Source organism: Heloderma suspectum, chromosome 2, assembly GCF_057233095.1.
Source record: "Heloderma suspectum isolate Gila_16-S chromosome 2, 16-S_ref, whole genome shotgun sequence".
Classification (NCBI taxonomy): Eukaryota; Metazoa; Chordata; class Lepidosauria; order Squamata; family Helodermatidae; genus Heloderma; species Heloderma suspectum.
The window spans coordinates 242,271,808-242,560,165 of NC_139459.1; the positions used below are offsets into that span (position 1 = coordinate 242,271,808).

The 288,358-nt window shown below is 42.8% G+C and overlaps 3 protein-coding genes across 4 annotated transcripts in view; 1 reads left to right on the forward strand and 2 right to left on the reverse strand.

Annotated features, from left to right (window-relative positions):
• The first annotated feature begins 2,945 nt into the window (after nt 1–2,945).
• Nucleotides 2,946–34,934, forward strand: RARS1 (arginyl-tRNA synthetase 1). The gene is made up of 15 exons (XM_084838629.1): nt 2,946–3,003; nt 10,417–10,551; nt 11,585–11,779; nt 14,566–14,677; nt 15,630–15,730; nt 17,466–17,587; nt 18,043–18,163; nt 20,469–20,598; nt 23,984–24,088; nt 25,667–25,845; nt 26,277–26,386; nt 27,683–27,788; nt 31,770–31,942; nt 33,738–33,985; nt 34,728–34,934. Exons 1-15 carry the CDS (start codon nt 2,959–2,961, stop codon nt 34,835–34,837), a joined length of 1,992 nt encoding a protein of 663 aa, XP_084694755.1. The 5' UTR covers nt 2,946–2,958; the 3' UTR covers nt 34,838–34,934.
• A 58-nt stretch (nt 34,935–34,992) lies between these two features.
• LOC146354317 (rho GTPase-activating protein 7-like) lies at nt 34,993–148,452 on the reverse strand. 2 transcript variants are annotated; one of them, XM_084838627.1, is made up of 14 exons: nt 148,160–148,452; nt 59,776–59,847; nt 55,714–55,795; nt 53,005–53,068; nt 50,225–51,600; nt 49,847–50,017; nt 49,047–49,206; nt 47,726–47,924; nt 46,806–47,022; nt 43,540–43,654; nt 40,724–40,936; nt 39,853–40,070; nt 38,661–38,834; nt 34,993–38,014 (listed from the first exon to the last, which is right to left on the reverse strand). In XM_084838627.1, exons 1-14 carry the CDS (start codon nt 148,272–148,274, stop codon nt 37,918–37,920), a joined length of 3,273 nt encoding a protein of 1,090 aa, XP_084694753.1. In that variant the 5' UTR covers nt 148,275–148,452; the 3' UTR covers nt 34,993–37,917. The 2 variants fall into 2 exon arrangements, with proteins under 2 accessions (XP_084694753.1, XP_084694754.1); XM_084838628.1 differs by lacking the exon at nt 148,160–148,452 and adding an exon at nt 70,307–70,769.
• A 51,181-nt stretch (nt 148,453–199,633) lies between these two features.
• SLIT3 (slit guidance ligand 3) overlaps nt 199,634–288,358 on the reverse strand; it is a 693,114-nt gene continuing 604,389 nt past the window's right edge. Inside the window, exons 29-36 of the mRNA XM_084838630.1 lie at nt 263,099–263,192; nt 253,395–253,532; nt 232,821–233,065; nt 229,930–230,056; nt 212,573–212,727; nt 211,239–211,524; nt 210,617–210,825; nt 199,634–202,933 (exon numbers count right to left, since the gene is read on the reverse strand). Coding sequence (XP_084694756.1) covers nt 202,695–202,933; nt 210,617–210,825; nt 211,239–211,524; nt 212,573–212,727; nt 229,930–230,056; nt 232,821–233,065; nt 253,395–253,532; nt 263,099–263,192 — 1,493 coding nt within the window. The 3' untranslated portion in view covers nt 199,634–202,694. The remainder of the gene's footprint in view (nt 202,934–210,616; nt 210,826–211,238; nt 211,525–212,572; nt 212,728–229,929; nt 230,057–232,820; nt 233,066–253,394; nt 253,533–263,098; nt 263,193–288,358) is intronic.

Sequence of the window (288,358 nt, forward strand, 5' to 3'; positions counted from 1 at the left end):
TTATTTATTTTAAGCACTTCATTCTAAAGATTTAGTTTTTCATTACCATAATTGTTCCCAGAGCATCCTGAAAAGTTTTCCTGATCTCATTCTAACTGGTTGGCCTTTGAATTTTTTAAACATCTAAATTCCATGAACAGTCAATTTGGAATTCCACAAAAAAGGGGGAAGAAATACCTGATAGTTTTATGTTGCATGTTGTTGCATCATTGAGTCAAGTAAGCCCGCATTCTGGACAAGTATGCAAACTGCACCATCATCTCAATAGAGATCCTCACAACTGAGTAGTACAGAGATGGGATCCATTGCTGGGGAGGGGATGGTGGCGGATATGACTTTGATTCAAGCAAAAAGAACAGTATATGCTTATAACTCTGTAAAAAAAAAAAAAAATCCACCAACAGCTTTAGACTATGAGACCCTTGCAGTTCATGGAGACAGTTATTGGAAAAGCTTGCATGGAGCCTAGTGCCAGCTCCATGTTTTGGAGGGCCCCTGGGCAAAACACCCTCAACAGGCCCCCTCACTCAGTGAGTCTACCTTCTCATCCCCATTGTCACCAGCTGCTGTTGCTCCTCCTCTTCCTTTTCATTGCTACCACATGCAAAGAGCCAGTGAGCAAACAGGAAATGGCATGTACAGCTGCTGCTGCTGCACCTCCTCACCACCACTACCATTGTCTGGGCCAGAGTAAGAGGCAGGTGTATAAGCAGATTGCAATAAAGAGGAGGACCAAGTCCAAGGAGCTCTTGTCAGAGGGGCCCCTGCTCGGGGTTTGGGCCCTTGTTAGTGCCCAGACATGCCCACCCTGGCTATGCCACAGCTTCCGCTGCAATTAAAGGGGCATTGTAGTATGGAATGTCAGAGAAATTAAGACCTATGATTTGAACAGATACTACTGACAGAGGAAATTATACCTGAACCTTGGACCACACAATAAAGTACTTTGGTTAATACTCTCACTTCAACCAGAACTTTAGGTAGCCCTGATGGATTACCCCACCCCACCCCAAACAATGGGATTCTTCAGAGTTTCCCTGAGTTGTGTGTCTTGCTGGGATTTCAGACAAGTGCCAGTGCTATGGGCTTGTGAATGGGTTCCCAGGTGAGGAGCTGAGGAATGGTCCAGTCTCCTTATTCCAGCCGCATTCAGCCACGAGTCTCCATTGATAATGCTTCCACCAAACCTTGTCAATCCACTTTCTGAGAGTCTGCCTGAACTTAAAGATCCAAATTACATAAAGCTACAAACGGTTAAGCATGCAAACATGGAAATACAATGTCAGGAACATAATAGTATAACTATCTTTAAGTATCATGTATTACTGAGACATTAGCTTCACTACTCATATCCCAAGTTCATTATAATTTTAAAACTGCTGGTTAATTTTTGTTTTTACATCCTGAATACAGAATCTTACTCATCTCCTGCTTTTGTTTTTACCTCACCTAAAATCTTTCCGCAGTCTACTGAAGTGGGGGCAGGTTGGTCAGAGAGAGAGAGAGAGAGAGAGAGATGTATATGTATCCTAATAATACAGTGTTTTTTGAGAGCTGTATAGAAAGGAGCAAGGAGTCACATGTTTCACATGCCTGCTGCCAGCCATTTATTAAAACATATATACTACCCTTAATCCTACAGATGTCAGCATGGAAAAAGTGTATGGAAAGTGTCCTGAACGAGGCTTAATTTCTAAATCGGTGAATAGCAGAGTGCCTGCATCATTTTCTTATCCCATTAAGTGTGGCCTGGGCTGTATTATGCAGTACTGCATGAACCAAAGGGATTTTGTACTTTCTCAGAGATACTGTAATCACATCACAAGACTACCACAGGCTTCAAACTCTCAGCCCCAGTTCAAATAAAAGCACTTGAGAATGGATAAAGTAGCTGACACTGGCCTTTTTTGTTTTTCTTTCTTAAAACAGTTCAGGGTAGATGTTGAAGACATTCACTAGAGCCTAATGGCATGCTACTAGTGTACAGGACCTGCGGCCTTTAAGGCAATATTGGAGCCAATTCAAGATCAGGCTTACATATATTTTTCTGACACATACGCATTCAGGTACTGTTCTTTTTACGCATTCCAACTGTGAATTGTGTATTGATAGCAAAAGTATGCTAGGGTACTCAATGGTGGTGTGGGTGTGTATTCAGGAGCCTCGGTGAAATAAAGATCAGCTAGTGGAAAAAACTGCATCTCTTCCCCAGAAGTGAAGGGGGGGGGGGGGCAAAGTCCCATCGCATCACAGCAACTCCCTCTGGCAGCGTGGTGTTTCCTATGCTCTGAAACTGCATAGCCCCAGCCTCCGACAATCCAAGTCCATGCTGCAGCAGCCTGCTGCCCTCCAGCTGTCTTGGATAATTCCCAGCAACTAGGAGTTGTAGCCCAACGCATCTGGACTGCACGAAGCTGGGGAAGGTTGATATACTGGGTATTCTTGTCAGTCCGCTATCCTTGCGCTACTATCTGCATAGTTCCCTGCGTGTCCCAACCCAGTGACAGTTTGGGCTTATCCGGCCGGAGCGATCTTGCGCCGGCTTCTCTTGTCCTGGCGGTACGAGCCTGACTGATGTCCACACACGCAACCCTTCAACCTTTTCCAGCACTGAGGGGCTACAGAGGTGAATCAGTCAGCGCCCTATTTATTTTTGATGGGCAGGAAGGAGTCCTTTAGTTAAAAAAAAGGAAAAAAAAAAAGAAGAAAGATATTTAGTGGAAGATGGAATGGGAAAACACGTACGTTCTCCTCTATCACGCCGCGCGCAAACCACCTTCCGCCCTGGGTCTGTGATCTTGCCCGGGCGGCTGGAGAGCGCATCCAAGGGGAGGCCGTGCGCGCGCCCTCCAATAGGCGGCGCGCTTTCTTCTCGGCTCCCCTCCGCGGGATCCTCGCCGGGGGTCGCTACAGCGGGCGCATTAGTTCCGGTTCCGGCTCGTTTTGTGACCCGTGAGGATGGAGGTGCAGGCGGCTCAGTGTGCAGAGCGGCTCCGCCGGCAGGTCAGAAACCGGTTTTTCGGGTTCCGGGTCGGCGGGAGCGCCTCGCGTGTGGGGCGGAGAGAGGGAGAGAGACTCGGGTGGGGCGCGGCGCGGCGGGGACGGCCCCCGTGGGTCGCCTGCTTCTCCCTCTCGGGTGGGCTTCCCCTGCGGAAGAGAAGGCCCGGTCACGCGAGGCTGGCGCTGTCTACGCGGCGCTTTCTCTTCCGCCGCGGGGCCGTCACACAGCCGCTTCGCCCCATTGTCTCTCCTGGAAATGGCTCTCCGGGCTTCCCGTTAGGGCTGTCGGGAGAAGCCCTCGGAGAAGCGCAGCGTTGAAAAGCCACGGCCGCTTCTGCCAGGGCCAGCGGCCCTGGCACGCTGTTCTTGCGAGCAGAGCCCAGGAGACAGAGGAGAACGGGCTTTTGAATGCTGCATAGGAAATACAGCTAAGGACTGGCCTGAAACCGGGGTTCCTGAGGAACTCTTCCCTCCCCCCCCGCCGCCCCGTTTTTTGTTTTGTTTTTTAAGAAAACTTATAAGAAGAGTGGTGGCAGATCAGGCGAAGATCCATATAGTCCAGCATTTTGTTCACACAGTGGCCGACTCTCTGCCCAGGAAACCCACGAGCAGGGCATGAGTGCAACAGCATCCTCCTGCCCATGTTCCCCAGAGACTGGTATATATAGGCACACTGGTGAAGTAGCATCTAGTCATCAGGACTAGTAGCCATTGATAGCCTTCTTCGCCGTGAATTTCTCCAATCCCCGTTTAAAGCTGTCCGAATTGGTGGCCATCACTACATCTTGGGGAAGTGAATTCCATAGTTTAACTGTGCTCTGTGTGAAGAAGTACTTCTCCTTTGCAGTTCCCCCACGATTCATTTTTATTTTTCATAAAGAGTTTACCTGTGCTTTGCTTTACTATGAAAAGCAGCTATGCATTATAATTGCCATGTAATGCTTAGTTTTCCATACAAATATCTAATATAATTATTCAGAGTTAACCAAACAAATCCTGTATTCAAGTTAAATTAAACACAATTACATTTCAAAAATGCAATATATCTATTGGTAATTTGCTATAAAGCTGCCTTGGGCATACTTTGATGGGAAATTTTTATTAGGCCAATCAAGAGATTACAAAAAATGTTCAAACTTTCAAGATCTTTTCAGCAGACAAGGTTTTATAAAAAAAAACGTGGGGGAGAGGATGGAAAAGGAGAACAGAGGAAAGAGGGAGAACCTGCTCAGTGGTGGTCTTGGTATAGTCTGCATGTGGATTCTGAACATGCAGTCAGAGAGCGAGGTGGTTCGTACAACGTGGCCAGGCCACCATGAGTTATTTAGCTCATGATGAGCTACAGTGCGTGCCGGGTGTGTGCAGCCACCATTTTGAATATGCTAATGCTAGAAGTGTCCGAGCCAAGATGGGAGAGCTGGAGTGCCTGGTTATAAAGGAGAATGTAGATATAGTGGGCATAATGCAGCAAGAACCAGATACAAGCTTTATAGGAAGGATAGGGAAAGGCATACTGAAGGTGGTTTCATTCGGTACAGTAAAGAGGGCATCAAATAACAAGAAACCCTAAAAGAGGACGATTCATTCTCAGAAGTGCTGTTAGTGACAATAACAGCCTCCAAAAGTAATGTAGTACTAGTGACATTCTATCGTCCCCTAGAACAGTACCCTCAGAGTGATCTTGAGATGGAAAATGAAATCAGGGAAGCATTCAAATGAGGACATATTGTAATAAAGGATGACTTCAATTACCCCCACATTGACTGGATAAATACATGTTCCAGTCATGACAAAGAAGTTACATTTCTCGATACCTCAAATGACTGTACCCTAGTTGCTCATGTAACCGACCAGAGGGGAGTTGATCATGGATTTAATTCTAAGTGTTGCCACCCAGGACCTAGTGTGAGATATGAGTGTTTGCCAAATCATTTGGAAACAGTGACCACAGTGCTATCAGGTTTAATATATATTTAAGTGGAAAATTGCCAAGGAAGTCCAACACAGTCACATTTGACTTCAAAAGAGGAAACGTCTCTAAAATGAGGTTTCTAGTAAAAAGAAAGTTGAAAGGGGTAGTCAAGAAGGTTAAATTCCTGCAAAACCAGCTGGAATGTATACCAGAGATTAGGAAAGGTACCACCGAGTCCAAGAGATCATCAGCATGGTTAACTAGCAGTGTCAAGGAGGTTATTAGAGGAAAAAAGGTTTCCTTCAGAAAATGGAAGTCTTGCCCAAATGAATAGAACAAAAAGGAGCATAACTTGCAGAAAGGAAATGCAAGTAGACAATAACAGATGGAAAAAAGTATTTTGAGATGCATATCACTAACATCAATAAAGAATACCTTTAATATATCAAAGCAGGAAACCAGCTATGGAGGCAGTTGGACTGTTGGACAACAATGGGGTTAAAGAACAACTAAAGGAGGATAAGGAGATTGCAGAGAAGGGCTAACTGACATCCATGGCCCTGTGGGGAAGAAAAAGGAATGAGGGAGACAGGAGCAGGCAAAGGGAACATCATTGGACTGTCCCTCCTTTGGGAGATGAGAGCGGGGAGCAGGGCCATCCCACCAGCCCTGCTGACAGTCTATGTAATTTTTTTCCCTCTTCCCTCCCCATTGCTGTTGCCTTGTGTGTCATGTCTTTTTTAGGTTGTAAGCCTGAGGGCAGGGACTCTCTTCTTTGTTCATTGATTGTAAGCTGCTCCAGGAGCCTTTTTTGGCTGATGAGCGGGATAAAAATACTATAAATAAACTTTCGATCATGGCGATTGGGAGTTGCGCCATATTGTGTGAACCCAGCCACCGTGGGTTACTCGCATAACCCTACTGCTAATTGATACGTCATGCAAACAGGGTCAATGTGACTTCACCATCAAGTCTGTTTTTTTTCTCTCCTATTCCCCCCGCCCCCAATCTCCATCCTGCATTTTGTAACAGTTTGCCTGATGAAAGGATTTGGAAACCTTGCATATTCTTGTGATCTTTTGGTTGGCCTAATAAAGGTATTATACTAATAGAGAGTCTGGATATTTTTCATGGGCAAAGCAACTAACTTTGCCTTTTGATGGAAACATATAAGCAAAATCTGGTGAAAATACATCGTCCTAAAATCTAACCAGTTCCTCCTCCTCCTCCTCCTCCTCACTTAAGTTGTCTTCAGTCTATGAAAGCTGGATACACTCAGCCCCTCTTGACAGAAGATAAAAGCATAATTTATTTAAAATAATTATATCCTGTTTTTCCACCTATCTCCAAGACAGCTAAAGTAAGCTGAAAACAACTAAATGCAATGTGAAACAACTAAATGTAAAATGAAGAACAAACCACCCTTGACAGATGTTCTTTTTAAAAGCTGCTCAGAGAGGCTTTAAATAAGTAAGAGAGGAATTTTTGCACACTAATGGGACAACCATAAGTAATTAGCTTCCTTTGCCATATGACAAAGGAACACATGCACGCCACCTTTTCTTGTAAAGGTCTTTGGGGTACAATTCTATGAATATTTAGACAGAAAAAGTCCTACAATTCCCATATATATGCTGGGAATTGTAGGACTTTTTTCTGTCGAAACATGCATAGGATTGCGCCCTTATTTATAATTGTAAGAAGGAGGTGAGAACAGTAAGTAGGTATTTCCATAGTATGTGACATTCTGACTGAATAAAAAAACTGCACGAGAAAGTCAATTTATTGTCATCAGTCTCAGGGTTTACATTATGGGCTCATCCAACGTCAGATGAGCAGGCTTCCCATTCCCCTCACGTCACACATACCGTGCATACCCCAAATCTGTTCTAGAGGGGTTTCCAACCATCCAGATTTGGAGTGTACAGAGGCTGCAGGGTGGGGAGTCCATTCTACTGGCAGACGGACATAATTGGATTTAGCCTTATCAGGAGACATTGGCCCAGACTAACGTGAGGTATATGTAGATATATAGTATACTTGAGCCCAAATTTGAGAGAGAGAGAGAGGTTTGAATGCATCAATTCCCAAATACTTGTACCCCCTGATTTATTTTTTAAATAAAAATTTATTTAAATAAAAGAATTTTTAAAAAATTCTTGGATACCTTTCAAGGCAGAAGCCCTCCCAGGATGCCTCACAGCAATAAATTACATCCGATCAGGGTCCATGTCAGCTTGCACTTAAACACATCCCTGTTTTCTTACACAAGCTAAGACATGGATCCTAGAACCAGGCTACTTTGTGAATCAGATAGCTTGGTTTTCTATGAAGTCAACCCAGCCTTTTTTTCAAGCATGCAGCATAAAACGTATGGGAAGGCTCTCAAGTTCAGCTTTTGTTAACAAATTAAGGGAAAAGGTTCTATAGACAGAAAATGCTTTTGAAAGAAGAATGGAATAGAAAGTGAAAAGGAACATGAATTGCAATAAGGAGGGTGTTGGCTTGAACCTGTCCTTCGGCTGTGATCTTAAGCCACTAGGTATGTTCATACATAACTCTAAGCCATGATTTAGCATTAAGAAGATGAGTCACAAGAATTAATTTGGATGTTTTCATTCTGTTTTAGACTTGCTGAAGTTTGTTGTGACATCTGAATCTCGTCAAACTGTGATTTAGTATTGCCTATGGTTAGCAGAAACAAGCTGACTTCAAACCATAGTTTATGAAGCTGTCTTGTTTGCACAACCCATAGTTAAGATTAACCAGAGTTTACAGCAGTTGTAACACTAAACTGCAGTTAATCTAAAATGGAATCTTCTGATGTCCCTGTTGCTGCACCAGAGGTTCCCCGCAGCTCATCTCTGTAATGTGAAACCATGTTTAGGCATTATGTATGAACCTTGGAAATACGTTTCCTTGAAATCAATAAGATTAGTTTTTGTTAGACTCCTTAAAATTATGTAGTGATATTCCATTGCAGTCTTTAAGAATAGGTTAGACAAATGTTTGGTTAGATGAGTTGGTCTCCCATGTCAAAACCCTAAATGCTACTGCACCATAACGAATGTGTAGCCTCATACATTTTGTTTAGGTAGGACAGAGTCTTCTCTTACTTGGTATGAAGTTGCTAGAGTTGCTTTATTACATTTAAGTTTTGGTGTAAGTGGGCATTTCCCTGGAAAATCTAGTTTAAGGTAGGGTGCTGTTCATTACTACTGCAAGCTGTAGCAAATAAAATTCTTAAGATCTCCTGATGGCAAATACTTAGTGTATAATGTTCCAACAATATAATATTACTGAATGAAGTAGTCTTCTAAATCATCATGCTAGTTGTGTGATAAGAAATTTGATCATAGAGTTTATTAGCTAGTGGTATATACTTTGAACTGGGCAACTTGAATGTGAAGACCTATTGTTGTTGTTGTTCAGTCGTGTCTGACTCTTCGTGACCCCATGGACCATAGCATGCCAGGCCTTCCTGTCCTGCGCTCTCTCCCGGAGCGTGCTCAAGTTCATATTCATTGCATCGGTGATGCTATCTAGCCATCTCATCCTCTGCCGCCCCCTTCTCCTTTTGCCTTCAGTCTTTCCCAGCATCAGGGTCTTTTCCAGAGAGTTTTCTCTTCGCATTAGGTGGCCAAAATATTTGAGCTTCAGCTTCAGTATCTGTCCTTCCAATGAGCATTCAGACCTATACTTATTTGAAATGGCAAGGTGTGTTCTTTTGTGCTTTTTGAATGTTTTCAGCCATGAGTTGGGTATAGGCAAGCTGAAAGTATAACCAGTCTGCAATGTATTTTTAGGATGTTGGTAGTTACATATCAGAATATTTCTAGTAGATTAAAACTGTTCTTTTACCTTTCACTCCTTCAGTGGGGTAAAGTATTATAGATTGGGAGGTACTAGAAGCTCTAACCTGCAAAGGGAAACAACATACCCAGTTTGTTGATGGAGGGGGAGTGATGGTTTCACTTTTCTTCCACAGCTCAGTTTCCTTTAAAGACCTGAGCCCTCTATTACTGACTATTGGTGCCACTTTCTCGTCTTCACCAAGTCATAGGAATAGACGAAATGTTTGATACATTTGATTTGTATATTAAATGGATCTCAAGAAAAGGCTGACATGTTCAGTAATAACAAAGTCAGGCAAACTGTCTCTGGGTCTAGGCTACTTTGCCCTCAGTGCTGCTTTCTTAGCGTTCTCCTGGAAGAAAAAGCATGCTGGAACTAAACTGAACATAGCCATATTGCTGAGCTGATTAAGTGCTTTTTGTCCATGGGCCACAGCTGTGTAAGACATGTTTAATGCTAGACTGGCAGAAAAATACTATTGCTGGGGAGGGGGAGAGATCCATGACAGAGCAACTGCCACTTCCTGATGTGGGACAGCAGGTTTTTCCTGACCCCCCTCCCTCCCTCCCTTCTGTTTTTTTCAGTCTTCCCTCACATTGACACCAGTGGCAGGGGGAAATCATCTTGCCAGCTATAGGGATGGCATAGTTTTTCTTCCTTACTGGGGGAATGAGGAGGCTTTTGGTCCTGGGCATCTAAGATGACCACAGGAATACCGCTTCCCTTCCTACCACTGGCAGTACATCCACACCAGCAGAGCTTTCTGCCAGTATATTGGGGTCTCCTTGGGGGATGTAAGTGCTGCCACATGGCAGAGCAGCACTTCCTCATCATCATACAGCCCATCAGAGGTCAGCTGAAAAAACAAGTATATTGAATGTTCTCTGTGAGATATTGCCCTCAATTGTCTGAGCAGGTATCAAAACCAGTAGGGCCTTTTGAGTAAAATTATGCTGGTGCATAAAGAGAGATTCTGATAATTCATGTAAGTGATGGTAAAGCTCATAATCTGCATTTTTTCCTCTCTTTGGTGGGATCTGCTTGCACTACATAGAGCAAAGGTGGGGAACCCTTTTTTCCTTTTGAGGCCCTTATTGAGGCCCTATATGGCCAAAACCTGTTGTGGTACACATTCTAGCAGTGAGCGTGACCAGAGCAAAAAAATGGGTGGAGTTACAGATGTTACACCTCTCTTTGTTCACTATGCAACAAAAAAGACGTTTGCATCCAAGCATTCTCCTTCCCCAATTTGTTCAAGTTTCCCTCTAGTAGCTTTGTAGTTGGGGATGCAGCATGACAAAGTAAATAATAACAATAACTGGGAGCAGGACCAGCGGTGCCTGTGGAGAGTCTGGAGGTCTGCATCCCCACCCTCACATACAGCAACCTCCCACATATAGTAGAAAATGTATACAACAAGGAAAATAGATGATAATTGCAATCAGCAATCTTAATCCACCATACATGTTGCAAGAGAGAGAGCCCTATAATGTCACATGGATGAATAAGAAATAAGCAGTGCTGTCGTTTGTTTAATCATAGGCCATAACACTAAAATTGGGCTAAAGATCAAAATTCTAATGCAATATCCACCAGTGATTACCATAGGAGAGAAAGTAATACACTACTGATTTTATTTGGCTTTCCAGGAAAAGGAAATCAAGTTTCTGACCGCAGAAATTGATAGTTTGAAAAACTTTGGATGTTTGGGAGTTTCCCCAAGCTTGGAGGGACTGCGTGAAGAGAATGCAAAACTTAAATATCGCTTAAATGTTCTACAAAAGGTATGTTTCCTCTTGAATAGTGTGCAGTGTGTGAAAAGTAAATGAATGGTCACAGTTCTGGTGATTCTAAAACATTGCAGTTTGTCATTGTGAAGAGCAGGAGAACATATGATTGTGAGTAGCTAGAGTGGCCAGAAGCAAAGAAGTCCCTCTGGCGACACCAAGAACTGAAAGCAGGGAGTGCTGTGGCCAAGAACAGCAAGAACAGTGCGCATGGTAGGAGAAGCTAGCAAAGGGTTAAGTAGGCCATAGGATAAAGATGGGGCAGAGTCAGGAACCACTGAATATAAGGAAGCAAGCACTGAGTCAGAGGTGGAGAAGGAAACTGAGAAGCTGCAAGAACAGTTGGAGTGAGAAAGAGAAAGAGAAAACATCCAAGAGCCACAGAGTGGGCAGATTCGAGAAAAAGGTGCACAGAATCTCTTGCTAGCTGTGCTATAGGAAGGAGTAGAAGGTGAAAACAGAGAGAGGATACAGTATCCTGCTGGAAATGGTAAAGAAGAAGGAAGGCCACCGTGTTGTGAGAGCTACAGGCAAGAGTCTCTCTGTGCCTAAGAAGAAGCTGCAATTCAGAGGCCTAGCCACCTGTTGTACAGAGCAGGGTGAGTCTAACCACTGCCAGGGTTTGTACCACTAAACTGTTACTTTGAATCCAGCTACTGGAGTGACCTTTTTTGAAAAAGTACAGGTCAAGTAGTATAGAAGGAACTTTCTTTTCCTTGTCCCACTCAGAAATGGATGGAACCAAACATAACCCAAGATTCCAGAGCCATCAGGGTTTATGAATCTTTCTTCAGCGAAGCCATGTTTCATTTCTATAAGCAATACAAAGCTTTCCTCTCCCTATCCTGCCATAAGGAAAGCCAATGAGGTCTCAAAACTATGTTTTTTAATGTAAGTGTTGGTGATAGATATATATAGTGATCTCTTGTTAAGATTTGGGCTGTATTTGGGTGCCTGGGATTGGGGCACACTGTTCCAGAGGGCTTCCTGATCTAGTGAGTGGGTAATTTAGTTTTGTGTTTCTGTCTAGAGTCTTCAAGAGGAAAGAAATAGAGGAAAACCATCAAAAGGCATGATTAACATCAACAACCGCCTTCAAGAAATTTTTGGAGTGGCTATTAAATCTGCATATCCAGATCTAGAAAACCCTCCACTGGCAGTGACACCAAGTCAACAGCCCAGGTTTGGTGACTACCAATGTAACAGTGCTATGAGCATAACCCAGGTAACTGATAATGTGATAGCTTTCCGTGGTTATCTAATGCTATATCCCAGATAGTGCAAAGCTATTCAGATGAAAAGAAATATAGCTCAGTTTGGGGCACATTTCTGTAATTTGTGGGTCTAACTGGGAAAACTGTCTACTCTATATAAGGCAGTACTCGTTTCCACAGAGAACCGCCACACAATTTAGGAATATTTTCCTGGGCTGTTCTGTTACATTATACTGCCACATTTGAATGAAAGGAATACTCTGCAGATGACTTGAAGAGATTCGAAATGGAGGGAATCTAGCAACATGCGTGGCACCGTGTAGTGATCTGGCACTGTGTAGTGTGGGGGATCTGCCACTGGATTTCATGGCTTTTTCAGAGATAGCTGCTATGATTGTGGACACAAGTATGAAGATTTGGGCAGAGTTTCCCAGAGTTTGTCTATATGTTTATCTAAACACTCATATCCTTTCTTTCCTTGTATAGTTCAAGGTGGCTAACAAAAAGTAATAAAGGGCAACAATGCATAAAGAAACCAAGAAGAAGTCAGCAATTAAACTATTTAAAATGACAGCAGTAAAAATATTATAAAAACCAGAAGGATTGTGTATCATTTATGGCAAGGCCAAGCACTATAATTCAGCCTCTAAAGGGCAAAGGTTTTAACTGGGGCAGAAAGCCAAAAAAGAGAGGGAAAAATGAAACTCCCTGGGTAAGGAGTTTGAGTCTGGGCACAGCAACAGAAAAAGCCTTTTCCTTGTTCCAATCAAATATGGGAGTGGGATTAACAAGAGGGTCTCTGCAGATTATTTTAACATGCAGGTGGGTTTATATGGATGAATGTGAAGGGCTCTCTCCCTCCATGTTTGGGAAAGGTATTAAAATGGCTTGTTTGGAGCCAAACACTTTTCTAGTAAGGTACACAGAATAATTAATTTTAAAACCTTAATACAGGTTTTAAAATTATGTTACAATGAACAACAAATGTTACAATGAACAACAAATAGTTTTCCACTAGTAGATGAAAATCAGTTTATAAATCAGACTTTGTGTCACACCCCTAGGAAAATGGCAGAGTTGTTAGTCAAATTGGCTTGGCAAAGGTTTCTTTCTGAACAATGCTGATACGTGCCAACCGGCAGCCTTTCTGCATGAAGCTCCCTTGGAGAAACAGCCCCACAAATGCATGTTCTCTTCTTCATGGAGCTCATTAGCACGTGTGATTGGGTGTCAGCCAGCTTAACACAAGTTTGCAGTGCCTCTTAAAAGATATTTTGACCGCTGCTTTACCCCAATTAAGTTGCTGCTAGGAGTCTTGTCTAGTGCAGGTTTCTCAATGTCTGTATTGTTTTAGTACCTTGATATCATAGACCCTTCCAAACAACCCTGCCAGAAGGAGGCATGGACACAAGCTGCTTTATGGACTATCTCTACCCTCATACTCTTTGTAAGCTCTTTTCTTGCCAGCATTGACACTCAAGATGTGTTGCTGCTTAAGTTGTTTTGTGCAGTTTTGCAAGTGCTAAAGTTTACTTGGCTGATCATTACTTTCATTGTAATGGATGTTAATAAACAGATTCTCCCACTCCTGACCCTTTTCTAGGCCCTAGAATACTTGGTAAATTTCTGTTAAAATAGTATCTGTTCCTATAAAAAGGAATATTTTCTTGCTCTCACCTTCGCCACCAAGGATGTGATTACAATTCATGTTTTAATTTTATGTTGGCCACTAATGTTGGCCAACAAAACAAAGAAGTGCTTTTTTACCCCAAGTAAAAGCAATGAAAATTTTGTTCTCTATTAAGTATTCTGGAATGCAGCCACTCGGAATCTAACATTTTAACTTCCTGCACCACATGAGAGAACAGTGACTTGCAGCTTCTTGATTTAGCATGCAACATTTTTCAGCACATTTCAGTACATTCAATAGTGTTCTGGATAACAAACTTTCAGAAACAGAATTTTTAGTACCCCCTAAAAGGTGAAACGGGGAGAGCAGAGGAAATGAGTCTGAGTGTGTGTGCACGCATGTGCATGTGGAGATGGGGGGAAGCAAATGATGTATCTCTAAAACTAACGGCCTTCTTGTCCCTCCAGCTGGGAGTTCAGATACAATATTCTAATGAGCATGTACAAAAACAAAACACATTTGTGATGGCTCTTTCTGCATTGGCAGGTTGCATGGAGAGACTGTCGCCTGGCACATATGCTCCTGTCTTAGTTCAGGGATTATTTTCTGGAACTAAGTAATACATTGGAGAGAGCATTCTTGCTGTAGAGAGTTACATGTTAAAAAGGAACAATTCAAAATTAGAAGCATAGATTCATCCACCTTTGAGGGCAGGAGGCTATCTGGCTGTTGTCCTTTTCTAGTACTGAGTCTTCTCATAAAGAATACTGATTTCCTTCTTTTTTAATATGTACAAATTATCTATAATGAAGTATGAACCTCTGGAAAGAAACATTTGAAGTGTTCTTTCAGAAGTGGAATTAGTCACTTTTCACTATCCCCATTTCCAGGTGCTGGAAATGGGTACAAATGGTTATTTGTGTGTTTGAGTAACAGTTAAGCCTCCAGTGTATTAACTGAATAAACGGAATCATTTATTCAGGTAATTATTCCCTCTGCTAGACTTGCCTGGTGGGATTTTCCAGGCAAGCATGTTTCCTGACAGATTTCTGTAGAATAGGAATGTTTTTTTGGCCATAGCTGGCTAGATGAGTCTGTAGATTTTTGGCCAAGATGATGTTCTTCCTCATTGAGAAACTGCACTGAACCCTATGGTTGTGTTTTCAGGTACTGCTCAAGAGCAAGGAGCAAAAAGTAAGCCCAAGAGAAATTGCTGACAAGGTTGCCAGAAATATTCCTGACAATGAATGCATTGAGAAGGTCGAAATCGCCGGTCCTGGTACAGATATTCTGTATTTGCTTTTCTGGAATATCTAAATCTGATGTTACGAGTATTATGACAAAAGGATACAGTGGAGTTCTGGGCCCATGAAGGTAGAACCATAAGATCCTTGAGACAGGAGCCTCTACCCCTAAGGAAGTCAGCCACCAGTATCTATTCAGTCCCTCAGGAATTCTGACATGTACCATTATGATGTGCTAGCTTCCATGGGCAGGGAGTTTTTGCTGTGGAGGAATATTTAATCGGGCATTTCTTTATAGTGGAGGATTATACCACATGATAATTCTGTGTGTGAAATTTGTTTCTAGTATTATCTATGACAGATGAGAAATATTTTTGTAGCTCTGTGGTTAAGAGTGAATATGGGCAAAGTTCTGGATCTTCTGCAGGGGCTTGAAGTAACTTCAAAATAATAACCATTTTAGAGAGAATTTACAGCTGACCATGTATAGAAAGAATTTTGTTCAATAGACTCATGTATGTGTTTGCAAAATAAAAAAGAAGCTTTATTGAAAAATGTATCTGTTTTAGGGGTCAAAAGTTATAATAAAGATCTATAATAGGGATAGTAGCAGAACTTGCTAGTAAGGCACGTTATGAGGTGGGGTTTAGGCAGTGATCCATGACCCCTCAGTCAAAGTGATCCTCCAAGAAAGCTAATTCCTGACCAAGACTGTTTCTAGAACAATGTATGCTGCCTGTACTGTGTACTTCTAGGCTTTGTTGGTTAAAGCCAGTGACATTTGTCCTTGTATCACTTTAAGATACTTGCCAAATTTATGTTGATTTTTCATTGTGACCACAAATATTGTGCAGACATTATGCTATTCTGTTACAGGTCATTCTGCAATTGTAGTTATGAAACATATTTGCCCTGTACAAAGGAAATCAACATTTTAATATATTTTTGGCCCAAGCAACCATTTATACTTTTCATTTCTCTCTGAAGGTTTCATCAACGTACACTTGAAAAAGGATTTTGTATCCACACAACTGAGCAGCATGCTGGTGAATGGAGTTCAGCCCCCTGCTATTGGTGAAAGGAAAAAGGTATGATACTAAATGTTTATTAGTGTCTCTTAAGTACTACTGATATGTTCATGGTAATGAGCACATTTTAGCAATATAAATGTCCAATTGTTGAATGTGCACTCAGGCTGCAGATGCTCAAGAGCTGGAATCCAAAGGACCACATTGCATACTCTGTGCACCTGAGAGAACTTTTCTGTTTCCCCTTAAGCTCCCTCATATTCTCCCCCTAAAGTTGCCCGTCACAGCAGCTCCCCAAGAGGGGCTGCTGGTGGAAATAAAAGTCAGTCATTCTCCACCCTTTTTGAACAGAGTATTTTTGTAAACTATATCATCCTTAGTAATTTACAGTTTCAGTGTGCTTATATTGAGAATTATTACAAATTCATATTGTATCTGTAAGGGAATGTCACAGTTTACACATTCCATGCTGTTACCTACACAGAAGAGTTTTACATGTAAGAATTCTATGTTTTAAGAAGCCATGTGATATAGCATACATGTATATTGGGATGCACAGAATTCTACAAGATTAAACCATTAAGGATGCAGTCCCATGCATGTTTAGACAGAAAAAAGTCCTACAATTACCAGCAAACCCCAGGCAGCATTGTTGTAGGACTCATTTCTGTCTAAGCATGCATAGGATTGCACCCTAAGTAGTCTCTCTAGTGTTTCCTCATGAACTGGTTGTTTGCAGTTGTAGTTCTTGTTGCTAGATGTTGACTATGGGGCAACTTGAAATTATTTTGCTATGAGCTGAGTCATACATGCATATTTCATTGGTATTCTGACTCTTCTACGTTGGTTTTACTGCAGTTTAATCTTATCAGTGCTAATTAAATGGGAAATGCTTCCTCAGTTTCAACTTAATGTAAGAAGGGGTATTTCAGGAGTATCCCTATGAGTATACCTTGAACAGGCACTCTGTATATAAACTTTCAGATTTCTGTTTGTTGAAGAAATACTCTTATCTGTTGGAGAAGTCTGACAGTGTAAGACTTGTAAGAGAGGCAGTGAGACCCTGTTTCTATATCTCTGTTGGAGTTCATGGGAGTTGAACAGAAAACATGCATATACATCAGCCATTGCACACAGAACTTGCACAAATGAACAGCATACATGGGATTTTGAACATCTGGTCAGTGTGGCTAGTCTCCAAAAGTGTTTAGTAAATATGCATAGCTTGACAGCATAACCAGGATTTTCTGTTTGGTGCCCAGTCAGCATGCACATTCTCCACTTGCACACTGTACACATGCAACAGTCAGTGTGAAGTCCTCTAGCATCACTTGGATGTTGGTTTGGCTCCAACTTCATTGTTTTGTCAGCAGCAGATTGGAGGGTGTGTGGAGGGCTGCAACGGGGAGGTGAGGATGAAGAAGGGGTTCTAGTAGCAGTATCCATTCCACTGGTGGAACAACAAAGTTGGATCCAACCCATTGCTATAATAACTGTGTAATGTAGACAGTTCCCTATTTATGCTGCTAATATGTACATATTTTCCACAATGACCAGTGAATGTGCACAACGGCCAGTGTATATGGTCACTCACAATATAAAGCATAGCATAAGAACATAAGAAGAGCCATCAGACCAAAAGCCTGTCTAGTCCAGTATTATGTTCTCACAGCACCCTCCTGCTCTTGTTCCCCAGCAACTGGTATATAGATGCATGTGGATAGATACCACAATGTGTGTGTGTATACTGCACTATTTAGAATGAGCTTATTTTTAATTTCTTGTTCTATATAAGGTGGTGATTGATTTCTCCTCCCCTAATATCGCAAAAGAAATGCATGTTGGTCACCTGAGATCAACCATAATTGGGGACAGCATGTGCCGTCTGTTTGAGTTTGTGGAGTATGATGTTCTAAGGTAAGTCCAGGCATAGTAGCGTTGTAGAACTGCTCAAAATGTATCTAGGCATACACTTTTGTGAAGTAGCTTAAAGTACATTCTCAGTAACAGCTTGTACAGCAGTACTGTTGTGTGTCACAGAAGTGCTATTGTTGTATGTGAGTCTGTGCAAAGGTGTTTCCAACCCTGCATACACACACATCTTTCATTTACTGCTACCTTTCCTCCTGGTACTCCTTCAGAAAAAGGTTTTGCAGAAACTCATAACCTGATGTACAAAAAACATGCAAATTGAGTGACTTATGCACAGGAAGTTTCCATAACTCTAACCTGTTTGCACATTTTCTTTGGTGCTCAGGATGGACAACTTCAGATGGTACACTTCAGAATAAGGCATGCATCTTATCCACCAAAAGTGATCATTTCCTGTTTAAGTTGCACTTTTCACTTATTTTGTGCTCTTTCCTACCCAGATTAAACCATTTAGGAGATTGGGGCACCCAGTTTGGGATGCTTATTGCTCACCTGCAAGATAAATTTCCAGATTACCTGACTATTTCTCCACCCATTGGAGATCTCCAAGCTTTTTATAAGGTATTTTTAGTTTAAATACATGGCCACCCCTACTGTTGCTGCTGTTGTTAACATTGCCTTAGACAATGCTAGATGCTGTACACAACACTGAAACAATATGGGTCCCAGCCCATAGGTTTTCTGTCTCTAATGGAGACAGCAGAAAAGTAGTTCTGGAAGCAGGGAACACATTACAAAATTCTTACATGAGAACCACTTCTGTGGAGGAATTGTTTCACATTGCAATTTACTTCCAAGTCTCCTGCAAATTTCTGCACTTTTATGTAAAAACCTTGTAATATTTTAAGGGAGTTGGTGCAGACACTTAGGATGATGAATGCATCTACTATAGAGACAGTGGACAGGAATAAACTTAAGTAAAAAAAAAACAATATTGCAGATATTTTAAATATTCGAAGCTTCAGTGCATTTCATCCCTCCTTACTGAAGTAAAGGCATTTAGTTTAAAGATAGCAAAAATTACTTAGTCATCCTGGTCCAATAGAAAAAAAACCACATGCAGATGGATTCTGCATGCACATTTTCCATGGCTAAAAGTGTCCCAGGATCCCAGGCTACATGAAGATTTTGTGCTACATGAATGAGCCCTGTGGCTGTGGTCCTACTTTTCCCCCGCCCACACACACACTCACTTCTCACCTTTGATTTCCTCTTTTCCATTACATCTAAACCAGGTAAGCCCTTGGTTTGTGCAAATTTTGGCAGGGGAAAGCCATTGCTCTTTAAGATCTTTCTTTGGCTGGGGTGCAGCCAATGCCCAACCCAAGTACCTGCCACAAAAGAAATAAGCCGCTTAAGTAAAATTCAAACAGCATTGCAACAACTTAGATACAAGCAAAGCCAGAGACGTGTTGCTTGCTAACCAGGCAGGGCCAACTGGAGCTGAGGTGAAGTCTTTCCCATTGCAGGCTGACTTAACGGTGGATCCAGAGTGGGGATAGCTCTGATACTTGTCCTCTAATGATTGGGGGATAGCCCCTTTTACTACTTGTGATATCAGGGCCCTTATCCTGTTTAAAAAAAAAACCTAGATGAGCCTGGTCCCCGCAGAGACCCAGCAGCAAGGGGCAGTGATGGATGAGAGACCCAGAATCACACCCCATCTGGTCCCACTGCCATACCTCTTTTTGGTGCCAAAAATCCATCCAGTGAGTTCTGAGTATTGAGGTCTTCTCTCACTATGTCTGCCACTTCTGCCCTTGCTCTTCCTTGCTCCATAGTCAGAGCTGCCAGTGTAGCTTGGCTCAAGTCTTTGCTGCTCGTCCTCCTGCCTGCCCTGCCGCCTGCCCTGCCCTGCCCTGCCCTGCCCAAGGGAAGAAGCTGGAAGTTGCTGTGGCAGAGTATGTGTTGATCAGACTCACATGGGTGGCGGGGGAGAGAAGAAACCACTGCTGTTCAGAAGCACTGCGCACCTAACAGCCCAACCCCTGGGGGGGCGGGTGAAGACCCATCTCTGGTTTCCTTGCCACATTGGGTAATGAGTGGCCTGACCCAACCTGGGTTAGGTGGGCAAAGGGCCAACAGTCACTGCTTCAGCATGACATATCATAGGAAAAAACTCATATAAAAATGTGAAAGAAGGAGTTCTGGAGAGCTCACCAAAAATTGTGCTTCACTGACACTAGATGGGGCTCATCTGAAAGGCAAGCCCTAACCCTGGAATAGATCTACATGACTGCACTCTGTCTTGCTGCTCCAGGGGAAGGTGCTATTCCAGATGTTCTGGAATGCCCTCTGGGAGACAGTGAGAACATGAATTCAGAGTAAGAAGCTTCCCTTTTGCTGCTAAATTGGAAGTGACGGAGGAGCACAAGCACAGAGTTATATCTGCACTGACCCAGAGTCACTCTTAGAAATAATATGTCAAACTTGCCACATTTGGTGGTAGGTGGCAGGAGTGCCTTGAGAGGGTTTCTACCCTGAAAGGCAGCCTAGAAATACTTTAAATAAACAAATGCTTTGTTTCATTGTTGGGAGTGCGATATAGACACCTTATAAAAAGATAGTTTGACTACAAGTATGACTAATTGCAACAAACAATTCTCATGTTGGTTCTTATCAAAAACTCTCCAGGTATTGCACAACATTTTAAATATGCAAATATACGGAGAGGTTCAAGCAGTTACAGTTACTGGATATTCAGGATCCCTTAGGATATTAACGACAAGCAATATGAAACTGAAGGAATAATGTCCCTTTTGTCTGTTCTAGCCACTAACACTCCTTCCTGTGCTTTGATTTGATTTCTTTTTGTATGCTGTAGAGGATATTATTTCATGGTGACTGTGTATTCTTTTTAAACTAGGAATCAAAAAGAAGGTTTGACACAGAGGAAGAGTTTAAGAAGCGTGCATACCAGTGTGTGGTCCTATTACAGAGCAAAAATCCAGACTTCATTAAAGCTTGGAAACTGATCTGTGATGTATCCCGGAAAGGTGACTCTTGGAAATACCATATCCCTGTCTTTTTGAAGAGCCCTCTGCTTTTCAAACGGATCAGTCATGGCTGCTTTCGAGCTGCTTTCCTTCAAAAAGGGTAGGATTTGAGGTGATAGTTTAAGGAATCTTAAACTAAAACCTAAATCTTGTAGAGCACTGCTGGAAGGACAACAGCTCTCTCATCTACAGTGCATGATGAATATACCTGAAACGAACACATTTTCAGGAAACTAAATAATTCACCATTTGGAGCAGAGAATTTTGAGGGTTGGATCCAGAATTGCCCTCGGTAAGCAAAAGAGACCATGATACAGGGGCGACCTGTGGCGCCCAGAACCAACCCCACACTGTTCTGGAATGTCCCACAATTCTCCAGAGTGTCTTTTCATGGAGCTGAAGGGGAAATTGGTGAAACTCACCTCTTCTTCCTCTGGCAGGAGCATCCTGTGTGCTGAGTTCCACTCACAGGAAGGCTGGATTCAATCCTGATAGAATCTCAGCATATTTATTGTTGTATGATTTGAAGTTGTAATGCTTTTAAGTGGCAGACAACAGCTAACATTTCCTCCTGTTGCAATGCTTATAGTGTTCGGTAAGCTTTTTTTTAGTGTGTCTGTTTAATCTTTTGGGGACTACATGCTCCTCCATTGTACAGCTCTTCTTGCATGTGTAGCCAGGTTTGCATGTGTGAATGACATGGCAGCAAATCTGTTCCATTTGGTCCATCTATTTGCAGATTAAATATTGTGCTATTGTCATTTGAAAGTTGTTTGCAAGAATATTCTGTAATGGCTAACATGAGGTTTTGGTGTGCTTTCTGCAGTCATGCTGAAAGGGTTGTTGGACTTAAATTTTGTCTAGCTGTATTGGTTGAGAATACATTAGCATTGCTAATAACAAGGCAGCAGGAGACAACGGTATCCCAGCTGAACTGTTTAAAACCTTGCAAGTTGATGCTGTCAAAGTGATGCATGCCATATGCCAGCAAATTTGGAAAACATAAGAATAGCCATCAGATTGGAAAAAATCAACTTATATCCCCATACCAAAAAAGGGAAACACTAAAGAATGTTCAGACTATCAAACAGTGGCACTTATTTCACATACCAGTAAGGTAATGCTCAAGATCTTGCAAGGTAGACTCCAGCAATTCATGGAACGAGAATTGCCAGATGTACAAGCTGGGTTTAGAAAAGGCAGAGGAACTAGAGACCAAATTGCCAATATCCACTGGATAATGGAGAAAGCCAGGGAGTTTTAGAAAAACATCTATTTCTGTTTTATTGACTATTCTAAAGCCTTTGACTGTGTGGATCATCACAAATTGTGGCAAGTTCTTAGTGGCATGGGGATACCAAATCATCTTGTCTGCCTCCTGAGGAATCTGTATAACGACCAAGTAGCAACGATAAGAACAGACCACGGAACAACAGACTGGTTTAAGATTGGGAAAGGAGTACGGCAGGGTTGTATACTCTCACCCTACCTCTTCAACCTGTATGAAGAACACATCATGCGACGTGCTGGGCTTGATGAAGCCAAGGTTGGAGTTAAAATTGCTGGAAGAAACATTAACAATCTCAGATATGCAGATGATACCACTTTGATGGCTGAAAGCGAGGAGGAGCTGAGGAACCTCATGACGAAGGAGAAAGAAGAAAGTGCAAACGCTGGGTTGCAGTTAAACCTCAAAAAAACCAAGATTATGGCAACCAGCTTGATTGATAACTGGCAAATAGTGGGAGAAAACGTGAAGGCAGTGATAGACTTCGTATTTCTAGGCGCAAAGATTACTGCAGACGCTGACTGCAGCCAGGAAATCAGAAGACGGTTACTTCTTGGGAGGACAGCAATGACAAATCTGGATAAAATAGTTAAGAGCAGAGACATCACACTGACAACAAAGGTCCGCATAGTGAAAGCAGTGGTGTTCCCCGTAGTAACCTATGGCTGCGAGAGCTGGACCATAAGGAAGGCTGAGCGAAGGAAGATAGATGCTTTTGAACTGTGGTGTTGGAGGAAAATTCTGGGAGTGCCTTGGACTGCAAGAAGATCAAACCAGTCCATCCTCCAGGAAATAAAGCCAGACTGCTCACTTGAGGGAATGATATTAAAGGCAAAACTGAAGTACTTTGGCCACTTCATGAGAAGACAGGATACCCTGGAGAAGATGCTGATGCTAGGGAAAGTGGAAGGCCAAAGGAAGAGGGGCCAACCAAGGGCCAGATGGATGGATGATATTCTGGAGGTGACGGACTCGACCTTGGGGGAGCTGGGGGTGGTGACGGCCCACAGGAAGCTCTGGCGTGGGCTGGTGCATGAAGTCACGAAGAGTCGGAAGCAACTGAACGAATAAACAATTGGTTGAGAAAATGAATCTTGATCCTATTGTATATTTTCATTGTTAAATGATGGACAACAGGAATTCTGCCCTTTTCTGTTAATTTTAATAGGGTAACATTCATCCTGCTCATCACCCTTATATTTTATATTTTCCACCCGCTACCTTACCAGGAAAATAAGCTTTCTGTATTATGGGCAGTGGTGTAAATTTAGGGATTGTACATGCAGCATAAGAGAGTGAGAGAGTGCCTTCAGGTTATTTGAAAGTCTCACAGAAGCAGGAAAACAGAGTAATAATCCACATTGTGCTGAGAATAAGAACAAAACAAAAGAACAAAAGCATTTGAAGAACTGAATCATTTTTTCAGTTAATGATTTCTCAACAGTATCAAATCAGTATGCTACTGTTTGGGATAGTGGGGATAAGAAACTTTAGATTAAAAAATGACATAGGAACAGATTTTTTAGATTGTAAGTATCAGTTTTGAATATGAATCCATATTGCTTAACACTATGCTTTCATCAGCTGCTTGGTACTTAAGAGGGTGACACCTTCTGCTTTCTGCTCAACTGATTGTTTGCGTTGTATGAATGCTGCATAGTTCTTAACTAGGCGTGGATGAATTGGTCAGTTTTTCTTCCATGCTTGAATGTTCTTAATCTTCAGTTCTTTCCATCCTGTTTATGAAGAATTTTGTTAAGTTCTTATGAAAAAATGAACTGAACAATATTTTCACCCTTCTCTATTTTTAACACAATGTAGGATATTGTTAACCTGCATTAAACACTTGTGTAAAGTAGCCCTAGGCCACATTCCTGTACGTACTTACCTGGGAGTAAGCCCTACTGAATTTAGGGGATTAAAGCCTTAAGCAATGTATTTAATAGTGAGCAAAGAAAGCCCTGGAAAAGCTGAGTCTGGAGCCAGTACCCAGCCTTAATAGACTTCCATTTCCATATTTTACTGCAATGTTAATTATCTTTTTACCAAAGTAAGGACAAGCATCTCAAATCTTCCATTTCACTCTTTCTTGATCAGAATTCCAAAAAATCTATGACTGCTTGGACATCTCCATAATTGAGAGAGGAGAATCTTACTACCAAGATATGATGAATGATGTGGTGAAGGAATTTGAAGAACAAGGTAACAACTATTAACACAATTGGAAGTAAAACAGCTAAAGCGTTTTTTCACCATAATCAATGTGATGCATTTGTAAAGCTTTCAGAGAAGCTTATATTTTCTTAGAGAAGGCTGAGCATGTTCTCTTCACTTCTGTCCCTTTAAACAAAAGTCCACACTTTCTAGTTTTCCATTGTCCTATTTTCAAGATTGAAGAGCTGCAAATGAGAAAGACTTTCCAAGGATTTTGTTTATGCATAGGTCACCTCTGCTGTATTTTATACAGCCTCTTATTATTGCTATTTGTCACTACTATAAATTTTTTCAAAGCTTTACATTTGTTTTTTTAATTCCTACTGACCTCATGACAGCCCAGATAAGATGAAAGATGGTGACTTGCCCAAGGTTTTCTATATCTGAGAAGCACTTTGAATGTGGGTCTCTTACAGCCTAAGTCAAACTGTCTCTGCTGCTCTATACGGTAATGAAGGCATTTCCACACCACCTGATCCATTGCTCAACTCTTTGAATATATTTGCTAAAAAGTAATTTTCAACTGTCCTGTAACTCAAAACCATTTGTCTTTTCTACCTTCAGTAACAGGAGAGATCATTTTTCCCTCTAGCTTTTCAGTGGAACCCTTTAAAATATTTATGGCTGTTATATGTTGTACTCCATGTTTTCCCTGTCTTCATATTTTCTGTAGATGAAATATTAACTTCTTGTTGATCCTAACTTTTAGGATTTCAATACCTAGTGATAGGTTGAGCTATGGCAGTCGGTGCGATACTGTTAAAGTGTTTTGGATATAGGGCTTCAACATATAGAACTCATTGTATTGGAAAGCCTGGATTCAGGGTCTGGCAAAGTTAATGGAGGGTTGGTCCTGCAAGAATGAATGGGGTGCATGTTCTGTTGATGGGATTTCCTAGCTTCTGATTACTGGAATTAAAGTGTCTTCCTCCCAAAAATAGGGTACTGCCTGAATTTGGGGAGATATTTAGATTTGATTCTTGGTCATACTTGGGGTGGAGAGCTGCAAATGTGGGGGCAGGGGCAATTTGAGGGCGGGGAAACTAGCAGACAGGAGGGGGGTTCCTAAAGCCTTCTACTGCATCTCTCCCTAGTTCCGTCCTGCAAATGGCTCACCCCAGGATGTGCGTTCCTTAGCCAGCCTCTGAATGCAGATGTTAAGCTCAGCTCATGGGAAAATGGTCCAGTGGTGGGTGAGGTTTGATGGAGAGAATTGGCAGATGCAGAGGGTTCAAGCACTCAGCCTCCTTGCCAATTCTCATCCAGAAGTGCCCTTCACTGCCCCCCCACACACACATATTTGTGTTATCTCGGCAAAAACAGGTATGGAGATACGCACTTGCCAAGAAAACTTGTCTTTTCTTCCCTTATGTATGACCACATCATAAGTTGTGTTTGTAAATGTTCTTTGTTAAATGCTTTTCTATTAGTGTTTTTATTTGTACAGTACTTTTCAGTGTAAAATATGTGTAGTGTTTCTCTGTGACTTCCAATAGTTCACTTTCTTTTTTGCTTTCTTTCTTTCTTTCTTTCTTTCTTTCTTTCTTTCTTTCTTTCTTTGTTTAGGGTTTGTGCAAATGGATGATGGCCGGAAGATTGTGTTTGTTCCTGGGTGTTCTATTCCCTTGACAGTTACGAAATCTGATGGGGGTTTTACATACGACACTTCAGACTTAGCAGCTCTGAAGCAGAGGCTGACAGAAGAAAAAGCTGATTGTGTAATTTATGTGGTAGACAGTGGACAGGTGACTTTCTCTGACTTCTATTTTGTATTCCTTTGTGTTTCAAAGGTTTTTTGCTTTTGGTTATCAGTGTGACACTAAAACCACTCATGAGTTTATTCTTCAGCAGTTTGTCCTTTTATCCCAAAGCAGGATTATCATCACTAGTAAACTATATATCCACACCATATTGTAAATCTACAGATTGAGCCACCTTATTGAGTATTATAAAGAGCAGAATCAATCAAGTCCTTTCATGACAGAGGTGCCTGCCCAGTTCAGGGAGCTACTGAATAAGATAATACAGATTACTAAAGCAAGTGAACCAAGCCATATAGGCATTCTTCTCCTTCAAGTGAACCTTTTATGATTGTGTCAGTGCTATTTTTTTTACTAGGAACATACTTAGGCGTCATAGTTGACAACAGTTTTATCAATCTTACCTTGTTTTGCAGTCTGTGCACTTACAAACAGTATTTGCAGCAGGTCAGATGATTGGCTGGTATGACCCCAAAGTGACGAGAGTAATTCATGCTCCTTTTGGAGTAGTGTTGGGAGAAGACAAGTAAGTTTGCAAATCATTTCTTCAGTATACAGTAGGTTGAATGCTATTTCTAATCACACTGCAAGGTTTGGTGTCATTGTTGAAGATGGGTTGTCATGTGATCCCGAAGTTCTCCCTATGCATGCCATTTTAAGTCCTCTGTCCTTGTATGTTTAAAGAAATCCTGTGTGCATCCACATTAGGAATATTCAGATTTCCCCTTCCAGCTGCAGCTCCTCATGCTGCATCAGAACATTTCCCACCATCTAGAGCTCTGGGTGGGCAAAACTATGACCCGTGGGCCACATACAGTTCTTGTCCTGATTTAATGTGGGGTGGCGCGCGCACACAGACACACACACACTGACCTGGTTCGCATGACATTCCAGGCTCCCCATGGGTTATTTAACCCATGATGAGCTGTGGCACATGCCGGGTGCCATTTTGAATATGCAGTCCCCAATGTGGTTGTGGAGTGTCGTTGAAACCCAGCCAGCATAACCGTACAACAAACTGAGAGTTATGCATTATTTATGTTATGCAGTCCTTCAAACTCCACCCACTATTGGCTCTGGCTGCATCGACCACAGGACATGGCACTGTTCCCATCAGTTGCGGCCTCAATTGACTTTTCCCATTGGCTAGTGGTCCTTCATAGGAAAAAGGTTCCTCACCCCTATTCTACAGTGGAGGGTTATGGGTGGAGGAAAGACCATAAGGGGTATGGGTGGAGAGGCGCCTCAGTATGTGTCAGTTTTCAGATGTCTGTACTGGAAATGAGAAACTTGTTGAACCAACTTGCCATCTGCCCATTATATATTATGCAGTTTGTGGCTATGATGAGTAATACCTGTATTAGTAGAAGTCACAGGATAAGTAGTGCTCTGGAGCAGGAAGCAGTATCTAATTTTGTTGTTGTTGTTGTTGTTGTTTAGACTACTGTTTTCCCCCCACTCTCCTTTCCTAGTTCCATTTATCATTGACTCTCCTCAATGCTTCCTTGCTCTTGAGGTGATCTTCCCTCTCTTTTTTTGTCCTTCTCTAGATATATACTATGTCCCTAAATTAGTCAGAACGTAATTCTGCTGAACTGTAATGTATGCGTGAGTGCAACCATGTAGGTTAGAGGCTGGGTGCCTGCACTGGGACAAAATCTCTTTTGACTGTGCACCTAAGCATGAAAGACACAACAAACTTTTTGTTACGTTTGTTGATATACTTACAACAAGCTGTGTGTCTGGGATGACACGTCCATGGTGGTGAAAAGACCAGTGATAACTATTTACATCTGGAATATAACTTTCTATTTGCTACAAGGAAAAAGTTTAAAACTCGTTCTGGGGACACAGTGCGGCTGATGGACCTTCTGGAAGAGGGACTGAAACGATCGATGGACAAACTGAAGGAAAAGGAAAGAGATAAGGTAAATGGGCATCCCTTTTTCCTGACACCAAGAAAGGAGCAAACTTTTTCTTCTTCTACTGTCTGGCCCTCGTCAGGTAGCATGTATCTGGCTCAGTCTGACCATTTATTTGGTCAACCGTATGACATAATGGCAAGGAATTTGCTGTTTTACTAGCTATACTTTTCTCAGACTTTGCCTGGGGAGTGGGCCACAGAGGTGAGTTAGGAAAAAGCCTCACCAAGGTAAAAAATGGCACTATGAACATTGCTCACTCCGACAATTTCACCTGCTGTATTTTGTACTTGGGTATACTAGAGTACAGAGTGCATGTGCACCCAAGTATGAAAGGGCAGATGTCCTTTCCAAGTATATTAGAGCCAGGGTTGATTAAAAAAATCAATGTTTTTTTAATTAAAAAGCCATATTTTTAAAATTTAAATTGAATTTTTAAGATTTAAATCAGATTTTGAAATTTTCTTAAAGGTATTAGTCAAAAAAGAGCCTAGGTCAAAGATATCATCATGAATACTAATTATACAACTTCTAAGTACATTCTATGAGTATGTTAACTGCAGTTTATGGAGATGGGAGATAACCTGATCAGTCCTATTGTGCACTGCAGGTGGCGTACAGAAGTGCATGTGCTCACGCTCTCTCTCAAGGCCTTGCCTCTCTCTGAGTGCAAAGATAGAGAAGATCAATGAATAGGGATTTGGGGGAGATAGAGTAGATCTGAACAAGGAGGAAGAGGAGTCTGGATATAAATGCAATGGATAGGGGAGGGGAATAGAAAGAAACAAAGTGAACAGAAATATTCATGCAGTCTTGACTCCTTAGGAAATGTCTGCTGCATGTATCCACCACAAAAATCCATGTGGTATGTGTTGTTGATGTTGTTGTTTGTTGAAGAAGAAAATTAACCAGAAGAATAAACTACCTTATTAGTACAATTTCAAAGCCTGTTTGGTGGTGGTGATTCTGGCACCACATCATGACAAAAATATCATGATTAATTGAACAGTTGGAGCTGGTTCATCTCCTGAATGATTTAAGTTCATTCTGCTTTAGTACTAAAATGACCAAATTATCCTTCCCTTTTTTTGATGAAAATTAAAGTGAAAACAATTCAGAATAATTGCTTACTGTGTACCTACCTTCTAATGAAACCTACATCTCTGAATATGTATTAAGGTTATATTAAAAATAATATGCTTGTGCTAAAAATGTTGATTAAATAGAATAGAATCTTCCTCACTTGTGTTTTAAACCATGATTTAAATCTTTAAAATTGAGTCCTTCAGAGAAGCAATTTAAATCGTGATTTAAATCAATTTGTTTTAAATCACATCAACCCTGATTAGAGCCACCTCAAAAGGATGCATCCTTTATGCCAAGTCTTTCTGAAGACCTGCATTGAATTTTATCTTCATTTGCCTTCACACAGTAGGGTACATGCTTATTTTGTAGATGTGCATTCTTCCCGAGCAGAAAATGCAGCAGGTGTAGCTTCTCAGACACCAGGCAGACAAGGAAAGAGAATTGGTGGGTGCTTCTACTCAAAGAGTGAAAAGGCCTTTGAGAGTTAACATGCACCCCAAATCCTCATTCAGTAGTGCACCAAGGAAAGAAGCACACAGGTCAATCACTTGACTCAATTAGTGAACCAAGAAAAACTGGATGTGATGGCTGGAGATTGTTGAGAAGCAATTTGTACTACCTCTCAGCAGATTGCTCACAACTCCATAGGGAAACCTTCTTCACCTTTTAGAAAAGATACGACTTGTTCTGTACAACCCACGAGACAGGTGTTATATCTGTTATGTATTACTCAGAGCCTTGCCCTTATAACATTATAAAAGTGTGGTGTCTGAGTTTTACTGTACTGTTGGCTCTAAAATGAGGATAAAGGTCTTTTTTCAGAGGTACTGCTTGTAGATGCTGCCTTTCTGCTGTGATGTTTGGTGTGGATGTCTGGCTCTTACCAGGATTTACAGGATAAATGGATGAAAGAAAGAGAAATAACAACATTGAAAGAATGCACATAGGAGGCTAGCCAAGGAAACTAATGTGCAGAACTTTTGCTCCCACAAGATTATAACATTTTGCTTCACAATGACAAAAGCCAGAATTGTTGCTTCAGTGGATAAGAAGAAAAGCCAGGATCTGTTCTGCTATTCTTGAGGAATCCTTTTAAAACCAGCCTTTTAAGAAGAGAGGTTAGATTTGAATTTCTGTCATGGAAGCAGTTGGAAGTAAAAACTGATTCTAGGTTATTGAGCAAGTCTACAACAATCACCATTATACTATTGTGCTACATAGTGCCAAAGATACTTCCATGGAGGATAGGTCTGTTAGTGGCCATAATAGCTTAAAACGGAACTTCTAGATAGACAGTCAGTATGCCTTTGATTATTAGAAGCAGGGTACAAAAAGTGTTCTGCTGCTCCAGTGTGCCTCTGGGATTTTCCCAGGGTCATCTCATTGGCCACAGCCAGAGTACAGGGTAGACTTTTTCATGACTCAGATGCAAAGTCAAAATGACCTCAATCATTTTTTTTTTTAAAGAAGATGGAGTTGGAGGCAAGAAAATGCTTTCCTTATTCCTGTCCTCCCCCGCCACACATACCCCTAACCCCGCGCGCGCACGCTTCCCAGCTCTGCTCCTTGAGGTCGTAGATGGACTCTTGATCTGGTCCAGCGAAGCAGTTCTTACATTCTGTTAGCATTCCAGCAGATGGCAGCAGAGTATAGAATGAAGGGTTGGCAGATCTGCTTGTGAGTTGATTGTACATTGAGTTTGTGGTAAAATTACCTGAAAGTGCCAAGTTTTGCTTTTTACCTTACCAGGAGCATCCACCACCTCCATAGCTGGTCTGATGCTACTCCTGAGTGTATAAAGCTTGGGCCTATGTTGTTCAGCTGTCTTAAGGGATTTATTTAACAAGCCATTGATACCCAGTTCAGCTAAGCTGTGTGGTTGGAAGCTATATACTTTGCTTTCCCCACAACATGTCAGAGTGCCCTAAAAATGATGGTCCTAATAATTTTATGGTCAAATGTAGCACACATAATTCTGATAATTTGAGGTTCCCTTACACACTACTTGATCTTCAGTACTCTTGATAATTTTGTTCACAGTGTATCTGTATTATAAACAATTGCACCAAAGATCAGTCCTGCACATTAAAGGCTGACTCGTTATTGCAATGTGAGCTTTTGTAGGCAAGACTCTGATTCTCAGATACATGTGCTTCCCACCCCCACCACACCATGTACCTCTGGAGTTAAACCAAGGCCCACGAATAATTTCCCTTTCATGCCAGTCTCTAGATCAGGAGTGGGCAACTTCTGGACCTCTAGATATTTTTGCTTACAATTTCCATCATTCCTCAGCATTGGCTATTCTGGCTAGAACTAATGGGTGTTGTAGGCCAAAATATCTGTAACTGATGGTAGATGGGTTTTGTAGGTGTAAGCCTTGGCATGTACTAAAATGGCGCACAGCCCAGTGGGCGGGAGAGGATACAAGGATAAAGGAAGCAGTTTTTGAAAGAGCAGCTAATGCAGCATAGCAATAAAGCACTATAAACGCTTAAGAAAAGCACTGTAGTAACAAATGGGTTGTGAATCCTAAACGTACTAACACAAGGAAAGCACAGCATTTCTTACTTAGAATATTTTTGAATCGCCTATCCACTCGAGCATTTGAGGCAGTTTATCCATTTAATATTGGGTATATGAAGTTTGGGGTACTGGGGGGAGATGGCAAGTAATCTATCACTGATTCACACAGATGAAATATAACAAGCAATCCAGCATTTTTTTTCGAGGCAAAATTAATTGAGAAATCTATTGGATGTTAACCTTCCCCTTAGATTCACTTCAGATGCTGCTCACTGTGTTTGGGGCATTTCTTTAAGGTTGTCCCCCCTTTTTTCCCTGGTTTGTGCTTCGTTCAATATTCTTGTCACAGTGCAGTGTGTTTTATTTCTCTCACAGGTTCTTACACCTGAAGAATTGAAGGCAGCCCAGACCTCAGTAGCCTTTGGCTGTATTAAGTATGCAGATCTCTCCCATAACAGAATAAACGATTATATCTTCTCTTTTGATAAGATGCTGGATGACAGAGGAAATACCGCTGCTTATTTACTTTATGCCTTCACTCGAATCAGGTAGAGGAATGATGTTTTGCTAGGACCTAGCCTTTACTTTTAAGTAGCTCTACTGAAATAAGACTTCATGAAGTTAAAAGACATTTCTGGGACAATTTATGCCCTACTCTAAGTTTTTACCTCTTAGGGCACAATCCTATGTATATTTAGACAGAAAAAAGTCCAACTCCCAGCATTCCCCAGCCAGCCACACTAGCTGCAGAATGCTGGGAGTTGTAGGACTATTTTCTGTCTGAACATGTAAAAGATTGTGCTCTTAGTTAATAATAATAGTTTCCAGGTGGCTGTGCTGATGTTCCATGAGCTGATTATTCTAATAAGTAGCACTAAACTGAAAAATTGAATTTAATGTGTTAAATTTAGCAGCCACCCTAATTTCAGACCCAATAGTAATTTAACCCTCCAAAGCCAGTGGGATTGCAGTAGATCCCAGCTGCTGTCTGAAATATTTGTAAAACATTTTTAGCAAAATTGAACCACTACATATTCCACATAGGAAAGGCTGACTCCTAGAGGGATGCCACTTTCGCTGGCGTTTTCATAGCGGGGTGGTTTGCCATTGCCTTCCCCAGTCGACATACTCCATGTACTCCTCAACTATTGTGGGCTTAGTTGTCCTGTGGTATTTCATCCCCTCCTAAGTTTTTAACGTTTAAAAAACATTACATTCAACTTACTAAACCATCAGAATTCCAGTTTAACGCTCTTGAAATGAATGGTAAAATGAAAACCAACTACCTAAGCTAACTGGGTCCATGCTGTAACCAGCACCTTCTCAAAATAAGGTAAGGTTGCCTGCATCATAAATTCCATTTTTTTGTGTGGTAATACCACTTCAAGAACACTGAAATACAAGTTTTCCTGTTCTTGTATTTAAAAAATATGTACATTCCTGTGTGTACAAAAACCTCCCACTACCAACCGCTGCAGTGGTCCATTCTTCTCCAAGTTGGCTTTTAACACAGGAGTTAACACTTTCAAAGTGCAAACTTGCAGCACTGATTTATTATTTGTAAAGTTCTTTTGGGGAGGCAGATGATCCCTATTAAGCTAGTGGGGTTCATTGGAGCCCTTCCATTATATACTGTGAGCCCAGTCTTTGACTTATGCATTGTAAGTTTCTATTTTGCTTTCTTTTTTTCCGTCCGTATCAGGACTTCCTGATAACCCAGTGAGGCTTTTGATAAATTTTAAGTATGAGGAGTTTAGCCCAATAATTTCTGTGTTCGACTATGTTTTGAGAATGTAATACCAATACAATATATTTTTATGTCGAACTGACTTCACAGTGACTCCAGTCATTAAGTTGGATCCAGCATCTGACTCCTGTGGACAGAAGTTCCTTTATTCTTCAGAGGCTTTCAAGCCAGTAGGGCATTTCCATCAGGAGGAATGGAGGCCACAATACCCCCTCCCCCCCCACACACTGATCTGGAGGGTTGGGGAGATACTATTGGGGGCGGGGGGAGATTGATGAAAATCATTCTCCTCCCTTTCTGCCAACAGAAAATCACCTTTCTGCCAACAGGAGCACTCTGATCAGAATTCTGCTTGGTGATGCTCCTACCAGCAGAATAAAACACTAGATCCAACCTTTTAAGTTTATTTCCAGCCAGCAATTTAAAGGGGTCTATTGCACGCCAATAGCAGATTAATATTGTTTTTAAAAAATGATGTACAAAGGTTAACCATCTTTTTCTTGCATCCTTCCCTTCCAGTATGTGCAAGGTTTGGGGGATGGAGACTAGGCTGGGTCTCTTTAACAAGTCTAACATGAGGCTTGTTTCTATGACAGATCTATAGCAAGGCTAGCCAATATTGATGAAGAGACACTGCAGAAGGCAGCTAGAACTACAGAGATCATATTGGAACATGAAAAAGAATGGAAATTAGGCAGATGCATTTTGAGGTTCCCTGAGATTGTTCAGAAAATCTTGGATGACCTTTTACTGCACACCCTTTGTGACTATCTTTATGAACTGGCCACCACATTTACTGAATTCTACGACAACTGCTACTGTGTAGAAAAAGACAGACAAACTGGTGAGTTACCCCTTTCCTTTATAAAGATGAGATGGGACATGTATGGTGGGATGCAGGGCCCAGAGAAAATTAATTAAGACAGAGTAAGGGATGCAGGATTCTCTGATACCCTTCCCCCAGGGCCCTTGGTCAGCATCCTACACAGAAAGAACTGCTACATGCATTCCCAAGCTTCTATGTAAGTGGAAAGGCTAGAAATGTGCAGTTTCACAAGAAGTACATAAATCTTTTTTATGTAAGGTCCTACTGTGATGGGAAAGGTTACTTTGGTCATATAGACTGATTAACCTGAATGTTGAGTAACAGGACAGACCTCCTTGCCCAATGAGTTCTTATTCTGTGGATACAAATAAACCTTTTTAGGGCAGTGGTTAATCTATTCTTCCATTCCCCCTGCTGGCAGCATTGTTAGGGCAATTACTTTCCTAGCTGCCTGCCAATTTTAACATACATTGGTTTAAGTCAAGGCAAAACATTGATGCTGTTTTCTTAAGAGAGCATCACAGTGCTAACCTATTTCAGCTAAATGCATTTGCCTGATGATAGGTTTAAGCAGTAGAGTTCTGTAGTGGCTGTTTATATCTTGCTGTGTTGCAGCTGCATCCATAACATGGCCAAATAGTGAAGACAACCTTACTCGATGTGCCCAGTAATACTGTGCAGAAATGTAGAGAGAACAGGGTGGTAAGGGTGTCTTTACTACATCTCATGCTATCTTGTGCTGTTTGTGTTTCTTATGTAGGTAAAATAGTGAAAGTGAACATGTGGCGAATGCTCTTGTGTGAGGCAACAGCTGCTGTTATGGCAAAAGGTTTTGACATCTTGGGGATCAAGCCTGTCCAGAAAATGTAACTCCGTTGACTTGTAATCTCTTCTTACAGACTTGCAGAAATCAAATTAGTTGACTATCATGGCCCATTATCTGAAAATTAAACTAGTGAATGCTGAAGCGTTATTGTCTCTTCCTTCATGTAGGGCAGTTGAGAGAAATGATAGCCGCCGTATATAGGTCTTGTATGGCAATTGTATTTATATCTTTCTAGTGACACAGCATCACACAAACAGGATTCATGCAAATTCTGCAATTTGTCTAAATGTAGATGTTGTATAAATTCTGACCAAATTATGAAAAAGCCGGCAGGCTGTTTTTGTCAGCAAGAACAAGTAGCATCACACAATTTGGAATGTTTTAACAACTGCAGTGAAATGGGAAATAGAGGACAGAGTTACAGGGAACTCCTGTATAAAAAAGTGTTCATAACTACCAGGAGATCCTCTTGCCTCCTTTAGTCCACAGCCTACAAATCTCACAGTAAGTTGTGAAGCCTAGCTTACTACATTGATTGTTGCAGGGAGTGAAAGACACATAATACCTGTGCCATGCCTCAATAAGTCAGCCATAGTGCTTCACCTTTTTATTAAAGGTGCATTGTCTGAGCTTATACTCAACCATTTTAACAATATTTACACTATAAGTAAAATATCTGGCAAATACAAGTGGTTGATACAGGTGTAAAGTATCGCATCGTACATATTGAACTGGAAGTACCAATAGTATATCAATATATTTTCCTTTTTTCCACATTTCCAAAAATGCAACCTAGCTGCTAAATATCAGCTTTGTAATTAGGATCAAGTTTCTATGCTTAAGAACTTGTGATTTAACACAGCATTGGTTTTCCTTTTGTTTGCAAAGTAAACAATGGCGAAATTGCGGGCCTTGTCTTTTAATAGTAGGAATGTTATACAAACGACAAAAAATCAAGTATTTACTCATTACAGCTCAAAGAATCTATCTCGCTACTTAACTACTACTATTGAAAGCAACTGCTGCTCATAGAAGGGATTTCTGTAGCATGCCATCAGTAATGGGGATGAAGCATGTGGCACACCAGCAGAGTGCTGTGCATGACAATACACACCTAAAGCAGGTAAAACACTCGGCTGCCCCTGTATATATCAATACCTACAACACCACCCACCTTACTTTCTTTTCACCCATAGCTTTATCAAAGAGTGGCTTAATACTTACTATCCTGATGGAGTGGTAAATGAGATAGTGCTGCCTGCTTCAAATGGCATGCAGTAGAGCATATTCCCTGCTGCACAGGGAAACTGCTTGAACTAGTTATGACAGTAAAAGAACAAACTTTAGCTGTGCGTTATACATTTAATACCCCCTGAGGCCAGCTGAATTTAAAGCACTTGACATGCTAAGTGACTGTCTTTGTAATATATCTAAATGTGGGATTAAGTAAGTGGAATGTTCTCAATGGATAGCATAATATTAAGCTGTCTTAAATGCCTCAAACTTATTTACTTTGTTTTAAAGTTAGGGCATGTATTTGATCACCCTTGAGTTGTCTAAGTATTGCAGGTTTATCATTTTATGCATGGGGGAAATATGGAGGATGAAGAACTGCCCCATTATCAGTTATTTCACATCACTCACTAGTACTCAAGTGATGTGAATTTGTCAGCACTTCTGTCTTTACACACCCCTCCCTCATATCAACTCTACGAATACCATGCTCATGGAGCTGGAGCAAAAACTGTACCATCTACACATATCAGCAGAACTGTGGGGGTGGGGAGAGTTACATTCCGATTTCAGATATGCACCCCCCCCCCCCCAAAACCAAACCCCAGGTACATCATACCTCAGTGGTGCAGAAATTTGCATGAGTGAGGCAAAATAACGAGGTAGGAGGGACAATAAAATGGTGTGGGTGAAAAAGGAGGAGACATATAGATATACAAAAGGCGTAAACAGAACCATCGTTGCCTGGATGGGTGTCTCGTTCACACCAAGAACCTTTTTTTTAAATGGCCCCAGGGAGAGAAGTGAGAGCTGCCTATAGAAAACAAAAATCCTGGGTACAAGGTTGTCCCGTCCTCACCCCCAAATGGAGGAACCTCTCCAGAACAGCAAAATGAGAACTTTTCTTGCCTAGTAGAAACAGACCACTAACTGTTGGAAGGACTGGAATGCTGAACAGAAGAACTCTATGAAGCAAAGTTCTGTGAAAGGACCCCACTGTACTCTTTCCATTGCTGTACTATCTCCTTTACCAAAGTAATTATATTGTATTTCCTATAGATGTTCTGGATTACAACTCCCATAAGCTCTAGCCAGCATGGCCAATGGTCAGGGTGGATGAGTGTTGTCATCTAAAATAACTGAAGGACACCAGATTGCCTAAACCATGGGTTTTGCAGCTCCATGCTCCACTGTTTGGTCAACTGCTTGACTTCACACTGGTGAACACATTTTCAATTTAAAGAGCTCATTTTGGCATTAGTTTGAATGTTGCCTAGAGGCTGCTCAGAAAACAAATCAAACATTCCTGCATAAAATGTATATAACAGTCCAAGTAGATGTCTGTTCATGGCTTCTCAACAACAGAAGTCACAAATCTGTGACCAAGAGATACAGCATAATTACCTATACATGTGTCATTAATTCCTAATAAGTTATGGCACTTAAAACAAAAAAGCAGCGTAACAGCTGGGCAGTTTTCTAAGCCCACTTGGAGCTGCTAAGATATTGTACTTTCACATTTTTGTTGATAAAACATCTGAAATATATAAAATCTCACATATTACTTAAAATAGATTTAGAACAAAATGTTCATTTTAAATAACTTACTTTGATCTGTAATATTTAACATAATTCCATTTTCTTGGTATAAAATTTTTATATAAAACAAACATTAAGAATGGTGCATAATGTCAATCAATTCAAGAATATGCTTGAACTGAAAAAATATTTTATAAAGTTATTTAAAATTCTATTTATATATTGCTCTCTTAGTTGATCAAATTTTAATAAAGGTGAGTCAACTCAAGCTCGGGCTTTGAAAAAGGCAACTTTGGGCATCATGCATTGCCTTCACCTCCAAAAGCATCGAGTGGTCATCTTTGGTTTAGTTTCAGTAAGGTGAACTTTTGAAAGAATCTTTAATCCTTATCAGTTCTGCAGCACACACATGACCAAAAGCCCTGTTGTACCATTCCGTTGTCCGGCCCCTGCCAAGAAACAAATCAACACATCAGGAACTAAAGACTTTAGGTACTGGGCATTGTCTTCTTTGTCTGCACATTCCACTTCCATTAGTACAAAACCACTGCTTATTTAAAAACACACACTCAATTAGCACTTCTGAAAACTGGCACGGATTTTAGCTGGACATTAAAGACACTGTAATAGTTCAGAGTGTGTAGCAATAGTGTGTAGGAAGTTAGGCCTGCTTGCATGTCCTTACAGGTTTATATGACTATTATATGGAATGACTTTCCGAAATCATATATGGCCATGGTCTCTGGTCTCAAATAGTAAAGGAAAATCACTAAGCTTCTTTAACAACTTGTTCCAAATTACATTAACTAAAAACGCTATACTAAAATAAAGCCACTACTCCATTTCAGTCTATCTGATAAAAATAAGAAATAGTTACTGCCGTGGGCATAACAATTTGTGCAAAATGTACAACAAGCAGGTGGCCAGGCCAGAAATAGAACAGGAAGGGCTGATTTTTTTCATAGCCTAATCCTATTTTGCAGGGGAAACCCTTTCCCCTAAAAAGATTCAGTTTGATCTACAGAATATTGCTATTCTGAGGCTTGACAGATAAGATGAAGTTCCAACTGCAAAGGGAAAGGTGGAAAAAGATACCTGGTATCTATTCGACAGACATGCGTCACTTTGGATTTCTGAGAGCCAACTGCTTCTATAAGGTACTGACAAAGTAGGACCTGAGCTAAGATCCCACTCACAGTAGCACTTTCACTGTCCGTTGAGGTAGCTGCTAACACACATGTGCCACTTTGAGGATCTGTCCGCCAGGTCCTAAAAATAAGAAAAGATTAGACACCTCACACTGTTTCATTTTCCATGATGTTCATGAACTGAAACCATACTAGCTACATCAAGAGGTAATTTATATAATTACTTAATTTGCTTCAATCTCCGATGTGTATACATGACCAAGATATTATCCAAGGTTGTGTGTATGCAAGGTTGTGGGTATGGTATATTAGCTGTATGAAGATCCAAACCTGGATTCCAGCCTCTACGTGATAACAGACAGCGCAATCCTAATGTCCCTCAGGCCAGCTGAGGAAGGTCAGGATGTAGCAGAAAGGCCCATTGGCCCAGGAGACCCCCAGTACATCTTCTGAAAGCTCTGGCAAAACAGGGCATTCCAAGGGTGGGGCAGAGATGGTCTTGGATCCACAACATTTTCATTTCCTTGAAGAGCCCCAGGATTGGGCTCAGTAAGTATACCAACCTGGAAGCTGATAATAGTTCATTTCCCCTCTGGGGTGGGGGAATAAAAACACTGCTGGAGAATGCACAGGAACACCGTCACCCTAGCCAGAATGAGGCAGGAGGGCTTTGGAGCTGGCCGATCATCTATTTCACTTTCTCACTCCATCCCACTTAGATTTACTCTACTAATCAGTCTAAGGAATCTGTTGATGCTGATCAGCTAGGTTTACATTTGCCACATTATTAATTACAGAATAGCTGAATTTTCTCAAGAGAAGATATTTTAATATTTCTCATTTGTAAAATTTAGTCTGCGCCCTACAAACCTTTGTTCAGTCCCTTTTATCTTAACTTGTGGCAAAATGAAAATATGGTTCCATTTCAGGGTGTATTCCATCAGGAATGTCAGTCTGCTAGGGACTGTCATAGTATATAACAGTATTATAAGCACCGGTACTTCCAATGAAGTGATACTTTAGGATAAGACCATTTCTTGGTGTGTGTATGTGTTAGGATAAGAATCGGAACATCTGCCCCCATCTCCCCTCACAATCACAGTAGTTGACAGATGTGGGGATCTTCTAGAGCTCCTTACCTTAGGACCACATATTCTCGTGGAGGAAGTGGAGGCATGCTCTGTGTTGTGTAGTGGTAAATGTCTGTTTCATCATCTAAGATCTCTAGGATTTTTGTCTGCTGAAGACTTGGGTCCCATAGGTGCTGCTCCATCAGTACCCGATACAGAATTACTTTAGGGACAGCATCAATTTCAACAGAAGCTTTCCATAATCGGACATGGTAATTATCATCCACCTTGGAAGATAGTTAATTTATTAGGAAACCACTTGGCAGACTTCCATCTCCTCCAATGCCTAAAAGAACAATTAGGATGCGATATATATGCACTTACCAGGAAGTAAGTCCCATTAAACTCAATGAAGCTCACTTGTGAGTATGTGCACATAAGGATTGCACTGTAAAGGTATCAGGCCAATACACAGACCACTAAAAGCAGTGTGGCTAGAACTAATGCTGCTCCAGTAACAGCACAATCCTGTGCCTGTCTACTCAAAAGTAGGTCCCATTGATTTTAATGGGTCTTTCTCCTAGATAAGTTGGTATAAGATTGTAGCCTAAACATTTGTTAGATGTTGGGTTCAATACGGTTCCTTTATCCATTACAGAAGGTCATATCACAGCATCTCGGGGGGATACTCAACGTGATTCAAAAACAAATAGATTTTCTAGCTTGGGTAGCGGTGCTGTGGTGGCATTTGGACATGTTAATGTTCTGTGCCAAACTGTATCCATCTAATTAATGTATAGCTCATTTTTCACAGGATGCTGCTGCACGTTTTCAAATGGGGTAAGATACTACTTGACCAGCAATCTGGCTGATTTCATTCAACTGTAACGGCCATTTGCAAAGCCATTCACCGTATTAAACATCCTCACACCAAAATTACCTTTTTATATGCAGAATCTACTCCTTCTAAGATGGAACAAGTAACCCAGTTCTTGAACTTTTCCTTGGCATCTCGGAGCAAGTCCTGCATGGAGCGCTCCAGGGAAATCACTGTGCTGGAGTAGTTTGTTAAAGAGGTCTGATGTGAAGCTACTTCATCTGAGTTTTGATCATGTAAATCTTCATAACCTTGATCAAAACAGTAGTCAGGTATCTGTAAAATAATATAACAATTCAAGTTAGTCTGAGATGAAGAACAGGATTAGATACAAATAATTCTTGTATCTAATCTTGTAAACATGCATAACTTTCAAGAAATTAGTCCCTGGGAATCAGAGTTCATAGGGGATGTGTGTGGTTCAAACACACCACAAAAACAAAAGGAAAGTAATTATTTCCATGTACCCCGAGCATTTGGGAACAACCATGCAACTGCAGGTATATGTAAAGAGGTTACTGGAGATAGCATTAGCATGCTATGACAATTCTCAAACCAAGATGCTTCCCTTCAAAAATTGGAGCTTAACAGGGAAAAGTAGTATACCAAACTCTGTACTCTTTGGAGTTTTGCTCATAGCCATTAATGAGGCCACTGCTAACTCCCTGTGCCAAAGGCAAAGGCAGAAAAGGGCCATGCTAACAAGCGTTAAGCTGAACTGTCAAGCCTACTTTTGCCCTGCATTCTGCACAAATAGCCAACAGCCTCTCCCTCCCTCCCTGGTTCTTTAAAGTTTCCTCTCACCACATGGGCTCAACTTGTCTTTCCAGTTTTCTTCATCCCTTTCCCACACTTTCTTTGCATGCCAGTGGAGGAGAGTGAAAGCCAAGGGAGGAGGGAGGAATAAATGACTGAAACATCTCAGTTGATTAAAGCCACCCTTCTGCCTCGTCTGTGAACACCCTGCTTAGCCCTCCCGGCTACCAGTGCCAGGCGTTTCCAACAACAAACAGTTTCCATGCCTGGGTGGAAAGGCAGCGTGGCACTAGTTCATATCACATAAATGCTGCCAAGAGGAGTGACCAGAAGGTCCAAATGCCAAACATTCTTCAGCCTTACCAGCTCTAGTCTCACACTGGCAGGTCAAACTCCCACACACAAGACGATGCAATCAGCATAGTAGAGGAAGAAGAGATGCCAGCAAGTCTACAAATTGGGACTGAATGGGCGTAATTAAGTCCACGCTGTGCTCAAAGAGAGGGAGGAAAACTCACATTTCCACCTCCTCACTGAGGAAGTTTTAGATCAAATTCGGAAGTGGTGTTCCTTTTGTTATATGCTTATCATGAGAGCTATGTCCCTCCAGAAGAGGACAGGATGAGCCCACACCCAAAACCATTTCTCAGCCCATATTTAGAATGAGCCAAGGAGGAACCAAGGGCAACAGTTGAGTGGAGAAAGGAACATACTGAAGGATAAGGACAGCTTTTCTTAGAACATGCACCTTAGGCAGCCTGCCTGGGGTCCAAAGGGCCTTGTCCTCTTCCCCTGGCCCTGCCCCCTTCCTTCCAACCACCAATCGTTTGGTGGTTTCCCAGGGCTTGGGCAGTCCTCACCTCATTCTAAAAAGTTGAAATGCCTCTCCTAAGGCTGAGTTAAAGGCCAGAAGACCTTCAAAGCTAGAATACACTTGTGTTTTTTGGTACTTTGGCCCCACTCCTGTTTGTCTTCAGCCAGCCCACCACTGGAATGCAGCCACCAAAAGCGTCCCCAAAATGGAATTCAGGCTGAAAGAAGTTCTGCACCCCTGATTTAGAAGCACTGGCCTAAAACAAGACAGAGCTCTACCACGTGGTAAGTTAAACATCTCTACTATTAACCCGTTTTGGCTTTGAATTTTTCCATACAACGAATAGTAATGCGATGACTGTTGTCTGAAGGCTTATTTACACAAGCATCAGAACACATGGTGGTCACCTGAAAGGACTGTCAAATCACTAGCCAGAGAGACAAACCCTAGGTGGCATCCTCACAAGTCCAGTTCACCACCAGCAGGGATGCATCAAGCTCTGGATTCAGCTTTCTGAGTTATGTCAAAAATCATTTCTAGCATTTACAGTGTGCTGCATAGCCATATGCATCAACCCTTACATTGGGTTAAATGTTCAAGGGTACATTTACACTGGGCTAAACCAAACTACAAAAAGCATTTTCTGCCCATGGAACCAAGGCTAGGGCTCTTCACACAACACACTAACCCACACTCGGTGGTTGAGTGTGGTTGTTTGAACTGTGGGCTGTTTGCTGAACCATAGGATAGCATCTGAACACAGCCAGGGTGGCTTGTTAATCATGCAGTGTGGCTTATTTTCTCGAACAAGCCACCTTGAGAACCCATGGTTTGTTGTTGGGTTGTTCAAGGTGGTTAACAAGCCACAAGCCATCCTGGCTGCATTCAGACAACACGATAATTCACCCTGCAGAAAACGTGCTGCGTTCAGACAACACACTAACCCGCACTTCAACAAACAACCCTCAGTTCAAAACAACACACATTCAACCACTAAGTATGGGTTAGTGGGTTGTGTGAACAGCCCCAAAATAAAACATCAGAATCCACAAGCAAAAACTAGACTAAAGGAGGAGGAAGTCAATTTGGTTTGGCTTTAGGAAGCAAATACACCACTCTAAACAAAAGAACAATTATCTGCTGCTAACCATTGGCTTATTAAGAGCTAATTTAGGATTTGTTCTTCACTACTACCAGCAATTAAAAAGGAGCCCTTTCTAGCTACCAAAGCACGCAAACTGATACTAAGCATTATGACAGATGAAGGCAGCAAATAAAGTTAAGCTCTTCCTGAAGGAAAAAAACCTACCTGGAAGAGTCTGTGGCACTCCATTATCATGTGGGCCAGGCCTTGCGTTGCAGCCAAGTTCTCACTCAGATCCCTCTGGTCTGGTTTTCCAGTACTGTATTTCCTCTGGCTGGATCTGAAGAGGAGAATGTAAAGACTTGCTTGTTCAGATCACACCACTGAGGCCTAGTTCTCACTGAAGTGGTAAAATCTACACCTGAGTTTTACAATTTCAGACTGTGACGTGGGAGGAGGAGAAGAATGTGGTTTGTATGTGGTTTACGGAAAAGTATTCAATCAATTCCGTTCCTATAAAAATTAGATCTAGGGTTTACCCTAACCTTCTTCCCAACATACCAATTCTCTATTTATAGAGATTTGTTTTTCATATTGAGGAACATTCCATCATTTGTATTTCTTAAACCAATGACCTGTTTTTTGGTTTAAAGCATTCCCAAAGTAGCATAGAGAGAGAATAGAAATACAAACCTAAAAACAAGAACAATAAAAATGTATAAACACACACACGGCCCCAAATATAGCCCTGTAAACTGTGGTACCCCTTTCTATGGAGAACCTATGGAGTCCTATCAAAACAGAGTAAGCTTTAGCTAATCCTGGTCAGTTACATTTCAGTCAAAGGCATGAACAAAGCTCGCATGATTTGCCTATCATCATCATCAGAAGTGTTTAATTAAAGGCTGGCCTTAAAAGTCAGAGGGAAAGCTAATCACTTCACTCCAGAGTTCCCAATGCGTTTCCAGACAGCGCTAATTCATATTTCTAGCTTATTTGTGGCATCATGCCAATATTAAGATTGCAAAAAGTCTGGCATTAATCTCTAATAGTTTTATCTTGAAACATTCTTTGTGAACATTTTAAAAAAGGGTTTGTTAGATAAAGATGTTTGACTTTAATCCATGAAGATTAAGTCCTATTAGATTAAGTCCTTTTGAAGTTCCAACACTGAAAGTAAAATATTAGCAAATTTATTATCTGAACTTCAGGTTCAAAGCAACCTTACAGCTAAAACAATAGAAAGACACACTCTCCCTCTTTTTTTAAGCTAACTGCTTCTGCGGTAGTACAGATGTCAACAGGAAAAAAGGGACGATATAGGTCTCCTTCTCCAAAGTTTCTCAACTTCCAAAGGGTTATAAGTTTCTTCATCTGGAATTAAGAACTTAGCAATAGCATTTTCTATCAATTCTTCTGACACTTTCCTGGCTCTGACCATGTGTTCACTCTCTATGACTGACAGTGCTGCCATCATCTCAGCTTTAGATTCCCCAACCCCACCCCTTTCTCGGGAATGCTGAGCATCACAAGACTTGTTTTACAGCCTGATACACATCTGGGATGTGTGCTCTTCTTAAAAACACATTCTTCACATGTTTTACCTCTCTTCACCTCTCTCAAAGACTGAGCTATCATCTTAAAAAGCATGCAGATCATTTTTTCAACCCCTAATCTCAGGAAATAGAGTTGACACCATGGCATTAGCCTGCCACAAATATTCAACACACACAACCTAAAGAATGTTTGTCATGCAAATACATTTTTTTCTATTACTATGACCATCCAGTCATGAATAGACCTTTGGCACAGGGACAGTTCAGACACAACTATCTGTACCCACACAGCATTTGTTTATTTTTGAGATGTTTACTTTGCTTCCTAGTCCATTCCCACACAATTGAGGGGATTAGTCCATGTGGAGGTATGCAAGGCCCCCCGCACATCTCACTGCAGGTAAGATGAAGAAACTTCACTTTGGATAAATCTGGGGAATGACAAGCTGAGGTACATTCTCCAAAACCTCTCTGAGATGGATAGATGGATCAGCCAAACTTCTCTAGCCTTTTTCTATTGACCCAAAACTACTCCCATATTTAAAATGACATGTTTACCACCATTTTCTGGCTGCTTCTAGGGAAATGTTAGCTTGGAAGCAGTAGCCATTGGAGGACTACCCTAGGGCCCATTTATCCCTTGCTTCAGCCAGGTTGCTTTCCACATTGCTCTGGTAAAAAGACATCTGTTGGGAGCAGTCAATTATGTGGCTACTTCCCACCGTAGTACTGTCTGTTCCAGGAGGTGGAACAACACTGGCATGGGAAGTATCTCTCATGAAACCTTTGAATTCTTGTGTTATTGAAGCAGAATGGTATGGCCTATATAGTGACTGAGATTGTATGATCCTGTTTAGTGATGGCAGTCTCTAAGCTCATCACAAGCCACAAGTTCATTGGCTGACTTGGCAAGCGTGTTAAAACCGAGCTATCCTTGTCTCCAAACAAAAGTAGTACCTGGAATAGCCTCAAGGAATACAATCCATGCACCCTACAATGTTTGTTTGCTACAATAAACAAATATTTAAATGGAGCAGGTTAGCAACAACACTAACTATGGTTAAGAAACACATTACTCAGGAAGGAAAAGCTTTCCAGCCTTTTTTGTTTCCTAACATTCATCATTTATATTTAAACATTAACATGATGATATAAAATCTGTTAGGGACATCCTCAATTGCTACTCAAGCCAAGATGTAGGGTGGGATTCTTTTTTTCTTTGACTATTTACTGTTTGTTCTGGCAGTTATTCTATAATATATAACAATGCATGATTGCCACAATGGGTTGTGGCACGTGGTGGCTGCCATTTTGAATATGCAAGCTGTGGTGCATGCATAATGTGGCTTCTTGTGTCGTTAGAACCTGGGCAGCGTGAGTTATGTTCTAGGGTTATGTGAGGGTTATCTAACCCTCACATAACCCATGCCACCAAGGTTCGCACAACATGACAAGCCACAGTGCTTGCCTGCTGTGACTTGCATATTCAAAATGGTGGCTGGCATACACCAAGACACCTCTCAGGTTAATTAACCCATCATGGCTTAGCATTGTGTGTGAACTGGCCCATTGGCTTAATACATAAACACACATGGATAGAAAGGGCAGCCATATTCAGAATTGTATCTTGCACTGTATATACACACACACACACACACACTTAGCTTAGCAGCTATCCTACAGTTGTAACATCTTATCTGAAATAAGCTGCATTCCTAGCCTCACAGACCTATAATGTACTGAAAGAGTAAAATACATCACAAATTGACTAACAGGAACCACCACTTGAAAGAAATGACCATACGACGCTCATTTCCTATATAAATTAGTTAATATATAAATGTTGACTGACTTGAAGGACACTTCATTGAACAACTGTCAGTGTATTTCTTTTCCTTGCTCATTAGCAAGCAAGTATCGTTCAAGCAAAAATACCTAGATGAAGAGGAACTCTCTCTTCTCAGGGTATTAAGGTGAAACAAAGATGGTGCCAGACAGACAGCAATGTTGGTTGGAGTCATTTGGTTTTCCTCCACAAAAGCTACTACATCCCTGAGAAAGAACAGAAGACTTTTCAAAGCTTCACGATTTTCATCTGGAAGCAGAAGAATAGCAGCTTGGACAGCACAAAACTGTTGATCTTTTGGCAGATCTAGAGAATGAAGAGTGAAATAACAGACATGAATTACAAGGTACCAGGAACTATGGAGGGAGAATAGCATCTTTTTACCAATGAGTTTATGTATATGCTTCCAAATAGAACATTGCCACCCACACCTTGTTTCATGTATTTTTAACACAGTCGGGTACAAATTAAGATGCTTGGATCCAGCATCTTCATTCCACCAGCAGAAGGATACTACTGGTAGAATGGGAATTCTGCATCCTCTGCTTCACACTGCAGCCTCCTCCGCACCTTCCAAATCTGCTCCAGAGGATTGGGGGATCCTCTGTAGGAGATTCAGAGGGTGCCTGGGGGAGGGCAGGATGCAAAAGTTTCATTCTGCCAGCAGTATCCTTCCACTGGAGGTACATCAGTGCTAGATCTAACTCTTAAGAAATCCTAAAGGAGACTCATGTTAGAGACTAGGTTCTTTAAGGCTGGTTTGAATCCAGTGGCAACATCACATCAGTTTCTGCTCAAAACATCTCTCATATGAAAAAAGTGGACGCTATTTCAAGAAATAAGTATCACAATGCCTGTACTTCATTTCTTGTCCTATGACTTAAGGAAGTGCATTAATTTAAGATTACAGATGAAGAGCATGAGGTACATGTAAATTAAGAAAACAAATTAACATCTAAGAATGAACATCTAAACCCACCAGAACAGAGTTAAAACAACAATGACATACACTGATAGATGTGGAGGAAGGATTCACAGAGCTTGCTAGTGAATATGGGTTCTGGAAGGTCTCGGAAATATTGCTTTACCATGTCTGCCACATCAAATGCTGATTGCCCTTCATAAGTTATGTTGTTTGGGTCATTTTCATTCATTTCCCTTAAGTAAAGGATCCTAGATTTAACACCAGATTTTCGGAAAAGGCCAACCTATGAAGAACATAGAAAAATAAGGATCCAATCTAAGGAGGAATTTCCACTGAATTTGGCTATGGCATGGAACTCTTCTTGTCTAAATTTCTGCAAACTTACTGGACACTCTGGCATATACCGAGGTGCCTGTGAACACAGCACAATCATAGAGATGAAACAGGAGATGGAGAGTATTTCGGTTGAAAAGGAAAACAATTGTTGATAAACTGCTGGAGAATGATTAACCATCCCTCCTCATAAAAGTACACATTCCTTCATCTGCAGTACAGTATAGAGTGTCATTCAAGGCTGATTCATACACATATATGTACACTACTCTGTCCCAGAACCTTGATGATTAACAGATGAACATGGACTGCTGGATCATAGACAGCTTACACTGAAAAGGTGATGTAAAATGCTATGAAGTGTTCTGTTTATGGTGTTTGAACTGCACTGGCAGATACTCGCATGCAAGTTTTTGCTTGATGATACAGGCCGAGTGATGCAGATGCCTATGTACACTCAATCTCAGCCTTTGTCTGCACCAACAATCCTTGCTGCATTTTGTCTCTCTTCACCACTGTATTTTGTGTTTCTAGCACATAAGCATTTCTGCCAGCTGAGGCCTGGATTTTTGTGAAACAAAATCTGCATTCATACCATGCACTTGGTATGAATAAAAATAACACATTAAAAAGTTATTGGCATGTGTAAGTGCACAAAATCAGATTAAGAAGCCACTCCAATAAAGAGTCAAGCCCCAACAAACCTTGAGAGACTGTTGAGAGTGGGCCAGGATTATGCAAAGTCATGAGCAATCCCTTTCCCACTATGCAAAAAAAGAAATCAGCATAAGAAATTGATGAGGTATATAGGCTAAATGGGTGTTTCAAGGATAAAACTGCCTCTTAAAACATTTAAGGAAAATAACTCCTCTGAGGAAAGGGTGGGACAGCTACAAAGAGGGTCATCGCCAGACATTTGGCCAGGCTAAGGGATTGTTTCTATTTACTAATTTTCACATGAAAGAACAAGAGCAGTGGCCAGTCTTATTTTCAGAGACAAATCATGTAAAAATTATCTCTGAGGGAATGCAGTAAGTGAGCATGATTACCTGAGCACTTTTCGTACTAGTACCTGGTCAAGGAAATGGTCTCTTAAGTAGTCCATGGCTTGGAGTATGCTCCTTGGAAGTGGATGACTTGCTCTCTGGACATTTAGTAGTAACGGTACTCCAAATACATTTTTGTCCTTATAATCAGGAGCTTTTATTTTTCGAATGAACTTTGGAACACTCCTGAAAATATAGAAGGGATTCATTAGCTTATATACTTTTCCAGGTAGCGTGGAGATGGGTGTGCGTTTCCCAGCTTTTGTGCCGTCTTTCCCCATTCTAAAAGTTGAAATGCCTCTCCCAAGGCTTAGTTACTGACAGTAAGAGCTTTAAGCTAAAAGATGCTGCTTTTCTGGCCCAGCCCCCTTTGCCTTTGGCCCTGCCTACCAACGGAATGCTGTCCCCATAGCTTCTCCTAAATGGAATTCAGCCTTTGGGCTGAAAGAGGTTCAACTCCCCTGATCTCAGCATTAGGTTGAAGCTTCAGAACAGCCTGAATTATTACACAGCTAGCTGCCCTCCAGTCCCCATACACCTACCCTTAAACTCAACTGCCCTCTATCACCCTTCTTCATCCATTTCGAGACAGTGCCAACATATTCCCAAAAGGTGTGCAAAGCACAATAATTTTTTTCATATAAATCTATTGAGGGTTTAGTACAGAATTCCACATCGTTAGCTTGAGGAACTAGGAATGTAAAAATACATTTTGGAAAATGGCTGCCACTGAGCTTTAATTGTGAAGGTTAGCGCCATTTCCAATACAGTACTAACACGGGCAGTCCCTTCGCTTCAGAAATTCTCACTATTCATTCTAACTTACCAGTTCCATCCTTGTTTGCTTGAAGGAGAGTATTTGTCCATTAAAGTAGTCAGTTTTAACAAAGCAAGCTTCTGTATTCGGTTAAGATGAGCTGCTGACTGGCTGTCAATTTGCAGAGAAAGACTTTCCAAATTTCTGCCTTCCTCAGTAGACCAGTGTCTCCTCACATGTCTGAAGAACAAAAATCTTCTTAAGCACTCTTCGTTATTAATACTGTTTTCTACACCAGTTGTCTTTCTAAAGCCAGACAACTCAGAAAATGCTATGCATTTTAAAATACCTAGTAAAAGGATGTTAGAACCTTTTTTTTTTTTACATGAAGACATCCCAGTCACATTTCATTTTTGATTCTTTGCCACCAACTCATAAAACACTGACCTGATGGAATGTGCTGATGTCAGTCTTGTCCCCGATGCCATTACATATGCCAGTTCCGTGAGGCCATATCCACTGGTATGTTTACAGTCTTCTACACCATCAGTGATTGGCAACTCTCTCTGTTTCCCTTCTGAATGTTTTTTAATCTCGAGACGGATCTCTTTAGGGGATGGTGGGCATGGGGAAGTTGACTCATTGGAGGGACTGGCAGAGTCAGAATCCCCATCATCAGAGAATTTCTCTGTCCACTGACTAACCAACTTCCTGAGTCCATCAACATGTTCCACAACACTGTCTAGTTCTGTAAAAACATCGTCATCGCCAAGCTCTGGTGCATCCATTTTGTTAAGATGACTGCCCGGCACATTGTCATATACGCTCAGTCTGTTATCCATCAATGAAAGAGAGCCAGGTGGAGTTTCAGGCTCCTGAGAACTAAAGTGAACTCTGTTCCTCTGGCACCCATGAAAACTCCCAGTTCTCCAGTTTACAGAAGTATTGTCTATTGGAGACAAGAGACTGTAGGTCAGTGCTTTGGGAAATGTTCCAGGCTTATGTCCTTGTGGTACCTGAAATACTTTGCTCTTCTGCAAATGCATCTCATTTTTGAAGTTATGCTCTGAAAGATCACTCCACAAGGAAAGCTTACTGGAATCCATTTCTTCTGCATACATTCCACCTCTTTTGCTGTGTCTCCTCACTTTGATAACAGGGCTTGGGGTACTTACAGTGCTGCTGTTTTCAGACTGGCTGCTACTGCTACAGGTCTGTGGAGAATAAGAAGGCTGCATTGACCGACTCTCAGACATGTCAGAAATACTTACACAATTGAGGTTTTTCAGCTTTTCTTCACTTAGTCCTTCTAAGAGAATAGGTTCACTAATAATGGGTTTAGCCTTCGAATGTGCTTCGCTCTTCAAACCGCTACTGCTACTTCTTAGGCGCAGCTTCTCCATTTTCTTTAAGAAACTCCTTCCCTTTTGGGGGGGCGGTTTATCCAAGAGCTTGTCCTCACTAATTATATTCAAAGTTTCACTAGGAGAAGGAGAGCAACTGAAGGTAGAGTCAGGGGATGCCAATTTATTTGAGGAACATGTTGAAGAACTCCTGCTTGTCTCAACATCCTCACAAGTTTTTGGAAAGCTGATCAAGTCGCTGTCCCCACTGCTAGAACTGTGAATGGAGGACTCATCATTTCTCTCTCCTCGATCAGAAAAGGCTCTATCCCCTCTGTCAGAGCTATTAAGCCTCAGACTATCAGGAACTAGTGCACCAGAACCTTTTGAGCTCTCCAGACGAGACCATCTCTGAGTCTGTTTCTCATAAGTCCATTTGTTACTTATTGCACAAGGTTCATCTTCTTCAGATTCATCACTCTTAAGGCAAAGAAAAAAGTTTTAAAACATCAGACAGATAATCAAAAACTTGATTTATATTTCATTCTTACATTCTCCAGAGCAGGCTTCCATGAGGTGAAAAAGGCTGGTGCTGGAAAGGGAAAACTGACAATACCCCGATCCCCCCGTGCCCTGCATGTGGAAGGGCTATGCATGAACAAAGAGACCTCTTCTTTGAATCCCAGTTACTTAAGTAAGTCCAACTGGTTTCAGTGGGAGTTGGTCAAGATTGGTGGATTTTAGGAGTGGGATATTTAGGTAGACATACATACTTTCATCCTAAACACTGCCTTGCACATGGAAAGGCTTGTAGCCAAGGCACGCTGTAATAAAGAGGATGCTTTGGTTAATCTGCTACTTCCTGGCATTTATGTTCAACAGGTAATCATTACATTGCCTCAATTAGAAGTGATTTTTAAACCACATCAAAAGTCCAGTTTTTGTTTAATGCTAATTTAGTTCCTTTTTGTTTAAACCTACTCCTGCTTGACTTAGTAAAACAGTAAAACCAAAATGAATTCTTCAGTGTTCAACTCTGTGGATGGGTTCTTATATTACTCCATTGGTGTGGGTGTTGGCTGTTCCTGTACTGCCAGAATTACACAAGAAGGCATGGCCCATACAGAAGGTACCCATGCCATGTCACCCTTCCCGGTACCAACATCAACCTTCTGGAAATGTCTTGTGAACAACTTCTATGGGGAGTGTTGGAAGCACAGTTAGAAGCAACATTGTAACAGCTCCCACACTGCCAAAGTAATGTAAGAATTGGACCTAAGGCTTATTCTACATATCCACCAGATGAGTTGGTTGAATCCTGATACGATAGCGTAAACTGTATCACTGCAGATAAGGAATGTCATTTTGTAATGCTTCCCTTGCACACAAAAAAGAATGTCATCATATAAAAAAGTAGCATACTGATGAAAATGTTCCAGCCCAGCCCACTCCCTACTATGCTAGTTTTCTACTTGGTTGCCTTTTTCATACATAAGGAAGCATTAACAAATGTGATTTCCCAAATGCAGTTTCAACTGGTACAGTCCATTCTACACCTGAGGATTCTACCACCTCATTTTGCCTCATATGTAATACTGGAGCAATATGGTGTACAGATAATGTTCATGAATTAGATTGCTGACTCTCCTGTTTGCACAAGACACCTCACTGAGACCTGAGAGTGTTTCAAGCATATTGGAAACTGAGAAAGGACATCAGCACAACAGAACTCAAACATTTTCCAATCGCAGTAACTTTGTGCTTGCTGTGACAACTAAATAGAAATGGTAAGAAATGTCTCAATATATCATAGGCTTGTATATCAATGACTTTATTCTGATTCATTTTTAAAAGTATAGGCAATTGTATAATTTGGAAACATACCCGCTTTCTTTGCCGACTTATTTCCACATTCATTGCTGCATACTTATTCAATGTATTTAACCGTCTGGGGGAAAGGGAGAGACACATTAAGAATTCTCTTCTAATCTTGCTCTCAATGGCACTCAAACGACTTAAGTTAATTAATTTAACATACTAAGTTACTTTTGTTTTTCTGCATTTTACTTCAGTGGCACGCTAAGCATAGCTTCTCAGATGACGTTTCCCTACTTATGTTCTTAAAAACAGGGAACCAAGCACAAAAATATGCCCTCATAACATGAAAACAGCCAAAAATGTCTCAGACAACTGCCTGGCAGAGCCTGTGGAATTTTAGCTATAGATTGAAGATATTAATGGATAACAAATATAGAAGTCTGCAGCCATCTTCAGCTACTTCCTTACATGCATTTTAAGAATATGAATAAGAAAACGTAATGTGGGCAACATAATTAATTATACACTGAATTCAAGATGAAATATTATAGCACTGTTGATCAAATGAAAAGTTTTATTCTGCTGGTGGGAGTCTCCCTGAGCAGAGTTCTGCTGAAAATTATCCTGCTGGAAGAAGGTACGGGAGACATGTTTCGAAGATTTCCCCTCACTCTGCAGACCCCACACTGCCTCCTCCAATGTTCTGGAGTGTCCCCTAACCACCAAAGCAGCTTTTGGGGGGATATAGAGGACTGCAGAGGAATGGGGAAATCTTCCTGCTTCTCCATTCATGCAACTGAAAAACTCTGCTGTATTAAAAGCTTCCTGCTGGCAGAAGGGGCCCTTATGCTGGATCCAACACAACATCAATACACACATTGCCTGATATATTAGCAGTTTGCTGATGTCCTTCCCGTTTTTTCTGTGTTCTCAATAAAGGCAAAACAAAACAGATACTGGAGCCTGTGCTATTTCCAAGGAAAGTTTGATTTTTCCATAATCAAGGACTCTGTGCTCCTTGCTATCCACTGATGAACATTTAAGGTTGATAAATAGATCAGTGGTTAAGAATTTTTCCTGTTCAAACCTCACTCTCTCAAAAGATGCTTGCTCTTTTTATGTTGAGCAGCTATTTAAAAAGGAATGAAGGACCAAACTGTGTTAGTGTGGGACTATATATAGCCTTAAGCAAACTCTTTAGGAATTAAGTAGCTTTAAACATTATTTTGTAATTTGTTTGCAATTAACAAATTATCCTGGCACTCCCCTGGGGTGGGCAGTAGGTGCATAATATTTGGGAGAGCTGCTGTTGTCTTAAAAAAATGAAATTATAACATGTACCTATATTGCTACAGCTGCTTTGGCAAAATGTCAGCATCAATTAGAATATAATGACATATAAAATGCTAAGACAATTTAGATAAAATGTTAATCCCAACCTCTTCTAATATAAAAGCTTGTATCTGCCCAGTTCACCACAAACTGAAAATTCTTATAGTGTTTCCAAAAGAGTCTGGTCTGACTCCAGAGGACGCCTGTAGTAGACTCGAGTCATTGTGTTTAGCCAGGTTGAATCTCGGTCAAACCCAGCACCCTAAATTGTGACTAGGAATCAGTGACATACTGGAGCACGAGTACAATGTTCTCTTCATGACCCACCCCATCTGATGATAGGCTACCATTTTCTGAACCAGTAACCAAACACTGGTGCATTTAAAGCAGTTTGGTGTTAAGACATGAATGATGCTTGCCAGCTCCAAGGAGGAATGAGGAAAACAAAGGCCCTGAAGCCTCTTCTCCACAGTCAGGAACAAATTATCCCGGCTGCTACATTGCTGTAACCTGGAATTTCAGACACAGTGATGAATTCATGAGCAACTCAAGGCTGGGAGCCTGAAGGTATTTAGAAGAAGTTGATGGATGTCTGAATTCAGTGACAGATGCCTAAATCCATTATGCAATATACCATCCCATTATGTAAATATGACTAAGGTGCAGTTCATATATTTGGCTGCACTACTCAAGTTCTTCCACACTGTCATCCCCAAGTTCACCTCAAGCTCCAGGATATCAACAACAGACTGGACTTAGATTCTGTGTGAGCCAGAAATACACGCGCAGATGGCATTGCAGCATTTCTTACCAATTCAGCGACTCCAAGAAAAACTGACAAGATCGTAAGAATCACTGTAGCCATATACACGTCTTTCCAGTTCACAAAAGTCTATTTCTAGGTAGCCACAAGCATGACGCAGGAGCAAACCCTGATTGCTTGAAAGCCATTCTGTGGCATTAACACTGTGGACAGTATCCAATGCGGCACTTGCACTAATGTAAATTATGCTGTGCTAGCAACCTCTAGTGCAATGCCAGTAGTACTTGCCAGCACAACAGGTTTCCCCGGAAACCCGTTCCACCAGCAAACGCTATTGTTGTAGCGCTAGAGGTTGCTTAAGCTAGTGCAACATCATTTGCATTATCACTAGTGCTGAACTGGATACTGCTCTAGATGTCTGTAAAACTGCTCTAGCTTTTAGGAAAAAACACCCTTTGAAGGCATATATATCTTTGTACTAATGTATATTACTTACCAGGATTGTAATAATATGTGCCCATACAATACTTAACTCTTCAGACATCTAAACAGGAAACTAGTAAGACACATGCTTAGTCAAGGCCCCATTGACTTTATTAAGTATTTCCCTAATTAAAGCCTCAGGTTGTCAGTCCTAGACACATATTAATAAGCCAAGGGGAAATTAGACCAAGATTTACCTGTATAGTGATTCTATCGCATCTTGATCTAAAAACTCATGATCTTTTCTCACAGTTTTGATGTCAATAGGAAACTGCATATCTGCAAAACCAAGTTCACAACAGTAAATTTTAATTTCTGAAAAAGGTAATTTAAAGTTTACAATTTCCAAAGCTAGCTTAAAAATGCACCAATCCACAGCATTCTTTGATACACACCAGCTTCAAAATAGTTTACAAGCATCTCTACACCAGCCTAAAATCCTGCATTTAAAACGGGACTTTCTGCTTCCTTTTTAAATGCATGATCACGACGGACTCCTTTTACACATGCGTCCTTTTCCCCCTCCGCTCTCCCCCTCCTCCTTCCCCTTATCTGAGTCTTCCATATGTTTTATTACACAGCTGCTAGACGGTGCTGTGGTCTAGCTCCTCTTATTGTGCCTTTTCCCTTTTCACAAGGGAACACAAGTGTGGGGTAATTTGAAAGATCATTATCTCCGATCTTTTAGAAAAATGGAATAAAGGTCATTTAGTGCGGGAGACGCCCTGGGGGTTTACAACATCATCTAAAGGCCCACAAACTTCGCTGAGTAACCAATCTCAATAGCGGGATAAACGCTCTGTGTGAAGAAGTCCTAAATCTCTGCAAAGAAGAAATCACAGATTTATGAATCAGCACACAATGGACAAATGTTTGCAAGGGACAGCTATTAGAATCCATTAAAGAAGAAATCCAAAAATCAAGGGCCTCTATAAAAGAAAATACATACTGACTATTCAAACTTCAACCCCTATCTCCATTGCCTATACAGAAATAGGAAAAGTATTTTCTTTCATACAGATAATGCAAGACAGGACCTAGAATATGTCACACACACACCAACACTTGATCGTAAACTTGCTTGTTTAGACCAGGGATGGGGAACCTCTGGTCTGTAGGTCTGATAAGGCTGGAAGAAGTTCCCCAGACAGACAGACAGCGTCTTCCTCCAGCCCCACCTCCTCTGCCCTGGGGAGAAAAACCCTTATTTCCAATCAGCTGCTGATCTGAGATGAGCACTTTTCCCTGCTTAGCACTGAAAAGGGCTCCCTTGCTCAGTTCTTGGCAGGGAAAAGTACTTATCACCAAAGCAGATACCATACAAGTCTCTATGACAGGCCTTCCAGATTTTTTGGCCTACAACAACTCCCATCAGCCCTAGCCAGCATATCCAATGGTGAGGGATGATGCGAATTGTAGGCCAAAACATTTGGGAGGTCACAAGTTGCCCACCTATAGAGAAAGAATTCCACAGCCAGAGCATCACCACCTGAACTCCCATAGCCATTGGTGAGGGAACTTTGAGAAGTTGTAAGCCTGACAGCAGGACCTGTGTCTCAGTTTTGTTTTATGTAAAAGCACCTAACACCCAAAATATAAAGACGCACCGCCATGAAAGTGCTGCTGCTATCAACCAGGGCAGAGATCTGACATCTCCAGTTCGTATGTTGATTGTTCAAGAAACCCCATTCTATTAACAACACTCAGAGGGAATAGGGACTCAAACCCCAATGCACCTACAGTCAGGGCCAGAAATATTGGAACAAGGATCACTGTTTTGGCAATTGGCCTCTGTACACCACCACACTGAAGTTGAAAGGAAACACACTCAGATGGGAGCGAAGTCAGGACTTTCAGCTGTAATTCAAGGGGTTTGACAAAAGTGGGGCACTAACCATTCAGGAAGGACACCCAGTGGCATACACACACACCCATCGTTGGTGGCTCATAAGTAATGGAACAAACCAACATCATTTCAAACTTAAGGATCACCTTTAATACCTGGATGAAAATACTTTGCTATCAGTGACTGCCTGAGGTCTGGAACCCATGGACATGACCAAATGCTGAGTTTCTTCCCTCGAGATGCTTCGCCAGGCCTTTACTGCAGCTGCCTTCAGCTGCTACTTGTTTTTGGTCTTTCTGCCTTCAGTCTTGTCTTCAGTAAGTGAAAAGCATGCTCTATTGGGTTGAGATCAGGTGACTGACTTGGCCATTGAAGAACATCCCACTTCTTTGCCTTGAGAAACTCTTGGATAGCTTTTGCTGTATGTTTTGGGTTATTATCCATCTGCGATATGAAGCGATGTCCTATAAGTTTGGCAGCATTCGGCTGAATCTGAGCAGAAAGTATAGCCCTATACACTTCAGAATTCATCCTGCAGCTTTTATCAGCAGTCAGGTCATCAATAAACACCAGTGACCCCGTTCCATTGGCAGCCATACATGCCCGTGCCATAACACTGCCTCCACCATGTTTTACAGATGATGTGGTATGCTTTGGATCATGAGCTGTTCCTTTCCTTCTCTTTACTTTTCTCTTCCCATCATTCTGGTACAAGTTAATCTTGGTTTCATCAGTCCAAAGAATCTTCTTCCAGAACTGGGCAGGCTTTTTTAGGTGTTTGCTGGCAAAGGCTAATCTGGCCTTTCTGTTCTTGAGTGTTACCAGTAGTTTGCACCTTGTTGTAAAGCGTCTGTATTTACATGCATAAAGCCGTCTCTTGACTGTAGATGTTGACAATGACATGTCTACATCCGCAAGAGCGTTCTTGACCTGGCTAGATGTTGTGAAAGGGTTCCTCTACACCATGAGCAGAATTCTGTGGTCATCCACTTTAGTTGTATTCCGTGGTCTTCCAGGCCTTCTGCTGTTGCGGAGCTTGCCAGTTAATTCCTTCTTTTTCAGGATGTTCCAAAGTGTTGTACTGGCCACTCCCAATGTTTTTGCTATCTCTCTGATGGGTTTATGTTGTTTCCTCAGCCTAATGATGGCCTCCTTCACTCTCATGGACACCTCTCTCTGGACCTCATGTTGGGAGTTCCAGCGAACAGCTACCAAATGCAAAAGCAACACTCAGAACCACCTCCAGGCCTTTGATCTGCTTGACTGGTCATGGGGTACCTAGGAAATAAGCCACATCTGGCCATGCAGCTGCTTGTCAGCCATTCGTTCCATTACTTATGAGCCACCAACGATGGGTGTGTGTGTATGTCACTGGCTGTCCTTCCTGAATGGGTAGTGCCCCCCTTTTGTCAAACCCCTTGAATTACAGCTGAAAGTCCTGACTCCGCTCCCATCTGGGTGTGTTTCCTTTCAACTTCAATGTGGTGGTGTACAGAGGCCAACTGCCAAAACAGTTATCCTTGTTCCAATATTTCTGGCCCTGACTGTACATTCCTTAGTCCTTTCCTTTCTCAACTTAGGGAGTACAGTTTCTTCTACCTTAAGCTGTACATAGGGAATGAATCTTAGTACTGAGAGGAATTGCAGTCGTCTGTCTCCAGTGTCTGGATTCACCACATTGAGTGGCAAAAAGATGGAGGAGGCCACAAACCTGTTCCTGTTGTAGGCCAGCAACTGAAATCCAAGTGGCACTGGAGCTGTACACTCAAAGAGAAAAGATGGCAACTTGGAGCAAGAGATATGTGATTTTCCAGAACTCTTTGTCCAGCAATCCAGCAAGTAGCCAGGGGCCATTTTGCACACTCACCTGCTTCACAGAAGGGAGTGGGATTACGGTGACAAGCCTGGCCTTTGCTTCAACTAAAATTCAGTGAAGCAGCTGAATTCAAGTGGAAACCTGCACATGTTTGCAACATACTTGATCTTGCACTGTTTGTCAGACAAACTTTCATAAAGGATGATTCAGTTTGTGACACACAGCCACAACTTTCATAAAGGATGATTCAGTTTGTGACACACAGTTTTGTCTCCTAGCAGCCTAACACAAACATCATTAGCCTAAGAAACATGAATACTTCGCCAATGGTACCCAATCTATGGATTATAGCTTTCAACGTTCTTTGTTTAGTTCAATTTTCAACTAACCCTATCCTAGTGTAACCTACACTGCACATTCCTATGTCTGTTCCAATGTCTACTGCACACAAATATGCTTGAATGAACTTGCACTGTTAGGTATTTGTGCATTTTGGACAACCACAAGCTTGAATCTACTATGTGTTACAAATGGAAGGAACTTATTTTTGAATATTTTCAATTATCCCTGTATCTCAGAATGCAATGAGCATTGTACCTTCAAACATCTGAGCATACTGGGGGAAACCCGCAGCCTTCAGCCAGTCACAGGCTTCTTTGGCCTCAATTTCTGAAAGAAAACAAGCAAACAAACCTTAAAGGTTGGTTTTCCACTATTGAGCAAGAAAAAACAACCACCACTAAGTCGTGCTATTATCTTTAAACACACCTACTTGTTTATCTCCCCCCCCCCCGCCCACACACACACAGACTTGTAATAGAATATTACACATATCTCACCATGAGTACCCAAGCATACAGCAAATACACTGGAAATGCAATTGCATATAAGTTAGTGGAACTAACACTATAACAGCATCCCTTATGTGATGTTCCTAGGGATTTTTTGCTTTGAAGCACCCTTAGTATGTCAGAATAAGTAATCTCAAAGGCAACTGACAATAATTTAATCTAAAAACTTGAGAAATCATTTGTGAACCAAACTTTCTGGATCTGAGTCATGATGATGGTTTGAAAAAAAAGCTAATACACTACAGTTCCAAAAAAACTACATCAATATTTTTGCTCAACTACCTGCTCTTGTGTTCTGATACATATTTTATAGCACTGAGGAACCCATAATTCTCCATTACAGCCCAGCTATTGCTGAAGTACTTTAGTTTCACAGTTTACCATCTACATTACCTAGCATTTGGTTCACTAGAACAGATGTCAGGAACTAACTAGTCATTTTGTAGCAATTAATAAAAATCATGTGACTATTAACACTATAACATTCCCACAGGAAAAAAGGGGAAAATATAACTTTGCAGAACTACAAAACATTCAGCAGATGCCTTAAAATGTAAACATGTTTAATATACTTCTGGAAGAGCATAGGCCAGCAATTCAATTGCGAACAAATACTGCAAGTTACTGGATCTCTTGTGAAAAAAGACCCTGGGACTTTTCTCTTCTCTAGTCTACTTTATGTTATGACCCTGATACAAGCTGAACTGCCAAGGCTTTCTGAAATAAAGGGTCCTGATATAAACCTTTCAAAAATCACTTAAATCTGACAGTTAAGACTGAAGGATACAAATTGCTTGCCTCTACATACGCGCGCGCACACACACACACTGGCATAGCCTGCCAGGTGGAGTGCATTATTATTAACTTATTGTGTAGCTTTGCAGGAAATAGTCAGCATTAAGTTAACAATGTAGAGAAAAGACTTTGAAGAAATATTTTCAGGATTTCATACGAGCTTTGTTTTGTATTCTTAATGACTGAATTTTCTCTCTCTGGGCATCTCTACACCAGCCTAAAATCCTGCATTTAAAATGAGGCTTTCTGCTTCTGTTTTAAATGCTGGATCACAACAACTCCCTTTTCCACGTGCTCCCTTTTCCCCCACCCCTTCCGCCCTCCTTCTCCCCCCTCCTCCCATAGCTGAGTCTTCCATTATCTCTCACTGATCTCGCTCCTCTTCTTGCCACTTTAACTCTTTGCACGGAGGGAACTGAAGCAAAACACAACGGGGTAATTTGACAGCTCATTATCTGCGATCTCTTTAAAAACGGAACGAAGGGCATTTGGTGCAGGAGATGCCTGGGATGATCACTGTGTCATGTAAAGAGCCCGCAAACTTCCATGATGGAGAAATCTCAATCGCAGGATAAAAGCCCAGTGTGAAGGAGCTAGGGATGGGGGAGAATTTCTCCCCGAAACTTCAGGGGGCTGAGTGCCAACGTATTCGGCCCCCCGAAGTAGTTTCGGGGAGGAATTCTCCGCACCCCCCCCGCCCCCGCGCCCCCCCCGGGACGGGACTTACCTTTCCCGAATGTCCCTCCCGGCGGCGGGTCCTGGCGGCGGTTCGGCAGGTCTTCGACAGGGGCAGAGGCGGCAGCCGGTCTTTTGACCGGCCGCCACCGCCGCCATTCCAATAAAAGTAAAAAAAAAAAAACGCCCTCGTGATAGGCTACGTGACAATTAACGTAGCCTATCACGGCTAGATTTGCAAAGTCAGCCATGATAGGCTACGTAAATCGTCATGTAGCCTATCACAGGTGACTTAAAAAAAAAAAAGCGCGTACGGCTAATGGCGGCCCCCATAGGGAGCCGCCATTCGCGTTCCTTATTTGGTCGCTGTAGTCTACGTAAAGATTACGTAGACTACGGCAACCAAATAAGGAACGCGAATGGCGGCTCCCTATGGGGGCTGCCATTTACGTACGCGCTTTTTTTTTTTAAAGTCACCCGTGATAGGCTACATGATGATTAACGTAGCCTATCACGGCTGACTTTGCAGATCTAGCCGTGATAGGCTACGTTAATCGTCACGTAGCCTATCACAGGGGCGTTTTGTGTTTGTTTTTTTTAACTTTTTATTTCACGGCCGGGCGAGGCAAGGCGCCTCCTCCCCGGCCTGAATTTCGGCTGGGCGAGGCGGGAAGCCTCCCCCCCCCAGCCTGAACTTCAGGGGGAGCAGCGAAGCGCCTCCCCCTCACCGCGAAGCAAGCTGCAAGACCAGGTAAGTGGCTTTCGTGCACGCCTAGAAGGAGCCCTCCGTCTCTCCGTGTCTCTTCAGTTTTGTCCCAGTGCCACATATTAACTAAATTTTATTGGGTTTTGTGTAGCTCCAAAATCAAAGCCTGTATCAAAGTGCAAGTAGTCATAATTATGATGAGTACCTCTGTGAAAGACCTAATGTTAAGGTCGGCAAACTCTGAAGAAGTCCTTTGAGCCTTTCTAGTGGCCAAAGCCAAAGATGCAGCATGGCACCAATATCAGTAGGTAGATAGCCAATTGCTGAACAGTGGTGTCCCTGAAATTCGAAGGCAACTCCCTAGACATAAAACCTGCTAATTCTACAATGCACTGCAGTTGCTTTTCTCCAGAGTGGGAAATGGGGCATGGGGGTGGGGATAAGATGTGTGGCTAGTTACTAGGTGGATATGAAGTCCAACACACTTCCCTACTGTCATTATCAGCCAAGTTACTTGCATCCTTTGTCCATTGTCTATAGCAGTTTGTGACTGTCAAGCCAAAATCCTGGAGCAAGAATCGGGCATGTTCTAGGGCAACCCAAGGTTCACAGATGAGGTCAGCAGTATTGAACTCTGTTCAGAATGTAGAAGCAGAAACATTATTAGGACAAGCTAACACCAGTAGCCAAGGAGAAATAGGTGGGAAAAGAATGATCAATAGTATCACAGGCAGAGGATAGATCTGAATGGGTGCAAAAGGATACAGGGCATCAGGAACTGAACGTAGACACAAAGTTTGGGGAGGAAATGAGGCAAAGTGATGCATCAATAGCATTCCAGCACCAGACAAAGTAACCTGATAACCAACCTATGGTTCAAACAAGAAACCATAGGCTGATCTGGAAGTAGTTACACATCACCCCAGGGTTAAGCCAGGCAAACTGGCAGTGATTCATGTCAGAGAATGTAATCGTGGAAAATTGAACAACCTACCAAAAAGACAAGATCCTGTTCAGAGTGTGATTTTCCCAGCACAGCCCGGCACCCACACTTTTTGATCTCTCTCCTTCCCTAGGGAAAGTAACCAAACTCATGCAATATCAAACATGAAGCTGAAGGCTTGAAACCAGCCACAAGGGACACTCACATAACATTTGTAAGAAGCTAAGGAAGAGCGATAAAGTATGGCCTAAATGGACTAAAACCTAGGGTTGTATCTAATTATCCCCACCCCCACTGCCCCCCCACTCCTGATGGAGCAGGTTCCACCAGAATGCTGGGGTGGAAGACTTGTGGTCCTCCAGATGTTTTGGCCTACAGATCCCATCTTCCCTCACCATTGGCTATACTGATTAGGGCAGATGGGAATTGTAGGCCAAAATATCTGGACAAGCTCAAGTCGCCCATCCCTGCACCCTCATGTGCCCTCAAATATCTGCTCCAGAGGGTTGAGAAGGCCCCTCCAGAGCAGATTTTAGAGGGGTCAGGGGGCTCCAACCGAGACAGAGGACATTACATCCTGTTGCAGAAGTGGATAACTGCGAACGCAACAGTAGATTTCACCACTAACCTTTTATTTAAAGCCATTTAGGAATCAGTGTCCTGCAGAACAAGCTTCTCTTATTCTTGAGTAGCTTCTTCTCAGGCTGGATTTTCAACATTTAATCCAATATCAGGCTCTTTTTCCCTTTCCAAGTTGGGCTGAGCAAGATTTGCTCAAAAAAGATAGATAACAGCTCTTTGTATGTTTTATGGGACTATCAGCATATAGTATGAGATTCCAGAGCATCTCTGATATGACCCTGTTGTCTTTGCATGTAAAACATTTCCTGGCTTCTAAATGTTTGAATAGTTTAAAGTTTCCACTTCCTGCTGGCCTCATTACCCTAAGATTAGCGACCTAACAGAAGTTCAAAATGAATTGTTTTCCCTTATGAAACAATCACTGCTTAGACCTTCTAAGAAATAATGCAAACATGTATCTTGATTAATTTTTCATTTTGAGATAGCAGCATAGAATCCACTACAGGACAAAAACTTTAAAAGGATGCTAAGAGGACAGATCAACTGTGCTTCAGAAAAAAGCAAGCATGTGCCCTTAATTGTGTTCAGTGTGTCAAGGCAGCAATACCAAATATGTGCCTTCCTTAAGTAACATTTGCAACCCAAAACCAAATAAACTGTGCTTGAAGAAAATAAAGTACGAAGTAGATTAATTTAATGTCACTGGCCATAATCCACCACACTTCCATTCCACTTATTTCAAGAGGACACTCATAACTGCACGTATCACAGTGTTCACTGTGAAAATGCATTAAACATAAAAGCAGAAAGAAATCATAAAATAGGCTGGAAAGATTCAAATATATCTTTGTTTTGTAGAAATGCAAGAAGAATTAATGCCTGTCATTGACAACTTACTTATTTGAACCTCTGTTACTCCTGACATTTGTATTTTTAAAGGTTATATTACTGGAAACTTTGCTAAATAAAGTTTCTTAAGAATAGTATTCAAGATACCTTTTAAGCAAACTAAATTTAAAGCTTAACTTATAAAATGTGGGGGTTAACTCATAGCCTTCCAGATATTTTGAACTCCAACTCCCATCAGCCCCAGCAAGCATGGCCAATGGTCAGGGATGGTGGAAGCTGTATTCCAACAATGACCTGATTCACTCATCGTAACAGTAAATCGTAGGCTAATTAACCCATGATTTGTGGGGATGTGTGGAGTGCATGAGCCATTTCATAAACAACCTATGAATGCCTCGTTTGTAGGTTGTTAGCGTGATGTCTGAGCCCAGAGACTCTGGGTTATTTATGGGTTAACCCATGGTTTGTCGATGGGTCGCATGCTCCGCACATCCCCACAAATCATGGGTTAATTGCCACTGTGATGTTCAAACTGGTACCTGGAGGTTCCCCACCTGTTCTAAAAGGTACTTGTTTAAAGCTACAGAATATAAAACATATAGTTGACAGTGGTGATTTGTTATTTATTATTTATTTTTGGATAATCTAAATAACCTTTTAGTATTGTATTTAATATTGTAACTATCTGTGGTGGATAGGGGAGTATGACTCTACTGACATCTGATTATTAAAGTTAAGTACACTTTGTCACCTTCTTTATCTACTAGATGCAGTTTCCAAGCTTAGATACAAATCAGAACAAATAATGTTTTTCATCCACGTTGAACATATTCTTAAAGCTGCAGATATGCAGCAATTTCATAATAATAACTGATGCGTATCCACTAGTTACAAAGGACACCATGACTTTCCTAAGTTCTGCGGTAGCTGATATTTGCTACGTACGTTACGTAAGATAAATCGTCAAAAAATAGGGAACGCAAATGGCGGCCGCCATAGCCACCGCCATTTGCGTACACTCGGTTTGGGGGGGGGTTGGGGGGGTTTAAATTCTTACGTAGCCTATCACGGCTGCCTGGCTGGATGCAAATGGCTGCCTGGCTGGATACATTTGCGTCCACACCAGCCTGTCCGCAGCCAGAAATCCAGCTGCAGATGGCCTGAAGCCGGCCATCGAGGATTCCGGGGGGGAGGACCGGATCGCCTCCCCCCCGTCGAGGATTCTGGGGGGAGGGATGGAGCTCCTCCCTGCCACCGCAAATCAATTCCGCAAAAAGGTAAGTGACTTTCATACATCCCTATTTCCGCCTCACACCTCAGCTGGGGACAGCTTCACTTTCCCCCATTTGGAAGGATGCAGGGTGAGCAAAGCCCTCACAATTGGAAGGGGCCCCATGCAGGGGAATTCCAGCTGTTATCCCTGATCGGAGATAACAGTGGGGATTCCTCTCCCCATTTTCCCTAAGAAAAAAGAGGGAGAGGAGCCTTGGCGGAAGCCCCAAGGACCAGAGGTTCCACAACCCCGAAACATAGTGTTCAGTGCATACTGCCTTTTGCCTCTTTTCAGTTTGAACGCAATTATGAAAATGCTATTAACATATCAACTGGTTGTTATTTCCAATCAAATGTATATAGGGCTGTCTTATGTTTTAGCATTTGAGGAAGACACCACTTCGATCAGCTCTGTGAAAACAGATTATGTCAATTTTGCTACCATTATATTTGTGCTAACACCTGAAAGCACTACAGTGTAGTGCAGGGGTACCCAGCATGGTGCCCACAAGGACTTCCAGCAGTGCCCGCAAAGCTCTCCACTCCTTGCGTCCTTCAAAAATTTATTTTTAATTAAAAAACTTGAAAAATGTTAGGGTGCTACATTCTTTCCTGTTCCTCAACCTGCCACTGATCAGCTGTTTGGCAGGCAGGAAGCGAAGGAAAGAGTTGCTTCCTGGCCCCACTCAATCTTTTTCCACCCACACCCTTTGTTCTCTCTCCCTCTCCATTAGGGATATTGGAGAAATCCGCCACAGACTCGAGGCCAGATTCTTTGGAATGCGGCCCCCCGGAGTCCATGGTGGAATGGACTATCCCCCCACCGCCACCCCCCAAAATCTCCCTGGGATGGACCCTACCCAGCAGTGGATGCTCCAGGTCGGGTCGTCCTCCTTCCGCAGCCGGCCTGCAGAACAAAATGGCAGCCACCGTAGCAGCCGCCATGTGCGTCCCTGCCCGTGGCCATGACTGGCTACATAAGTATTTACGTAGCCTATCACAAAAAGAGCAGGGACGCAAATGGTGTAATTTGGCCACCATCTGAGTCCGGAGCGCAGCAGCAGCAGCCCGAAGTCCGGCTGTGGCTGGGGAGGATTCCAGAGGGGAGGGATGGATCGCCTCCCCCGCCCCAGCGGATGCCCCGACCGGAACCAGGTCAGGGATTCGTATATCCCTACTCTCCATGCCCAGCCTGTAGCCTCACTATTTCTCTCCCCGCTCCCCTTTCCTTATTTCTCTCCCTTCCCCATCCCTAGCCGTCTTTCTATCCCTTCCTAGCACCCAGCCTTGCTTTCTCTCCCATTCACCCCTTTATCTCACTGTTTCTCCCTGCTCCTAGCCTCCAGCCTTGCTCTCTCTTTCCCCTACCCCTTTGCCTTGCTATTTCCCCCTCCCTCCCAGCATTTAGCCTTACTATTTCTCCCTCCCTCCCAGCATTTAGCCTTACTATTTCTCCCTTCACACCTCTTTACCTTGCTGCTTCTCGCCCACTCCTAGGCCTCATCTACATGGGACTTTTACTCTGGTTCTATTCCAGCCCCAAATCAACAGTGTCAGATGACGCACACTCCTCTCCGTGGATAGCCCAACATTTCTTGCCCTAACGCCAGGTTTTTTCCAACTCATTTTGTGTTGAGATTGTCCTGTCACAATGGCTTCAGTGCTGTTCGGGAGTCCATGTGACTTCACCTGGCTTCGGCGGGGGCTGGTGAATGCGGTGCTGATTGGTGGACGGGAAAGTAGCATGGGGAAGGCAGAAGGGTAAACATGTCTATCCAGAAGTAACTCATTGCCTTCAGTTCCACTTTGCCAGCCCTGCTGTTTTAAAACTGTGCAACTATGAAGGAGCACAGCTGAGAAATGCTGGCTCAGTCCCTGCCTCTCACTTTAAATAGTTACAGGGGGGGGGGGGGAGCCCTGCTGTTTGAAAATGTGCAGCTTCAAAGGAGCACAACTGAGAAATGGTGGCTGCCTGTTGATTCAAAGTTGCGCAGCTAAGAAAGGGTGATTGCCAGGGCGGACGATTTTCACGAACATGTACTCAGAAGCACTTCATTGAGCCTGTGTCTGTTTGGGGTTTTCTGCGGGGGGGGGGGAGCCTGTTGATTGGGCAGTTAATATACCTCAAAGACAACATGCTAGTGGCTCTCCCTCCTTGCTGGCTCTGCGCTCCCTGCACCTCTTGCACTCCTGCTCATTCCGCTCAGTCTCCGGGCAGCAGCGGCTGCCTGCTTGCCTCATAAGTGTGTGTGTGTGTGTGTGTGTGTGTATGCGGGGGTTGTCATGAATGTGTACTTGTAAGCAAGTCCTCTATTGCATTTCGTTGAACATGCAAAGGAGGGGGAGCAAGCCTCCGCTCATTGGCTGCCTGGCACCTACGCAATTGCTGACATTCATTTCTACTTGTGGTGGGACACACCCACCCCACCCCAACTAATGCAGCTTCAGTTCCCATATACACTGCAAAAGCAGAGGAATACAGCACTGCATGTACCGTGGGAAGAGCTAATTCGATTCTGTGAAAAAGTGGATTTTGCCCAAATCGCCTCACAAAGCGTTTCCATTTAGATGGGCCTCTAGCCCCTGTCAAATATGTAGATTGGCTTTGGAGATCAGACTCTTTCTCTGCTTGTACTCAGTTTCTTGGATGAATTACTTGACTTCTGAATGAGCCAGGCCTCCATAGCAGTCATCATGAGACTAGCCACATACCCCATGGGAACTGTTTTGTGGTGGTGCCCACAGCAATTTCTCAAATTCCCAAATCTGCCCACAGGTCCAAAAAGGCTGGGGACCCCTGTTTGTAAACAACAAACATTTCAAACGTTGTATGAAAACGTAGTGTGTTTTCTCCCCCACCCCCACCCCAATATATCAATCTTACAGTGGAAGCAGTACAAAAAGCCTAACACAATAAAATAATTATTTAGCCGTGCTTGCTGAATTTAAGTGCAGAAAAGCAAGCTGTCCTAAAGCAAAACTAATACCGCCTCTGTTCTTGGAACCTTAACTATTGTTTTTCTCAGCACCCTCCATCTGCTCCAGAACCAGAGCCAACATGCATGGGATGTGTTTGGCAGCTGCATCAGCCAGATGCCAAACTCTGGAATGCACATTCCCTATAGTACCAGCATCTACCCCATCAGCAACTGCACTAACAGATTATTTGTGTAGCCTTCTGTTCTATGGTTCATTGTTGGATGTGGCTGCAGCTGGGAAGGTAATGATAAGGTCAACACACAGTCACATTACAGACCTGAGTTTCCCCACCCACAATGTTTATCAATGATGTCTGCCTGCAGGCAAGAAGAAATTCACAATGTAATAGCTCCAATTCACATGGTACCTATTGTATCCAAATGGCAGAGTCTTTAGCATAAGTGAAGAGTATTTTCTGAGTTTAACTGAATAGCTATCTGGTCAGATAGAGGGTATTGGAATATGTGACCCATCTACACATTTACAAAAAGCAGCAGTTCCTTCTAACTGGGAACTTGTGGGCATCTCTCCTGTCACTGTGGAATGAGAACACTCCTCCTGATACAGAATGCTGTCATGTGTTGTTTGGACAAAGAAGAGTCAGCAGTAAGTGAGCCTTACTCACCTTACCTTATAAATCACTTCCATGGATCTTTTTCCAACTGTCTAGATTGCAAAAGAGATAACTCCCTGTACGGTCAAAAATGTCTTAGATGCTGTACCACTGGACTAAATTCTTCAGGGCTGCGTTATGGCTGTATAAAAGCATGACAACGCCATATTTTAATTACATATATGGCTAAAGAGTACCTACATTCTCACACTACAAAAGCCTAACTTCAGGAAAAGATAGCTAACAGCCAAGTAAGTATCCAACTCGTGAGCATCCAGAAGTGACAAACTGAATGGCATGCAGCTGGACTATTATTTGGTTGTGCCTCTACAGCGAGGAGAAAAAGTCCGTGCATCACCACCCGTATTCCAGAAGGCGCTGCTCAACCCAGAGTCACACATCACCTATTGCAACAGTATGCGCTGAAATCTCTTCCCCAACAGTTTGTGCACGAGGCGCTTTACAACCGGTATCACATCTCCTGAAAATAAAAAGCAAGAGCAGCACGACGGTCCAAGATGTTGACCACCTGCACAAGCGAGCATGCTCGTCTCCCGCCCTTCAGGCCCCCCTGCCTTCTTCCCCTTTCGAATAACCCATCACGGACCAAGGAGAAAGCCTACAGGCGATCACTGCCCGTCACCCCCTCCCCAACCAGGCGCGCGTCCCGTCCCCCCTCGATTCTCGGAGAGCGACTCTCCAGGGGGAAATGATCAAACCCAGCCGGGGAGCCCCATCGCGGGCCCGTTATGCCCACGCTCCTTCCACGTGCGTCAGAACCCTCCGTGCAGACACGCAAGACCTTGCTCAAGGGGTTCAGCGACCCAAAGGAACGCCGGACGCCTTGTCGGGAAGGCACTTACGCGCGAGCAGGATCATCCTGTTCAGTAGGTCCTCCGTGTAGCGCGGCGGCAGCGGCGACGCTTCACTCTCCGACCAATCTTTTCGCCATCCCCCCGAAGCGAGACACGCCGAAGCCCGGAACCGTCAAGGCAGGCGGGCTGCCGTCCGTAACACGCCGCTCACACCCAGCCCGTTTTTACGCGAACCAAGAGAGAGCAGGGCAGCCGCGGCGCCCCCGGTGCGCCCGTGCGCCGCCGAGCGCCCTTGCCCGACGCGAGCCGCCTCCCGCCCGGACGGCGGAGCCTCCCCCACGCACTGCGCGCCGCACGAATTAGGCGCGCCTGCTGAGGGAAAGAAGCGAGGCGCTCCCCCGCCGCTGCCCCCCGGCTCCACCCACTCCGCCCCCTTCTCTGGGTGGCCGGGGAAGCGCGGAGGGAGGCTCTGCAGATGCTACTCCAGCCTCTTGGCGGCGAGTCCTCCTCCGCCGTTGTGCAGGGGAAAAGAGCGAAAGGGCGGGGGAGAACAAGCGCGTATGGGTCACTGTTGTAGACGTGACTGATGGCGACAGACAGGGAGGGCTTGGGGAGGGGGAAGAAGGGACAGCAGCGCGTTTTCCGTTGCAAGTAAGCATGGGGCGCGGTAGGGGGAGGCACACAATGTCTCTTTCTACTATAGTTCAGGAACTTGAATTTCTAATCAAAGAGCCAACTACTTTGCTCCACTTTTGAAGATTCATAGCAGACGCCTTCACTCCCCGCACACAGCCAGGGACAGCCACCCTTCTCAGGACCATCAGGAACCTAAAGAAATCGGAGCAATTGTCAGAGCAACAGGATTTGTATGTGTTTTGTGCAGTGCACCCTGGCACCCTTTGCAACACTGCAAGTGATTCTCAGCATGCTTGTCAAGCTGTGTTGCAGACTTGCATGGCGCAGCACAGCTCCTGGGCCGTCACCCTGCTTGGCCATTTCACACGTTTTGCAGCAGCAAGTTTTCCACTTAGAGTCACTAACTATACGAGCTCTCCAACAACTGTGTCTGTATACCAGACATGTGCCTCATAACCACGTTTCATATTTTTAGGTATATACCTAGCAGAAATGTGTTGAAAGAGACCTTTAGAGTACTTTCTGACAGAAGAGTCCTTGCGCTAAGAACTGGAAAGCATTGAGCAGCTACTTCATCTTTTCTTCCTTACCAGATTTTCTGCATAAGAAAAAAGATGTAAGTAGAGCCATGCCGGATCAGACCAAAGACCTATCTAGACCTGCACAGTGGCTAAGCAGGCAGAAGAAGTTGTGGGAGAACATGAGAAGATATGAGTGGATGCTCTCGTCATCTGGACCACCCATAGAATTACATAAATGAAACAGTGCGATTGTAAATTAAAAGCCTCATCTAGAAGCATCTTTAGGCTGCAATCCTATACCCACTTACCTCGGAGTAAGCCCCTTTGAACCCAGCTGACTTACTTCTGACCAGACATGTATAAGATTGCACTGTTAGTCATGTAGTCCAACCCTTCTCCTTGGTGTCTTCAAGTATCAGGACTTGGCCTGGGAAAGACCTCTGTCTAACACCTTTCAAGAACCAGCCAGAGACAGTACTGACCAATGGTTTGACACAAAAGCCAGCTTCATATGTAAGTTTACCACTATATATCTGAAAGCAATCCCACAAGACCTTGTCCTGAACTTGCCTGAAAATCTCTAGGGAATGAAATTCCATAGCCTGTCCAGAAGGCATGAGCAGCTATTTCAGAGATGGCCACTTGGCTAAACTGTGCTCTGTGTATTTGGAAACCTGGAATGTCTCTGTTCAATCACTGGCACATACACATTCAGCTTAGACTAGGAATTTATCAAATCACCACCGTTCCAGAATTCTGTGTGTTGCCCAAGGGCATCTTATTATGTTTCTTAAAACCAAATCAACTAGCCAAGCACATGTTTATGCCCTGCTTCAGTGAAGGCTTGTTGAACAGTTAGTAAGTCTTCCACCCAACAAATAAGATGGCCATCAAATAATTGTAACAGGAGAAAACACACTTTAAAATAGAAAATACTTTTTTATTAATACACCACTTCAACACCCACATGTTTGGCTCACAGGATTCTTTAACACATTTAAGATATAACCCAACTAGCATGCAAGCCAACTTTATCTGGATAAGTCCCATTGGTTTCTGTGAAATTTATTTTGGAGCAAGTATGCTTAGGATTGCAACATACAACGACACATAACCTTTCAGAGCACGTTATTCCTCAGGAGATACATATCTCAGGCCAACTCACTAGTTCTATGCGTTGGATGTGTCATAAAGAGTTATACCAGCTATGCATGCCAAAAGATACAGATCCCATTGCTTGATAAAAAGGGGTATTGCAGCAATTCTCCTTTGTTAATAACATTGTTATAAGAAATGCTCTTGTCATAATTGTTGCTTTGGGGGCACAATTTAAAATATCTTCAACGTATCTAAAATCAGGCCTTTAAAGCATTGCTGAGAATCTTTTCCCTCCCACAAACTCTTTGCTCCTCTCCAATGAAAAGTTACCTCTGAGCACATAGAACATCTGCAAATTTGCTAGTACAGAACTTAACCTCCGTGGTGGCTCTATGAATGGCACTGGATTCTGTGTGGGGTGATACTCAAGACTTTATTAAGGTTGCAGTGTTCACTAGTAGTTTTTTAAAATTATGATATCTAGTCAATTATATCAATACTATTCAGAAAATGCAACAAAACTGTCTCCATTTTAGCATGCACACGTGTGTGTGTGTGTGTGTGTGTATTAAAACCTTAAATCAAATTAACGTCCAATCCTGTACATATTTAGACAAAAAGAAGTCCTAAACATACATGGCTTGCTGGGGCATGTAGGACTTTTTTTCTGTCTAAACATTTATTTATTTGTTTATTTATTTATTTATCTATTACATTTATATCCCTTTTTTCTTCCATAAGGAACCCAAGGCAGCATACATAATCCTCCTCCTCTCCATTTTATCCTCTCAACAACAACCCTGTGAGGTACGTTGGGCTGAGTCTGTGGCCCAAAGTCACCCAGTGAGCTTCCATGGCTGAGTGGGGACTAGAACCCCAATCTCCCAGATCCCAGTCCAACACTCTAGCCACTACACCACACTGGCTCTGTGTGCATAAACAAGCATAGGATTGCACCCTTAAAGATCTTAAATAGTTACATACACAATATCTACTAACACAGTCTAGTGGGGAGTTTCCTGGTTCTTTACCAACATTCTAGAACTAGTACATGAATTAAAGCTGAAATTACTTTAAGGTTACCATTGGTAGCTGGATAGAATCCAGGTGATTCTAATTACACCCATTGAAAACTAATTGCCACGAAGGCTTTTACAGATGCAATTAGCCTCCCAACAACCTGTGCTTGGTTTTCAGAAACTTAACTTCCAGTATCAGTAAGCTTGCTTCAGAGTATGCAGACACATTTCTGAAAGTTTAATTTACTTCTGGCATAAAAAGCTAGCTCACATAACAAAAAGTCCAGGTATCCCAGGAAAATTAAAGATATTATGCCTATGTACAAAGGCTACTATGGTCAATATCGAAATCAGATTGATTATGTACTTTGCAGCCAAAGATGGAGAACCTCCATACCGTCAGTAACAACAAGACCTGGAGCTGACTGTGGCTCAGATCATGAGCTTCTTATCGCAAAATTTTGGCTTAAATTGAAGAACGTAGGGAAAACCACTAAACCATTCAGGTATGACCTAAATCATATCCCTTATGAATATACAGTGGAGGTGAGGAATAGATTTAAGGGATTAGACCTGAGAGAGTGCCTGAGGAACTATGGACAGAGGTCCATAACATCGTTCAGGAGGCAGGAACTAAATCCATCCCAAAGAAATGCAAGAAAGCAAAGTGGCTGTCTGATGAGGCTTTACAAGTAGCTGAGGAAAGAAGGGAAGCGAAAAGCAAGGGAGAAAGGGGAAGATATATCCAACTGAATGCAGATTTCCAGAGAATAGCAAGGAGAGACAACAAGGCCTTCTTAAATGAACAATGCAAAGAAATCGAAGAAAACAATAGAATGGGAAAGACTAGAGATCTCTTCAAGAAAATTGGAGATCTCAAGGGAACGTTTTGTGCAAAGACGGGCATGATAAAGGACAAAGAAGGCAGGGACCAAACAGAAGCACATGAGATTAAGACGAGGTGGCAAGAATACACAGAAGAACTATACAGGAAAGATCTGAATGTCCCTGATAGCCATGATAGTGTGGTCACTGAACTTGAGCCGGACATCCTCGAGAGTGAAGTCAAGTGGGCCTTAGGAAGCATTACTAACAACAAAGCTAGCGGAAATGACAGTATTCCAGCTGAGCTATTTAAGATCCTCAAAGATGATGCTGTTAAAGTGCTGCACTCAATATGCCAACAAATTTGGAACACTCAACAGTGGCCACAAGACTGGAAAAGGTCAGTTTACATTCCAATTCCAAAGAAGGGCAACACCAAAGAGTGTTCAAACTACCGTACAGTTGCGCTCATTTCACATGCCAGCAAGGTTACGCTCAAAATCCTAGGCTTCAGCAGTATGTGAAGCTAGGCTTCAGCAGTATGTGAACCGAGAACTACCAGAAGTACAAGCTGGGTTTCGAAGAGGCAGAGGAACTAGAGATCAAATCGCCAACATTCGCTGCATCATGGAGAAAGCAAGAGAATTCCAGAAAAACGTCTATTTCTGCTTCATTGACTACGCTAAAGCCTTTGATTGTGTGGATCACAACAAACTGTGGCAAATTCTTAAAGTGATGGGAGTACCAGACCACCTTACCTGTCTCCTGAGAAACCTGTACCAGGGTCAAGAAGCAACAGTAAGAACCGGACATGAAACAAACGATTGGTTCAAAATTGGGAAAGGAGTACGACAAGGCTGCATATTGTCACCCTGCTTATTTAATTTATATGCAGAGTACATCATGAGAAACGCCGGGTTGGATGAATCACAGGTCGGAATTAAGATTGCCGGGAGAATTATCAACAACCTCAGATACCCAGACGATACCACCCTAATGGCAGAAAGCGAAGAGGATCTAAAGAGCCTCTTGTTGAGGGTGAAAGTGGAGAGTGCAAAAGCTGATTTGAAACTCAACATTAAAAAAACTAAAATCATGGCATCTGGCCCCATCACTTCCTGGCATATAGAAGGGGAAGAAATGGACGCAGTGACAGATTTTATTTTCTTGGGCTCCAAGATCACTGCAGATGGTGACTGTAGCCATGAAATTAAAAGACGCTTGCTCCTTGGGAGGAAAGCTATGGCAAACCTAGACAGCATAGTAAGAAGCAGAGACATCACCTTGCCGACAAAGGTCCATATAATCAAAGCTATGGTTTTCCCAGTAGCAACGTATGGCTGTGAGAGCTGGACTATAAGGAAGGCTAAGCGCCAAAGAATCGATGCTTTCGAACTGTGGTGCTGGAGAAGACTCTTACAAGTCCCCTGGAATGCAAGGAGGTCAAATCAGTCCATCCTAAAGGAAATCAACCCTGAGTGCTCATTGGAAGGACAGATACTGAAGCTTAAATATTTTGGCCACCTAATGCGAAGAGAAAAGTCACTGGAAAAGACCCTGATGCTGGGAAAGATTGAAGGCAACAGGAGAAGGGGACGGCAGAGGATGAGGTGGCTAGATAGCATCACCGATGCAATGAATATGGACTTGAGTACACTCTGGGAGAGAGTGGAGGACAGGAAGGCCTGGCGTGCTATGGTCCATGGGGTTACGAGCAGTCGGACATGACTGAACGACTGAACAACAACAACACAAAGGCTACTATGCAGTAAGATAAAACATTACTTATTCTACATTATGTCAGGTGAGTTATTTTGCACCCGTGTTTTGCCTGGAACCACATAAAGAAAACAGGTGACAATATACGTGATCATCATCTATCCCCATCAATGTCTCCTGTTGAACTCTGATCACAACAAATCCACCAAAACCTTTACTTTTTCCAGTAAAAAGGTCACATTGAGAAAGACATAACACTGAGGAGAAATGTGTTATTTCTGACAGTATCCTGATAAACTGTTCTGGCACACCAAATAAAACACATCTTTCACACATTATGTAGCAGCAACCCCAGGTTTGTCACCGAGTGTGAATTCAAAAATGTCACAAACCAACAATTGTCCCTGTATGTTAGACATGTGAATCACATTCACACACTTCATATTTTAGGTGCATTCACATAAGAAATCCTGCAAGCAAGACAGCATATTCACTAAGCATTTGCAACACTGTGGGTTATGGTACGGATCTGAGGGTTGGGACAGGAAGAATTAGACAACCTAACATGGTAAAGGTGTGGGATCTGCTGGTTCTCAGTTACAAAAGGGTGAGAATGAGAAGGAATGCTTTTCCCCAGTGCTGCCTTGACATGCTGAAGTATGACCTTGATAGAAGCAAGGACATCTGTAATAAAGGCCTTGTTCATACACAGATACAAGAATAAATACAAACCACAAAGAATCTTGTGGTACTTTAAAGACCAACACACTTATTGTGGTATGTATATGAGATGGCTAGATAGCATCACGGATGCAATGAATATGAACGTGAGCACACTCCGGGAGAGAGCGCAGGACAGGAAGGCCTGGCGTGCTATGGTCCATGGGGTCACGAAGAGTCGGACACGACTGAACGACTGAACAACAACAAAAATATATGTATACGTATATAAAATGTTGTATATATAAGGGTCAAATGATAATGAAATGCAAAAAGTACAGTCTATGACAATTCAGTTAAAGCTAAATGTATGCAAGGTAAGCACATTAACCATTCACAATAGTAGTAACTGGAGATAATGTAATCATCATCCCAGATCTGCTATATTAATTAATTCTTGGAGGGAACAGGAAACTATTGTTTCTATTCAAGTCCAAATATATAGAATTGAACGTCTTGATAAGTTCATGCTGGAGTATCCCTTTAAAGCTCTTTTGATGACAAATGGAAGTTTTCAGATCAGCAATAAAGTGACCTGAAAGACTGAAATGTTCTCTCACTGGGTTTTTTCCCAGCATGTTTAAAGTGAGTAGTACTTCATTTCTGGACATTTTATATTGCTTCTATTTTCCCACGTTTTTGATTTGTATGATTATACTGTGATGCTTGTTTTAATTTTATTTCACTTGTAAGCTGCCTTGAGTGCACTTTTACAGAAAGGTGGCATATTACAGCACACGGCTCTTCAAAATGTTTGAGTCAACAGCGTATATGAAATGAATCATGTCGAATGAACCATGTATGAGTTCAAGATGCTCTCATTCCTGCAAGGAAGGTCCTTAAAACAGGACCGGGAGACACACGAGAGAGAGAGAGAGAGAGAGAGAGAGAGAGAGAGATGGATTCCCAGTATTACTTCAAGTTCAAGCTTTTATAATGTTGTAATCAGGTGTCCTAATTTGGCTGGCTGGCTGGCAAGGACAGAAGAGGAGGCCTTTTATTTTGCTTATATGGATTTAGTCTAGACACAAATAGTTGGTGGTTTGACCAGGAGCAAACATCAGTGTTTAGGACTGCTCAACTATGTGCATATGTTTCAAAGATTTCCTAACATTTGCTATTACAAAAGCTAAGCTCTGCTGCTCACAAACGCACAACTGGAATAAAAATAATGATTCTTCCGATTATCCTTTACTAGTGTAATGCCTACCTAATGTTGGGAACGTATATGGAATAGCTGGATCTCGCTCACTTTTATGTATCATTTTCGATCCTTTGTTTTCAAGTCTATCTGTGGCAGTCAGTAGCTCTTTTCATACACGTAGGATAAAATGAGAGAACATGTCGGGAGAGAAAACTGGATTGCAGTGGTAGGCCCTGCTCCTTGTCTATGTGCATTCATTTGAAGGTCTCTTTAGAGCAGGGCTGGGAAACCTGTGACCCTCCAGATGTAGTTAGACTACAATTCCCACCATTCCCAACCATTGGCCATGCTAGCTGGGCTTGATGGGAGTTGAAGTCCAACAACATCTGGAGGGCCACAGGTTACCCAGCCCTGTTTTATAACTTCCTGCAGGGGGCTCTGTTCACGTGAGCAGGAGGCCTACTTTTTCAGTTGCACACATGTAACATGGGACACTAGAAGTTGCCTTATGCCATCAGCCTGTTTGTCCATCTACCCAGTTATTGTCTACTCTGGATGGCAGCATTTCTTCAGGGTATCAAGCAGAAGGTTTTCATATCACCTGCCACCTGATTCCTTTTTGCTGGAGATGCCAGGATTGAATTTGGGACCCTCTCCATGCAAAACATGTGCTCCACCCCACTGACTATGGTCCCTCTGCAATGTAGGCTCTAAACTAGGGGTGGGCAGCTGTGGGGGGTCCGGGAGCCATTTTTGCCCCAGGGCCTCCTCCCATGGGCTGCACTTGGAGGGGGAATTAAAAAATAAATTTTAAAACTGCCAGTTTGCTGCTCCATACTAAAATGGACACATTTAGCTTGTTTGCAAGCTAAATTTGTCCATTTTAGCGCTCTGTGGCAGCTACAGAGTGCCATTTTTAGTTTTTTTAAGTTTTCGTTTTGGGGTATGTTGGGGGCAGTGGGAAAAGTCAGGGGCCACCCGCAGCCCATAGGCTGCGTGCTGCCCACCCTTGCTCTAAACAGACCATCTGTATTGAGAAAAATGAATGTGCATAGGTTGGGATGAAGCCTGCTGCTGTGATCCCACTCTACCTACCTAGGCACGTTCAGTCAATACTGAATGTTGCCTTAAAGGACTTTTGTTCCTTTCCTTGATGCATTAGGTTCCACAAATAGATCTGAGATCAGATTGGCTTTATGGCTGATGGCATGTCACAGAAGCTCAAATGTTTCCTTAAGTGCAGGGGGGGGGGGGGATAGGAATATTCCACTATACAGTTCCATGGTGGGGGATGTACATTTGGTGGCCTCTTCCCAAAATGAACAGTTGTATATTCCTGCAACAGAGTTGGTTCATCTCCCTTCTCTTTAAGATGATTAGACCAACTGCATTGGTAGTGGCAAGATAGCAAACTTTTGAGTTGAATTTTTCAGGTGGAATATCTTCTAGGCTGAAGACGCTTGAAAGTTTAATACTAGTCCAAGAAAAAGGTATCCACCTTGAAAAGATACTATTGAAAAGTACACACTTTGGATACACCAATATTCACTATAATATAGCTTGAGTTCATACTGCTTAAAATCTTGTAATCAGTCACACTTGGCATATTTAATAGTTTTCTCTTTAGGAGTGTACTTTTTAAGAAGGAGACCTACTCCACTCTACAACAGTGAGACTTAATCCGCCCCCTTCAAATTGATTTATTGAGCCACATTTATGAAACTCTTGAGTGCATCAATTGATATCGAATCACAATTTAAAACCTCAGGTGAATAAGTGCAGATGTGATTTCAACTCACCACTGTATCTTAATTATTTATGTGTCAATTATCTTTGCAGTAATAAATAAAGTTTATTTATTTATTTAAAGCATTTTATCCTGCTCTTCAGTTGAAAAGATTCTAGAGCAGCTTACATACAATCAGTAAAGAAACAAGACAGTCGCTGCCTGCAGGCTTATAATCTAAAAGACATGACACAAAAGGGAAAAGGAATGGGGAGGGAAGAAGAAAACCACCAAACTCAGGCAACAATTCTTAAAGTAAATATTAGTTTTTATAATGACAAACTGGAATGGAACCAGCAGTGCTTCTAGGCAGCGGGCTCTTACCCTAACAACCAAAAGGCATTGTGCAGCGATTGCATCTTTTCTTCCTTAACTGATTTTTCTAGAAAGAAAAAAAAAAGATGGAAGAAGTAGTGGGAAAACATGGGACAGCTACAAGTTAAGATGATGGCGTCTGGACACACATACCCCAATACAATTCTGGAAATGAGGCAGCGTGATTGCAAAATAAAAGCCTTGTCTTGGAAGTAACCCAGTTTATGCAGAAGAGAAGCTCAATGAAAGCTGGACTTTGAGCAAAGCTGATGGATGGCTCTGCTTCTCATCACCCTCTATTACAGCCTGGTGGGAAAGCAGCTGTTAGATTTTATTTGTTAAATATAGATACATTTCTGTCTCCAGTAAATAGATTCCTACTGACCTTAAAGTAAGGCCAGAAATGCACCTACCACAAATGCATCCCAAGTTGCAACCCCATAACTCAGGTGATAGTTTTGCAAGTGTGTACTCACATCACAGGTGGTAATGGTGGTAAAGCCTCAAGCAACAGTCCACAAAGGTCTCTGTTCCATTCAACATCCAGATTTGTCATGCTTCCAAGTTTTTCCTTCACCTTGCTTTCTAAAGCCAACTCTGTTTCTAGTGGAGTGCTACATGGAAATCATATATACCAGGGAGGAACAAACAGAAACTTATTCAAAAGCTATTGTATCAGTGAAGGACTAATTACGGTGGAGGACTACCTGTTAACTGTCACAAAAAAGTAGAAAGATAGCTTATCAGCCTAATCATCATTTATTTCCCCAAGTGAGTGGAGTTTTCAATAAAATACCTCTTGAGACTTCTAAAACAGGTGACATGGGGGAAATTCAAGGTAGAGAGGCAAAATGTGATTTGTTAATGCAAACTAATAATTTTAAATTTGCTCATTTTCCCGATCTTTGCTAAGTTGACTTGAAATCATAAACAAAATAAGTAATCATAGTAACGTGCTGTTTGTATAGTAATTTCATATAAAATAATGTATTTATATTATTTAAAATTATAAGTTTGTCAAACTTCTCAACTAAGTAGGAGTTATAACTACTACTATAACTTAGTATGTTGCAGATTGCCTTCCTCACAACAGACCTGTGTGAGCATTAAGATCTTCAGAGGAGGTCTTGCTGGTTGTACCACAACTTGCAGATTGCCATCTCACAGCAACCAGGAAGAGGGCCTTCTCCGTGGTGGCACCCAATTTATGGAATGATCTCCCCTCCACCTGGTATTCCGGAAGAGCCAATTGTATCATATTTTAGGCACCAATTAAAAACCATTTTCTTTACCCAGGCCTTCCCTGAGTTAATGTACTGCCCAGTCTGTTTGCTTGTAATTATGGAGTTGTATTGATTTTAAGTGATTGTAATTTTTCTATTAATGTTTAATGTAAATGTTTTACCATTTTTATGCATTTTAATTGTATTTTAATGTAGATTAAATGTATTCTGCAAAGTGCTTAGAGATATTTTTTAAAATGTTCAGCAGTATATAAATCTATTAAATAAATAATTTCAGATCGTTTGGTGACAAACCTGGCCCTAATTTCAACCTAGTTCTTAAAACCACCAGTTCTAGTTATATGTTAAAGAAACACAGATGAAATATGTAAGTGTGGGCTCCTAAAAATGCAGCATTACACTAAATTAGGAATTCTTCATCCAAAGCATGATATGCAGAGTATCTGCAGATGGAAAGCAAGTTTTAGGACACATATGCCCTTATTTGGGTAAGAAGAATCCTTCAAGTCAACTCAAACCATTTCATTTTAAACACATTCCCAGACTATTTAAAGGTTATAAAATAACCTTTTCAGACCTAACTAGGGCAGATGGGGACAACCCTAGCTGCCAAATCTGCTACTGCTGACATAATCAAGCTCGTACTCCACCTCCAGATTATTTAATTCTTTAAACAAGTATGTGAATTCCTTCTCTTAAGTCAGACCTTGGCTTACCCTATCTTCCCACAGGACAAAGCTGGGCTGTCTAGTTTGCTGCAGATCCAATCAAAAAGATCAGATTAGGGTCTGGGTAAAATGAACACATTTGGGGCAGGGGCAGTGTCAAGGGTAGGCATGATTAGGCACCTGCTGAAGGCCCCAGGAGGGGCCCATTGACAAGCCCCTTCTGGAGTTGCTCCTCCTCTTCACTATTGCAACCTGTTTGTTCACCTGCCTCTCACTCTGGCCCAGACAGGAGTAGTAGTGAGAAGGGAGCAGTAGATGCCGCTGCCTGCTTGCTCACTGGCTCCCTGCCTGTCAAGCAAGGAAGTAGTAGCAATGAGGGGACAGAGGATGCTGAGCAACAGCAGCTGATGACAGTGGGAAGGTAGACCCACCGAGGGAGGGAGGCCATGGACAGTGTCTTGCCCAAGGGCCCTCCAAAACCAGGAGCCAGCACTGCTTTGGGGGAGCATTCATCACCTGGAACAGAATCCCGCGCATACAGCTGCATGCTTAGAGGGATTCTTCTTTTGCTACTTGTCAAGTGTTATATGATAACGTTTATGATAACAGTTCTAGAAAATGCAGAGATTTCAGGCAGAGCCTGCTACCACTGGGCTTTACTCATGTGTTCAATCTACCCAGAATCAACACCTGAAAAAGATGTGCGGCAGAATGTGTACATCAACTCATTGAAAAGCACAGTGTTGACATTACAGAAGGTCTCTATGGACAGTTCACTCACCTATGCACATGGGGGGAACGTGTCCAACTACATATGTGTTCACCCTAGCCCACCTTGACAGGGTTTGTGACATCCAGGGGAGGCTAGCAAGGATCTCAGGTTTGTGGGATCTACTTTGTTTGTTTTTTGTTTATTTATTTTTTACTAGAAACCTGAGGTCCATCTGTGCAAAGTAATGGCTCAATGGGATAGTCATACATATAGAATGTATGTTCTTTACATGTTGTCAGAGATATGCTAACTTATGGAGGTAGGAATGCTCTTGCATAAACAATTCATTTTCTTTTGAGGAATACCGATGGCTATGTGACACGTAAAGTGGCTGTCTTTGCCTTGGCAGCAAAAAAGATTAAGAAGAGAGAATTAGATGAAATTGTTATAAACTGGTTTGGAGATTCAGGAAGTAGCAGCAATGATGAGACAGAGGATGAGGAGCAAAAGCAGCTGGTGACAATGGCGATGAGAAGGTGGACCCACTGAGGGACGGAGGCCATGGACAATGACTTGCCCAAGGGCCGTCCAAAACCAGGAGCCAGCACTTATGTTGAAGCTGTGTTTGCCTACGGTAACTTTTAATTTATCTGTATTATTTCGAAATTTCTATACTTTTGTATATTTTTAACGTATTTGTCATGGCCTTCAGCTAGTACAATAAACTTATTATATACTGTACTGACAATATACAGTACTGAAACTCTTGCCAATCTCCTGAAAATCACCCAGACAGCTACCAGTAGATCCAGTCTACCTGCTGCCCTCCACCGCTGCCGTGTCTGTAAGGTGGACAAGGTTCCATCTTATCCCCTCTGCTTTTACAAACCTCTTCCTTCAATGGCTTCATGTAAATTTGAAGTAAGATGGTAAATATGAGGTATTATTTACATTGTGTGAAGAAGAAATAGAGCTGAACAAAAGCAGGTGAGGTACTGGATGTCCTAAACTGGTGTCTAGAGGCAGCATTGGACTGGATGAGGATGAATAAATTGAACAAAGATGGAGATTTTGATAGGAGATCTGATTGCTCTGAAGATTGGTAGCTCAACTGTTCTCAATGGGATTGCACTCTCCCTGAATGATCAGTTGTGCAGTTTGGGGGTGCTTCTGCAATGCTGTTTCTTGAGCCTCAGATAAGCAGCTCTGGGCAAGGGCAACAGTGGCTTTCACCATCTGAAGTTGGTTTGCCCACTGTTACTACTCCAAAAATAAAAAAGGGACCTGGCTAACCTGACAATGCCGTAGTTATTTCCAGGTTGGGCTACCATCACTACACACTACTTATGGTTGCCTTTGATGTTTGCAAACATCAGTTCATTCAAAATATAGGAGATTGCTCATTAGCTGGGATAAGCCAGTGAAAGCACATAATACCTGTGCTAAGAAATCTCTATTGGCTTCCAGGTCATGCCCAAGCATAATTCAAAAGCATTGGTTTTAACCTTTAAAGGGCCTTTGGACCACTCTCTAGGAGAAAAGTCATATGCAAGTCCCCCAGACATTGAGATAATGTGAGAGGGCTCTGCTTAGAGTTCTACCATTGTGAGAGGCTACACTGATGAGAACAAAAAGGATGGCCATTTCTGTGAAATTCCCTCCCCCCAGAAACCTGTCAGGGCAGGTTGATGTTTATTTTCCTAACATTGATAAAAACCTTTCTATTTCAGTGAGCCTTTGAGGTGTGAGGTCTTTCTGACTAATGAGCATATGTTTTCTGCTATCTGCCAGATAGAGGTTTTGTTATATTTCTCCGTGCTGCTATTAGTATATTTTAACCTGATATTGGTTTTATATTGTAACAGGTTTTACTATCAGACTTCTATGAATAGAATTATCAACGGTGGGTTGCCTTAAGGCAATCCCTGGCCAGAGTTTTGGCCTTGACAAAGGAGTGTTAATAGGCCAGGATATTCAGGAGAAGTGTCTCCATGAGATTTTAATACTGTTAGATGATTGCTTATTGATATAGGGCCACTTTGGGAATTTCTGAATAGAAAAGTATACATCAGTTGCTAGAAAACATGGGTGCTGTTGCATTCATGTCCTGCTTGTGGGTTTCCTAAAGGCAGCTGGCTGGCCACTGTGTGAACAGAATGCTGGACTAAATGGACCCTTGGTCTGATCCAGCATGGCTCTTATGTTTATGTTCTTATCTTTACGTTCTTAAAATCTGATCAGGTGCATACCTCCCCCTCCCAGCTAAAATGTAAAAAGAAACAAAGAAAAACTAAGCGTATGGGAGAGAACACAGAACACAAGGGACACAGAAGCACAGATTTGAACTTGAGCTTTGTAAGCATTTGGGGGGCTGTCTCTCTCTAGGGATCTGATGTGAAGCAGTGGATTTGGCTGTATGTTGGGTGTTTAAACTTTACTCATTAAACTAAGTGTGCCTCCACCTATTCTCCACCTGTTAATTTGTAAATAAGCACAAATATTACAAAACAGCATAACCTTCCAGGGATGTTATTCCAAAGGAAATGAAATCCAGGTAAATGCTGCACCCCTGGAACTTCTCAGTGCTCAAAGAAGTGGGCCAAATGTAACATTTTGCTGTTAACTACAATGAGGGCTCTGTGCAGCCATGTTTGGCAGGGTACTTATTTTAAAATAAGGTAAGTTCACTAACATTTGGGAGAAGTTGGTCCTCCTCCTTCAAAACTAGTCACAGTTGTGTCCCTAAACTCACTGATTCTTTCTTTCATTACATCTTTTCTTTTCATAGAAACATAACTGTCCCTTGTGTTAACTGAAATTAGCTAAAAGCAAAGTCAAAATATCTGAATTTATAAAATACAGCATGATTTTATTGTATATGCAAATCAGGGACATGCGCAGCAATATTTGTCATAGCCTTTCCTCAGATTATTGAAAAGAGACTAAATATAATTCGTTATTATGAAGAACCATAAAGAAAACATCAAGCAGCCAATGGATTCAAGTTATATTTTTTGTCTGCACAGTAAAACATTAAATGTACTATCCTCTGTCAAAAACTAGATTTAAATTCAATGTATTTTTGTTTGTTTGTCTGTATTTGTATTTGAAAAAAATAATTAAAAACAGAAATAAAAAGATAACTGTCCCTGAACACCAATATCCTATACTCAAAGGGAAGCAAAATTGCCAAGTGCACACACTCCAGAAACTACTCTAGCTATTTGAGACTGGCACTGTTCCAATAAATGGAGTCATTAGGAGGCAGCCCCCTCTCCCACATATTTGAACTCAGATGTCATTGGAATATTTCCTACGTAAACATGTTACCACCAGAAATCCTGCTTACTCTCCTTTAACAGAAATATGTTAAGGAAATGCTTGATTTCCAGTTGTGGACACAGAGCAAACTTTGTTTCAGTGACTTAGCCTGCACTTAGGTTTTTAGTATTAATATATTTTAAACAGTACTACTTCTTTTAAATAGGTATTTCCTTCAGTACACTTTCCCTAGAATTATGTTAAGGACTTTATCCATTAAAACCAGCTCCATGGCAAATATATAATCTATGGTTTTGCATTAGAATAATCTATTTAATGTTCTTCAGCTCTCAACAAGACAGCTGTATTATTCTGAGGATTCACCAGAAAAAACTTATCTGCCTCAGTTAGGTATCCCAACAGAGGGGAAATTATGCAAGCCAAGTAAACAACACAGTCACTTTCCACCCACATCAGTGCCCTAAGGGCATTCTCAAAATCCTCAGGAACATGCCATCCTAGGGAGAGCCTGATTGAGGCTGTGATAACGTCTCCGCCACATAACTGCAGGAGGCACACTGAATTGCTGTGCAGGCCCCGCCACACCTTTTAAATCTTTTCAACTGCTTTGGACATTTGGGGAAAGGCAACAGGTTAATCATATTTGCCATTATGTTTTAAGGCAGGGTTGAAAGTTACACTCCCAAAAGGTTTCAGTAGGAACAATATCTGAAGGAGGTGCATGCAAGCATCTTGTCTGCTGGAGGATATCTTCTGCAGTCTGGGGGACACAATAGATTGGACATATTTATACACTGCCCTGCAGCCAAACTGTTGCCAGGGCAGTTTACAATAATACACAATAATAAACCAAAATACCATCAATGTAATGTCCTCATACAGAGACCAATATAGTAACAACTAGCAATAAAAATAGCAGATTGCAGTTGAAAAAGTCAAAACTTTTAAAAGTAAAACCGGGAGAACAAAAAGAGTTTTGCATGGTGCAAAAAAAAAAGGTAGACACTGGGGCCCAATCTACATTGACGACTTAGTGTGGAGCGACAGCACATCAGGGTTGTTTGAGACAAATGACACTGTCGGCAGCCTGCAGCAACCCCGCAGCTTCCCTCTGGAAAAGAAGCATTTCCAGAAAGTCCTTTTAGTGCATCTTTTTGCCTTAAACGCAGCTCCCACGCCGTTCCATTGCAGTGTGCCCCATCCCCCTGCATTAAATCCTGGCATGCCTATTTCTGTGACATGGTTGTGACCTGGTCAAAGGGTGGGGATGGCCCCTTCCCCATCCCCTCATTTTCCCCATTTGCAGTAGAGCTGCTTTTCCATTCACAATATATAGCCTCTTTTTCCCATTCACAGTATCGAAGTATTAAAACAGTATTGTTTCAAGCATTCACAATAGCACAGTAGCTGCTTTCCCCATTCACAGTATATAGCCTGTGTTTCCCATTCAGAGGGAGCACAGTACCGCTGTTTCAAGCATTCACAATAGTGCAGTATCTTTTAAACTTTCACAATATTCCATTGGTGGATAAGAGGGTAGAGGTGTGTGGTAAACTACAGGGGCTTAATTCAGCACTTCCAGTAAACTTCCCTGAGCAGGGCTGCATGAACAGAGGCGGGGAACAAGCCTCTCTGATTTACTGAGCAGCACCTACAGCGTTGATTATGTTTAATTCTACTCTGCCCCACCCAACCCTGATGGATGGGGGTTTTCAAGTGCTGTGTGACCCATGAAAGTAGTGACCCATGAAAGTTTAAGTAGTGTATATTCTGCTTCTCTTGCTTTGTGTGCCTCTGATGGACCAAAGCGATTTTATGAAAATCCAGATATAATCAGAAAGTGTTTCTCATTCCATTTCCATGTAGATGGAGCCCAAATGCTGGAAAGGGAGCTCCAGAAATGGAGGGTCACTACTGAAAAAGCTGTCCCCAGTTCATCCACGATATACAGGTGGATATGCACACTCTCTCGTGTTATAAACATGGCAGAGATTTACAGCCATGGTACTTTACCATGTGGTTCTATTGCTTTTCGGAGTTACCTGCAGCAGCCTCTAGCTTTCTCCAAGGCTCTGAATAATGCCCTTCATTAATAAAAGGGAGAAAGGGAGTGAACAGCAGCATGGCTGTCACCCTATAGCAGCGCTATCCTTTCCCATGCCTCCATGAGTAATATGTGAGCTGTATGCCACTCTACTAGCAACTTGTATGATTATTGCACTATGGGAAAAATACGTCTGGGCGACACTCAGCCCGATAAAGTACATTCCAGTCAGGGTTTAATGGCAACAGCCAGATGAGTCTTCTGATACATTCTTTTGTAACTGACTAACCTTATTCCCTGCACTTCCAAGTAAGAGCTTTATTTGCTTTGGATGAAATACTCTGTTTAAGCAGCACAAAGTAAACCCCCTGTTTCGCGTTGTGAAATCTTAAAAGAGTTTTGACAACCTTTACACTGTATATGAAACAGCCCTTTGTTTTAGTAGTTAATACAAACGCCATCTCCAGTGGCCCTACCATAAAACACAAATAGTCTGTATGTCCTGTCTCCATTCCATAGAACAAAATGGTAAGGATGTGCCTGCAGTCAGGAATACTACTGAGTAGACAACAGGGAAAGTCAGATACGTGCAAACAGTCCAGCCTAACAGAGTAACAACCATAGGGATTGTAGGATGTAGTGAACAATGCAAGGATGTACTTACTGAAGAAGCATAAAAGAAAAAGGGAAGAAGGCACCAGATTGTTTTAACTTCGCAAAAGCAGCAGCGTGGGGGGGGGGAATATATTGAATTAATTTTAACATGGGACTCAAGGAAAAGACAAAATGTGCCTCCTTTTCTGCACATAGAACATGTATGTAGAAGTTCTGAATAATTTTGCTAAGAGATGTAGCCTTAAGACTATTGTCACTGGGAAGCGGCAAGGGTAAAAGGTTCGGTGTGGTGATGGGGGCCTTATGATCTATAAATCAAAAGAAAAGCTGGAGTACACAGAGTTTAGAAATCTAAACAGAATGGTTTAGACTTAGTGCAAGGAAGGGATTGGATAGTCCTTCCTGTCATAACACATGGAGTTAACTTCTTCCTCCTTCCGTTTTTGGTAAAGGTGAATGCCATAGGATTTTAGTAAATTGATTTAGTCAGTTGCCAAGACTGGAATTCCCAAGAGTTTGCTACCTACTTGGCAAGTTAGCTTCCCACACAATTCTCAAAAACAGGAGCATATGTTGTATTAAAAATACACACATATATTAAGTTTCTGTGGGAAAAGGCCTTAGGGCGATGGTGCAAGGATAAATAACATTGATTCATCATATGATTTGAATACATTGTCTATGTATGCAGGTGTCACCTATTAGAAAAATGCTATATTTCCTCATGGTTTCCCTCCTGTTGCTTTTGCTCAACAGATGGGTCATATTATATTAGCACAGTTGAGGTGGGAGGCCTAGAACTCCTTAGTTTCCAGGCGAAACTTCAAACAAATGAATAAAAAGTCAGTCACAGCAGGCCTTACCGTAGGAGAGGTAGACCTTCCTGTGTAAATGCAGAAGGGGGTGGGTGGGATGCCTCTTCTAAGATGGTGCCTGCCATCTGCACTTTTGACAGGAATTGTATCAAAACGTTTTTTTTTAATCTGCTGCCTGATTAGATCTGTGCACTTGGGGGGGCTCAAAAGTTTTTTTAAAATTGTTTAACCTAACTGATCAATTAAACATTGCAGTGATTTCCTCATAACCGACAGAAACATCTATAACCATAAACACAAGTGTACATATATTTTAGTGTTTATGAAACATTAGCTTCATTACTGATAAATAATTAACTGTCCTTATTCAACTCAGGTACAGAAGCTTTAACCTTCTTTTACCAATCACCATATGTAAAAAGAATACATTTATGGATAGGGTTATGCAGACAATATTAAAGTGTAATGGGAAATTTATTATGAACACCTTAATTTAAGTTATTGGATTCCCCCCCCCCCCCGCCACCAACACATACACATAAGAATGAGAGATATTAAGAGTATGCAGTATCTCTCATGGACTACTATAATCTTCGAGCAATCTTTTTGCCATTTGCTCACTGTGAGTATGGCAGGCTGTTTAAAGTAGTGTAACCTAAAGTGAGCTTTGAAAAAAATAATTTCAAATTATCAGTGCCCAACTAGTGGCCAACAACCAGAATTGCTACCCGCCTTCGTTTGCCGCAGTCCCTCCACACCCTAACTTAGGTACATGAGCTGCAAAGTACTAGTGTGGTGGTGCTGCTTCTGACCCAGTTAAACATTCTGCAGTGAAATGAGAGCAGCATTTGTGCAGGGTGTTTGTGAGCTCAGAAATATTGCCTTACATGGTGCTCTGCAGTACATGAGGTGTCACCTCTAACTTGACAGGCACCTGATTTACAATATGAAAGGACACTGAAGACACCTCTACAATATTGCAGCAGCTCTGTGATGTCCTCTCTCCTTGTGTCATTGGAGGGTAGCAGAAAGGAAGCTAGAGAAAAACTGCTATGGTAGTGCTAGGAGGGAAGCTGCAGAGAGCAGCGCTCTTCTCAGGCTTCCCTCTCCTCCGTGCTAAATGAGAGGACACCCCAGCATTTAATGCTGACAGGGCCAGATCTTCCCCAGCCAATATGCACGGGAGAAGGGAATGACTTCATGGGAGGAACATGCCCCCTAGTATCTTGACTGGGGTGGGTCTGACCCACAAGCTGAAGAAGTTGGCAATCCATGTTTTAAATTACCCCTTGTCCTCTTTAAATACTCTGCTATACTCCCAGTAATACTGGGGAAGGGAGAATTATTTTCAGAGTCACTTAAACATAAGGATAGTAATGATCCTGAAAAATCAATCCTGAGCCAGGGGGAGTTCTTGCTTGGGACAAGCTGGTTGGGTCAGAGTTTGCAATAGTACCACTTCTAGGAGGCACCAAGTACCATTGACATTACCAGAGATTTTTATATTCTAAAAAACACCAACAACCCCCCCCCTTTAAAGTCATCACAAATACAAAGCCTTTCGGGGGGGGTTAAAGGTGGGATGGTGCATCTACTGTCCCACCCTGGCTACAGCCCTGCTAAATCTTCCAAAAGCACATTCAGATTTTGTTAGTACCTCTGGCTTGACAATGTGCCCAAAGCCCAAATGTAAAACATAGAATCATAGAATACTAGGGTTGGAAGGGGCCTACAAGGCCATGGAGTCCATCCCCCTGCTCAATGCAGGAATCCAAGTCAAAGCATCCCTGACAGAGGGCTGTCCAGCCTCGTCTTGAATGCCTCCAGTGTGGGAGAGCCCACCACCTCCCTAGGTAATTGGTTCCATTGTCGTGTTGCTCTAACAGTTTTTCCTGATGTTGAGCTGGAATCTGGCTTCCTGTAACTTGAGCTCATTATTCCGTGTCCTGCATTCTGGGATGATCGAGAAGAGATCCTGGCCTTCCTCTCTGTGACAACCTTTCAAGTACTTGAAGAGTGCTATCATATCTCCCCTCAGACTTCTCTTCTCAAGGCTAAACATACCCAGTTCCTTCAGTCTCTCCTCATAGGGCTTTGTTTCCAGTCCCCTGATCATCTTTGTTGCTCTCCTCTGAAACCTCTCCAGTTTGTCTGCATCCTTCTTAAAGTATGGCACCCAGAAATGGACACAGTATTCAAGATGAGGCCTAACCAGTGCTGAGTGGAGTGGAACTAGTACTTCACATGATTTGGAAGCTATACCTCTATTAATGCAGCCCAAAATAGGATTTGCCTTTTTTGCAGCTACATCACATTGTTGGCTCATATTCAGCTTGTGATCTACAACAGTTCCAAGATCCTTTTCACTTGTAGTATTTTTGAGGCAAGTATCACCCATCTTGTAATATGGTTTCTTTTTCCTAGGTGCAGAACTTGGCATTTATCCCTATTAAATTTCATTCTGTTGTTTTCTGCCCAGCACTCCAGCCTATCAAGATCACTTTGAATTCTGTTTCTGTCTTCCAGCGTATTAGCTATCCCGCCCAATTTTGTGTCATCTGCAAATCTGATCAGCATTCCCTGTACCTCCTCCTCCAAGTCATTAATAAAAATGTTGAAGAGCACTGGGCCCAGGACTGAGCCCTGCAGTACCCTACTCGTTACCTCTCCCCAGTTTGAGAAGATCCCATTGATAAGCACTCTTTGAGTCCGATTCTGTAGCCAACTGTGGATCCACTGGATCATTGTTTCATCTAGCCCACTTTGAGCTAGTTTGCTCATCAGGATATCATGGGGCACTCTGTCGAAAGCTTTGCTGAAGTCGAGGTATATTATGTCCATAGCATTCCCACAGTCCACAAGGGACATGACCTGATCAAACAGTGAGATCAGATTCGTCTGGCAGGATTTGTTCTTGACAAATCCATGTTGGCTTCAAGTAATCATTGCATTGTTTTCAAGGTGCTTACAGATGGATTGCTTTATAATCTGCTCCAGAATTTTCCCAGGTATTGATGTCAGACTGACTTGTCTGTAGTTCCCAGGTTCCTCCTTTTTGCCCTCTTTGAAGATACGGACAACATTAGCCTTCTTCCAATCATCTGGCACTTCACCCGACCTCCATGACTTATCAAAGATAATAGACAGTGGTTCTGAGTAGGGATGGCGGAGAATTCCACCACGGACTCCAATGAGGCCGGATTCTAAGGAATCCGGCCCCGCGGAGTCTGTGGCAGAACGGATCACTCTCCTCCGCCTCCCTGCAGGATCCATCCAGGTCGGATCCCTGTCCATGTCGGCCCTGTGGAGCCGGCCGCCAGCTCCGCAGGGCTGGAGAAAGTCGATATGGCCGGCAGCCATTGCCGTATCTCTGTGTAGGTCAGTCCGCCGGATGCATATGGCCTAGTGGGCACCATTTGCGGCCGCAAAGCTGGTCAATTAGCCTAAATGCAGCCATACGGCTGCATTTAGGCTAATGGACCAGCTTTGCGGCCGCAAATGGCGTCCAATACGCCATTTGCGTCCCTGTTCACACAATAGGCTACGCAAATATTTGTGTAGCCTATCTTGGCCAAAAACAGGGACGCAAATGGTGTAGCGGACGCCATGTGCGGCCGTAAAGCTGGTCCATTAGCCTAAATGCAACCGTAAATGGCTGCATTTAGGCTAATCGACCAGCTTTACAGCCGCGAATGGTGCCCACTACACCATTTGCATCCGGGCTCTGGGGGACTGACTTACACAGAGATACGGCACAGCAATGGCTGCCGGCCGTATCGACTTTCTCCAGCCCTGCAGAGCTGGTGGCCAGCTCCGCAGGGTTGAAGCGGAGCTGGCCTGGACGGATTTCAGGGGGGAGGAACAGATTGCCTCCCCCCCCACCGAGGATTCCAGGGAGGGGGAACAGATCGCCTCCCCACCCCTGGCGGACCCCCGCGGACAGCAGGTAAGGGGATTCGTACATCCCTAGTTCTGAGACTTCTTCTGCCAGTTCCTTTATTACTCTAGGATGCAGTTCATCTGGCCCTGGAGATTTGAACTCATTCAAAGTAATTAGGTGTTCCTTGACCATATGCTTATCAATCTCAAGCTGCAATCCTGCCCCTTCAGCCTGTACTTCGCCTTTGCCAGGGGGGTCATAGACCCTCTTTTGGGAGAAGACTGAGCCAAAGTAGGAACTGAGCACTTCTGCCTTTCCTTGTCTTCTGTTATCATTTTGCCATCCTTATTTAATAGCTGAACCACCATTTCTTTCCTCTGTCTTTTACTATGCACATATCTGAAGAAAGCCTTTTTGTTGCTTTTAGCATCCCTCGCTAACCTCAGCTCGTTCTCAGCTTTAGCCTTCCTGACGCCATCCCTGCAATTCTGTGCTACCTGCCTGTACTCTTCCTCTGTAGCTTGGCCTTCCTTCCACTTCCTGTATGTGTCCTGTTTTGTTTTCAGGTCATCTCTAAGCTTTTTGTGAATGTCTTCCATCTTTTTTTCTTGTTGGAATTGTTTGTAATTGTGCCTTTAGAATTTCCTTTTTAAAAACTCCCACCCATCTTGGACACCTTTTCTCATTAGAGTCGCTTGCCATGGGACCTTACTGATCATTGTTCTGAGTTTATTAAAATTGGCTTTCCTAAAATCCAGGGTACGCATTTGGCTACACTCAGCTTTTGCTTCCTTTAGAACCAAGAACTCAAGTATAACATCGTCACTTTCCCCCAGAGTTCCCGTAACTGCTACTTTATCCACTAACTCATCTCTGTTGGTTAGGATCAAGTCAAGGATAGCCGATCCTCTAGTTCCTTCCTCTGCTTTCTGTAGGAGGAAATTATCAGCAACACAAGTCAGGAATCTCTTGGAGGGGCCATGTATTGCAGAATTTGTCTCCCAACAAATATCGGGGAAATTGAAGTCCCACATTACTACTACATCATCCTTCCTTGAAACCTTGGCAATTTGCTTTTCAAAAGTTTCATCCTCGTCTTCTCCTTTATTGGGTGGCCGGTAGTAGACTCCAACCACCAAGTTATGGGAGTTATCCCACCAAGTTTCAGTTACACCTATCAAGTCATAATTTCCCTCCTATATTAAGAGTTCAAGTTTGTTCTGTTTATTTCCCATACTCTGGGCATTAGTATATAGTCATCTAAGACCATGTGCTTTATAGACTGGCTTTCTTCCTACGTGTTTCTGATGACTATTTTTTATTGGGTGTTGTTAAAGCTGTTCTCTCTGTTGTGGTGCATGAGCCTTCATCTATTGTTACCCTCCGAACATCTTGTTCTGCATTACCGAGCTACTAGGAGTTTTTAAAGTACTCTAAGATAATTGGTGGCAAAAGAACACCAATTTTTTCCATGCTCCAAAAAGCAGATGGAATCCTGACGATAGTGGAGGAGTCCAGGAAACCATTGTGATTTCAGTAGCATGGTCCCAGTATGTTACTGGGCCAACAGCCACGAATAAAACTGAATGGTAATACGGAACTTTAGCAATTTCAGCAGAAGGTGCCTGACTCACGTGGCCAGTCTTTTAATTATTTCAGCAGCATGGAATCTTGCCTGTGGATGTCAAGGAACACTGAGGATTTCAAGGGTATTTATACTGTTTCAACAAAAGCTCCAAAGACTGGTTTCAGACGCCATGCCATGTCTTGTCAATGAGCCATGGCACCTGCAGGCACCTAAGTTACTTATCTAACCCCTGCTTGGGGCTTGTTGTGTTGTGCAAACCCAGTGAGCATGGGTTATGCGAGGGTCAAACAACCCTCACATAGCCGTAAAACAGACCATGGGCCTTGCTAGACCTTGCATGACCCAAGCTCACTGAGTTTGCATGACACACCCTGAGTAGGGGTTGCATATTCAAAATGCACATGCCCTGCATATACCACAGCCTCACAGTGGATTAAATAACTCATGGTGGTCTGTTCTGTCATGCCAGACATGACAAAGCTACATGTCCCATATGGCCAGACCAATCAAGAAAGTGCTGATCAGCTACCTATTCAAAACTAGTAATCTTTCCAAAAGTTGAGAAATTCCTAGTCTTACACCTGAACCAGTGACTACATTATGTGTGGCATATGCATGCATAATTAAATCGGGGTTTGCCCATTTGAGTATGTGCACTTGTGATTAGGTTGGTGTTACTAGATCTGCGTACATGACCTTTACAGGGTTTTTAGGCGAGACTGCTTTGCATTGCCATCCACCCACTTCTGCTTAGCTTTACTCAAGCATCTTAAAATGACCACCTCCATGGTTGCCAACTATCACGGGAGTCTACAGTGCCTACCCTACTGCCGAACAGCCTGCTAACATAACATATGCAGTGATATATTGAAAACTGCTTTGCTTGATCATATTATTCAAAAGCTTTATTAGAGTAAAATTTATTAAATTAGCTCTTTTTTGCAAAAGTAAGGTAGTATACAGCTGCCATTGTTCAGTCCCCTCCCAAATATCATGGGGAAAACACTGCAGTCCCAACCATTAGCACTGCATTTAGTTAAAAGTAGTACTAGCTGTCCGAAGATCTATCAAGACCCTAGGGGCTATCTAGGGACATCATGTAGATGGCAAGTAAAATGTGAATGAACAAAATGCTTATTTCACAGTAAATGCCTAGTCTGCAAGCACCTGTAAGGATTGGCTCCAGCACCTTTGTATGCACACCCCAAGAAGACATGGAAATGGATTCTGAATCAGACGGGGAAGGGGAGGTAGAAGGCATTCTCGAACTGCCAAGATTGCAGGAGGCTGGTGAGAATAACAGTGCCAGAGAGCATAAAGCCCAGCTACAGCCTAATCATTTGGATGACAGCTAGGCTGAGGCCTCTGAATCTGTGGGAAGACAGGCTCCTAAAGACAAGGAGGAGGGGGGTAGGAATACAAGGCCCCAGGGTCATATGTCAGTTGAAAAGGGAAGGGCAATGTAGGGTCACAAGACGCTCCAAGAGACTGGCAGACAGGGAGGCGACCCCCTGGAAAGACCCACTTTGAGTGCAGGACTTAGTAGCCCACTCAGGTTGAGAAGGGAAGTCTGTAGTAGCCAGTGGCAGTTTCATAGCATCTCTCTTTCATGGTGCCTTAACCCAGGTGACTAACTGAAATCTATTATGCAAAGTCTCTTAGAAAAGCCTGTCTCTAATGGATGGATGAGAGTACTGTCTGTAGCTTGAGGCAATGACTGTTTGCTTGTAGTTTGCATAATAAAAGTAAGTGATAATTGACTGGAAATAGCACTGGATATCTGACAACACTCAAAGAGCCACGAGGTGATCACAATCTTGGCAGCCTTAATGCATCAGAAATGATTCAGAGTTGTGCACTTTAAGTCCTACTAATGGGTTCAGAGAGGAGGGAGGCAAATTGTCCTGGAATCCCATAAAGCAGATAGTCCCCCAACATATTGCCCAAGGTTAGTGGAGTAACAAGGTTGTGTCTGTCCGACCTTTCACCTTTGAGCTTCAGGGCAGTGGCTTACAGAATTAAACAGGAAACCTATTGCCAGAACTGGAGAGCTTTTAGAGCTCAAATGGCCAAGTAGTCTTTTTAAACAACTAGGGGGGTTGTGCTTTGCAAACACTGCAAGAATGTCTGTTATCAGTCCTCCCGCACCTCTCCCCATCAGCAGATTTCCTTTGTGTAACTATTTTCTTTAAAGAAAAGTTTTCACCTTTAGGTGAAAGACATTCCTACATACTCTGGAGAGTTTACTTTCTTAAGTACTGAATGGAAGTTGATTTGGCTCCGGATTCTGTCTGGTACAGATATGGGGAGGGATCCCGTATACTAGTTTAAAACATGTGCTAATAACTCCAGCCAAAATGGCCTTTAGTAGGGGACTCAGGTTGTTGATCCCTGGGCCAAATCCACGTCCTTGAGAGGTCACACCTGACTCATACGATGATAAGCTTCTCAACCTGGCCTCTGCAGCTTTGCCTTTAATTGTGGTTTGATCTGCAGCAATTAGAAGGTGATAACATTTTCACTCCATGAAAAAAAAGCTTCACAGGCTAATTCCTTGCATTTCAAGTCCACAGAGTAAAGACATTCAAGTAGGCTATCTGCTTATAAGTATTAGATGATTCATTAATTACTGCAATAATGCCTTTGTTTGATTTATGTGAATGGCTGATAATTTTTGCTCTTAATTTTAGTAAACAAAAATAATGTTTATAGATCCTCTCATTTTTTATTTCCTGAGATTGTAAGTTATTCCTTTTGCATTCCATTAAACTAGGTGAAAGTAAACATAAAGTAGATACAGGGCTTCACCACACTGCAACTTACTGTAGCTTCTGCTTCTGGATTCTTCGTGGGATTTAAATTGTTCCTTTACACAGCTGGTTTTTCTTTTACTGCATAACGCTACCTGCCATTTACACTGGTGGGTGGAGCCTGGCAGGATGTTATCCGATGTCAGCAGCGTTGTATGCCCTCTGTCCACGCCCTCTGGAGTAGCCCCTCCTGCCTCTCAGCATGAACTTTTCCATTTCAATTTCCTTGTCACCCCATTTCACTTCTGCTGCCTCTGATCCCTCCCTCAGCAACTTCTATATACAATCCACAGTACGTTCACAAGTTCAGGAGTCTCCCCGTGTGCGAAAGTCAGTATTGTCCCTGTAAATGCAAGCAGTAACCGTAAACGTAAGCAGAAAATACTGCAGGTGTTCGGGGCAGCAGCAGTCTCTGCCATGCTGTACTAGTGAAACTCCAGTATATTACCCACCCACGTATGTGTGCAAGTCAGTATTGTCCTTGAAAAAGCAAGTACTAACCGTTTTCTCATTTGTGTATGTCCTCGGAGAGGGGATTGAATGGAAAGGGATCGCATGTGCTCACATTTGCCTATATCATGTAGCGGCCACTGCAACCACCTCCTCTCGCCACTGTTGCCCATCTGCTTAGGCATCCCTGAGATGGGAAGCTGAGCACAGCTTGGCTCCATTTTGCCCCTGTCCCTGCCAGTTTACTCACTTGCTCCCACCTGCCTGTCTTCCACCTTCACAGCCGATTCACCTGGAAGCACCAACTGCAGAGCAGAATGGAGCGAAGCACCAGCTCCGATCCTACTGTGAAGTGCTGCTGGGATGTCCAGGGAAATCAGTGGTGGAGGTGGGAGCAGGCCAGAAGGAGAAATGGAGGAGGACAAGGCAGCAGCTGCAGCCAAAGTGCCAGATGCGGGAGGAGGAGGCAATGCCACCGTACTGCGCTTGTGGACTACCGCCATGTTGTGCTCTGTGTCATCATAACCGCACCACCAGCAATCACCCACACAAAGCAGCTCATTGTGCCACACGGCAGAAGTACACGGGCAGATGGTGGCAGTTTGATGGTGCGAACTGAGAAAAACACTGCATTTCCCCCCTTATGTAAATTTCACAGAATTTCATGGGGAAAACGGGGAAGGCACGGGACAGCGACACTGCTGGAGGATATCGACATTGTGTATTACACATGGGAAATACAGAGAATGGAGGACAGCAATCCCTCCCCCCCAAAAAACACCCATGTGAAGGAGCCCACAGTTATGGATGCTGGTTCACTAGATAGACAAACTGTTTGCCCATGTAGTGAATCATCATTCATTCATCATTATTAATGAATTTATCATCATTGAATATTACATACAAAACTATATAATATACCATGTCGCTATAACAGATATTTAAAATATGGTATGTTATCTACTGAATGCATGGGGGACGGGGTGCAGCACTCATGCTCTGGTTCCACTGATTTCAATGGCAGCGTGTCCAGTATGTAAGGACCTTTTGACTTTAGTGGAGAGCATCAGTAGGCTTACGTTTAGCTGGATCACATCCATATGTAGCAGGGCATGTGAGACAGGCCACCTCACAGCAAAATGAAGCCTCACACTTCTCAGTCTGAATGGTCATGTAGGAAATTGGTAGTCCTAATCAACCTGCTTTGACACTAGGGGAGTCTTTATTGGCAGAGCTGTCAAAAGAGCCTCGGCTAAGTTGGAGCTGCTCTACAGTATTCCAAAAGGAAGTTCCCCAGCTTGGTTGCTTGTGGGGAGATGACCACCCACACAACCCTTGTTGTAGTTTTCAGTTGAAATATTACCCAAAAAATCAGCTAAAAATAGGCAGGATAATGTCATTTTTCCATGCAAGCGATTAACAGAACTGCCGGAGATTGTTGTGAATGGACAAGAGAGAGTTCCATGAGCAAAGGGAAAGGATAAAACTGGACCGTGACCCCAGTTACACTGCTTGCCAAGATTCTCTCTTGCTAGCCAAGTCCATCTGTCTGTGCAGTTTTCCCACAAGGGTAAATAGAAAAAAATTGGCAAAAGATATCCAGCGCCTGGCCTATCTTGGTATTAATGCACAAGTAAAACAGATTTCAAGCTGTGTGATGGTGGGGAGAAAGAAGAATTACACACCTCTTTTACAGTCCTGTATTTGAGGACAGTCCTCTCTTTGAAGAGCTGGCAGAGGATCAGCTGCCCTGTCTAATTTCGGTTTAAAGACACATAATTATAAGAATTATTGTCCATCAATAGTTAGCACATGGATAGCGGACTGAGCAGGAAGGCACACATAGGTCACAGTTGTCCACACTAGGTGAGATGTACTGTATTTATATTTAAATTAGAATATCTCCAAAGTTGCATATATACAAATAAATCAGCACATGCTAATTTTATGCAAATCACCATTTGTCTTTTGGGGGGTAATGCATGACCAATTTAGGGCTGGGCTGGCTGCCTATCATTTACATGAGCAGCAAAAAGCGGGGGCTTCTCTCTCACACACTTCTGGGGGTTATGTGGGGAAGCAGAGAATTCCAGACTGAAACATTAATTTGGAGTAGGAATAACCATTGGGAGGAAACTTGATTTGGAATGGCATATATGTGGATAATTTGTATTGTGTCACAACAGCCTGATCTCTTGCATAGACTGCATTGCTCGTTGGCAAGGATATGTAAGCATAACAGCTGTATACCTTTGATAAACAACTCATTTTCTGTGAGCTGCTTCTCCTCCTGATGTACCAGGCCTGAACACTTGACCCACCAGTCTCCACTGGTGTGAGTGGTTTGGCAGGCTGGGTGGATTTGTAGTACTTCCTCATTTGGGGAGTTATCAGCCACCATAGATTCTCATCATATCCTAAGAGTCAACGTTTCTTCCAGTTTTCTACCACCAAGCAGTCGGTGAACTGCAGCCAAAGGAAACTCTTTTGAAGAGCTCAAACAAGAGTAGGAAATACTCTGGCAAGATAACCCCTTTTTAACCACATTGCACTGTTTAGTTATACAGCTTTCACTGCTGCTATGAAAGGTTAAACACACAGAAAGGGAAGTCCACCCAGTTTTCAAGCTATATTAATAAGTTCCATGCAGCTTTCCACACGGTCTTTGCCAAAAACTCACGGATATTACATAAGAACACTAAGTGCCCTTTATTTATTTTTCTTTGTTTTTCCAGATCTGGAATGAGCTCACAGTGCTAGCTAGAAACGAAGTATTGGCTTTGAATCAGAAGGTCCACCAAAGTTCAAAAAAGGGTTTTTTAACAGATTGTTAAATGCTTTTTTTTTTTCTGGGAAGGGAAACAAAATCACCTACCCTGTCCCTGAAATAGAAAATAACAAGGGAAGGTACTGAATACACAATCCTGTTGAAGCAGGCAGCTATTGAAATATCAGCAATTTCTCACAGTAAATCAGTTTAATAACAACCTAACAAACAGGATGAAAAGATAGGAAATGCAGTTCAGTGTCAGCAAGTGTAAAGTGATGCACACTGGGGCAAAACATCTCAGCTTCAAGTAGAAGCTGATGGGATCTGAGCTAGCAGTGACTGACCAAGAAAGAGATCTTGGGTTGTGGTGGACAGCTCAATTAAAATGTCAACCCAGTGTGCAGCTGCTGTGAAAAAAGGCAAATTCCATGTTAGGCATAATTAGGAAAGGAATTGAAAATAAAACTGCCAAGATCATACTCCCTTTATACAAATCTATGGTGCAACCATACATAGAATACCATATACAGTTCTGGTCGCTGCACCTAAAAAGGATTTTGCAGAGTTGAAAAAAGTGCGGAAAAGGGCAAAATGATCAAGAGGCTGGAGCAACTGCCCTATGAGGAAAGCTGACAACAGCTGGGATTGTATAGCTTGGAAAAAAGGATAGTAAGGGGAGACATGGTAGAGGTGTACAAAACTATGCATGGTGGGGAGAATGTGGATAGGGAGGCATTTTTCTCCCTCTCTCATAATATTACAATCTGGGGTCATCCCTTGAAGCTGATTGGTAAGAGATTCAGGACAGATAAAAGGGAGTTCTTCTTCGAATAGCGCATGGTTAAACTATGGAATTCATGCCCACAAGATGTAGTGATGGCTTTAAAAAGGACTGGACAAATTCATGGAGGATAAGACTATCAATGGCTACTAGTCCTGATGGCTAGATGCTGCTTTCAGTATCAGAGGCAGTATGCCTATGTGCACCAGTTCCTTGGGAACATGGGCAGGAGGGTTCTGTTGTACTCATGTCCTGCTTGTGGGTATCCCAGGGGCAGCTGGTTGGCCACTGTGTAAACAGAATGCTGAACTAGATGGACCCTTGGTCTGATCCAGCAGGGATCTTCTTATGTTCTAATGAAACACAGAAAGCTTTGCTCTAAACTCCGCTATACTTGGACACATCGTAGAAGCCAATGTGAAAAATTTTGCCATTTTATTTTCTATTTTGTCTCCTTGGATATAAAGGGAGGCATGTATAGTTGCACATGCTATTCTATGTGAATCTTGCATTTTCTAATTTGCCCTGGCTTGCAGACACATTTTTCAAGCATTTTATCTTTCCCTCTCCTCACATACAAAAGCCAACTAATCTGGGTTTATGAAATACAACTGGTGATGAGTGGTTTGAAAAAATATGCATGCAAGTTATGCCTTTGAGTAATGCTTTCATTTGCTTGGCGCATGCACATATATGCATGCTTTCATTAGGGAACCCTTTTGCACTTTATTTTGCAATCACTCCTAACCTGGCCTTCCCCAACCTGGTGCCCTCCACATGTGCCGGACTGCAGCTCACATCATTCCCAGCCAGCATGGCCAAGGGCTGTCGTGGAGTTGTAGTCCAACATTTCTGGAGGGCACCAGGTTGGAGAAGGGTGTCTTACACTAATTAAGTTATGAACCAAGGGTATCATCTAAGAGCACATGATGCAGCCACCTTGCTGAAACTAAGCAGGTCTAGGTCTATCTGGAAACCCTAGGGACGCTGCCTTCAGTTCCATGACAGCAGTAAGGCAAGGTATCAATGTAATACATGATAAGAAAGTCTGACTAGTAAAAGCTACACTTCAGTTATTATTACTATTTAATTCTGAGTCAGCCAGAGCAAGAATTTTCTATGCCAAGCTAATAAAACTGGAATGCACAGACATTTGATTCATGTTGGTCTATTCCAACCTCAGCTAAGGAATAGCTAAGTGAATCTAAGCCACTCCATAAATACCAGTAAATTACAACCTAATTTGCCTCTTTACATATAGATACCGTTGGCACAATCAAGCTTGCTTGTGAGTGCACAGGAGCGAGTGAATGAGTAAACAGGCTGGTTCCTGCCCGCTTGCCCGCTTCTGCTTTCCTAAGCAACCCAGAGTTTTAACTCAACAACAATCCATGGGTTGTTTAACCCCAAACACCTCAGAGTGCCAGGTTTGGACAGCATGCCAATAACCCAGGAATGGGACATTCCTAGGCTGTTTAGGAAGGTGGAAACAATGAGCACATGGGAGGTAGTGTTTGCTCACTGCTGCAAGGCCACAACTTAACTATGAATTAAACACCCCATGTTTAGTTGTTATATGTGAACTGGGTCATATACACAGAACTTACACACAGACACAAATACACACAGACACTAAAAATGAACCACACAGCCTAGTACAAAGTAGGCTTTCCTTCTTGTATTTGTACTGTTTCCTTGTATTTGCACTCTGATATTCTGTTCAGAAAGAAGAGCTGCTTGAAAACTGACTTTCACCAACAGGTTAGTCTGAAGAAGGACATCTCTACTCACTTTGCTTATTTCCCTTTAAGTAATCCTCTGCTCCTACTATTAAAGCACCAACTTTGAAACAGTGGATTTCTACTCCTACTTCTTAAGTAGGAAGTTCCATTCATTCTTTCTACCATGTTTCCTCAAATGTCATAGCCAAGAAAAATCAGCATAAATGTTCTGGCTCTAGCTGGATGGTACAGAACAACACAGCAATGAAGTAGAATTCTGTGCCTATCACTGGACAATGTTCAAATAGAATGTGAAATATGCTTTCTCGCTTATTCAGTCATAGAATTACAGTGCTGGAAGGAAACCAAACATGCCTGGTAAAGCTACAGATGAATTCCAAGACATCCAGAACAGACGCTGCAAATCTAAAGACTGATGGTTGCCTTAATAGGATTGCATAAATCCATTCCTCTGTGCCTTGTAATATTTTACATTACCTTCAGCCACTTAAGTAAATCTTGATTAAGAGGCTCTAAGAAAATTGTTTCCACACTCAACAGATTATAGGATACTTACAGATAAAGATGCTACAGTTTAACATACCTCAGAACATTTTTGACAAATAAAAGGAAAAGATTCTCATGCAAGAGGGGATCTTTTCTTAATGCAATAAAATTGTGTTCCTACATTTTTCAGTCGTTGCACAAAATCCAAGCATCTTTCCTCAAAGAAGCACTTCTGTTCAGGGTCAATTATGTTTTCCTCATATTTAAAATGGCTTTTGCTTTTCTTTTTTGCAGTGTGTGTGTGTGTGTAATTTGCTCCACAGTCAAGTACGATAGAGTATATGTGAAGTGTGGCGAGTTAACATCCATTGTTTCACTGGCAATGAGCAACACAAATCCACATGAAGCATTTAAGTAGGGAAGTGCTCATGTCTCAGGGATCCAAAGAAATATTGTGGTCTTAGCCTGTACCCAGGCTCAGGTACCACTCACACCAGCCATCATTCTAGGAACAATGAGAAGTGAATATGATAAGCCAGAAAATGGAGTCAAGAGGACCTAGCTCCAGCCAGATTTCTAGGTTCCATCTTAACTGTGAGCCCTCACGTCAACAGCCGGTAAAAATGCAGTAATAATCAATACCTTTGCTATACAGATTCCAATGGATTTCAGAATTAGCAGTGTTTTTTCATTTTGTTTTTAATGATGGCTTACTGTTTCTAACGTTTTTATGGTGTTGTTCTTATGATTTTTTATGGGTGTATACTGCCTTAGTGGCTCTGGCAGAAAGGCAGTATAAAAATACTGGGGGGGGGGGAGATGAGAGAGAAATGAACAGTATGATCTGTGTGCCTCACTTGAGGACTGGCATATCTCCATTTCCTTCAAGAGATGGAACTCATTTGGGATAGAAACAATTTCCAGTTCCCTGAACATATAAGATAGGTACAGTAACTATTTTCCTGTGTGAATGGGAGGGGGGAAAGGAGTAAAGAAAGCACACATTTGTCAGTCTCTTTGGACAACTTTCCCTTTCTAAAGCTCGTTCAAAGGAAACCCTTATGAGGTTCTGAATAGTCGCTGAAGTAACAATACTCTAGACAGAATTTCATATCCACCTAATTTTTGGCTCATGTTCTCAACAATAGATGTCTATCAAATGTGTTTATGCAATTTGTATAACTTTCCCACAGTTATTTCTGAATGATGAGTACAAAGTATTCTTAGAGATTTGCCATAAAAAATGTCTCAAGGCAGTATCAAGATCATGAAAGAGGACACTGCTTCCCAGCGTACAGCCTGATGGGACTGCACATGTTGCTTGCCTCCACTTACTTTCTATATAAGCCCTCCCCAACCTGGTGCCCTCTTCCTCCGGTACAGGGTCTGTAGAATGGTTAAATTCAGTATTCTCCAAGGGCCTGTTTCCACGAGTGATTTACTCTGAATTGGCTGTATCTGGAGGTTGTTAGGGATACATGATGTTGTGGCCATCCAGCAGCCACCCTGGAGCTTATTGCAGAAAAACTGGACTTCCTGAGACTGCTTATAGTCTGATTCTTTTCCCTAATTCAGCTTGTCTATGCTTCTGTTGTGGTGTACACCAACCCTCCACATTTACTCCACTCCAGTATATTAGCCCCGCCCAGAGGTGTGCCTTTCATTGTTACCCCAGTCAAGGGGTGTTTCCCCAATGTTTTCCCCGCCTGTGTTTCCCTGATGTTTCTGCCATTTCCCTGCTGGCAACCAGAGTTTTTTTCTTCTTCTTTTTTTAAAGTAGAAGATTAAAGTGAAACAGTGCATGAACCCAAAATAAGCACACTACATTCACCAGCCGCCGCCCTGTGGACTGTGAACTGTACATTTAAAGTCCTTACTCAGTCAGGGGCTAAAGCTTGCACTACTAAAACTGCTGTGGGGTGGCGTGTAAATCTATAAGTTCCTGGCCAGATCACAGTGCCAGAGGTAGTTACCGCAGAATCCTCGGTTGCACATTTAGAAAGCATCACTATCATGTAATAGTGAAAAAAGTCCCAGTCTCCAGTGCACTTCTATCCTGCTCTCTCGCTATCTCATTGTAACACTACCCCCTATGTCAGTATCTCGCTATCACTGTATAACTCTTATCTCAAATACACTATCATGCATTTGCGCTATCACAGATAGCGTATTAGTTCAGGACTTCTTGCTAACTCTCGTTGTGGTCAATGAGGCTTGTTCCTGAAATTGAACTATCACGCATTTGTGCTATCGTGCATTTATTCAGGAATGCCTGCTAATGCAGATGCCCGGTTTTTAGAGGGAAAGGAGAAAAAATGGACAGAATCGAGCCTAGGTTGGGGAAGTCTATTCAGAAGTAACTCCCACTGCAGTCAATGAGGCTTGTTCCCGAATTTACTAAGATTACCATTAAGCCAAAAACACTACGTAGACTCAGGATACATCATGTATTCATCGGGTGAAAGGCACAATAACTCCCCTAATGGCTGTGAAATGCTATTTCCAAAGCTGCTTGTCTCTGCTGTTTGGTTCAAGGCTTTTTGGGAGTAATTAATGCCAGCTTCAATCCTTTGCATCATTGCCTAACCGGAGCTTCAGGGGATAGGAGAAAGGGGAGTAGAGCCTGGAGGGGGGAGCTTCTCTTACTGATTGAGCAGCCCCTGCCAGTCTGATGACGTTGACTTCCAATCCCCCCTCCCCCCCGAAGTATGTTTCTGTCAGGGACTTATAATGGTGCGGTACACTCCTTCATGGAGCCTTGCCGATTCCGTGAAAAACCAGGTATTCCTCTGTTTGCTTCACCCTTCCATTGTTGTGGAAACACGGCCCAAGTCACAAAGAAGGGCAAAGGTAGCAGTGTTGACTGTAAAAAAAATCCATACTCCAGTTTAGTTAATATAAAGACTGCCTAGTTTCTCTCTGTGATCCACTAGTAAAATGGGCCTGTGTGCTTCACCCAGGATGGAAACACATCTGAGTAACTGCTGGATTTCATATTTCAAACATTGTTCCCTTTCTTGTTCCCAGCAATCATAGGGGCAGCTACAGGTCCAACCTGTAACCATTGTATGCCTGCAGAACCTAATTTGAATGTCTTGAAACTCTTCCTGCATCACTTACCTGAGCATGTAGATACTGTGATTACATCATCAAATCAGGTTTTTTCTTCCCATTTCCTCCCCTCCATCCCCCCCGCCAGCCTCTCTGCCAAAACTACTTTTTGTAACATCTTGTCTGATGAAGAACCATCCAGAGACTTTCAGCCATTAGGAGGTATAGAAATGTAATAAATAAATAAATAAATAAAACATACATAATTGCAAGAGCTGGAGATTTTGAAAACTTGCAATTTTTTTTGTGATCTTTTGGTTAGCTTAATAAACGTAGTACACTAATATGGATTTTGAGTTTTTTCTTACAGTCAACAGGTCTACCTTTGCGTCTTCTTTTTAAAACTCTTTTGTGGGTTACCTTCTCTCCAGCAACTATGTAATGCTACTCAATTTGGTTTCTATTGACTTCTTTGACCTAGTGCATCACCCAGAATTAATCTCCAGCTTTGCTAATATAAAAACAGCTATGCTTCTCTTTACTTTTGTTTTCTGTCTACCAAAGAATCTGTGTGTTTTGCCTAAGGTTGGAGACAAATCTGAGTAACAACTGGATTTAAAAGAATGCGTGTGGGGGGGAGGTGAGTCTCAGCCATTATGTGTTTATTTATCCCAACAGTCCTAGATGTAAACTGAAGCCCGTATGACACCTAGTAGATCCTAATCCAATGAAGTCAGAGCAGCCACCTCCCCCGCCACCCTTCTGAAGCTTCTGACCGTGCAGACTTTCACATCTGGTGAGCCTTTTTTCCTCCCTCCCCACCTGGTTTTTGTAGCACCTAGGGATGGTAAAATGTTTCACAAGGAGATATGTTTGCTCAGAAAGAAAGAGCATGGGGGGGGGGAGCAAAACTGGGGGTGGGAGTGGGGAAGCACCTAGGAATGTGTATGGGGCCTCCAGAGAGCATTTTTCCCAGAGCCCCTCAGTAGTGCCACTGACCCCTACTCTAGATCTATCAGCTAGAAAGCTTCAGCTATTGGGCAGTATATAAATGTAATAAATAAATAAATCCTTTAAAATATATCTTAGTTTCCTCCAATCCTTTTGTAAGGAAGCTAACTTTAGTGGTATGCCATAGTTAAGTTCTAAAAGGCAAACTGTTTTACATTTGAGTTCTTTGAGGTCTTATGGGTTAATGCTGTTTGGCAATGGGGACTTTTAACATTTTGCTTAAATGTCTCAGTAATTCAGATGCTATTCAGATACTATGGGGCACATGTTGAATGTAACTTGAATGATTTTGTCCAATATTCCCACTGAATAAATGAATAGTATTTCTGAACAATATTTTAGGATTTAAGAACTCCAGCCCTCAGCAACTGCCTCCTATAGCAGCAACATGTTAGATGATCGTACCTTTTTAATTGTTTAAGGGGTCCTACAACTTCAGTAGAAATAAATAACTTGGGGATAGCAGCCCCTTTTTTATAATAAGATTACCAACTTTACCTACTTTTCAAATGGTATCTACCACCTGCCTAGCTAAGGTGAATATTATTTATAACTACTCACCTTGCAAAAAGGCTTGCATAAATCTTGTGTTCCTATCGGATTAAAAAACATTAGCATTTCCTCCCAACATGTTCTTATCTAGTTTGATTCAGTGCCATTGCAATGTCTGTTGCCCTTATAATTTAGTTTGACATTAGTCAATACTTCAGGTATGAGAAGAGCACACCAAAAGGGGGGAGCTTATCATAATATGAATGATTTAGGTTCTATTGGCTGGGAACAGGAGAATGCAAAAAATGTGTTTGGAAGAAGAATAGCTCAACTTAGAAGACTGGTGATAGGACAGGATAAAATGTAATTTACTTATAGCACTCCTTTGAAACTGGCTCATGTAGGAAGTGACTGGGTTTATCTTGTATAACAATTTGTGCCGGTTTATATGGAACAAGTATTGTTTCTAGTAGGGTGGGATCAACAACGCCATTTCCATCCTGGCTCATGACACCTTTGGCTCCAGGATTCAATATTCAGAAATAGTCAGTCTTTTTGGTTTTATAGCCTGGGGTAAAAGTGTGTCTGATCATTTGACTAGGTGACAAGTGATCTTCAGTATGTCATTGTAAACATAAACTTGGGTGATAGCTTCTAAGGGCCAAAACACACTTTAAATCCATATCTCGCAATGATGTTTCTTTTCATTTTTACTCTAGTGTAGTTACAGGGCTCCCAGCCTAGATCATGACTGTAGTATTGGGGGTAGGGGATTTTAATGCTTTCCCGCCCTGCAATCAGCCCACTCTGGACCAGGGTCCCTGCACCTACTCTAGAATAAAAGGGTGGGGAGGAATGCAGCTGCTAGATATGGATTTAAAGTAATGTCTGATTTGGCCCTCAGTATCCCTGGCTTATAGTCCAGCTCTCTGAACAACAACAACAACAATCCCTGGCTTAGGGTGGCATAACAGGGTTTAGTAATGGAAGAGTACTTGGAAACACTGGTTTTGTTATGCTTAAAGAGTAAACAGATGAGCCATTTCTTATCTCTGCCAAAGAGAGCCTTCAGCCACTTCCATCCTCAGAGCTTTTCTACACGAGGCTGTTAATTGGCTGTTAATCTGCTGTACTACTTTTGGTGTCATCACAGAATTGAAATCCAAGCACCACACAAGAGTGTTTCCTTTTCGGCTTTTCTACTACATAACCTGTAGTAGGTAGCACTATGATATAGCAGAACAGTGCAAATACACAAGGGAAAAGAGAAGTTTCTTTCTCATTCACAAGTGCCACATTTTCCCTGCTCTAAAAAAACTTGCCAAAAGTAGGACTGTGCACTGCTTCGGTCCGAAGCCTGAATAACAAGTTGAAGTAGGCTGCTTCAGAGGTGCCCCCACGTGATACGAGGTGGAGCTGAATAGCAACGAGGTGCCCCAAAATGAAGTAGCTTGTATACGAAGCGTCTTGTCCAACTCAGTGATGTGTTCTGAGCAACCCAGATAGCCTGGCACCAAAAGTATCAACTTGAGGAAGTTCAGCTGAGGGTTGAGGAAGAGGGAGGGGGCAAGGGAGGAGGAGGAGAAGGGAGGGAGCTTTGGTGAATGGAAACTCTAGTTGCCAAATCAGGGCTGAACGTAACCCAGCAATCTCCAATCAGTGACAGTGGTGGAGGGGGGAAGATTGAGTAACTGGAGAAAAATGGCTGTGTTTCAGAGACAGAGATCATTCTGGTGGTGTTACTCAGGGATGTGAGAACCCACCCCTGTCCGGGTTGTCCAGACGCATCCCCCACCAGCCCCTGCTCTGCTCACTGGTACCTCTGCCTCCATCACCATGTTTTTAAAAAACATGGCGATTGGAAGTCTATGTGCACATTGACTTATACGTAAAAAGCACCATGAATCTTGAGTATATGGGCGTTTCACAGCACTTTTTGTGTACAAGTCTATGTGTGCACATAGACTTAGACGTAAAAAGCACTGTGAATCGCCCGGGCAGGAGGAGGAGGAGCCATGGGACATGCCCCCGCCACTAGCTAGCTGTCTCCTCCTTGCGAGCAGGAGATGGCTACCAGCATGGGGGGGTGAGCTGCACCTCCTCTTCATCCTACCTGGTTGGCTGTCAAGGACAGCCAACCAGCAGTGCGGTGCACACCCGCACAGCTTGTGAACTGTCTCCTTCTCATGAGCAGGAGATGGCTAGCAGTCCTTGGGGGTGTTTCCACCAGCAATTCACCCCCTCAATTGACAAGGCACAGCGCAATATTGAGGCTCTGATTCTCCTTTGTTTGGATGATTGCCTTAGGAAGAAACTTTGACCCTTCATTACAGAGGTCCTGCGGGTTAAAATGGGGGCTGGTTTCCATCTTTGTCTTGACTGCTGTCTTTCCCACAACAAACCCATTAGTGTCTCCCCAGAAGTAACTCCCATTGTGGTCAATGAGGCTTGCCCTCTTAATGCCCACAGAATTTACAGAGATCTCCCTCAAGACCCAGCACAGTTTAAAGCCTAAATTCCCTAAGTGCAGTAAAGCGTGATATCAAGGCTCCTATTTGCCTTTGTTTGGTTTATTACATTAGGAACAAACTACTTCCACCCTTCCTTATAGAGATCCTGCAGGTTAAAATGGGGGCTGGTTTCCGTCTTTGTGTTTACTGCTCTCTTTCCCAGCACAAGCATATGTATGTCTACTCAGAAGTAACTCCCATTGTGGTCAATGAGGCTTGCTCCTGAAATGCAGGTTCATCTGGAATTTCAAGGGAAAGGGGAAAAGGGGGGAAGCCTCTCCTATTGGTTGAGCAGCCCCTGCCAGTCAGATGATGTTCACTCCCACCCCCACCAGCAAGTATGTTCTGTGAAGCGATTTTTACTGCTCTGGACAACCTGCTCGTGGAGCCCTGCATGGACCGCGTTGCAGCAAAACTGATTCCTTTTTAAAAATCAAGTACTCCTCCATTAGCTTCTCCTTCCATTGTCGTGGAAACATGGCCATAGATAGCCAAGAGGGGAGGAGGAGAAGGCACAGGGCTGAGAGGTACAGCTCTTTGCTTTGAGAGTTTTTGTGGAAAAAATATAATTTCAGCTGCACCTAGCACAAAAAGTACTAGGCCAATATGTCTGAAATTTGGCAGGTGGGGTCCCCTCCATGTTGGCAGAGAGGCCCCCAACTTCTTCGGTTTTAATCTTGAAAACTGAAAAATTTATGGCCTTTTGTATTTTCCCATGCAAGTCAATGGGAAAATGCCCAAACCGAGTGATCTGGATATCCGAATGCTTTGGATCTGGAACTGAGTTGAAGCGGAGGGGGTCTGAATCAGTCCAAGTCAAAGCAGGGCTGATTTGGAGGGTTCAAACAGTATCCAAAGTGAAGCGGGGGGTCCGTGCACAGCCCTAGCCGAAAGTACTCATTAGGCACAGAAGCAAAACTGAAGGGTCACGATGTCATCTCAAGAATCCATAAACAACAGTGAGTAGGGAATGACGAGCACATGATAAATGCCTCATGTAGACAATCTCTGAGTGTTTAGTGTGGAATTGCCATGCCTCATTCAGTCACATTTTAGGGAGGAGGGGGTATGGTATTTAGTCTTTTACATATTTGCTTTGTATGTTACATTTTTAACTGTATGTATTTTTTTACTTTAGTCTTTTAACTGTTTGCAATCCACCCAGAGAATGATTATTACTGGGCAGATAAAAATATAACAAATAAATAAATAAAATGACATACACTTTTAATTCTCTTTTGTTTTCCCTTCCCAGGGCTTCTTTCATTTTTTTTTTTTTCATACTGCGGAAACTCAGACCTTTTCAAGAAGGAAGGAAAGGAAGCATAATTTCCACAGGTGTAGATGCCCCTAGTGTTAGCCATCTGACTGTCTTTTTTCTTTAAGGTAATAAGCAGGTTACAATATTTTTAAATGTTAAGCTAAAATAGCATTTTGAATTTGGATTTCAGTGCAGGTCTTTGGGTGCAGAATGTAATTCTCAAGCATCTCCTGCAAACACAGTTTCAGGAGCCCAAGAGATTCAATTAACTGCAGTCTGAGTCAATAAGTCATGTAATAAACTTTAATCTTGCTGGATATTTTCTTCATATTAGTTTACAGCTTCACCAAGGCCTCAGGCATGATTTCATTTATTATATTTCTATACTGCTCATAGCCAAAGCTGTCTGGGTGGTTCACAAAGATTAAAACCCATTAAAAATACATTATACAAAGTATAAAACCATTTACAAAAGAACATATAAACAGACAGCACAGACACAGACACCAACTGAGTCAAAAGAGATATAAAAAGAGGGCAGAAATGTATATTTTGTATTTCCAAAACCTGAAGATACTCCCCAAACAGCTGTCCCATAAGCCAATTGGGCTAACACCTTTTTCCTAAAAATGTTCAGGGCAGTGGGCCACCATTTTTCTACCTAATATCTTGAAAAAATTCAAAATCACTCTTTAGATGTTCTCTCCATTGCTTTTGGTGTAATCAAGGTAGCTTTTCTAAGAATTAACTTGAGAGAAGAACGCCAAAATATTTAAAAGCCAATATCTGAAGCAAGTTATCCAATTGTTGGTTCTCCAGTTGCCATTAATGAACCTGTGGCCTTTTACCAAAAACCAGCACCTATGACTTATAATTAATGGCTTCTGCTTGTAGAAATGGTAAAAAAATAATTGGTAGATGCCTGAAACCAGAACACCATCATCTGCATAAAGCGGAAGTGAGGGCTCTTCCAAACAAAGGGCTCCCAAAGCCACCAGTTATTGGACCTCTGCTGTAAACTAGAAGCGGAATTTCCATATACTGCCCACACTATTGTGGAAAACTGCCACCACCATGCCACTGCTTTCCATCCACATTAATGAGGGCAGATGTAATAACAAAAGCTCTTCCCTTCCTTCACTCCTCCCTCCCACTACGTTCTTTGAGATAAGGTTTTTGTTTGTTTCTTCTTCTCCTCCAGAAATGCACAAATCTGGAAGTCCAAAGCCCACATGGCCCCAACTTGGATTGGGAACAGGGTTTTCTAAGTGGGGAGGCTTAAACCTTCCCCCTCACCCAGTTTACCCCCAAAATTCCACATCTAACATCACATTACACATTGCACAGCCACACAAAACACCGCAAGTTCCCAAAATCAGGAAGCCCACCACTGTTTTTTGGGTTCGCGTGACACGACAACTCTGAGTGGGGGCTGCATGTGCAGTTTGGTACCTAAGGGTGCTGCAATTCATCATAGATTAAATAACCCATGACAAGCTGCAGCATGTCATTCGAACCCAGTCATTGTGAACAATAAACCTATATTCACAAGAATGTACATTCAATGTATAAGCAACGCTCTTCTGCTTGCTATCCTACATGTACAATCATATGCAAGTAAACAATGTAAAAGACAACCAAGATGCTTAGTATAGTAAGTAAGACAGCCTTCTGGTTCTGTAGCTCATAAGGGAAGTAAAAATTGCTCTCAATATCTGAGAAAACAATGCGGGTAAAATCAGTTTAGAGTAGCTGAAGCAGTAAATCATTAAGGCCCACTTAGGTGTCTTAAAATCTGGCTCCAAGTCTGATCAAGTCACTTCACCTGGCAGTGTCAGAGAGGGTTAATATGCTTATTTTAGTAGTTAATATGCTTCACGATGATACTGTCCATCTATTTTTATATGGGTGTGTTACAAACTGTGTTTTATATAGGAAGACCTGATTTGAAGTGGAAAGTGCAAAGTTCTTTCCAGAGATTGTGAAGTATATGATGCGTTACCTCATTAAAGGAAGTGGTCAATTAGGAACAAATACTCTTAACTATAAAAGAACTGGAGGGGGATATTAAGACCATAATCTTTAGTATCCTGTTCTGAGCCAATGGTGTAAACATTGTGCATGATTTAGGAATGGCCAACACATGTACAAATTTTGGGTTTTGCTGTGATGATACATGAAAGTAAGGGTCCCCATGAGGACCAATGTCTCTACGTCCCTGTTTCCATTACAACAGAAGGAGAAGGGAGGAGTGGCTCACCCGCATTTTTGTAGGAGCCACTTTCGGTCCGGGCAGGGTTCCAAGAGGGTGTACATCACACCATTCATTCTAAGTGTCTTCACAGAACTTACTTCTAGTAGGTTGGGGGTTGGGGGTTGGAGTGATCATCCTCTGAGTGGCAGGGGCTGTTCAACCAATAAGAGAGGTGTCCCCCCCCCCGCTCCAGGCTAAATAAGGAAAGTGCGAAGAAGTTACTTAACCTTGTGCACATTTGTGAGGCAAGCCTTCCAATGAGCCCCCTTTGTAGCCCATTGCTCCACTTGATTGCGTCAACGGAGGGGCGAAAGAAACACTCCCAATGTGCGCATTTGTAAGACAAGTCTCCCAACAAGCCCCAAGCCTCACTGAACACAATGGGTGTTACTTCTGACTAGACACTATTTGGTTTGTGCTGGGAAATACAGGGATGGGAGACAGGAAACACCCCTTGACCAGGGTCACGGTGAAAGGCACACCCCTGGGCAGGGCTAGCATACTTGAGGTAAATATGGGGATTTGGGCATGCAACAACTATACTGCTGAGAACCCGACTTAAGGAAAAGAATTGGACTTAAAGCAGTCTCAGGAAATCTGGTTTTTCCCTGATAAGCTCCTGGGTGGCTGCTGGATGGCCACAATGTCATGTGTCTCTAACTACTTCAATACGCAGCCATCTCAAAGTAAATCGCTGGCAGAGACACCCCCCAGGATCGCCTGACTCATGAATAAAAGGAGAGCAGATTAGTGGATGCTACAGCTAGATTGTATTGTAGGCACAATCATCCCCTCCTCTCTATCGTACCTTTAATTTTAAAGTGTCTTTTCTCCATTATGTCAGTACTGAATGCAGGTGAGAGCCAGAATTTCTAAAGCAAGATGTTCTTTTGGAATTTCTAGTCTCTCTGCTCTGTGACTTTAAAATATCTGTGGTGGTCCACATTTCCTTAGCTTTATCTAAAGGAGTCTTTTCCTGTGAAGTCGCACCTCGCTTTCATGGTTACTGCTATGCTAGAGTCTAAACAAAGCTGGGTTATTCTACACTTCAGGAAACATACAAGCAAAACCCTGTAACTTCCTGAGTTATGTGAGTGTTTAAACAAAAATAAAAGTCTATTTGTCTTCCCAAGAATGTGATAGAGAGAGCAGTGCTTCTTCGTGATTAAGAGAAGCAAGATCAGAGCCCAGCTGACACAAAGAAAACTTGCAACAAAGACACTGACAATAAAAAGATGGTTTTACTTTTCCAGATTTCTCAAATACTTATTTACCAAATATGGCTATGAGGCCTTATGCAATGAGAGCTTATTCTTCATCTATATTAAAGGAAGGGCCTTAGCTTAGTGAGTACAGCACAGATTTTACATGCAGGAGGGCCCAGGCTCAGTCAGTCCCTGACATCTCCAAGTGGGGCTGGAACAGACTCCTTCCTGTCTGAAACCCTGGGGAGCTGCTGCCAGTTAGACCATCAGTGCCGGCTCTAGGCTGTTTTTGAGGGCCCATGGGCAAGACACCCTCAATGGGGCCCCTCCCTCATTGAGTCTACCTTCTCATAGCCATTGTCTCCAGCTGCTATTGCTGTTCCTCCTCTTTCCCATTACTGCTACCACTTGCTTGCTTGGCAGGCAGGGAGCCAGCGAGCAAGTAGGCAGTGGCATCGGCTGCTTCTCCTCCTCTGGGCCAGAGCAAGAGGCGTGTGAACAAGCAGGTCACAATGGTAAGGAAGAGGAGCAACTCCAGGGGACTCTTTTCAATGGGCCCCTGCTGAGGTGTGGGCCCTCAGCAGGTGCCTAACTATGTCTAGTCTTGACACCAGCCTGCAGGCAATACTGAACTAGATGGACCTATGGACTGATTCTGTAAAACGTGTGTGTGTGTGTGTGAGAGAGAGAGACAGAGACAGAGAGAGATCATTTCTGTTCTTACTTCAGCAAGCGTATGCACTGCATATGACACTCAAGTCAGAATACCTCGTGTTGTGAAGTAGCGCAGTTAGAAGGTAGAGTACTGCTTTGAAAGACTAGAGTATGTCTTTTGGCTCTGCTGCTAACCTCCCCTGAGGCTTTGGACTAACAGTGGTTTTTAAAGTTTATACAGTCAGGGAATCCTTTCAAGATTCATACTGAGAAGCTAGTTTTAAAATGTCTCCGGGAATTGCAAGTTGCCCGTAGACTTCAGTGGAGAAATCAAAGATTTTAATGTAGCTGGGATCTGGCACAAGTGTGCCCATCCCACTGCCCTAAAATTATTTTATTTATTTAAAGGGTAAAACCCTTAAAATATCTCCAAATTGAGGAAAAACCAACACTGCCCAAAGAAGACTGAGCGTGCCCAGTAAGCGTGGAATGCTCACTGACACGGGAAGGGGGCAGAACCAGAAAAACTGAGGATGGGAGGGGGAATGGAATGGAGTGGCTGTAACCCAGAACACTGCAACATTTTGTTGCAGGGGCCCCAGCAGAGCTCCAAAGAGTATAAAGCTCTCTCCAAACAGGCAACAGCAGGTCAGATATAAAGATACAGCAAAATAATTCATATTAGGACGAACATCCAAGCTTCACATGCATGCATACAGCATTTAAAATAGTCTGCAGTTTCCAAGAAACATGATCTTGGTGTTGTAGTATTTGCTCAGTGAAAACATCAACTCTCTGTGTTTTGGTAGCCAGGAAAGGCAAATTAAATATTAAATATGTTTAGGAAAAGGGTTGAAAATAATTACCACTACCATCACTGCTTTGCATTTGAACCATGCATTTTAAGTGTTTTTACATCCATAACCTCAGCAATCCCCAATACACCCAGTCTCCTGTAAGCCAGCATGCTATGTTGCATGACTGGGTCAGAGGCTGAATGAATAGCGGCTTATTTAAGGTCGTCTAGCAATTGTACAGTAAAGGCATGATTTGAATCAGGTCTTCCTGACTTACAGCTCACAGTTAGTCACTATGCTACATCACCTCAAATATTATAATGCCATTACACACATTTAGGATATGACCATATTTAGAATGCAGTTCTGGCCACACCATCACAAACAGGGTGTCAGAGATGGAAAAGTGCAGACAAGGATAGCTAAAAGAGATTGAAGAACCTTCTCTAAGAGGAAAGGCTTAAAGAGATTGGGGCTTTTTTTCCAATAAGAAATAAAAATAGTACTTAGTTTTTATATAGCCCATTTCCCCAAGTGCCCCAAATGCTTGACTTACATTACCTCCAGGATCAGCTCAAGCTCTTGAGGGGACCCTTTGGTGGGCCTCCAGCTGTAGGTTTCCTGGCAACAGCAGTGGAGAGCTATGACCTGCCACTTTGAAATATGCCCCATGTCCTGGAGCAATGCTATGCTGAGAGCATTATGGGAAGTATAAATTGGCAGCTCACAGACCTGGCGACTTGATGCAGGGACCAGGGAGCTCCAGGAGAAGCATCAGGTGTCCAGACATACTAGGTGTCAACACCAGGCCAGATTATCAGAAATATTTTTGAGGACCTCAGCCTTGTTGCCATTTTGAGCACCTTGGGTCTACAATCTCTGCTGTCCGGGAAGGCTGATCAAACAAGAGTTTCAGCTCAGTCAGGACAAGGAAGATGCAATGAGTACTTGTGGACATTTAACCTAATTAAATCACTAGGCACAACCCTCAATGGATATCCAGAAGTCTAGGAACTCTAGAATATGCAAATGCCTCTCTGATTGCCTACTCACTAATTTAATCAAGCTACCCAAAGAACAGATCCCTGCCAAGGGAAACACAGCAGACCTCAAGCATTGCTACTACCAGAAAACACATTAGCAGTAGCTAACAACCATTAGGTTTAGGAACCTCCATGAGGGTTTGCACATGAAACTCCTGTTGCATTCAAAGTCGATCTAAATACCCTTTCAATTTTGCACAAAACACCTATTGCAAGAGAGTTTAGCAGCATAGATTTTCTTTTACATTTTGCACTCACTGGGGGAAATGGAAAATAGAGCGGGAAATAACAAGGTGTTGGGAGCTTGGAAGACACCCTACACACACCAAGATTGCTTCCATGTCCCCAGGGCCCCATTTTTTAAACTAGAAAAAGTACATAAAAACTGAATTTAAAAAATAAGGAAAAATTAGCACAGAAAAAATTACCAGTCAGTCTGACAACAATCCCTGGGAAAATTCTGGAGCAGATGATAAAGCAATCAGTTTGTAAGCACCTTGAAAACAATGCAGTGATTACTCAAAGCCAACATGGATTTGTCAAGAACAAATCCTGCCAGATGAATCTGATCTCATTGTTTGATCAGGTCACCTCCCTTGTGGACTGTGGGAATGCTGTGGACATAATATGCCTTGACTTCAGCAAAGCTTTCAACAAAGTGCCCCATGATATTCTGATGTGCAAACTAGCACAAAGTGGGCTAGATGAAACAACGATCCGGTGGATCCACAGTTGGCTACAGAATCGGACTCAAAGAGTGCTTATCAATGGGATCTTCTCAAACTGGGGAGAGGTAACCAGCAGGGTACTGCAGGGCTCAGTCCTGGGCCCAGTGCTCTTCAACATTTTTATTAATGACTTGGAGGAGGAGGTGAAGGGAATGCTGATCAAATTTGCAGATGACACCAAATTGGGAGGGATAGCTAATACCTTGGAAGACAGAAACAAAATTCAAAGTGATCGTGATAGACTGGAGCACTGGGCTGAAAACAACAGAATGAAATTTAATAGGGATAAATGCCAAGTTCTGCACCTAGGAAAAAGAAACCAAATGCACAGTTACAAGATGTGGGATACGTGGCTCAACCACACTACAAGCGAGAAGGATCTTGGAATTTTGTAGATCACAAGCTGAATATGAGCCAACAATGTGATGTGGCTGCAAAAAAGGCAAATGCTATTTTGGGCTGCATTAATAGAAGCATAGCTTCCAAATCCCAGGAAGTACTAGTTCCCCTCTACTCAGCACTGGTTAGGCCTCATCTGGAGTACTGTGTCCAGTTCTGGGCACCACACTTTAAGAAGGATGAGGACAAAGTGGAGAGGGTTCAGAGGAGGGCAACAAAGATGATCAGGGGACTGGAAACAAAGCCCTATGAAGAGAGACTGAAATAACTGGGCATGTTTAGCCTTGAGAAGAGAAGACTGAGGGGAGATACGATAGTGCTCTTCTAGTACTTGAAAGGTTGTCACAGAGATGAAGGCCAGGATCTCTTCTTGATCATCCCAGAGTGCAGGACATGGAATAATGGGCTCAAGTTCCAGGAAGCCAGATTCCGGCTGAACATCAGGAAAAACGTCCTGACTATTAGAGCAACACGACAATGGAACCAATTACCTAGGGAGGTGGTGGGCTCTCCCACACTGGAGGCGTTCAAGATGAGGCTGGATGGCCATCAGTCAGGGATGCTCTGACTTGGATTCCTGCATTGAGCAGGGGGTTGGACTTGATGGTCTTATAGGCCCCTTCCAACCCTACTGTTCTATGATTCTATAATTCTATGACCTCCAGGCCTCCAGTATACAAAGTATTTAAAAAAATAAAATAGCAAGGGGTATCCGGAACCCCTCACATTCACACTTATGAATTCCTGTGTGTGTACACACACAATTTAAACTCAGAAAGGAAGCAAGCTACCTTCTGGCAGGAGCTGCTTCCCTGTGAGCTCTCTTGAGGGCTTAGCAGGGAGAATTTATTTTTTAAGAACACCAGTACACTGATTGGTTCTGAATAGGGTGGCCACAATGGCCACCCAGTTCAGGCTTTGGAGGGAACCAATCAGGATCTAATGTGGAAGTGCAGCAGCATGGTCCTCTGAGATGCTCTGCCTGCCTGCTGCCTCATGAGAGATTGAGAGTGCCTGTAGCCACAGAAGGGAGGGAAAGAGGGAGGAAGGGAGAGGGAGGAGGCAGGCAGACACTTCCACAAACACCAGCCCCACTTCACCCTAGCCACTGCCAGCACTGATGGAAGCTGGGAAGAGACGGAAGGAGACCAGTAGCACTACACAGTAAGTGACTTGCTCTCTCTGGGAGAAGGGAGAATGAATGGGCTTGGGCGGCATGACAGGGCACTGTCCCCCCTGGCTTAAGAAATTGCTCCTGCTTATTCATTTCCCAGAAGAGCTGGTTGGCTATGGCTAAATTAAAGTTTAAAGTAAACAGACCGGCAATCTGACCCATTTTTATGGTATTGTATTTAAGCAGGTCATCCATGCCAAAGAGTTCTGTGTCATCTCAAAGTTGGCTCTACGCATTTTGAATATTAATAGATGTAATAAATGAAGCCATCCCGGTTGCTCTGTTTTTTGTTTTGTGCCATAGGTGATCCCATCACATTTATAAAGGAAGGGCTCCTTCATCATTCTAACATATTTGCCAATGCTTTCCTGGTTATAAATGGTCCATTTCCTTATAAGAGTATCAAGGATTATGTTGAAACAACATGCATTGATACTGTTTGCTTTATCCAAGTAGAGATGCCAGGGGTCATAGCCAACCCCTATTATAAAATAAGCCAAAAATACTCGGGATATTTGCATATAATCTACCAAGATACTTCACAAAGGAAGGTATATTATAGCCAATTATTTGCATTTTATAATTGTTTCTCAACCACCACCTCCATTTTTAAAGTACTATTTATTTAGACAAAAGGCTTCCTGTTTTGTAGTGCAAAGAGTTATTTTAATCATGTTTTCATGGACTTTCCAATATTGTTTGTCCTTCAAAACAAGAAAAAACTTGTCCTCACTGGACATTCTGTGCTTTTCCACCTGGCAGATGATCTAGGTGCCAGATTCTACAATCCAGGAGATGCCAAAAACGTTACCCCTCTTTAGAATGGTTGTGTTGTGTTTGGAAGCCATCTGGATTTTGCACAGTTCGTACTTTGCATGCCCAACTTGTTATCTACAGTTCGTGTTGAAACGTTCATTGGCCCATTAAACATCAATCAACATAGCTTCTAAAATATCCCTCAAGAGTATTCTAAGTCACACGTACTTGTGTGTGCTCAGTGGTGCATTAATTACAATCCACGCCTGGATTTCTTCTTATTCCGAACTAGGAAGTTGAGATATAGGTCCTCATTCATAGAAGTTATCTAGTTTTTCGAAGACACTGGGAACTCTTTGCTAGTATTTTCTTCCAAAGCTGTTGCTTGAGGCCATCATGTGGTTACATTGGTAAGCATCCTGTTTCATTGCCTGCTGTTTCCTGTTTCTGTAATCTGTTTCATTGACAAGTGATTAAGCAAACCACCTTTACCTGCTGGGGTGTCTGTCTGGGAGCAGTAACTCCATCCAACTGGGGGCTCTAAGGAGCATGGCCCAGCAAGTGAATTAGGGCACAATCCTATGCAAGTTCAGACAGAGAGAAGCCCTACAACTCCCAGCATGCCCCAGCCAGCAATGCTGGCTGGGGCATGCTAGGAGTTGTAGGGCTTTTCTCTGTCTGAACTTGCATAGGATTGTGCACTTAACCTACATAAGCCCAAGGCAGTGGCCAAGGGCCTGAGGCACATTTATAGTTATTATAACTAGTCATTTTCATTTGAGTAAAGCTAACTAATTATCTTAGATTTGACTATGTTGATTTAATTATAGTGTTTGGATGTGAGATTAATGGGTTTGTGTAATTTAGTTTAATTGTTGGTCATGTGTTTTATTTTGTGAAAATCTGAAAACAGGTAAGCAGTCCTGGAGATTGCAACCTTTGGCTCACTCCAAAGCAGTGTAAGATCATCAGCTGTTTTCATTTTGGCTTCTGGGGTAGATTCTTATAAAATATGTATCCTCACAAGCAATTACTTTGAATTTTTAGGCACTGATATTCTAGCCACATCTGTGTCAAACAGATTAGCCCTAAGATTGTAAATTCTTCTCTTGAATTGTAGAATCCTAGGGAAATGCAACAGATAGGGGATTCCTGCTTTGCCAAAAAGGATCTTTATTAATTGCTAAAACAGTTCAGCAAAATTACCAACTAAATGAACCAGAAAACAAACTTGAGAATTTGGCTGTATTGTTGAAACCACTTGAAAAAAGAATGGAAACTATAAATAAATAAAACTAGAAGTGGCATAGGTCTGAGAAACCTTAATGCGTGGGGCAGTTATCTACTAGCTGCAATTTAGTATTGCAGCCCTCCAAATTAGCTTTGGCTATTCTTCCTTGTAAGGACAGTGTTCCCTCCTGGGATTCAAGGAGTGTAACAATTCAGCATCTAAGCTATTTCCTTGGCATGTGCAAGAGCAAAATAGTTCTCTTTGAAATAGAGAGTTTGCAGGGTAGAGGTTTTGTAAAGAGATATTATTTAATATTTAAAATGCCAGGACATCCCTACTCTAATTCTTAGAGAAAAAAAATTATATAAATATGGCTTGTTTCTATGATACTCTGAAGAAACTATTGTCAAACCTTTTAGGGAACTTGCTTGAAGAAAGTTAGAATCAAAATATATGTATAGGGAGAGAGTGGTTCTTCAGCTAATTTAATCAACTGTGATATTCCAACTGTTAATCCAACTTTTTGTGTCCTTCAGAGACAGTTACAGGGTCTATTTCAGGATAAGCCATGACTGAGAAATATTTAGCTTCAGTAATTGATGGAGCCTTTTGAAGAAAAGATTTGTACTTCTTATGCAGCCCTTCCACATGATGAGCAAAAGTCTGTTTCACATAGGGCAATATCCCATTGCTAGCATAACAGGAAGCTAGCGGATCCTGAAGCAATCAAAAACAATATAAATGATAATTATAAGACAATTAAGATTTCAAAGTTAGTTTTATTTTAACCAATGTTTATATTTATCTAGTTTCAGTGCCCTGTGTTAACCAGTAAGTATAGCCTAAAGTGAATACATTTCTGGATCAGTTGGGGGAATACTTTCTTGATACCCCGTGCAGATTGCAGGAGATTTTAATGCCAAATTGATAGAGACAGAAGAGAATTTCTAAGTGAGGTGGATACAAGAATCACAGTGAAAATTGGGGTGATTAGAAATTCAAGGGTCCCCAAAATTACAAGGCCAGAGAGGCTGTGATGGCTCTGTTGGGTTAAGCTAACCTTGGTATATTGAATGGTTGTACAGGAGGGAATGAGGAGGGACAATTCACTTTTTTATTTTTATTTTACAAATAAAGAAGTAAATGTGGTAGATAATATGGCTGTTTCCCCAACTTAGGCTGCACAACTGGAAGAGTTTCATAAAATCATAGAGTTGAAAGGGATCTTGGAGATCATCTAGTCCAGCTCCCTTCTCAATACAGGCTCTGCAATGCAGGATGCAGTTCAGCATCCCTAACAGATGGCCATCCAGCCGCTGCTTAAATACTTCCAGTGAAGGAGGACCCACCATTTCTGGGAGCAGTATATTCATCTGTCGAACAGCCCTTACTATGAGGTAGGAATGAGACAGTAGAGACTGGGGATGGTAGAACAGAGTGCAATCAGTTCAGACTTCTACATGGGATCAGGGTGCCAAATTTTAAATGTCCCCCTACACCTAAAAAATCCTGCAGGTAGAAAACTGGTGTGCAGGGAGGGGCTTGGGAAAACACTTCTCTCCCTGATGTGCTAGTTTTCTGTCTGTAGGCTTTGTTTGTTCCGAGTGCAAGAGCAATAAAAAAAATTACATCCCTCACTTGCTGTCTGAAGCAGTGCAGTTTCTCCCTCTACTCCAAGATTTCACCTCCTCATTCTGTTGCATATGTAATATAAACCTCAGAGAACAACCTAGGCCAAACTCGGCCAAAATTCAAACTGCAAAAGTCCTTCATTTTTGCTACACACACAAAATGATCTCAGACTCTATTCCACAAGTAGATTGCTTTTTCTTCTAACTATTCACTCCCATTGAGGAAATATCAACCTGTCAGCCCTATTTACATGTATATTCCTTAGAAGAGCCTTCATGTCAGCCAGAACCTTTAGGCTAATTGGCTATGTGTAAAACATTATGGCGGATAATTCTAGGGATGTCAGAGAATTCCGCCACGGATCTCGGTGAGGCCGAATGCCAGTGCATTCGGCCCCCCGAAATCTGTGGCGGAACGGCCTGCCACCCCCCCCGCCCCCATGCGGATCCCCTCCGGGACAAGACTTACCTGGGGCAGATCTTCTGGGCGGCAGCAGCTCCAGCAGCGGCTCCAGAGAAGGCTTTCCAGGCTTGTGGGGAAAAAAAAAAAAGACGTGATAGGCTACGTAAAGATTTACGTAGCCTATCATGGCTAGGTTTAAAAAAAAAGACAAAAAAGACGTGATAGGCTACGTAAATCTTTACGTAGCCTATCATGGTTGGGGGTGGGTTTAAAAAACAAACGCGTACGCAAATGACGGCGGCTATGGCCGCCGCCATTTGCGTTCCTTCTTTTTACCGTCTTAATCTACGTAAATATTTACGTAGACTATGACGGCGAAAATCAAGGGGAACGTAAATAGCGTAGCGGGCGCTATTTGCGTCCCTTTTTCATTCACCGTTTTAGCCTACGTAAATCTTTACGTAGGCTAAAACGGGGAATCAAAAGGGGACGCAAATGGCGCCCGCTACGCTATTTGCGTTCCCCTTGATTTTCGCCGTCATAGTCTACGTAAATATTTACGTAGATTAAGACGGTAAAAGGAAGGAACGCAAATGGTGGCGGCTGTAGCTGACGCCATCTGAGTACGCATTGTTGTTTTTTTTTACCCAGAGCCCTCCGCGGCCGGAAATCTGGCTGCGGACGGCTCTGGCTTGGCCGGGCCGGGCCTGGCCGGCTGCTCCGCGGAGCTGCTGCAGACCACAGCCGGCCGTTCGAGGATTCTGGGGGGAGGAACGGAGCGCCTCCCCCCCCGGCCAGGATTCCGGGGGGAGGGACGGAATGCCTCCCCCCCACCATCAACATAATCCACGAAAGGTAAGTCACTTTCATACATCCCTAGATAATTCAAAGTGAGGATCAAAAGAAAAGGACAGTAGGCTGGTTTGCACGATCAAGCATTCCACTGTGGCTTATTAAAGCCACAATAGGCTGTGGTGCATGCAGGTGGCCATTTTGAATATTCAAGCTGCAACCACAACTTGTTGTGTTGTCCGAATCCAGCAAGGGTGGGTTCTTGGTATGGTTAACAAACCACCCACAATCCTAAAACAGCCCATGGTGTCTAGGTGGTTTGTTAACCATGCCAACAACCCACCCTCGCCATGTTTGGATGACACAACAGGCTGCAGTCGTGGTTTGAGTATTCAAAAGTCCACCATGGCTTAAAGAAGCGATGGTGGGCTGCGGTGATCATGCAAACCCTGTCAGTGACTAGTTTATGGGAGAACTATCCTCCAAATACCACCAATCCTCTTTCAAAGGTGGTGATACCCCACCCCCAATGTTAACTAAACCTCAACCATCTGGAACTCCTGCATCCCACTCAATGCTATTCCATGTATGACTATTTATCTTTACTGAAAAAATCCTTATTTTAGGGTATACCCACTCACAATTCTTTGGAATTAATGAACTAATTGTCTGGGTAACACCAAAACTCAGTTCTCACTTAGGCCTGTTAGCTTAGTCTTAAATATGTCACACACATTGCCACTGAAGTTTAGAAAAAATTGAATCTATTGATTCAGCTTATTTTATTCATTTGTGTACAAGTATCCTGCAAACAATGCCAAGGGCTAAATTAAGGATCCTATTATTACTTGCATCCCAATTCTTCAAGCAGTAAGAACTCTAGGGGTGAAGTGCTACCCAGAACTGAGTTCCTTAGGAATGAAGTCACTGAAGACTTACTGACATTTTGTATTATTTGCATGTATTTATCAATATATAGGATGAACATAGATGGCGGCTTTCAACTTAAACACCCAAACAGGCCCCCCAAATCTCCCAGAGCTCCAGCTAAGCACTTTGACCCTCAGCCTGTGTTTGTCTTCCAGCTTCAGAAACTACAGTCCATCTTAACACATTCTACTACTGGGGAGGAGGGATGGAAGCTAAGCCTTGATTTCAAAATGGTTCTCTCCTTCCATAAGAGTCCATCTTACAATCAAGAATCACAAGGAAAGGATCCCAAAAACACATCCAGTCCAACCCCAGTCCCACAACCTGTAATTGTAAGTAACCTTCTGGAAGGAAGGTGGAAGCAATATATGTTTGCACTGAGTGGTTCTTGTTTTGTCTTGACAGCTACTGTAGTATAGTGGACAGGATGTTAGAATTGGGAACCCAAGTTCAAATCCAAACCCGCCTCAACCATGAAACTTACTCAGCGGCCTTGGCCAAGTCACCATCCCTCATCCACCTTAGCTTGTAAAAACAGCCACCTAGCAAGATCCTAATTAACTTTAGAATACATTTATTTTTCAGCAGAAGCCATGTGAAGTTAAGAGGTGGCCAAGTTATTTAGTAGTGAAGCTCCATGCAAGAAGGAATTTACAGTAGAAAGGCATTAGGCGCTTACTATTCCCAGGGGGCATTTTCCCCATTATAAATAGATTTCAGCTTGAAAGTTATTTGGGGGATATGTTCTAAGCCATGGAAACACAGCTGGGCGGCTTTCTCAAGAGAGAACAGCAAGCCCCAAGTGCTCTATGAAAAAAGAGTTTGTTTGCAGTAACAGAACTTAACATAAACATAAACGTGTACTCTTCCACTTTCCACTACTTCGAACCAACTGAAATGTACCTTGAATCCATTCATTTACTGTGATTACCATAAGGCAGGGTGGACCACTTGTGGCCCTCCAGGTGTTGGACTACAGTCCCCATAATCGCTATTGGCCATGCTGGCTGGGGATAATGGGAAGTAGAATCTAATGACATCTGATGGGACCAGAGTCTAGTGACACAGATTCCCCACCCCTGCATTAAGGCAGTACCTGACCAGACTCTTGGGACTTGACAAAGTATTGTTAATAGCCTGGGATATTCTGGTGCTCTGTGGGAGCTAACTGTTAAGACTCTTGCTGTTGATAGCTGGATCTCATCTTTCTTAAGTTTTCTGAATGGGCAAAAGTAGACACACACACGCTGCAAGAACACTAATGAAACTGCAGCTACATTGGTTTAATAAGGTAAGGAGACGCCTGCCTACATTTATTTTTCTTTTGGTGCAGCTTCCCAGTCTGGTATAAAGCTTTCATTTGCAAAGTGAGACGACAATTAAATTTAGTAGCAGTTTCTCCACCAAGGAAGCTATAATCCCAGCTCCTTCCTTTCAGGAACAGCCCCTACTACTGCTTTGCTGCCCCCTCCTGGGATACGCGCAGCACCGTTGACATCTGTGAACCGTTTCGCTGACACGCCGGGGTGCAGTGGTAGCGGATCGCGCCGGGATGAAGACCCGGGACTTTTTTTGGAGCCAGGTCTCAGCCGGGTCTCTCCCACTCCCAGCCTACCGCTGTGGGGCAGGCAGCTGGAACACCCTGAGAGGCTGTTGTGAGCGGGGCGGGCGCTGCTGCTGCTACAGCAGCTACTCTCCCCAAAGCAGCAGGACAGCATGGCATACCCACAGCATGGGGCAGGAAGTACGGCGAATTCCCCCCTCCCCTGGCCTGAGAGGCCACCTGGGCAAGGCAGCCCCGCCTGGCAAAGGGTTAATTTGCCCTCTCCTGCAGCCCGCCTCCTCTCGCTCCCAGAGGGAGGGATGGAGGAGCTGCTGCCGGGCCTGCGCCTGAGACTGCGCCTTCGTCGCCCCGCTGCGTCTCAGGAGGCCGGAGCACGTGGGCCAGGCTAAGTTGCTTGCTGGAGACGCTGGTCGTGATCATCCTCCCCGTACCCCCAGCCAGAGCAGCGGGGCAACCAGCACGCAGGCGCCATGACGCGCTGGAGCACGCTGGCCGTCGGACTCAAGATAGGTCAGCTCAGTCAGTTTATTGGGTGGGTGGCAGCCAAAAAAGGCAGCGGGTTGGGTTGGGGCATGGGGGGACAGAGAGAGGAAGGCGGAAGTCTATATGAGTAAAAAATAAATGAAATTTGTAAAATTAAATTAAAAGGATAAGAAATACCTGGGAATTAACCCCACTGAAATCTATATGCTTCCGGGAAGACACGTACGTGGACATTGGGAGCCCCGACACAGCAGCCGCCTCGCCTGCCTCCGCGCAGCTCTGGGCAGGGGCCGCAGAACTTCTCTCACCCAGCCTTTCCCAACCTTGCCCTCCAGATGTGTTAGACTGCAAATCCTATCATCCCCCCTCCCAACCAGCATAGCCAGTATGCTGCCTGGAGCCAAGGGGAGTTGTTGTTCAGCAAATCTGGAGGGCGCCAGGTTGGGGAAGGGCGGCTGCAGCCTGCTGCATTTTTTCTTGGCTGTAGTGCACATTGCCAGCAACCGATGGCCTTTAAATACATTTGTTAAGAAAAGCAGCTTTTCTCTTGTTCTCCCCCCCCCACACACGCATTTCCTCCATATATTTGCTTTGCGCTTACTTGAGAGTAAGTCCCCATACCTGAGAGTAAGCCCCATGGCCATGAGGCTTTATTCTATCCATATGATAGGAAAGGAAAGGTTCCTCCTATGCATGCACCGGGTCATTGCTGACCCCTAGAGGGATGCCGCTTGCGCTGGCGTTTTCATGGCAGACTGTAGCGGGGTGGTTTGCCATTGCCTTCCCCAATCATGGCTACCTTTCCCCCAGCAAGCTGGGTACTCATTTACCGACCTCGGAAGGATGGAGGGCTGAGTAGACCTGAGCCAGCTACCCAAGACCTGGCTTCCTCTGGGATCAAACTCGGGTCGTGGGGAGAGTTTTGGTTGCAATACTGCTGCCTACCACTCTGCTCCACATGAGGCTCCATATATTTTATCTGAGGTAGAAAAAAATATGTCTTCACTGTTGTCTATATATGATGTATTATTTATTTAATTAATTGATTGGATGTATTGTCTACCTCATCCCAAAGGCTCAGGGCTGGTGACAATATGCCAAACAAATCTACTTTATCTTTCCCTGCTGCTGGTCACCAAAGGACAGTTTGAGTAAAACACGTCTTCAGCTGCTTCCAGAAGATGCACAGAGTTTGGCGTTTACAATATATGTGGTACTTTACAGAGAATCATAAGCAAAAAAGTCAGGTCTCTGCCCTTAGAAGCTTACAATCTAAATTTAAAATTAATTTCTAAACTAAGGTTACATAGCTGTTTGAAACTTAATTTTTGATTATACAAGCTATTATTATCATCATCATTACGTTCTCCTTTTTCTTCACACTATTTAGATATAATGTGCCTTTAGGAAGTAAGGGTGTGGAGCTGTGACTGGCCTAGACCCTTGTCCTCCTCTTGAACATATGCTCCCATTGTTTTGTACCTCTTATTAAAAAACACACATAAAGCTGATTTACATACTGTTAACTGAGGTTTGTTTATGGTGGGGGGCCTCATTACTGCATCATCCTTAAAACTCCTGATGTTTAAACTTGTTCTTGGCAGTTCTCCAAACTATACCCCAGTACCAGCAGCCAGAGCCAGCTAGACCACCATCCTATCCCACTCCCACAATCCTAGGGCAGCAAAAGAGAACAGGGCCACACCAGCTCCCTCGGTTAGTGTGTTTAGGATTGGTGCCTTTTTGTGCTTTACAATGGGGTGGGGGTGGAGAAATGTTATGGAAAAGTTTCTTTCACATCTTGATGAACATGCAAAAGAGGGAGGCAGATGGATGGTGCAAATGAGAAGCAAGATGATGTCTTGTTCAGCTATTGAATTATTAATATTCATTGTAAGAGTTGGTTTGTGCCAGTTTTTAGGCTTTATCACACAGTCCTATGCATGTTTACTCAGAAGTCAGTCCCGCTATGTTCAATTGCCAACTGGGCTTTCTCCCAGGTAAGTGTGCATAAGACTGCAGCCTTAGCTGCCTTCCCAAGATCTCTGTAAATTTAATTCGAAATAAACACACATTGGATTGCACTGTTAATTCTTGAATATTAATTTCTACACTAAGTGGAATTGCCAAATGCAACCCACTGTGTCAGCTACCATTTTTGGTACAAGGCTGGCATGTATCTGGGCAAACAAACCCCCGTGGAGGGGAAACAGAAAAAAATCAGTTGCTGGGAGGGGAGAAAGAAGGGGTGTGTGTGTGTGTGTGTGTGTGTGTGTATGTATGTGTTTCAATCCAGCTGGGTGTGTTGACGTTTCTGTTGCGGGATGGGAGAGATATAATGAAGGAGCTTACGAAAGGCTAATGGGTAATGTTGGGGTGCTAAGGGAGTGTGCAAGGGGGCTGTTTAAATGAGACGGGATCTGTCCATGAGGGCTGAGTTGAGAGGGTGAATCTTCCATAGAGTATCATATTTTGAAAACCTAAAATGTTTGTGTTTTGAGTGGGTGAAAAAGATTAACACCCCTGCATTTTTTCTCACTATAAGGAAGGCTGAGCACAGAAGAATTGATGCTTTGGAACTGTGGTGCTGGAGAAGACTCTTACTGCAAGGAGGTCAAATCAGTCAATCCTAAAGGAAATCAACCTTGACTGCTCATTGGAAGGACAGATACTGAAGCTGAAGCTCAAATATTTTGGCCACCTAATGTGAAGAGAAAACTCCCTGGAAAAGACCCTGATGCTGGGAAAGACTGAAGGCAAAAGGAGAAGGGGACGGCAGAGGATGAGATGGCTAGATAGCATCACTGATGCAATGAATATGAACTTGAGCACACTCCAGGAGGGAGCAGAGGACAGGAAGGCCTGGTGTGCTATGGTCCATGGGGTCATGAAGAGTCGGACACGACTGAACAACAACATCATTTTTTCTCAGACATCCAATTGAAATACCCCTGCCTTACTCTCAGCCACGCTGTTTTTGGATCCAAGTTGAAGGCTGTATATCTTACAAGGTTGTGCAATCTTAGAAGGAGGCATGGCTGTGAGGGGGCGTGGTTGGGACTGTCACGAAGGGACCCTGCACTTCTGGATTTGCCACTACACTACTGTTGACAGGTAACATAAAACAAACCTTTGTGCATTCTTCCCCCTCCCGACCCCCATCCCGGCCCCAAAAGTGGTCCAGCAAGATCTAAAACCAATGGAGCTGCACACACAAATATAAACAAAACTGAGGATCCTCAATTTCTCCAGAAGCAGGAAGATCCTCAATTTCTCCAGAAGCAGGTTTTACAGTAACACCTTTCAAGAACTTCTGTAGTCATAATTTGAAATCCTAAGACAGTAAAAGCTTCTCTTGGCATACAGATAGTCAAAAATCAAATATTTTTCAAAAGTATGACTGCAAAAATCTAGGAGGTCTTCCTGCTATTAGATAGCTTTGAACTGCAATATTATTTAAATCCAGGTTTTTGCTTGTAGCAATGGAAATCAAACAAGTGTCAAATCCTTATCTTCATATCTTTAACATATCTACAGTCATGATTCCATCCTGTACATTATGAATGGCTCCTTTTCTTACAGTACAGTCATATGAATGTCTCCTCAGAGGTAAGTCCCATTGTATTCTTTCTTCCTGGAAAGAGTGCATAGGATTGGAACTTATGTTGTCATTGTAAAATTTACATAACATTGAAATGAGTGTCTCATTTTTTGTCTATGTTGAATAAATACATTATAAGACACCACAGACCTAGTACCACTATCACACACCCCAATAATTTTGCCTGCTGCTATCAAACCATGGGTCAAGAGATATAAGGATTGTGAGAGAAAGCAGTAAAAACAAAATAATTTCAGGGAATAGAAGTAATAACCACTATCCAAACCACTATCATCACTCTGAAGACCAGTTGATGCACAGAGACTTAACACAGCCTAATCCACACTGAACAACAGAAGAATTTCATTTGGTAAAATGACAGATTCTCTGTGGCAAACTGACATTCATATAATTCAATGTATTAATGAAAAAATGTGCACCTTCCAAATTCTGTAGTGCTAAATAAAATAAGTCAACAACCATAGTTCCCTCCTTCCCATAGACACACATCACCTGTAGTTTCACTAACAAAAGATGTGCCACTAAAGGAGTCTCCAGCAGTACATCTGACTCCATTAACCCATTCCTGTCCAAACTCTCAATCGTATATCAATATACAACCTAGCAAATCTTCCTCTTGTATTCACATTCTTTCACCAGTACATTCACACAACCATGCTGTCACTTCATTAAAAGGAGATGAGTTCACAAGCACTAAGCAGTTTTTAAAGAAGCTACTATGCATACGTAGGTTTTCCTATATCCCAACCGTTCAAATTAAACTAAGAAAGCACAACAATAGGGAGACATTGAGTTCTGCCAGCACACCAGCTCCCCCTTGGTTCCTTTTGCAACATATCCCCTCTATTCCGTCAGGAAAGGCAAGCAACCAGATTATGTATTTTTTACCATTTTCAATATTGCAGATTAGATATCATTACCAGCTAGTGCTAGTTGGCAGTACATTCAGCTACAGCATTCGTTGAAGTCTGCATACAGGCCATCAGCGATGAGTGCTTCAGTGCTTCCTACACTGTTGCAGGAATTTATTGGTTTTTTTTTTACAGAAACCTAACCCTACAATAGCTCCCTCTTGGTCTTTTGGAATGTAGTAAAGTAGATGTTCAGACTGTCAGAGAGGAATGGAATCAGGAATTGGAATGCTCTATACAGTCTATGCAGCTTAACCAATGCCTTAGCTTCCATATATACTATTTCTGTAAATTTAAAATGGAGGCTGATTCAACAAAAAATGATGTTTCATGCATACTGGACACCACAGAGGCTTGTTACAAAGAAGCAGGTAGCTCTGCCAGATGCCGGGGATGCAATGAAGACAATGCTTTGTTGAGGCATATGATGTGGGCATGTCCTGTAGTGGCTTCTGTTTGGTTGGAAGTCATTGCTTGTATACATTTTGTTTTTGAAAAATCAGTGATAATAGTGGACAGCAACAGTGGATACTGAACACCCTTAAGTTGCAAACAGAATGATACTTCAAGTTTGGAAGGATAAACACCCACCACTGATCATGCAGCGACCTGAATATCTTCCTGCTCTTGCTACATTTTAACATTACCTCCTACAGTGGTCAGTTTCGTACAGATGCTTATTTAGATATGTGGTCGGCTTATATTAATGTATATATTTGAAAAGAAGTGTTAAATCTCCCCCCTCTTTTCTCCCCTCTACGCTTTTGTGTGTGTGTGTTTTATTGTTGTTATTGTTGTGTTTGCAAATAAGTTTTGCTTTGTTTTTAAAGGCAAATGTCAGCTGGGGTTTGTTCAGTGCTACCTTCCCTACTGGGCAGTAAAAACTAAGTGCCAGCTCTAGGATGGTTCTTCATCCAAGCACTGCTGCAACTTTCCCTGCAGCAGGGACTAATGAAGGTCACTCCTAGAATTAATTTTCTCACTAGGCCATAGTACAAAGCCATCTCTTGAGTGCGCTCTTCAACCTCTACAGCTTCTCTTCTTCAGATTGCAATACTCTCTCCCTCACTGAAATTCTCTCTCCCTCCCTGACTGAAACAGAGAACTGCATGGAAGCCCCATTTTAATTCCACACTAGAGCTCTTCAGTGCTTCTGAGGCATTAAAATTCCACAAGTCAGCTGGAAGCAGAATTAAAACGGGGGTCCCACACAGCACAAAACATTGCATTCTCATCCAGCCAAGGTCCTTCATGCATGATTCTGACAGAATATTGGGAACTGATTTTTAGATACAAGATCAGCATGAATATGTACTAGGAGATCCTGTTCCTATGAGACAAACTCAGATCAAACAGGAATTCATTTGATATACTGACATGGAAAGACTCCTGAACAGCTCCCTGTTAAATGTCTACTTTTGAAACAAGCTGGTTCATATGGCACGTTGCAGTTGGTGTTGTAGGCATTTTTAAATTTTGTACTGGACAAGAAATGTATGTGCAGTCTGTATTAAGAACAAAAATAGCAAAGAATGTTAGGAATGGAAAAAATATGTAGGAATTGTTTAAACTTACCCATCCTTCTAAGTTTACAGTGGAAAATGAAATGCAGTTGTATATGTGAAACCGTGCTATGATTGTGTTGTAGAAACACTACTTGTCACCTTGTTAGTCTAACCATAGACGTTCATCTCAAAGCCCCACTATTTGCTATTACTCATTTATTTTCCAAAACAGTGCTTCCACCCCACCCAGTAATGACAGAAGGCATAACATATGGCAGTGGTCACTGCCATCATTAATGTTGTGTGTATTATACCCAAATGACTGGCATAAGAAGCAGTCTGACCCAAACATTTTGACTGTTTATAAAAAGACAGAATACACATTTGATTCTTACTAGAGCCAGATGCACTTCCAGGGACTAAGCTTACTTGTTTGGAAATACAGAAGTGTACCTTAAATTATCTTGCTCAGTGAGTGTGCCAGCTAGTCCTAACCATCTCACATCCCTTTGCCAGAAGTTGGCAATGGATACTTTGCCATGTCTCCTAGCTGTTAACATTGGCCCATCAGTTCTATATCGTAGTTCCAAGGAAGTAGTGGAGATTTAACAGATGTTTATTACATTTTTTAAAAAAGTGCAGTACGGCATACGTGACTCTCCTCCTTTTATCTTCACAGTGACTCTGTGAGATAGTTTAGGCTGAGAGGATGTGACTTTCCCCAAACCCACCAGTGAGCTTCATTGCTGAGTTTTATCTTGGGTCTCCTCCTCAGGCCTTGTCAGACACACTAAAAGACAGTGCTGTGGCATCTCCCTCTACCACTGTTCTTCAAGGACAAGACCAGTGAATGACAGTCCCCTCTTAGCTAGAGTCTGTAGCACCTAAAGGTGCTACTGTTAAAAACAGGAGTCATGACTTTAATATGTAGGCCATTTATTCTCCTATTAGTCTTTAGACCACTCTCTGAACCCTTAACCCAGAAGTGATCAGAGATCCATACATTCTGGTTGAACAGCCTATCTTGTTTGCCAACCATCTGGACTTTCCTTTAGCTGCTCTGCTTCTTGTCCTTTCATTTCTGGCACTGAGCATTACCAAAACCACCTCAGTCTCATGCTGCAGCTGCTGACGTTGCCTGTGATCTTAAGGTTGGTCATATAAAAACATGACAGGTGCAGCTTCATTTCCCTCACAATGCCCTAATGATAGAAGCAGCTCTTTGGTGCTACTGATGTAGGGATAGTGTCAGGAGAACTAATGCTCAGAACAAGTTCAGGCTGGTGAGGGATGCTAAGAGCAATTTAAAAAAATGATTTTTTTAGGTATGTTCAAAGCAAAAGGAAATAAATGGTAGGACCACTGCTCAGCAAGGATGGTGAAATGTTAACAGGTGGCAGAAAGAAGATAGAAATGCTCAACTTCTATTTTTCCTCCATCGTCTTCCATAAGGGGAAGTGTGTGCAACCTCACATAAGTAGCGTTAACTGATTAGAGGTTAGGATTGCAGTTCAAGATTAGCAAGGAGTTGGTCAGCAATATTTTAAATGACTTCAAGTCGTCAGGACCTGATGAATTCCATCCTAGGGAACTAAAGGAGCTTGCTGATGGTGCTTTCAGCCTGTTATCTTTCAGAAATCCTGGAGAACAGGTAAGATGCCCCAAGACAGGAGATGGGGAAAAGGAAAATCTAGGAAACTACAGACTGGTTTATGTGGGATTGCACAAAATTTCTAACTGCTAATACCAGGGAAGATATTAGAACAGATTATAAAAGAGTCAGTTAGTAAGCATCTTGAGAATAACACAGTGATGAGTAGGAGCCAACATGGATTTGTCAAGTATAAATCTTGCCAGGCTAATCTTGTCTCTTTTTGATCAGGTTACTAGTTCAGTGATTGTGGGAATGCTGTAGATATAATTTATCTTGATTTCAGCTAAACGTTTAACAAAATCCCCCATGATATGTTGGTTAGCAAACTGGTTAAATGTAGGATAGATGATAATACTGTCAGATGGTTTCAGAACTAGTTGGAAAGCCATATTTGAAGAGTGCTCCTAAATGGTTCCTCATCAACCTGGACGGACCAGGGTCCTGCAGGGCTCTGCCCTGGGCCTTGTAATGATCAACATTTTTTTTTAAATCAGTGACAGATTGGGATGGAAGGAATCCTGATCTCTTTTGCAGATCACACAAAATGGAGAGTGACAGCTAACACCTCAGAAAGGAGTACAATTGAAAATGACCTTAATAGAATGGGAAACTGGGCTGAAATGAACAAAATGAAATTCAACAAAGACAAATGCTAAATTTTGCATTTATGGGGGCTGGCAGGGGGAATCAACTCAGGTACAGCTTGGGGGATACCTGTCCTGGTTGGCAGTAATACATGTGAAAATAATTTCAGTACTGTTGTTGTTGTTCAGTCGTGTCCGACTCTTCGTGAGCCCATGGACCATAGCACGCCAGGCCTTCCTGTCCTGCGCTCTCTCCCGGAGCGTACTCAAGCTCATATTCATTGCATCGGTGATGCTATCTAGCCATCTCATCCTCTGCCGTCCCCTTCTCCTTTTGCCTTCAGTCTTTCCCAGCATCAGGGTCTTTTCCAGAGAGTTTTCTCTTCGCATTAGGTGGCCAAAATACTGGAGCTTCAGCTTCAGTATCGGTCCTTCCAATGAGCACTCAGGGTTGATTTCCTTTAGGATTGACTGATTTGACCTCCTTGCAGTCCAGGGGACTCGTAAGAGTCTTCTCCAGCACCACAGTTCGAAAGCATCAATTCTTCGGCGCTCAGCCTTCCTTATAGTCCAGCTCTCACAGCCATACATTACTACTGGGAAAACCATAGCTTTGATTAGATGGACCTTTGTCGGCAAGGTGATGTCTCTGCTTCTTACTATGCTGTCTAGGTTGGCCATAGCTTTCCTCCCAAGATGCAAGCGTCTTTTAATTTCATGGCTACAGTCACCGTCTGTGGTGATCTTGGAGCCCAAGAAAGTAAAATCTGTCACTGCTTCCATTTCTTCCCCTTCTATATGCCAGGAAGTGATGGGGCCAGATGCCATGATCTTCGTTTTTTTAATGTTGAGTTTCAAACCAGCTTTTGCACTCTCCACTTTCACCCTCAACAAGAGGCTCTTTAGATCCTCTTCGCTTTCTGCCATTAGGGTGGTATCGTCGGCATATTGGAGGTTGTTGATAATTCTCCCAGCAATCTTAATTCCAACCTCTGATTCATCCAACCCAGCATTTCTCATGATGTACTCTGCATATAAGTTAAATAAGCAGGGTGACAATATGCAGCCTTGTCGTACTCCTTTCCCAATTTTGAACCACTCGGTTGTTCCATGTCTGGTTCTTACTGTTGCTTCTTGACCTACAGGTTTCTCAGGAGACAGGTAAGGTGGTCTGGTACTCCCATCACTTTAAGAATTTGCCACAGTTTGTTGTGATCCACACAATCAAAGGCTTTAGCATAGTCAATGAAGCAGAAATAGATGTTTTTCTGGAATTCTCTTGCTTTCTCCATGATCCAGCGAATGTTGGCGATTTGATCTCTAGTTCCTCTGCCTCTTCGAAACCCAGCTTGTACTTCCGGTAGTTCTCGGTTCGCATACTGCTGAAGCCTAGCTTGTAGGATTTTGAGCATCACCTTGCTGGCATGTGAAATGAGCGCAATTGTGCGGTAATTTGAACACTCTTTGGCGTTGCCCTTCTTTGGAATTGGAATGTAAACTGACCTTTTCCAGTCTTGCGGCCATTGTTGAGTGTTCCAAATTTGTTGGCAGATTGAATGCAGCACTTTAACAGCATCATGTTTTAGGATTTTAAATAGCTCAGCTGGAATACTGTCATCTCCGCTAGCTTTGTTGTTACTAATGCTTCCTAAGGCCCACTTGACTTCACTCTCGAGGATGTCCGGCTCAAGTTCAGTGACCGCACTATCATGGCTATCAGGGACATTCAGATCTTTCCTGTATAGTTCTTCTGTGTATTCTTTCCACCTCTTCTTAATCTCATCTGCTTCTGTTAGGTCCCTGCCTTCTTTGCCCTTTATCATGCCCGTCTTTGCACAAAACGTTCCCTTGAGATCTCCGATTTTCTTGAAGAGATCTCTAGTCTTTCCCATTCTGTTGTTTTCCTCGATTTCTTTGCATTGTTCATTTAAGAAGGCCTTCTTGTCTCTCCTTGCTATTCTCTGGAACTCTGCATTCACTTGGATATATCTTCCCCTTTCTCCCTTGCTTTTTGCTTCCCTTCTTTCCTCAGCTACTTGTAAAGCCTCATCAGACAGCCACTTGGCTTTTTTGCATTTCTTTTTCTTTGGGATGGATTTCGTTGCTGCCTCCTGAAAAATGTTACGGACCTCCGTCCATAGTTCTTCAGGCACCCTGTCTATCAGGTCTAATCCCTGAAATCTATTCCTCACCTCCACTGTATATTCATAAGGGATATGATTTAGGTCATACCTGAATGGTTTAGTGGTTTTCCTTACGTTCTTCAATTTAAGCCAAAATTTTGCAAGAAGCAGCTCATGATCTGAGCCACAGTCAGCTCCAGGTCTTGTTTTGACTGACTGTATGGAGCTTCTCCATCTTTGGCTGCAAAGGACATAATCTGATTTCGATATTGACCATCTGGTGATGTCCATGTGTAGAGTCGTCTCTTGTGCTGTTGGGAAAGAGTGTTTGCTATGATCAGCGTGTTCTCTTGGCAAAACTCTATTAGCCTTTGTCCTGCTTCATTTTGTACACCAAGGCCATGCCTGCCTGTTATCCCGGTGATTTCTTGACTTCCTACTTTAGCATTCCAATCCCCTATGATGAAGAGGACATCTTTTTTTGGTGTTAGTTCTAGAAGGTGTTGTAGGTCTTCATAGAACCGATCAACCTCAGCTTCTTCGGCATCAGTAGTTGGGGCATTGACTTGAATTACTGTGATGTTGAATGGTTTGCCTTGGATTCGTTCTGAGATCATTCTATCATTTTTAAGATTGTACCCCAGTACTGCTTTTCCCACCCTTTTTTTGACTATGAGTGCTACTCCATTTCCTCTAAGGGATTCTTGCCCACAATAGTAGATATGATGGTCACCTGAATTAAATTCGCCCATGTCTGTCCATTTTAGTTCGCTGATTCCCAAGATGTCGATGTTCAATCTTGCCATCTCATGTTTGACCACCTAATTGATCTGACATTCCAGGTTCCTAAACAATATTGTTCTTTACAGCATCGGATTTTCTTTTCACCACTAGACACATCCGCAGCTGAGTGTCCTTTCGGCTTTGGCCCAGCCGCTTCAATCTTTCTGGCGCTACTTGGAAATACCCTCTGCTCTTCCCCAGTAGTATATTGGACACCTTCCGACCTGAGGGGCTCATCTTCCGGCGTCACATCTTTTAGCCCTGTAATACGTTCCATGGGGTTTTCTTGGCAAGAATACTGGAGTGGGTTGCCATTTCCTTCTCCAGTGGACCACATTTTGTCAGAACTCTCCGCCATGACCTGTCCATCTTGGGTGGCCCTGCACGGCATAGCTTATGGCTTCACTGAGTTATGCAAGCCCCTTCGCCACAACAAGGCAGTGATCCATGAAGGGGCTCAGTACTGTAGCCAGTCACAAGATGAACAAAACAAAACTTTTATGACACCATTGCCCTTACTCATTCATGCAAGCTTATGAGGGGTCCAGATGTCTTCTATTCATAACCGTCCCATGTTTCTTACTGCTTCTTCCATCTTTTTCCATAACGCAGAAAATCCATTAAGGAGAAAAAGACAAAACAGCTGCACCATGCCTTCTGACTGCTAGCACTAGGAGCCCTCTGTCTGGAAACACCCTGAGTCAGATGTGGCTGCAAAAAAGGCTAATGCCATTTTAGGCTTCATTAAATCATAGTTTCCAAGTCACTGGAAGTAATAGTTCCACTTCATTTTGTACTTCTCAGACTTCATCTGGAGTATTGAATACAATTATGGGTGATGCGCTTTAATAATGGTATAGAGAAACTGGAATAGGTTCATTAACAAAGATGGAAAACAAATACTATGAGGAACGGTTGAAGGAACTGATTATGTTTAGCCTGGAAAAGAGAAGGGAGCTGGCTGCTCAAGAGCCCCCTAAAATACTATTTACTACCACAGTGTGTCCCCTTGGACCAATGAGCAGCCAACTATATACATTATACACGTTACACTGAAGGTCTAAAAGCTGGTGAATGTAGACATTCACGGTAAAGGACAATCTCAGACAAAGTCTGCAAATGTCCAAAAACCCTGAGCCAAAAATACTGTCAACATTTACCAGTGTAATGAAAGAAAGGACGGAAGAAAAGAATACTTATATCCTCCCTTATATGGGTCTTACTGATAAGATCTGCACCAGCTTAGCTTGACCAACTCTGCAGCATCAGAAGCTCCCTGACTATTAAGCAGACTCCACCAGTGTAGCTCTGAGTTTTCAGACATTCACAACATTTTTCTAGAATTGCTAGCATTCACATGTGAACGCTGACATACTCAAGACTTCGCATGCAACTATAAGAACAGAAGAAGATACGTGTGGGACTAGACCAAAGGTCCATCTAGACCAAAGGTCCATCTAGTCTAGTTCACACAGTGGCCAACCAACTGCCTGTGAGAAACCTTTAAGACCAAAATTTTAATCAAATGGTGAACAGGCACAGTATAGCTCTGATAGATTGTTTCCTAAAACAAGAAGGAGCTCTCCTGTTTCTTTACACCACTTCTTCAGGAAGGAGGCTCATCCCTTATATGAACTCTTACATTTCCAAAGCAGGATAAATACCAGCTGTAGGACAGCTGTACAAATCTCTTTTCCTTCCCAGCTGAAATTAACACAAGATGATTGTACCAGAGGACTAGATCATTCAATGAGCAAACCATAAAGTTCCTTTAAAAGAAAAATATTTATAAAGCCAATTCAAGTAACTTGGTCATTTGTTACTGTCACTGACATTAAAGTTTTTATTTATCTTATGCACAGAATGTTTTAGCTTAACTCCAAAAATACTCTAACTTCTCCCACCAGCTGAAGAAAAATGGTTATTTCATCTAAGATTAATCGCAGCTGTTGGGGAAGAGGCTACCTATATACTGCACCCCCTCAGAAGAGTCAGGGTCCCTCTCCCCTTTTCAGAGGAAAAAACTGCCATCTGGAATCTGAAGCATTGTGCCAACTTTGCTCTACTTTAAACGCCAAACCCATTTCGACCAAGAGAAATTGTCTGTGCTTTGCATTTTTCCACATCCCATTTTTTTGCATCATATTAATTAATTATATTATTTGAATACAAGAAAAGTGCTCCTCAGCTGGGGCTGGGGTAGTCAGTGGTCTACCATTTTCCCACTGCTGTGGATATAGTGCCAGCAGGTAAACCTACCAAAAGGTAGAACTATTCAGTAATGTTAGGTTTTGCCCTTCTATTTACATCCTAATTCTAGCTTTGCATTTTATTAAGGGAAAGACTGCAGTACATTATATTAAGGACTGATAAAAATGCCTTTAATTGTGGTGAAGGGACAGCTAGCATATTTCAAGAGATGCATTGCAGCGCCTTGTAGGATCCTTATCAGTGGTAGCACCCAGTTCCAAGAGGAAAAGGTAGGTGTTGCTCTCACTGCAGCAATGGCCCCTCCATGTGTAGTGGTTTTCCCCACCCTCCCCATAGGTGGGAATGGCAATCTTTCACTTCTATGAGAGAAATTAAATGGGTGCACTTGGGAGTGGGGGCTAAACCTATTACTTGCCCCTAATGACCTCACCTATTGAGAAAGTAGACCTTGCCCTACCTGCCTATCCTTGAAATTGGTCATGTTAGAATGTGACAGAACATTGGGAACTGGCTTTTATATCAACCTATTATGTTCGAAGTGTTGGTATGTCTGTGTGTGTGTGTGTGGGGGGGGTCAGTTTGGCTAGTGGGAGAGATGAGAGAAAAACAGAGAACCTTCTATTGTTGTTGTTGTTCAGTTGTTAAGTCGTGTCCGATTCTTCTTGACCCCATGGACCACAGCACGGCAGGCCTTCCTGTCCTCCGCTCTCTCCCGGAGTGTGCTCAAGTTCATATTCATTGCATCGGTGATGCTATCAGAAGCTTCTATAACAGCTACCAAAACCATTCAGAAAGCAAAGCAACCATTTTTGGCCAAGAATGGATATTGTTAGACACTGATGTCTCTTGCAAGACATGGAACAACAGAGAAAAAGTGTGCATGCTGCAATTTCCTCCCTCTAATTAGCATATCCTGAGGGTGAAGGAACACTGAACACATTAAAAAGAGCAGACTTTGACAAATCCACTCACCAGGGTAATTCTGGCAACAGGCAGGCCCTCCTTGCTCGGCCCAGTGAATGAAGCAACAATGAGGCTTTTAAATTGTACAATTGGTTGTGATGATTAGCTCAGGCTCAAAAAGGTGTGGAGGGTGACTAGTTCAGCTTCCTCTCTGTAGGAAACAAAAACCAAGACTCCCTCCTCTACCCTCACTTGGCCTTTGTCAAGGGACCAGCTGAAGGCTGGATCCAGCTCATGGGCCATACATTCCTCACTAATGCTGTAAGACAGCTTTCCCCAACCTGGTGCCTTCCAGACGTTTTGGACTTCAACTCCCATCAGTCCTAGCTAGCATGGCCAATGGTCAGCAATGCTGGGAGCTGTAGTGCAAAACATCTAGAAGGCACCAGGGTTGGGGAAGGCTGCTGTAGGAGAACGTTCAGTTATCTATACTAACCAATTGAAGCAAGCTTAAAAACAAGGCTGGAAATATAGAGTGTGGAGCTATATCTTCTCTTTTAGTCTGCAAACCTTACAGTTGCTGAGAAATGTTAGAACTAAAAGCATTTTTCCTAAATGAAAGGGACTAAATATAAAGTAAAGAATACAAAATAGAGAATGAGAGAGAAACTCAGAAGCTGCTTACGTCTCTCTTTACGTCCTGCTTCAGGCTAACATTTTAAAAGCTAAAACTTCCTTGAAAGATTGTTTGTATTTGTAATTAAAAGCTAAATGTTGCTTTTTGCTGGCTAAGAAGAGCCTGTGTCACACAGATTCTTAATACGTTTTACAAGTTGAATCTATGCAGAATTACTCCGAAGTCAGCACCATTGAGTTCAGTGAAGCTTACTTCAAAGTATATATACATAGGATTGCACTCTTCAAGTCGAAGTACCTAGTTGGGAACAGTTCAAAGTCAGGCAGTGTTTTCAGCAGTTAGCTTAACATCTGTTCTGAATAAATTGGTGGAAAGCAATGAAGATAAAATTAGCAAGCATATAGAAGGAGAAGTCTAGCTGAAGAAGAATCAACATGACACCCGCAAAGGTAAATCCTGTCCCTCTAACCTTTTAGAATGACAGCAACCATGTAGATGGGGTGATGTGGTAGACATTGTTTACTTCAGGAGGAGGCAACATGTGGTCCATGGCCCACATGTACACACATCCCCTCCCGCAGTGAAGTCCTTGCTGAGCCCAGAACCACTTTTTTTTTTTAAAAAAAGGCCAAGTTAGTGCTATCGAGCACTGAACAGGCCAAATATAGCTTGTTTTGAAGCTACCTTTAACCCACATAGCAGCCATATCCCCTACGGAGCGCTATGCAGGTCAAATTAACTTCAAAGGAAGCTAAATTTGGCCCATTATTGCTCCGTAGTGCTAATGCGGCCATTCTCTTTATAAAAATAAACAAGTTGAGCAGTCCACAGTGCCTAATAGAGTGCAGCTCATGGGGAGGTCCAGGGGGGTGAAAATGGCTTCCAGACCCTCTGAAGTTGCCCACCCTGGTTTACTTGGAGTTTCAAAAGGCTTGTGACAAAGTCACTCACCAAATACACCAGATCAGAGTGGCTGGGTGACCAGTCAGATGGGCGATTAATAAATTTAATAAATAAATCAAACAGCAGTTATGGGATAAGAGAAGATGTTCTCTTATGGTTCTGAAACTGGTCAAAAGCAGAGAGTAGAATAAATTGACAGTTCTTCCAATGCTGGAATGTAAACACTGGAGTTCTTCAAGGATCTGTATCGGGACTTACAAGCTAAAAAGTATAACTCCAGATCATTTATGAATAAGTGAGCAGTGAGGTGGCCAAGCTTGATAAAAACACCACATTTAGGGTGTTTAAAATAAAAAGGGATAGTGAAGAACTCCAAAAGGATCTGTCTGGAGAAAAGGGCATTAAAATAGAACATGTAGTTCGATGTAAGCAGTGACTGACAAGGAGAGGGATCTTGGAGTTGTGGTGGATAGCTCAATGAAAACATCGACTCTGAAAAAGGCAAATTCCATGTTGGGGATTATTAGGAAAGTAATTGAGAAATAGAACTGCCACTATCATAATGGCTTTATATAAATATATGGTGCAACTGTATACAGTTCCCGTTACTACAGACACTGTAGAGCTGAAAAGCTGCATTAAAGAGCAACCAAAATGATCCAGAAAGGGGCCTGAGGAAAGGTTACAACGTTTGGGTCTCTTTAGCTTAGAAAAAAGGTGTGTAAAGGGGAAGATGACAGAGGTGCACAAAAGGTGGGGGTCCAAAGGTTGGAGAAAGGGAGAAAGAAGGGAAGGAAAACATTTAGAAAAAACAGCTGAGAAGTAAGAACATAAGAAGAGCCCTGCTGGATCAGACCAAGGGTCCATCTAGTCCAGCATTCTGTTCACACAAGCAGGACAAGTGGGGAACCCACAAGCAGGACATGAGCGCAACAGCACCCTCCCACCCATGTCCCCCAGCAACTGTTGTAGGCTCACTGCCTCTGGTACTGGAGGTAGCACATAGCCACCAAGACTAGTAGCCATTGATAGCCTTTTCCTCCTGGAATTTGTCCAACCCCCTTTTAATGTCATCCAAATTGGTAGCCATCACTACATCCTATGGAAGCAAATTCCATAGTTTAACTATGTACTGTGTGAAGAAGTACTTTCGTTTATCTATCCTGAAGCTCCCACCAAGCAGCTTCAAGGGATGACCCCGGGTTCTAGTATTTTGAGAGAGGGAGAAAAATGTCTCCCTATCCACATTCTCCACACCATGCATAATTTTTTAAGAGGTGGTACCCAAGCATAGTCTACCATTACGGACACATTTCCATATGTCCCCTTAACATTTGGTAGACATCTTTCTAGATATTAATGATGTATGCACACCTCAGGTAAAGTGGCGTCATAAGTATAATATGTTATCACTTCCCTAGATTGATATGAAACTATATGCTCTTACAGCTCCTGCGTACTCCATCTCCACACACACACACACACACACACACACTTCTATCCCTTTCCGCACCAGCTCATAATCTGCACAGCACTGTCCAACACACTTTCCTACTTCTTAGAAGAACCTTGGAACCAACTCAGACCTGCTGAGTCCAGATTCCTGCCATGACCACTTCCCATATTTATTTCCATCCATCCTTACTCATGGGTGCGAGCTGATATTCAGATATTTCTTAAGGCAGAAGGATGTATTGAATGGGGTTTCCTCCAAGACATTTCTAGAGGACTGCCTATTGAAATAGGTGGGACTTGGAGACATTCTTAAGTTTGTGTGTGTGTGTGTTGGTGTGTGTGTGTGTGCATGCATATGTATATGTATGCATGTTTCATACATGGAGGGCTTTGTGCATGTGCAAGTGAGAGAGAGAGCATCTATGGGTATTGATCCCGAGAGAGTAAAAGGGGGTGGGAGAATGAGTTGGCTAGTGGGGGATGCAAGAGGGGTTTTATTATGTTAGGAAAAACTGAACTTGGCACTTTCACATTTTTAACACATAAGCCACACTTCCCATGGCAACCATTTTGTCATGGTGCCCACAATAGTTTCTCAAATTGTCAAATGGGCCCCCAAAGGTTGCCTATCTCTGGATTAGGGCAGGAAAAACTTGGCCCCTACTGACCAGAGTCAAAAGGGCTCACAGCAAAAAAATGCTATACCTCGGAAGGGGGAAGTTGTCCCCCTTTTCCATTTTTATTGTTAACATTTTAAATACCTGAAAAAGTGGCTCAAAGCCTTTGGGATGGTGTGAGATATCAACAGAATAAAGAAAAAGTAAAAATTAATGAATGTGTAATATGGTGGAAGGGGAGAGATAGGGCAATGGGACAGTGTCTTGGAGAAATAGCTGAGTGGTAAAAAAAAAAAAAAAAAGTAGTCCCAGGATTTAACTCTAGGGAGCTAGAGAATCAGCTCATGGCTCATCTTGCAGGTCTTAACCCCAAATTAAGGATTTTTGACTTGTTCCCACACTTTCTCCATCAAAATCCCAACTGATTTCACTTTTAGTATCATTCCATCATCTCTATCCCACTTTACAGAGGGGGACCCAGAACTGAGAGTAACTGGCTTGCCCAGGGCCACACACAGGATTTCACGGTGAAGGGGGAGGTCTGTATCCTATTTATTTATTACTATTTATTTATTTATTACATTTCTATACTGCCCAATAGCCAAAATAGATATACTAGTACATCTTCTCAGCCCTTTCATTTCGATGACCCCTGCTCTGTCTTCCTAGGACTCTTAACAGGCTTGTGAGCCCTGTCCTGGCTAAGAACATAAGAACACTGGCCATTACCTTGACAGATATAAAATAAGCAGACCTATCAGTAAACTGTTAGTATCACAGGTTTCAAGTAAGTACTCTTGTTCCTTTAACCAATTCCAAGTCTCAAGTAGTTCAAAATTTACAGTCATCTTAAACATCAGAACAGATGCCCTGAACACCTCTGTTACTTGATACTCCTGTCTTCCACCATGCTTAAAAAGTGTTAGCCAGCTATCACTATTTTTGATAGCATCTCCCACAGATGAATTAAGACTAAACACCTAGAATAGAAACCATTCAAAGTAAATGTTTCTACCACATAATTGTGTTTCTGCATCTCAGCACAGCTTAAAAAGGACCAAGTGTTAGCTTTTATTATATTAGGAAAAACTGAACTTGGCACTTTCACATTTTTAACACATAACTTTAATTCTTACTTTTAAGAAAAACTATGATTCTCCTAGGACCACACATGGTTAATTGCTACACAATATTAAGCCCTCAAGCCTAAGAAGAAGAGTGCCCTCTAACAACAGTTGCATCCTATGAAAAGGGTTGCATTTAGAACACATCTCTCAAATGTTTATTTGGTATTACCAGATTTCCCCACTGAGTGTCAGAGTATCAACATGTCTGTCTGAAAACAATCACATAACGATTTAAGATTAACACTGGTTTTCTATACACTCTGCTTGGCATTAAAAAAGCAAACGATTTTACTACTACAACACACTTAAGACATGTACAACAATTTCATTCCAAATGTTTTGGATTAATTCTAGGGCTTCACAGAACAGCTGTTTGTGGTCTCCAGGTCTGAGAGTTGTACGTAAAAAGATGGGGCTAGTTGGACATTTCGCAATCCAGTGTTTCACACAGAATACCAAATTTCAACATCAACTTTATTACATATTTGCTTGCCACACTGAAGCATTAAAATCTGCCTGTCGTTATGTATCGAGACTGGTTTGCGTCAGTGATTTTGAAAGCAGTAACCACATCAAGCAGCTTTTGATACTTGGAGGACACGTTGAGAACCAATATCCTGCATTGCCTGCTCAGTAGTACCAAGGTGTTTCCCAGAAACCACTACCTCAGGTAAAATGACATATATGGCAATACAACACTGATAAATACCTACTCTCTTTGGTATGGAAAGCGTGTGTGCAGCCAATAAATGCTACTAAGCTGTGAAGGAAAGCAGTGCTCTCTTTGCAATGGTAAAATTACAAGTGAAAGAAATCAGATAACTGACCTGATAAACGCTTTTCTCGTGCACTTTTCCAAATGACATCCCATGCTTTTGTGGTAGAGACCCTGATATGCTCACTGAAAGATCTTCTTAAGTGAGACTTCCCTGGATATGCCATTCTTGCTGTGCAATCCACAGAGGCGCAGTTAGCCCGTTAAGATCCAACAGCATGAGCAAATGTCTACCATGGTTGACAATGCAGTCCTGCCAGCTTTCTCCTTTTAGAACAGACAGAGGGGGAAAAAGTTGCTCTGTAAGAAAGTCTGCATGTAATTTGTTAACACCCCTCAGAGGCCAGGATGGAAGGGGGGGGGGAATTGGGAGGAGGAAGAAACTCCTTCCAAACAATCTGGGGTCAGGCTGAAAAGGAAATAGCAGCCCAATAGAGCCCCCCCCATCCCCGCCTCAGAGCACAGTTCTGCATCTCAGCTGCCACATTTTATAAACATGCTCATTGCTCTGCTGTGCAAATAAAAGAGTTAGGCAACCACTTAATAACATGTCAGGCCGTTCTCTGTACCACTTCCAAGCTTCTCCAATTTATCAGCATGTGAAACAAGCTTCCTCATTTTCCAATTCTCTTACTGCTCCATTTTCTCTTATGTGTGGGAATAGCAGCCCCGATGGATCAGCCCAAAGGTCCTTCCTATCCAGCATCCTGTTTCCCACCATGGCCAGCAAGATACATCTGGGCAGTCCACAGCAGGGCATGAAGACAACAGACCTTCCCTGCAGCTGACCCTCCCCTCCCTCCCCCGACTGGAATTTATTCGGAGACATCTGAACCTGGAAATTTCACTTTGCTTATTGCAGCTAGTACCCGTTGACAGAGCTAGCCATTAATTTAACTAATTCCCTTTTAAAACCATCTATGCCAGTGGCCCTCACCACATCTCGTGGCAGCAAAGTGCATGCATTAGTTATGCGTTGTGCCAGATCAGATTCCCACTGCTAAATGAACAATGAGGCCTGTCCAGATAAAGTCCACCCCACTGAAATGATGTATTAACATTTACATTTTTTCAAGGCATCTTCACAGCTTGATGTGCAGGCTTATCGTACTAACGTCAGACCGCATGCACAGGAAAGGGCGTATTTTTCAGCTTCAGATAAATTCATCCTTGTTATTGCAATATGACACACAATTCGAAGGAGAAGTTGTGGAACCTTGGCAATTATATCCACAATGACAGCTGGAATGCAGGCCCAACTGCTCCAGTCTATTTAAATAGATGTTTTATGGAAAAAGCTGCTTTGATATTCTCTTTAGTGATAAGAATATTTAAAAGCTTGTCTTCTCTTTCTAGGATTAGAGAGAGCTTACTCCTTGCTGTTGCAAAGACTGTGGTACTATGATCTTCTCCCTCAGACTGATATAACTTGCCACACACTGACCCGGTTCACATGACAGAAAAGCCTGCTGTGGCTTAATTTCCCCACAGGGGCTTTCAGATTGTGCTGGGTGCCCATGGGCACCATTTTTGCATGGTGCCCATGGGTGCTCTTCTTGCCATGGCTTGTCGTGTCACGTGGCAGCAGGAGTTGTTTGAGGGTTAGATAAGCCTCAAATAAACCATGGCTTGTTTTAAGGTTATCTGAGGGTTTTTTAACCCTCAAACAACCTCTGCCACCTGGGTTTGCACAACACGACAGGCCACGGACAGCTGGGTACCCATGGGCATCATGCAAAAATGGTGCCCGTGGGTGCCCAGCTTGATGCGATAGCCCCCATGGATAAATTAACCCATGGTGGGCTGTCATGACATGCGAACAGGTTCATAGTATCGATGTACATCTATATTTTATTTGTAGTTTATGTCTAATGTACATCACTTAAAGTATGCATTAGTTTCCACAGCTTACCACTAGGAAAGAAAAGATATATTATTCCTGAGATTTATACATAAGACTTTACTATGTTATATATATATAGATATAGAAATATAATTGATAGAGCAAAGGGCATAATATTGAAAGCCCCAAGATCTGTTCAGCATGCCATTGGAAAAATATTGCAAATTAAATCCCATACTGTGGCATCATTGCATATAAATGAACCTCTTTCAGCCCAAGATCCAGATTCCATTTCAGAGATGATCTTGGAGGCTGCATTCCACTGGTGGGGGGGGGGGCAAAGGCAAAAGGTGCAGGGCCAAAAATACCAGCATATTGTAGCTTAAAGCTCTTACTGCCAGTAAGAGAGCCTTAGGGGAGGGATTTCCACCTTTTGGAATGGTGGGAAAAAAACTACACAAAAGCCAGGAAACCACCAAACAATTGGTGATTGGAGGAAAGGGGATGGGGCCAAGTGAAGGGGACATGGTCATCTGGGGACTCCCAGAAGGCACAATTGGGACCCCAGGAGGGCTGAATTTGCCCCCTGGGCCTGAGGTTCTGTATCCCTGACATAAATAGTATGCATACAATTGCGCAAGGTGTGAACAAAGTGAAGAAGAATTTTGTTTTCTCTCTCTCCCAAATCACTAGCATTCTGAGTAATCTGAATGCTTCCCTAAAGTCTTACTACCCATCTTTGAGGATGGTGGGAAGCTATTGTTCAGGTTCATTCTCTCTTAGCAAATCCTGACTGAATTGGAACAATTTTTTCTTTGTGCCGAAAGAGTTTGGATTTGTGAGGCCAGAGTTGATATAGTTACAGAACTGGAACTCTCTACATGCTTTCTGCTGTGTCCCCCTATAAAACACACACTAGAGTCTTCTAAAGACACCACTGATTTGCAGTGTACTCCCCTACAAAGACTACCTAGAACTTCCTACTGCTTTGTCTCACTTTCTTACACACTGCCTCCAAACATAATGTTTCGTTTAGGTTGGATTCGTACATGTGCCTGGGAGTTGTGGCAGGTGGAGCCAAGTCAGCCACCGGTTGCACAGAAAAGTGAAACAAAGGAAACATAGCTTTGAGGTTATGCCTGCAAAGCAAAGGGTTGGAGGGGTATCTCTGACCCATTAGAACTATACCAAAGAAACACTCCTTTGAGCACACATTTCTCTGCTCCACCATTGCACAGAAAAGGCAAACTGAAGGGGGAAATGGGAGAAAACGTGGGCGGGGGAGGAAGGGAAGGAGGCTGAGGGTTTTATCCTGCTCTTCACATCACTGCTGCATGATAAGTGAGAGTAGTCCTTAGGGGTTGCTGGGGTGGTTTGAACAGGTGCAGCATTGCTGTTCTTGTGGTTTTAAAGAAGATATATTGGCTAGTTGTGTCCTAAATGGATACCCATTTCCCAAAGTAAAAATGTGTAGCCATGATTGGTTCTGGGACCATATAAGGAAGCGAGGTGGAGCAGTCCACTCAGACACCCTGTCTCACTGCCTGCCTGAGTCTGTGCCTAGGATCATTCTGAGCATGTGCCCTGAATGCACATGCACAATAGGTAAATTAAAAGAATAGTGCTCGGCTTTCAAAAATTGAAGCAAGTGCAGTAGTGCGCACACCATGCAAAGGGTTGCTGTTATACAGGAATGACTGGATTTTGCTGGATGATTTACAGGGGTGGGGGAGAGACAAGCTCTGGCAGGATGCCCCCCCCCCCCAGCTTTTAATAAGAAATAACCACTGGTAGACACGTATAAATTTCTACGGTTATACTCTATCAGCTACATAAATTGCTACTAAGTTTGTATTAAGTAGGGCCCACCCTCCCACGAAGCAGGGTGAAACTCCCGCCTCAGGGTGCAGAGAAGGAGGAGCAGTGAATCGCATGCTCCCCACACACACCAGGAGGACCTGCTGCCACTGCCATGATCCCTCCCTTTGCTGCTGCTGCTGCCACCTCCATACCATGTTTCCCACCCACCTCATTCGTGTTCCCACTGCCCACTCTGTGGATCCTCTCAGAGTGAGCTGCTGGCAGACATCCGAGCTCTCTGAAAAGCCACGTTGGCCAGAAAAGCGGCCACTGCAGCTCTTCGGAGAGGCGGCCATGCCCAAATGCCTGGCTCTGAGGGGTCCTTCCTTAGAGCCAGGCATGGTGGAAGGAGGGGTGTCCCCAGCGGGGGAGATCGCCCCCAGCGGTGGCAGCAATAATAACAATGATGTGGCAGGTAGGTAGGTAGGGGGTAGAGAGAGCGGTAGAAGGTACAGACCAGGCAGGTGGGCAGGCAGGGGGAGGAGGGAGACAGATGCAGACGGGAAGGAGAGACAGATGCGGATAGTGGGGGGGACAGATGTGGGGGAGGGACGGAAGGGGGCAGCAATGGTGGCAGCACTTGTGCTTTCCTGCCTCAAATGGTTTGCCCTGGCAGTGGTATTAAATGCTACTGAACTTCATGTGGAAGAATTCACAGAACAGATCTTCCTTTAATCACTTTGCAATGTGAATGTAATGCTGCATTGAGCATCCTGGATATTCACGTTACAAATGTCTCACAACAACCAGAAATTAACATACAGGCCCTGGAGCAGGAGAGCATCCTAGATGGTAGCTGGTGTTTTGGGAATCCTAAGGAAAATCTGGATCCAGTGACTTCTAAGGGCAAAGTCTGTATATGTCAGGGTGGACACTGAGCCCATAGAATCCCAGAGTAGTTCTGATTCAGAGGAAGAGCAGTCGCTCCTGGGAGAGGAGCGCGCCCCTTTTCCCCAGGGCCCGCAGCTGACAGAGATTCCTCCCACCCACTTTCCTAGATTAGAAAGCAGTCCAGGGAGTGACCCAGCACCGATAGCAGACTGGTTGGATGCGCGGGGCAGACGCAGCGAGCGGCGCCAAATGGAGAGCGCGGAAAGGAGGAGTAGCACCCGGTTGGCGCTCAAAGAACGGTTGCGCCCAGAGGATCCAAGGGAAAAGGGGAGGGATTCTCCCTAGTCCTTATATTCAGGGGTCTGCCAGTAATTGCTTTTCAAACGGGGACTAACTGTTCCAACTTAGGGCATAGGGATGCTGCTGCTCAGATCTAGTTGCTACCTGTAGAGCTGTTAAGTTGTAAAAGAAGAATAAAGCTTTGAAAAGAGTCCCTTTGTCTGTGTCTGGACTTGGCTACTGGATTAGACTGAGTGCCCTCCAAGGAGCCCTTGACAGTATAAGGGACCCTTAGATACATCGCAGGATGTGTCTCTGTTTTCTTCTTTTTTTTAACTAAGTTGTAAGCCACCCTGAGGACTCCTGTAGCTGAAAGGTTGGATGTAGTTTTTTTAAAACAGAATAAATCTATCAAAACCAGGCTTATGCGCAGCCTCTACTACAAACAGGAAATCAACTCCTTGCGACAGCCAACCCAACCAAGAGATTTTGTGGCAAGTCAAAAGGCTTTCAGGAACGTAAAGCGCATTTGCTGCCCCATCCTCAGGTCCATACGCAGAGAAGAGAAATGAGGGTCCTGAAAGACAACAACAATGGGCAACCTCTGCAGGTTTTATTCTCACTGGATGTGTGTATTTAGAAGCCCAAAATGGAATACCTAAGTTGGATAAGAGACTCTATGAAGCCCTTGGTAAAGAACACGATGATTTTATGGGGTCAGATAACATGTACAGTTGGCCCTCATGCCCAGTATACAGATGGATCTGTTTGGGGAGAAGAAGAAATGTGAATACAGATATTCCCCATGCTTTAAAGCAAGATGGTAATGTACCCCCTGCCCCAAAACAACACATTGCAGGTTTGCCTATAGCACTGCATTATATTTCTGACTACAGTAATGTTCAAAGAATATAATTAATCCTACCGTTAACTTTTTTTTATTACACAAGGTTATGAAGCTAACAGCGCAATCCTGTGGGGCTGGGGACAGAGAATCTGCAGTGCAGGAATTGCCACTTCCAAAGTCCAGCTGAGCTGGTGCCTGTCACACTGTAAGTGGGGGGCGGGGGGGTTGCAACTCGACAGAAAATAAGTATGCCAGCTCCAGAACTGGCCTATTTTCCCTCTTTTGTTCAAGGACTGTCAGGGGAATGGGAGGGATTCACCTCCTGGAGATGCCCCGTTCAGGGAAAACCTCCCTCTCTGCCCACAGAGGAAGGTCTGCAATATCCCATGGCCTCTGGAATACCCTCCCAGGGGTCATCTATTGCAGCCTTAGGAAATGTAATTAGAAGGTATTTAAGAGCTTTTTCTAGTATCATTTCAGCAGACTCAAGTAAGATTTAAAAACAAAAAAAGAAAGCATTCAAGATGCATTTGTTGCTTTTTACAGGAAGTTAAGCAAGCAGAAGACAACTCTAGCCTACTTGTCTGTGTACTTCGGAAAAGTCCTGCTATGCCTGTTAAACAAATAATTGTAATCTGCAGTAAATAGTTTTGCTTTAAACAGATGTGAGAGTGCTTTAACTCTCTCACGAGTATTCATGTATGCAAATAGTTTCTTGACAACTTCATTGGTCATCAATAAACAGATTATGAGCTACATCACTTTTCTTTTCCTGTATACTTAAGACCACATTTGTAATCCTCCCTCCCTCCTGTTGCAATATGATGGAATAAATACTGGTGGAGTGAGGGAAGGAAGAGTAAGTGGTTCTGCAGAGTGCTTCAGTCTGTTTGTTGGAATCCTTCAAGTAATTTGCACAACAGTATGGAGCTGATGAACTACTGAGTAACAACTAGCAATGTCACCTGTCAGAAGCAAAACAAGCTACCTGTCCTGCAGTGGGATGTTCAATGTATCAAAAGTAAATGCAAAATATATCTTCAATTTTTACATGAAAAATATGGGTATGCTGATCATTTGGCATTTCCATTGCTAATCTAAATTTCTTATCAAACCCCTATGATTATGTATATAATGCCCAAACTGAGACTTACAGGATTTTAACATTTCATATTTGCAACACTTTGACTTGCATTTTGATATTGTACATACCAATGCTGACTTTTAGCTTTGAGTTTATGGAGAAGGGTGGAGGGAAAGAATGGAGGGCTGGTTTAATTTTGGCCTCTGGTGATCATATCAGGTTTTAGATTGCACAAGTCATTTTAATTGCTCAAGTCATTTTTTGGCTCACTCACTGTGCAACCCTATGCATGTCTATTTAAAAGGAGTTCAATGAGACTTAACTTCCAAGTAGTTACCTATAGATTGCAGCCTTGGGGTAAAATACAACATAAATCCTACTCAGAGTAGATCTAATGAAATGAATAGGACTTAAGTCCCATTCATTAAATTACCTCATTAATTTCAATGGATCTACTCTAGGTAGGAATTATATTGGATTTTACCCATAGTCTCAGTGTCACAGTGACATGTAGGTTGGCTCCTATACTACACTACATTATGGTCCACAGTTTTGTGTTTTATCTACACACACATGATGACCTGGCTTTCTTGTATCTGAATTAAGTGGTTTCCATAACAGTTCATAAAAATATTAAACATGTTTCAGAGGTCTGACTTCTGTGCTTAAGCACTACTAGAACTTGTGCAGCTTATTTGTGAATGAGAGTTATGTTAACCAAAGATAACAAACACCAACTTTTAATTAGGGTTTATAGGAATCTGGTAGAACCACACATGAGATTCCAGAGAAAAGCTCTGGATGAGACAGGCACAGACCAGACATCAAAACTTCCAAGAATTAGATATTGAGGTAATGTGATGCAAATATGTCAAGATTCTGGATGATTGTCAGAACTTTTAGTAGAATGTAAAGATTCTCACACTGGAAGGCTCTGTGGAATTCTTGATGAACAAATTATTATAAATTCCTCTTCATTTTCATCCCTCAAATCATGTGGTCAATGGATCATGATTTGTCAAAGGGAGGGGGACAATGAAGCAAACAGAAGAAATACACTCAAACAAACATTGGTATCTTCTTTGTGACAGCATGAGAGTACATCTGCCCTCATCCAAGTTTTATTTTCCTGTAGTATCTTTATGGGAGATGCAGATCAGGTCAATGCAGTTTGAGAATTCAAAGACAACCCAAACCTTCTGTGTTATTTTTAAATGCACCTAAAGATATTTGACAGATATCCTATAAATTTCTTCACTTCAGATAAAGCAAATGTCTACGGCTCAAATAAAGTAGTCCACCTAGACCTTGGTCAAGTAGGACCCGAGTGTATTGTTTTCTCTTAAGACCAGGGTTTCTTTTTTCCTCTACAGTATTTGAGTAATGACTAAAGGCTCATTTTCAGTGTCAGTGTGCTGGTATGGTTAAAGTTTGGTGTGCCAGATCTAGACACCTGCAATCACACATGGCCATATAATTATTTTGGAAGCTCTGAGTGATTGTCAACCTGTCTTATGTGTACACGAAGACTTGCTTGTCCTCTGACAACAGGCCCCAATGTGATATTGGCAGACTGGTTTAAAACATTCTGTGAGCTGCAGTGGGGGTCAGCTACTCAAGAGAAACAAAAAGCTCATTTCTCTACCGCATGTCCCTTGCATGAGTCTAGCCAGTTCTTTGGAGCTCAGCCAGCGTTTAGTGAGAATGTAGCGAATGTAGCGATCTTGGGCCACATTCATAATGATTTAAAGTCCGCTACATTTGTCACTATTTAAAACAGAGACTTTCTTAACAGGAAGTGAAACTTGTGCAGATCAAAACGAGATGAAGCCTGTCAAGCTTGATATCCATTAAATAATCTAGAAGTTAACATAGTTGGATAGTTATTGGGGGGGGGGGGTTTTGTATACAACAATGAGCACAGTTTTGAAGGTGCTGTACTTATTCAGGAAAGTCAACTCTAAAAGTAACCCTACACCCCTTATCTACTCATTTCCCCTTCCCCCACAGAAGCCTTTTCTTATTTCCTCTTCCCAAACCCATTGGCACTGCATCACCACAAACATAAATTCATGATGTCAGCTTACAATGTAATTAGAGTCAAACAAATCTGTAACATAACAACACTTACCAATATCTACCATTTCAAATTTTACCTTGTTCTCACAATTCTGTGCCCAAACCCCTAAAGCTATCCACCAAATTGATTTTTTTATAAGATTCAGAATCTACCTGTTTACTTAAGTAACTAGCAATTTGTCTTCCATTTGTTTAATTCCAGTCTCCATAGTACTCTGAAGTCTGCAGAGCCTCATGATTTGGCAAGGGAACTACCCTCTGTCGTGTTACAGCCAGATTAGGCTCCATTCCTACCAGAATAAAATTCAGCTAGTACTAAGGCTTGTGAATCAATTCTTGATCAGAATCTGCTGCTATGTCAGGATGGGAGAAAGAGCATCCTACTATTTTATTTATTTAGCAGCCCCATAACTGACATTCTCTGGGTGTTATCCAATTAACCTGTCACACTGACAGAACAGCTTCCACCAGTTTAACAGGGAGGGATTGATTTTCCCCTTCCCCCAGGTACCCCCTGCACACCCTCAAAATATGATCTGGAGGGTTGGGGCGGGGTAGATTTGGGCTGGTGGAGACTGGGCTTCAGGGGAGAGGAGAAAAAATCTCATTGCACAAACAGAAGTCAACTCATGTGACATTGGATTTTGCCCTAAAAACACAATTAAAACCTGAACATTTTGTAGTCTGGGCCTCTCAGTTTATTTTAAAGGTCTGGATGAATGGTGTACCCCTAGCACCAAAAAGTCTATAACGATAGCACCAGGCAAGTTTCTCTGGAAATGCTGTTTCATAACTAGCATGCTTCCAGCAGAAAGGCTCTCTCCCCTGTGTACACCCTTCTCATTTGGTAGAGACTCTTGGAGCAGGGCCTCAGGTGAAAGTCAAAGATGCTTAAAAGCTTATGGTCTTTTGTCACAATATTTTAAAATGAGCTCCTGTTAGTGGAAGCAACACTGCTAACTGGAGACATTTTAAATAATGCTTCCCAGCTCCTAAAGGACAGATTGCCATATTTCCAAATATGCTTTTTCTCCAATAGAACTTAAGTCACACAGGAAGATGCTACTTCAGGTCACACCATGACTCAAGAAAAATATTACAGAGAACCTAAGTATTAAAATCAACTTTTAGTTAAATACTTCCAATATCTCTGCAAGTTCCGATCCAGAATTTGTGAGGATGTAGCAATCAGGCATCAATCAGCAGCAAGTGGGAGGTAGAGTTACAGGGATGTTCCATGGTACGGGTGAGGAACCTGTAGCTTTCCAAGTGTTGTTGGACTCCCAATAGCCCTAACCATTGGCCATGATGGGTGAGGTTGACAAGAGTTACAGTTCAACAATGTCTAGAGGGCCACAGGTTCCGCAAACCCTACTTTATGGGAATAAACGTTGGCACTATCTGGCAGTAGCTTCCCTACAACTTGGTGGATGAGGCTGGTGTTTAACCTAGCAACTTTCTCTAACTGAATACTAAAGCCATGGTAGAGTAATTTTACTCCAGTTATTGACAGCTGTTTAAGACCAAGAACTTGTTTACACACTGCAGTTCTACAAACATGGGAGTTGCTTATAATCTTACAAAAAATGGAGTTACTATAATTTACAGATAAAATCTTAAAGGAATATGCACCATGGCAATGAGCCCTCAAATGCTTCCACCTTCACACCAATTAAAACATCACATTAAAAGATCCAAGATTAATGAACTAGTTGTAGAAATCCACCTAGGTTTCAGCTCTTTAGCTTCCATCAGCATCCATCTGTTGCAGTGCTGCTGTTTTATGTTATGTACTGAAAAAGCATGTCATGATGATGGCATTTTAAAAATAAAAATCGAGACAATATTGTATAGCTGATACTGAGTCTATGAGAGAATCACATTCACTGTTTCATTTATACAAATAGTAGGAAAGTAATGAAGCTCATATTAACCACAGTTTGCAATGTCTGAATTAGGCAAATCATGGTGATAGAACACCTGGAAATAGAAGAAGGAAGTGGTGCACAGGGAAGGATGGAGGGCGCATGCGAGCTGTGGTCTGCATGATCAGAACATGCTGATTGTCTGAGCTGCATCAAAATAGGAGCTAGTCACAAGGCAGACCACAAAGCTCTTCAGCTGAAAATAGTGAGAGGTAGTTCTGTATTGCATCATACGACACTTGTCTCTATGAAAGAGGAAGCAGTTCTAGTCAAGAATTGCAAAGCAAAAAAAGTGCCCCCAAACTATTTTGTCCTCTTCAGACATTTGGACTTGTATGTCTTCCCCATGGTTCAGCTGCTAGAAAAAAGATGCTGCCTTCCTTGGGAAAAGAGGCAAGCCTTTTCAAGGCCACTCCCTGCCCTCAATGCCCAATTGGTTTTGGTGGTAAAGGACTTTGCGGGCTGGAACAGGACTCTCTAATCCACAGGAGGAGGCCACCACATGTGGACACTGCAAGGGGATCTTACAGCAATGAAATGCTCAACCCGCCACTTCAGTTCTTAAGATTGGTTCAAATATATGTACAACCTTTCTTCTTTGGGGCACATACTAAATTAACAACAAAAGACAAAAGATTGCTCAACTCCTGTCACTCCCATTTGCATGGATATATGCAGGACTTTAGGCTTCTTCTAATCAGGCTTTCAGCCACACACCAGCACAGAATCCATGCAGGTCTCCCAGCAACTTTCCACTGACTACACCAACAAGACAGATGATGACAGTGATGAGTACACCACTGAATGATTATATTGCGACTGGGCATTCAGATTATGCGTAGAGCAAAAAGACAATACACTATTCTACTCAGGTTCCTCATACGAACTAAACCCAGCTAGTGAATGGCATGTATGATTTCATTTCTAGGTGGCAACTTATGTATTAGGGGTGTTGAACTGTTTACAGTCTGGGCGGCGGATCCCCCCCCCCAGACTAATCTGATAGGCTGTATGTCAAGGGGCAGACCCTGCCCTACTCCCAAAGCCCCTATCTGATCCCACACCCACCCATTTTGCTTTTTTTTTGCTGCATGGAGAAAAGTACTTAGATGGTGCTTGGAGCAGTGTCTCTTTCAAGTGCCAGCTGAGTCCCTGGGTTCATGTGCCACTTGTGGTCCTGACTGGGATGGCGCATAGTGTTTGAACACTCCTCCAAGTGCCAGCCAAGTCACCAGTTTTGCATGCCTTTCCCCCTTCCACTTGGAAGGGGTGGGAAGGTAGAAGTGCACTAAGCAGATTTCCATCACCTTTCTGGTAGGAACTTCTAACAAAGTTGGTATATAAAAGATGGTGCTGGGAGAAACTAAGGTAGGGAGGAAGCAGGAGAGAGGAATGGATAATGTAAGATCACTATTCATCTTTTTTTTTTCATCTACAAAAGACTGATCACAATTAAAATATTGCTTTTTATAAAGCCTGTTGTAATGACTCATGAGACATTGACCTGTAAGATTTTACAGCAACCAACTCAGAATTTGTTACTACTACATGGCATGACAGCAGGAGATTGAAAAGGAACATTCTAGCAGTAGCAGCTACATGGTTGCTCCAATTAAGAATGCTACCAAGAACTTCCATTAAAATTCCCCTTTTAAGTATCTCATGTTGCATCTACAATAATGAATATATTATTTCAATTATTAGCATATTTTATTAAGCCCATTTTCCTGAAGTGCTTTAACATGAGGATTTAGCAGGATTCCTAACCCAGCCCCTCATTTTATTTCTACAGGAATCTTTTAATGTAGTTCCAGTTTTCTGGCATTTGTTTGCAAGTACATTTTAAACAGGGATTTTATCACCACTTTCCCCAAGATACATCTTTCCCTGGTGGGCCTCTTTGTAGTAAATTCCTTCAAGACAGCGGACAGCCTGCTTATTTCTTCATTTTCATGAATGCACATATGAGAAGGCAAAAGGTTAGTCTCCAAACTCTGTACAAGACTGACATTTATTCTGGCGTAGTTACAATATAAAGAGAGAATATGGGCTAGCCACTGCCTATTTCCATGTGGCTAATTGGCATTCATAATACTTAGGGTAGGGCTCATGAATGTAGTAGACCTTGCTTCAAAGAGCTCAGTTGATCCTATCCTACAAAGAAATAGTGGAAAAAGCTTGCCTTTATAGGCACAGATGCTCCACTTTTGTTATTACTAAAAGACACAGTACTCCTAAAAGTATATTGGTATGTGGATGATATTCATTCTTGCCCTTGACCTCACTTCTAGTGACATTCAGACTAGTCAGTATTAGTATGGGAGGCAAGCAATCTCTGCACCAAGTTACACAGCCTTAGGGTGGGTTGAAGATAGGTACAGAATAGATTGAAGAGATCACAGCACAGCCAATGCAGATCTTACCTTTGAAATGTCGCTTACACAAAAACCGAGCAAAACAAATCTCAGAACTATGGCACTTCCTGGAGAGAGTTTTTGACTACCAGGCCCAGTGAATCACTGTGCTTGAAACCAGCAATCCTAATAGAAATCATGAAGATTCCCATGCCTATCACTGCTGGTCTAAAAGCCAGTCTACACATTACACTAATTACGTAGCTTGTAGTTGAAGGTTAGTTCTTCAGTTAGTCTTCTGTAAATGCCCATGGCCCTGATTTCAAGTAGAGGGAGGGCAGGATTAAAGCTTCCCCTGAATTCCACCCAATTCCCCCCCCCCCCCAAAGAAAAGAAAAGAAAAGAGCCTCAATTGACACCAATGGAGGCTTTTTTTCCTTCGTCAACCACTCTGGGAGTACATTGAGTGGTGGGGGGGAGAGAGATAAATAGTAGTGGGGAAGCTTAATCCTCTCCTCCCAGTGTGCTGCGGTCCCAATTTGGATTGGGGCTGCATGCGCTTATACTACAATACACAAAAAGTTAAGCTTTAGCAACACACTAAGCAATTAGCATAACATGTAGCTGGGCTCTATATTACCAGTTGCAACACTAAACTCCCATACAGCTCTAGTAGATTTATACAGAGCCTGGGTGACAGAGGATAAACAAGAATTTTTACTCCACTATAGGAAAGGATGGAGGAATTCTCCCCATATCCCCTTTTTCTGCGTATTATGCATTTCCCTTCTGACTGAGAAATTCAGGAGCTGATCTGAGGCCAGATTCTCAGGTTGAAAATATCTCGTTGAATAAGATATTAGTCTGATCTATGCTGGATCAGACCAAAGGTTCATCTAGTCCAGCATTCTGTTCACACAGAATGTTGCCTGTGGGAAACCCACAAGCAGGACATGAGTACAGCACCCTCCCATCTATGTTCCCCAGCAACGGGTGTACATAGGCATACTGCCTCTGATACTGGAGGTAGCATATAGCCATCAGGGCTAGCCATAGCCTTCTCCTTCATGAATTTGTCCAATCCCCTTTTAAAGCCATCCAAACTGGTGGCCATCACTACATCTTGTGGGATTTAATTCTATAGTTTAATTAAACCTAGAGACATTCTTTTTCACAAATGTATCAAGTTCTCTTGCTGAATGCAATCAGACTTATACAGATAGAAAAGTTGAATTAATGTTAATTCATTACAGAGTATGTGGAAATATAATATATGTATGGGGCATAATGTATTTTAGGTGTTAAAAAACAATGAAAGAAGCAGTGGGAAAACATGGAAAGACAAGGACATCTGGAAACAACCCCTCTCCTCCACTGCGTTCAGTATCTCCATTCTAAATATTTGAAAAGGGGCTTCTTTCTCCTCACAAATAAGTGAAGTGAGAAGAATAAATGTCCCAGCGAGGAGATCGCTAGTCCTTCCATCTTCATGGGTTCCTTGTAATGTGAGAAGTGACTCTGATCCAGGGTGACCAGATGTAAAAGAGGTCAGAGCTCCTGACCCTTGAATAGTTGTGTAAAAGACAGAATTTCTACAGGTGCAGCCTGCATGAAAAGCTACACCTGCTGAAATTCCCTCTTCCACACAGCTATTAAAGGTGTAGGAACCCTGTCTTCTTCTGCATCTGGCCACCCTACTTCACTTGCTCGATGAGATGGCTGGCTGTATACTATCCTTCACATGTTAGGACAGAGCAGGAAACAAATCTTAAAATTAAAATATACAAGGTGCAAATGGGGAGCACTCTTGTTACTTACAAAGATTTAAAAGGGACTGAGTTATGTCAGCATGACTCAGACACGAGTCAGTCTTAACTTTTTGGCAGGAAAAGCTATAGGGGAGAAACACACCCACCCACCCACAAAATGTAATTTTTTTAAAGTTGAAATGTGTATCACCACCTCAGCAAACTGTCCCACGTGTAGGCCTGGGGAGCGTGCATCTGGCCCTTTGCTTACATTTTCATCACATTCAGGACTGCTTCTCATGACCCTGCCCCCTTGGAAGGTGCAGAGAAGCATTCTCTTACTGATAATAAGGTCAGCCCCCCTGAGGAGGCCAACTGCTTGCACACGAATGAGCTGCACTTCAGAGGACCTGGCTCATTTTGGCAGCATAAAAAGAGCCGTGATTCTGAAATGATGTACTGCTAACTGGAAAGCCACATACAATTTACTTTTCCACAAAGCTGCAGCAAAACAGTAAATAGTTTGTCAAGAAAGTACAAAAGTACATTTGAGTTACAAGTTACCAAGGCAGGGATGGCATCCAGGAGCACCAGGTTTCACTCACACACACACACACACACACACACACACACACCCTGCATACATTTCCAGCTTCCTGGTGCACCCTCTGTCAGTTCACACACAGTCTGAAGTGCATAATTCGTTGCTGAAATCCCTATTGCCTCAATAAGCATTTGCATGTCCTTTCAAATTATGTGCAGGCTTGCAAATATTAAGGCTGTTTCATACTGCAAGGGTGCAACCATAGAAGCAAACTTTTTAAAGTGCTCCAGCCAGCTCAAAATGTCTCCCATGCCTTCTATGTGAATTCCGCTACTTCAGCAGAGACTCAGCCCGAGGGTGCTTTAAGGCAAGGCTTTTCTTGTGCAATCACCCTGCCTCAAACATGAAAGGGGGTGGGGTTGTTCCTAGATGTCATTGTCTTCCCATGTTTTCCAGTTGCTTCTTTCATAGGATGAATCCACACATAGCAGTTATACCATTATAACTATTGGTACACATGACACCAGTGGCACCAATAGTTATGATAATGGTATGGTAACGGTATAACTGCTATGTGTAGATTCAGCCATATTTTTTCTTAATCCCAAAAATACATTAAGGAGGGAAAGACAGAATAGCTACACAAGGCCTTTTGACTGAGAGTGCCAGGAGCTGGCTGTATGCAAGCACCTCCAGGAATTTTTTACACGAAGCATTTATTGTGCACTCATCATTCTCTACTCATGGTTGTTTACAGGTTCTTTAGACAACAACGTGACCCTTCAGTTTCGCTTCTGTGTCTAACTAGTGCTTTTGGCGAGATTTTTTAGAGCAGCAAAAATGCAGAATTTAATTGTGAACAAGAAAGAAACCACTTTTTTCACTTGTGTATTTGCACTATTCTACTATACCACAGTGACACCTAGAGGTTATATAAAAGCAGGAAAGAAAATGCTCTTCATGTAGTGCTCGGATCTCAATTTTGCTATGAAACCGAAAGTAGATACAGTGGATTAACAGCCAATTAACAGGCTCGTGTAGAAAAGCTCCCAGTCACAGGCAAGCAGAACCATAACTCTTCAGCCTACTAGGCATGCATCCAGCAAGAATCTGGGTTAGGCAATCACTGGCTGAACAGGAAGGCAGTGTGACAGTCTGTAGTTCAACACTGCAGCTGATAAGAGATTTACATCGCACTGAGTATACCATGTAGGAAGTTGGGAGACGATGAAAGCTGGAGGATTTTCATTCTTCCCTGTTCCTTCTGCAGAATTAACACAGAGCTGGCATCAACCACACATGCAATTCAAGTGTTTTCTTGAGGCAACAGGAGTTTAAGGGACACCAGTGAAGCAGTGCAAGATCTAAGATTTGTACCCTAGAGCCCCTTGCAATATTCCAGGAATGCCAGGGTACAACCCCCAACTCACACACAGCTAAGCTCATGTGGTAGGAGTTGTCGCCCAGAATCCTGCATGACATTTCAAGGGATCCTGGGTTGCACATCTTGGACTGCCCACTATTATTTATTTATTTTCAATATTTATATACCACCTTTGAGGGCCATACAGCTCTCTCAAGGCAGTTCACACAATAGCACAATTATAATAATGCCATATAAACACACTATTGCTAAATACAAAATCAGTATAAAAACCACAAAAACCTATCATCTAAAAACAAAGCAGCAACAATTTAAGAGTTATTTTAAAAACCTGAACCAGTTTCAAAATCAATCTGTATAGTCACTTGGGGTAGCAAAATGTTCTTGGCCAGTCTTGAATCAACACAATCCAAAATAGTGGTACAATGCAAAGTTTCCTGAAGCAGCAATTTAAGGGCTAATTCATATTACTGGTTTTTAAATATGTGGAAGTCAGTACAAATCAGAAGGAAAGACTGTAGTTCAGTGGTAGGGAACCTGTTTCGTACGCAGAAGGTCCCAGGTTCAAATCCAGAGCATCTCCAGCTAAAGATCAGGTTACAAGTGATGGAAAGACTGCTGCTGAGACCCTGGAAAGCTGATGCCAGTCAGACTCAACAAAACTGGGCTAGAGGGACAAAGAGCCCGACCAGATTCCTTTGATCTCAGTGGATTTTGGTGAGTCAGACTAGTATCACAAGCCACGAAATGCTCCAGGCTTTGATTTAGTCCTCAAGGCTCAACACCACACCCACATTTGGAGCAAGTTACCACTGTAAAGGTTATGGTGTTAAAAAGCTTGTGGGAGGTATTTGGATGGAGCTCTAGAACTGGGGCAAACTGTTGCCACCATATGTCAGCTTGGCAGCAAAGTGCATGTATATAAATACAAGTTATAGGAGAACCATCCATATAAGGAATGGAATTAATACTAGATGGGACTGAAGAAAAACAGACTCAATAAATAAATAAATAAATAAAATAAATCCAACAATACAGAATACCAAAGAGCTGGAGAGTTTTGTTAAAGGTCTGCCAAGGTATTCTAGTTAATATTCAGCTCTTCCTACATTTAAAAGTCATTTTAGGTTGAGACATCCAGTTGCAAACATGCATCACTGCACTGGACAAACACACACAAACACTTCTGTTCTCATCTTCCAGTTCTTTTTTTATTCTAATATAATGCAAGTGAGTGGTGTTCAACTTATCCTGGTGGAGAGAGTGCCATTACCCAGCTTAGGCAATTGCATCAATTCCTAACAAGGTCAGAGGTGGCCATGGTCACACATATCTTAGTTACATTTAGATTGGATTATTGTAATTAGAGATGTACGAAAGTCACTTATCTGTTCACGGATTATGTTGATGGTGGGGGGGAGGCGTTCCGTCCCTTCCCCAGGAATCGTCGCCGGGGGGGGAAGCGCTCTGTGCCTCCCGCCCGGAATCCTGGCCAGCCAGCTCCACTCTGCAGGGATTCTGCGGAGCCGTCAGCCGGCTCCGCCAGTGGCTCGACATCCGGCCGCTGGCTAGCAGGGATGCAAATGGCGGCGGCCGTAGCCGCTGCCGTTTGTGTCCCTGCAGTCAGCCGTGATAGGCTACGTAAATGTTTACGTAGCCTATCACGTCTGACTTTAAAAAAAAACCAACAATGCACGTATGCAAATGGCGGCGGCCACAGCTGCCGCCATTTGCGTTCCTTATTTTGGCACGTCTTAGTCTACGTCAAGATTTACGTAGACTAAGACGGTGAAAATGAGGGGAACGCAAATAGCATAGCGTCCGCTACGCTATTTGCGTTCCCCTTATTTTCGCCGTCTTCGTCTACGTAAATCTTGACGTAGACTAAGACGTGCCAAAATAAGGAACGCAAATGGCGGCGGCCATAGCCGCCGCCATTTGCATATGCGCAGTTTGTTTTTTTTAAAAAAAGTCAGACGTGATTGGCTATGTAAACATTTACGTAGCCTATCACGGGTTTGTTTTTTTTTTAAACCTAGCCATGATAGGCTATGTAAATCTTTACGTAGCCTGTCACTTCTTTTTTTTTTTAAACTGGAAATGGTGGCGGCGGCAGCCGGTCGGAAGATCCACCCCAGGTAAGTCTCATCCTGGGGGGGTGGCAGGGGGGGTGGCAGGCCGTTCTGTCACCGATTTCGGGGGGCCGAATGCACTGGCATTCGGCCTCCCCGAGATCCGTGGTGGAATTCTCTGACATCCGTAATTGTAATGCACTATCTACTTGGGGCTACCTTTGAAAAGTTTTCAGAAACTGCAATCGATCCAGAATACAGCAGCAAGAATGCTGGTGGACCATCATATCACACCTATCCTGCAATGACTGCTCTAGTTACCCATTTGTTTCTAGGCACAAATCAAAATATCAGTGATGACCTTCAAAGGCCTAAATGGCTTAGGTCCAGGATTCTGTAAGAGCCATCTCCTCACATAACAGCTTGCCCATGCCCAAGATCTGACAAAAAGGCATCTCTCCATGTCCCAAGTATGGTGGAGGCATGGTTGATGTGGATAACAGTAAGGGCTCTCAGTGGCTGCACCTAAACTGTAGAATTCCTTGCTCTGGGAGGCTCCATTGGCACCCTCTTTTACAATGTTTTGTCATATGGGAAAAGCATTCTTGCTTAGGCAGGTGTTTGTCCTATCAGATGGCTAAATTTTATCTGATATCTCTGTTTTATCTGCTAAATCCATCTGTTCTTTATACATTTGTTTTTTCTCTTTGGGATTTTTGGGGAGTATCCTATGATTATTTTAATTTTTCTTAGCTGCCCTGAGTGGTGTGTAAGCACCAGAAGGGCAGGATATACAATATAAATAATATAAATGGATACTAAAGCCCACAGTGTCATAGCATAAACACACTCCTGGACACCCCTGTGTGGTTCAGATGAGATAACCCTCACATGAAAACAGTACTTCTTCAGTTTCCCATGGAAGAGTGGTTGACTGAGATCTGGGCACCACACTTTAAGAAGGATGCAGACAAGCTGGAGAAGGTTCAGAGGAGGGCAACAAAGATGATCAGGGGGCTGGAAACAAAGCCCTATGAAGAGAGACTGAAGGAACTGGCCATGTTTAGCCTCGAGAAGAGAAGACTGAGGGGAGATATGATAGTGCTCTTCAAGTACTTGAAAGGTTGTCACAGAGAGGAAGGCCAGGATCTCTTCTCGATCATCCCGGCGTGCAGGACACGGAATAATGGGCGCAAGTTACGAGAAGCCAGATTCTGGCTGAACATCAGGAAAAACGTCCTGACTGTTAGAGCAATGCAACAATGGAACCAATTACCTAGGGAGGTAGTGGGCTCTCCCACACTGGAGTAATTCAAGATGAGGTTGGACAGCCCTCTGTCAGGGATGCTCCGACTTGGATTCCTGCACTGAGCAGGGGGTTGGATTCAATGGTCTTATAGGCCCCTTCCAACTCTACTATTCTATAATTCTATGATTCTGTGAGATCACTCTGAGAAAAATCTCACCATGAGAGACCATTTGCCTCATAATGAAGACCAACATGAATAATGGCATTGGGTTATGAAGAAGATGGGAAGCACTTTGACTTTCAAATATTGTGATGTTAGTACTCTGCCTGAGGAAAAGACAGAAAAGCAACCTATGGAAGCCAACATAACAACTCATTAATTTTAATAATTAAACGAATAATAAAGTGCTTGAAAGCTATAGAAAAACTGCCTTCCCTCATATTTGCAAATAGTTCATTTTGCAGTTTCCATCAGAACAAGTCCTTGCCTTCATAATACATTAAGCCCTTAGGGAATGTATCACAAGTCTTAGGGCTGGTTTCACTCACATTCGTCTGCCAATGTCTCCTGGAGCCAACACAGCCACTGTTTCAACAGTTAGATCAGAGATAAAATGTTAGATACAAAACAGACATCAAACTAATAGTAGGACAAAGCATCTCTGCAAATGGAGTGACCATAGCTCAGTAGCAGAGTGCATTCTTTGTATACAAAAGTCCCAGGTTCAACCCCTGGCATCTCCAGTTAGAAGGATCAGGTAGCACATGATGGGAAAGACCCTCTGACTGAGACCCTGGAGAGCCATTGCTGGTCAGAGTGAACAGTACTGGACCAGTTGGACAAATAGTCTGACCTGAGCGACTTGGTGCAAAGTTAGAGTAGTCTGAGGTCCTTTGCCAAGATGACATTGTCACCAGTCTGCTGCCAACCAGCCACTTCCCTCCTGAAAAGCTGCATTTTCTGAAACTCTGACTTTTTTGTACGGAAAGCGGCTCCATGGCAGTTTTATCACAGTGTGCCATGCCCTCCCCCCTGTGTTAAATCCTGGGCATCCCTCTGTGACTTGGCAGTGATGTGGTCAAGGGGGTGGGATGCCCCCTTCCCTCTTGTTTCCCCAATGGAAGTAGTTTTTCCCATTACGAAAATCCCCAGGAGTGCAGCAGCGACCCCTCACGTTACCACAGTAGCGGAGACACTCATTCACCTTAGGTAGCCTGCTTGTAATCTTTAACATATCCCCCCCACACACACACTTCTGTGCATGTTTACTCAGAAGTAAGAAATAAATTTCGCTGCCCTACAGTGAATCTTTAATATATCTTGATGCATTTGGAGCCATGTTATTTTCCTAAAGCGTTGAAGGGTTAAAGGCTAACTTTAGAAACTCACCCTAAAGCACTCTTTTGCTTCTCCAATGCTCTCTTAAATCACTTTTGCAATGCTGTGCTTCTTTGATGTTCTGTAATCTCTATGATGTAAAGTAATTTCTCTGTTGTTATTTAAAGTCTGTTCTCCGCTTTATCGCAGTAACAATCTTTCGGGGTTACAGGAGCTTCTCATTGCGAGCAGGGAGAAGGAGAAAGGGAGGGGTTGGAAGCAATAACTCCACGACCGAATGCTGGAATGGGGCAAAATTGGGGGTGTGGGATGCTCTCATGGGAAGCGTTCAGATGCTGCACTCGAGAATCAGGGATTTTGGCTTCTCAAGGCAAAACTGCACACATTGGGGAGAAGGAGGGGAGGAGATAATGTAGTAGCAGTGGGGAGCCTTCAGAATTGTGAATTAGTTGCTCTCCATTCATAACATAGTAGCAGGGGGGACCCTGGACAGGGGTGGGAAACAATCCCCTCTCATTGGTTGAGCAGCCCCTACCAGGTTGATGCTGTTCAGTTCTACTCCTCCCACCCCACCCAGAAGTATGTTCCTTTCAAGCACTGTGTGGCCTGTGAAAACCAGATTTTAAAGGTACAGTATACTCAGCTTATCTTTCTTCTTGTGTCCCTGATGGATCAAAGCCAATTCCATGAAAATCTGGGTAATACTCCAATGTGCATCTCATTCCGTTGTCATGAAGATCCCCTCCCCTTGAGTAAGGCAGCTTCCTAAGTTTCTATTTCTTCCAATTGGACCATTTTTCAGAAAGTAAATATCAAGGGCAATATGGCTTTAACACCAATTAGTTCATTTCAGGAACATGCGTCTGTTACATGTACTGTAGGTAGAACTCTTCCAAAAAAGAAATTCAGTCAGAATATATGGTAGTTCTCCAATACATTCACATGAAACTAGATGGGACATATATATCAATTGCCAGCTTCACATGGCATACATCAGCCTTCGACAACCCACTGCCCTCCAGATGTGTTGTTCTACCACTCCCATGTCCCCAGTCAGCATGGCCAACCAGAGAAGGCTGGTGTACATATATTAAGTTGTTATATTTGGCCAAATGTAGAATCAGAGCTTACCAGCCAAGCATGCAGTTCAGGGAAAAATTGTCCTTGATCTCTTAGCTTGCTTTCCTGAACATAGCAGCATTTACATGATAGATAAAGTCAAGCTGCACCAGGCGGTTTCAAGCATGAAACAGGGATTCATTGTTCAATTAATCTCCAGCCCATTTCCTGTAGTCCCACAGATCTATCCAAGCGTTCTCTGGCCTGACAAGGGAGACTCCAGAAAGCAGTTGGTTTCATGAATAGGAACTGAGGACGGGGAGATTAATTTGCTCTATCCAAAGAAAAGAAAGCTGTACACATACATGGATGGGCAATTACACAAGGATGCTATAAGGGGTGGAAACAAAACCACATTTCACTTATACTGGAATGTAGCATTCTGGACATGTAGTCCATAATGCTACATGATACAAGCGCTGTCAAGTGACAGGTAAAAGAGTAAGATTGGGCAGAGCAAAAATGCTTTTACGTAAGCTGCTTTGAGGGATCTTACCAGCCAGAAAAGCAGTGTGTACATTTAAAATGAAAGGTTGTAATCCTGCCTGGAATTGACAACTGAAGTCAATGAGATTTAAAGCAATTAAACTATGTACAGGATTGCAGCAAAAAATGAAATACATTATATCCCTCCTTTTTATGAATCAATGCATTTCTTATCTAATTCAAGTTATAGAAATTGGAGCCCCAAACCTTGGGGCTTTGGCTGAACTTGGCAATAATTGTCAGTGGGATGGGGAAGCAATGATATACTGTGATTTAGCAGAATTGCCATGTCATCGATATTTCTGTACCTATAGCAATGATGCCATGTTTTGCCTTGCATTCATCTGCACATCTGAGACAGATTTCCGGGACAGCTTACAATGACCAATAGCTGAAGCTCATATTTGTATCTTTGTACCATAATGTTCACAAACCTAAAAGAGGCAAAGTCAGACAACATATGGTTTTCATTGAGCTCCCTCCTTCCTGCCTCCCACATCTTAGGATCACAACACCCCACCCACTGGGAATAAGATCAGCCCCTGTTGTTTTATCATCAGGAAATGCTTAGACTTGAGAGTTCTTGAATGGGGAAAAATCCCCACCACCCAGGGTTACTTGGTTTTAAAGAATACTTTATACTGATTACATGTGTTTATACTGAAATGAGCAACTTTGAATATTTCCTAGCCCTGGGTCCTTCACACTCCTTCAATTTGGTTTTCGTCTACACTGCTCTCCATCCTTAGTTTCCCTCACCTCTTATTACTACATTTGTTAGTTGCAATACAAACTGACCCAGCATAATGCTAGAGTGAGCAAAAGTCATCCAAGAACTAGTTCAAGGAGCAGAAAGAAGAGAAAGCTTAATCCTCAGTGTGAGCATTGTAATGGTGTGCAAGGTAATTAACCTGATTTTCTGAACTACTGACCTAGTCCATAGTCTAATTGTACACTGATTCAGTGACAAACGTGTATTGCAAATGGACATCTGTTGAACATTGGCTCAAGGAAGAGTTTCTCTGATAGGGGGAAAATGTGCATTTTTTCACACAAAGATATTGCTGCTTAGGAGTTTCCAGTATAAGTGAAATAACCTAGAAAAGCTAGTAGCCTACCCTTTCCCCAATGAGGTGTCCCCCAGATGTTTTGGACTACAGCTCTCATTAGCCCCAGCCAACATGGGCTAACGGTCAGAGTTGATGGGAGTTGTAGTCAAAAACATCTAGGGGGCAACAGGTCAGGGAAAGTTTCATAACAAGAAATATAGAAGTCATAAGTGAAGGAAGAGGTTATTTTTACAGTCTTTCTACTGGATTTCTACATGGATTCCATCTATACTATAGCCACCCTTTTCTTTGAAAGTATGTCTAGCATCAAATATGTCTAGCCTTCCAATATGATACAGGGCCATATGTTTCCCCACCATGAATACAGTTGTGTCACACTTCACATATTACAATAAGCACAGTAAAGGGCTCTCAGCATCTGACTTTTAAAGCTACCCAGCAACTCAGCACAGGAATAGTATGAGATATATATTACTGAAGTCTTACAAATGTGGAACACTGTCAGAACAAATTGTATCGACATCACTAGTTTAGGATTTTTTGATTTGTTAAATACTAAGTATCCCATGTCTAAGAGAAACAAGAAAAATACAAGCCAACAACCCCCACCCTCAATCGTCACAGACTAACCTCTAAAATCTCTTCAAAGCTTGCCATCTAGACATTCATTCACAACAAACTCTAACCAATTCTTGATTGGTCCACCGAGATATTGGAAAGTAAATCTCCCTTTCTCTGCTTTCTGCCTTCAGCAGTAGTATCTGATCTGTATCAGGTTTCACCTGTTCTGCGCATCAGTCTTTCCATTACCAAATCACACAGCTATAACTCAGGTGCTAATTTCCCAGCATTAAGTAAAACACATTTCTTCAGAATAACCCAATTAACAGTAGTATTACCTAGAGTAGCCTTCCCCAATCTGGTACCTTCCAGATGGTCAATACCCATGTTGGCTGGGAATGCTGGGAGTTGCAGTCCAATGCATCTGGAGGGCCCTAGTTTGGGGAAGGCTGACACAGAATAATGATGGGCAACTTGTGGAACTCTAGATGTTTTGTCCTATAACTTCCGTGTTATCTATCTTATCTATCATCTGTGTGTGTGTGTGTGTGTGCGCGTGTGTAAGGGAGCAATCCTATTGGGATAGGCAGCCACCTCCAAACTCAGAGACAACTGCCTATCCAATGCAGGGCAGGACAATTTTGGCTGTCTAGCCGCAGGAAGTCGGAGTGGGAGGCGGGCGGACGCTGGATGATGCGTAGGAAGCATTGGAATGGCATATCCGCCCTCCCTGCCCTGCCCCCAGGAGCACCCCATTTTCGCCACTCCATGCTCCTCTTAAGAGCGTGGAGCACAGGGCCGATCCGTGCTGCCTATGAGGCAGTGCAGGAGGGGATGGAGATTAGTTCTCAGGGAACCAACCTCGAAGCATGGGCTCCGAGGTCGGTTCCCGGGAACCAACCTATCCTATGGCCATCTAGCCACTGACTAGCAGCCATAGGATTGCACCCTAAGTGGTTAAGTGATCCCCCACCATTGACTATGCTGGCTAGAGTTGATGAAAGTTGTCCCCTGGCTTAAACCCCTAAACCCCTGGCCTAAAAGATACCTTGACCAAATAGCTCCGCTCCTTCTATTCCATCTCCTTGGTAACCAGCTGCACTCACTCACATTCTGCCACCTCCCTCCTGAAGGATCATTCTGTGCATGTTCAGGCCATTCTCTAGGGCAGAGCTTTCCAAACTTTTCATGTTGGTGACACACTTTGTAGACATGCATAATTTCGTGACACAGTAACTCAGTTTTACTAGCAAACCGGAGGTTAAACTAACCCGTTATAAGAGATACGGACACATACATAAATTGTAATAACTAAATGTATGGGGATACAACATATCTCATGAAAACTTTTCATTTATATTTTTTAAAATATATGATTTGTAAGATAATAACATACATTGTTGTCATTTATAAGTAACAGTATGTAAATAAAGCAAGAATTTTAAAAAGTTGAATAACACCAGTAACTACTTACCATTTCCAGGTCCAGGTAGGCGCTCAGCTGCAAAAACACATGAAGTAGAGAAGCAAAAGTCCAACAAAAATGGTGTAAATATATATGTCTCACTACAAGGCTATACTGCTGTAAATATTTGCAATGCCTATGTCCAGAGTCCAGTTCCAGCACTCTTCAGTGGTACACTGCCAGTGGGTGGTTAATCCACAATTACAGCAGAGTAAAAATAAAAATAAATGGCAGAAATCAACTGAGCTCTGTTTCGACTGGCCAAGATGGCGGACGGCCCGCTCGGTGCAGTCCCAGGTGGCGTTTCCACCTGTGTGCTACTTTGGCCTGGCCACGCGGCAGCGCAGTGCAGAAGTCCGCGAAGGGCACGCCCGAAACCACGCAGGGCTGGTGGCCGCTGCCACTTCTCCACGCCGGTGTCGGCTGAGCTCTGCTCCCAGGGCAGTGCCTCCCTTCCCCTCTCTTCGCCCCGCACCTCTACCTTTCTGGGGAGCGCAGGCTTGAAGCTCCTCACCTGCCCGGCGCAGCCCTCTCTGCTCTGGGGGCGTTCAGCGGGCCCTTGTTCTCCCCCACTGCCTTGCAGCCGCACTGAAGATGCGGGGAAGCCTCTTGCCCGAGCTCATTGCAAATTGCTCGACTAATTGCTCTGCTAACTTCGAATTCTCCACATTCCTCATGCAGCCAGCGTTACCACACTCCTCGCCGTACCGCTCCAACACCGCCAATCACGTGCGTCCTGCATCAAGACGCCACGTGATCCTAAAGCAGCTAATGTTAAAGCACCTAAGCCTTAGCAGCTAAGCTGCTTTAACATTAGCTGCTTTAGGAAGTTCCGGGGGAGGGACTAAGCAAAGCAAACATGAGTAAGGGAACTCCGCGGTGCCCTTCCGCACAATTTTCGCATGACACACCTACACACTGCCGGCGACACACTAATGTGTCGCGTCACACACTTTGGAAAGCTCTGCTCTAGGGACTTTGTGAACTCCTATGCGCTAACAAAATGCTTTCAGTAAACCCAATCTATTCACAATGCAATCCTATACAAATCCTACTCAAAAGTAAGCCCCATTTAATTTTATTAGGCTTACTCCTATGTAAGTGGGTATATGCACACTTACCTGTGAGTAAGCCTCACTGAACTCAATGGGACTTACTTCCAAGGAAACATCCATGGCATTGCACTTTTAATTCATTTGACTGTAAATGAGGCAAGTGGAGAAAGGAATTCCATTTTAAAAAATAAAATTTATAATGGAACAATTTATTGGAAGGATCTGAGGTCATGGATGGAGGGAGTTTTAACAGTATGCTGGTTTTCATGGGAAACTTCTCAAATCCAGGAAGTTTGACGTTAGAATAAACTAATCAAACTGAAGTCTTGAGGATCTCCCAGTTTTCACAGCCAACACGTTTAGTACAAGATAACACTTCAAATGAAAGTAGAATCTAGCATATTGCTGTGGTTACAGGAAGCTTCCCACAACAATGCCATGAAAAGGGGCGTGCAAATGTTGGTGCTTGACTAAGACATTCCATAGGTTCACTTATAGTTCACACTTGACACTATTCCAAAATGAACTGAGAGAAGACATGGATTTTCTGCAAGCTACAGATTCAAGACCTTTTGCTCTTCAGCTGGAGCTCTTGGCAGCACTACTGCTAGCTCAGCTTCAGAAGAAAAAATGGCTTATCTGCAGCAGTTCAGGGAAGAGTACAAGGGCCAGATGAAAGGACTGTGGTCCCTATGGGAAACCTTACTCTGAGGCCCCACATTTCTAACCCATACATTATGCTTTCTCATTTCATGGCCATAGCAGGGCACAAATAAATGTGTGTGCACACAAACACACTTGTTAGTGTAATGTAGGAGAGGTTATGGTTTTGAGTTGCAAGTGTGAAGACAGGTCAGCAAAGACACTTTAGAAATATTAAGAATCTCTCAAATCATTATACTATAGCAGAGTTCCCCCCTTTCATGGATCACTGCCTTGTTGTGGCGAAGGGGCTTGCGTAACTCAGTGAAGCCATAAGATATGCCGTGCAGGGCCACTGAAGACGGACAGGTCATAGTGGAGAGTCCTGACAAAATGTGGTCCACTGGAGAAGGAAATGGCAACCCACTCTAGTATTCTTGCCAAGAAAACCCCATGGAACGTATCACAAGGCTAAAAGAGATGATGCCGGAAGATGAGACCCTCAGGTCGGAAGGTGTCCAATATACTACTGGGGAAGAGCAGAGGCAATTTCCAAGTAGCGCCAGAAAGACTGAAGCGGCTGGGCCAAAGCTGAAAGGACACTCAGCTGTGGATGTGTCTGGTGGTAAAAAGAAAGTCTAATGCTGTAAAGAACAATATTGTTTAGGAACCTGGAATGTAAGATCAATGAATCAAGGGAAACTGGAGGTGGTCAAACATGAGATGGCAAGATTGAACATCGACATCTTGGGAATCAGCGAACTAAAATGGACAAGCATGGGCGAATTTAATTCAGGTGACCATTATATCAACTATTGTGGGCAAGAATCCCTTAGAAGAAATGGAGTAGCACTCATAGTCAACAAAAGGGTGGGAAAAGCAGTACTGGGGTACAATCTCAAAAACGATAGAATGATCTCAGTACGAATCCACGGCAAACCATTCGACATCACAGTAATTCAAGTCTATGCCCGAACCACTGAGGCCGAAGAAGCTGAGGTTGATCAGTTCTATGAAGACTTACAACACCTTCTAGAACTAAAACCCAAAAAAGATGTCCTCTTCATCATAGGGGATTGGAATGCTAAAGTAGGAAGTCAAGAAATAACTGGGATAACAGGCAAGCATGGCCTTGGTGTACAAAATGAAGCAGGACAAAGGCTAATAGAGTTTTGCCAAGAGAACACGCTGATCATAGCAAACATTCTTTTCCAACAACACAAGAGGCGACTCTACACATGGACATCACCAGATGGTCAATATTGAAATCACATTGATTATGTACTTTGCAGCCAAAGATGGAGAAGCTCTATACAGTCAGTCAAAACAAGACCTGGAGCTGACTGTGGCTCAGATCATGAGCTGCTTCTTGCAAAATTTCGGCTTAAATTGAAGAACGTAGGGAAAACCACTAAACCATTCAGGTATGACCTAAATCATATCCCTTATGAATATATAGTGGAGGTGAAGAATAGATTTCATGGATTAGACCTGATAGACAGAGTGCCTGAGGAACTATGGACGGAGGTCCATAACATTGTTCAGGAGGCAGCAACTCAATCCATCCCAAAGAAAAAGAAATGCAAGAAAGCCAAGTGGCTGTCTGATGAGGCTTTACAAGTAGCTGAGGAAAGAAGGGAAGCAAAAAGCAAGGGAGAAAGGGGAAGATATATCCAAGTGAATGCAGAGTTCCAGAGAATAGCAAGGAGAGACAAGAAGGCCTTCTTAAATGAACAATGCAAAGAAATCGAGGAAAACAACAGAATGGGAAAGACTAGAGATCTTTTCAAGAAAATTGGAGATCTCAAGGGAACGTTTTGTGCAAAGACAGGCATGATAAAGGACAAAGAAGGCAGGGACCTAACAGAAGCAGATGAGATTAAGAAGAGGTGGAAAGAATACACAGAAGAACTATACAGGAAAGATCTTAATGTCCCTGATAGCCATGATAGTGCGGTCACTGAACTTTAGCCGGACATCCTAGAGAGTGAAGTCAAGTAGGCCTTAGGAAGCATTACTAACAACAAAGCTAGCGGAAATGACAGTATTCCAGTTGAGCTATTTAAGATCCTAAAAGATGATGCTGTTAAAGTGCTGCACTCAATATGCCAACAAATTTGGAACACTCAACAAATTTGGCCACAAGACTGGAAAAGATCAGTTTACATTCCAATTCCAAAGAAGGGCAACGCCAAAGAGTGTTCAAACTACCGCACAATTGCGCTCATTTCACATGCCAGCAAGGTGATGCTCAAAATCCTACAAGCTAGGCTTCAGCAGTATGTGAACCGAGAACTACCAGAAGTACAAGCTGGGTTTCGAAGAGGCAGAGGAACTAGAGATGAAATCGCCAACATTCGCTGGATCATGGAGAAAGCAAGAGAATTCCAGAAAAAAGTCTATTTCTGCTTCATTGACTATGCTAAAGCCTTTGATTGTGTGGATCACAACAAACTCTGGCAAATTCTTAAAGAGATGGGAGTACCAGACCACCTTACCTGTCTCCTGAGAACAAGAAGCAACAGTAAGAACAGGACATGGAACAACCGATTGGTTCAAAATTGGGAAAGGAGTATGACAAGGCTGTATATTGTCGCCCTGCTTATTTAATTTATATGCAGAGTACATCATGAGAAACGCCAGGTTGGATGAATCACAGGTCGGAATTTAGATTGCCGGGAGAATTATCAACAACCTCAGATACGCAGACGATACCACCCTAATGGCAGAAAGCGAAGAGGATCTAAAGAGCCTCTTGTTGAGGGTGAAAGTGGAGAGTGCAAAAGCTGGTTTGAAACTCAACATTAAAAAAACTAAGATCATGGCATCTGGCCCCACCACTTCCTGGCATATAGAAGGGGAAGAAATGGAAGCAGTGACAGATTTTATTTTCTTGGGCTCCAAGATCACCGCAGACGGTGACTGTAGCCATGAAATTAAAAGACGCTTGCTCCTTGGGAGGAAAGCTATGGCAAACCTAGACAGCATAGTAAGAAGAAGAGACATCACCTTGCCGATAAAGGTCCGCATAATCAAAGCTATGGTTTTCCCAGTAGTAATGTGTGGCTGTGAGAGCTGGACTATAAGGAAGGCTGAGCGCCGAAGAATTGATGCTTTCGAACTGTGGTGCTGGAGAAGACTCTTACAAGTCCCCTGGACTGCAAGGAGGTCAAATCAGTCAGTCCTAAAGGAAATCAACCCTGACTGCTCATTGGAAGGACAGATACTGAAGCTGAAGCTCAAATATTTTGGCCACCTAATGCGAAGAGAAAACTCCCTGGAAAAGTCCCTGATGCTGGGAAAGACTGAAGGCAAAAGGAGAAAGGGACGGCAGAGGATGAGATGGCTAGATAGCATCACCAATGCAATGAATATGGACTTGAGCACGCTCCGGGAGAGAGCACAGGACAGGAAGGCCTGGCATGCTATGGTCCATGGGGTCACGAAGAGTCGGACACGACTGAACAACAACAAGCAGAGTTCCCAGTTTGACTGTGCCTTTCGGCAGCAGAGTACTTCACATAACTGTTAATCTAGACCTAAACTCAGAAGTGAGAAGCTATGCTGCAATCACCTAAGAAGCATTTATTTACTTGTGTTTATAAGTAGATTTGTATTATGCCTTACAGTGATATGGTGCTTAAGGAGGCCCACGAAGATTAAGAAAGATTAGAACAATGCAGTAAAACAACCAGCTAAATTTGAAGAAATGGAAAGAGAGAGGTGGTAGAAAACAAGCCAGCAATACAGAAGATGATCAACTAACCAAGATGAAATGCCTGGCTAAAGAAAAAACCCTTCCAAAGGCAATGAGAGCATAACTCAGCAGGACAGGTTTGGCTCCCTTGTGAGGCAGCATGAGACCCTTGCCTAAGGTGGCAGATGGGCCGGGGGGAGCAGTAGGGCCAGGGCTGGGGCCCTCCTCCCCACATTGCCACAGAGCTGACCACTGCCCGTGTGTTTTCCCACCCCCACCCTTCTTGCTTGCCGTTTACTGCTGTGACATTTGCAGCAGCAGGAAAGCATCTGGTGAGGCTCTTTGGAGCCTAGTGCTTTGTTCTGATGAAGGTGTCCTTCACAATGAAGCATTGTGGGTGAGGTGGTCCTGGAGACTGCCTGCACCACAGTCAGTTTCCCACAAAAGTGGCAAATATTGTTGAAATTATCTTTCACCTTACACTTCACTTTAAATGCAGTGATGAGCGAGATCACACTGGGAAAGAAAAGAAGGCAAAAGCAGGATGGGAGAAAGGAGGAGCAGGTCCTCCGGCATCAGGTGGTACAATGTCTTCATAGAATAGTCATAGAATAGTAGGGTTGGAAGGGGCCTATAAGACCATCGGCCCTATTTAGGACAGACAAAATAAACTAGTTCTTCAAACAACACTTAACTTATGGCATGCAGTACCATAAGATGTGGTGATGGCCACTAGCCCAGGTGGGATTAGACAAATTCATGGGATATGGATCTAGCAACGGCTATCTGGAACCTCCAAGTTCAGAGGCAGTATACCAGTTGCTGTGAGGCAACATTAAGGATAGCTATTATTTTTAAGTCCTGCATGTTGGCTTTCTGGAGACATCTTGCTAGCAACTGTGGGAAACAGGATGCCAGGTTTCATGAACTGCCAGTACAACTGGTAGATCAACGTCTGACATCAGAGAACCACAGGATTCTGAATGCAGCAGGGAGGGAGAAAGGGGGGGGAGCATACACTAGAGATGTTTTGTGCAGAAGAGTTCCTTATTTTAAAATCATCCCTGTCCCATGGAACTAATCCCACATCTGGGAAAATCCTGTTGCACCAATTTAACCCAAAAGGAGTCAGGATGTACTACCACCATTTCCCTGAAAGGGATCCTTGTCTAAGGAGGCCTTGTTATCATAATTCTCTTGCATGACTTCCCAATATAAAGCTCTTAGATTCAGATCCAACAGAGCCCACTCCCCCTCAGTGAAGTACAGGCCCATATCCTTCCTCAAAAGTCACTAGGTTCTGAAAAAAAGAATAGAGCTTCTCCCAAGCTCTCAAGGCACTTCAAATACATTATGCCAATAACCCTTGTGGCTGAGAGATCGTGAGCTAAGTGGAGATGTGAATGGAGGTTTTTAAGGGCGGAGACTAAGTGGCAACACACATGCTTTGCATACAGAAGGTCTCAGGTTCAGTCCATGGCATTGCCTGTTAAAGAGCATCTCTACACCAGCCTAAAATCCTATATTTAAACGGGGGCTTTCTGCTTTCATTTTAAAGGCAGGACCACAACAGCCTCCCTTTTCATGTGCTTCCTTTCCCCGCTCCCCTTTCCCCCTCATCTGAGTCTTCCATATGTTTCATTGGTCTAGCTTGCTGCTTCTTGCCGCTTTTCCTCTTTTCAAGGAGGGAACTCAAGCAGAACACAGCTGCGGTAATTTGATAGCTCATTATCTACAGTCTATTTAAAAACGGAACAAAGGGTATTTAGTGTAGGAGATGCCCTGGAGGTTCACAACATCATCTAAAGGGCTTGCAAACTTCCATGAGTGAGCAATCTCAATAGCAGGATAAAAGCTCCATGTGAAGAAGCCCCATAGGATCTGGCAACAGGAGATGTGAAAGCCCCTCTGCCTGAGACCCTGGAAAGCTGTTGTCAATCAGAGAAACAATACTGCCCAGGATGGATAAACAGTCTGACCTGGTATGAAGCAATTTTCAGTGTTCTGATGGCTTCCTGGCTCATAGTTTATGCTCTTTACCTCTACGCTACAGCAGCGCCCCAAAAAACAATCAACGACTTCCTCAATGTTTGTTTCCCCAGAAGCAATGCCAGCAGTAGATTTCCAAGCCTTTCACCTACAGAAGATAATTCACCACTTTCCTCCACAGAACAATTTTCCTTCCTAAATAATCAGATAGACCAAGGGCTGGAAACATGGAACTCATCATATATGTCTCCTTTCCTTCTCTTTCACCTCCTCCCATTCTTCTTCTCTGTCCATATTTCTCCAAAAAGAAAGTGGTGGTGCCACTGCCACAATCCCTCTTTAATCAGAATGTAACTCACCTAACCCACCACAGGTGCCTCTAACAGAAGCTTCAACCAAACACAGAAATGGATCTCCTGCACTCTTCTTTTGCATTACCTACACCTCAAAAGACACCCACCATCCAGGGCTGGCCTTACCCTCAGGTAGAGTGAGGCGGCTACTTCAACAGGCAGCTGATTTTGGCTGTCATGAAACAGCAGCTAATTGTTAATTATTTATTATTGTTGCAGTTTTACTGCCAAGGAGAAGGGGAGTTGCCTGTGGGATTTTCTGCCTCAGCTCCCAAAATAACTGGCCTGTCCTTGGGTACCAGGCTTCTTAACCAGGGCCCCATTTGTTGCTCTGCCTCAGGCAGCAAATGTCCTGGGCTGGTCCTGCAGTGGGGTGTAAGTGGATCAGGGTATTCCATAACCTGAGTTCAATTATATAGAGAAGTCCCACGCCTGCGTTAGGGAGTTAGATACAGATAACTCTCCAGTTTGGTTGCTGAGAGCCTGAAGCCAAAGTAATTAGTCATCTCTTACCTAACATTAAAATTACTATTACATACGCTGTCCAAACTGGAACATACTACAAAAAGTAGTACATAACACCACCCATGTGTCCCCAAACAAGAGTTTCCAAGTATGTTGCATTGTTTACCTCATTTTTCTCTCTTCCTTTGGCAGCATAGCATTGTTTGAATTGGCAAAGTTCTGGTAGGGATTAGTGCTATTCCTAGAATTCAGACAAAGAGTAGCTGAATTGCTTTTGCCCAAAGGGCTTAGAACCAAACTACACATTACCTTTAATATATAGCATACAGCTACGTCTGTTCTGTTTTCTTATTCAAAAGTAAGTGTGGGAGATTCCAAACAGATTGGGATCCTAATGTGTGGAAGTAAAAGGCTTGAACACTTTGCACCCAGCTGTAGTTTTAATCCAGATGCCCTCACATCTGCAATTTGCACAGGAAAAAAGTTGCTATTAAAGAGGTGCTTTTCCCCCTATGCGAATTGCAGAAACAGGCCCTTCTTTCCAGAAGGGGAACCACAAGGGAGAAAGGGTTAAAGCAGGCCTATGCCCCATGCTAGGGTCCCAATGTAGGCTTATGTTTGAGCAAGAAATAAGAACAGATGTAGTTATTTATTTATTACATTTATATCCTGCCTTTTTTCCTCCTTCAGGAAACCAAGACGGCATACATAATCCATCTCCTCTCCATTTTCATTTCACAGCAACAACCCCTGTGAGGTAGATTGGGCTGAGAGTCTGTGACTGGCCCAAAGTCACCCAGTGAGCTTCCATGGCCGAGTGGGGACTAGAACCCGGATCTCCCAACTCCCAGTCCAGCACTCTAGCCACTACACCACACTGGCTCTCTCTGTGTAGCATGCACACTGTTGTATGCTGCATTTTAAAAGTAATGTTTAGGTTGGCAAACAATGAGATAATGCAGACCCCTTTTCAACAACAGAGAGTTGGGTGCCATTCAGATCACACATGCTTATTCTTCAAGACTATATTTCTAGTTATTCTGAAGTATTAAGAAAGTCACCACAACAAGTGCTCTTAAAATGCATTTCAGTTTCAACTGGAATATATCCAAGAGGAAGCCTTTGACTCATACTATGAATCTTCTGTGATCAGAACTATGATCTACAGTGGGCTATCCAAGGAGCTGGCAACAACAACAACAACAACACCCTTCCCCAACTGATGAGAAATTGGGGTGTGAGGCAGTAGGCTGAAGATGTAGTTCAGGGACAGGGAAGCTCTTGGGTGCCATATTTGTAATAAGTTGGGGTCCATATCTTAAGAAGATAACATGGTGGTTTTATTAAACAGAGTTACAACAAGGAACAGTTAGTTGCTGGAGGTCCCTCAACCAGTCCCGGCTCCACCCCCTCACCCCACTCTCTAGGGATCATCTCCAAATTCCCATCCCAATGTTTCTTGTAAGGAAATGTGTCTAAATTTCTACAATCACTACATAATTCACTACACAAAAGCCAGGAAACCAGCCAATGATTAGTGGTTGGGAAAAAGGGAGTGGGGCCTAAGGGAAAGGGGTGTGGCTGTCCAGGGAACCCCAGAGGGCTGGATTGGGTCTCCGGGTGTGTGTGTCAAGATTTGGCCCCTGGGCCTGAGGTTCACCTGACATAGCTGAATTTGCTGGATATAATTTTCAGAAGTAGAAACCCTATTTGAATACGCAAGTCCTGTAAACAGTGATCACAAGGTACATGACAGGGGAGCCTCACCCACTGTCCCCTCCCCTGCTGGTGCAACCTCCTCAGCCCTGCCCCTCAGCAACCACGCACTGGGAGGGCACGTCTGCAGTGAGTGTAGCTGGCCACCACTAGCTTTGCTCATGGGGCCCCTTCAGCCCCAGGAATGCAGGATGAATGTTGCTTTTCAGCCACCACCATCACTGGCAAAGAAAGAGCCTTCCCCTACAGTGGATGCACTACACTGCAGTTAAGATGTGGAGCAGGTGATGCGACTGGAAGAACTCAAACGGGCTGGAAAAAAGGGATGGAAGGCTTCACCTTCAAGAATCAAACCCTGCATCCTCTTGCAGGCAGAAGAGGGAAGCAGAGATGAGTAATGGGAAGGGTCAGGGCCTCCCCAGCCATTGGAAGCAACTAAGGAGGCCTCTAATCTCCATGGAATAGGGACTGTAAGATTTAGGTTGCTCTTCCCTTCCACAGTCTTCCTTTTAGTGCACTTTCCCTCATATGGAGTGACAGAACTATCACTCTATCCCGGCATTGATGTCATTATCCCTCCTTTTTGTGTAAACTCCTGCAGGGGCAATTGGGGGTGGCACAATCAGGCCACCTGTAGTTATGGTTGGGAACATTATTTTGCACATTTGCCCATAGGGGCAAAACGTCAGTTTTGGGGGCATAGCTAAACTCCCCCTTGGCCGATTTGCCCCAAATTGTGCAGGTAGATAGCTACATAATTTTCTAGCAGATTTTCTAGGTTTGGTGCATAACAATGCTTATTATGGGATGTTATCAAGATAACGGATTCACCCCTCATTTAGGACCTCATGAACAGAAGTTGGTGTTGCCCTTTGACATATAGCTCCATGGAGAGTTCTTCTAGTGCATAGGCCATGGTAGAAAAAAATTGTGTGTGAAAATTTGAGAAAAAAGAGTAAAAAGGCGTGACCTCATGAGATATGGATGGAAAGCTGCCAAATTTGCCAGGCTGGGAGAGAATGGGCCAACTAGCAGTGAGGTTGAAATCAGGCAAGATCAGTCAGGGATTGGAGGAGATATGAGCTTCCCCCCCAAAAAAAAACAATTTGCTTGTATTGAGGGACGTCAGCTGGAGGCTTCGGAATGTTCTGGCTGAGCTGTGGCAGGTGGTCAGAGGAGGAGGATTTAAAAGGCCCATCTGGAGGCCCCTGGGAGAGCAGCTTGGTCCAGGGCCATCAGTCAAGGCAGGGGGAGGGAATCACAGGGGCTGTGCCCTGACCCAACCAGAAAGCTGGTTGATTCGCATTTTTGGTCTTCATGGGGTTGTGGCTGAATAACTAGGGGTAAGGGGAATGCATTGAAATCTGTGCTGCCACATTGTGTAACAATGTATGGGGGCTTGGTGTGTGTGGGAGGAGAAGAGATTTGCAAACTGATAAATTCTTGCATTCATTCATTCATTCATTTATTACGTTTATATTCCACCTTTTTTCCTCCTTAAGGAACCCAAGGTAGCGTACATAATCCTCCTCCATTTTAGCCTCACAAAAGCAACCCTGTGAGGTGGGTTGGGCTGAGAGTCTGTGACTGGCTCAAAGGCACCTAATGAGCTTCCTAGGTGCTCACTAGGAACACCTAGTGTGGTGTTCCCCGCTAGGGACTAGAACCTGGATCTCCCAACTCCCAGCCCAACGCTCTAGCCACTACCACTATATCACACTGGCACAATGTAGTTCTTGGTGTGGGTAGATTCTATCCTTAATATAAATTCTTTTCAATTTATGGTGCTACAACTTAAGATGTTGTTGTTGTTGTTGTTGTTGTTGTGATAGAATACACATTGTCATTACTTGCTTGTGTGTGCCAAGTAGGGATGGCCGTGAATTTCTCCACGAATCTCGGGGAGGCCGAAGGCCAACGCATTCGGCCCCCTGAAATTGTTGGTGAAATTCTCCGCCACCCCCCCGGGATGGGACTTACCTCCTGCGAATGTCCCTCTCGGTGGTGGGTCCTGGCGGCGGTTTGGCAGCGTTTCGTCGGGGGTGGGGGCGGCGGCCGGTCTTCTGACCGGCTGTCGCCGCTGCCATTACAAAATAAAGTAAAAAAAAAAAACACCCGTGATAGGCTACGTAACGATTAACGTAGCCTATCACGGCTAGATTTCCAAAGTCAGCCGTGATAGGCTACGTTAATCGTTACGTAGCCTATCACGGGTGACTTTGAAAAAAAAAAAAAGCATGTACGCAAATGGCGGCACACATGGGCGCCGCCATTTGCGTTCCTTATTTGGGCCCGGGTAGTCTATGTAAATCTTTACGTAGACTACCCGGGCCCAAATAAGGAACGCAAATGGCGGCGCCCATGTGTGCCGCCATTTGCGTACACGCTTTTTTTCCCCAAAGTCACCCGTGATAGGCTACGTTAATCATTACGTAGCCTATCACGGGTGTTGTTGTTTTTTTTACTTTATTTTGTAATAGCGGCGGCAGCGGCCGGTCGGAAGACCGGCTGCCGCCCCCGCCGAGCCGCCGCCAAACCGCCGCCGAACCACCGCCGAACCGCCGCCAGGACCCGCTGCCGAGAGGGACATTCACAGGAGGTAAGTCCCATCCCGGGGGTGGCGGAGAATTTCACCAACAATTTCGGGGGGCCGAATGCATTGGCATTCGGCCTCCCCGAGATTCGTGGAGAAATTCACGGCCATCCCTACTGTTGGGATGCCCATGTGCCTGTTGAGCCACAGGGCTCTGGGACCTATCAGTCAACAGCCTGCATGCTCAGACCTGTGAGATAGTATGCCGGCCAAGTCAGAGTTGCCCCCTCATGCCTGAGGGAAAACAGCTGAGGGAAAGCCAGCAGTACAGGGTTAACAGTTTGGCACCCATAGCCTCCACCCCATATCCCACTTTCCACTTGTTCCACCACCCTTACCCTGTGCCACTGTCAGCAGTGAAGGGCATAACAACTTGAGCGCTGGTTGGCAGAGAGGAAGTTGGGATGTCATACCAGAGAGAGGAACGCCAGCACCCAGCACAACAGTTAACAGTTTGGCCCCCATTGGGCTGCAGCAGCTGATAACCCCTTCACCGCTACAGGACTATAGGCAGGTTGATCTTCAGGTACAGAGAAGGCTACAGAACCAGACACCCAGAGATGCATAATTCACATGAAATAAGGGGGCAACTCTGACTTGGCCTGCGTAATATCTCACAGGTCCAAGCTTTCAGGCTATTGACTGACAGGCCCCAGTGCCCTGTGCTTCAACGGTCACGTGTGCATCCCAGTGGGCTCCAGCCCTTCGTCACTTGCCACACATGTGCTGGTCCCTTTGCCCAAGGCGCACTGTGGTTTGAAAGGGGGCTGGCATCACAGTTGGAAAAATGATTCCCCAGCTTTTCTGTGTTCAATTCAACCATAACTCATGAACCACCATAGGTTTTGCCACTGATATCCTGCAGTACTGCAGAAAAGGTCACTGTTGCCACCTGCACATGGTTCTGATAAGAGGATCCAGGTTGCATTTTGCCACAGGTCTCCCAGTGAAGCTCTGCCCTCCCCCTCAGCCCGTTGCATGCCACATAACAGTGAGGACTGTTACAGAGCTTTATGCATGGAGGTCCTCTCTCTGATGTAGAACCCTGATGGTGTAAGTTCCACATCATGGGGGGAGCCTCTGAGTGTAGAGTAGGGTCCTTGCTGAAGACGTGCCCCCCATGTGTAGACTCTGGGATACAGAGCTGATATGTGGGTGGGGCCAGCATGTATGGCCCTGCTGTCCCGTAGCATGTGAGTGCTGTTGGTGCACCTATGGACAGAGCTGTAATCATCTTGAGAATGAAGGCTGTAATGCTGAAGTCCTGCTGTAGTTATTGTCCCAAAATTATTTGCACTGAGAAGAGAGATCTCTGTAGCCAGAAATTGAACCATGGCTGTTTCACTGTAGAAATAGCCATGTGGGGTTGCCTAGAAAAAGTATCCAGAAATGCATATGCAGGCTTAGCTTTTTGAGGATAAATCAGTTTTTATGACAATCAAGCAACTACCTACTCAAGGAAAGGAAGGTAACTTAAACCAGCAATGTACACTGTTTCTGCTGTGCCTGTGTAGTTTTCATGAGTCAAGATGTACACAATCCAGCTTACAAGTGGTTGCTTGCATGCCCTTAACTAACCCTTCCACATTTGTGAGTGCTTTTGGGCTCCTTCACACTCGGCTTTTATCCTGAGATTGTTCCTTCACGGAAGTTTGCGGGCTCTTTACATGACGCAGTGATCATCTCAGGCATCTCCTGCACTAAATGCCCTTTGTTCCATTTTTAAATAGATCACAGATAATGAGCTATCAAATTACCCCGTTGTGTTCGGCTTCAGTTTCCTCTGTGAAAAGAGTTAAAGCGGCAAGAAGAGGAGCGAGATCAATGAGAGATCATGGAAGACTCAGCTACGGGAGAGAAGGAGGGGTGAAGGGGTGGGGGAAAAGGGAGAACATGAAAAAGAGAGTCGTTGTGATTCTGCATTTAAAATGGAAGCAGAAACCCTGTTTTAAATGCAGGATTTTAAGCTGGTGTAGAGATGCCCTTTGACTGAAGCTGATCCAAATCAACAAGCCTCATGTGAGGAGCTCCCTCCCCAATGACTTAAGGACATGCAGACAATAAGTGATACAGGCTACTATCAGCACATTAGACTTGACTTGAGTTCCCAGAAAAAGCAGTACTTTGCTGAGACATACATCTTTATAAGAGGAAAAAGTGTGATGTTCGGGCTGGAGAATACAAGGTTAGCTGACAACATCTGTTAGAAATCAGTGATTTCTGTACTCCCTCTGCTGGCTGGCTTAGTTCATACATTCCCAGATTCTTCTCTTCAATTATTAATTGTTATTTTACTACATTTATATCCAATGTTTCTTCTATGATGGAACTCAAAGCGGTGTACTGAGTTCCCAGATGGTCTCCCTTCCAGACACTGATCAGACCCAGGCCTGCTTAGCTTTGCAGGTGGCTGTATCACGTGTCCTCAGACCAGAGCCTGGGCTCTAAGGCTATTTTAAGGCAAACATTCACTCCCCACCCCTCCCCAGCATAACCTGGGCTAGATCTACACTACTGCTTTATAGTGGTATTGAAATGCACTGATAACTGTTGGGGCGCATGACACATTTGATAATGATATGACTCAAGGTATAGATCTGGCCCTACAATTTATTACTAATTACAAAAGTATAAAGCACTATATGATAGGTATTTCTCCTAAATCCCATATTGTACTTTTAGTAGTGTTAAACAGCTCATGATTAGTGTTGTGATTTTGGGGGGTCCTACATGAAGTATTTGGTTCTAAAAACTGTTTAAAGATTCAAATTTCCCTGGCAGAACAAAAACACTCTCCCATTGTTTTTAGATAATTATGATATCAGTACTGCTCTCTCTTGCAGTGTGTAGATAGGATTGACTGAGCTTGAGGCTTGTTCATTTTGTACTGATTCATTAAAATGACTGGAAAAGGATTTCTTAAAAGGAAATTCAGGAAATCTACCATTTGTAGATTCCCGCATGATAGTATTTTTCTTCACTGACAATAAAGATTGCATAGAAGGGTAGATGAGGGAATAGTATTTATAGCTCAAATTCATCCACCCACCCCAAATCATTGGTATATAGCAATTATATTATATGGGGAAAATAGATAGTTATATGGGGAAAATAGATGGTTGTTATATGGGGAGAATAGATAGTTGTTTTATTTCTCTCCCTTTTTTAAAAAGAGGAGTGAGTGTGCGGAGAAGGGACAGGGGGCGAAGACTGGTTGGTCTGTGCCCCTGCCTGAAGTTCGAAGTTCTGAAGCTTCACAGCTTTGAATCTTTGAAGATCATACCTCAGTTAGGAAAAAAAACATCGCGGACAAGCCCCGATTCTGCGAGGATAATGCGTTACTTTTTAAAAAAACATCAGGAGCGGGGGATAGGAGGGGGTGAAACTTAGTTTCATTTGAAGGGATAGAACAACCCTCTGCTCAATGCAGGAAGCCTGATTCCCAGGTGGTCGCCCATCCAACTACTGACCAGGGCCGACCCCGCTTAGCATCCAAGATCAGACAAGCGCGCGCAGGAAAACAGCACAGCGCTCGAGTGTGAACCGAGCTTGCGCATTCGATGAAGCACTGCACCAGGGAAAATGGGTGAGTGTGAATAATCACATTTTAATGCGAGAGCATTTAACCCGACGGGACACCGAATTCATTGCAATGGTGGGCACAATGTAGATTGGCCCACTCACGCAGCTCCACAGAAGATAGTGTTTTCTCATGTATTGTAGGAATAAATAAATCTCTTGCGAAGGTACTGAATCTATTGTGCGTTGCCTGAAGAGCAGAAGGGCCATTACAGGGCTGAAGGGAGTCATGGAAAGAACTGAGGGGTTCAGCTGTGGGTGGAAAAGAATTGTCTGGACACTAGTTCTACCCAATGAGAAACAACAGAGGGGTAGACCTAGTGTATACATTTCTCAGAGGCTCTGTCTACCTATCTTGATAAACCTGGTGCCCAGGCTTTATTGCTGCTCAGTCACCAGATCGACCTGAAATGGTAGACCTGTTCTCTGATGCTATTAGGGCTTTTAAAAAAAATGTGCAACCATACACAAAATGTAGAATTCAAGGTAAAGTATGTAATTCCAAAGGAACTTTGCTGTAGTTCAAAATTCAAGCTATGCAAAAGATGTATTGTTAGTTGATGTAAAAAGTGGCAGATAACAATGTGAATAAAGTGGGTAGTCTTTATTCTCTAGAACCCTAAAACCTGATCAAGCATACTCATTCTCCTTCCACAGCTGAAGACACTCTCCACAGACTCCACTGCTACTGTCTAGAGCTGCCTTCCCCAACCTGGTGCCCTTTAGATGTTTTGGACTTCAACTCCAATCAGCCCCAGCCACCATGGCCAGTGGTCCAGAATGCCGGGATTTCATTTTATTTCATTTATTGTAGTCCAAAACATCTGGAAGGCACCAGCTTGGGGAAGACTGTTCTAGAGTGTGTTCACCAATTTTTCCAAGATGAAGGGAATCATTCTAGGATGAGTCATGTGAAGTTGTCAATGTTATGATAAGGGCAGTGGTGCCATAAAATATACAAACAATATGATGTTCTTAAAACAGCTGGACTCTGTGCATCTGGGGTTCCCCCCCCCCGTCTTGTTCCTGTGTGTGTGTGTTTTAATCTCTGTCTCCAAATAAAGTTGTGTTGGAGTTCATGATGATTCTTGAATATAACACTCTTCTGCATTAGTGCTCTTCAATTCCCAGGATCTTTTACTACTCTGTGTAGGCTTCTAAATGTCATGGAATGTGCCACTAAGCAACAAAGATCATACATGAGGAAAGTACACAGGTATGTTGTAGCAGTGAGAGCTCTGCACACGAAGTACAACCACAAACTGCTGTGAAGCTTTTGCCCCTCCCCCCGGAAAAATTCCAGCAGACGCCCATGAATGCACCTTCAGGTAGAATCATAGAATCATAGGGTTGGAAGGGCCTACAAGACCATCAAGTCCAACCCTCTGCTCAGTGGAGGAAGCCTGATTCCCAGGCGGTCTCCCATCCAAGTACTTACCAGAGCTGGCACTGCTTAGCTTCCAAGATCATAGTCGCTCCTCGCCACAGAAGTCACTTGGGCTATTTGGGTCCCAAGCAGTTAGGTCTTTTAAAGGTAAGCACCAGCTCCTTGAACTGGGTTAGGAAGCAAATATTTATGAATACTCAGGCTTTTAACTTCTTCCTGTGCTTTTCCTGCAGTAATATCAATATGTCCAAAATATACAAGTTTCATGAGTGTTCCTCCAGTCCTCATACCAAACTATGAGAAAGGTGTGAAGAAATAAAGTTGCTATTAGAGAATGATATACATATGAAAATTAAGACTGAATGTCCTCTCATTTGCCAGCACTTCAACACTCTCTCTTCAGTCTTTCTAAACCATTAATGAGAAGTGCTTGACATTATTATGGCACTCAAAAGAACTATGGATCAGCCCATTCCTACATATGATGTTAGCACACATCACCCCTTAAACAGACAGGGTGTACCCTTAGTTAAACATGCCAAATCTGATCCAAAGAGTTTTTGCTGCCATGGAAACATGATTTTGATTAAAATGGTTTCCACACACATTTTCTCCTAAAGGACTAACTATATCACTTTTATGGAACCCGTCCTCACAACTAGACTTGTGCTGGGTCTGATCCCATGCCCTCCAATTTACTGTTACTTAGACTTTTTTCTTTTGCCCTTGTGCTTTTTTTCTGAGAAAATTGACTTTATACTCTACCCCTCCCCCTTATCCAAGGCCCCTCATATTTCTTGGCCTACTAGCCCTTTCACCCAATCTGGAAGATGTGGCAGGGCTTCCTGTCCAGGCAGCTGTGCGCCTGGGATTGGTGGAACCATGCCTCTCACCCTGCAGTGCTCTGTCATTCTTCTTGAATTGGTGCCCAAACCATACTCAGGCCTGCAGGCTTTCTGGGATGTTCCTGCTCCTCCTCATTGGAATCAGAGTTCTCCATCTTGGCTCTGAGGTCTGTGTAGCTGGCAGTTAAGTCCCTTCCCAGCCCTCCTCCTCCTTTTTAAATCAGTTTTTATTGTGAGTTTCAACAGAACAAAACAAACAAACAAAAACATAACAAAACAAAAACCCTGAGAATTTAACAACATAATCTAAAGTCCTCAGTTGCAAATAATACAACATTCTAGGGAAAAAAGGAAAGGATAGTTTACACATAAACTTCAGTAAAAGCAGGCCAGATATCCAAATATAAGTCCATTCCTAAGGGTCCCCTATATACCACTCTTTCAAATGTTGCTAGTGTTGATAAGTCTTCAGTCCATTGCACTATAGGCGGTGAGCTTTTATCCTTCCAGTATTGTAGTATCAGTCTTTTAGCAGCCAAGAGGGCGTGAAAAATCCATTTATGTTGACCATGTGTTATGTTCCCAAAAGCAGGTAAATAGTTTAAGAGAACATGTGCATCAGTAAATTTTAAAGAGCTTTCCAATACAAAGTTTATCCGTATAATAACTTCCTCCCAAAAGGAGGCAGCCATTGGGCATTTCCAAAACATATGAATAAAAGAAGCATTAACTGCATTACACCTCCAACATTTAGCTGAGTTTCACAAACCTTTGCTAAAGAGATGTTGTGGCATCCAATAAACCCAAAACAAAAGTTTTTGCTGAATAAGACGTAACCGGAAGTCTATAGAGAGGAAGTCTATAGAGATATCAGATACAGACGCCAAAACAGACAAGTCCATTGATTAGGCAAAATGGGACATCCCAATTCTGTGTTCCATTCCTGCTGTAGACCTTGTGTATCATATTTATTAACTGATGATAAGTATTTATAAACAGGAATCGTGGGTCAATATACCTGGTCAGCTTCAATAAGTGTTTCCAATAGCAAAGGAGACTCCGAGCCAGTAAAAGCAGCAGGACCAAATCTAGATTCCAACAAATATTTCCATTGCAAATACTGCCATTCAGCTGTAGATGGCAAATCAAATTTATCTTGCAAGGTTGAAAATGGAAAAAACTCATAATCAGCATCCAATAATTGATCCAGTGTAAAGATCATTTTATCAGTCCAGGCCCACTGCAGAAACATTTTCTTTCCTATTTTTGGATCTGGATTTCCTCATAAAGTCAATTTGGCATGGGAAAATGGGTCAAACTGTAATTGGCGTGACATACGCCACACATCTCTAACCACCCAGCTTGTGGGAGGAACTCTATCTGCCTTAACGTGCCAGCCCTTTGGTGAGGAAGGGAGTCAGGATGGACCGTGTCCATGGTGGTGGCTCATGGGCAGCCTGGATGAGAAACTTGGTTTCTAGGGCCTGCTGAAGTGCTAGGCGAGGCCAAGCGTAGCACTTTTGGAGGCAAACGTTCGCATGGTAGTGGAGCCAGTCTTGCCATGACTGGCGCTCTGAAGTGCTTCCCGCTGTTCTGCTGAGAATGGGAAGCACTGGCCGCAAAGGCCAACTTCCTCTTCTTCCCTCCCTCACGTGTAGTTTCCACCCCATAGCTGGAAATAATAGCTGGAAGTGGCTCATAGCTGGAAGAGGAAGGACAGAGGAAGGGGAGAGGGGGGAGAGAGTGAGAGAAACTAACAAGGGGGGGGGAGATTTTACAGGTGTTAAGTTTGGAGCTCCAACCAGACCCAGCTGTTCTGCTTGTTAGGTAGGGCCAGCCAGGAAAGCAGATGGTTCCTCCCCCTGGAGAAGGAAAAATCCAGAAATGTACCCAGCCTTCTTTCCTCAGGAGGAGGGACCACCCTGAGGTGTGGAGAGCCCTCCATGAACCTCAGGAGAACTTAGCATTACTGAGCAACAGGAGTCTGCGTAGCTTGCCAGGTGCCCTTTTTCAGTGAACGGGGTATATAAGATAATGCAATACAACAGCACTCACTTGAATATACAGATATCAAAACAGAGAAACGCTGTGAAGATGTTTGAATCCAAATGGCATAAACACTATTTAAACTGATCATCAGGCAGAAAGTCCCTGGAGTGAGGCAAATTAGTACCACTTACAGTAGCATTTAAGAAGAAACTGCTGCTTGAAGAACTAGCTCCTTTTTAAAAAAAAGTAAATGTTTTTTAAAAATTAGTTGACAAAATCTTTCTTGGTGGTAAGACACAAAATCATAGCAGATCATATGGCTTCCTGGCTTAGGTCCCATATCTACATTATTAAATGACACATATATGTATTATGTAGTGCATTGCATTTTAGACTTTAGCACATGTTGAAATTAGTTTATTGGGAGTTAAGAGGCAGATTAGGATAGTTATGCATGTATTGGTCTCGTTTAGGGCAAACAATGAACATTTCCAGTATTTTGTTCTTCTTGATGAAAGGAAACAACATTACAATTAGCTCCCTTTGTGGATGGTTTTCAGGTACAAATTGCCATTGACAGATTCCCTTCAATGAATAAAATAAATATAAACATAGAATAATTTATTTGGCAAATGAGGAAGAAAGGAAAATGCACTTTTAGTGCACTCTTATACATGTCTATTCAGATGTAAGCCCCGCTGAGTTCAAGTAAGTGGGGAAATAATTTCAGTCCTACTGGCAGAACCTGTACTCAGAGTCAGTGTGGCGCAGTGGATAGATTATCTAATAGCACAACCCTGTACATGTCTACTCAAAACTAGGTCCTAGAGTTTAATGGTGCTTACTCCCAGGAAACCGGATATAGGATTGCAGCCCAAGACTGGAAAGACCCAGGTTCAAGGTACTCAGCTATGATGCCCACTAGTTACCTCTCAGCCTAACCTACCTCACAGGGTTGTTGTGGTGATAAAATGTGTGTGAGTGGGGTGGGGAAGAAATAAATGAAACATGGAACTTCTTAGAGGAAGGGTGGGATATAAGACCAGGAAAGGCAGGAAGGTGAGGTAATAAATACAAATATATAAACATCTAAGTTTATGGTGTTGGGGCCAAAGCAGCCAGGGTCATCACCATCAGTAATTCAACCATGGGGCGTAGGGAAAGGGTGGGCTGGAGCTGGAAATGGATCAAAGATGAGGGTAATTGAAACGGATGGTGGTGATGGTGGGAGACCTCCGTGTCATAGGAGGCTTTGCCAAGCCAAGGAGTCTCAGTATTAGACCTTGGTTTTGTTTAGATCTTAAACATGAATGGGGTTTTGGCTTTTTATTGGCATATCTCAAGTACTTTCAAGAATGCCTGCTGTATTGCTTGCATTTCACACATAGAATTATACAGAAGCTGGAATACTTTATCAGCACACTCAAAATGTTAATTCTGTTCCATAGATGGGCAGAAAAATAAAAAAAAAATAATCAGTACTCATGTAGGAAAGTTTGGGTTTGTCAATGGAGATGGCAATACCTATGATGTGACCTCAACTTCATTTGAAAAGGAATCCCCATGTGATCTCTGATCTGAGATAACAAAGGGATTCCCCTTTGCACCACTCACCCTTCATCAGAGCATGAGCAGCACAAAGGGGAATCCCTTTGCTCTCTAGGGATTCCTCCGCACTGCTCAGATGGAGCTTGCAGGCTCTGGCTGAGTCCCTCCCTGCGCCACCCTGCCCCAATCAGGAGGCGAGCAGCGTGGGGAGGAGCAGCCTGAGTTGGCTGGTCCAAGTCCCTCGCCGAGTCCCTTTTCCCATGCAGAGAAAGGCTGCTAATATTCCGGGCAGGGATTTTGAGATACAGACGTTATGAGGACGTCCCCTCATCTGGTTATTTTTTGAACCTTAGAACATGATACCTCATATGACTAAAAAGAAGTGTAAGAAAGGGTGGATACAGGAATCGTCAACACAGGAACTCTGAAAAAGTCAGTCTCTGTCTGCACTTAGGGGGGAAGGCAAAGCACAAGATCAGACCAAAGAAATGAACTTCCAGAATGAGACTACACTGCTGCAGATCTAGCAGCTAATGTCTCTAGGACAGGTGTGCAGAACCTTTGGCCTGTGGGCCTAATCCAGCCTGCTGAGCACCCCAGTCCAGCTCATGCAGCCTCTTGGGTTCCTCCAGGGGGCGGGGCTATCACTCCAAGTCCCACCCCCCGGAGGAATCCCCTCGAGGGGCCCCTCCCCCAACGCTACCTCCAGTCTGAAATCAGAGATAACAGCTGGAATGCGGGGGTGGGGGCATTGGGACTCACCTGCATCTGGGAGAGTAGCTGCTCTTCCCTGCGTGAGCGAGTCCAACCGCTCTTCCCTGCATGAGTCCTAAGCTCAGACTGGAGATAGCAGCGGAGGGGGAAGACACTGGGACTTGCCCACACTGGGGAGAGCAGCCCCTCTTACCCATGTGGGTGAGCCCCGCTGCCCCTAATCTCTGCTGCTAGCTCTGATCTCAGACTGGAGGTAGCCATGGGGATGCAGGGTGGCCAGGATCCCTTTCTCTGTGCTGGGAGGTGGCAAAGTTCCATGCTTCCTTCCAGCATGGAGAAAAAAGAAAAAAAACGGGGTGACATTAGGGGGTGGGGCCACACACCCCTGATGTCATTTGGCCTGTGGTAGGCTCAGAGGGGGGCAATTGCCCACACCCACTAAGCAGTTCCACACCCCTGGTTTAGGATCTGATCACTCTGCAATTTTAGAATCATTCTATACCATCAAGCAATGGCATTCTTGTGATTTCAGTGGCTTGTTATATTGGCTACAACGCTACCCACGCAGTAGAATCTTATGCATGTTTACTCAGGGTTTGGAGGGTTTGGAATACAGTTTTAGGCTTATAAACATGACTACGGAAAAACTGCATATTCATTGTGTGTGCGCGTGTGTGCGCACATGTTATTGTTCATTATATTTTAACAAATAACTTGTATTTTAGATACTTATCTTGCAGCTCTGGTCCAAATTCTCTCACCACCTGAGCTGAGAACATACGCCTCCTCCTCCTCCTCCTCGCATCTCTGCTGCCACTGCCTTGTGCCCCCACCCCCCCAAGGCCACTGCCTTGCACCCCTTCCCAGCTGCAGGGCTCTTGCAAGAGCTTGGTCAGCTGGGTCCCGTGAGAGCTTGTCTGGAGCCCTGCAGCTGCTTGTTTTGACCCCACTGGCAGCAAAGCTCAGGGCAAGGGGAGAGACGGTGGCCGCTCCAGAAAGCCTTGCCAGCTGCTCCTCACTGCCACAAATGCCACAGCAAGACAGCAGCTGGCGGGGCTCTCCAGAGCACCTGCTGGAGGCGGCAGGGTGCGGTGCATCATCCTGACAGGGGCAGGGGAGGGGAGAGGCACCATTCACACTCCTCCCACTCCGCTGCCTGACATGGGTGCCTCAGTCTGCATCATAATAGGGCTGGCCCTGTTAACTTGCGGTGATATTCATCAGCTTGAATGTGAGAACTCGATTATGGATTTTGGAAATAAAAACTTTTAAAGTCAAAATGCAAGCATAGTGTTCTATGAAGTCAGAATTCTGAAAGAGGTTAATAGTGCTGAAAAAGAATGATGCTACCTCCTAGACTTCTGTAATTTTTAGCCTATAACTCCCATCATCCCTTACCACTAGCTATGCTGGCTAGGGGTGATGGGAGTTGCAGGCCAAAACATCTTGAGGATCACAAGTTCTTTTAAAATGTCTTAATTGTTTTAATTATGAGGTTTTATTCTTTTATCTTGTTGTTCACCAGTCTGAAATCTTTGATGTGGAGTGGTATATAAATATTGTAAACAAACAAACAAACAAAGTTGCCCACCCCTGTGCTAAGGCAATCCAGACACGGATGAAGTAATTGCTGAAACAGTGCTAGTTTTAAATAAGGATCTGGTTTGCACATAATGCTAACCCATGGTTTGTTGTTCTACCCAGGTTTTGTCAGGCACACAACTGGATAAAGCAATGACTGTTTTCTCAATTCCTCAATTTGTTTCCCTCCTCCTTTGCCCTCTCCCTCCCTGTATCCCAAATGCCTTTGCAGTGCTGTAGTACTGGCATGTAGAGTAGCTGGTTTTTTTTACCACTCTTTCCTGCTACTTCTGTAGCCTGGTGAAACAACCCATGTAAAGCCCATGGTTCGCATGAAATGATAAACCATGGTTTAAATAACAGAGTTTACAACCCAGCAACAAACCATGTGTTCTTTTTCAGGGTTGTCATTAACAAACCATGGTTTGTTAGTCTGGCTGGGTCTGAGTACCCAGAATTCAACAACCCATGGGTTAAATCAGGGGAGGGCAACCACTTCTGGTCCAGGGGCTGAATTACACCCCCACATTCAAGCCAGCTGGACAGATTATCTCCCCACTTGTGACTAAGCTGGCAAGCTGATGTCAAGTGGTGGGGCTCCCACCCCAAAGCTCCTCCCCCTCCCATGATGTCATTTGCCCTGCCCACCTTTCTTTAAACAATATATTTTTTTCCCCATGCAGAGAAAGTCACAGAGCTCACAGTCATGGCTGGTTCAACGTCTACTACTGTTACTGAACTTCTTATTTTGAACGTAAGGAAGTTTCAGCTTCTTGTTGTTTCTAGAGAGCTAGCAAAACACAGACTTGAAACACACCCATTTTGGAAGGAAGGCTTTGTGCGCCTTAAGGCAAATGTCCAAGGCTGACTCAGTCTAATATTATGTTCTCCATCAATCCTGTTGTAAGAGGCTTCATCACAACTCTGTGCACCATCTAGTTTTGTAGCTGGAGTCTTCTTTCCACTTTCCACCTATTTATATAGCTCATATTTTTTCCAGTCATTATTCACCTGCATGGGACTGGAAACTGACACATTACCTGAGTATCTCATGTCAGTTGATACTGCGATCGATCTCTGAGGAGCACAAATATCTCCTACATGATACGAATTCTTAGCCCAGGAGGCTGGCATCTGTTTCAAACATCTCTGGAATGTGCCCAGTCAAGTGGAGCAGATGGAAATGTGCCCAAATGACAGAAAAATAAGTTCCACAGCAACACAGGACAAGGTACAATTATCTGTAACCCAACAATTTACTTAAATTTATTACATCACAATAGGACAATCTAGTAAAATACACAAAATTCATACCAATCCACATTGCCAATGTACAACTTTTATAGGGTTAGCATCTTTCTTTATATTAATTTTTTAAACGTATGCTACTGCATTCCATTTACAATAGCTGAAACATATGGTCACTTAGGCTTTTTAGAGAGATCTAATTAACATTTTAAAACTAACTTCATAGACTTTTTGGCACTTAAAAACAAAACAAAACAAGAAATTAGATTCCATATCTCATCAGTTGAAACACAGCACAGAATGAATTGCCTAATTTTAAAAAACAAATAAAGTGTCTTTTCTTCTAAGTCACCGCATGGTCCAAATATGAATGGATGAACCACAGCCAACTGTACTCTACTGTGGCTAGCTCTTGTTCAGACTGGCAATTTTGGAAACGTTCTTGGAATTATTTCACAAAACATTGATGGCTTTTTTGCCTTGTCTAATAAGATGTTATAGTAAAAGAAGACAAAGGCCATATGGAGACTCTACCTTCTTAACTCTGCTACTGTCTTAATACACTTTGTATTGTTTTCTTCTTGGCAGCGTAAAGCCTTTAGTAGCATTACAACTGTATGATTTGCCTATTCTGGCTAGATTACCATTCTGTGCAACAAAGGCAATCGCTTCTTGGGTAACAGATGCCGGGAGAAATAATAAATCATTAGGAAAAAGATGCTTGTGCCAAAGTCTTGTTCACACAAGACAGTGGTGTTGCGTTTGCTTCTACAAACTTTTGGTCTTTACAGATTGTGGTACATTTCTACATTATAAACTCCAGCTGCTTCCAGCATCACATATTGTGCTCAAAAAAACAAATCCACTCTCCATAGTGGCATTTTCTCCCCTGTATTATTTCAATCAGGATTTGGCAAAGTAACTAGTGATTGTTTTATGTTACACTGATTGCAGGCTCCATGTACTACTATTTATTCTGAAAGGCAGCTATTGTATCAGTCATTTCCCTCCTGCCTGAAATTATCCTGAGAATCCATAAGGAAATCTGAACAAACGATTGTGGCTTTCAGAAGACTGTAATTAGAATAAAGACTCCTAAGTATTTTCAGACTCCTGAAACATGGAAAGGGGGTGGGGGACAGAAATGCTTGTAGCATGGGAAAAGTCTGCTCTTTGTGGAGGGGCTGTACTGCTGGCCATTAGCAGGATTCACTCCCATGGCTAAAAGGCAAACATATTAATCTATTGTGCCTGACAAGCATGGGTATCCTGTACTCTAAAGACCTTGATCCCAAGTTCAAGTGATTTTGCCAGGATTTCAGCATCAAACGGGACTGTGGAAAGCCATCTCTCTCTCTCTCTCTCTCTCTCTCTCTCTCTCTCTCTCTTTCTCTCTGGCACTCCTGATCATTCCACTTTCTCTCATCAATAGCTCCTTAGAATTATAGGCTGTCCCATTACTACCATTCAAGCAAAACAAAAGAAAGAAAAGGGAGGATAAGACAGATTTAGTTATACAAAATATCAAAGGCATTTATGGTTGGTCAACAGGTAGAACTTTCATAGGACTGAAGTCTCATTCTGAATACATTATGCCTCCCCTTGTAGAAACTGCATGGAATAGCTTCCATCTAGTGGCTGTTCCATGTGGCAGCTGTAACATGTAGAGGGACACACCATATGAACCACTGCTATCACATGAAGACTTCCCGTGCCATTGGCAGCACACACCAGAACTGTCTGGTAGTGGTGTGGAGACAATCTTATAAGGGAAGACATTCTACATGCTGCCCTCTGAATCAGCCACACAGAGGCTGTTTTAGGCATGTGTGGGGTGGAGTTAAATCTCAGCAAGAATTTGTCATCTGCAAATGTGTGGTAATGTAGTATCAAGTTCAGCATGCCGAAGGAGCAGCTGAAAGAAGCAATAGGTTTGTGTTTACCCACTGGGCAAAATGACAGATCTCTTGGAGTAAGTCAAATATTCCTATAAAAAGACATCAGAATTTTAAAATGGATTGTCATCGTCTGGTAAGGCAATGTTTCAGTGCATCCTTTGCATTTTTGCTTTGCAATCTGAAGCATGTGGAATTACAAGTGAGAATGTTTCCACAACAGGAGATTTCCCTCTGGTCCTTCCCTTCCTTGAGAAAATGCATGCAGTGCTCTGTACATGCAGAATGGGAGCCAAAAATGGTCAGCAAGAGGGAGTGCTGTCCCACATGCTGGAAGGGCAGGGAGGGATGTGTCAAGCAAATGGATTGCCCCCTCTATTATTCATTAGGAGTTACACAACACTTTTGTTCCATCTGTTACTTAAAAACACGCACAACTTCATAAACAAAACATTCCCTAAATTTGCCATTTGCAAGAGTGGTTGTGTTAGCCAATTTAACTGATTATGAACATGATACTGTGAAATCAATCATACACAGAAGACAAAACATGTTACTACTACCATTGCATTAATATGTGCATAATAACATCTGTGCGTAAAGCCCAAGCTATGAAGGTGTTGTGATGTGCTTTTTTGGCAATGGTATCAAGCGTATCCACAACAGTGAGAAATACAACTAACAGTTTCATCATCAGCTGAGAGGGATATTAACGGAGCATGCCTGGATGACTGAGAGCTATAGTTCTTAGATGTGCATCTATCCAGAAACTTTCAAGACTTGTTCCACTCTTTCTGTGGCAAACCCTTCAAATTACCTTCATATCTGGCCATCGTGCAAAGCTTATCATCAACTATACTCTGTTCTTAATCACTGTGTTTAGGTTTGGAATAGTTTTTTCCCAAATTTTTTTACAACTGTAAAAAAATCCATAGTAAAAATAACTCCCTATATGATACATATACCCAAAACGGTCAGATACTTTATATAATAAAAGATGAAAATAGTCACTTTTCATATTAAAAATAACTTCTATTTTTTGCTTATTTTACAATATACTTAATATTCTCTTCTTCACTTAAAAGTAAATAGGTCCCATTTTTGATAGCACATCTGAGTTGAAACAAAGGGGCAAAGAGGCTGATCAGCTGTTTATAAACATTTTGCGCAGCCACATTCCACATGCCTCTCTAACTCTTCCATGAAGGAGGAGCCATCCACACACTGGAAGCCATATTTCCGTCTTTTGCTCCGGAGCGCAATGCAGCACTGATTATTCCCACAGCTGCCATGGCATTCTACTCGAGGTATCTTGACCGTGGAGACACACGATATGGAACCTTGCTGCTTCCGAATGAATTCGCGAATGATCTCCCCTTGGCACAGATTTTCTGTTAAGACAAACAAAGATATGAAATAAGAAAAAGAATCACTTGCTTGATCAAAAGTCTGGACATCAAGAACATGAATTCATACCGCAATCCTGTCCTTGACTTACGTTGGCTGGACAAAGATCGGATTGCTACCCAGTGCACCTGAAAATATGCTGGTTAGGAATCTATGGTGGCATTATACAGGCATAACCTTGGTGTAAAGTTATGCTGGTGAAACCATGGTGATGCTGCTGTAGTACTATACTGGCATGGTTGCAGCATTGGTATTTTATTGCCTGTGCAAAGGCCAAATGGGAGGAGCTGGGGACGTGGTAGGTGAGGAACAGGCCCTGTCCCCTGCAATGGCATAATATTAGACCAGCAAAAGAAGCAGTGTGTTAAAGCACTTCAGTGGAAGTCAATGGAGAGCCTACAAACAACCGACATCCTGCCTCAGGTTCTGCCCACATACCATAATGGAGGATACAGTTCTGCAGCCAATCACAGAACAACATGCAGCACAGGCTTCCTAAAACTGCCTCCATGTCTACTGAACTTAGGGCACAAAAGTGGGAACTTTGGTGATGGGAACACTGGCGAAAACACACTCTCCTCCCTCTCCCCTGGGTAACAACAGAGTAGAAAGGGTAAACTGCTAAATGTCATCTTACAACCCCCACAGACATCCCATCTCCAGATAGGCATAACCAACAGAAACCTCTGCTCCACTGTTGTGACTGCAGATGCAAGGATAAAGCATCCCAGACAGGTAAGCAAGCTTTTGTACTTGGAATGGAGGGAAGTGCCATCTTGTGCCAGAGGCAGCAGAATGTTTCAGACCAGCATCTGGCCTGCCACCAGTAGGAGAGCACATGTTTGGCATGAAAACTGGAAGACCACTGAGGTGGCTGCAATCCCTTCCCATAACTTAGTTGTTAAGCTCTAATCAGCATTTAGGCACACAAATTCTCTGTTGTGGCTGCGGACCATTACTCATAACTCCTGCTGTCTTTCCATAGACAACCTGACAGCCTTTCAACAGCTGCAACAGAGAAGGACGTTGCCCACTCCTCATGCAACATAGAGACACACAATCAGTAGCAGCAGTCACCAGTGCAAATCCGGTTCTTCCCTTGTGGGATAATAATGATGATTTATCAAGCAACTACAGTTTTCTAAGCATACTACAAGATTAGGGAAACACCACTCTTCTTGCCTGCAGGCTTACAGTCTACCAGACATGATCCAAAAGGAAAAAAAGAATAACGATCCTTCGTAGCTTTACACCCTGCTTCTACCACATCGCAATAGATTTGAGGGTCTGCAACATGGCCTGAGCTACGCCACTGGAGCACCAGCACGGTGGGCTCCAATGCCTCACTTTTTCTGCTTCCCTCTCCCTATTGGAAGAGGGGTGTGAATGGGGCAAGACCTGCTGGGAAAACAGCCAGTAGACAATGACAATTCATGAAATGAACTGGGGGAAGATGTTGCCGGATAAGATGAAAGGGGCTGTAGAAAATGCCAGGCAATTAGTAAGATGGGGCTGTTGGTTCATACATACACCCTTCTGGGTAGATCATGTATGCAGCTTCTCCTAGCCTTTTCTAGTGGAAGGCTGCAACCGGGGTTTAAACCTGAGATCTCATATACATGTTTTCCACAGGACTTCAGCTCCAAATAAAGTTCCCAGTGGAGTGGGACATATGGGCTCTAGTCCTGACTTCTTCACCTTTGGGGGGCTTCATTTTTGCTGGTCAGGCAGCCAAAAGGTAAATTTGTATAGTAGTGGTGAAGTTTCCAGGGGGGTGGGGAGACTGAACCACTATCTCCCATTCGAGTGATTTTTCCTACTAAGCTACCAAGCAGGTGCTGGAGTTGGTCCCTGTGAGTTTTCTATCGTGGTTCCACTCTTCCTTGCGCATATGGCCTTCTGCATAGTGCTTGCTCGCTTCAATATAGACACAATAGTATTGTTTGCAGTGTCTGTGTGGGAACATTTCCCCCCTGGAAAGACTTCAACCCTTCTCCTGGAGAACCTGACATGCAGAGATTTCTGCATACTTCCTCCTTATGGAGCCATGGAACTGGAGAGGGGTTCCATGGCTCCAGAACTTCCATTCCTGTGTGGCCCTGTGTGTTTATTTGTCAAAAGGGTAGTTGTTTGCTGGGTGGCTACACTGATGGTACAACGGAGGCCAAACCCCTGTGTGCAGGAAGCCCTGGACTGTGTGGCTATTAGTGTCAATTGCTAGGGACTAGCTGTTTTGAACATATTACTCCAGTGCTGCATCAACTGCACTAGTTGTGTGAGTCAGTTTCTGGGCCTGATTCAAAGTGTCAGTGCCTTTAAAGCCCTAAACAGCTTAGGACCAGTCTACCTGAAGGAGTGCCTTCTCCCATATCTTCCTATCCAACTGTTAAGATTGCCTTCGCAGGCTCTTCTCTGGGTACCGCCACCCACATTGGTGTGATGGGTGGCTACCAAGGAGGGGCCCTCTCTGTAGTGGTCTCCCATCTGTGGAACGCCCTTTCTAGGGAGATCCACCTGGGGTATTCATTGCATACATTTAGGCAGCAGCTTAAGACCTTCCTCTTTCAATTGGCATTTACTCTTTAATATGTTGCTTGATTATTAATTTTACTGCTAGCTCCTCAATGTTTTTTTAATTTTTTTAATGTTTTAATTGTTTTATATTCTATTATATTTATACTTTTATTGTTGTATTTTTGGTTACTTTGTTGTTTTTGTTGTTGCTTGGTTTTGTTATTGTAAACTGCCCTGAGGGCATTTGTCATTGGGTGCATACAAATCTCATACAAACAAACAGCCTCCTGTACACTGCACCACAGTTGTCTGCCATGGGGCGGGGGGGATACTTTGGCATCTTTGTTGCTGCAAAATTTTGTTTTGTATGTGTGATGTGATAGGGTGACATCACAGGGTCATTCTGCCATCACTATGCATTCATTACTTCCTCTATGAATGGCTACTGTGATGTCACGGTCGGTGCACAATGCTGAGAATTGTAGGCAGTGGTAGAGTTGTCACTGATGCTGTTGATGTTGCTACATCATCTCACGTAAAATGATGTTCTCTGCAATGTATTTTGCTGCTGCTGGGTTCTCAACTACATTGCACCACTATTATACTGATGTTACCAGCTGCCAGAATAGTGGGATCAGAGGATTGTTCTGCCTGCCTCATACACCATTAGCATGGTGCATATCATGTCATTCTGTCTTCCCGTTTTGTGTAAGCATAGCTCAACATTACTATGTCTAAGGAGGAGTTCAGTTGCCTGATTTAATGGGATTAATCACACACTGAACCATGTGTGTATATTGGCATTATTTGGACTTATCTGTCCAGGTGCTTGGGACAGAAGGACTGTAGGAGGGTGAAAGCTGCTTCTTACTGCTAGCTGGGAGTTATATCTGTTTATTTCCTGGTTAAACCTAATTATTTTATTCATTAAAATATATAGCAAGCTGTAATACACTAAGAGAGAGAGAGGCTTTGCTGACTTTATTTTGCCAATAAACTCCACTTTGAATAATTACAGATTTCACATCCTTGTAATAACATGTTTTTCCTACATGTTAATAAGGTTTAGCTGAAAAGCATTGACAGAAATGTTAACCAACTTTCAGTCCAAAAGAAATTTATCTTCTGCTTTCAAGTATGTACAGGTACTGTAGTGCAGTGGTGGGTCACATGCTTGGGCAGAGGTTGAACCTCAATGGTAGAGCACAGAGACAGACTCCTTTCTTAAATTCCGGAGCAGTTTCCCAGCAGGTCTGCAAGTGAGTAAAGACAGTTCTGTGCTAGACAGACCATATGACTTTGTATAAGACAGCTTCCTATGTTCCTAATTAAGGTTTATGGTTTTTAATCCTACCAGAAAATGTCATGCAAGCTGATGATGTAATAGGGTTCAAGAGAGCAGTGATGGCATGCAGGAGCATTGCTAGGTTCTTAAAAGATCCAGGGCACAGACCCATAACACAAATTTGCATATACATATGTGTGTGTGTGTGTGTGTGTGTGTATGTATGTATATATATATATATATATATATATATATATGAGTCTTAGCGCACATCTAATATGTGCGTGTGTGTATGTGGTGTGTGCATGTGGTGTGCTTGCATGTGTGTATAGATTACAAACATACATACATAAGAAGTGTGCACTGACCCCTGATCCCACTTCAACTCAGACCCCGATTCAGCGTTTTGGAAAACATCTTGTTTCTGCTCTAGCCAATTTGTAGTCGAACCACTTCAGCTCAGCACCAAACCTGAGTCAATGTTTGGAAAAATGAGTCTTTACGCTTCTTGTTGACTACCAGGGGAACTTAGAAAAAAACTAACTTTTTTCTCTTGGTCAGAACTGGATGATAATTTCAGGCACGGTAGCCCCCTAGAAGGGGATTACCCAATGTCAGAAAAATAGGTGCAGGGTTTATATTTTGATTTTCTTTTAAAGGGAACTGCCAATAATATTTTAATTCCTTGGAAGAACTGGATACAAATTTCAGGATTCATCAGAGGAGATCATGTCTGCCAAATTTCAGAATGCTAGCTGCAAGGGTTTTTGTGCAAGGGTGGCCTTGACATTTTGAGGTCTCCAAAAGAGGACATACTTCTGTCCTTATTTTTCTTGTGGACCATTGTTCTGAAAATTACAGACAGCCTAGAGTTGTCCCTAAGTAAGAAACCAGCAAAGTTTCAGAAGGATAGGTGCAGCAGTTCATATGGAAGGGGAGTTCTCCAATTTGGGTGAGGGAGTGATTTGCTTTCCCTTCCATTTACCCCTTCCCCAATAGTTTTTGGGTAAATTTGTATGAAAATGCACATGTCATTAGAGATGTCCCCCAGGAAAGAAACCTGCAAAGTTTCTGAAGGATATACATACATTCTAATTTAGAATTACTAGAATTGTTTACATTTCACCAATGTTAGCAGCCAGGGAACATGGGTGGGAAGGTGCTATGCTTGTGGGTTTCCTATGGGCATCAGGTTGGCCACTGTGTGAACAGAATGCTGGACCAGATGGACCTTGGTCTGATGCAGCATGGCTGTTCTTATGTTCTTAAATACAGAGTGCCTCTGAGGATGTGCAGAATGTTTTTCTTTCACCACTGAGCACTTACATTCTCCCCCTACCAATTCTATTCCCCTCCATGCAGCCATCCCTCCTCATCCTGCCATCCTCCAGCAACTCTTCATAAAAACAGATGTCTTGTTTTGTGCAACTCCTCTCTACCTCCTCGTTATGCACAAGCTCTCATTGTATCTTCCTTCCCATAACTTCATTTGTGCCAAGACTTCACCAGGATTCAGCCAATGAGTCTGTTTTCAAAACTAGGGCTAAGTTATGGAGACACTCTGAGCATGTACTAAGTGCCTTTCCCTTACCACTGAAGGTAGAGTTCAGGCAAAAAAAACCCAAACTCCCAAATGACAAAACATGCATAGGACTATGCTGAAAGGGTAGTCAATTCATTATACGGAATTGGGTAGACACTGTATTAAGCTTGCAATACCATGCTCACAACTTAGGACTTATTTCTGAGTAAACAGGCAGAACATCAAGGTGCAAATGTCCCTGCAAAAGTAACTTGTGCTGGAATCCTATGCACACTTTCCTGAGGGTAAGCCCCATTAAACATAACTTCTGAGTAGGCATACATAGGATTGCATAAATTAGCAATATTTATCTCCCCTCCACTTAAAAAACAAACCCCAAACTCCTATTTTTTTAATTAAAGCTTTCTGTTCATAGGAACATAGGAAGCTGCCTTATACTGAGTCAGACCTTGGGTCCATCTAGTGCAGTATTGTTGACACTGACTGGCAGCAGCGGCTCTCCGGAGTTTCAGGCAGGTTTCTTTCGCCCTACCTGGAGATGCTGGGGATTGAACCCGGGACCTTCTGCATGCCAAGCATGTGCTCCACCACTGAGCTACAGCCCTTCCTATTGCTGGATAATGGCAACTGACAAACAAAACAGCCCCAGATTTGTTTCTCTGCAACCATGTGAACCCACTCTTCTCAAAGACCTGAGAGAGGAGAAGGAGACAAAACAACCCTCTTGTCTGTTTGTATAAAGTCAAATACAGTTCATAACTTCTCTTCCTGCTGAAGAGAATTATCTTTAAGAATTCCCCAAGACATGCGCTGGGTGGAATAAAGAAGAGACAGAAAGAAAGAACAGGATAGGGGAGGGAAGACGAAAAGAAGAATGGTGATTGGAAATGTGCATGGGGGTGGGGGGTAGAAAGAATTCCCTAAGCCAAGTGGCTCCTTTCAGAGAGGTAGTACTTCAGAGGAATTTAGGACACTGCGCAGGGTTTGCAAAGGATTACACGTACTTAATTTTATGAGGTGAGGTGGCTGAGGGCTTTTTCTAGCTTTTTTAAAACTGTAGAACCTATTTAAAAGCCCCATCAGTTTCTCGATAATGATGCCACATAGTCCTAACCCTCCCTTTGGGATTATTTGAGTCCTACAGCTCTTTAGGAGAAATTAAAGTGGAGGGGGAGAAAGAAGTTTGTGGAGCCTGATTGGATCCTTTGCTGTACTGAAGCTACTAAACTTCTGCAGAAGCCAAAGGTTCCAGTCTGGGGCAGTAAAATCAGATGCTGTGTGAAATACCAGTATTTCACATGGAGCTCTTTCTTCCCTTCTGTCTCCCTCTTCAAAATTTCATTGCAGGCAAGCTCCCAACAGTGGGTATGTAAGAGCTGAAAAGTAGGGGGAGAGAGGTTTTGTTGTGCCTCAAAAAACCCCTACACCAGAGATTAGGGATAGTGGCCTCCTAATGGTCACCTTAAACACCTTCTGATTAGGATCTCTAATCCCCTGGGTGACTTGACAGTTTTTACTTTTTGTTTTAGACTTTGAGAAAAGGAAACTTTATGCATGGCTAGCGCAAAAACCACTGGACCAACTGTCTGAAATATGGTAGGTTCAGTGAGCTCCATACGGCCTGCTAGGTTCCCCGATTCCATACACTTATGTGGAAGAACAAAGAAATTATAGCTCTTTGCTCTGACACATTTTCTTGAAAAAAGCAAATTTTACCTGTGATTAGCACAAAAGCCACTGGACCTAACTGCCTGAAATTTGGCAGATTCAATCAGCTCCATGGGGGCTACCAAGCCTCCAAATTTCATGTATTTATCATACAAACTAAAAAAGTTATGGCAGTTTTTGTTTTCCAATGCAAGCCAATGGGAAAATGTAAAAAAAAAAAAGGCAATTAGGACAGCTCAAAAGATCCGGGGCACAGCTCAAAAAGATCTGGGGTCTGTGCCCAGGTGGGCCTTTTATAATGACGCCCCTGATGGCATTATGAACAGATCCAGGTTGGCTCAGAGGTGACAACAGAAACAGAGATTCTTCCTGCACTTGCCATCTAATCGGGTTATTTATGTGTGTGGAATAAACAGAACTTGTTTTGGTACCACATGGATCCAAGAAGCCCAGTTGCTAGTCAAAGTGCACTGCTGAAGATGTGTCACATCTTTTAAAAAAACTGTAACCTTACTATGTGAAATGCAGCATCTACACAGAAATTGTCCCTGGAATGGAGAGAAATTTTGCAGAACTCTCTTATCACCTGTGTTCCTTTGCAGGTGAACAAACTGGTTAGAGCAGAGCACAGGGAACACACATTGCTATTGTACCAACCTCTATCGCAGTGTTCTCCACTGTAGTTGGGATCACATTCACAATAGGGCTCGCCTTGCGCAGAGATCTTACACTGCCCATGGCTACATTTCAGAACTCTGCAGGAGTTGGAGGACTCATTCTTTCTGTCGCAGTACATGCCCATGTAACCTTCTATACACTTACATGTGTAAGCAGAGTTGGTGGCTATGCATTTGCCATGGAGGCATCTTAGAGGAAAGAAGAGAGAGAAAGCTGATTTGCAGATTTCAGAATGAACGTAGTTGACAGAAATGTAACATGTAAAAAGGTAGATTCATTAGTTTCTCCTCTGTATTTAACATCTGAAAAATAATGCAGAGCTTCACAGTAAGGAGATTTAGAAACCAAACACACACACACAAAACAAACAACCAGTAACAGTATTATGATTCACATTTTGAACCTCCAATTTGGTGAATTTAGATGAAATACAACCTAAAATTTGACTCATTTTCAATAAGAATATGCCAAGCAGGTGGGCAGGGGGAGGCTCACAGATAATTCTAATGAATCTTTCTAAGAAACAATCTTGATGTTACCAACTGAGGAAACATCTCCCTTTCTCTGCCCTGTTTACCATCCAACACTGAGCAAAACCTACTTGCTACTGTGGCAGGGATCTCTAACTTCTTGGTCACATAGTGAGCCTGTCCAGCCTGGGTGGCACTCACAGACAACACTGGTCTTCTCAATAGAGCGGCAAATGCCATGCTTGCAGATGTTACAGGACTTGCAACCAGGAAGGACCCCTATTGACTGATGCGGTAGATCTTTGAAATCCTGCAGCTCATTATTAATGCGGACATCATGAATGCACCCATGGAAACCGCTGGGCGTCCTCTCTGTACCCTGCCGCAATGAAGACAGCCCCGTGGATGTAGGAATGCCTGCAAAAAAAGTCATGAAGTACTTTAGGTTATACTTTAGGACCTCCACAGTGGTCTACGTGAATGTAATGATATGGTGGTAGTGGTGGTGGTGGGGAAATTAGGTAATCAGCTAGTGGTTCACAATGAACAGTATGTTCGGGGTTACTCCTCTCTCATGCCATCATTTACTAAGCACAACTGGTTTTCTATGTCATTCCAAAGTACGCTACATATAATTGTGAAGGTTTATGTCACACCATAAAGCAAATGCATTTATCTGGGCTGGATTTCCAAACACATAGAAATACATAACTTAAAAACAATAAAATAAAATTACCATGGTTAGAGTGTTAGGTTTGGACCTTGGACAGCCAGGTTCAAAACACTGCTCAGCATTGGAGCTCACTAGTTTGCTATGGGAAGGCATCGTCTTACAGGGCAAACTACCTCAGAAGATGTACAATGAGGATATATTGTAGCTAGCTGATCCTAAGCCTTAAACAGTGCAAAAATGTGTCTGGACAGGCATCCCATATTCATTTACCTGTTCTTGTACCCTTGCTTGTCTTTTTTCTTCTGCTTTTTATTAATCATGGCACAAAATTCCCTGAGTTACAAGATGGCCATCTTTTTCATTCTGGTTTCCCTTTTGATGGTTCCCTGTGCAATTAATGCACATTTTCACTACAGGCATGAGTTTGCTGCAATTGTTCAGTTGTAGAATAGTAGAAACATAAACTAAATAATTCTACAAAGATTTCTTAATTCTTTTTTCTTATTTTAAGGAACGGTTTTGGTTGGTGGCAAATCCTGTCCGTGCGTAATTAGGATGGCTCTGTTACTCTGTGAACACCACGGGACAAAATAACAGTTTTAGCAGGGTAATTTGGATTGGGAAAATGGCATGGGGTTAAAATCCTCACTCCCACTGTTCCAGCCCTGACCCAAATTGTCCCCTGGTTGCATTTGCTATTTAGAAAAATGGATACAATAGTGGATATCCCGAGGTCCGCATGTAACATCTGGTTGGATCCTCAGTGACAATCCTGCAGAAAGTGAAACTCACCTCCAATGTAGAGAGGAGTGTCCTGACCAACCACGGGCTGTTTCTGCAGCTTGCCAAGGCTCTTGGGAGCACCTTTATCTACAACCAAGTTCAAGGTCTGGTTCAACATTACCAGCTCCACACTGTGAAAATGCCCATCATTTACTGTTTCCACACTAAAAGAGAAAACAAAGAGAGATGGGAATTAGGAAGCAAGGTATTTAACTATGACACTCAAGCTTCTACTGCAGTCATCCAATTTCACCTTCACCAGCGACCATAAGAAAAATAAAAATGCTGGACTGAGTCAATATGTGCAGTTAGAATACACTAATGACTGAGAGCAAGGGTTTAGATGTAAATCTAAAACTACTGGCAGTAATTAACCTTTGCAAACGTTTATCAAGGCAAAAATTCTGGGTGATTTTTTTCTCTGGAATAGAAATAATTTGCTCACTCAAGTATTCCAAAAATCCGGTAACGTCTAGTGCATTCCAGTGTTATCTTTGTTGTCCTCTTGTTGTTTTGAAAACCTGGTTTGTGGTGATTTTCTGAGTTACAATGCAATGCCATCCTTTCATGTGTGGATTGGCAAGGCACTGTTAACTAACCTGGTGCAAAGGAGCGGTCCATGATACAGTTGGTGATGGGGTTGGTGAAGGCAGATCTTTTGGCACCACTTGTCCCATGCTACCTCACTGCACTGCCACCGTAACCTGCCCTCCACCCATGTAGTGCTTTCAGAAATGTTAAAATTCCACAGATGAGGTATTTGGGAGAGAGCCCAGTGGAGGGGGACAAGATTTAGGATCTCTCCCATTTGCACCTTCCTTCTCAAACTGCTGATAGGTGAGATTTTAACCTGCATTAGCTACTTCCCTCTTCAGGAGAGGGAGTAGAGGACCTGATTCAACCCCCCTCCCTGACGACTCCTCCCAACAAACTACTGATTAGCAGAATTTTAACCAGTGTTGACTGCTTGTACTTCAGCCATTAGGGGTCCTGCAATGCTGCCCCTCTCCTGTTAAATTTTCAAAAGCTGGCATTTGCCTTAAAAATCTTTTTTGAGGGGGTGGCAAATTGCAAGTGTGCATACACAAAATACAAACACATAGATGACCCACAAGAGATCCACACTTTTTTGCTTGGGAGTGCTGTGGGGTGTAGTAATCCTTTCCATAGGATGGATGTTATGGAAGTGTAATGGGAATATTACAATATACTAAGTGTGGGTGGAACCACAGTGTTAGTTCAGCTTTAGCGAACTGTGGACGAGCAATGCATGAGCCATGCTAAAGGCCAACCATCCCTGTTTGCTAAATTCCACAAAAGAAGAAACATCGTATTTGCAGTACTGTGGGTTGGACCCACCTCTACAATTCAACTGATGGAAGCATTTCCCCATGACTCAAAATCTGCTCTGGAGGGCTGGGAAATTCTCTGAAGCAGATTGTCCAGCAGTGCAGTGGTCTTATTTTTTTAAACTTGGACAGTCTGCTATGCAGTTTTAGAGATGATGGTTTGTTGTTTATTCGTTCAGTCGCTTCTGACTCTTCGTGACTTCATGGACCAGTCCACGCCAGAGCTTCCTGTCGGCTGTTGCCACCCCCAGCTCCCCCAAGGTTGAGCCCGTCACCTCCAGAATATCATCCATCCACCTTGCCCTTGGACGGCCCCTCTTCCTTTTGCCTTCCACTTTCCGTAGCATCAGCATCTTCTCCAGGGTATCCTGTCTTCTCATGATGTGGCCAAAGTACTTCAGTTTTGCCTTTAATATAATTCCCTCAAGTGAGCAGTCTATTTGAACTGTCATACAGAGTCTAGGATATGATCCAGAAGCTCAAACTGAGCTGTCTGTCTACCAAGGAACCTGTGTTTCATCTAAGGTTGGAGACAAGTCTGAGTAACTGTTGGATTTTTTATTTTTAAAAATTGGGGGATCAGCCATTATGTGCTTCTTTCTCCTGACAATCCTAGGTATAGCCCGCATGACACCAAGTCAGTGTCACCAACCCTTCACTAACTCATCTTAAGACTCTGACCATGCAGGTTTCAAGACTGACTCAGCCTTCCCCACCATCTCCCCGCACCACAATGTGCTTTTTTTTAGAACATCTTGCCTAATGAAGAGATCTCAAAACCTTGTCCACAATTTAGCGCATATTTGATTGGTTCTTGGAAAAATATTGCCTCACCGTAGATACAGAAATTAAGTTGCATAGTGCTGAAAACATGAGGAAGTATTACAACTATTTGGAAATGCACACTCCCCATAAAGTATTTAATCTCTCTGTTGTTCATACATCACACTTGAATGAAGATGAAACAACTGGCTGTTTCACATTCTACTGTTTGCCACCATTCTGTAGTATACAGCTCATATCCGATATTCCCTTTTTTACTTCTTACATTTATTCCTTAAATCTTCACAGAAAATGCCTCAGGTGGCAGCGCCAGTGGAACATGATGCGCTGCTACCGCTGCTGCCTCCCTTTTTGTTGCCATGTAAGCAGCGACAGTGCAAGCAGTCTATGCCCATCAATGCTGTCATGGCCCAGGCAGTCTTCAGGGACACTTCACCCACATTGTCTCGCTCTGAGGAAGGACCCCTCAGACCAAGGCGTTATTATGGCTTGGTGGGCACTCTGGAAAACCATGCAGGATGCTTTCCTACTGCAGCATATGCTGCAGCAGGAAAGTGACTGGTGGAGCTCTCTGAAGCATCTGCCCTGATGCCTCACTCTGTGGAGTCCTTTGTCAGAGTGAGGAATTGGGCCTTGCTCGTGCCAGTCTGCTGTGGGGAAGCAGCAGCAGCAGCTACCACCAGCAAACACAAAAACAAAAACATGGCCGGTGGAGGTGGGTGGCCCTCCCTGTGGTGGATAGGAGTGCACGCAATCTGCCTCCCCTCCTGATCCACCACCTGAGGCAAGGGTCTCACCCTCACTCAATGGAGGGCTGGATCTGCAAGGTGGCTAATAAAAATAAAATCCACAATAAATGCTTTAAAAATAACATCACAAATAAACAATATAAAACCATCCAAAATCAGCTAAGCGCATATAATAATGGCAGCCATTAAAACATCATTAAATTAGAATACTGATTAAAACACAGAGCAGCAGGGAAAAACAAATTAGCTTTGTGGGTGAAACACCTGTTTAATTTTTTTTTTTAATGGGTTTTGCCTGCCAGCAGAAGACCATTGCAGAAGCTAAATGAGCCTCCCTCCAGACAGAGCTTCAAGATCTAGGCACAACTGAGAAGGCTCTTTCTCATATTCCTGCTAAATGCACATCAGATGATGGTGGGACAAAGAGAAGGGCCTTTCCCTTGCATCAAGAAAGGAAGATACGGCCTTTTACAAGGACAGTCACTACTATTTCTGCCCAAAGGGACATAAGTATTTATTCTGAATTGCACTGCTCTCTGCAGGGAGGTTTTACCCTTGAGATTTTTGCCCTTTGGATTCTTTAAATGACTTTTGATATTATAGAGGTGATGTAATACTCAGCTAGGATAAGTGATATGTGAAGTTTACCTCTACCATGATATACATGCAAGAAAATGCTCAGGAGGAAGAGCTGCCTGCTCCTGCTGTGGGGGAACACTGATTGGAGTAGCAGAGTCTTCAGAGTCATCTTTCCTTGCAGGTATACAGCTGAAGCCAGAGGCCAGAGGCTGAAGCCTAAGGGCTCTTGCCCTGTGGCTCTTAACCTCGGGCAGCAGCCTGTGGCCACAGCAGAGAGAGAATGGCCAAGCTGACAGAACAGCCTACCTCTGGATGGGAGGACTATATGAACAGGCTGCTCTGATCTTTAGCAGCACAGCAGCAGATGTCCACCTGATGACAAAGTGACCCCCAACCCTCAAACTCCAGATGACCTCTCTCAGTGGCTTCATATAGACGTTAACAGCATAGAGAAGAAATACAGCTCTGAGGGACCCCAGAGACCATGGGGCAGGGCAACAGTCCCACATCACCACTTTCTGGGAGCACTCAGCCAAGTAAGATCAGAATCACTGCAACACAAGTCCCTCCAAGTTCCATATTGGCCAAATGTCACAGAAGGATCCCATGGTGGATGGTACTGAATGCTGCTGAAAGGTCCAGCAGGTCCAATAGGAAGGCACTCTCCTTGTCTAGTTCCTAGCGTAGGTTGTCCACCAAGGCTGTTTCAGTCACAAAATCCAGCCCGAACCCACATCTAAAAGGATCCAAATAACCAGCTTCATCCAAAAAGGCCTGAAGTTGAGTCGCCACCACTCACTAGACCTTACCCAGAAAAGGAATGTTGGCGACTGGCCAATAGTTATCTAGAGTGGTGGGATCCAACAATGGTTGTTGTGGTTGTTTTCCAAAAATGGCCTACCACAGCTTCCTTTAAAGGGATTGGGACACAGCCCTCCTCGGAGGAAGCATTTACCACCTCCACTCTCCAGTTGGCCAGTCCCCCTCTGGCAACTTTTACTAATCAGGATGGACAAGGTTCCAAAAATAAGTGGGTTGGTCTCACTCCTCCAAGCAACTTGTCTACCTCCCCAGGTTGAACATGATGAAACTCATCCATTAGACTGGACAAGCAGCTCAATCACCACCTGCTCTCAATGTGGAATCCAAGCCAGAAGGATGAGAGCTATTTTCTCAGGAAAGTTTTGCAAACATGTCAGACCGAGTTGCTGAAAATTGCCCCTCAATACATGGAGCCCAGAATGTAACAGTCCCCTTACAGCTCAAAACAACTCTGCTGGGTGACATTGTGCTGATGCAATGGTGGTAGAAAAGAACAACATTTTTGCTGACATCAACACCACAGAGCAGGACTTGAAATGGGCTGTTGCCCATGCTCAGTCGGATATGTCAAGGAGTCTGTGGAAGTCCGGAATTGTCACCTGGAAGCAGTGATGGATTGGACATGGGTTAACAAGCTGAAGCTCAATCTAGACTACGTACTGTTAATTTCCAATCCTAGATTGGGAAAGCTAATCTAGGGTTGGAAGTACAGCCTGTTTTGAATGGGGTGGCACTCCCTCTGAAGTTTGCAGCTTAGGGGTGCTTCTGGACCTGGCATTGTTCCTGGAGGGTCAGGTGACTGCTGCAGCCGGGAGCACCTTTGCTCAACTTTGACCAGTGCATTAGTTGTGCCACTTCCTGGAGAAAGCAGATCTGGCCACACTTTAATCACCTCCTGCTTAGATTATTGCAAGATGCTCTGCCTCGGGTTACCTTTGAAGAGTGTTCAGAAACTCCAGCTAGTGCAAAACACAGCAGCCATATTGCTTTGTTGACCATTTTACACTGGTCTTGTATCAACTGCACTGGTTACCAATTTGTTTCTGGGCACAATTCAAGATGGTGGTGCTTACCTAGAAAGCCCTAAATGGCTTGAGGCCAGGGTATCTGAAAGACTGCCTCCTCCCATATGAACCTGCCCATAATTTACGATCCTCTTTGGATGCCCTTCTCCATGCCCCACCACCAAGAGAGGCTAGGTTGGTAGGAATTCAGGACAGGGCCTTCTCCGTGGTAGCACCTGCCTATGGAACTGTCTCCTGAAGGAAGTTAGATTGTTTAGTTTTAGGGGGGCTGCTAAAACACTTTTGTTCTGTATATCTTTTTTGTATTTTAAACATATTAGCTCCACAGTCTGTTTTTAGGATTCTCTCCTGCTCTTAATTCTTCTATTGGCAATGTTTTTAAAGTTTTAAATTTGTTTTTCAATTGTTTTAATTTTTAATTGTAAGTTGCCTTGGGGTCCTTATTTGGACCAAAAGGTAACACATCATTTAATTAATTAATTAATTAAGTGTGAATGGTTAAGTTATAACCATGGCAGGACTAAAGATCCATGAAGTTAGTTCCATGGGTCCACAGAGTATTTAGCTTTATTCTCTCCTCAAACATCAGCCTTTACTTGCCTCATGGAAAACTGTTTTTGCAACTTAGGGGCTGGGCAGTTTCATAAACAATTTGTGATAAGGCATGGGGGTTATCTGCTGTTCAAATGGGAAAAGAAAGTCAAATTCCACTGGTCTAGCATTATAAGTCTTTGGATCCTGGTCCATGAAATGTCTCTTTTTCTCAGACAAAAATATCGAATTCAAATTTTATTGAACGGTAGAAACTAAGGGCATGATCCAACCTAGGTGAAGCGCTTGGTAGTCTCACTGTTTTCAGTGGGAAAGTTAAACACATGCTTAATCTTTGCCACTTAAATCAGCGAGACATATAAATAAGAATCTGGCTGAACTGTGCCCCAATGTTTTAAAGCTGGAAATATGATAATGCATAATTAGAGAACATAGTACTCTAATGCCCTAAGGAGAGCTTGAAAAATGGCATTTTATTAAATCAGCGATTGCTGTCCCCTCAAAAGGACAACTCTGGATTCTAAGAAGGGATTTCCTTTCAAGAAGATAAGTGCTTATGTGAATGTTTCTTCCTAGAGAGCTTGGTTTGCTGTTGCTGAATCAGAGGCTACAATCGTCTGAGGCAGTCGGAGACAGTGGCTTGGCGAGAGTTGAAGGATGAAAGCCACAGACACTGAAGAGCGCATCACGGTTGGGCCAGCAGTACACACTGGCTATGCTTTGAGGGGACAAGAGGGCTATTCCCTCTGACAGCAAGATTTTGCTAAAATGGGAACTCAACTGGCCATCAGGTGGTCCTCAGACTGAATTTCCAAAAACAATGCCAGAGATTAAATCCTTGACATAGGACTGAATGTTTTAATCGCACAACATTGCTCTTCACTTCCACTGTGTATGTATACTACGTGAAAGCACAGGCAAATAACTCTGTAAATCCGTTACCACAGTGACAATGCCAACACATAGTAGAAATTTAAATGCTTTCAATAGTAGTATTGGGTTGTTATTTCAGACAGAGACAGTAAAGTGGAAACTTTTGCTGGCGTTATAAATAAGAGGCAGACAAGTACACAGCCTTGGGAAGTGCAGCTGTATGGTATGACATTAAACTGCACTCCAACACTTCATTTCTAGGTGGCAGTAGAGCATCATGGAAAGACAACTTTCAGGCTTTGAAAAAGAAAAAAGAAAGAAAACAAACTGCGCTGCTTGTATATTATCCAGTGAACTACACAATCATCTCAAATCAGAATGTAAACAGCTTGGCAGAAAAATGGAGCTAGGGCAGGACGAACTACCACCAAAATTAAAGCTTTCTAGGAATGGAGAACAATGGAGCTGATCTGTACAAATGACAAAGGGAAAATGTAATAACATCTGAACATCTGTAAATGATCTAGGATTGCAAACATATCTAGCACTCTTTCAAGGGTTATTTTGATAAGAAATTAAATAAGAAATAGCAATATGTGCATGTGCGTGTGAGAGAGACAGAAAGATAGAGAATTTAAAATGGGAGTTGGATCAGCACCAACTTTGTGTTTGGATTTGTAAAGCCAAAGCTTGTCTTAGCAACTCTTTGCCAACCAATTAGAAACAGTGCTCAAGTTTTCATTTTGGGCTAGGTTCCAGTAAAACTATTAAAATGTTGTACAATAAGCGGAATCTGCCTTGTTTGGAACCATTCTTTTGGAATTCGCAATATATACTTTAAAAAACACACTAATTGAAATATAAACACTTTTCAAGACACTCAGTTGCATTTGATTTGACATTTCCAAGGGGGGAAAGTAGCCATTACTCCATCTGTGCATAAAATAAAAAAGCAAAACACAAAAACAAAAACACAACGTATGGAAAGTAGCTGTCATCAGCAGTTATCACACATGGGAGCAGATAATACTATGTGGCCCCCTATTCTTAGCCACATTTTGGTAACCATCATCTAATTCTCTGAGAGGAATAGTACTAAATTGATGTGACGGAACATAATTGTGATTCACTGACATTCCTGTGAGCTGACTGAAGTACGTATCCAGGACTATGATAGAATGATTGTAGAATTATTTATCTTCATGGCTTTATTCATATGTTCTTTTTGCCTACCTTGACATGGGTTAATTCCCACAATAGCATTTCTTGAATATGTACTCTAATAAATATATAGTAAAAAGCTAAGACACTGGTCCCAGGGACAGGAATTGAGAATTGGAAACTGTTTGATAGGATTAACGTTGATAGTTTATAATGCTTGATATTACAGTCTGTTCCTTTCCATTGCTTCCTCCCATGGAATATACCTAATTCAAGGTCAGTTTTATTTATTTATTTTATTCATTACATGCATTTATAATAGAAGAAGTATTGGTTTGCTAGAATAAAGATGACCTAAGTCAAAACCCATTTTGTGATTTTATGAGCTCGGTCAGCATTCTTCACTGCAAGGCCCAAGGGCTACTGCTGGCTCCCAGTCTTCTCAAGTACAGCTCTACCCCTCCCCCCATTCTTTCTCTGCAGTAGCTGCTCACTCTCCAGATTTGCCTTGTCGTTTGCTTTCCTGACGGGCCAGCTGCTGTGCTCTGGGCTACTGGGGGAGGCTTCAGGGTGAGGAATCAGGAGGCCTGAAGTTCTGCAGCTGTAAAGTGGCTGGGGTGAGTAAGGAGAACGGAGGAGTAATTTGCCAATTAGATGTGGTGAGGGAGGAGCCCAAGAGGCAAAGAGCAGCATGACTGTTTAGCTGCAGTGGCGTACTGCGCAGCCACTGGAGGTAGAGAGGAAATTTAACACATGGGCAAGAGAGTGGACCTGCGCTACGAGATTTTGCAGCACTGAGTAGAGCAGAGCGCACTCTCAGTGACAAGAAACAGATCCATTCCAATCCAAGGACCAATTTAGCCTGTTGGAATTTCCCTGCCTGGTGACTTACAGCTGAGGTCTTGCTTTGATGATGGGGATGGGGAAAAGGGGCTTGAAAAGGCCTTCAGCCGGGTCTGATGCACAGCATTGCCACTTGATCAGGACGGGAAGAGGAGAGGCTCCCCATGTCCCATTAAAGGCCCACAAGAGGGCTTGGTCAAAGTGGCTCCAACTTGAAAATAGCAAAGATCTCAGAGCTAAATTATTAGGATATTTGATCCATTCACATCCGACTGTTTTCCTTTACCAAGCTATTCAACTTTGTAATCCTTCAGGGTGGTCACAAGAATGTACTCACACACCATCTTCTAAACAATGAACATCTTCTTGAGCAACAGAATATATACATGCAATTAACATATTAACATACTCTTGGCTGCTGGATCAATACAAATATTAGCTTCAGTCTGCTCTCTGCTATACCCAGAGAGTATCTTCCTAATGAATTCGTTAGGTTTTTACTCTGAGCCATATTGCAATCCATCTACAATGATTATCCTATTTAATTGTGAGCTTTGGGGGGTTTTCAACCAGAAAACATCAACTGATCACAGGGTTAAACTACCTGTGATGCTCAGTCAGATTCTCATATGTTTTCCCTGCACCCCCAGGGAAAAAGAAAGAAGGCTCACAGGGAATAAGATAAGCATCCCTCCAGATTGCAGCTTCAGACAACTGCTTTCTATTAACCCCATTCTCCGTCTGCACACACACAAACAAAATGTTTGGAACAAACATTCAAGATGGACTGTCATGTGTAGTTTGACTCACAGTCAGATACTCCAGTTTCCAAATATAAGACAAGTATGACATTTGAAAATACAATTTGCAGAAGAGAAAGACTTCCCTTTATTTTACATTTAGGACTGAAAAGTGGCCACAATGCTAGGCCGTTTGTTTGCACAATACAAATTAATACAAAAATCATGATTAATAACAAAGAGGAAAAATAAATGTATTCAAAGGGATGTTTTTGATCCAGAAGTGGTTTATAATCCCGTTTCTTGCTCTGAAATTATGTGCACTGACTTTATTCACTTGTAGTTACTCTGTTGACAGTGCTTAGTACTAGAGGTAATTAAAAATGTTCCCAGCTTGAATGGAAGGCAGAAAATGAAACTGTTTAGCTGAAACTGGAAGCTGAACATGCTGAAAAAAAATATCCTGCTGTCTTTTAGAAACCAGATATAACTAGCCAGGAAATTAAATCACTTCCATTTTTTTTAATTGGGTGCCAACACGTAGTTATAGCTTCAGCATTTCCAGTACAACTATAGGAAACCAGGTCAAGAATGAGGCTTGTTCAGTTACTTCTCTGGAAATCTAGAGGGCAATGGATGCCTCACAAAGCTAATGAATCCAAAAAACTATAAGCAAGCTCTCATTTTAGCAACATATCAGTCTGTTTAAGCTTTCCTTAAACAATTGATTATACAATCTTTAAACCGAATGATATGATTTAACACAAAGAGAAAACCCTTTTTAATCAGGGTGATGTGGATACATTTCAATGGGAAAACAGCACAGAGATGAAAGGGTTAAATGCCACCTCCCTGCATACCAGAATACTAGTCCAGATCAGGGCCCTTGCAGCTTATCTTGCTAAACAAATAAGAGTATCCAGCTGTAAGCAGGTTTAACATTATGACGTGGTTTGCACATAATGACAATTCATGGGTGGTTTATTCCATGAAGTGTCAAGGCTGTGCAGGAGCGAGCAATTGTGCTGCTTCCTGCCTGCTCACAGCTTCCAATTCCTTTCCGATTTACAAAACAACTCAGGAACGTCCCATTTCTGGGTTGTGCTCCATGACAGTTGCTCAGGGAGAAACAACTCAGACTTTAACCTCTGAACAAGGTTTTGGGAGAAACTAAGAGCAAGATTTGGATGTAATGGAGCACAACCCAGGAATTGGGCCTTCCTAGGTTGCTTTGTAAACTGGACACAAGTAGTGAGTGTGTGAGAGGCTGCACTCTCCCTCGCTTGTGTGCAGCCCTGACAATTCATGGGTTAAACAACCCCTGAATTGTCGTTACATGCAAACTGGCAGCTTGCCACTAAGGCTGATACTGAGTCTTTTCGGTATGCTCAGAGGGCTGGATACATTTACGAAAAACAAAAATGCATGATAGGTGTTAAAATCATAGCAATGGAGTACCATACATACAATGGAGGAAAACTGAATGATGTACAAGAGACCACACATGCAGTCTCAGAGAACTGGCTACATGTATAACGGGTTTGTGTTCGTGTGTTATTGGTAATCCTGTGTAGATCACGGCAACTTGTTACCAGAATGACAGTAGGGCATAGACATCATTATCATTCACCCTCAGTGTGTGCTCTTTGTCTGCGTTTTTGGAAGGAGATGCTTCCAACTGTGTTTGTTAACCCTGAGAATAAGTTAGGGTTAGATGTTACACAAAATACATTTATCTTTGTTTTGCTTATGGTGATTTTCTCTCCCTCTCTCTATCTTTCTACCCCTCTCTTCTATAATTCCCAGGAACCAGTATATTTTCAAGGAAATATGAATCATTTCTTCAGAGATAATGCATGCCCATCATCATTTTATGTTAAGAGTCATCAACTTTTTCTGAAAAGGCTCCTACGCCCTCAGCTTCAACTGGTGCAGAATGCAGAGGCTAGATTATGCAGTGAGTCTGCCTACCGTGAACATATCACTCCAATGTCAAAGGATCTTCAGTCCTCTCAGTTTGTCTTCAGGCTCAATTCAAAGTGCTAGATTTGACTTTTAACACTCTAAAACAGCCAGCAGCTGGCTGGGTGTTCAACATATCTGGAGAGCACCAGCTTGGGGAAGGCTGCAGGAGCCATGCTAGAAAAGAAGAATGGCAATAGTATGCCATGTGATAGTTTCCTCTATATATAATAGGGAAATCAGTTGTGTGGGAATGATCAATTTAGAAGCCTGCTTCTGATCTTGTTTTTAACCGTGTATCATTCTTTTCTGATTTTAAGTACTGCAGAAAGTGCAGTGTCTGAAAAGTTAAAACTAATGCTAAAGATTTTTAATACTGAGCATAAATAAGCTCTCAGAGGAATGGCAAATGGAACTGTTGGTTGGCTGATTACATTGCTTTAAACTGACAATAGCTATTTTCCTAAAAGATGTAGGCTCTAAAGTCCTGTTTTAAAATATTTAGCATTCTAGTAACAGTACAGAACAAAACTATCCGGTGAAGAAAAAAAATCAATAAAAAAATCTGTCCTGTAAATGTCAGATATAATCACGATTGTTATCCTAACTTAAATTCTTATACAGCAGAAAATCAATAAGTAGAGTGCTAAACAGAAAAAAATAGTCTTGAAACAAAGGTATTTAAAATGAAGCAATAACCCCCCCCCCCCGATTATATATGGGAAATATGGGAAAACATGGATAGTGTCTTATGAAAATTTTTGTAATAAAATAGCTGCCTGTCCTAAAGTTTCTAGTTTTAAAGTTTCTATTCAGTTAATTTCCCTCTCTTTTGAAGTTAGTGATAAATGGCAATATACTTTATAAAAGTTCTGTCAAAAGATATTTACTGACTTCTACATGACATTAGAGTGCCCAGGAAAACATTAATGCAAACTTTGACCTTTCTGCTCCAAGGCATAAGGCTGAAGAAATCTGAAGTGAATCCCCAAAGAATCTCAGATTATTTCATAAATTCCACATTTATGGAATCTGAGCAGTAACAAATGAGCAAGATCCTGAGATAGCTTCGTTTACCCATCTAGCAGACTGCAATATACACTAGCAATTCCTTCGCATTTTACATCACTGTGTGTGATTAAATTAGACAAACCCATCAGGTCAAACTGCTATTTATATAGTAGCTTTTGTTGTAAAAACAGTGTAAAGAATAAGAAAATAAGAAGAGCCTGCTGGATCAGAACAATGGCCTATGTAGTTCAACCTCCTGTTTTCCACAATGACCAACTAAACACAGTTCTTTCTGGTGTTACGTAGAGCAAAAATGTTGCAATGCAAAAATTCAGTTCTCACCTTTCCTCTTTAATATTTACTCTTGTTTACATATGAAAAGAGAGATACTGGGGCTTAAAACACACCTCTCTAACCCTGGATGCTGGCTATGGAGGGGAAAAAGCACTCTGCAAATACTTGAAGATACTCTCTTCCCCAGCCAACCTGCTTATACAGTAGAAAGAAACACTCCTAACTAATGAAGGATATTGAAGCAACTAGTTCCAGGACCCTAACATTAGATCCAAAATGCCTAGCACCAGGCAGCTTAAATAAAACACTGGTTTCAGCTGTAAAAATGATCTGGTCACATAAAGGTAGTTGGGAGTAAATGTCAAGCTCGCATGGTGGGAACCAACCAACCAACCTCTAAGGCGGGCTTTTCTATTCTGCAATAGAAGTAGCAATGTCTGGGGAAATGGTGCTAGAAGAACAAATGTCATTAAGATCACATTTGACATATTTTAAAGTAAACCTTGATATCGAAGTCAGGTTCTGGGCTTGGCTTCTCCTGAGCTCTTCTGAAACCATTTGGAGGGGAAGTGGTCTAAATGAGGTTTAATCAAGGGACGTACTAGAATTTCACTTCTGATTGCAAATCACCAGAACCCGAAAAGTGAACAGGAGCTCATTTCTGTAAAAATGCTCACACATGATTGAGGTTGTGATCGTGTTTGAAATATGTGTATTTTTTGGGAAATGTGCACTTTAAAATCTGCAGTTTTTTTTTAAAAATACACATTTTCACAATTTAATCAATGGAGGGAAGTTCACACTTTCCCCATTTGAACTGTGTACTTTGCTTGCTCGAATGAAAAGAAAAGCAGGTTGCAAATGAGAATGGGAGTGAGACACATCAAGCTTCAAAGTGGAGTTTGGAGAATCCTGATGAGCTCCAGCATCTCTGGTTCTCCCACCCTTAGTTTAAGCAGTGATGGTTTATCCTACAGTTTTCAGAGCACCTTCAAGTCTTGATAAAGGACCCACCCCCATTTTAAATCAGTGCACACACATGACTTCAGGCAGGTTTAAAAAACTTTTTTCCACATTATTTTTGACTCAGGATCTGTTTGTAGCTGGTACCAACATGCTAGCGTGGAGCATGACTGGAATTCACAGGGTTTTTCTCTGCATAGTGTTCCAATCGGGTGCCTCTGCTTTAGGCAAGTGGAGGAAGGGTAATAGTGGAGAAAAACCAAGACAGGGTGCTGAATGGACAGGCGCTGCCATTTGGTTCACACTTTTTGTGCCTTCTGAATCCTTCCTCCAAGCAAGAGACAGGGAACGGGGAGGATCGCCTGCCCTAGGAAGCAGGAAATCAAAGACAGACAAAGGGGGATTCTTTTTTCTGGTTTTGGGCAGCAGAGGGGAAATTAGAACTATGGAGATTTAATGGCAGAGGTATTGATTTGGGAAGCTCACTAGCACAACATGACCACAATAGGATTCCCTCTTGTTTATGCCTAGTATCTGGTATTTAAAGCGAGAAAAAGAGGTGTATGTTATGTGTGGTTGCATGGGAAGTGTCAGTGTGCATCGGTGGGGGGGGGAGAGGTAGGGAGAAAAGAAGGAAAGGCAGGAAGGCAGGAAGGCAGGAAGGCAGGAAGGCAGGAAGGCAGGAAGAAAGAAAGAAAGAAAGAAAGAAAGAAAGAAAGATGTAGTGTGTGCTGTCATCTCCCAGCCTCTGGATTTATGTTCTCCAGTCTCTAAAATGGAGAAATGTTTTCTAGAGAATCTTTTTTTTTTAATTCTGTGATCATATATTTCATATCATTTGTAATATGTATTTTGTGGCTTGGCTCTTTTTCTTGAGAAAATGCTCTGCTCTGTATGTACTTCCCTGCTTTCTGCTTTTGACAGTTGTTGTCTGGATTGGCCTCATACCATGGTGTGGGCGGTAGTGCTTGGTGGCAGGGGACTTGTAAACACATGAAATAGCTGTATGCCTTCGATGAATAGAGTATTTTCTGTGGCCTCTGCCTCCTGACATGCCAATTCCCCTCCACTGGTGGGTGTGGGTTGGCAAAGATGGGACTTCTAATACCCTCAGCAGGGTCCCAATCCAACTATATTCTCAATAGTATCCCAGTACTGATAGGAAAACATGACCAATTACAGAGAAGAAGCAAAAGGAATTTCCCCCATTCTGAAATCCACTCACTACGGGGAAAAAAATCTAATCCACTTAGAAGGTCCTCTACCTCCCCAGTCTTTTGACATTCTTTAGCTGCAGTTTTTCTCCCTTAGCCCAGCCTGTTCCTGCGGAGGTTGATGCTAATCCCCATTCTGCTTTGCTCCTTAAACTAATAAAAGATTAGAGTGACATTTCAGAAAGGGCATCACATTAAGCAGCAGCTTTCACCATCTCAACAGATCACACAGTGCAAAACGCAGTCAGCGAGCAGGCCATTAATCTTATGGTAATGAGGTGTCATTCTGAATGGAGACCTCCTCCTTGATCAATATGAAGGGCACGGGAATAATGAGGACACTGATGCTCTGCGCCATGGGTAACTTTTCCAGGAAGGAGAGGATCCATAAAATGCTCTGATATCAGAAACAGCCCCTTGTCACGAAAGCATTCTGCTATCAACAATAGGGAGCAGGCGCCCGCTCTGATCTGTCACCTCATGTGTTGTCTGCAACTAATGAGCCTTCCCCTATGTTCTAATTAGTGGCATAAAACTGCTGTAACAACTCTGCCTTTGCTATAAGATGGAATCAATTAGGATTAGCTGCAAAATAAAGAGTCTGTTTTCCTGACTATCCCACCAGGCTATAATCACTGGTGAAAGTAACCAATACAAACCCTTGCGATGGGTAAAAAGGGTAGCGCAGACCTAACGATTGGCCTTTCTGTTGCTGAAGCCAATGTACTGCCTAATTAGTCAATACACCACCGGCATAGAAAACTGCCTACCGAGTTTGCTGCCACTCTGTTGCATACAACAGAGCTCCTAAAAGGAACAGGCAACAGCTCCAAACTGAGCTCATTACCCATCCTGCCTTGTTTCCGGAGGTTTAAAATTTTCACATGAAGAATTGAGACTCTATAAACAGTTTCCTGTTTCTCTATACATAAAACTGGACCTTTTAAGTTTACTGTGCAGGGCAATAGGATCCCTTTTAAATAAAATACACTATCTTTGGTTCCTCTGGGACATCAGAAACTACCACAACTAGGGACAGGATGTTGGAAGCTAATAAAAATGTCCTTTGACTCAATGGTTGAATTTTGCTCACTTTCAGAGCAGCTCCATACTTAGGTTGCTTCCAAATACGGCTTTTATTGTGCAGTTGCTCTGTGTCATCCATGGAATTTTACAGATAGTCCAGACATCGTTGTCTCCCATTTGTAACCTTCCTGTGTTTTCTCAGTAGGTCTTCCATCCCTTTTTCTTTTACTGTTCCATTAAGGAGGGCAAGATGGAAGAGCTGCACAATGACTTTTGAATGGTAGCACTAGGAGCTGTTTGTTCAGAAGCACTCCTCCCGTAGCAGTTGTGTTTGCCACAGATATACACTCAACGTTCTCACAGCAAAGTGTAAAAAACAGGCACGAGAAGTTTTTGTGCTTTGGCTTTAACTGCTGACCCTGTCTCCTTGGTCAATTGTTTTATAATGTTGTTTTTATGACATTTTAATTTTTAAATGCTGTAAGCCGCCTTGAATTGTGTTTTTGCAACAGAAGGGCAGACTATAAATATTTTAGTAAATACACAAAATAAGTTAAATACCCAAGAACCCTGACTGGGCTTGTCTCCATGATGCACATTAAACATACACATATCATTCACAATTTACATGTTTGTTGGGGGAGATATCAGTATACTCATGGCAAACACAAATGATGCATAAAATGCCTGCTCTCAGTGTTTGAGGATCACCATCTTTGTGGCTAGCAAATGATTTTTTTTCTTCAGATCAGACTCATTAATGCTTTTGATTTTAAAATCTACTCATTGTGGATATGGTTTGTCTTCATTGTGGAAGTCATCTATTGTTATTTGCTCCATAAGCACTTTTCTAAAGTGCACCTGCTATCTGTGGCAGTAGCTGCAGTTGATCTATGGAAGATGCTGGGTATGATACATCAGTTGCCTCTCTGCCCAAAAGGGTAAATGGCTCTGTCTCATACTAAGGGACTGGACTAGATGGCTCATGATTTGATACTTCACCATTTCCCCCAGTTTTAAAAAGCCCTCTGGACCAATATTAATTCAATTGAAAAAATGGGCCTCATTCCTTAGAAGTGGTGATGGAGAGAGGATCAAAAGGCACAGAACTAGTTCTGGGTAAGGATTAAACGAGAGCAAGAAGTCTGTGGAATAATGAAACAAGGGTCTATAGAAATATTGGATTTTGCCTATTTTTTAAATGGAATGTCTGGGGAAAAGAAAAACAAAGAAACCTCTCTTCCCCACTTACTGCAACTACATCTTTCCCCCATAAACTGATAAGGAAAATAAAATTGAAAACATAAATACTAAACACACATAAATTGCTTACATAAACTGTAAGAAAAAAATATAAGAGACAAACAGTATGGTTTTACTTTTTAAAGAAAAACTTCACTTCCTAAGTCAGTGGACTTACCTGTATATAGTTGTGGGTGGAGAGTTCATCGTGTCATAGCTAAGCCTCACATGACCTTGATACAACTCTAAAGCCAGAGGATCATTGTCCCCTTTGTATAATAAGATGCCGTTGTCTTTATCCGTTGCTACCTTTGAATGTCAAAGTGAAGAAGATTAATGGTGATATAAAAGGAAGCAAAGGCAAATACGTAATATATTTCTGTACCCTTACGACGAGTATTATTTCATGTACAGTTAAAGTGGACACCAAAGCATTTGTCCAAATGCCACTGTGCTCAGCTGTTCAGTGAGGAAAATTGGTCATTTGTTTATGCACACTGTTTTATATGTAGCATCTGCAGACATTCCAGTAGGCATCTCTGTGTGCAATGGACATTGAGAACTGTGCTTTTTCTATACACAGAGATTTGCTAGCACAAACGCTCACAGATGGAATACACACAATTTCTGTACTACAAGAAACATCACAGAAAAAGATCTACACTGAGAGTCATTGCTTGTATCAAACATCCCCCAGGTCAGTTTTGAAGAGGGAGGCTTGAGAACAGATGGAGCTTGAAATGTTTAACAGATCTACTGCACTGCAACCAAGGACTGAACTGGAAATCCTGAATTTGCTTGTTTTTATAATGTGTAGCCAACCTTCCTGCTTCAAAAGCACCCGAAGTGGCCAACATAATGCTTTAAATACTATACCCCCCCAAAAGTAATTTTACTTAAATAAGATACTTTTATCCCACCTCCTCCACAGCTCAAGGTGGCTTAGAAATGAAATGTTAAATCTAACACAATAAAGTTCTAGAAATTTCATTCAAGCACAGACTAATTATAGAAACAGCAGCCATGAACTAAAGGCATTAAAATAAGTATTTTTGTTTTTCATTTTTAATGCTTTTATTTTTTGTGAACTGCCCAGACAGCTTCAGCTATTGGGCAATATAGGAATGTAATAAAAAAAAAAGCAAGCTATTCACAATGACTTCAAGAAATACCGCAGTAACATGCCAGGACAGGAAGGGGTCACTGGGTAGGATGCAACTCACCCCTTGTGCATCCTCCAGTAGTACCATTTGATTTACAGTTGATTGACAATGAGCCACTTGAATATAATTCTATACCACAGTTGAGCATTACATGCACTAGCTGTCAGGAGCCCCGGGCTCACATGCTCCCCGCTCCCCATCCCCCTCTGACGTCGCTGCAGGTACATTGGAAGTTTTTGCTTCCACTTTTAAATTAACCAGAGTCCCTTGTTATGTTTAAAGCTGGGGGAATTCTTGTCAGTTTAAGCAACGATTTGCTCAAGCAAGACAGAATCAAGCTATGCTTTATGATCCCGCCTTGTTCTCTAACCACAATCTGAGTTCATATGCAACAGAGAACTCTAGTTAGCTTAAAACTGGAAGGGAAAGCTTACAATCTCCTCCATTATGTCTGAACCAGGCCAATAAGAAACAGCAGCAATAGCTGGATTCTTTGTCAGATTTGGTGTTCCAAGTGAGGCCTGCATGTGAGCTATTTTATCTACACGGGGCTTAGTAACCAAGTCACCGCAGGCCACTGATGGCCAAACTACACATTATGTTATACACACTTTTTAAAAGTGTGCTTAAACAGGGTACTTTATTTTGAAGGAAAAGAAGCTACTGGGCCCCAAACCAGAATGCGCTCCCTATCCCCTCCCTGTGGGATTAGAGTTCCATACCAATTTGCTGCCAGTGGCAGCTATTTCTAGCAGGAAACTGGCAGATTAGGGCCCCCACAGTTGTTTTTTTCTTCTTCAAAATAAAAATGCTTAAGCATGCTCTTTTAAAAGCATGAATAACATAACTTGTCATTTAGCACTAACGTTCCTACTATCTTACTCGGGAAGTGTCTCTTAGGCTGCAGTCTTATACATCAGGGGTGTGGAAGCTGTAGCCCTTCAGATGTTAGTGGACACCAATTCCCATCAGCCCAGCCAACATGGCCAATGATCAGGGATGATAGGAGTCCAACAAGGTACTCCACACCCCAGCTATACACACTTTCCTGGGAGTAAGCCAGCAGGAAACTCAGTAGGCTTTGGTTCTGAGTAGACATACATAGAATTGCATTGTCAGTCCCCCAAAAGAGCTCTGATAGATAGCAGTAGTGCCTGAGGAAGACCTCTTCACTTCACTAGTATTTAAAAGCGAAATAGTCACATTAAAGAAAAAAAAAATCAAATGAAGTACTTCCAAACTGATAAGTTGAAAGTGACTTTTTATTTATGTATGATTTCTTTTCATTAGGAGGCTCTCCTTAACCCTATTTTAAGAGATTCTTAGTTAAAACTAATTTTTTACTTGTGGCAATTAGCTACCAGATGGAGAAACAATATTTTTTAACTGCAAAATAAGCTTTGAGAACACCATCTGTTTAAGATCCATGTAGTAAACAAGTCTGGCTTTCATGTTTCCATCCAAAATAAGCTTTTGTCATAAACCTGTTTTCAAAATCAAGCTCAGAATGTATCCTATGCAACTGAATGTGTCTGAGCTCATAGCTCACATGATATATTTTGCTTCTTTGTTCCAGAGTGAAGGGGTGGGCGGGCTAGAAGTATCAAAATTGCAAGTAAAAAGAAGTTGTTTTTCTTCTTTTTGTGCAGGTATCTTATGAGGGGAGAGATCATGGATCTCCCCTACTGAGAGATGTGTAAATTGCACCAAGCGCGCAGATTAGTTTAATCAGCTGCTAAAAATGTCAGGTGCTCCTTTTCGTAATGGCTGGAAAGGGGATTGCTTACCACAGGTACAGTGGTTGTACTGGCATCCTGGTGGTGAGAACCTTTGGCACAGCAGGACCCCTGAAAGACTTTTGTACTAGAACTGGTTGACCAAACACTTGTAATCTTATATGCATTACTTACTTGAAGGGAGATGTTTGCTTGAGGGCGGATTTTGGCTGGTGGCAGCTCAACGTAGGAATCCTTCCCAACAAAATTGACAGTAATGAGTTTCTCACACTTCTGGCCAGCGAAACCAGCTAGGCACCGACAGACTGGTTCCTGGTATACTACAATGCACTGTGCTCCGTTTTGGCATTCATAGTAGTCACAAGGGCTGGTCTGCAGCAGAACCATCGGTGGAGGATTTTCACAGAAGAGGCCACTTTAAAAGTAGGAAAGGAGAATGTTATTCTGAAGTCACCAGCATTAGGCAGGAGCTATGAGGATATGAGGGTGAAATCTAACTGTTTTCAGCTGCTGCTGCTCTAAGATGTACGGAGGTGACAAATGCTGGGCCAAAGCCGAATTAACATTTCTAGATCTCATGTTGATTTTTAAGTGAACCCATCAGCATGCATATATGGAAACCTATAGCATAATGGGTAACACATAACCTTTACCAAGACAATTCTGAAGAAAAGGTCCTGCACTGGTTCATAAAGAGAGAATCATCCCAGGGAAAACTGCATGGATAACCATGACATATATATGTTCATGGGTACATTTCATAAAACTGCATGAGCAGGAGATACTGCATATCAACCACTTCCATCTGCCCCCAGTGGAAAATCATCAGTTTCAGAAACATGGCTTCACCAATAAATTTCAGGCAAGAAAAACAGTCCTTTAAAGTCTTATTTAAATAAAAATGTGTGCATGAATTATTTGAATGCTAAATATTCCATTAGGATAGATATTCATGTGACATTTGGAAAGAAAAACAATGAAAACAAAAATAAACCAACTTTTCAAAACTAAATCATTCAAAGGAAGACACGCACTAGTCTCCTATGGCAGTTCTGAAAATAAATGTTTTGTAAGCAATTGCTTTCCAGTTACCGTTCTTGTGGGCTTTTTTTTTTTTAGAAAGTTTCAACTCACTTTTTATTTGTTCTGTTCGCACCCACATTCTGTCTACATTCTGATTAAAAATTGGAACCAATTTTGAACTGGGATTCAACTCTTACTTTTCTGTGACACCTGCTCCTCTCTTTTCAGGAAAGGACAAGAATAGGCATGGTATCTGTCACACATTTGCCCTTGTGTAGGTGATTTTTAGTGTGTGTGTGTAAAGAATAGCTGGCACAGGGAGGCCCTGAGTTAGATCAGGACTGTGGTGTGTGTGGGGAGGGGGGGGGAGGGCTTTAAGCTGTGGCTCCTGCCATGATCCCAATGGGAACTTCCCCACCATGCCTGTTTGCAATAGGAGGAAAGCTCCTATTTTCGCCAATGGGAGCTCTCATCCCATTGTGTAGGCATGGCAGGTGGATTCTGACTGGAGCCATAGTAGGGGCAGAGACTTAAATTCCCTCTCTATTTGTTTATTTAAAATATTTGTTTGCCTTTCAGGGCAGGAGCCCTCCCAAGGTGGTGTACAATAATAAAACACATAATAAAAACAGCAGAGTACAATCCAGATCTGGCTCACCCCTCCTATTTATTTTTTAAAAAACCTCAACTACGCGAGGGCAAACTATACGCCAAATGTCGTGTCTAATTTGACCCTTACTAACAGAAAAAAATTCTCTCTAGTGTCATTACTAGCTTCTGAGTCTTACTGCACACAAGGTTACTTTGGAGTTGCCTCATATCCCTAGCAGTAAAAGAGGCATGCTGGGATTAATTACAAGTGAGGGGGTTCATGCATGTTCCTACATGGAAGTGAGATGCATGTAAGAAAATCATTATGTGGGACACAGCCTTCAAAGTCCAGCCTGAATGCTTCAGCTAACTGATCCATAATGCAAAACTGAATAAGAATGTGAAGAAGTAGTTTTAGATTACATTTTTTGAGTAATACTGGCACTGTTTTTTCCCCTGTAGAGTTTCCTAGTATCCTCATTTGGCTGAACGTTTTCCAGGCAATTTGCTTTCCCTTGTGGGATGGGCAATGTCATACGCCTCATGGAAAAAGACACAATCTCCATGTAGGGGGCAATGTGTGAAGAACTACTGTGTTCTTTCAACAAGAGGTGAGTTGATTGTTCTCACTGTAAACAGTATGTTGAAAGGGCATGCCCATTAAGCCGGCTGTGCTCACCCAATTTTCAAATACTGCCAGCCTGGCACATTAAGCAGGCAATTTGGCTAAGCTGAGAGAAACAGGGGGGATTATTTCATTGTTTTTCTTTTTTGTAGAGAAATCCATCAATGTACTTGCTGTTTGCCCCAAAGTCTCTCCTTACAACAACTTCCAAAACCGACCAACCATTTGCATAGCATAATGAGTATCATTAACATATTCTCATCATTTGGAGCTACTACATCTTGTGAATAACTAATGCAATGAAAGTCACACCATAGCATACAGAAGATGTAACGTACATTCTGCTGTGACGTACATCCTATTTCCAAAGACATTCTATGTGCTTTCCAGTTACTCAGTTGTTTGTTGAGCAAATGTCCTCTTAATGGATTTCGAGTAAAAGCAAGCAGCTATAAGCAAATGCATGAGGTAAAGAACTGAAAATGTGTGTGACATTAACAACCTCTCTGCACTGAAGTGAAATGCTCCAACAGAAGGCAGGTAAAAGGCAGGCATGTAGTGGTGGAGGGTCTCACAGGAACGAAGACCTGGGACTTTTTTAAGAGCCAGGTCTCAGCCAGGTCCCACCCACTCCCAGCCTACCTCTGTGGGCCAGGCTCTTCCAGCTGTCTCCTCCCCTTCCCTGCCACCGAGTGAGGGTGAAGCTTCCACAGAGTATTTTGAAAACCTAAAATGTTTGTGGTTTTGAAAACCTAAAATCATATTTTGAAAACCTAAAATGTTTGTGTTTGAGTGAGTGAAAAAGATTTTAACACCTCTGCATTTTGTCTCAGACTCCAATTGAAATACCCCTGCCTTGCTCTCAGCTGCACTGTTTTTGGATCCCAGTTGAAGGCTGCATATCTTACAAGGTTGTGCACTCTTAGAAGGGGCGTGGCTGTGAGGGGGCGTGGCTGTGACTGTCACAAAGGGACTCTGCACTTCTGGATTTGCCACTACACTACTGGTAAAAGGCGTCATATCAATACCATAACATGATTACTCAGAAGTAAGTCCCTCTGTATTCAATTAAGTTTAATCCAATGTAAGTGTGCAAAGGATTGCAGCCTACATAAATATACAGGAATAAATAAGACTTCTGTCAGGGTTGGATCGGAGCCCAGAGAGCCCCAAAGCAGTTCTGATTCTGAGGAAGAGATAGAAACCATGGGAGAGGAACCCGCGTGCTGTTCAGAGGTTCAGCCAGGGGGAGAGCCCCTCCCGGTACACATTCCTGAGAGTGATAGTGACCCTGGCAGGGAGAGGGAGGCGCAACAGCAGTTTCTGGACACTAGACGTCGGTGCAGCTTCAAGCGGGAGATGGCGGGCGCTGAGAGGAGGCGCTCAGCCTGCTTGGTGTGATGGTAAAAGCAGCGCCCCGATGCCCCACAGGAAAGGGGTGGACTCTCTCCTCCTAGCCCATATGTTCAGAGGTTTCCCACCTTCCCTTCCAAACGGGGATCAACTGATTCTTAAGGACAGAACCCCTGAGTAGGCAGCTCACTTACGTCTTACCCTAGGATCACGCAATTAGCATCTGTAAGCGTCATTAGGTTGAATGGAAATAAAGCCTTGGAAAGCCTCTAGAACAATCACAAAGCTAGACACAAAAAGGGAAACGGGGCTATGGAAGGACAAGACTCTCCAGTGGTGGTGACCTGCAAGGTGTGTGCCATGTTTGTTTTCTTGCCTGAGAACAACATGGCCTACACCTGCAACAAGTGCAAGTTGATCACGCTGCTGGAGGAAAAAGTAAGTGGACTGGAGCGGCGACTGTCAACCCTCCGGGGAATAAGAGAACACGAAGAGTTCTTGGACAGAATGGGGGAACTACAGCAGCAAAGGGCAGACCAGAAGCTTGAAGAGCAACAGCAAGATGAGGCAGAAGTGAGAAATGCTGAGGAGAAGAAAAATGGAGTAGAGGATACTCCTTGGAAAACGGTGACAGTTAGGAGAAGAAGAACTAGACGCCACTCTGCACCAGTGGAAGCGGTGGAGCTGTGGAACCGATTCCAGGTACTTGCAGATGAAACTGGAGGACAGCCTGCAGAGGAAGAATCACAGGGGAACCTGCATGAGAGTGAGCAAGAGGCTGAAGGTCAGTCAAACAGAGGCGATGAAACCCAGGCCTACAAGAAGAAGAAGAGAAGAGTGGTAGTAGTGGGAGACTCCTTGCTGCGTGGGATCGAGACCCAAGTATGTCGCGAAGACCCGTGGACTCGCCAGGTATGTTGTCTCCCGGGAGGACAGATTAGAGACGTGACTGAAAGGTTACCTGCACTCATAAAGCCCACTGACAGGTATCCCTTTCTTCTCATCCATGTGGGAACAAATGATAGCGCCAAGCGGAGCTACGAAGAGATCACGTCAGACTTTGAAGCTTTGGGAAGGAAACTCAAGAACTTTGGGGCCCAGATAGTTTTCTCATCCATCCTTCCAGTAGTTAGAAGAGGGATAGAAAGGGAACGAAAAATACTCCGGGTGAATGACTGGCTACGAAGGTGGTGCTGACGAGAGAGATTTGGATTCTGGGACCACGGGCTATACTTCCTGGAAGATGGGCTGTTGGCTAGGGATGGGTTGCACCTCACAAAGGCTGGGAAGAATGTGTTTGGCCACAGCATGAAGAACTTCATCAGGAGGGCTTTAAACTGAATCCTACGGGGAAGGGAGATGTAATGTTGGGGGTAACAATGGACGTAGGCGCATGCACTGCAATGGAGAGAACAGCGCTGATAGCGCCCAATAATAGTCTTCAGACACATGTAGGAAGAAAGCCAGACTATGAAGCACATGGTCTTCGATGTCTATATACTAATGCCCAGAGTATGGGAAACAAACAGAACGAACTTGAACTCTTAATACAGGAGGGAAATTATGACTTGATAGGTATAACTGAGACTTGGTGGGATGACTCTCATGACTGGAATACAGCAGTTGAAGGATATAACTTGTTCAAAAAGAACAGGAGGAACAGAAAGGGAGGCGGGGTTGCGCTGTATGTGAAAAATACATATCTCTGCACAGAAATACAGGAGGAGGAGCTTGGTAGCCCCATCGAGAGCATCTGGGTTGAAATAAATGGAGCAAAGAATAAAAGGAACCTGGTGGTCGGAGTCTACTACCGGCCACCCAATCAAGGAGAAGCCAAGGATGAAACTTTTGAAAAGCAAATAGCCAATGTTTTAAGGAAGCATGATGTAGTAGTAATGGGGGACTTCAATTTCCCCGATATTTGTTGGGAGACAAATTCTGCAAAACATGGCCCCTCCAGGAAATTCCTGACTTGTGTGGCGGATCACTTCCTCCTACAGAAAGTAGAGGAAGGAACTAGAGGATCGGCTATCCTTGACTTGATCCTAACCAACAGAGATGACTTAGTGGATAAAGTAGCAGTTACAGGAACTCTGGGGGAAAGCGACCATGTTGTACTTGAGTTCTTGGTTCTAAGGGAAGCAAAAGCCGAGTGTACTCAAATGCGTACCCTGGATTTTAGGAAAGCTGATTTTAATAAACTCAGAACAATGATCAGTAAGGTCCCATGGCAAACAATGCTAGCGAGAAAAGGAGTCCAAGATGGGTGGGAACTTTTAAAAAAGGAAATTCTCAAGGCACAATCACAAACAATTCCAACAAGAAGAAAAGGTGGAAGACAACAGAAGAAGCCAATGTGGCTTCACAAAAAGCTTAGGGATGACCTGAAAACAAAAAAGGACACATATAGGAAGTGGAAAGAAGGCCAAGTAACAAAGGAAGAGTACAGGCAGGTAGCACAGAATTGCAGGGATGGTGTCAGGAAGGCTAAAGCGGAGAACGAGGTGAGGTTAGCGAGGGATGCTAAAAACAACAAAAAGGCTTTCTTCAGCTACGTGCATAGTAAAAGGCAGAGGAAAGAAATGGTTGTTCAGCTATTAAATAAGGATGGCAAAATGATAACAGATGACAAAGAAAAGGCAGAGGTGCTCAATTCCTACTTTGGCTCAGTCTTCTCCCAAAAGAGGGTCTATGACCCCCCTGGCAAAGGCGAAGTACAGGCTGAAGGGGCAGGATTGCAGCTTGAGATCGACAGGCATATGGTCAAGGAACACCTCATTACTTTGAATGAGTTCAAATCTCCAGGGCCAGATGAACTGCATCCTAGAGTAATAAAGGAACTGGCAGAAGAACTCTCAGAACCACTGTCTATTCTCTTTGAGAAATCATGGAGGACCGGGGAAGTGCCAGATGACTGGAGGAGGGCTAACGTTGTCCCTATCTTCAAAAAGGGTAAAAAGGAGGAACCTGGGAACTACAGACCAGTCAGTCTGACATCAATCCCTGGGAAAATTCTGGAGCAGATCATAAAGCAATCCATCTGGAAGCACCTTGACATCAATGCCGTGATTACTCGAAGCCAACATGGATTTGTCAAAAACAAGTCCTGCCAGACAAATCTGATCTCATTTTTTGATCAAGTCACCTCCCTTGTAGACCGTGGGAATGCTGTAGACATCATATACCTCGACTTCAGCAAAGCTTTCGACAAAGTGCCCCATGATATCCTGATGAGCAAACTTGCTCGAAGTGGGCTAGATGAAACAACGATCCGGTGGATCCACAGTTGGCTACAGAATCGGACTCAAAGAGTGCTTATCAATGGGACCTTCTCAAGCTGGGGAGAGGTAACGAGTGGGGTACCGCAGGGCTCAGTCCTGGGCCCAGTGCTCTTCAACATTTTTATTAATGACTTGGAGGAGGAGGTGCAGGGAATGCTGATCAAATTTGCAGATGACACAAAATTGGGAGGGATAGCTAATACTTTGGAAGACAGAAACAAAATTCAAAGTGATCTGGATAGACTGGAGTGCTGGGCAGAAAACAACAGAATGGCATTTAATAGGGACAAATGCCAAGTTCTGCACCTAGGAAAAAGAAACCAAATGCACAGTTACAAGATGGGGGATACGTGGCTCAACCACACTACGAGCGAGAAGGATCTTGGAATTGTCGTCGATCACAAGCTGAATATGAGCCAACAATGTGATGTGGCTGCAAAAAAGGCAAATGCTATTTTGGGCTGCATTAATAGAAGCATCGCTTCCAAATCCCGGGAAGTACTAGTTCCCCTCTACTCAGCACTGGTTAGGCCTCATCTGGAGTACTGTGTCCAGTTCTGGGCACCACACTTTAAGAAGGATGCAGACAAGCTGGAGAGGGTTCAAAGGAGGGCAACAAAGATGATCAGGGGACTGGAAACAAAGCCCTATGAAGAGAGACTGAAAGAACTGGGCATGTTTAGCCTTGAGAAGAGAAGACTGAGGGGAGATATGATAGCACTCTTCAAGTACTTGAAAGGTTGTCACAGAGAAGAAGGCCAGGATCTCTTCTTGATCATCCCAGAGTGCAGGACACGGAATAATGGGCTCAAGTTACAGGAAGCCAGATTCCGGCTGAACATCAGGAAAAACTTCCTGAGTGTCAGAGCAATACGGCAATGGAACCAATTACCTGGGGAGGTGGTGGGCTCTCCCACACTGGAGGCCTTTAAGACGAGGCTGGACAGCCATTTGTCAGGGATGCTCTGACTTGGATTCCTGCATTGAGCAGGGGGTTGGACTCGATGGCCTTGTAGGCCCCTTCCAACCCTACTATTCTATGATTCTATGATTCTAAAAGAGCCCTATTGTCTGCATGTTGATTCTGGCTACCTGAGAATTTCAGAAGGCAGCAGGGGCGACCTCCTGACAGCTTGATCTCTGTTCCTTTTTCTTTTCCTCTTACTACTTCTGGGACAGTGCCATGGAGCAGGTTTTGACCACTCTGATGCAGGAGAACCAGGCACTGCATGAAAAAGTCACTCAATTGGCGACTTGCCTTGCAGGCTGCTGCTCAGCCCATTCCGCCTCCCATTCCCCCCTGACACAAGTGCTCGGTGGCCTTGCTGGAGAAATTTTCAGGTGAGAGGGGTCATTTTCGCAGTTTCCACGCCCAGGCGGAGCTGTACATGTGCCTCCGGCCTGAGGATTTCCTGATGGATAAGGTTCGTGTGGGGTTTGTCATTAACCTGCTTTCCGACATGGCATCTAATTGGGCTTCGTCTCTTCTTCTCACTGATGACCCCCTGCTGGGAGACTATCCAGGTTTCATGACGGCTATGGCGGAGTTTTTTGGTGATCCCCTTCGTGCCCAGACAGCTACTCGGGACATTCACCGCCTCAAGCAAGGCAAGGATTCAGTTTCCTGCTATGCGACCGCTTTTCGCCTGCTGATGCAGGATCTACAGTGGAATGATGCCGCTCTGGTGGCCCAATTTTTGGACGGTTTGAATGACGAGATTTTGGATGAGTTGGCGCGTGCGCCCCACCCGCCTACTCTGGCGCAGCTCATCCAATCCTGTTTACAGATCGACAGTCGCCTGGAGGGGCACTGACAGGCCAGGTGGAGCTCCAGTGGCCGGGATTTCCCTCCTCCTGTTTTCCCCGGCTACTGCTCCCTCTACCCCCCACCTCTGCAACGGGGGTGGAGGAGACCCCGATGCAACTGGGAGCCACCCGAGCTGCACTGTCACCAGAGGAGTTGGAAAGGTGGTGCGCTGAGCGTTGTTGTTTTTGGTGCGGAAAGCAGACACACTTTGCCAGGTCCTGTCGCTCCAGACCAACGGCCCTGCTTCTTCCTCCTCGCCCCCAAGCTTGACTAGACCACCCCCCAAGCCGTTTGGGGGTCTCCAGTGTGGGGGCCTGCTCCGCACCCAGGGGGCACCTTCCTCGAACCCCCCGCACCCCCCCATCTGCTCCTTCCTGTACACCTCCAGTACTCCAAGTGGGGCGGGGAGGAAGTCCTGACGCTGGTGGACTCTGGGGCTACTACCTGTTTCATGGATGAAGATTTTGCTCGGCAGCGCAACATTCCTGCTTTACCCCTCCCTACCCCGTTGAGAATGGAAACCATCGACGGGCGTCCCCTCTCTTCGGGAGCGGTTACTTGGATTACAGCTCCAGTCACTCTGCGTTCCCAGGGCCACGTTAAGCAGGTTCAATTTCATCTGGCCAGGGTTCCTCAATACCCTATCGTGCTGGGCATCTCCTGGCTCTCTAAGCACAATCCTCAGATTTCTTGGGAGCTTCGTCAAGTGCAGTTCTCTTCTCCTTACTGTTAGCAGCATTGCTTCCCAGACAGGGCAGCAGCCCCGGTCCAGGCCTTAACCCTTTCCGCCCCCTCCCCTTCTTCCCCAAGCGTTTCTTCTGTTCCAGTTGTTCTCCCAGAGAAGTATGAGGTGTTCTGGGATGTTTTCAACAAGAAGGAGGCTGACCAGCTCCCCCTCTCACCGCTCCTTTGACTGTGCCATTAACCTGATCCCCAGTGCCACCATCCCGGAGGGCTGGCTGTATTCCATATCAGAGCCAGAACTTTGAGCTCTGTGGGAGTTATTTGACACCAACCTCCGCCGGGGGTTCATTTGCCCCTCCACCTCCCCTGCCTGTGCCCCAGTGATGTTTGTTTGCAAGAAGATGGGGGAGCTCAGGCCAGTGCATGACTACTGAAACCTCAACTCCATTACTATCCCGAACAAATACCCCCTCCCCCTGATCCCTGAGATGCTTGAGCGCCTGGGGTGAGCCAAGATTTTCACCAAATTGGACCTGCGTGGCGCCTACAATCTGATTCGTATCCAAGAAGGGGATAAGTGGAAGACCTGTTTTGGAACCCAGTATGGGGCATACAAATACTTGGTGATGCCTTTCGGACTTGGCTATGCTCCCCCACGTTTTTGCGCTTTATGAATGTAGGGATGTATGAAAGTTCCGCCACGGATCTCGGGGAGGCCGAATGCCAGCGCATTTGGCCCCCCGAAATCGGTGGCAGAACGGCCCGCCACCCCCCCGCCACCCGCTGGGATGGGATGTACCTGGGGCGGATCTTCCTGGCGGCAGCAGCTCCGGCAGCGGCTGTGGCGGTGGTTCGGCGGCTGCGGTGGCTGGTCTTCTGACCGGCTGCCGCCGCCGCCATTTCCAGGTTAAAAAAAAAAAAGTGATAGGCTACATAAAGATTTACGTAGCCTATCACGGCTAGACTTTAAAAAAACACCGTGATAGGCTACGTAAATCTTTACGTAGCCTATCATGGCTGACTTAAAAAAAAACACAACAACAACGCACGTACGCAAATGACGGCGCTCATGGCCGCTGCCATTTGCGTTCCTTATTTTGACACGTCTTAGTCTATGTAAACACTTACGTAGACTAAGATGACGAAAATAAGGGGAACGCAAATAGCGTAGACACTACGCTATTTGCGTTCCCCTTATTTTTGCCGTTTAGTCTACGTAAATGTTTACGTAGATTAAGACGTGCCAAAATAAGGAACACAAATGGCGGCGGCCATGGACGCCGCCATTTGCTTACACGCGTTTTTTTTTTTTTAAAGTCAGCTGTGATAGGCTACGTTAACATTTACGTAGCCTATCGCGGCTGACTGCAGGGACGCAAACAGCGGCGGCTATGGCCGCCGCCATTTGCGTCCCTGCTAGCCAGCGGCCGGATGTCCGGCTGCTGGCGGAGCCGGCTGGCGGCTCCGCAGAATCGCTGTGGAGCACAGCTGGCCAGCCAGAATTACAGGCCCGGTACACATTCCTGAGAGTGACAGTGACCCTGGCAGGGAGAGGGAGGAGCAACAGCAGTTTCTGGACACTAGACGTCGGTGCAGCTTCAAGCGGGAGATGGGGGGCGCTGAGAGGAGGCGCTCAGCCCGCTTGGTGTGACGGCAACAGTGGTGCCCCGATGCCCCACAGGAATGGGGTGGACTCTCTCCTCCTAGCCCATACGTTCAGAGGTTTCCTGCCTTCCCCTCCAAACGGAGATCAACTGATTGCTAAGGTTGGAACCCTCGAGTAGGCAGCTCTCTTAAGTCTCACTCGTAGGATCACGCAATTAGCATCTGTAAGCGTCATTAGGTTGAATGGAAATAAAGCCTTGGAAAAGAGCCCTATTGTCTGTGTGTTGATTCTGGTTACCTGAGAATTTCAGAAGGCAGCAGGGGCGACCTCCAGACAACTAGGGATGTACAGATGACTTACCCCATTCCGCTGGGGCCGTCCGCTGGGGGGCGGGAGGCGATCTGTCCCTCCCCCATGGAATCCTCCCCGGCCAGCTCCGCTCCATGGGGAGCCCACAGAGCTGCTGGCCGGGGCCGCCCGCAGCCGGACTTCTGTCCGCTGCTGGGCTGCAGCCACAAATGGCGGCCGCCGTAGCGGCTACTATTTGTGTCCCTGTAGTAGCCGTGATAGGCTATGTACATATTTACGTAGCCTATCATGGCAAATGGCAGGAATGCAAATGGCGGCCACTACGCCATTTGCGTCCTTGCCTTTTGCCATGATAGGCTATGTAAATATATATGTAGCCTATCACAGCTACTGCAGGGATGCAAATGGTGTTGGCTACACCATTTGCATCCCTGCGGTAGCCGTGATAGGCTACGTATATATTTATGTAGCCTACCACAGCAAAAGGCAGGGATGCAAATGGCGTCCCTGCGTTAGCTGTGATAGGCTACGTAAATACTTACGTAGCCTATCACGGCTAAAGTGGAATGGAAATGGTGGCTGCAGACCGGGGCAGCCATTTGCAGGGCAGCGGACGGACGACAAAGGTAGGCTCCATCCTGGGGGGATACTGCAGGTTGGCGGGGGGATTGCTCCGTTCCGCCACAGACTCCAGGGGGGCCAGATTCTAAAGAATCCGGCCTCACTGGAGTCTGTGGCAGAATTCTCTAACATCCCTACCGACAACTTCCTAATTATTAGCCCCTGAACAGAACACAGCCTAAGTCATTCAGACTAAGGCTACTCAAAAGTAGAAGTAAAGACTGTGCACTATGCCAGAGTACTGTGCAAAACAAAACAAGTCAAACTTACAGATCCCAGAACTGCAGAGATATACTACTGCAAAATGAGGGAAAAATAAATCAGAACTGGGATACATTCTTTTGTAATGCTTTTATATGGCAAAGAGATGCTAATTGTGAAAGCAAGATACATTTTTTGACATTTTTAGCCTGTCCCTAGTCTTGTACTTTTTTGTACTTTTTTGTCCTCAGTATTTTCCCATCAAGACACCATGCAAGATCTTCCAGATGTGGCCATCTCCACTCACTCAAAAGAAGGGGAAAGCACTCCAAAGTCCATTGTAGGTTATTATAGAAGTATCTCTTAAATGTTATCACATATTCCATGTAGCTCAGCTTGACTCAGGTCAAAATAGTTAATGTCTGTGGCTTCTAGACATTTATTCTCTTGGTTACAGATCTTATGTTTGTATAGGTTACAATTATTTGTTTTTATACTTTTATACATCCTCCTGTTTCCCAATGTATTAACAGAGCACAGCGCTATTCTCCAAATCCTCATGCTTTAAATCTCCATTCTTATAATCACCCTAGCTTGGATCCTAGCCTAGGCAGGGGACGGGGAAAAAGTTGCAGTGCCTCTGCATCCTGAAATCACCCACAGCCCTCTGACTTTATCACCATATTGAATCAAATAGTGTTGGCATATATTCTTGAACAGAAGCTATTTTATATATGAGAACCTTATTAAATACAAAAATCACAGCATGGTATAATGGACAGGGTAGCAGGCAGATCCCAGTCTAAAACTGATTTGAGAACAAATTCGGGGTTTTTGATCTGAAGCCAAATTGACCTGATTCAGGGCCCTTTAGAACTTTCTCAAAGCCAGGTGGACAGCTGTAAGGCTTCCCAAGCTCTAACTTGCAACATTATGTTTACTACAGCCTTGATAGAGTTTTGAATGTGAAATCAACAAGAACAACATTGCAAATACTGGAATCCATAGGCCAACAATCCTCAATAACAGAAGGGCTTGTGACAGATATTCCTTTTACTGTGCACATTTGAAACATAAATCAAATGAAAGAAGCACCACATACTATAATCCATCAGTTTCTTATCAACATCTAATCCTGTCTGCAGTGACAGGCAAAGGAGAGCTGAGACAGGCTGGAGCAAATTCTGAGACCGACAATACCAATTTTAGTATGTCTTGATACTCCTGTGGACTGACCTACCTCTCTCTCATCAACAAGCAAATACAGTGTGAAGTCCAAATGCATTACTTGTGATTCAACACTTCTTTACACTTTGCATTCAGCCATCATCTCCTTTTGCATAAAATGCACATCAGCACTTTTCTAAATGTACTACCCAAACTTTTCTTCCATAGCACAATAGCCTGTGAGTGCTACACAGACGTGCTCCATTTGTCTACAGGAAGGGTAGGAAGGGTACTTGAGACAGTTCTCTTAATGGAAACCCAAAGTAAAGGGCAGCCACCACTAACTATGCCTGGATCCTCCACATTTCTTGGACACGTTCTTTATTTATTTAGCTGATTTTTAGCCAGCTTTGCAGTCCTGTCTGATTCCCGAAGTGGAATACAATTAAAAGGTTTTCACAAAACAAATGAAAGTCCACTCTGAGAGACACAAAATGACACAAAGAGCTGGCATTAAAACTACTGATGAACATTAGTCATAAGAAGAAAATCTGTTCAGCCCATTTAAAAGGGTAAGCTCCAGTATGTGTCATATAGTGTGGGGAAGCTGATTCCAAAGCTAAAGGTCACAACTGAAGATGCTCTTTGGCAATGGCCAGCAGCCTAACAGATAGTTGGATTGCAAGAAGATCTTGATCTTAGTGGTTGAGAAGATTCATACATCAGCTGGACTTTGTGGTGGCCAACATTTAGACAAACGGGCTGAGGAGATACTAGAAGAGAGGTCTATGCATCAGGAATGTTACCGCAGGAAGAAGAGGTAAAGGGTTAGGCAACCTATTCTGCCTATTTTTACATGGAATAAAAAATTAATTCTCAATCGTAAACCTTTTTATACATTGTACTGTAAAGCTGCATGCCAAATATAATAATGAATTTGTTATCAAATCTGTAGTCCCAGGAATCAAAATTGACTGTCAACCAGTGCAGGTTTACTGTTATGTTGTATGTGCCTTGAGTGATTTAAAACGAAAACGAACCCCCCAAAAGGCAGGATATAAATTCCCCCCATAAATAAATAAATGCTTCTAACAGCCCAATCCCAAGCAAGGATGTTCAGGACTGTGGCCTAAATAGTCATGTAGTAGCCCAAATAAACTGCTGTAGAAAATATGTGAATGGCCTAATCAGTGCCTGTGACATTATACCAACATGAAGGTGGTGTTAAACCTGCAGTCTCACCCCATTTGCAGGCTGGCTTCACTGATGCGGCTGATCAATTACCAATGTCACAAACATTTGTCAGACAGTCAGGGGCACTATCTGTACATCTAACAAGAGGAATGTGAAACTCCCGTCTGGTTCCAACTTGAATGAAGTGCCTGTGGCTGCAGGATTAGGTTCTACAGTTTGGTATGATCCCTGTTTACTTAAATGATTGCTGCTGAGATTCCTTGCTGCAAAATATCACAGTGGGGGAACTTTTGAAATAGCTACATAACAAAGAAATAAAACAACACACATTACACAAAGCTCAGTAGTTGTAATATATATTTCCCCTCTAGTGTGGCATCTATCAGAAAAACATGTGGATTGCTAAAGGGAAGGTTTAACAAGTCAGGTTCTTACTTACTGGGGGCTCATAAATTCTAAAGAGGGTTTGTACCAAAACAAAAAGCAAAAACCACAGAGTCAATATTTGGGAGGGAGAGAACATATTATCTATTTAAAAAGTTTCCAGACTAATAAGCTACTTCAGAGTTGCCTACTCAGTAGCTATCAATAAAGAAAAATATAAACTTTGTTTGCTACTGTTCTATGGAGCATAAATCCAGATCTACTAGGCTGTGATTTAAGAAAAAAGACAATAATATCTTTGCATGTAAGTTCTTAAAATTGAGCTACCCGTTCCTCTCTCCACTCCCCTTAAGCTTAGAAGTGGCAAACCTGCTTGGAGAGGCATTTTCACAAAGAGAACTCCTCAGATTAGAGACCTTTCTCAGCGGTGGCAACTGGAGTGAAAATGCCTCTCCAAGGAGGTTTGCCTCATGTCTATTTTCTTACCTTTTGGGCATTAAATGAGAAATGTTTTATTTTCTAATGTTTTAATAGTTGTACTCTGACATTGGTTTTACATTGCTTTTATATGGTATTACTACTTATTAAGTTGTAATGTTACTGTATTTTTTAAATGGATTACATTTTATTTTCATATTTTGTAAGAAATATGTATCATATAAATACATTAAGGCTGCAGTCCTATGTATGTTTAGCCAGAAAAAAAAAAACATACTGGCTGGGGAATGCTGGGAGTTGTACAACTTTTTTTCTGTCTAAACATGCATAGGATTGCTCCTTAAATAAATAAAGGAAAGCCACCCTTTCCTTAGCAATTATGCCTTTGGACTAAGAATAATTAAAACAAAGGTCCAAAGAGATGCACTCCGAATTTCAGTGCCCAGATTACAAGAACAGGATACATTTGCTAGTCTCCTATCTCCTTTTTACAGTCATTTTGAATCTGACAAACTTCTTAAGTGGCTGTTCTTTCATGCAGTATGCCTGTGTGCAACTCATATGTGATGACCTCTCATGTGTGTACTTGACTACATGTACACAAGCTTAGAAGCTACAATTTTCAGCAACTCCCTAAAACATGGAGTGTGTATAAATATATGCATGTGTGAGCATAGTCTACATTCAGGTTTTGTGGTCTTATCTAGAACTCTTTTTGGTATTGGACTTATATCATGTCTGGTGGTCTTGGGGATATTATGCAAGCAGAGGTTCCAGGGCTGCTTCTAGACAGGTGGCTCCTACTGCCAATAAAATCATTTGCATTGGATTGGAAGTATCGATTGGAAATGTTTAATTAGGAAAAAATACACTAAAATGGCAGTGACTGGAAAGGTTTTTCCCCCTTTATTTTTAAAATTACTATTATAGTGTTATAATGTTATAACACTCCTTCATTTAAGCAGTATATTGCTAATATTTTAATAATTTTAAAAACTGGATTTGAAGTGTATATTGGAAGTGTTCAGTTGTGATAAAAACACTAATGACTTTGGACAAAAAGGCAGAACAGAGTTTTCTTTTAAATTAGTATTATAGTGCTATAGCACTCTTTGCCGTAAACAGTATTTTGCTAATTTTATTTTTAAATGATAGACAGAAAAGCATTTTTGCAATAATTAAGAGATTGCTTTTAAAAAAAATTAGCAGAGTTATAAAATGGTGCCCATTGCAAAGGTTATAGTGAATGTGTGCTGAGCTGGGGTATGTTCACGTGCCCAATATGTCACTGCCCATGTCCAAACCACACCTCTTAAGAAAGGTGGAACAGTAGCACTGAAGGTGCAGTCCCATACATGCTTGGACAGAAAGAAGTCCTACAACTTCCAGCATTCCCCAGACAGTACTGCTGGCTCAGAAATGCTGGGAGTTGTAGGCTGTTTTTCTGAATAAACTTGCATAGGATTTCACCTTAAGTGTATTACAGATTGAGCTGATGTTCCTCCTCAAAAACAGGCAGAATTACAAATGGATGACAATGCCTTAAAATGTGAGTGAATGAGGAATGGCAAAAGCCTAGTCTGGAAGCAGCTCAGCACACTCATGAGAAGATCATTCTGTGCTTCTTTAGATTTTGGCCAAGGATACTATCACTAGCTGCAGTTTATTGCAGTTATCCTAATTTCCATTCCCATAGGCCACCCCAAGCAATCCCTCTACTTCACCGGCACTTAGACTTTCAAATAACGGCATGGTTAATGCCCAGGGCATGTACCACTGCACTCTCTTGTAAAGGAATTGAAATCGATTTTACATGCACACACATCACAGAACTCGACTATGTGGCACTCATAGTGTTTGCAATTGCTGTCGTTACCAAAAGGAAAAAGGAGGGGAAAAAATCCAAATCCCCAGTAGAGCAGCCTGCCAGGAAAACAGAGAAGGGCAAATTCATGTAACACATAATAAGCTGAATTATTTTGTTAGCAGAATTTTTTATCTTTGGTTTAAACTGCAGTGCCTGAAGAATAAAAAGTTATACAGAAGAGTTTAGCCTTCATTGCTCTAAAAGGAAGAGACTACGATTCTCTCCAATTTCTATGGCTCACATTTTACTTATCACGCCTACCCCATCCTTTTCCCAAGGAGCTCAGCATAGCATAAACAAGTTATTGCATTTTCTCTTCAAAATAACCATCCAGTGAGCTACATTAAACTCCAAGGCCGCCGAGTGAGGATTATGACTGAGTAACATTTGAACCCAGGTCTCCCTGGGTTTGCATAAGCTATATAAACTTACATACATCTGTGAGTTTGCATACTTATTTTCATTGCGATACTTGGTATTTTTAAGAGGCCATTTTTGATGTCTGGCAAGGACAGGAACATTGTAGGTGCATTGTGAATGAAATAACGGGATAGAAGTGGGCAGTAGGCAACTGCAAATCTCACTGTATGAAGTAGTAAGTATGAGCAGTCAGGACTCATATTCCAGCCATTAAGGCTGCAATCTTATACACACTTACATGGGAATAAATCCCATTGAATTCAATGGGGTTTACTTCTGAGCAGATGGGATTGTGCTGTTAGTATTGTTTTATTACAATACCATATCTGTGTTCTATATTAATTCTATAGATTAAATCAAAACCAATCTATTATGTTCCTTTTGTTCCTAATGTATATTGGGAAGGTCACACTTCCTCTCTGTGTTGCCAACTTAAGGACAACTTTGGACAATTTTGATTCTGATTGTTAGATTACCTTGGATATTTGATTACATGCCAGGATACATATTCTGAAAACATTTTACTATGCCAAACTCCCTGTGTGTATGTGCTCTCTCTCTCTATTTATGTATATGCATGGTGCTCCCACTACATAAAACTTTTGTTCCTAAAAGCATCTGTTTGTTGTTACTTTAAAGCATGGTACATTCCCAGTAACAAAAATAACGTGCCACCAGCAAACATATGCTTTGAGGAACATGGGTGATTTAGGAACTTAGACTAATATATCCATTAGCCGTTTTCTGTACAACCAGCATAAAGTCAAAAGAAGATATAAGGAGAGAACAGAACAGGCAGGGTGGACAAAGAAATTAAGTTGCTTATCTTATATTTTGTAAGCATTGAGCTTTTGAAACCATAGCCTTTCATCACCCTAAAGATCAATACCTGTTCTTCAAAATGCTAAAAGGAGAGTAATGCAACAGAAGTATGAGGTAATAACAAAAGAACATTAAAAAAAAACCTTGGAAAACAGTAAATTGCTGAGAGTTCAATGCCCAGGAAAAGAGTTCACAAACGCTTCCACATTTCTATTTTACCAGTCCATGTTTTCAGGTGCTATTGCTCTCTTGCTGTGTGTGTGTGTGTTCTCAAATACAGAAAATATTTGTCTGGAAGGAAGCAATATCCAACTCCCCAGGCAATGATTAATGAATCCATTTGGTGAAGTGCCCTTATCTTTGACATACAGTGAGATTTTCAGAAGAGTAGGTCTATTGGCAGCTGTCAGAAGTATACTTCAAATTGTCAAGCAGAGCCACGGAGATCTTGTACCCCCAAAGCAAAGCATTATTATGACAAACAGAATCTCAACCCTTAGGGTGATGGAGGAGGGATAGTGAATTAAGAATTCTATACCACAGAAAACATAGCTTGAACATTCCCAGTAAGCCCCTAGGCTTGCCATGGCTTTATATTCCCTATGAACACAGCCTTAAATGTGGAGACAGTTGTAACATTTTAAGTATGGCAGAAATGATCTGAAGACACACTCATGCTCCTGAAAATAAAGATACAAGTGGTGAGCCCACCATGGAAGTGCACTCAATATGTTTTGCGCAAACATACAGTCTTTTCCCAGATTGAGCATAGGCAAATCTAAGCTTCCTCTCTGCAGCCAGAGAGGCGGTACACAGGACTGATTAATGGGTCCTTGTTTATCATGAAGTCACCTTCTACCACTCCTCGGAGAGTTTTTAAACTGATTGGGATTAAAGAAAAAAGTGCCAAAGAAGTATTTAATCAGATAAACATGCAAGGTACCAGGGCAAGGAGATCTACTATCTATTTGAAGCACAGAAAGAGGGTAAAAAGGACCTCAAAGGCAAACCATGATTTAATGAACTAGCGATGGTTACAAAAACATGGCTCCACATTACATCTGAACTGGACAAGTGTTGAATTCAGTACATGTATCTCTGACATTTGAAAAACAAAGCCAGAGGGACACAGGACAGAAAGAAAGTATCTGTTTCTTTAGGTATGTCTGTATGCACTATTGTCATTTTCAGGGCAATGAATGTGTGTTCAGACCACTTCCACTACACTAAAATGTTACATCTGTTTTCACCTGAACAAAATGCTTCCAAATATTATTTTTATAGAATTTATTTATATGGAACTTTACAAAGAATAAAAAGACAAATCCCTACTTTGTAAAAATAGACAAAATGGAGACAACAGAGGAATGGTAGGGAAATGGAAGCACAAGAAAACAGGTGAAGAATGTGCAATTATTTTAGTTCCATGTGATGCTGGGAAAGACTGAAGGCAAAAGGAGAAGGGGACGACAGAGGATGAGATGGCTAGACAGCATCACCGATGCAATGAATATGAACTTGAGCACACTCTGGGAGAGAGCGCAGGACAGGAAGGCCTGGCGTGCTATGGTCCATGGGGTCACGAAGAGTCGGACACGACTGAACAACAACAACTGAACAACAGTCTAGTTACAGTAGGGAATATTAAATATGTTAAAAGTAACACACAAATGGCATTTTGTCTTGACACAGGACTCAAGACATCTCTTAACCTGTATGTTCCATAAGGTCACTGGATTATCACAAAACCAATACAAGAAAACTGGAGACATAATTCAGAATAGTATAATTGATATGGTATATAGCACATAAGCATTGTCTACCTAGTGGGGCATTGTAAGTACCTAGCTTTGTGGGGTTTGTAATAATCCCTGTTTAAAAACCTTGGCACAACATCACCTGTATTATTAAAAAAAAAAACAGTATTGTCCCTCCCAGGTTATGGAATATGTTATTGCATTTTAAGGCGACATTTTAAGGTTACATGAAATCCCCTTCCTGCAAAATCCATTCTCTTGGGAATCTGAATCAAAGGATGTATGTCTCAAAACAGGTAGGCGTCCTTTACTAGCAAGTGTTGCAAGACTTGCCGGTAATCAACTTATCTTAATTTTTTTTTACTGTTCTCTTTCTGTTCACTGGGCCTGCCCTACCAGTACCCAAACAGTGGCCAGGAATGACTGAAAGCAACAGTGTGCAATCATACAATGGTCTTCTTACTGGACAGTGAACTACTAAATGTTATCAAAAGAGCTGCTGAACCACGCAAAGTAGTTCCATAAGCCTTAAGTAGCACATTCCAATTTCAGAGATCATCTATTGTCTGGAGGAGACCATGCCACTTCGCTTACCTGAATCCTTGAGGACAAATGCAGGTGTACCCATTGACAGCATCTACACACAATGCCCCATGGCGACATTTGTGTCCCACACAGTCGTCATCATCAGTTTCACAATGTCTTCCACTGTAGCCAGGCAAGCATTCACATCTGCAACAAGAGCATAAGCTAAACCCATGTTGAATTATACCCCCCAAATGTGTCCATGATGTGAGGATGAAAGTGCTATACAACCAAAAGCAAAAGGACACTGCACATCTCATAATCTGATAAAAATACATTTGTTTTCAGTATCAGCATTGTTCTGCCCCGTTAGACGTTATGTTATTTGTTATGTTGCCCCTTAGGCTTTGCATTTGTAATTGTTCTAATTCATCCTCTATGTATCTATTAGCAACTGAACAGGCCTTGATATCATGCAATGATTGGTTGCCCCTAGGAAGAATTTCTATCAGGTTTGCACCAGCTATTTCTCGGTTTGGAAGAAACCTCCCTCAGGCCTGGTTCTTTGGTGCTGCTCTGGATTGCAACCTGAAGGCCAGGCCTTGCACTGTTTTTTCACCTCATAAGTACTGATCCTATATTTATTAGTTGTTTACTGTTTATGTTGTGTTAAATAAAGATAAGATTTGAGTTGTAAGTAAGTGTAACTGCCTGGATAGACACATAGCCCAACATGTGTTGAGGCCTGAACAAATATTACTGTTTTCTTTTTCCAGATCGTAAAGGGAAAGTGGGTACAACTATTGTTTCTCTGGTTTTGTTTCTGTATATGCATAACTTTGATACGTTATTGATAAATCTACGGAATATCTGCTGCTGGTTTCAGAGACTGCTTCCAGAGAGGTGGCTTCCTTGTGTCACCAAATCATTGTTCATCCATTGGAAACTATAGGTGGAATTCCAGTTGATACGATTGTTTTTTTAAATACATCTTTTAATCATTTTTATTGATAGAACACTTTTTCAGCTAGATTTTTAAAATCAACGATTGGTAGAATACTATAACAACATAATTCAGGGATGCGCAAGCTTTCTGGCCTTGGGGGATACAACTGGTGCCAGCTGGGGGTGGCAGATACACATGCGTGTGTGCTAATGCACTCTCACACACACACATACCGGGGGGAAGGCTCAGGATCACTAGGGTGGACAGAGGCTAAAGCCTTCCCCCTTCCCCAGCAGCCCCAATCAAGAGTGTTGCTTCCCTGCTGCCATTAGCAGCGATGAAGCAGGGACCCTTATCAGTGGTGGTAGCGGCGGGGTGTGTGTGTGTCATGGGGGCCACACAAGTTGTGGCCTGAGGGCTGTGCACTCCTGTCGTATTAAATGCTATAATATTATTTTCATTTCCCCATGAAAAAACCCTATTTCTGGTCACCCCCAAAATGGTGGTGACCAAAAAGTTTTAAAAATATTTTTTTTTGAAATTAGGATTATTGCATTATTGTGTACAATATACAAAAAAACAGCACTATAGTATTACAGTGTTAACTTCCTTCACTTCTTTTTTTAATGAAAGAGAGGTGTAGTGTTGTAACACCATAATTCTGTAAATTTATTTTTTGTATTATGGTGTTATAGTGCTATAATACAGTAATACAATAATCCTGATTTTTAAAGAAGTTTCTGGTCAGTGCCATTTTGTTTTTTTAATTTATTTTTTAAAGAATACACCTTATAGAATTAGATGTGGTTGTGTTGTACTTCTGTTTCGTTTTTAAAAAAACTAGCCAGAAAACATTTTAGCAATAATTAAAAACACTGATTAAAATCAAAATGGCATCCATCTCAGAGGTTATACTGAATAGAGGCTAAATTGTGTTATTTTTACTTTTCTGATAAATCACTTCAAAACTCCATCCTTAAAAGAAGACAGAAGGGTAGCGCTAAAGACATCTACACCTGTATTCTTCCATGTTTATAAAGAAGCCAGGCTATCTGTGGTCTGAGAAAAGGCAGAAGTTCCATAGTGAAGATATAGGATGACAATGGTTTGGTGATGCCATTGTATGGATGCCCTGTAAAAATGAACTATTATGATTCCACACGAAATCCCTAGCATGGAGGCAGCAAAAGGCATTGCTTGTGGCAGCAAGTTCTAAAGGGCTGCTTGGTATAGAAGGTGGTGTAGAGCTATATAGCAGTGTAAAGTATTTAAAGAACTAGAGATTTTGCTGAGTGAGTCTGAAACTTGGAGCTTTTCTACACAAGGCTGTTAATTGCTGTATCTACTTTCAGTTTTGTCGCAGAATTGAGATCTGAGCTCTACACAGTGCTTTTCCTTTCCTGCTTTTCTGCTACATAACCTCTAGGTGGCACTGTGCTACAATGGAACAGTGCAAATACACAAGTAGGTCTTTCATTTTCAGAAATAATACCCCATTTTCCGTGCTCTAAAGTACCTGGACAGTGGTCTTAAAAAACAGAGGCAAAACTGGAGGATTACGACATCATCTAAAGAACCCATAAACAACCATGAGTAAGGAATCACAAGCGCACAATAAATGCTGCATGTAGAAAAGCATTTGAAAAGCTCTTGAAAGACAGGGATTTTAAAACATGGTTCCTCCATTATTTAATGCAGGACTCTCAAATGGTGAAAGCACACAGTTAAATGAACTTCATAATTCCCTCAAGGGAGACTGTCGTGGAATATTTATCTCATTTCTTATGGAAGTGATTATCATTTCTATATTCTTAACACATCTGCCTTTGAACTGTAATTATTATGAAAAAATAAGATAATTTGTTTCTCAGATCTTAATATTAAGATAGAATAATGGGATAACAATATTCACCTGCCTTCAGATAGCAAGTCATTTCTAGAAAGTGGATTGGAGGAACCTAAGATTCAGCAAACACAGAACATTTTACTTTTTTATTGCAGTTGTTAAGTTGTATGAAAGTTGTGTCAGCATTTCCATTATGAACCTTATTTTCTGAGGTTTATTACTCAACCATAAAAAATGTGCACTAGGCTGAAACTTGGCATTCAAGGTCTCAGGCCAGGGGGAGCAGATCTCTCTGGAAAACTGGGCAGTCTCTCAAAATCTTAGACACTATGTTTTGGACTGGCGTAAATGTCTTTCAGCCTATAAACCACATTTCAAGCCTCCCAGCTGGATGTTACTCTACAGCTGGAAAATAACGAGCATATCATCCAAACCAGAACAAAAGAGGAAGGTCTATTACTTCCCTCGTTTAGCATATGTTACATATTTTGGAGGCTGTACTTTCATATACCTCTGAACTCTAGATGTCAACATGTTATTTAATTCTAATGCAAGACTGTTAACTTCTAGACTGCTCCTTCCTTTTGCAAGAAAGACTGTATAGAAAGCTGGAGAGAGAGAGGCATCAAGATAAGAGATAATATGGGGTAGAGATTATCACTTCGTGTCACCCTACTATGTGGCTGTGGTCTCTGGTCAGAGGAAGTGTGGTCAAAGGAGCTAAGAGGGATAGATTTGGACAATCTGCAAATTGATTCATCTTAGGCTCCAACTGGCCTGGAGGTAGTACACTGGTGTAAAAGGACACTTAACCCCTGTTCAGATGTTGGCCTGAACACTTGAGGGCTAAAAGTGGGAAAGGGGCAGGAGGGTGTTTCCACACACTAGAGCCATTCCCAGTGTATCCATCCGCTCCACCCTGACCTTCATGCACTTAGTGTGAAGGTCTGAAGGGGGCTTCTTCACTCATTCAGGTGAACGTGCTGAGAAGCATCCGTGTGATCGGGAACCCTGGTCAGCGAGAGTTCCCAGTTGCACGAAGGCTTCTAAGCACATTCACCAGAATGTGCATAGAACCCTCCTTGACATCATGCTAAACACATTAAGGTCAGGAAGGGAGGGTTAGAGCAGACAGGGACAACACAGGGATGTTGGGGGCAGGGCTAGCCCCATCCCCACTTGTAGCCCTCACGCGGTCAGGCTAATGCCTGAACAGGGCTCTAGTCTTTCAATGTAGCTGCATTACTAATTTCTAGATCTGTTGTTTTTATCTGTATGATTTAGGTGTCTAAATTGTGAAGGTCAATATCTTAGCCAGTGTTGAGTAGTTTCACTCCAGTAGGCCAATGAGAGTTAAGGTGAAATATGTTTCAGAATCAGGTTGGTTACATACACAGACCTCTTGAACATTTGAAACTGTGTGAATTTCAGGTGCCTTGGATATGAAATGCTGGACCCTGGGAACAGGTACCAAGTCCTTATTCCCTACAATTCCAAGACAGGGTAGAGGAGAAATTTACAGATATTTCAGGCCAACCAAATCACATCTTCTACTGTGGTTTTATTTGTTTGTATTTTATAGTGTTGGTTTTAATTGAACTTTTAATTATTTTTATTTTAACATCATTGTAAGCAACCTTGGGATTTTACATTGAAAGGCAGAGTATAATTTTAAATAAACAAGTAAAGAATAAAGACATAATAAAATAAATATCTGGAGACCTGGGAGGTCAATTTACTACATCAGATGACCTGCAGGCTTCAATCCATTCTCTTTCTGCATCTTCTGACATCTGCAGCCCTTGTGAAGATGCAAAAACCTCCTGCTAAATCCTCTCTGATGCCCCTTCAGCCTGTCTTAAAGCCCTCACCCTTGCTCACCATTTGACTATGGATAAAGTACCCAGTTTTTCTCTTTCGGCTTGCTTCTCAATTAAAGGGGGTCATGGTCTGTTGAACAAATGAACCACCATCTATCAGCTCTCCATCCACAACTGGATTTCTTGCCCAGACTGCAGACCTGACACTTTCACATCATTTCAACTCCCATGAAGCCTGCTGTCTTTCCTCAATTTCCAATCCTGAACAATTGCTTCTCATCACTGACTCAGAATATGATTGTCCTCATTGCTATTCAGAACAACATTTTGTATCAGGTAGAGTTGCACCTCTCTAAGCAATATGTTGGAAATGAAAAAGTTGGAGATTGTATCTTACTAAGACTAGGGACTATTCCTTCTCAAAGTTTTGCAGAGACATAGCAAAGGAGCCCAGCAATGCTTCAGGCACACTGGCAAGCAAACGGTATCCATCATAAGATGCTGTGGGAGGAAATAGCAGCATTTAATCCTGTTGTTTTATTGATCCCTGTTGTCCTAATATAAAGTGATGTAATAATGAACGATGTACAGGTCCATATTCAAAGCTGCCATGGATCATTTTTATGATGTGTATTGGCTATCACTATAATGATAGAACCACCACTTTTCTTGAAAGGGCTGCATTAAATCAGTGCTTTATTCTGTCAGCTAGTAATTCCATGCTCCAGAATAATAAAGCTTATTTATAACTGTGCTCTAATACCTACACACTAGGCAACTGGAACAACAGGTTTATTCCTAGACAAATTCATTAAATTAGGTTTACTGTACATACCACACTGGTTTTCAGAAGTGTGGTATAGAAAATTGTCTAGAAAATACATTCCATAATTTAGAATGGCGAGGAACTGTATTAAAAACTGCCTGTGTTAAAGAATCACAGACATGGATGCCAAAAACAACACTAGTGATCTGCTAAAGAGGTAACCACTTGTAGTGTTTAGCCAAATACTTCAAATTCTTGCTTATACTTTCTACCCCAGTTGCTGATTTCTTGTGTTATTGATTTGTTTTGTCACCTCTGTGCTCGAGTGATCCTTCCCAAAAACTACTACTAATAACAACAGTAACCAATTACCAGATTTCTTTCATTTCCAGGAGTGGTGACATCATGTTATATAGAGTTGCTTAGCTACTGGGCATCTCTATACCTCCAGTTTATTACACATTCATAATTGGCCACTCACTGAATTATGCAGGTCCATTACATGATGTCATCATCGTCCAGTCATTATCCCACCATTTCCACCCACCTATCCCGTGTTTTCCTCAAACAGAAAAAATGTGGTATTTTTCCAAATATGTGCAAACAGAGCGCCATGACCTCCCCGTGTATTTCTCCCCTAGTGCGGATGAACTGCTGTGTGTTGGCAGCTGTGGGCGGTTGTTTGGGGATGCTGGGGGTGCGGTCATGATGGCGAAGGCGGTGACGACGTGCTGTGGGGCATGCCGCCTTCCCGTGCCTGCACCACTTTGGGTCCTTGCCATTTTCGGCCTGCAGCATTCTGAACAAGGCAGCAGAATGGCAGAGCTGCAAGGCGGCAGAGCGGCAGGTCAACAGAGCAGCAGGTCGGCAGAGAGCGTGCCAGCCTTCCGACCTGCCGGGACGGCTCGCTGCTGTGCATTCCCAGCGAGTAAACAGCCGAGTAAATCGCAGAGCTTGTCAAACACACTGAACGGGGAGGTGGGGGCCCCCGGGGAGATTGGTGGACTGTCTGCGTGTCAGTCCCCATCCACCATTAACGTGCAAGGGGAGGGAAAGGGGCAAGAGCCAGGGAGGAGCTGTTTCTGCACCCCAAGCACGTGCAATGCTTTTTTGCAGGAAGGCAGCGATGCCTCTGAGTGGCATCACCACCCCCGTGAGAAGGAAAGAGACAAAAAATAACATGACGGGGACAGCCATCTAAAGAGAACAAGCCAGTCCTGCAATGATACTGGATGGGGAAAGAACCGGCATTGATGTGGAATTCTCCGCCTGTGTGATGGAGCCCGCTGTCAACACTGTCTTGCTTAATTGAAATGATAGCTTTTACACTGCCATCTTTCTTCTCTTTGAATGGAGGCTGTGGGTCCGGCCTATCCTGTTAAGTGCTGGAGTGCAATCCCAAAGCTTGCTTTCACAGGCCACACTTTGGACCTTGTTATTTGCCTTACTCATGTCTTATGAACCTGTTTCACGCATGTACCTGTATTTTCATGATTTCCCTCCTTCTCTTCAACTATATTACACTGTAGAGTACCTCTGATTTGCCTTTGCCTTTTCATGTCTGCTGTGCCCCTAACAATTCATCTTGTAGTGCCAAAGCCAAGAATATTAATTTTGTTCATTCTTCAGCCCTTCCCATATTCCTTGCCCAAACCAAAACTTCAGCCTGTCATTTCCTCCTCTGTACAACAGAAAGATATTAACTAACTAGATGGCTGGAACTGACTGCCTGATTTTGGTTTGTCCCTTTGATTGTTGTTTGTAGAGTAACATCCCAGTGTTGACACTCTCTGATGCTATTCCTGTATTGCCTTCTGTCTAGCACGACAGCGATCTAGGACCAGGCAGGGACCTAAGCGTGCACATACTTGGGAGCTCAGATCTGTGAAGATGGGCCAAAAGTGGCTCCTCTGTATGTGGAAAGAAAAATAGCTGAACATTGGGGGGGGGGGGGGAGTTGTGCAAAGAAAAGTGGTATTTCCAAATTTCAATACTCATCTGCCTTACTACTACTCAAGGAAATCATTACTATAGTCCCATATTAGTACAGCTGGTGCATCACCAATACACACACACCACAACATAGTTGCTGTGCCAGAAACACTGTAAGTTGTAGGAATGAATGTATATTGTGGATTGTCCAGTTTAGAATCCCTCTCAGGCTCTAAACTAATATTACATTATATACTTAACAAAAATCCTAAGGTCCTCCTTGACTACTACTGCTGGGGTTTAACAGATAGTCCCCTATATCAGTATAAACCTGAACAGAGACTCTCTCAATTTATCCAGATCCCTAGAACCACAGGGCAGTTTAAATGTCAAAATGTACAAACGCTAAATGGGGGAACCAATCAGAAGATTTTGAAGCAAGAGTAGAAACTGACATACTACTCCTGCTTCCTAGCAGGCTGTGACTAAAGGGTTAGTCCAGTGATGAATTATCTGAAAGAGAAAGTTTGAAAACGTATCACAAAATCAGCAAGTATCAGGGCTTGCTTCTGTTCCTACTCAGAAGAGGTCATTTCAGGCACTGACCTAAATCATTCAACCATTTCCTTTCTCTTAGGAGTTAAGTGTGACTTCTAGCCCTTTCTGTTGGCAGCAAATCTACTGTCGTCATGTATATATTTTGGTTTGGAGAGGAAAGAATGGCTCTGAATTGGCATACAGTTACAACACTCAAAAGAACAAAACATGTAAGGAAAAAACACACTTAGTAAATTACATTAAATTGGCATGTGAGGATCCCAAAACTAGTATTTGAATGAAGTTACCGGCAATGGTCACTTTCAAAGAACTGTTTGCTTGGATGCTATGTTAAGTTAATGTAAAGAAGTTCATGAAAGGTAAGTTTCCTGTCCCCTCTTTTTCCTGCAGCCACTTATGACACCACCCCAAGCCTCTCTTTAGGGTCAGAGTCCCCCTTAGATACTGAGAGGGGGCACAGGGGCAAATTGCCCAAAATTGAATAGAAGAGGTGATGGGAAACCTTCCTTCTGTGAACTCCCTCAAGTTACCACATCAGTGCCAGTGTAAGCTCTTCCACTGCCTGAGGCAGAACACACATGTGCTGCCACCCGCCATTGCTGCCACGCCTGTCTCCCTCCCTTCCCACCTCTCTTCCTCCTTCCCTTGTTTGCTTAAGGGGACAGCATCTTGAAAAAGGCATCACTTTTTTTTATAACTGCTCTTAGTGACCTCTCTCTCTCTCTCTCTCTCACACACACATAGGGATGTACAAAAGTCACTTACCTTTTCGACGGGGCGATTCGTGGTGGGGGGGAGGCGCTCCGTCCCTCCCCCCCAAATTCTGGCCGGGGGAGAAAGTGCTCCGTCTTCCGGCCGAAGACATCCGGCCGCTGGCTAGCAGGGACGCAAATGGCGGCGGCTGTAGCCGCTGCCGTTTGTGTCCCTGCAGTCAGCCGTGATAGGCTACGTAAATGTTTACATAGCCTATCACGGCTGATTTAAAAGAAAAAAAACCCCGTGCGTACGCCATTTGCGTTCCTTATTTTGGCACGTCTTAGTCTACGTAAACATTTATGTAGACTAAGGCGGCGAAAATAAGGGGAACGCAAATAGCGTAGATGCTACGCTATTTGCGTTCCCCTTATTTTCGCCGTCTTAGTCTACGTACATGTTTACGTAGACTAAGACGTGCCAAAATAAGGAACGCAAATGGCGGCGCCCATGGGCGCTGCCATTTGCGTACGCGCATTTTGTTTTTCTTTTAAATCAGCCGTGATAGGCTACGTAAACTTTTACGTAGCCTATCACGGTGTTTTTTAAAAATCTAGCCGTGATAGGCTACGTAAATCTTTACGTAGACTATCACTTTTTTTGTTTTGTTTTTTACTGGAAATGGCGGCGGTGGCAGCCAGTCGGAAGACCGGCTGCCGCCGCCGAACCGCTGCCGCCAGGAAGATCTGCCCAAGGTAAGTCCCGTCCCGGGGAGGGCAGACCGTTCCGCCACCGATTTCGGGGGGCCGAATGCGCTGGCATTCAGCCTCCCTGAGATTCGTGGCGGAATTCTCTGACATCCCTACACACACACACCCTCCGTAAAAAGAGAAAATTAAATGGCTGTAATGATATAAAGACTAGCACTGGCAGTGCTGCACCTGATGAGGAATAAAGAAGTTGAAAGTAAAACTAAAGAGTCAGGTTGGAAAGAGACAAACCAAAGAGCAGAACCCTCTTTTCACTTCAGCCTCATATGTGAAATTTCATAAGCCTCTCTCTAAAGTAATAGTAATAGTAGTAATAATAAAAACTACACACAACCACACACTGGGATTTTGTTTACTTAGTCAAACTAATTCCTCATGTGATCCCAGTATAACCCATGGTTTAACACAGCCAACATGAAAATATTGATATATGCGTACTTACCTGTATGTTTTGTCAAGTAAGACACATTTGGAGTCATGCTTGCAAGGGTTTAGCTCAGGTACACATTGGTTGATCACCTCATCACATAGCTCCCCTGAAGTAAGAAACAAATTGAGGGGCGGGGGTTAATACAAATTTCCTGTGAGAACTTGGTTGATTTTCCTGAACTCTCTCCAACATACAGGGATAAAGATCTGCTTAAGAGGAAGAGATTAAGGGCATTTCTACACCAGCCTAAAATCCTGTATTTAAAACAGGGCGTTCTGCTTCCATTTTAAATGCAGGATCACAACTGACTCCCTTTACACGTGCTTCCTTCCCCCCTCCCCTCCCCTCCCCTCCCCTCCCCCCACCTTCTCCCCTGTAGCTGAGTCTTCCATGATCTTTAATTGACCTCGCTCCTCTCCTTGCCACTTTAACTCTTTTGACGGACGGAAATGAAGCGGAACACAACGGGGTAATTTGATAGCTCATTATCTGCGATCTATTTAAAAATGGAACAAAGGGCTTTTAGTGCAGGAGATGCCTGGGATGATCATGGCATCATATAAAGAGCCCACAACCTTCCATGAAGGAGCAATTTCAATTGCAGGATAAAACGTGTTGTGAAGGAGCCCTAAGGAAACGGTTTGAGGGTATGCAGACTAAAGAAAAATGAGCTCACAAACTTGAAACAGTTTAACAAGTAATCTTGTGGCACAGATTTATTCTGGCCTAAGCATTGGTGGGCAACATGAAAATGCATCTGATGAAGTGGAATCTGGCTACAGTAATTTGTTAGTTTTTAAGGTGACGCAAGACACTGTTGTTTTTGTTGCAATGGACTACCAAAGCTTCCCTCTAGAATGTGAAACAATCCACCAATGATAGAATCCATTTCAGTGTAGCAACACAAATTTTACCACAGGATAAAGTGCAGTAGGACATATGCTGGAGGTCACTTCATATTCCTTGTTTCACCATCTGAAGAGTTCCATGGATCCAGCAGCACTGGGAACTAGCAATTCATTTATTAATATGTTGAGTGACATTACTGGGGGTGCGTAAAAGGTTTCAACTAAGTTAGTAGCATTAACTTGCATTTAGAGCCAATGTGTTATTTTCCTAGAATAATATTATAACTTGATTAAAAATGGGGAAAAGGGTGGGGATTTTTTTAGTAATACTAAACAGATCTAAGACTGCATATTATTCAAGATCAACTAAAAGAGCACAGAATCTCCTGGACTCAAAGGAATATGCTGTCTTCTCAGTAAAATGCCCTCAAGTGCAAGGAACAGTTCAGCTGGTTTTAGTTATTACCTGTTCAATCCAAGGCTTAGTTTTGTATTTCTAACTTCTAATAGCGAACAGATCTAAAATGTGCAAAACCAGCTGTCTTCTGAGTATTATATATTTTGCTACACTACAGTACCTCAGCCTTGAGATACTGCCCATGATAGACCTGGAACTCCTTTCTTATAAGTAATATCCAGATTATTAAACCCTCATACCAAACCTGACCCTAAAGTCTCCTGAGAAGTTTCAGCCACACTGTAAAATTTCACAGACAAGTGGTATGTGTACAGAGTCCAGCATGCATTTCATACACACCCCTGCATGCATATATATATATATATATACACACACACACACACACACACAAAACAAAACTTTCAAAAGCAAAAATGAAGCTGTAAAATATGCTAGCGGATCAGAGTCAATTTCACATTCTGCTAAGTATTCATCTTAACGAAAAACTCATTTAAAGATTACTGGCAACAAAATCAAACCATAACATCCTGCAATATTGCCATAAGCATTGAAATCACAAACCTGGGCTAAGTATCAGTTATAAACGCTGCCCAAAGGAATTGCACAAAGTCAGAACCACATGGAGCTCTCCTACTAAAAATAATTTATGGCACTCACCTTGCGGGGGGGGGGCAGTGTTAACTCAAGTCAGGTTCTGTGAAATGGCCAAATGAGTATTTAAAAACCGTACAGTTGTGTATGGTTACAATAAAACTCTCAACCAATTTTAGTTCAGCTCATAGTTTACTGCTGGCTCCCTGAAGACAATACAAAGTGCTAGGCCTATCATGTATCAACCTGGGATTCTCTTAGGAAAGAGTGAAAATCAGTTTGAGGTAGTACTAGAATAGTTATAAATCCAGCTGACACCTGTTCAGTTCTGCAGAAAATGCAAAACCAGAGTGTTTTATTTTTTAAATCAGCAGCTGAGTCAGGATGGTGCATATTCTCTTTTGTAGAACACCTAGTTAGGTTAGATACTAAATTTGTAGTCGTAGTAGTAGTTCCAGTACTACCATACGGGTACTACTAATGTATCTGCTGAGCAAGTGAAACAAAACATGAATTTATACTGGCATTGAAAATTGTCATCAGCTTCATTACCTTAATTTGTATGCCACTCTCCCACAAAATGTGCACATAATGTACAGATATGATATAATGGCACTGCATACAAACACTAGTATAAATGATTGGGTATTGGAGATGCTAGTTTCTTTCATAGTATCACTGCTGTAAGGGGAAAGGAGTACTCTGCTCAAAATTATTGGTATCTCGCAATAATGGCTCTCGAATTGTTTTAACGGCCCTATGACTGAAACAAAAGGTTTTGCTAAGCCTAAAATGGTGATTTATTTTTTTTTAACACCAAAGCATCGTTGAACACGTCTTTCTCTTTTATGGGTTGGACAGACATATGAAATTTACTTTTTTTTGCCCCCAAAGTCAAACAGACAGAGGAACTCAGATAACAGAGACTAAATCACATTTCTCCTGTACCCAACTCATCATTCAGCTCCTCCCCTTTTCTTCTGAACCAAGTACCTACCTACTCCCTCTCACTTAGGGCCAAACTAAACATATGTGTGATAATTTTATTTACCTTTGTGTAAACATGGGTGACCCCAATTCAGATTGGGACCATGGCACCCCAAGACAGGGGGTTTAAACTTTGCTCACATTTCTCCCCCCAAATTCCACACACCCCTGAGGGGGGGAGTTAAAAAAAGAACCAAAGTATCCAGTAGAGACAGTGGAGGCTTCCCCCCTTATAAAACCACCCTTGCGGGTGCATGTGTGGTATTTCAAAGGGAAAATGGGGGAGGGGAAGTCCCCCCCCCGAGCACCATGGTCCTGATCAGAATCAGGGCCACACATACTTATATGAAGGTAAGTAAAAATACCATGCATAGCTTACACTATGTGTGATTAGCCTAATGTTTAGTTTAGTACTTACAGTACTTCACTGGAATAGTTTTAACACAGCTAGTAGATAACAAACTGCCATACCGCCCCCTTCTCCCCCCCTTCCCCCCGATATAACTCATCTCTCTGTTCCCATTGGTGCCAATGGAGGCTGTTTTCTTTTTAACTGCTCTACAAATTTCAGAAGGCAAGCAGCTCGGGAGGGAGAGATTAAAACTCCCCTCCCTGTGCACAGTGATTCCAATACAGATTGGAGCCCTCTGTGCTTATTTTAGAGTAAACAAAAACAAGAGAGGGAGCTACATGCTATGTAATCAATGTAACATTTGATCCAAATGATTCCTCCTTTCCTTCTCTTTTCTAACTGTTCAAAACCTCATGAAAGATCCAGAGGACTTTCAGGTTCCTTTGTTTCTTCCATTTGACTATCATTCTTACCTAATGAGTGGGATAAGACAAATAATACAGCAGTCCGAAGCATCTGTTCACATCCTTTCTAATAAACTCTCTCAGCCACCACATATATGTGGCCTAATTGTATCTTGAAAATTTCCCGGATTCAAACTCACAAAGGAAAAGCAAAACACCGCCCACCTCCCCCAATTCCCCTGCAAGTACACGAAGTAATAAAGCCATATGTTTTGAAAAACAGAAACATCCCTTTCATCTAAGGTTGCATAATTGCTTAAAATTTAAATAAAACAGAGAGACCACAATCCACAGAAGGTGCTGAACAGCCAAAAACAGGTTTGTACAAAAAGGGCTATGTCACAGAGGACCCAGTTTAATGGGCTGTGATCCGAGTAATCTCTTCAACAATCCAAATTAGTCTGTGTGTGTGTGTGTCTCCACGAGTGATTTGCTGCAAGCTAGGTGCATTTGGAGGTTGCTCAGGGCACATGACATCATAGCCATCCCGCAGCCACCCTGGAGCTTTTTGTGGAAAAACTGGATTTCTTGGGACAACTTAAAGTCCGATTCTTTTATTTAAGTCAGGTTCTCCATGGAGTTGTTGTGTGCCCCAACCCCTGCATTTACTTTGGGTATACTAGCCCTGCGCAGGGGCGTGCTTTCACCATGACCCTGGTCAAGGGGTGTTTCCTGTCCCTGTCTTTCCCAGCACAAACATATATGTGTCCACTTAGAAGTAACTCCCATGATGGTCAATGAGGATTGTTCCCGAAATGCACAGTCCTGAAGTCACTGAGATTCCCATGCATTGAAATAGCACATTTAGGAGCCTTAAAGCTATGTCAAAGCTGTGTGTCTTTGATGTTTGCTTCCTTGCTTTTTGGAAGTAATTAATTCTCAGCATCGGGAGCTTCAGGGGAGGGAGAAGGCTGCAGCCATGTTTCTTTAATGTCTGCTTTGTCAGTTAATGTGAAGCTTCGATCCTTCACAGCATTGGGAGCTTCAGGGGAGGGAGAAGGCTGAAGCGGCATTTCTTTAATGTGTGTTAGCTATAAGGGAGTAATTAATGTGAAGCTTTGATCCTTCACAGCATTGGGAGCTTCGAGGAGGGAGAAGGCTGAAGCTGCATTTCTTTAATGTTTGCTTTGTCAGCTATAAGGAAGGACTGGAGCAAGGGGGAGCCTCTCGCATTGGTTGATCAGCCCCTGCCAGTCAGATGATGTTCACTCCAACCCCCCCCCCCGAAGTATGCTTCTGTGAAGCGACTTAGAATGGTATGGTGCACTTCTTTGTGGAGCCCTGCATGGACCACAACCGAGTCCTTGAAAAATCCAGGTAATCCTCCATTTGCTTCTCCTCCTGTTGTTATGGAGATCCCCCCTGGGACCATGAACAAGCTTTCATGTTTATTTTGTGCATTTATTCATGTTTATCATCAGCCAATATGCCTGAAGTACTGGATTATGGCCTATATTTGGAATATCTAGATAAAGAATTAAAGTTATATTTAGGTAATTAAGGGAGCAATCCTATGGTCCCTGAGAGAGTGTCCCAGGGACATCAAATTTTTCAGATTCCCCCTCCCAAAGCTGTAGACACTGTGACCTTGGATGACTTCTTACAAGTCCAAAAGAGGCCATTTCAGTGGGCATGGAGGGGAAGAGGAGAGGTCAGGATCCGCTGTATCCTGTGGCCTCTCCAGCCCCAACCCCAACAGCATGACATCTCTAGACAGGCTCAGAGGATCAGTGGCTTGTCTACTGGAACAATTTAAAAAGGAGAATGGAGAGATGAAAATTGCCTCTGTTGCTCTTGCTGGCAGCAGCCTGGCAGGGCACAAGATGCTCGGAGGCCTCCAAGATTGGAGGGTTCCATTTAGCAGGTGGCAATCCCAAAGGACTATGCCCTAAATTATATAACACCATTTTTACCCTGCAGGTAGTAATCATTTCCTCAAAATTTAAGAGATCTGGAGGTCTTGAAAACTTGCACATTTTTTGTGATGTTTGACGTGGCCTAATAAAGGTATGACATTATATGGATTCTGGAATTTTTCTTGTGGTCAATACAGCTGCCTTTGTTTCTTATCACGCAGTGTCCAATGTACTTAGTGGGAATTGAAGGACACAATGATTAAGCTTATGATCTAGAGAATGAAGCAGAATTCTTGTTCCTGAGTTACTCCCCAATGAGATCATATTTCCTCATCTTACCTTTTGCATTTGAAACAGAAACTACCTTAAAAACGTATTTTCATCCTCATAATTGCCATATTTTATTTATAAGGCAACCATAATTAGTAGGCACTGTTGGTAATGCATTTTTTGAAAAGCTAATTCTCTGCCTGTACGCTTATAATCTATTTTTTGTACTACAGGCATCTTGCCTCAGAAACATTTTTTGTGACTGCTTTATTTGAATAAAAATGATCTCTTTAAGTGCCATACCAAACCAAACAGTGGATAAGTATAAAATAGTGCTGTTACCTGATAGACATACTTGCTCAACAAATTCTAAATTGGCCTGTGTTAATATTCTCTCAAAAAGCAACACTTTCATATCTTGCATCTTTCAGTTTAGCATAATATATATAATGAACTGTACCTTATCACGACTTGGATTTCTATGTGAATTACATTCCGAAGTTAATTTCATGCTAGGATCCTTTAGCCTTGCTGAGGAATTTATTTTATTTTACACACACACTTCATATTCGATAAAGTAAAATAAGATGACTGAAGTTACTTCACTTTCAGCATTCATCTTTTCACATAGTCATAATATCCATTAATGCCAAATATTTGACCGATATTGATTTCAAAATTTGGATAAATGAAGTCCAATTACTCTGGAAAGTTTCCGTTGAGATGTTTCTTACTTCCCATAGTTGTTTATAAGCTATGATCTTATTCATCAGCATTGTATTCCAGATCTTCCTTCACCACACTCTGCTGGTGTGGTTGATTTCCATGGGTTTGCCCACAACATGCAAGCTGCCATTAATATATATGCTACCATCACAGTGTGCTCTTTCCTGACCCAACCCTTTATTATTTCCAAATTATTATTTATTTTAGGATTTAACTGCTTTTCATAACCTATCATATCTTTAATAATGTCCAACCAGTATTTTTTCACCTTCACACATTCCACCAAATATGAACAAATGTACCCCTAACTCTACCACATGTCCAATATAGATCAAACTCATCTGGATACATTTTAACAATCTTTACAGGTGTATACCATTTATACAGTATTTTATAAAGATTCTCCCTAGAGACAGTATCTCTCCAAACTGCTGTGAGTGACTACATTAAAATTCCCATTCTGCTTCTGTTATGTTGACACTAAATTATCTCTCTCAATTTTGCTTTATATAATCATTTCTACCTACAGATTCTAATATTGCCCCATATATTAAAGAAAGTGCTCCCCCCTATACTTCCCATTAACCACAAATTTTCCTAATGAGGTTAGTGTACTATTTATATTGTCATATCCTGAATATAACTTTGTAATTGTAAATACTGAAAAAAGGGCAACTGGACATCAGGATATTTTTGTCTAATCTGGTTATAGGATAGAATTATCCCTTGATTCATAAAATCCTGAAAGCTTTTTATGCCTGCATCTATCCATTTACTGCCATCTTCCATTTCTCTTGCAACTTGGAATCCAGCCCAATTATTACTGGAGCCAAGGCTGAAATATCTGGAGCTAAGACAGATCTATACTTGTCCCATATTTTTACTATTGAATCCCTAATTCCATTTGACTGAAGTCTCTTTCTTCGGAGGTAGCCCATATCCACTCTGATCGAGTGTATTTACTCCTCTCTGTTCTACCATCCACAGTGGAGTGTCCTTATGTTCTTGAAACCATTGTGTTAATACCATCAATTATATAATAATATTCAAGATTTGGTATCTGTAATCCACCCTTAGATATTTGTTATTGCATAGTTTTTGCTCTAACTCTAGGCATTTTATAGTTCCATATATACTTATTGATCTCATATTTTATTCAAACACCTCTGTGTGATCTTAATAGTGAGTGAAATAAATAAAAATATTATTTTTTGTAACACTTTCATCTTTACTACCACTATTTGTCCCACCCATGAAACTGGCAACTTATTCCATGTATTCTTGTCTTGTTTTACCTTCTCCATTACCAGCAAAAAATTATGTTCAAATAAAATTATTGTGTCATTGGAGAAATAAATTCCCAAATAACGCACCTTTTGCTTACATTTAGACACTGTAAGATTCACTCTCTTTTGCTCTTCTTCCATCTGTATGGATAATATTTACGATTTCCCTAATTGATTTTATATCTCGAGTCCCTGCTAAATATTTCTTTTTTGTCCCATCAAATTTAGCACTGATATTATTGGTTGTTGAAGAGTAAAGAGAACATCATCTGCATATAACATTGTTTTTCATGTTGACCAGTTTTTATACCCTTAGTATTTTCATCCTTTCTGATCCCTTGAGCCAATATCTCAATGCAAATGTTGAAAGCAGTGGAGACAAAGGACATCTCTGTCTCACCCCATGTTGCATATCAATTGTAGATGACAGGCTGCCATTTTATTTTTTTATTAGTGCAAATGTGAAATTGCACTTATGAAAATACAATTAACGAGCAACTGATTTTGTGGCTCTGAGGAAGTCAAAGCAGTGAGGAACAGGAACTGACTAATTAAGGGACCATTTAGGACTACATAGCTATGGGAAATGAACAGGAAGCAACTACTTATCTACTTTAAAATAAAAATATGGCGAGAAGGAAGCTACTAATGAAAGAGACAGAAGCCCTGAAAGTCTCAACAGTATTTTGCCAGTCTATACTGAATAGTCTCATGCTGCAATTACATTGTAAGACGAAAACAAACCTCAAAACCACCACCAGGCATATAAACTTTCCAAGTAAAAAAAAATGGATATCATAGGCAATATATAGGGAAAACTACAACAGCTCTAAGAACACGATTCTGTAACCACAGATCTGCAATTCTTACCAAAAAACTGGAGCAGCCTGTTGCAAAACACTTCAGCATTCCTGCACATAGTTTCTTGGCTTTACAGTTGGTTCCAAAAGAACAAAGAAGAGACTCTAATATGCTTGACAAAAGGGAAAATTTCTGGATCTATAGACTCAGAACTCTTAGTCCAAATGATCTTAATCTGGAGGACAATTATTACACCAATCATACCTCTGTTTTTTCTCCTAAGGAACTCATCTCCAGGCATTCCAAACTGCTACTCCTGATACCCATTTAACAGCACAGCTATTGATGGGGGTGGGAGCTGAAATGTTTAGCTTAAAATAGATTTTTGATTACTTTTATTAGTATTTCTATCTTTCTTATACATTTTATGTTACGACTGACTGCATCCACAGTAGATCCAGAGCCTCCTTGTTGCTTTGCTGTTGTGCCGCTTTACACCAATCTCTCTCTCTCTCTCTGTCTCTGTATATAATTATTATAATTTAAACAGAAAATAGTACATCTCACCATAGAGTGGAGGACTGTGATAAGGTGATCTGTGTGCCAGCTGTCCATGGGCTAACTGTTGATGGGCAATAGTTCTTACGGTTCTTTGCTTTAAACTGGAATTAGACAAGACAGCCCTTAAATAGAGGATGCCTTCCAATAGAGGATGGTCCTCTGGCAGCCCTTCAAATAGAGGGCTGTATTCTGGAAAAGAGGACATATGGCCATCCTAAAAGTGGAGAGGCAATTTTGGGTAGAGAAATGCAGGTGGGAGAAAACAATCGCATCCACTTCCACCTTTCCCTCATGTATTTTAAATTACCCTTCTCCCTGCTTTACAAGGGGTTGAGCAGCAACCTTATTCTGACACACAGGTCTGCTGTCATCATGTTTAGTTTAAATTTCCCCCTCCCCAACACACATATTGATATTTTTCTTTTGTATGTAGGAAGCATCGCTGCTAGTTTTAACTGAGGGTGGGAGCGGGGAAGCTAAACAGGTTAAGATCTCAGATTTTCTGGACTGTCAATACGCATTGAGCAAATATGGAGTTTCAGAAAGTAATCAAACCCACACATTATTTACCCTGTTGTACTTGTATAAGTGAGATGCTAAGGAGGACATTAATAGTATCTACAGACCTTAAACCACTGTAACAGCTAGGAACATATGTAAACAGTGACTCATCATGACCTCCTATGACTCCAAAAGTAAGGCAGCAAAAACAACACAGCAGCATAGAAATGTTCTCCATACAGTTGGCTTTATTTAATTATTTTGTCAGTTTACCACATTGGAATTACCACATCAGAATACATGCCATTTATTTCATCCAACATTCAATGTTTTAAATCCATAAACTGAATCCCACTGTTTCTTTGTCAATGGAAGAGATGAATATTGGGTATATCAACATCTTTTTTAAAATCCTAATTTTGCTGCAATCTTAACAGCTGGTTTGTTACGGTATAGTCAGATATTGTGTGTTCTATATATTTTTTACTGCAATACCATTTAGGAAATTCATTATGTTTGTTCATAATACTAATCAGAATAAGACAGAAGGCATAAGAAATATTTTCTGCGTTATGCAAAAACAACCTTTGGAGAGCCCAAATGGTAGTAAAAAACATCATAAGACAACCACTCCCGCCCCAAAGAGAGTGTAAAGGATAAACTGAGAATTGGCTAACATTTGTAGTTAGATAAATAAAAAATAGCATAAAACATGTAAAATAGCAAGCAACATGTTGGAAGACCTGTGCAAGCAATATCTGGCAACACTTTTACCTTTAATAGTATATATGCAGTGGGAGATGTTGCCATAAAATTATAAGAAAAGTTCTGCTGGATCAGACTAAGGATCCAGTTAGTTCAGCAGCCCAGGGCCCGCTAGATGCTTCTGGGAAACCCACTATAATAGTCCAGTAAAGTTAGTGAAAAACACATGCAACTTAAAAAGTATTGCAAGATAATTTATTTTTTGAGAGAATAATCAGACTAGCGTTAGAAACAACATAAACAACACAGGGACAGGAAACACCTAAAAGTTGCACTGTCCAGCTCAATGCGGAATTTTTTTTTTTTTATGTTTTCATCCCAAAATTGGGGTGGATGGGGCAAACACTCCAAGCACCACAGGCCTTCCTACTGTGGTGTCTTTTAGGAACTCATGTGGATGCTGAGGCTTCTTCCCAGATTCTGAGAAGGGAAGAAGCCATGCTCTGCCTAAACAGGGTCACTTCCTGTTGGATCACAGCATAGCCATTTCCATTCCCAGAGCCTGGGAAGAAGCTTCTATAGCCTGCACAGGAACTCTGAGGGCCTCACTCAGCACAATCTTGTAGCTGTACCCTTGGAGCTAAGTCCCACTGTGCTCAGTGGGTCTTGCTCCCATGTAAGTGTTCATAGGATTGCAGCCTCCATCAACATTGTTGAAATTATCCTTGAAGGGAAATTGCTTATTTTTATTTTGTTTTGCTTACTGCACAGCAAAGTACAACCAATAGGTTAATTCCAACATTGTGCTAGTGGAGGTCCACTAGCTCAACGGGGCTTTCTTCTGCTCTCCTACCCCCACTGGTACAACCTAATGTGTACCACCACCAGGCATATAAACTTTCAAGTTATTTCAGTAATCAAACAAGGTCAGAAAGAAAGTAAAACATTACAATAAAATCATTTAACACAGATTAAAAGTTTAGTTCTGTAATCCTATACCCACTTCCCTGGGATCTATTTCTGCACAGACATGCATAGGATTGCATTGTGAGTAAATGAAGAGGTGATTTATGTCAAAAACACTTCATGGCATTTTTATTGGTTTTATATATAATAACTAAGGATAAAATCTTGACCACATTGCATCCAAAAGAGATCTTTCCAATGGAATTTTACAGCAATTTTAGCATCTGTCTATCAACTGCAATATACTGCAGAAGAAACCTATAAACAGCCACCCCATTCTTAAATTTTGGGCATGACAGACCAGTCATCCTTGATCCTTCTGATGATCACATAATTCCCTGGGAACTGAAATACAATTCCTTCATCCTAGCTGGCATCACTCCAGATATTACTGGTGGTTAAATTGTTCAACTCTAATATTTTAAACAAGCTAGAAGCAGTATTTGACCCCAGTTTTATTCAGCTGCAGGCCAATTATTAGCTGCAGAAAAGAAAACCCACTCTAGAATATGTGTAAAATTAACCTACATATGGCTTTGACACAATATGGGTCTCATATTTTGCAATACTGTATTTTACTTTCTCTGCTACTTTTCTAGGCTAAATTATCCAACCATTTGTAGCCTTTCATCTAAGTTCCAAAACACCTCTACAATCAAGCTCTCCTTTTCAGCCTCGGAATGTAGCGATGAATTCTAAACTCTTTGAGATTTAGTAAGGGGAATAGCTCTAAGTTGTCCACTACCCACAAGGCAATAATAAGATTCTGTTTTCCCAGGATTATCAAAAGAGATTTTCTTGAAATATAAAGCTATGATCTATATACCTAAATATCTATTCATTTCTGAGCCCTTCACTTGAAATAATGAAGACAAACATTCTAGTACGTAAACCAACCCCACAAGGTTTACAACTAAGCTTTGTTATAGAATTAAGTGGAAGATGACTGAAAACTTTCCTCACAGCTTGACTTTTCATGCCAAGAGCTTTAGATTTGAGCTATTCTGCGCAGGAACAGAAATGACTCACTGAAAGCCACTATCAACACTGAAATCCCAGCCTAATCCCCTTGTTCAAAATTATTTCCAGCAAGACTGTGAAGATGCAGGATCTCCATTCCACATCAACAGCTGGAAAACAAGATGAAGTCTCTGATTGGTTTGCTTAGTTCAAAGCACAATTCCTGATTCGTGGGCTGTGGCAGTGTTTCCAAGGATGTGTTATTTTTATGCTGTTTTTGTATTTTCTACTTACACACTTTTCCTATGCGGGGCTGAGCACATATTGAATATAGTAGCTGTTCCAGTCCCAACATATTGTTGTTGTTGTTCAGTCGTTCAGTCGTGTCCGACTCTTCGTGACCCCATGGACCATAGCACGCCAGGCCTTCCTGTCCTGCGCTCTCTCCCGGAGCGTGCTCAAGTTCATATTCATTGCATCGGTGATGCCATCTAGCCATCTCATCCTCTGCCGTCCCCTTCTCCTTTTGCCTTCAGTCTTTCCCAGCATCAGGATCTTTTCCAGGGAGTTTTCTCTTTGCATTAGGTGGCCAAAATATTTGAGCTTCAGCTTCAGTATCTGTCCTTCCAATGAGCACTCCGGGTTGATTTCCTTTAGGATGGACTGATTGGACCTCCTTGCAGTGCAGGGGACTCGTAAGTGTCTTCTCCAGCACCACAGTTTGAAAGCATCAATTCTTCGGCGCTCAGCCTTCCTTATAGTCCAGCTCTCACAGCCAATATATTACTACTGGGAAAACCATAGCTTTGATTATATGGACCTTTGTCAGCAAGGTGATGTCTCTGCTTCTTACTATGCTGTCTAGGTTTGCCATAGCTTTCCTCCCAAGGAGCAAGCGTCTTTTAATTTCATGGCTACAGTCACCGTCTGCGGTGATCTTGGAGCCCAAGAAAATAAAATCTGTCATTGCTTCCATTTCTTCCCCTTCTATATGCCAGGAAGTGATGGGGCCAGATGCCATGATCTTCGTTTCTTTAATGTTGAGTTTCAAACCAGCTTTTGCACTCTCCATGTTCACCCTCAACAAGAGGCTCTTTAGATCCTCTTCACTTTCTGCCATTAGGGTGGTATCATCTGCATATCTGAGGCTGTTGATAATTCTCCCAGCAATCTTAATTCCGACCTGTGATTCATCCAACACAGCGTTTCTCATGATGTACTCTGCATATAAATTAAATAAGCAGGGCAACAATATGCAGCCTTGTCGTACGCCTTTCCCAATTTTGAACCAATCGGTTGTTCCATGTCTGGTTCTTACTGTTGCTTCTTGACCCTCGTTATTTAATTAATTTATTTATATCCTGCCTTTCTGCCAAAAGTGGCATGTAATGTGAGTCTAGGATTGCTTTGCCCAAAATAGATTGAAGAAAAATGGAAGGAAGTTACCTTAGAAGGTATCTCATTTGAAGTTAATAAATATACAGTAGTTTACATTTCAGTGGTTGTACAGTCATTTTTCCAAAAGTAATGAAAGGTAATTTAGTGACTAGGAAGTTATCAGAATGAGTTTGATCCCTTGGGATTTGCAGAACCAGCCCATTATTTTTATTTTTTTTGCTGCCCTAGGTGATTTAAAATATTGACTCCCCCCACTTCCACTTATGTCAGCATATAAACATAGTAACAGCACACTAAGTGATCAAGGATTGACTGGAATATTTTCTCTTCATTTTTAGCGTCTGTCACTGTTAAAAGAAAAACCTTCAGAAATGTGCCTTATGCACTGGGCAACTGACAGAACACAGGAAGCTGCCTTATACCAAGGCTATTTGTCTGTCTAGGAGCCAGTCTGACTGGGAACACTCTCACAGAGGTCTTTAATACCAGATTCTACCTGATACTTTTTAGCTGGAGATGCCAGCAACTGAACCTGGTCTCTTCTGAATTTAAAGCACACTACAGCTCTACTGCTGAGCTATAGTTCTGCCAAAGATTAGGAGCCTTTCTGATTGCATCTCCCACCCAACCAAAAAGCGGCTAACTTGCCTCTATGTACTCTCTGAAAGTGAATGCAGTGATTCTCTAAAATATTTATATAGCTCTGAAATTCTGACACCCTAGGCCATTACTGGTTTGCCTCCAGGGTTGAACTGGCCCTGGGGCTTTCATTAGAATGATATTTTGCCCAAGATAGGCAACAGTAAATATTTTCGTAAGCCACCTTTTAACAACAGATGTGCCAATTTGCTTCCCTTAGCTACCTCCTGGTTTTACCACTGTGTGAAGAATAACTTGATCACTATTGTTTTAGAGAAGCTAAACAATAATAGTCTGTGGGTCTTTTCTCAATTAATAATAAATTAATTAAAACATTTCAAGACCACCTTTCAGCTCTAACAACCCCCCCCCCCCGGTAGTTTACTATACAATGAAATCCAAACAAAAACAATATTAAACAGAATTAAAGACAGAGATAGGGGAGCAATCCTATGGCCCCTAGAGACAATCTAGGGGGGCCACAGGAGAGTTTGTATTCTGACCTCGAATCCTGGAGTCCAAGTACCCCTCCCCCTCCCGTCTCAGCCAGGGAAGAAAGAACTGCACGGGCTGCCTCTATCAGCTCACAAAAGCGAGCTCGGAGAGGAGGGAAAGGGGGCAGTTCTGTGGGCGGGGAGTGGAAGAGGCTGGAGCGACCTGCTTACAAGAATCCTCTGGCCGCCCCAGCCTCCTTCCCTCCCTGTCCACACAGCCCCATCTAGATGAGCAAAATCACCTGTCTAGTGAAAATGCAGGGCAAGAGAAGCATAGAGGTGATGATTCCCTCCTGGCCTGCATAGCATGCCTGTTAGCCTCTGAGCTTGGAGGCTGATGGGCATCCCCACAGGACTCCACCCTAAGAAGCCAGAAACAATGGAGACTGAAAACACTAAAATGAATACTATTTGCTTATGAGATATCCTGGATGCTCCAGATCTGTTGAATTCCAGTGGTTCTTGGGATGCAGTGGAATATTTGTGGTTCCTAATGACAATAAACTTGGGCTATAAAATAAGTTTAGTGTTATTCTTAGTAATATATACGAAGTATACAATAAGGAAAGAATATTTGGAACTGGGACGCTACATGGTATCTGCTGTTTGTTTATTGTATGCAAAATACTGGAAACAGTAAAAATGCCCCATTTGAAAAAACAGATTGCTAAAATTCAGGACTGTTTGGTAATGGCCAAAATGACCAACTATATAAGAATCCCAGAATCATAGAATAGTAGGGTTGGAAGGGGTCTATAAGACCATTGAATCCAATCCCCTGCTCAATGCAGGAATCCAAGTCAAAGCATTCCTGGCAGATGGCTGTCTAGCTTCATCCTGGATGCCTCCAGTGTGGGACAACCCACTACCTCCCTAGGTAATTGGTTCCATTGTCATTGTCATGGGACTGGGTTCAGCATGCAGTGGGCCTTGTAGGTTATAGCTAAAATTTGATCAGAAGTAACCTGGAAGGGCTTGGGCCTATTCAGCCTCTGGAATGTCAGAGTCTGTGTGAGCTTATCTCTGTCAGTGTTCTCAGGCCAGAGCCAGGGGGAGTCACCCAATTCCCTGTCCAGCTGCTGGTCTGGCCTTGGCAGGCAGGGAGGCTGGAAGCTGTCTGTAAGAACCCGACAGAGATGGGGTGGGGTTTGCAGAAGGGTCACCCAGGTTGAAGCATCACTGCTGCAGGGTAGTGTTTAGAGAGGGGCCTTGCTGAAAGGCTAAAGGCCCTTGTCTGTCAAGGGATCTGGAGGGAGTGTCTTACAATCATGCTGTCCCTTTTAAGCTGATGCAGAAGTGAAGAAGCTTTGCTAGGAACATCTCGTCTTCATTGTCCGAAGCCTTCTCTGTTTGGATCCACCATCATCTGGGCTTTTGGAGGCACTCTGCACATGGACTGGAACATTGGATTGTTAAGGATTTGCCATGAAAAGTACTGTGAAGCTTTTCATAGACTTGAACTCTTGTTGCTGTGGATGGTGTGTGTCTATTTATCGTCAGCTCATCGTACTGGCGTTCATTTAGGGATGTATGGACTGTAAAATCTGCTCCGTCTGTGTTTCATGGATTGTCGGGTGCCTTTTGTTCCATTGTCTGCCCACAGGCAGATGCGAATATTTTTTTTGTCATGTGGAAAAATAAGTAAATAATTATGTAAGTATTTACGTAAGTATTTACATAGTTTACCTTAGTATGTAACATTTAGCATATTGTCCCCCTTTCCAGTCAACATTCCTCGGTAGAAACTTACATATTTTCCTACAAACCTATATGTGTAAATTTCAGGAAAGTAAAAAAAATCATCCGAAAGTCCATGGACTCTGCACAGCTTGATGGGGCCGCTCCGCAGCAGATTCTGTAGATCAGATTCTTAGAAATCCAAGCTCATTTTAGTTTGTCTCAAATTTCTCCAGCATCCCTACCTGGGTTTGATCTACTACTTATGGACTTCCTTCTGCCTGGACACATGCAGTGCGGAGTTACCAAGGTGAAAGCAGTGGCATGGAACTCCCTGTGTGTCTGGGTTTATCCTTCCTTTGATCTTGATAGGCCTTGGCCATGTAGCCTGGAGTTATCAACAAAAGATTCAAAGTTGGACTCTCTATGGGTGTGGTTTGTTTAGGCCCTTCAAGAAGTTATCCCTTGATTGCCTGATGAGTTCATTCCAGGAATCATTCCCTTTCCATGTCTGGGGTTGGAACCCAATGAAAGGACTGTCTGGGTTAGGCACCCAGGAATCCAGAGTCCCTTCCCTTGTGTTCAGAACTGTGGAGAATGACAACAAGGAAACCACGTTGACGAGGATCTCAGTCACAGTAGGAATGTTTAGCTTTGGACTGTTCTGGAATTACATAGAGCCTATAGCTACTGACCATCAGCTATATGATTTCTGAAGAGTGTAACCATTAGCTTTTGCTGTGGGATTTCCTGCAATAAAGAAATCTCACTGATTTGGGTGTCTGGTGTCTGATTGCCTCAGTGTGTGCACTGGGGGGATTGGGAAGCTTGACAGTCGTATTGCTCAAACAGTCAGGACGTTTTTCTTGATGTTCAGCCAGAATCTGGCTTCCTGTAACTTGAGGCCATTATTCCGTGTCCTGCACTCTGGGATGATCAAGAAGAGATCCTGGCCTTCCTCTCTGTGACAACCTTTCAAGTACTTGAAGGGTGCTATCATATCTCCCCTCAGTCTTCTCTTCTCAAAGCTAAACATGCCCAGTTCTTTCGTCTCTCCTCATAGGGCTTTGTTTTCAGTCCTCTGATCATCTTCACTGCCTTCCTCTGAACATTTTCCAGTTTGTCTGCATCCTTCTTAAAGTGTGGCACCCAGAACTGGACACAGTACTCCAGATGAGGTTAACCAGTGCTGAGTAGAGGGGAACTACTACTTCCAGGGATTTGGAAGCTATGCTTCTATTAATGCAGCCCAAAATAGCATTTGCCTTTTTTGCAGTCACATCACATTGTTGGCTGATATTCAGCTTGTGATCGACAATTCCAAGATCCTCCTTGCTTGTAATATTGTTGAGCCAAGTATCCCCTATCTTGTAACTGTGCATTTGGTTTCTTTTTCCTGGGTGCAGAACTTGGCATTTATCCCTATTAAATTTCATTCTGTTGTTTTCTGCCCAGCACTCCAGCCTAACAAGATCACTTTGAATTTTGTTTCTGTCTTCCAGGGTATTATCTATCCTGTCCAATTTTGTGTCATCTGCAAATATGATCAGCATTCCCTGCACCTCTTCATCCAAGTCATTAATAAAAATGTTGAAGACCACTGGGCCCAGGACTGAGCTTTGCAGTACCCCGCTCATTACTTCTCCCCAGTTTGAGAAGATCCCATTGATAAGCACTCTTTGAGTCTGATTCTGTAGCCAACTGTGGATCCACCTGATAGCTGTTTCATCTAGCCCACTTTTGTCAGGGTGGACACTGAGCCCATAGAATCCCAGAGTAGTTCTGATTCTGAGGAAGAGCAGTCGCTCCTGGGAGAGGAGTGCGCTCCTCTTTCCCAGGACCAACAGCTGACGGAGATTCCTCCCACCAGCATTCCTAGTTTAGTTAGCAGTCCAGGGAGTGACCAAGCACAGATAGCAGACTTAGTGGATGCACGACGCAGATGCAGAGAGTGGCGCCAGATGGAGGGCGCGGAAAGGAGGCGAAGTGCCAGGTTGGCTGCGCCCAGAGGCTCCAAGGGAAAAGGGGAGGGACTCTCCCTAGTCCTTAAGTTCAGGGGTCTGCCAGTAATTCCCTTTCAAACGGGGACCAACTGTTCCAACTTAGGGCATAGGTACTGTGCTGCTCAGATCTAGTTGCAATCGCTATAGTTGTTACATTGTAAAAGAAGAATAAAGCTTTGAAAGGAATTCCTTTGTCTGTGTCTGGACTTGGCTACTGATTTAGACTGAGAGAGACCTCCAAGGAGCCCTCGACAACTTTGAGCTAGTTTGCTCATCAGGATATCATGGGGCACTTTGTCGAAAGCTTTGCTGAAGTCGAGGTATATTATGTCCACAGCATTCCCACAGTCCACAAGGGAGATGACCTGATCAAAAAATGAGATCAGATTTGTCTGGCAGGATTTTTTCTTAACAAATCCATGTTGGCTTCGAGTAATCACTGCATTGTTTTCAGAGCGCTTACAGATGGATTGCTTTATAATCTGCTCCAGAATTTTCCCAGAGACTGATGTCAGACTGACTGGTCTGTAGTTCCCAGGTTCCTCCTTTTTGCCCCTTTTGAAGATAGGGACAACATTAGCCCTCCTCCAGTCATCTGGCACTTCACCCGTCCTCCATGATGTCCCAAAGATAATAGACAGTGGTTCTGAGAGTTCTTCTGCCAATTCTTTCATCACTCTAGGATGCAGTTCATCTGGCCCTGGAGATTTGAACTCCTTCAAAGTAAGGAGGTGTTCCTTGACCATGTGCCTATCGATCTCAAGCTGCAATCCTGGCCCTTCAGCCTGTACTTCGCCTTTGCTGGGGTGGATCGGGGGTCATAGACCCTCTTTCAGGAGAAGACTTAGCCAAAGTAGGAATTGAGCACTTCTGCCTTTTCTTTGTCATCTGTTATCATTTTGCCATCATTATTGAATAGCTGAACCACCATTTCTTTCCTCTGTTTTTTATTATGCATGTATCTGAAGAAAACCTTTTTGTTGCTTTTAGCATCCCTCGCTAACCTCAGCTCATTCTCAGCTTTAGCCTTCCTGACGCCATCCCTGCAATTCTGTGCTACCTGCCTGTACTCTTCCTTCGTAGCTTGGCCTTCCTTCCACTTCCTATATGTGTCCTTTTTTGTTTTCAGATCATCTCTAAGCTTTTTGTGGAGCCACATTGGCTTCTTCTGTTATCTTCCGCCTTTTTTTCTTGCTGGAATTGTTTGTAATTGTGCCCTTAGAATTTCCTTTTTTAAAAACTCCCACCCATCTTGGACTCCTTTTCTCATTAGAGTCACTTGCCATGGGACCTTACTTATCATTGTTCTGAGTTTATTAAAATTGGCTTTCCTAGAATCCAGGGTACGCGTTTGGCTACACTCGGCTTTTGCTTCCTCTAGAACCAAGAACTCAAGTATAAGATGGTCACTTTCCCTCAGAGTTCCCATAACTGCTACTTTATCCACTAAGTCTTCTCTGTTGGTTAGGATCAAGTCAAGGACAGTCGATCCTCTAGTTCCTTCCGCCACTTTCTGTAGGAGGAAGTTATTAGCAACACAAGTCAGGCATTTCCTGGAGGGGCCATGTTTTGCAGAATTTGTCTCCCAACAAATATTGGGGAAATTGAAGTCCCCCATTACTACTACAGCAGGCTTCCTTGAAACATTGGCAATTTGCATTTCAAAAGTTTCAGCCTCGTCTTCTCTTTGACTGGAGGCTGGTAATGGACTCCAACCACCACGTTCCTTTTATTCTTTGCTCCATTTATTTTAACCCAGATGCTCTGGATGGGGCTACCAAGCTCATCCTCTTGTATTTCTGTGCAGAGATATGTATTTTTAACATACAGTGCAACTCCACATCCCTTTCTGTTCCTTCTGTTGTTTTTGAACAAGTTATATCCTTCAATTGCTGTATTGCAGTCATGGGAGTCATCCCACCTAGTTTGAGTTACACCTATCAAGTTATAATTTCCCTCCTGTATTAAGACTTCAAGTTTGTTCTGTTTATTTCCCATACTCTGGACATTAGTATATAGACATCGAAGACCATGTGCTTTATAGTCTGGCTTTCTTCCTACATGTTTCTGAAGACTATTATTGGACGCTATTAGAGCTGTTCTCTCCGTTGTGGTGCATAAGCTTTTGTCTACTGTTACCCCCAACTTTACATCTCCTTCCACCGTAAGATTCAGTTTAAAACCCTCCTGATGAAGTTCTTCATGCTGTGGCCAAACACATTCTTCTCAGCCCTTGTGAGGTGCAACCCATCCCTTGCCAGCAGTCCACCTTCTAGGAAGTATAGCCCATGGCCCTAGAATCCAAATCTCTCGCGTTGGCACCACCTTTGTAGCCAGTCATTCTATTTTTCTCTATTGTTGTTGTAGGTAGGCCTTGGTTTCATTGTTTCTGCTTGACTGACCTTCAGCCTCTTTCTTGCTCTCATGTGGGGTCCCCTGGAATTCTTCCTCTGCAGGCTGTCCTCCAGTCTCACCCTCAAGTACCTGAAAACGGTTCCATAGTTCCACTGCTTCCACTGGTACAGAGTGGCTTCTAGTTCTGCTCCTAACTGTCACCCTTTTCCAGGAAGTATCCTTTACTTCATTTTTCCTCACCTCAACATTTTCGTTTTCTGCCTCAGATTGCTGTTGCTCTTCTAGCTCCTGTACCTCGCTTTGCTGTTGTCATTCCACTGTTCTGTCTAAGAACTCTTTGTCTTCTCTTATTCCCTTGGGGGTCAACACTCGTCACTCCAGTCCTCTTATTTTTTATTCCAACAGTGTAATCAACTTGCACCTGTTGCACATGTAGGCCATGTTGAACTCGGGCAAGAAAATAAACATTGCACACACCTTGCAAGGCATCATCACTGGAGAGTCTTTTCCTTCCATAGCGTCTATTCCCTTTTTGTTTCTAGCTTTCTGATTGTACTGGAATAGCCTGTGTTTTGTCCTCTATTCAGTGGAGGTTAACAAGAGAATCCGACTGGTATAGAAGTGTATGTTACAAGAAAAAGAAATTAAAACAAACAAAAAACATTGTTAGGGACCTCCTCCTTGACCACCTGTGCTGAGCTCTTGTTTGCTCTCCCTGTTGGTTCCCTCTGATAGCTTGCTCTCTGGGAACTTGCTTGCTTGTATAGCCCCTAGACCAGCTAGGACAGCTTTCTCTGCTCAGTTAGGACTCAGGACTCAGAGAATTTTGCTCAAGATTAGATTTTTTCACAAATAATTGGAAACTATATATACAATTTTGTAATCGGAATCATTTATATCCAAATTTCCAACATCGTTTTAGATAATTATAAAAATAAGGCTATTCAGAGATTTGCTTGTGTGACTCACATGATTTGCTTCACTAACAAATCTTAACTCAACAGAAGATCAATAAGACATAGAATAGTATAGACTAAGATAATTTTGATAAATCCTGTGATGTTACAAGATATCTTAGATTTATTTAATAGCTACTGTTTGTTTTTTATGGCAATTTTTTCTGTGTCTACATTTTGGCATTTATACGATGGTATTTCTAATGCAATACGTCTATTTATAAATAAACCCTTGATATAGTAAGGCTGCAATCCTATACATACTTACCTGGGAGTAAGTCCCATTGAGCTCAATATGACTTACTTCAGAGTAAGCATTTATAGTCTTGCACTGTTAAAGAAAATAAAAGTGAAGATACTGTTTTGCTGTGTCAAGTTTCTCACTGTAGTATATAAAGAAAGCAAAACTGTAAAGTAAATGAATGGTTAATATATAGATATAACACAATAAAAACCACTGCCTCAAAACATCAGTTTCCAAGTTCTCCTCTTAAGCTAAGTTCAAGCATTGTAAAGGTCTGGCAGAAAGATGGTTAAAGCAACAATTAGTTTTCATTCAGGTTTAAGGGTTTTCCCAGTCAACCATTTACACAAGAGTCCCCAAAGGGCCCCAAATATTTTAAGAGTTTGGGAAATTTTAGATTTACTTACCAAGCCGCTCAAACCTGATACTTATTAAATCCCGTGATATGTAATACACTCCAGCTTACAAGGAGCCTTTCACTAAGTGTCTGAAGCTCAGAGAGTAACAAGACCAGTTCACGTTTTCATGGTTTAAAAGAATGTAGATATTTTCTTACCACAATACAGTGAATATATGCAATTATGATTTGGTGACTTGTATTCTTAGATGCTTGAGCTAATATAGTTCCTAGCCATAAAATCAGGGAAGGGGGAGGACAAAAAAATCTAAACTTTCAAAATTTGCTACTGATGTACTGGGTGAATCAGGGCAAAACCATTAAATGTATCATTTGTCAGAGGAAAGGTGAGAACTAAGCTGCTTAAAAGTTAAGGTTAGGTTTATATTTTGCTATATAGTTTAGTATGTTTTAATTATTACTGTTACATTATGTATTATGACAATTTGAAAAAAAAAAATCTTATAGGAGTCCCTAACATTATGAAATGGGAGTGGGGTGTAAATGCAAATGCATGAAACAAATAAACGGATAGTTGCTTGCTGAAGTAATTGATACGTGCAGTTTTTCTATATTCTTAAGAGGGAATCACTTTACCAGTGTCCCTATAAGTGGAAACACTTTTGGAGAAGTTTTGTTTCTCCAAAACTTAGAACAAAAGGACATCATATTAAGCTGAGAATTAAGAATGTAAAAATGCAAGATCAGATCAAAGGTCCATCAGGTCCAGCATCCTTTTTCTCACAGTGGCCTGCCAGATGCCTCTGGAACATGGACATGAAAGCAATAGCTCTCTTCTACTGTTGCTCCCCTGAAACTGCCAGCAAGAGACATACTGTTTTTGAACCTGGAGGTTCCAAATATCCATAATTCCTTGTCTGGGGAATAAGTGCTGATTGTTACGTAGCTAAAATGGCACCAGACACACACAAGAGAAAGGTATCAGCATTCTTGGGGGAACTGCAAGGTTTGCAGAAGGACAAAAAAAACCTGTAGCAGCAAACCCTAAGGGACAACCTCCCTCTGCCCCGCAAAAGGCTGAGCAGCCTCAGTGGCTGTGGAATGCTGAGTATCTGTTGCAGGAGATGGGAATGGGAAGGGAGTACCCTGGAAGAGGGCAGTCTGGCTGGCTGGAATCCTGAACAGGTTCATCCACACTGCAACATTTTGTTGTAGGCCCCACTTGTCATGACTAATAGCCACTGAAGGAGCTATTCCCCATGAATACACTTAAGGCATGCTTTCAAAGGCAGGAGCAACAGGACAATGAAGAATCAACACAGTCGAACTACTGATTTCAATTAACGTAAGCATGCTTAACACCATGTTGGATTGTGGCCAGGGGGTAGGGGTATATGTTTTTTTAAACTACCTGTTAACATTCCATTATGTTTTATTTTAAGTACAGTTTTAAAATAACGATGCATGATTTACTTCAGATTAATAATTAACATGATTCATTTGCTGTGACGTAATAAAGGAATGTGCATCTGTGTATGGGCAGAGTGCCTCTCCTATTTTTATTTATTTTTATTATTAAATTTATTAATCGCCCATCTGGCTGGTCACCCAGCCACTCTGGGCAATGTACAGCATATAATTAAACAGTTTAAAACAATAAAATTCTACAATAAAAATGTTTTCTAAAATACCCTAACCCACCCCAAATGCCTGCCTGAACAACCACGTTTTTAATGCACGACGGAAGCTCATTAAAGAGGGGGCATGGTGGAGTTCCCTAGGGAGGGAGTTCCACAGAGTGGGGGCCACCAGAGAAAAGGCCCTCTCCTTTGTCCCCACCAGTCTAGCTGTCCTGGATGATGGGACAGAGAGAAGGCCATCCGAGGCTGATCTTGTTAAGCAGCCTGTCTGGTGTTGCTGGAGGCGCTCCTTAAGATAGGCTGGGCTGGAACCATATAGGGTTTTAAAGGTCAAAACCAACACCTTGAATTTGGCCCGGAAAACAACTGGTAACCAGTGCAACTCCTTCAGCACTGGAGTCATGTGATCTCGCTGGCGGCTGCCTTTAATCAGGCGAGCCGCCGCGTTCTATACCAGCTGCAGCTTCCGAACCGTCTTCAAGGGTAACCCCACATAGAGTGCATTACAGTAGTCTAAACGAGAGGAGACCAGGGCATGTACTACCGATGGGAGCAGATGGTCGGGAAGGAAGGGGCACAGCCGCTGTATCAGATGGAGTTGATACAGCGCTGTCTGGCTCACAGCTGACACCTGTGCCTCCATGGACAGGTGGGAGTCCAAAATGACCCCCAGGCTGCGGACCTGGTCTTTCAAGGTAGCCGTACCCCATTCAACACCAGGTCAACATCCCCCAGCCTCCTCTTGTCTCCCACCAAAAGTACCTCGGTCTTGTCAGGGTTCAATTTCAGCTTATTCCTCCCCATCCAGCCACTCACCGTCTCCAGACATTTGGACAGGGATTCTATGGCCAACCTTGGTGAAGATTTGAACGAGAGGTAGAGCTGCATGTCCTATACCAGCATACGCTCCAACATTTCAGGGATGAAAATGGACACACTCCTGTGCATGAGTGCGTGAAGATAGGGGGTGAAGTCTGGCACCCTACGGGCGTAGCTTGATAGACAATGGTGGTGCCAACACAATCCAATTTCAAATATACCACAAATAGGAACGGGAACAAAAAGTGCATGTAAGCAAGAAGTTCCAGATGAAAAAAAGCAATGAGGCAAGCCACACACGACACAGCAAATCATATGAATACAATATAGATGCAGGCCAGGGAAGGGCAGCCACTTTTGCTGGCGGGCCAGATGACGTCAAGGGGGTGGGCCTCAT

Bases quoted from the DNA above. Each gene is read 5' to 3' on its own strand.
- RARS1 (XM_084838629.1), top strand. From the start codon at position 2,959: ATGGAGGTGCAGGCGGCTCAGTGTGCAGAGCGGCTCCGCCGGCAG. The intron at 26,387-27,682 runs GTAAGTTTGCAA...ATTTGCTACAAG, and splicing joins GTAGTGTTGGGAGAAGACAA to GAAAAAGTTTAAAACTCGTT. The intron at 31,943-33,737 runs GTAGAGGAATGA...TTTCTATGACAG, and splicing joins TATGCCTTCACTCGAATCAG to ATCTATAGCAAGGCTAGCCA.
- LOC146354317 (XM_084838627.1), bottom strand. From the start codon at position 148,274: ATGGCATATCCAGGGAAGTCTCACTTAAGAAGATCTTTCAGTGAGCAT. The intron at 59,848-148,159 runs GTCAGTTATCTG...GTTTTCTTTCAG, and splicing joins ACGAGAAAAGCGTTTATCAG to AAATTGAGGCCAAAGAAGCC. The intron at 53,069-55,713 runs GTAAATCTTGGT...CCTTTCCCCCAG, and splicing joins GCGATAGAATCACTATACAG to ACGGTTAAATACATTGAATA.